This window comes from Trachypithecus francoisi, unplaced genomic scaffold (assembly GCF_009764315.1).
Source record: "Trachypithecus francoisi isolate TF-2019V2 unplaced genomic scaffold, Tfra_2.0 Lachesis_group12, whole genome shotgun sequence".
Taxonomy (NCBI): Eukaryota; Metazoa; Chordata; class Mammalia; order Primates; family Cercopithecidae; genus Trachypithecus; species Trachypithecus francoisi.
The window spans coordinates 40,751,146-41,039,503 of record NW_022681457.1 but is presented as its reverse complement, the minus strand read 5'-3'; the positions used below and the strand labels follow the sequence as shown (position 1 = coordinate 41,039,503).

The 288,358-nt window shown below is 35.1% G+C and overlaps 1 protein-coding gene and 1 pseudogene across 2 annotated transcripts; both read left to right on the top strand.

Annotated features, from left to right (window-relative positions):
- The first annotated feature begins 113,644 nt into the window (after positions 1 to 113,644).
- On the top strand, positions 113,645 to 115,903 carry LOC117092147 (annotated as a pseudogene). Its single transcript, XR_004440643.1, has one exon. The product of XR_004440643.1 is annotated as a phosphoserine aminotransferase-like (transcript).
- A 44,448-nt stretch (positions 115,904 to 160,351) lies between these two features.
- ADGRL4 (adhesion G protein-coupled receptor L4) lies at positions 160,352 to 277,758 on the top strand. The gene is made up of 15 exons (XM_033225393.1): positions 160,352 to 160,534; positions 161,929 to 162,078; positions 220,419 to 220,571; positions 227,564 to 227,634; positions 228,544 to 228,723; positions 228,835 to 229,018; positions 230,424 to 230,540; positions 239,409 to 239,614; positions 244,729 to 244,902; positions 246,127 to 246,330; positions 248,066 to 248,286; positions 248,415 to 248,481; positions 275,072 to 275,163; positions 276,552 to 276,720; positions 277,027 to 277,758. Exons 1-15 carry the CDS (start codon positions 160,513 to 160,515, stop codon positions 277,087 to 277,089), a joined length of 2,073 nt encoding a protein of 690 aa, XP_033081284.1. The 5' UTR covers positions 160,352 to 160,512; the 3' UTR covers positions 277,090 to 277,758.
- Positions 277,759 to 288,358: the final 10,600 nt, after the last annotated feature.

Below are 288,358 nucleotides of genomic sequence, written 5' to 3'. Positions count from 1 at the left end.
GAGAAAGAAAACCACTTGAAATTGTCTGCGGTATAATAGGATGTGATAAAGTGGGAACACAGATAGAGACCATTCTTCAAAATTTCACCTAAGAAAGAAAGGAGTCTAGGGAAAAAATCTACATGAGGCACAAATTTTAATTAATGTAAAGCTTGTAATGTAAATGTAAAGAATATGTTCAGGTTATATGTCATTAATCAACAGAAAAAGACATTCAAGTAGGCAGAAAAAATAGTTTGTGAAAAAAATCATGAAAGAGAGTATGGGAATCAAAAACATTGGTAAAGGAGGTTAATCTTCAGAAGGAGAAATGATGTCTCATAGTGAGACTGAGTAGAAGGAAAGAGGGTAGAGATATACTTGTGTTGGTGATAAGATTTGGTTGATGGAGTCCAGAACAGATTACTACAACTTCATTGTTTGTTTCACGAAAATAAAATTTAAAAAAATCAGAATTGTTTGTTTAGAAGACTTGATTTAGATATGCTTCAAGAGGAATGGGAGAAGGGCTTTAAGAACAAAAAGAAAAGAAAAGAAAAGAAAAAAGAAAAGAATGTAGAGCTTTGAGTATTCAGGTGTAGACCACATTTAGTACTTTGTAATTCTGAACTGAAAAAGCAAACACGGTGAGTTATTAGATAAAAAAAAATAGATCAAACAGCTTTAAGGACCCACTTGAGGGTATGAATTTAGAATTTCTCCTGTCAACATAATTGTGTGCTTTTCTTCGTTTACATTTAGCTGTGTTGCTGCAGAAGTGAAATACGTGGAGATTTGGCACTCACCTGGGGCATTGTGTCCAATTATCATCCTTAGCATTTAAAGATTCAAGTTGCCACTAACAGAACTGCTATTGTCCACATGCTTCCATTTTTAATGACTGAATAAAATATCATCAAATTGTCTACTACCTCTTTTCTGGAATCTGTGCTGTGTTGTGGAATACTATAGATGGAATTTACCTAAATCTTTTCAATTCCAAAGCTGTCCCACTAGTTCTAGGAACCACTCTGTCTTCTGTGGTCTAATGTGATAGTCTCCTAATAACCCTTTTCATATTCAATAGTCTTTCTCTTACTTTAATTATGAAATATTTTAATATTCACAAAACCATTGAGTGCAATAGTTAACATTTATTTGTCATATATATGCAGAGGTTATAAGAAAAATAAGATTAACACATAACTAAAATCTTTTCTACTTCTTTCTTATCTCATCCCTACCTTCCCCTTCCAAGAAGTGAGTACCCTCTCAAATTTGCTGTATATCATTTCCATGCATGTTTAAAAAATAAGTTTACTATATAATCATTAAAAATTAAATATGTCAACATTATTTTTTATATTTTGAAATAATTTAAATGGTATCATACTTCATGTGCCATCCTAGATTTTATCAAAAATATGATTTAATTTATAATAAAATACAGACATATTGATTACTGAGGCACAAATTTAACAAAATATCTAAAATATAAGTAAACATTGGAAAAGAGTGAATACTATACCATACTCATGAATTATAAATCTCAATATTGTTAAATGTCAATTCTTTCTAAACTGAGACATAGATTCAACACAATTTCTTTCAAAATTGGAGCATAATGTTTCAGTACAAATTGACAAGCTAAATCTAAACTATATATCAAAATAAAATTAAAGTAGCCAAAGCAATTTTTAAAAAGCAGAAACATTATAAAAAGTTACATTTCAATATTTACTATCCAATTAGATCCATTACTAAAGACTCTAGTATTATTTTTAAAAAGTTAGATAAAATAATTAATTGAACAAATTAGAGTCCAGTAATAAATCCATACTTGTGTGGTAGATTTTTAACACAAAGTAGGTTATAATTCTAAAAGTTAAAAACTAAAAATATAAATTTTCTAGAAGAAATATCTGTATTCTTAAGATAGACCAATTTTTTCTGGACACAAGCACAAATAACAAAAGAAAAATGATAAAATGAGGTTTATCAAAATTAAAATTTTTTTCTTTAAAAGATTTTGTTAAGAAATAAAAGGCAATCCACATGTTGGGGGAAATATTTGTAATACACATATCTAAAATGGACTTATATTGAGAACATAGAAATATATGAATATATATAGAATAACACAACTTATAAATAATATATAAATAACTTATTCAATAATTTGAAGACAACAAAAAGAAAGTCACTACTAAATCACCTGAGTATGCATAAATTTAAAATTATTTTGCTGAATCAAATAACAAAATAATACATACTATATCTTTCAAATAATACAAATCCCAAGACAATTAAAACTGATATATAGTAATAGTAAGTAGGTTAGCAATTGTTTGGGGAAGGGGTTGGAGGGAACTATAGTTTACAAAGATGCACCAGGAAGCTTTTGGGATTAATGAAAATCTGTATCTTGATTTTACACTTTAAACGGTATTGTAAGTTAACCAAAATAATATTAGCAAACAAATAAGGGAAAAAGGACTAGAAGTACAAGTGTACTATTTTACCGAGTTAACCAACAAAATAACTTTTTAGCAGTAAAAAAGCTTTCAGAAATGGATTCAGTAAAAGAAGAAGTGGGAAGTAGCATGAATGAACAAATCTTTATTTTGTATTGCATACTTGAAAATTAAGAGGTTAATACATAAAGTATATATTTTAAAATTATGAATGGAACTACCCAAGGATTTAAAGACAGAAATGGTTACAAAAACATTGTTTCTGAGGATCAAGATTGGAATGTTTAATAGAGCAATAATCAAACATACATTATTACCTGTTAGTTTTTAACAGACTCTCCATTACCATTTAACTTTTAACTTTTTTTATCCATGCAAACTTGTTATATGATTTTGTAATAAGAATTTCTCCCCATTAATGATTAGTGCTTCCAGACCTATGGTATTCCCTTTCGTGCATTTTTTTTAAAGTAAGTTTTGAAGAGTCACTCACACCTGTTGTGTTTTGTTTCTGTTAAGAAATGTTAATCCTTTCTGTGCAAAGAACTGAAAATCCCCAAATAACCATCATCATTTTTCCCATGAGGGTTTGTAGGGTGTTTTTATGTAAATAGGATTCCGTGTAGCCTTCTCTCTGTAACCTCGTGTTTGCTAATAAGAGTTATATCCCTTTCCTCTCCCAAGTTACAAAATTAGAGCCCTATTCAGTATAGCAGACCATGAAAATTCCCAGGTGCCAAAGGAACAAAAGCAGGGGAGGTGTTGTAAGTCTGAGGCAAAAGCGATGGTTTAGTTTATACATAAAAGACTATGATTCATATAGGAATTTGATTTAATCAGTCTTACTATCACAGAATGTCAAAATAGCAAATACACCTATCGTGTCCTATCTCATGAAACTGGGTTTCCATAGTCCTAAGCATATTTGCTTGTTTTCAATTTTTAAAACATCAGTAGGTATTAGAAGTTTTCTTTTTTTGTTGTTGTTGAGACGGAGCCTCGCTCTGTCGCCCAGGCTGGAGTGCAGTGGCCAGATCTCAGCTCACTGCAAGCTCCGCCTCCCAGGTTTACGCCATTCCCCTTGCTCAGCCTCCCGAGTAGCTGGGACTACAGGCGTCCGCCACCTCGCCCGGCTAGTTTTTTGTATTTTTTTAGTAGAGGCGGGGTTTCACTGTGTTAGCCAGGATGGTCTCGATCTCCTGACCTCGTTATCCACCCGTCTCGGCCTCCCAAAGTGCTAGGATTACAGGCTTGAGCCACCGCGCCCGGCCTAGAAATTTTCTTTTAACCCCCAGTTTGTATCCTTGTCTGAATTTCACAGTAACACCCAAGCTTCAAATACTTAGAGAGGAATGACTTTAATTATTTTACTGAGATTCATAAATAATTATTTTTCCTTACAATTTTGACATGTAGGAACCATTGAGATTCTTCCAAAATCCCTAATAATATTGTCAAGCATGCCAAAATGCTAATAGTCATTCTGTCTGGATTTACAAGTTGGGGAAAAAATCTAAAGATGTTAAGATATAATGAATTTTTAAAAACTCAAAAAATGGTGAGTTTAATACAAAAATGTTAAATCATCTAGTCATTGAAAATAAATTATTTCTGTGCTTATTACTTTAATAGAATCAAAGCATATAAATGGATCAGATTGTAAATTCCTATTAGAAGGAATACCTCTTATGCGTAGGTGTTAATATGTATGCATAAATTCTAACTGAATGGCCAAGTATATGTAAGAATGAAAAGGTAAAGGCACATTTAATTTTCAAACTTGATTATCGGTTTTTAAAAATGATTTTAATTAAAGATTCAAAAGAAGATCCCTATGATTTTGTTCTGAGTCCATGGTGGAACCTGAGAAGAGTTTCATCAACTAGTATTGAGATTTACTACTGAGAAAGATAAAAAGTTTTGGTGATATCAGTATCTCTTTACTTAAAAATTATATTTAATTAGTCTTTTAAAAAATTCTGGATCCTTAAGACCTAGGCAAGTGCCTGACACAAAGGTCTAACGACACAATAAATGCCCAATGAATTACTGAATGAATAAATGTAATCAAGTACCTTTAATTTTTTTAATTGGAAATTCTTTATTCCTAAATTATTCTCTAGAATAATTTACACACCTATCAGTAGTCATTCTAGCTTTTATTGAATGTAGAACAACATGAAATAAAAACTTCAAAAAATTCTTAGTTGTTTTAAGTCAGTGGAGCAAAAGTTTCCAAGTTCAAAATTCAAGGATGCTGAATCAACCTATTAATCTAGACAAATTCCCTCTTATTCCTTCCTGTGAAATGAATACAGTCATAATATTCAAACAAAAATGCTATTCAATAGCTATATTTTCTACATTTATAAGTATCCAGATAATATGAATGCAAGTAGATGACAATTTTACTTTGCATTTACATTGATATTTAAAAAAATAAATAGCCACTGAAAGAGATTTAATATAGAGAAGATTAGAAAAGGAAAAATTAATAAATCTTCAGTTTATGAATTGCTAACTTCTTCTATGGAAGAATCAGTCCAATACTTAGTAGAAATTTTAAAAGAATTACATCATAAGAGGCAAGGTTGATGTTACCTTCTTTTCAATATTTAAGAATGAAGAAATGATTTATAAATTTTATGGCAGAAACTTTGACTGCATTAAAAAAAATCTTTCTGAAAGGTGAATTGGTAAATGATAAAAATATCAGCTTTTCCATATGAAACATATTTTAAATTAAGGCTTAGATTTACCTACTGCTTGGTCTTTATATATAAATGCAAATTTATAGATTTCTTAAATCTGTTGAATTAATATGTCTGTGGGAATATTTTTCTCTCTGGATATATTTAAACATATCAATTTCATATAAATGTCCATTTTGTTTTAATGTTAACAGTAAAATAAAAATAGAGCACTTAATGAATCAACAAATCTCTAGTATAATCACTATTAGGAAGATATCTGCCATAATACTAACATAGTAAAATGTCTACATATTAGGTAAAATGACATTGGCTGTGGTTAAATGTCACCTTTGTTTTTTAGGCAAAAGCCTAAAAGTAGAAATAGACATGTTCATAAATCCACCAAATTATACAAGTATCATTGAGTAAAACATTATTTAGGTGCATTTTGAAAGCCTTCAGAGTTTTATCATACGTGGATAAAACTCATAATGCAAATTATCCATGTATGATAAAACTCAGAAGGCTCTCAGAATGTGAGATTGTGAATTAATTTGAAAACATATAATGAGAAGCTAGTATGAAAAGGTCCTTGATTCAGATCTAAAGACATAACCAAAGACACTCCTCCTCTGCAAGTTTACCTGGTAGTATTTTTACGCAAATGCTCTACATTAAAACATTCTGTTCCTGGATATCTTGTTTAAAGACTTGTCCTGCTTTTCAGTCCTTCTTTCAATTCTGTAAACCATGCAATTTCTTTCCAATGAGTTCCTCCTGTTGGTAAAGTTATTTTAAATGTTAAGATAATGAGAGTCTGTTTCTGATTGCTGCCAAATATCCATAATGGATATCTAAATAAGTAACAACAGTAGGTTATATAGGCAATACAACCTTGGAAATGTGGGTATCTGAAGTTGGTTATTGGGTTGAGGTGAACCAAAAGACTGAAATATTGGTTCATATCCTATTGCTTCTTTTATTGACCTGAAGTCGTATGCCTAATAAATGTTAAGTTCTCAGTGTCAATTTTATATTAGAATTCTTCATTTGCAACTATTAGAAATAAATTATCTTAGGTCACGTTGGAATTAACTGAAATCAATTATATAGTGTAGTTAATAGAATTGAGGGAGAAAAAGCTGATCAATAGGCAGAGAAGGGACAGGAACTAGAATGCAGTCTTTAGCAAGTAATCATTTCTTGATTCATTATTGGGAATATCTGGAAACTAAATGTTTCATAATAGGACACCAGAAACTGCTCATCATAAAACTAGGTGCCACTAGGTGAATTCAACAGTATGATAAAAAATGGATTAGATCCAAATTGTCCTAAAGGCAGAAATAATTTGAATGAGAAAGTTGTCTATTCTAAATATGTGTTACCATTTTCAAAGTGCCACCAATCGCATAGCCCACAACTATAATTTCATGGTAAAGTTCTTATAACTGTGTGATTGAGAATTTAAAAACTTTAGTGTTATTTATAGAAGCCTGTATAGGTGGCACCAAATCTAATCAGAAGTAGTTTGTTTAGACATTACAACTTTACCAAGAATGGGCCTTTAGGGATTATGGAAAGTGATATTCTTCCAGCGGGCAGAAGAATGTGTGTTCATTTGTTTCTACTTTACCTGAAAGGTGAAATGGTCACACTCAATTAGATGTTGAGTCTTGGAATGAGCAAGATTAGATGAGTGACAGGGAGATTTGGGAAATAGAAACCAGACTTCTCAAAATAGATCTGGAGCTATTCAGAGAGAAAGCATGGCACATGTCAATAACTTGATTTTGGATTCTACCCCCTAGAATTGTAAAAAAACTATCTTCCATTCTTTCAAGCTACCCATTTCATGTTACTTGTTGTGGAAACCCACAGAAATTAATGCAGATTTATTTCATGTCAATTCTCTATCATTCCCATCTGTATTAGTCCATTCTCATGCTGCTACTAAGGACATGCTCAAGACTGGGAATTTATAAAGGAAAGAAGTTTAATTAACTCAGTTCAGCATGACTGGGGAGGCCTCAGGAAACTTACAATCATGGTGGAAGGGGAAGCAAACACGTACTTCTTCACAGGGCAACAGGACAGAGAAGTGAAGAGTGAAGAGGAAGAATAGTCCCCTATAAAACCATCAGACAGAGTGAGACTCCATCTCAAAAGACAAAAAACAAACAAGAAAAAACCATCAGATCTTGTTGAAACTTACTTACTACCACTAGAACAGCATGGAGGTAACTGCCCCATGACTCATTTACCTCCCACCAGGTCCCTCCCATAACACATGGGGATATGGGAACTATAGCTCTAGATAAGATTTGGGTGGGGACACAAAGCCAAACCATCTTATTCCACCCTTGGTCCCTCCCAAATCTCATGTCCTCACATTTTAAAACATAATCGTGCCTTCCCAAAGACCTCCAAAGTCTTAACTCATTCCAGCATTAATTCAAAAGTCCAAGTTCAAAGTCTTATCTGAGACAAGGCAAGTACCTTCCACTTATGAGCCTATAAAATCAAAAGCAAGTTAATTACTTCCTAGATATAATTAGGATACAGGTATTGTGTAAATACACCCATTCCAAATGGTAGAAACTGGCCAAAACAAAGGGGTCACAGTCCTCATGAAAGTCTGAAATTCAATAGGGCAGTCATTAAACCTTAAAGTTCCAAAATTATCTCCTTTGACTCCATGTCTCACACTCAGGTCTCACTGATGCAAGAGGTGGGCTCCCATGTTCTTGGGCAGCTCCACCCCTGTGGCTTTGCAGGGTACAGCACCCCTCCTGGCTGCCTTCAGGGGCTGGTGTTGAGTGCCTACAGCTTTTCCAGGCACAGAGTGCAAGCTGTCAGTGGATGTACCATTCTGGGATTTGGAGGATGGTGGCTCTCTTCTCACAGCTCCACTAGGCAGTGCCCTAGTGGGCATTCTGTGTGGGGGCTCTGACCCCACATTCCTTTCAGCACTGCCCTGGCATTCTCCATGATGGCTTCATCCCAGTGGCAAACTTCTGCCTGGACATTGAGACCTTTCCGTACATCCTCAGATATCTAGGCAGAGGTTCCTAAACTTCAATTCTTGACTTCTGTGCACCCACAGGCCCAACAGCACATGGAAGCTGCCAAGGCTTGGTGCTTGCACCTTCTGAAACAATGGTTTGATCTCTATGTTGGCACCTTTTAGCCACAGCTGGAGCAGCTGGGATGCAGGGCACCAAGCCCTTAGTCTGTGCACAGCAGGGGGTTCCTGGACCTTCCTTAAGAAACCAATCTTTTCTCCTAGGCCTCCAGGTCTGTGATGTGAGGGACTCTAGCGAAGGTCTCTGACATGCCCTGGAGACATTTTCCCCATTGTCTTGGTGATTAACATTTGGCTCTTCATTACTTGTGCAAGTTTCTGCAACCAGCTTGAATTTCTCCCCAGAAAATAAGGTTTTGTTTTTTATGACATCATCAGGCTGCAAATTTTCCAAAGATTTATGCTCTGCTTCCTCTTGCATGCTTTGCCACTTAGAAATTTCTTCCACCAGATACCCTAAACTTTCTCTCTTAAGTTCAAAGTTCCACAGATCTCTAGGACAGGGGCAAAACGCCACCAGTCTCTGCATAGCAAGAATGACTTTTACTCCAGTTCCCAACAAGTTCATCATCTTCATCTGACACCACCTCAGTCTTGACTTCGTTGTCCATATCACTATCAGCATTTTGGTCAAAGCCATTCAACAAGTCTCTAGAAAGTACCAAACTTTCTCACATCTTCTGGTCTTCTGAGCCATCTTAGTCTCTAGGAAGTTCCAAACTTTCCCACATTTTCCTCTCCTCTGAGTCCTCAAATTGTGCCAACCTCTGCCTGTTACCTAGTTCCACAGTTGCTTCCACATTTTTGTGTATCTTTACAGCAACGCCTCACTCCTGGTACCAATCAATGATATTAGTTCATTATCACACTGCTAATAAAGACATACCCAAGACTGGGTAATTTATAAAGGAAAGAGGTTTAGTTGATTCACAGTTTAGCATGGGTGGGGAGGCCTCAGGGAAACTTACAATAATGGTATAGGGGAAGCAAACACATCCTTCTTCACGGGGCAGAAAGATGGAGAAGTGCAGAGCTAAGTAGGGGCAAAGCCCCTTGTAAAACCATCAGACATCATGAGAACACATTATCACAAGAACAGCATGGAGGTAACAGCTCCCAAGATTCAGTTACCTCTCACAGGGTCCCTCCCACTACATGTGGAGATTATGAGAACTACAGTTCAAAATGAGATTTGGGCAGGGACACAAAGCCTACCCATATCACCATTTATGGATCAACTGAATCATAGCAACATTTTCTTTTAGCAAAGCATTTCTTTCATAGTGAAGGAAGTTCAAAAGTGGATTGGTTCATGGAGGATTTATTGTAGTTGTTAGGTTATCTCTTATTGGAGAAGAATTGAATTCATTTTCTGTTGTTGATGAGTTAGTGTGATAGATTAAAGATGGGTACATTGAAGCATGTTCTCTTTGGTGAAAATTATATAAATAAGTATAAAATGAAGGGTCTTTAACATATATTATTCTGTGTATAAAATGAGACAAGAACTGGTTTATTTGCTTTCCAGAGATAATGTGATGAGTCAGGATTTTAAATTATAGTCTTTCTGACAAGAGCTAGATCTGCAAATATTCAACTGTATTCTACTGGAACTGCAGTTTTGACATAGAGTGAGGATTAAGCAGGATGAATAAGTGATAAAAGAAACGACAAACATATAAAACTACAAGAGAGTAAGATTTAAAATAATAAAATCCAACCTCAAGAAAGTTGCTGAAACAAACAGTATTAAAGGCAGAATAGAGGCTGTATTTTACACAACACAATATAGGCATTTAATAAATGTGAATTTTTTTATTACTGTTTTCTTGTTATCATTAGTGTTATTAATTTATGAATCACGGCAAACTTAGAAAATAAATGGTAATTGTAATGCTTAATTAAACTAGGAAAAGTGCTATTAGAGTAAATGAATAAATAAAACTTCTGAGTTCGTTTTATAGAAACCTCAGCAGTTTTATGTTATTAAAATCCATAGTAGTAGTTTCTTTCTTTAATAGATAAATTTTCTGATGTTTCTCTGTATCAAATATGGTATTAGTCTCATAATTCATGTAACTATAGCCTAGGTAACCAAAAATATGTATTTTAGCACCTTGTCATATATTTTTCCTAAGTTATACAGAAATGGAAGCAGACCAAAGATGATTTGATTAAAATATTTCCGAAGAACAACAGATTAGGATTTAAACAATGCTTAAGGTTTTCTGCTTTTTATTAAACTGTGTTTTTTAGAAATCACATCTCAAATAAAACTAGATTACAGGTTTATAATTCAAGATTTTATGCTTCCAAATACAAAATTGCACTACAGCAAATTACTTATAATAAAATATTTCATATCTAATGAGTATTTTCTATGTTCAGAGCACCATGTTAAGTCCCATTCATATATGTGTGAGCTCATTTATGCTCACAGTTGAATGAAATAATTACTGACATTACCCTCTTTAACCAGAGGAAACGATGGCATAGGGAGGTCGAAAGAACTTGTACATGGTTATAGGAAATTGAAATGAGGTTATTTAATATTAACTGTTTAAAACTACGTAAAAAATAAGATTTCCCACAAAACTCATAATCTAACATGGCATTTTTCCACGTATGTTCTACTTTCACCTTAGAAGATAATAGATAAGAAAAAGAATTCCATGAACACAGAACATCCAGAGATGTTGGTTTAAACAAAGGTAGGGATGTGTGTGTGTGTGTGTGCATGTGTATTTTGTATATATGTATATAAATATGCCTATACGTACATATGTATGTATATATGTATATACATATGCCTATACATATATACACATCTACCTTTATATAGCCATACACTGCATGTGCATGTGTGTGAAGACTTTTAAAACTTTGATAGGCTAATGTGCATTGCAATCTATCAAGAGGAAGATACAGACAGTAATTTAGTAAAAATATTTATTGAATTTCTATTGCATTCTAGGTATTGGGCTAGAAATTAATAATGTAAAAATTACATAGGCATACATAGTATTGACTGCTACAGAAGTCATGTATGAGAAGGGCCATTAAAAGTAAAATATATAATTTGAGCATATAAAAGGCAATTTTAGGGTAAGTTTGGAACAAGTGACATTTAAGGTGATAGGAAAGAGATGAATAGAAGAATGTGTTATTGGTTAATAACCATTCTCTTCAGCTAACCAATTGGTTAAGAATGTGGTTGGTTAGCTGAAGAGAAGGGTAAATGATCTGGGCAGAGGCACATCATGTACAAAGGTGCTGAGGCAATAAAGAGAATGACAGATTTAGATACTTGTGAAAAGTCTAATGCAGCTAGATTAGGAAGATTGAAAAGATACAGCCAGAGGTAGAATGTGACAGGCTCAGAGGCCTGGTGAGATCTGATAAGGATTTTGGATTTTATCCTAAGTGTAATCAGCCAATAAAGGGATTCTAGCAAATATATGCTAATATCAATTATTCATTATATAAAGATAAAGAGAAGTTGCCACTTACTTCCTGATCTGCTTTAATAATAAATTATATTTATCCTGTTCCAGAATAGATCTTGAATCTCTTTGGTTCTTGGCATGTCTTTTGCTACCACCTTAGCCTGTATCACCATCCATTGCTGCTCACCTTTATTATAATCATGACCTGCCAGGTGTTCTGCTCCCAAGTTGGGTGAAGACTCCTAGCTTCTAGTCTTAACTCAGGACCCTAAATCCTTTCATCACTTAAGTCAGAGTATATCCCTACCCTGCTTAAATGCCTCCAATGACTTCCTCATGCTAAGAAAGCACCACTGCCTCATGTAGCCTTCGAGAGACTTTTAGGCTTTCTTGTCTACCCCTCGATCTCACCTACTCACACTCTGGAGCCCTTCTACCTACTATTCCCTCTGTCTGTTTCTCCTTAGATACTCTGTAGCACAGACATAAAAGGGCATCAATGCTAAGGGAGATTCAGATAATAATACATTTTCCATCAAATAAGATGTGTAATATTGTTGCTTTGTCTATTTACATCATCTCTTAGATTTCTAAAAGTTTGCCAAAAAGTATCTGGATGTCTCAAAATCCTGAATATTTTAGGCAATTTGAAAATAAAACACAAAGTCTAACATCCAATTTTTCTCTGAGGATAAAGCAAAGTGGGTTTAGAGTATAATTATATTTTCCTTTGTATATATAGATATATGTGTAGAAAGAAATCTGGCTATTATTTAAGTGAGAATTAGGAACCTTAATCCCCTAGTGAATGTGATATCAATACTGAGGCATACTTTCCACTGCCCTTGTTAATTATGAGACTTCACTCATAGGACTTTAAAAAAAATGCTCTGTTAAACAATAGATGGACTGCTAATGTCCTTGAGTGTCTCTCTCTACAGTGGATGCTGTGACCTGGGTGTATTTCCTGAGTTGATTACTCAGTTTAAGTAAGTAGCTTATTCTGTAAACAGCAAGTTAACACTGTCTGCAAAGGTAGTGTTTTTTGACTGTTCATTGGCTGTAGGAAATCAACTCTGCTCTAATTTCCTACATGAGTCAATAGGGTGGAAGCCAAAGGATGCAGGCTAATGTGACCTTTAAATACACTCCTATGATATAAAGTTACATGTGAAAAAATTTTGGAAGAGGCACACTACCTTTTAGTATCAGGAATATGCATGTTTGCTGGCATTAGTAAATAAAATTTAACAATTCTAAGGTTAGTCTTAGCCATTGGAATCACCTCAAATTCATAGAATATATGCATGGAAACCTTGTAAAGCTAGAACTGGAAAGATTATCACTTTAAAAGTAATTACAATCTAGTCATATAGATTGGTACCCAATTTTAATATAATATGCACATAGTGTGACTCTTTGCAATATTATTTCTAATTATTCTTAGTCTTTACTTGGTTGCCAAGTTCTTGACTTCTCAAGAGATTTCTTACATGTTAGATATTATTAGATTTGACCATTACATTCTCAATATGTAAATTTGATATATACACACATTAGTTATAAGGGATATAACTATTTTTTTAAAATAAGGAACGAATTTTCTAAGTAAATATTCGTATTATTCATGGATCAATGCCACTGGCAACAAGTTGTCCTTTATGGAAACACAAATGCAGGCACAAACCAAAAAGTGTCCAAACCACTGAAACTTCAAGGTAGAAAAACACCAGAATGTCATTTACATTTCCAGGTAGATATATCTAAATAAAAGAATGCAAAAGAGGCTACATGTCTGAGGGAAAAAACCTGGGTTTATTTCCTTTAGGTAAAAAGAGATAATAATACATGTATCCCAATCCTAAAATGACAACAACCACATATTTTCACTCTTGAAAAATATTATTTCTTAATTCAGCCCCAGCAAATTATTTAATCTAGAAAAAAATTTTGAACAATTTTCAGCAAAATGTCAGCATTGCACTGGCAAACTAAATGTCTTTTCTGGTAATAGCAAATACATTAATAAACCTGAGAAATTCTTATTCTGGGGTATAAATATTAGTGAATGGAACAAAGAGATGGTTTTTCTTTTATTTGTTCAAGACATTTGGAAAAGTAAATGCCAAGCTTGGGCCAGCTGGGGGTTCCAAGATAAAAGATTATAAAAGATTGTCAAATTCTGAAATTGAGGCAGTAATGAATAGCCTATTAGCATTCCCCCCACCCCCTACCCCCCCAGAAAAAGAGCATAAACAGTTGGAATCACAGCTGAATTCCACCAGATGTACAAAGAAGAGCTGGTAACATTTCTACTGAAACTATTCCAAAAAAATTTTAAAGGAGGCACTCCTCCCTATCTCATCCTATAAGGCCATCATCATTCTGATACCAAAACCTGGCAGAGACACAACAAAAAAAGAAAACTTCAGGCCAATATCCACTTTTTTTTGAGGTGGAATTTCACTCTTGTCACCCAGGCTGGAGTGCAATGGCATGATCTCAGTCCACTGCAACCTCTCCCTCCTAGGTTCAAGGATTCTATTGCCTCAGCCTCCCAAGTAGCTGGGATTACAAGCATGGACCACTATACCCAGCCAATTTGTTTGTATTTTTAGTAAATATGGGGTTTCACCATGTGGGTCAAGCTGGTCTCAAACTCCTGGCCTCAAGTGATCCACCTGCCTCCCAAAGTGCTGGGATTGCAGGCATGAGCCACCACACCAGGCTAATAATCCTTGATGAATATCGATGCAAAAATCCTCAGCAAAATGCTGGAAAACTGAATCCGGTGGCACATCAAAAAAACTAATCCACCACAATCAAGCAGATCAAGCAGGCTTCATCACTGGAATGCAAGGCTGGTTCAACATGTGGAAATTAATGGATAGGATTTATCACATAAACAGAACTAAGGACAAAAACCACATGATTATCTCAATAGATGAAGAAAGTGCTTTGGATAAAATTCAACATACTTTCATATTAACAACTCTCAACAAACGAGCTATTGAAGGAGCATACCTCAAAATGACAAGAGGCATACATAACAAACTACAGCCAACACCATGATTAATTGGCAAAAGCTGGACGCATTCCCCCTGGAAACTGGTACAAAACAGGGATGCCCTCTCTCACCACTTCTATTCAACATAGTATTGGAAGTTCCAGCCAGGACAATCAGGCAAAAGAAAGAAAGAAAGGGCATCCAAATAGGAAGAAAAGAAGTCAAACTATCCCTGTTTACAGATGTCATGATCCTATGTTTAGAAAACCCCATCATCTCAGCCCAAAAGCTTCCTAACTGATAAGTAACTTCAGCAAAATCTCAGGATACAAAATGAATGTGCAAAAGTCATTAGCATTCCTATAAACCAGCAAGCTAAAATCCAAATCGTGAGATCCAAATCACGAGCTAACTCCCATTCATAATTACCACAAAAAGAATAAGGAACCCAGGAATACAGCTAGCTATGGAGGTGAAATATCTCTATAAGGAGAACTACAAACCACTGCTAAAATTAATCAGAAATGACACAAACAAATGGAAAAACATGCCAGGTTCACAGATAGGAAGAATCAATATAGTCAAAATGGCCATACTCCCCGAAACAATTCATATATTTAATGCTATCCTCATTAAAATACCATTGACATTCTTCACAGAACTAGGAAAAACTATTTTAAAATTCATATGGAACTAAAAAAGAGCAAGGCAATCCTAAGCAAAAATAACATAACTGGAGGCAACATGCTACCTGACTTCAAACTATACTACAGGGCTATAGTAACCAAAACAGCATGGTAGTAATACAAAAACAGGCACATAGACCAATGGAACAGAATAGATAATCCAGAAATAAGACCACACACTTATAACCATCTGATCTTCAACAAGCCTGACAAAAACAAACAATGAGGAAATAATTCTTTAATTGATCCTGGAATAACTGGCTAGCCATATGCAGAAGATTGAAACTGGACCCATTCTTTATACCATACACAAAAATCAACTCAAGATGGGTTAAAAACTTATATGTAAAACACAAAGCTATAAAAACCCTGGAAGAAAACCTAGATAATACCATTCAGGACATAGACACAAGCAAAGATTTCATGATGAAGACATCAAAAGCAATTGCAACAAAAGCAAAAATTGACAAGTGGGATTTAATTAACCTAAGGGGCTTCAGCACAGCAAAAGAAACTATCAACAGAGTAAACAGACAACCTACAGAATGAGAGAAAATGTTTGCAAACTATGCATCTGACAATGGTCTAATATCCAGCATCTATAAGAAACTTAAATTTAACAAGGAAAAAAAACATAAAAAGTAGACAAAGGATATGAAGAGACACCTGCCAAAAGAAAACACACATGCAGCCAGTAATCTTATGAAAAAGCCCTCAAAATCACTTATTGTTAGAAAAATACAAATCAAAACCACAGTGAGATACCATGTCACACCAGCCAGGATGGTTATTATTAAAAAGTCAAAAAATAACATATGCTGGTGAGGTTGTGAAGAAAAATGAATGCTTATACACTGTTGGTGGAAGAGCAAATTAGTCTATCCATTGTGAAGGACAGTATGGTGATTCCTCAAAGACCTAAAGACAGAAATACCATTCCACCCACCAGTCCTATTACTGGGTTTATATCCAAAGGAATATAAATCATTCTATTATAAAGACACATGCATGAGATGTTCATTGCAGCACTATTCATAATAGCAAAGACATGAAACCAACATAAATGTTCATCAATGATAGACCAAATAATGCAAATGTGGTATGTATACACCGTGGAATACTATGCAGTCACAAAAAAGAACGAGAATATGTTCTTTGCAAGGACATGGATGGAGATGGAGGCCATTATTCTTAGCAAACTAATGCAGGAACATAAAACCACATATAACATATTCTCACTTATAAGTATAAGATAAATCATAAGAACACATGGACCCATAGAGGGAAACAACACACACTGGTGTCTATTGGAGAATGGAGGGTGGGAAGAGAGAAAGGATCAGCAAAAATAACTAATGGCTTAATACATAGGTGATGAAATAATCTGTACAACACATTCCCATGATCTACGGTTACCTACACTACAAATCTGCCCATGTACCCCTGAACTTAAAACAAAAGTAAAAAAAAAAAAAAAAAAAAAAAAAAAGATTATCTATACACTGTAATGAAAAGATTGTGCCCAACTTTCATCCATAATGGTGATCACTGAGCAGCTATATTTATATTTTGACTCTGTTCCCTGACTTTGACTGATTGTAGCAGTGGAGAGGTCTCAATCCAAGGTAGGATAATCAAATTATCTTCCCCGCAAATCTGGGAAGGGAGTTCAGGGTGGCATTCTTTATGTAACTGGAATTATATTATATAAGCTCCTGCACTCTAGGGTGGCTATATTGTATTTAGTTATTTGGACAGAATCCGGAAAATCTGGTCTATGAAGAAGGAGAATGCTGAAGTACACCAAGACAAAAAACAAAGACAGTGGAGTGAGAAACGTCCCTTGGCCTCTGTTAAATTTTCAAATCCTTTTTTCCATTTTTCCTGATCTTTTGATGTCTTCCTGCCCTGGGTTTCATTAAATATTTCTAAATATTTATAGTAGAATCTTCTCCCTTTTCCTAAATCAGATTACATTATATTCCGTTAATTACAACCAAAGGACGCTTAACTAATATGAGGAAATTTTAATCTAGTGTAAAGCCAGAAAACAAAGTTCATAATGGCAATACAGGTGCTAACTGGTAAAGAAGGCACATAGAGGAGAATTATTGTCAATTAAGCACTAGGTTATAAGGAATAAAGGATGGTAGGTGCAGGGCAGAAGGTGGAATTAAAGACGAATAAATATTTCTGGGGTGAAGAATGTCATGGCTTTGACACTTGGCTCACATGCTAAGATATACAGCAAAAGAAAGAGAAAGAAAAAAATACGGATACAAGAAAATATATGCAGGGCCTGAGAGTGCAAATGGTTGGTATATATTAAATCTAGAGTTCTCTCTGTATCTTCATAGGGTATTTTGGGGGAAAGCCTTCCAGTTAGCTATTACCCTGCTTTAGAGGAACCAGTTTAGGCTAGGGTAAAATAAGGGGGAGCATAGCAAAAACCACATGCACACACAACACACACACTTTCCTGTTTACCAAGGCACCAAGTCAATTACCAGAATAGTGGCTGTAAATTCAGTTGTCTCTTTCTTTGAGATTCTGCAGATACACAAAATGATTAGAGCAGCAGAGGTGTTATCAATGGAAAATAAATGCCTACCAACATCATTAAGATAACTTTTGTCTTTGATACCAGAGAAGTAAAATCTCTTGTTTTAAATGCTATTTCCCAACCTCTGCAAGGAATGTGATATCTGTAACAGTTCTATAATTAGGAACTCAGCTATTTCAGTTGCTGTGGATTTCTTGTACCTTTAAGGTTTCTAATTAGTTGGTCATTGTGACCAAACTTTTACTGCAATTTTCCCCCAGAACCTATAAGAAAAACTTGAGTTAGATCCTATCAGGTCTGCTATTAATCAAGAGTATCTGTTTTAAATGTCTGGATGTCTCATCATGAAAACCTCCTAGTGTCTCCCATTTGTAAAAATGTAATGCACAGGAATATTAAAGACAAAGTGATTTGGCTTTTATAATTGTATCAAATTTTATCATGTTTTTGTCCCTTCTGATATGAAAATACTAAATTTGGAAGCCAGAAGTTTCATTCTCAAAAGCAATGTGGACAGTAGAACAAACAAACAAAGGAAAAACACCAAAAAATGGGGCAGAAACAAGGAAACAAATAGTCTACCAAAATAAATTGAGAGGGTCCACATCATCCCCCTGGTCATTGGAACTAGCAAGTTCTTTAAGCCTAAAAGTCCAAAACTATTGAAGCTGCCCTCAACTTTTATGTTGTCTCATCTTGCATGTAATAAAAAGCCTAATGTGGAGAAATATGCGTGATTTATTATTTGCTGTTGTAATAATTCATATATCCTAAAATTTTATATCTGAAAAACTCCTAGAAGTTATTTTTTAGTCTCCCGATTTTACCAAATACATAATGGAGGCCTAGAGAGGTTAAAAGATTCTTATAATAATCTGTATGTTTTCTGGTCAGCCGTAAGTCACAACGTATGCTTTACCTACATTATCTCTGGATTTCTAAAATCACCTCCTTAAAGTTTGCATTGTCAAGGTTCTTTCACTCAACTAAGAAGCACGGCTATGGAGCAATTAGCACAAATTAAAATGAATGTTTTACTATTTGGTAGAACTTTAAAAAACATATCTGCCCTACTATATGCTACACAGAAATACTTGTAATTTATCTTAATTGCTTTGATATTGCTTCTTTAGAAGACTACAGCAGCCCCAACCACCTCTAAAATCAAACTAAACTACCTTTTTAAAGGCTGGAATTAGATCGTTCTCTCATTAATAACTCATTTTCATTCTGTCTTCAGTAACTGTGGTCATACTGACCACCTCTCCACCATGTATTACATCTCCCAACATAGCAATATTCTTTTGAACCAGTGTACTGGATATTTCCTTAAATCCCATAATCTGAGGTCCTTTTAAAAGATGCTTTTTCTATTCTTTCCAGTTTATATTTTCTTTATTTATTATGTGAAGAAAACTCATATAAATCCTTTCTGGGCACCATTGTTCCATTAGACCCTTTCTCCATTCAGTGTATTACAGTTTTGAGTGGTGATGTTCATATATATTGAGTCACAGACTGCCCTTGACTTAGAATAATTTTCCTCAGTAATGTTGGTAGATCATACCACTCTAGTAATATGTGAAAGAGACCAATGGCAAACTGCAAAGCTTGTGCAACACAGTTTTTTTCCATGCCCAAGCAGCATGACTAGAATGAAAGCAGACATCAAGACTTTAATGCCATTGGTATCATTATCCAAACTCTAGTCAACTAAGGTAAAAAAATATGTTGACCCATTGTGGCTGGCTTGTGTTTATGGCTGTTGTTTTGGTTGTTGTTTGATTATTTTTGATCACCGAGGGGCTGTGTGTGTGTGTGTGTGTGTGTGTGTATTTGCATGTATTAGTTATAAGTATATGGCACACCTAAACAAGATGCAGTTATGCATGTGTATATCACCTAAATTCTAAATTGTCAGACAGCCATGAGAGGCATTACTTCCTTAACTGCCTCCAGCTCCTTTGGAAATTTCAGAAACAGCCGTTGTCCTGGGCAGGAAATGAGTTCAAAAGCAATGAAGAACACCAGTCCCACTGTCATCCCCACCATCCCACACAAATGTGTGCTTGTGTGTGCATGCACGTGTGTGCTTATAGTATTCCAATCAGTCTGCAACTCCATCTACAAATTCTACCTATAGAATTAAATGCTCCAACAAAAACAGATTTCTTAGTTTTGCCTTCAAGGAACACATGATCTGGATATACTTCTAGAGATCCATAATACCGCAGTTTCACTTTTAAAAAAATATCTCCCTCCCTTAATAATGCAGGTCTTTCAAAGTCATTTCTTCCTGTTTCCAAAAGAACTGTAATTGCAAAATATCCTTTTCCCTCCCCCTGCACGGATCATCTTTAAACTTTTGTATTAATAAAAATCTTCTGTACTTTCCTCTTTAAAAAATTTTGAGATTTGATACATTTCACTCTTACTGAATTATAAAAGTTCTATTTTCATTCAGCATTTAGATTTTATTAGTTTTTCAGAAAACGTTGAATTAACATGCTGAATAGTAAGAGTCAATAAGATGTTTTCACAAGCTTTGCTTACCAATTTAAAAAAAAGGTTGTTGAAGGGCTGACAGATTGAAGACAGTAATAGTTAATGGACGTATAGTGCAGGATAAATTGCATTCTTTATGGAAATTTATAGCAAATAATTTCTGAAGACCATTTTCATTCATCAGAGCAAACCATGAGAAAAGATTACAAAAACAAAATAAACTTCTACGTTACTCTTAAATAAAGGATTCAAACAGGATTTTTAAAAGTAAAACTACAGTCAAAGTGAAATGCATAAAAACAAACTTTTGAAATCTGTCGTTTGGAAGAACCACATGTACTTCACTCGCCCTTGAATTCCAGCACCTCATTTTTAACCGCACTTAGTTTACATTTTACTTTCAGAGATTAATCTTTTCTTTTGCTAAGTGCATTGGAAATCATGAGCACTAACTATGTAAATGATGCTAGGAAATGTATCCCCCAAGTATGAAATAAAGCTCTAACTAGATAATGCTAATAAATATTAATATATGGAGATAGCAAAGGAATATTAAATGATTAAGCTGCCCAAAATAAGAATAATAACATACCTAAAGTCCTCCAGGCACTCATTCAGTATTTTAGGGCTCTACAAATATTAGCAAAAGCAGAGCCTGCAGAAAATTGTATGTCCTAAAGCTTTATGACTTGAATCACCGTAAGAAAAGGAATAGACAGTGGCTACAACTTAACAGGTGAAAGACAGACTTAGTTGGTTAGACCTGGTAATTAATTCTGACAGATATAGCCTACCTTTTTAACTTGCAATAATCAGGTTTTCTTCTCCAAAAATTACCACACTTTAGTCATTTTGTGAGCAAAAAAAAAAAAAAAAAATAGTATTTTGTAGGCTTTAGGAGTCTCTGGAGAATTTGCTTTTGCCCTAAACACATTACCTATTTTTTCCAGACAACTGGATTATAAATACTGGAGTAAAGGGAATGAGCTGTTAAGCAGAATGTAGAAACCTCTGTCACCCAAAGCAGAAGTAGAGTGCACTAAAAATCATTCCATGGGTACCTCATATCTTTGTAGATTCACAGAGTAAGAGATGAAATGAGTGGCAGATTCCCTAACTCCCTAGCACAAGTCAGCAGCATAGACCAAACATATGTTTATTTTTTTTTGGTTCCAGTATTTGAAGAATATCATGCCCAAGCCCTAACAAATAGCATCAATTCAAGGGGGCATTTCTCTCTACTGCTCTGCGTTGAGATTGTTTCCAACGTGCTCTAATATTGCTATCAGGTGACCTGACTGATGATTGGGTCAGTGGGTCTTCTGAGAAAGAATTTGTACTAGGCCATAAATGTTTTGTTTCCCTATTAAAGAAGGTGACAGGAATAGATGATGATGATCTTGCTTGGATGCCAGATCAATGCTCAGGTTCATCATAAAACCCCTTACCACCACCTCCACCTCAATCCCATCAAGGAAAAGATACAAAATTATACTTTTGTATATGGTGGTAGTATAACAACAAACTCTGTGTATTATCATAAGATAATTTTGCGTCTCTGTAAGATTTGAGGGATATGAGTATCCACAGCCATATTAACAATTATCCCGTAGACTGTGCTGTAAATAAGAAAACTAAGTTGGAGATACTAAAAGTCAGTATTTTTTTTTATCATAAAACTACTGTTGCAGTTTAAATTGCACTTCTTGCTTACGGGGATTATGTAAAACCAAGAATAAGAAAATGACCTGAAAACAATTGAGTAGCCGTAGCACGATTGTTACCCTGCTTGCAAAAGTCAGAACACAAAATAAAAGGGAAAAGGGACTTATTAGAAGAAGCAGTCCAAAGCAAATAGCACAAAGCAGAGAGTCTGTAGATGTGATTTCAAGTTATTCAGTGAATTTCGATACAGTGCATAGCTTTCAGCCTCAATAAAAAGCCAATTATTAATCCTGCAATTACCCAGCCTTATCGCTACTGCACACACATGCTGACTATGGCTAGAGTTCTAGATGATATTCTTTTTATTAGTATGGCCAAAGGGAAATTTAATTAGAGATACATCTCTTGAATGGACAAGGGAAAATATAAGGATTAACAAATTAATCCTAATATTTAATTACATTAAAATGTTTACCATTCTGTATAGAAAATATTGACACTCTAGCTAACCCCTTTTTAAAATCTGTTCCCTCTTACATCACAGTGAAAACATTATTTCTGAAGGAGAAAAAAGGTAGGATTTCCTTCCTGCTAGCTTGTGTACTGACTGAACAGGAAGAAATAATCAACCTAGTTTATTCTGGACTCTATCAGTTCCTGACCATATTCCATAAACGCAGGCATTTGGAAGAAAACAAACTGATCCGCAGGTTACAGAAACCAAAATATGTGCTGATGGAGAGATAGGAAACTGTGACTAAATGAATCCAGGTAAGTCTAAAATAGAGTAATGGAAAGAAACCCCAGCAGAATATTTAAAGAGATAGTCATGCTTACATCACAAACCTTTATTAACCAAGCTAACAGCTAAATTCTTATGCCATAAATAGTGTAATTTCTGCCTGTTCGATATGGTTTCTTTTTTCTTTCCTTCTCCCTCAACTGCATGTGTGCACAGGCAAGATAATGTGTGTGCTGTTGTGGTGGATTTCTCAGTGTTCACAAATAAGGCCCAGTTATATGGCTTTAGAACACCTACTCAAACCTGTACATGTGCATGCTGTAACTTTACTATTATTGTTTTGACATTTAAGAAACAGATGGATGTTTTTCACTTTGGAAGCTAAACATCTGTTCTTCAGAATTCTCTTCAGAAGCTGGAGTCTTCTAGCAGGAGCATGTTTAATTAAAGAAGCTCTTTACCACCTCACCCCTATTTGTGCCTCTCAATCCAAAATATTTTAAGAAACGGAAAAGAGAAACTTATGAATAAGTTTACAAGCATGAAGACTCTGCTGACATTGATTAAATAAGTCCATACAATGTTCACTGCAAAGCAATCTATGCTAATGCAATTTACTAGTATGAAGGAAGAAGGAAGTTAAGCTTTGAGCTGTGATATATGAAGAGTTGCCTGAGGAATCAGGTAGCCCAGCACTTCAGAAAAATTGCATAATTCCCATGAAAAATAAATTCTGTCTGTTTTCATTAAGAAAAATCTAACCTAAAATGCATATAATCATTTGTGCCTGGTTCTGGCATATTGAATGCATGGTTAGAGGGGAGAAAATTTCACAAAATGTGCATAGAAGAAATTCTTTTTTGTATTGTTTTGTTTGGGTTTTATTTTGGGAGGGGGCTCTGTTTTGATTTTACTCTGAAAAATAGAGATTGGCAGCTTCATCAAAGAATAGTTTGCAAAATACAAAATTGTAAAGCCCTCAGAATGTATCTAGTTCATCTGGAATTTGTAAATATATTAACTCCCTATTCTCCAGGGGAAAAAATGGTATGTTTTAGACTAATTTTGGATGTAAATTCTAAACAGGTGGACAAAGCAGCAGGAAGCTGATATCAGCCTGCTTGCAGGGGTCTCGCACCATATAGTTGTAGAAAATGAATCACAGGAATTGGTAGTAAAGGATATCAGATTTGCCAAACCAATATTTATATATGAAAAGAGCAGGAAAGCTCAGTAAATTCAAATCCATGGGATTCAAAGCCATGCATCTACAACGTATAATCTTACGGACTCACTGCAGGCCACTGACTGTCCAGTGAATAGAAAAATGCACATATTCTTAATTTAATTTTTTAAATGGTATGCTATAGTCTAAGTGTTCACATGATAAAAACATTTCTTCTTACATACATGCTACACATGTGCCTTGGAATAAAGTTGCTTTTTGATTACTAACAACATTTGTGAGCTTCCTGCTGGTGACACTGTTTGTGACATTGGCAGGAAAAGAGTTCAAATGAAGAGGTGAGGAACTTCACATCCCTCCTAGCATCATATAGAAGAGAACAAGAGAGTCCCTGTGTCATTTTTGAGCATACTACAAATGGTCCTGAGAATAAGTAACTAATGTTGTTTTTGGTGGCATACTCCCAGTGGGGACATAGATAATTTTTGTGGAATTTCCATTTACTGCTGACCTTCCTAGAGATGCCAGGGTTTTTTAGTGTTATTGTTTTTTCCTAGTTCACAATTTGCAGAAAACATGAGAATTTTAATTTTAAAATGCATTTTTAATTTCTTCAAAAACCTTGGAAATTTGATTTTTTAAATGACTTTCGCTTACATGGCGACTTTCAGAATGATGAGTTCATCTGTATCTCCAAAATGTAGATGGGGAAAGGTCCTCAGAAACATTTGCCCAGCCTTCTCACAGCCACACTGATTGTCCCAGGTGTTTTGCTCTGTATGACAAGGAATATAATGATAATAATGTAATTAAGATTTACTGAGCATTTACTACTTACAAGGTTCTGGATTAAATGTTTTACATTCATTATCTCACTTAATCCTCACTCTAACTCTGGGAGTTAGATAGCATTAATAACCCCTTTACAAAATAGATGATGAAGCTGTAGTTTGAAGAAGTTAATTAATTTGTCTAAAATTACTCATTCTAGTCATTGGTAGAGCTAGACTTGAATTTAGACCTCTCTGACAATAAAGCTATAGATGAAACACCTCTTGATGCAAAGTTTACTGACTGTTCTCCAAATTGATCCTTTTAATTTTCTTAATTGCAGTGCAGAGTGTTAACCTGCAAAAGCACTCTAAAAAAATTAGTAAGCCCACATTGTTTGACTTCACATGGACATGCTTTCATAAATTCTGAGAAACTTTCCTCCAGCAGCTTCCTTGACTCCCACAGGTGATCAGGGTGGTCACTTGGTACTAACTTCTCAGTCACTAGGTGTTTAACTTTCTGTTTCTTCTTACTGGAGGCTCTTCTCTGGGCAGCTCAGTCAGACAAGACCTAAGATGGCCATGTACACATTCTACTCCTGGTAGTCCTCATCTTAGTAAACAGCTACCCATTCATCCTTGCTTCACCAAAGTCTAGGCTGGCAAGTCATTCTCACAGAGCAGTACTGGATCAGATCAGTTAAAAGTGCTGTTAGTCAGCCTCCCTTTATTATAGATGTGTGTTGGTGGAGTTAGAACAGTTTGCATTCCTTCTCATTGTAGAGGGTCACATATAAAATTTCCTTAGAACTCTATAGAAGACTTCCAACATGGGTTTGATGAAGTAGGGCAAGAAATTATATCACCACTGGGATGCAGAAGAGGATAAGACTCAAAACACAAGTTTTGCAATATTTTATCCTTATAAGAATTCTCCCTCATCCACTATCTTGAAGTCTCAAAGTCGCTAAGAAACCCCTTAATTCTTAGACCGGGTTCAAAAGAATTTGTATTGTAAACATGCATATGATGATTCTGCAAACACTCCAGCATGTTTCATATCAGTGACTGGTAGATATTTCAATTATTTAATATCCTTCTATGTCTGCATCTGTATTATTACATGTACTTATATTTTTTAACTTAAATTTGTACCAGTTTCCTCAGTTTATACATCTATTATTTTTTGACCTTTTAATAGTAGTTATTCTGACTAGTGTGAGATGGTATCTCTTTGTGGTTTTGATTTGTAATTTTCTAATAATAAGTTATTTTGAGGCCTTTTTCATAAGATTATTGGCTACATGTATGTTTTCTTTTGGCAGGTGTCTTTTCAGGTCCTTTGTCCACGTTTTATGTTTTTTTTTTTTTTTCTTTTTTTTGTTAAATTTGTTTAAGTTTCTTATAAGATTTACAAGATTTAAATTTAACACATAAACAACTTCAAAACAAGAAAGATGATAGACTGGATAAAGAAAATGTGATACATATAATGCCATGGAATACTATGCAGTCATAAAAATGAACACAATCATGTCTGATATGATTTGGCTGTGTCCCGCCCAAATCTCATCTTGAATTCCCACATGTTGTGGGAGGTACCCAGTGGGAGGTAATTGAATCATGGGGGAAGGTCTTTCCCATACTGTTCTTGTGATAGTGAATAAGTCTCATGAGGTTTGGTGGTTTTAAAAAGAGGAGTTCCTCTGCACAAGCTCATTCTCTCTCTTTGCCTGCTGCCATTCTTGTAAGATGTGACTTGCTCCTCCTTGCCTTCTGCCATGATTTTAAGGCCTTCCCAGTCACAAAGAACTGTGACTCCAATTGAAGCTCTTTCTTTTGTAAATTGTCTGGTCTCAGATGTGTCTTTATCAACAGCATGAAAGCAGACTATTCCAATGTCCTTTTCAGGGGCATGGATGAAGCTGGAAGCCATTATTCTCAGCAAACTAACGCAGGCACAAAAACTAAGCATGGCATGTTCTCACTTATAAGTGGAAGCTGAACTACGAAAACACATGGACATAGGAGGGAAACAACACACACTGGGGCCTATTGGGGGAGGGAGGTGAGGAAGAGTATTGGGAAAAAGAGCTAATGTTTGCCATGTTAATATCTAGATAATGGGTTGATAGGCACAGCAAACCACCATGGCACACATTTACCTATGTAACAAATCTGCACATCCTACACATGTACACCGGAACTTAAAAAAACAAAATAAAATAAAAAAGAAGAAATATGTTAAATGGCATAAAAATATTCCTTACTTGTTTGATCAGCATTAAAATGTTAGAATAATATTGAATAAAGAAAATTGAATAATTTCAACTAATTACTTAATTGAATTCAATAAATTTAATATTGAATGAGTAAGGAAAAATAAAATGACAGTAAATACTCATTGTTAAAATAATCATAGTTATATTTTACTGAAAAAATATGAAAAATAAAAGTCTTTATGTAAAACCAAATATCTTCTACTTTTATTAAGAAAGTTCCTTCTCTTTAGATTGTCATTGTCCATTTTATTTCTTTTCTGGAGTTTTTCTTGAAGTATATAGAACTCATTCTACTAGAGTTACTAATGTGTCAACATTTTCATCCTTTTTGAGAGGTTTATAAATCAGCCATAAAATATGTGATGATGGTGTAAACTTGGCATATATTCTTAGTGAGAAACATTCTTTTTTTCACATTTTTAAAATGAAGTAGTTTGCCTGCTATGAACCTACACAGAGGCAAAATATAAATGTTTTCCAACTCTATTTGTGTTACACCCTCTTCCTAAAAAGATTTGTTCAACCAAAAGGAAAGAGGAAAATCAGAGACAGCTCAAAATGACAGCTTTAGGGAAGTCATTACAAGCTTGTTCTGTCAAAGATTTTTGTGTTAATAGCTTCACGTATACATCAATGCATACATAATAACAACTTTAGAACGTATTCAACTCCCACCTAAGGAACAATCTAAAGAGAGCATGGAAAACACATTCAATAGACAACAGGCAGCGTACAAGCTGAGATATTTATGTAAACATTATTACCATGGAAATTTCTTCTCCTTATCGCCTACATTTTTGTTATCAAAGCTCACTGAATATAGTTAATAAACAAGAAGATAACATAACAGAAGTGGCAACATGTTACCGAAAAGGAACAATCTGGATAGATCACTCACAGATCTGCCCAACATCTACAGAGAAGTCTCTCCACAATGCCCCTACTCCTTGAATGGGACAAAAGAATAAAAAGGTGTGATTGCCACTGTTGTTTTACATATATTAAACCTAAGGAAAGGTTCAAGTTATATTTCATTTTATCATCCTGAAATATAAAGATGTTCTGTAAATAATAAATACTAAGAATACCTTTCTTGTATCCAGCTTTCTCATATTTTCATATAAAAAAGCTTTCATTAAAGTATTGTATACCTAAGTATTAAAAAGCAATTCCAAAGAATTAAGACATATATTTGCCGTTTCCTTTTTTCCACTTGTAGAGTAAAAAGAGTCCAAATAGTAATAAACAGAAGAAATGTTATAGTGTTATCACATAGCTGATGATAAAAAACTAGGAATAATAGAGTAAATCTGCAGAATTTGCAGAAATTCACGTTTGTATCCTCTCTGTCTTACATCTCAAAGGGGACACAGGAGTGAGACTCTACAAAGAACATAACAAACTTACAAGAAAAAAACAAACAACTACATCAAAAAAGTGGGTGAAGGATATGAACAGACACTTCTCAAAAGAAGACATTTATGCAGCCAACAGACACATGAAAAAATGTTCATCATCACTCGCCATCAGAGAAATGCAAATCAAAACCACCATGAGATACCATCTCACACCAGTTAGCATGGCAATCATTAAAAAGTCATGAAACAACAGGTGCCAGAGAGGATTTGGAGTAATAGGAACACTTTTACACTGTTGGTGGGACTGTAAACTAGTTCAATCATTGTGGAAGACAGTGTGGCAATTCCTCAAGGATCTAAAACTAGAAATACCATTTGACCCGGTCATCCCATTACTGGATATATACCCAAAGTATTATAAATCATGCTGCTATAAAGACACATACACATGTATGTTCATTGCGGCACTATTCATAATAGCAAAGACTTGGAACGAACCCAAATGTCCATCAGTGATAGACTGGATTAAGAAAATGTGGTACACATGCACCACAGAATACTATGCAGCCATTAAAAGGATGAGTTCATGTCCTTTGTAGGGACATGGATGAAGCTGGAATCCATCATTCTCAGCAAACTATCGCAAGGACAAAAAACCAAACGCCACATGTTCTCACTCACAGTTGGGAATTGAACAATGAGAGCACTAGGACACAGGAAGGGGAACATCACACACTGGGGCCTGTCATGAGGTTGGGGGAGGGGGGAGGGATAGCATTAGGAGATATACCTAATGTAAGTGACGAGTTAATGGGTGCAGCACACCAATATGGCACATATATACATATGTAACAAACCTGCATGTCGTGCACATGTACCCTAGAGCTTAAAGTATAATCATAAAGAAAGAATATTAACTTAAAAAAAAATAATTTTCTAAGCAATTTCTTCATTATTTTTCTGTTTTAATTTATTATTTTAAGTTTAGAGGTATATGTGCAAGTTTGTTACATAGGTAAACTTGTGTCATGGAGGCTTATTGTACAGATTATTTTATCACCCAGGTATTAGGCATAGAACCCATTAGTTATGTTTTCTCATGCTCGCCCTCGTCCTACCCTCCACCCTCCGACAGACCCCAGTGTCTGTTGTCCTCTATGTGTCCATGTGTTCTTATCATTTAGCTCCCACTTATAAGTGAGAACATGTGAATTTGGTTTTCTGTTCCTGCATTAGTTTGCTAAGGATAATGGCCTCCAGCTCCATCCATGTCTCTGCAGAGGATATGAGCTCGTTCTTTTTTTATGGCTGCATAGTATTCCATGGTGTATGTTTCACATTTTCATTATTTGATCTATCGTTGATGGACACTTAGATTGATCCTGTGTCTTTGCTGTTGTGAATAGTGCTGCAGTGAACATCCAAGTGCATGTGTCTTTATAACAGAATGACTTATATTCCTTTGGATATATACTCAGTTCTGGGATTGGTGGGTGAAATGGTATTTCTGTCATTAGGTCTTTGAAGAATCACCACACTGTCTTCCACAATAATTGAACTAATTTATACTCCCACCAACAGTGTATAAGCATTACTTTTTCTCCATAACCTTGCCAGCATCTGTTTCTTTTTGTCTTTGTAATAATAGCTGTTCTGACTGGTGTGAGATGGTGGTTTGGATTTGCATTTCTCCAATGTGGTTTTGATGTGCATTTCTCTAATGATCAGTAATGTCGATATTTTTTTCATAGGATTATTGGCCACATGTATGTCTTCTTTTGGGAAGTGTCTATTCATACACTTTGCCCACTTTTTCAGTGGGGTTGTTTGGTTTTTTTCTTGGAAATTTGTTTAGGGATCTCACATATTCAATAAAATATTTAGTGTCTGACAAGAAAATCACCAAAAAGTTTTCTGAAACATTTCACGAACTTCACAGAGATTATATTTTACTTCCAAGGAATACCAGTTTAGTTTACCAATAATATGCTTCATGAATATTGACTTTTATATTTCTGCTCTAGAAAATGTCCTCCCTACTAAAAGCATAGGAAAGTAAGGAAATCCTTGATGGAGGGTAACATTACCTAAAGGCAGAAGGAAAGAAGTTTCCTAGTATAAGACCAGTTCCTTGTATCTCAGAGGACAGATAAGATATTTCACATGATTTTCCAGATAATTTTTGACTTGTTCTCATTTCATGATGAATCAACCATTTCAGAATCACAGGATTCTAGTCCCTGACCACATATCATTCATTAGTGAAATTCCATAGTCAGCTCCATAATATCTGGTGTACTACACATAAATAATTTTTGAGGGTTATATAAAAATAATTCTGATTTAATATTTAACTTGTTATGATCTATAAAATTTCTGACAAACAAAAGAAATTTAATAATGTATTCATCCTATCAGATTTGTTTTACTCTCTCTTTTTTTTCATAAGACAAACACTTAGGTTTATAGTACAAAAAATAGTCAACTTGTTTTTTATTTTGTTTTTCTATGGAAGATCTGATATCAAGACTCTTTTTGGGTTACAGAGACTACTTCAACTTTGCGGGCCTCAAAATTATATTAAATGACTTCCAAAGTAACTTACATCAACTATACTTGCTTTCTGTCATTGAACTCCTCTTATAAGTTTATGAAAGACAAGAGAAGTCATATGTATGCCTATAATGTACAAAGCCTTGTACATATAATAGTTAATGTAAAGGAGAGAGAAAATAGTATGGCAGGAATGGGGACCCTGAGCAATTGAGCCACTTCATCTAACTTATCTGTGCCTTCAGTGCCAAATCACATATATAGGACTTTCATTTGATGATGGAGTGCTACTATGCACGACCCATATATAGTACTTTCATTTGATGAAGGAGTGCTACTATGCACGACCAACTTTATGATTTGTTTTGTCAGATTAAACCCAATTAATGATGGACAACTCTGGTTACTTGTTAACATGGTGGACCCATGGTTAAGTGTTCACTCTCTAATAAAGTCCAGTAGCAGGGTAAATCTGTTGCTCAAAAGGACAGCAGTTATCTCTAGAGGAGGGCAGAACCTTGCTTCAATATCCCAAGGGCCTGCACTGCAATTAACCCATAAAGGCCTGCCAAAGCCTCGAAAAAGCATCCCTAGCTATCACTGACATGTCAAGCACCATTGGCCCTGTGGGGTTATATGGTCAAAAAGGCAGAGCAGTTTACACAGCAACCTGGACCTGTTGCACAGCCCTCTCTTAACCTGAGCTCCACTTGAAACAAGCAGCTTTTTGGGTCACGTAGTAAATGGGCTAGAGTAACACACCCAAATATGGAATATGTTGCTACCCAAATTGAAAAAGGACCACTAAGTATATCCACCCCCCCTCTTTTTTTGGTACCTACAATCATACCTCTAGAAAATAGATTCATCTCATTTTCTTTTCTTTCTATTTTTGTTTTGTTTTGTTTTGTTTCTTGAGACAGAGTCTTACTCTGTTGCCCAGGATGGAGTGCAGCTTCATGATCTTGGCTCACTTCAACCTCTGCCTCTTGGGTCCAAGCAAATCTCCTGCCTCAGCCTCCCAAGTAGCTGGGACCACAGGTGTGCGCCACAACTCTGGCTAATTTTTGTATATTAGTGGAGATGGGATTTTGCCATGTTGTCCAGGCTGGTCTCGAACTCCTAGCCTCAAGTGATCTGTCTGCCTCGGCCTCCCAAAGTGCTGGGATTACAGGCATGTGCCACCACGCCCATCCAGATTATCTCTTTCTTTAAGTGGAAACTGAATTTTAGAGGGTGTAAGTACCTTACTCTGGTTCACATAGATAGGAAAGAGCAGAACTTAGTCTGAACACAAGATACATTTTGTTCTTTTGAAAGGTTGTATCTTTCCAATTACTCTTTTCCCTTGCACCCTTTACCCTCTCCGACTTTTAGAGAAACTAGAGAATTATGATAATACTTCAGGAAATAATAAATATCAGCTTAACACATCGTGTGTGTGTGTGTGTGTGTGTGTGTGTGTGTGTGTGTAAACTGCCATGCTAGGTACTGTAGTTGTAGCAAATACAAATAAAATAAGTATACGCCTTTAGTATTTTCATGTATTTTATTGATAATTTACCATGTGTCAGGCCTACACTTGGTACAGGGAATAGTAATATTATTAAAAGACCATAGTTTCTATCTTCAAGAAGCTAAGTCTAGTGTATGGGCAAATATGCAAACTAAAATCACATCTTAGTTAATTGGTATTAAATTGTCATTAAAAATTTTTATTTGAGCAAAAGGTCATCTGTATTAAAAGACAAAGAAAAGTGATTAAAAGTTGCTAATGTTATAAGGATAATAAGTGGCTCAGTATTATTGGGGGTAGGTACATGCAGGAAAGACCAAAATGAGCTAGACAGACAGGCAGGGACCAGATCATAAAGGGCTATGCATGCAGTACTGATTAGAAGGCTTGAAATATTTTGAGCACAGGGGTGGGAAAATGATTATAGAATTTTGAAACTGAAAATAATATTGTTTTACAGAAATGAGGAGGTTGGCTTTGAAGACATGATCTCCTATAGGTAGACTGTGCCCCATACAGCAGTTAAAAAGACATCACTGGAAAATTCTTTGATACTGTTCTATTGGCAGAGTGAGGTCTATGTATTCTCCTCTGAATCTGAGAAGTGAAAAGGAAATAAAAGTTGGTAGGCTAATGTAATCACCCAGTCAAGATTATTGTGTGAGCCATACCTAGTACAGTAGCCTTAGAAATAGAAAGAAGGTCTGGGTGCGGTGGCTCACACCTGTAATCCCAGCACTTTGGGAGGCCCAGGCAGTCAGATCACAAGGTCAGGATATCAAGACCATCCTGGCCAACATGGTGAAACCCCATCTCTACTAAAAATACAAGAAATTACCCAGGTGTGGCAGTGCATGCCTGTAGTCCCAGCTACTCGGGAGGCTGAGGCAGGAAAATTGCTCGAACCCAGGAGGCAGAGGCTGTAGTGAGCTGAGATTGTGCCACTGCATCCAGCCTGGGCAACAGAGTGAGATTCCAATTCAAAAAAAAAAAAGAAAGAAAGAAAGAAAGAAATAGAAATAGAAAGAAGGTATTAGGTATGAGAAATGTTTAAGATACAAAACTTAAAACATTCAAGAAACATATAGTTTGGTGGCAATAGACTTGTAGATAACAATTTATATTGAAAAAAGTCAGAATGTAGTGAAACTATGGTATAGTCATAAACACTGTGCCTTGGAGCATAGAGCAGACATCATTGGTGCACGGTCCATATCCCTTCTGTCCTTCATTTTCCAGTCTTGCAAATGGTATCCACTGTCAATTCCCAGCCTTAGGACTTTCTCAAATCTCTTCTGCAGAACAAGCTGGAAATACCCCCAAATTAATGCCACCAACATTAGCATTAATAGCACATAAGAGTTTGGCAAATAACACATAGGAGTTTCAGGATAAATTCTACAGCATCCTCGTGCCTTAAATATGATTATACCGGAATTTTTTTTACTCTCTCTTCCAAAATTTCCTAGAGAGACTGAGCCCTAATAGACTGCAGTGATAACCAACTCACTAACACTCTTTTTTTCTCCTTCTATAGCCCCTACAAGTGATTTCTGGGATTACCTGTCGACAAACTACTTTCTCTCTAACCTCAGGATCATCCTGTAAAATTTGAATGGACCTGTAACAGATAAAGAGATTAAATTAGTAATTTTTAAACTTTCCACAAATAAGAGTTCAAGTATGGACAACTTCATTGGTACAGTCTATTAAACATTTAAAGAAGAACCAATATCAACTTTTATCAAGTCCTCCAAGAAATATAAGAGGGCAGAATCCTTCTCAACTCATTCTATGAGTATTACCCTGATACAAAAATCAGACCGACATCACAAGGAAAGAAAACTGCAATATCTCCTATGGATGTGAATATCTCATGAGGAAATATAAATATATATATCATGATAATATTTCATAGGGAAATATACTTAAATCTCTTTATGAATAACGTAAAAACCCTCAACAAAATATTGAAAACCAAATCTCGTGACATATAAAAGGAAATACGGACCATAAACAAGTAGGCTTTGTACCAGGAATGCAAGATTGGCTTATCATCTGAAAATCAATTAATGTAATACATCAGGTTAGTAGAATGAAAGACAAACTGCATAATCATCTCAATAGACATAGAAAAGCATTTGACATATCTAACATCTTTCATGACAAATATCCTTAGCAAACTTACGATCAAAAGGAACTACTTCAATCTGTTAAAGGACACCTACAAAACAACCCACACTAACATAACACATAATGATGAAAGACTGGATGCTTTCCCTCTGATTTCAGAAACAAGATAATGATATCTAGTTTCTTCTGTTTATGTTTTACTGGAGGTCCTAGCTGGGCAGTGAATTCTAATCTCAACAAAGCTGTTATTAGAAAGAAATACATCCAGTAAAATCTAACATCCTATTTTTTAATTTTAAAAAGCTCTCACTGAAGTACACAGTATGCCTCTATGATAAAGGCAGTCTTGCAAAGTTCAGCTGACACCATAATTGAAATATTCTAAGAATAGATACCAAGCAAGAATGCCCACTGTCACACTATTATTCAACAATGCACTGGAAACAAACTCAGTTTATTAACAGATAACCTGACACTATTTTACATGTAAAGTTGTGAGAAACTACAATGAAGTGGCTACAAATGAAAAGCAAATCTAGCAGGGCACAATTCCAACAACAATTATATTTCCATATACTTGTGGCATAAATTTAAAAACTGAAATTTAAGAAATACTATTTTTAGTATCATCAAAATCATAAAATATGTAGGAATAATTTTAACAAAATACAGGGAAGATATCTGAAATTAAAATTACAAAATGCCATTTAGAGAAATCAGAAACCTAAATTAATAGATATTCCATAGTCATGAACTGGAAGATGTAATATAATTAAGATTTTACTTTTTTTTCTAATTTAATCCATGTTTTAAGCAATCCCAATCAATATCCATATCTTTGTAGAAATTAACAAGCTGATTTTATAATTTATTTTAAAAATGCAATTGACCTAGAATAGCAAAAATATTTTTGAAAAGGCAAATATAGTTGAAAGACTAACACTTTCTGATTTCAAGACTTGCTATAATGTTACAGTGATAAGCCAGTGTGTTATGGGTTTAAGGATAGGTAAGTGGATCAAAAAAACATGCACATTCTAAAAAGCAGAATAATGCATTTGAGTTTTGGCAAATGTGCCAAAGCAAGTCATCAAAGAAAAAGAAACCTTTTCAACAAATGTTGCTGGAGCAACTGGATAAACGTACAGAAAAAATACATCAAGACGCCCCCTCACATCATAAACAAAAATCAATTTGAGAGGATTTGTAAATTTAAACATTAAAGCTAAAACTTTGAAGCTTTTAGAAAAAAAAATATTTTGCAACTGGTGGTCAGCAAAATTTCTTAAACAGGATGACCAAAGCAATAATCATGAAAGAAAACAGGATAAAAATATTTTCTCCATTTAAAAAAAATTAGCAAAAAACACCATTGAAAAATGAGTAAGCAAGCTACTGGGAGACAATACTTATCATACATATGTATCTTCAAAATATTTATATACAAAATATATATAAGCTCTTACAAATCGATAACAAAGTATAAATCAATGCTAAAGACAAACAACTTAATAGATTTCAGAAGATACTTCACAAAAAAAGAAATAATTAGTAACCACATGAAAAATTATGGCAAACTGAAATCACCTAATACCACTTTAAACATTCTAAAATAGCTATAATTTAGGCCGGCGTGGTGGCTCACACCTGTAATCCCAGCACTTTGAGAGGCTGAGGCTTGAGGTCAGGAGTTCAAGACTAGCCTGGCCAACATATAGTGAAACCCGGTCTCTAATAAAAAATACAAAAATTAGCTGGACCTGATGGTGTGCATCTGTAGTCCCAGCTACTTGGGAAACTGAGGCAGGGAATCACTTGAACTCGGGAGGCAGAGGTTGTAGTAAGCTGAGATTGAGCCACTGCACTCCAGCCTAGGCAACAGAGTGAGACTCCGTCTCTCAAAAAAAAGAAAAAAGCTAAAATTTAAACTCTCAAAACCAATTTGATGAGAATATAGTGCAACTGGGGCATTCCCATATTGTTGATGAAAACATAAAATGATGCAAGTACTTTGGAAAATTGGCAATTTCTCATGAAATTAATGTACAACTACCCTACGGTCCAGCTTTTCAATTCCTAAAGCAATGGAAATATAAGTCTGTAAGCCTGGATGTGGTAGCTCACACCATGGCCCAGTTTTTTGATTCCCAATGTAATGAAAATATAAATCTGTAAGTCTGGACACGGTGGCTTACATCTGTAGCCCTAGAACTTTGGGAGGACAAAGTGGGAGGATTGCTTGAGGCCAGGAGTTCCAGACTAGCCTGGGCAACATAATGAGACCCCATCTCTACAACAAATAATTAATAAAAAATAAATACATAATAACACATAAACTAGAATGTTTAGAGTAGCTATATTCATAATAGCTAAATATTGCAAATAGCTCCAAGTTCCAAGAGAACAGAAAGAATGTTGACATATTCTTGCAATTGCAATCACTAGTCTCAATAGAATAGAATGAACTATCAAATCATCTTATGTCACAGTTTAAGTCTGCCAGGAAGCAAATACTAAAGAAGTAGGGCTACAAAAATGTATTGCTATGATCTGAATGTGTCCCCTCAAATTAGTGTGTTGAAAACTTAATCCTCAATGCAACAGCATTGGGAGGTGTGACTAGCAGGAGATATTTAGGTGGTGAAAGGATCTGCCTTCATGATGGAATAATGTCACTCTAAAATGGGCTAGCGTAAGTGGTTTTCTCTCTCTTACCCTTGCACCTTCTGCCATGTAAAGATGCAGTAAGAAGGCCAGCACTGATACCAGTAGCTTCATCGTAGGCTTCCCAGCCTAGAAATTCGAATTACCCATTCTTCTACAGAATCTCAAAATACATTAAGACAGAGAGTAATACCTGAAGAAAGAGAAGAGAGAAAATATGACTGATCAGGACACCTCTTGCTGTCATGCAGTCCTGAAGGTCTCTGCCAGTCCACTGGGGAGATTCAGTCAAAGATTACCCATAAGAAGGGCCTTGCCGTGGGTGTAAATGTTGAGACTCTTATACTAAGACTTAGCTTAGTCATTGCCTAGAAGCACCCTGAAGTGCAACACAGCTAACCACAATTCTTGCAGCTTGGCAGTGAGTTATTTCTCTAAGGGGGATCAGTGCACGAAATTTGTGTTTTGCACCCAACAATGTGGATGAACCTGAACGTCATTATTCTAGTAAAATAAATTAGATGTAAAAGAGGCTATATGGTATGATTCCTTTCATATGACATGCAAAATCAGGCATATCTACATATATAGAAATCAGAATAGTGTTTTTCTTTGGAAGATTGAGAATTGACTGGAAGAGGGCATGAGAGAACTTTCTGGAGTAATGAACATTTTCTGTATCATGATCAGAGTACCGGATACATGAGTATGTTCATCAAAATCATCTAAACTGCACACTAAAGTGCTACAAATTTACTTCAATTTGAAAAATAGCTATTTAACCACTGCTCCTCCCTACTCTACATACAAAAGATACAAGCACTAGAAATCTAAAATAACCATCAAAGTCACCTATAAGTCTCTACTCATTTACACTTACTAACTGATACTTTGTTGTTGTTGTTGTTGTTGTTTTGTTGTTGTTTTGTTGTTGTTTTTTGAGGCACACTTTTACTGTGTCACACAGGCTGGAGTGCAGTGGCACGATCTCAGCTCACTGCAACCTCTGTCTCCCAGGTTCAAGCGATTCTCCTGCCTCAGCCTTCTGAGGAACTGGGATTACAGGCATGCACCACCACACCAGGCTAATTTTTGTATTTTTAGTAGAGAAGGGGTTTCACCATGTTGGTCAGGCTGGTCTCCAACTCCTGACCTCATGACCCACCTAGGCCTCCCAAAGTGTTGGGATTACAGGCGTGAGCCACTGCACCCGGCCCTGATAGTTAATTTTTAGGGTAACTGGGATTGAGCAAAGGTTGTTGAATTTTGTCTGGCATTTCACTGAGCATGACGTGTGTGTTTGTGCGTGTGCGTGTGTTTGTGTACGTTTTCTAGGCGTATGTTTTTATACAATTCTATGTATTAGAGTGGTGCAAACTTAATTGAAGTTTTGGCACTAAAAGTAATGGCAAAAAACACAATTACTCGTGCACCAGTCTAATATATAGACACGGCTAAGTGTACATCACTAATGAATTACAAACTTTAAATAAGTTCAAGTATATCTACAAAGAAGATATGGAAAACTGATTTTGAGGTCTTCATGAACACACAGCAAGGAGCTCATACATGGGTTCCTGTACTAAAATATTCCATACCCAAGTTATTTTTATTAAAGTAACACATGCTTAGGGTTCCTGTATAGGAACAGCTCTGGCCACATTCCACCCAGCCTTCTGCTCTGCTTCTCAAAGGAAAGTACTCCTACACTATTATGGTAGATATAAATTTAGTTCTTTTTTTTTTTTTTCTTGAGATGCAGATGGAGTCTTGCTCTGTCTCCCAGGCTGGAGTGCAGTGGTGCGATCTTGGCTCACTGCAGCCTCTGCTTCCTGAGTTCAAGAGATTCTCCTGACTCAGCTCCCTCCTGAGTAGCTAGGACTACAGGTCCATGCCTGGCTACATTTTATGTTTTTAGTAGAGTTGGGGTTTCACCATGTTGGCCAGGCTGCTCTCAAACTCCTGACCTCAAGCAATCCACCTGCCTCCACCTCCCAAAGTGCTGAGATTACAGGTGTGAGCCAACGTGCCCAGCCAATTTAATTCTCTTATACCAGTACTCCTGTCCTGGATTTTTTTCCACCTATAATCCTAATGTAATTTTTAGATTAAATAGTTATTGTTTATACTATTTTAAATATATAAAAATATTACAATGCTTAAGCCAAGTGACTTAATAGCATTTTTTTCTTTCCTGTATCATTAGTAGTCTTTCCTATGTTAAAAATTGCCCTATTTGTATGTGTTTGCCTATTTATTTCTATAATAATCAGTTCTTCCTAATGAGCTAGGAGGTGGAACTCAACTCAGGAGATGAGACTTGACTCCAAAGGTGGGGCTCAGACACTGAATCAAACTGAGGACTAGCTAAAGCAGAGACAGGACAAAAGCAGCTTTCCATAGGACATACCCATCAGTGTGTGATCTCAGTTTACCATTGCCATGGCGACACCCAGAAGTTATGGCTCCTTTCCATGGCAATGACCCAACTCCCTGGAAGTTTCCACCCTTTTCCTAGAAATTTCTTCATGACCTGCCCCTTAAATTGCACATAATTAAAAGTGGGCATTAATATGACTTCAGCACTGGCTCCGAGCTGCTGCCCTGGGCACAATGCCTGTGGCGTAGCCCTGCTCTGCAAGAGGCAGTAGCTCTGCTCCTGCTATCACTTCAATAAAAGTTGCTGGGCCGAGCGCAGTGGCTCATGCCTGTAATCCTAGCACTTTGGGAGGCTGAGGTGGGCAGATCACCTGAGGTCAGGAGTTCGAGATCAGCTTGACCAACATGGAGAAACCCCAGATCTACCAAAAATACAAAATTAGCCGAGCATCGTGGTGCATGCCTATAATCCCAACTCCTCAGGAGGCTGAGGCAGGAGAATTACTTAAACCCAGGAGGCAGAAGTTTTGGTGAGCCAGTATCGCACCATTGCACTCCAGTTTGGGCAACAAGAGTAAATCTCTGTCTTAAAAAAAAAAAAAAAAAAAAGTTGCTAACATCACCAGCTTACCCTTGAATTCTTTCCTGGAAGACTCCAAGAACCTTCCAGGCTAAGCCCAAAATTTGGAGCTTGCCTGCTTTGCATCACTGTTACTTCCAGTAGACTACATATAATTTTTAATATATTCAGATGTCCTATATAATTTACCACTTAAATTGATTTGCATCAAAACTCTCATTCCTAAAACCTCATATTTTCCTGATACAATAAAAATTGGTTACTCTTTTGCCCTACCACATAGTTCTTGTCCTGGAATTTTCCTGCTCAGTCAACTTTATCTTTCAAATTTTTGTGTTGGATTCCCAGTTTCTCTGGTTTTGTGTCTTACCCTTTCTTGTTTAACTTTCACACCGTGGTAGATTCCTGTTAAACTGTGCAAAGACAGTAATTCTTTTTGGAGAACTTACGTATCTGATAATGCCTTTATCACATATTCACATTGAATTGATACGTTTTATCAATAAGGAATTAAATGATACATCTACATTTCCCTCAGAATTTTGAAATTATTACTCTGTCTTCTAGCTGCCAATATTTGTGTTGAGAGTCTGCTGACTTTGTATGAAAACTTTATGAGAAACATATTATTTTTCTTCTCTCTGTAGAAGTAATCTGATATGAATATCTATGTGTTTTGATTAGCAATTCTACTAACTTACCTGCATCTATTCTTATATACCTGCCTTCTCTCCTGTTTCAATTAATTGTCTGTGCTCCCATCTAAGGCAAACACTACTACTTCATTTATTGATTCATTTTTTCACTCATTTATTTGCTTATTTTTTGCCTGGCAGGTATTTATTGTGTGTCTATTATATGCCTATAACCTAATTCTAGTCTCGATAAGATAACAACGACAAAAAAATCTCTTCCCTCATAGGTCCTTATTTGAAGGCCTGAGGAAATAATAAACACAAAATAATTACATCAGATAGTAAATGAAAGCATTATAAACACCGCCCTTTTTACCTTTTAAGAAGTTTGCTTCCGAAACCAATTCCTTTGTCTCTTTCATCATCAGCCTCAGTATCTATTGAATAATTTCTATGATCAAGTAAACACTCTATATTCCAGATTAAAAATAAATTCTTATACTTCATTCCCCTTTACTTATTGCCACATTTCTCTGTTCCCTTTCAGAGCAAAACTCCTATAATTTGTGGTCTTTATTCACTGTCATCACTTTCTCCCTTTCTCATTTCTTTTCATTCCATCACCTCATAAAACTGCTATCATCAAGGCCCCCTGTTGCCAAAACTAATGGATGATTCTTAATACTGTTGTCACCTCCATTTAGCATTGGAAATAGTTGATCATTTCTTCTTTTTGAAATACTTTCTTGACTGGACTTTTGGAATAACACTCTTGTTTTCTCCAATCTCACCAACAGTTCCTTCTTAGTCTGACTTGCTAAGTATCCCTAAATGCTGGTATGACCCATGGCTGAGTCCTCAGCTCACATCTCTTCCCCACATGAACTCACTTAGTTCCATGTTTAAATGTCATCTGAGTGATAATGAATTCCAACCCCATTTAACCAACTGTCTATCTGTGACACCTTCTCTACAATTATCAACCATAGTAACTAATAGCAACTGAATATTTCTTATGAGTCAGAAACTGTTCTAGGAACATTAAGAACAGAATTAATACATTTAGTTTCCCAAGAACTCTTTTTACACACTATGAAATTGAAGCACTGTGTACTTAATTCAGTTTTTAATATTATATAGCTAATAAGTCATCCACCCAAATTTAAACCCGAACCATCTGGCTCTACCTGCCTGTGTTCTTACTCATTACACTATGTTCCTTTTGGCTGGTTAAAGCTGGCATTTCAGACTAAATACAGGAAGGCATTTAATCTAAATCAGACTTATTTTTAGCAGGAAGCTTGCTGTATGTAGGTATGTTTAGGTATAAATATACATCGAGCATTTGAAGATTATACAGATACATACTCAGGGCAGCAATCAGGTAGCAGTTGATGTCTCAGACAGACAACAAATGTACACTCTTCTAAAATATTATTTTCTCTATTTTTCTGTTTTCATTCAGTTGAAAATGTGATCACAATGAATATTAATGTTGAGGAATTGGGAGAGAAGAAGGAAAAACTTAGAGCCAGCAGTGGAGGTAGAAGACATGTTTATAAATATAAAGGCTAAAAACCTGTTACATATGTAAATGAAATGACTATCAAACATAAATTAACTATTTCCATCAGCTTGTTGATGAATGCAATAGAAGATCAGAATAGTAAGATAAAAGTATTTCTACAGAGTAAATGAACATGTTTCTTGCTTCACTTGATATTTGCTATTGTGTTTGTATAATGTGGAATGATATCACAACTGAAATAGTAATAAACTGTATCAATAACCAAAAGCAGCACAAATTGAGTACAAATAACATGAAAAGAGAGAGTCACCAGTTCCCTTAGTCAATAAAGATCACAGCTTTTCAGATCATGCTTGAATTGCAGTTATTAATCACACTGCCCACTTACAGCAGACAATATTGTGCTGCTGATGATTGATAATCATCTTGGGCATAATGTCAGCTTTTCTATGAACCAGGAAGACTTGGGCCATATTTTTGAGACATCACATATTGTTGGAATCCGCACTTCAATACATGCTCAAATCAGTTACTTTTTTATTATTATTGAATATATTGCGAGAAAACAACTGAAGAACAATTCTTTAGGTTTCTTAGGTCATTTTTGTAATTCAGGTGAATTTATGACACATTGATCATGAACATAAAAGTTATTAGAAGCAATTGTTCTATAATAAAAATTGAGTGCACATAATGTGGTTATAGCAGAACCATCTGCCACTCATGCAGACATCATTCTGTAAACTCATCTAACTAACTCTATTTTCCTTTCTGATTGTATCAGGGTAGCTTGCGGCATGACAGTGATTTGAGTGACAGGCATCCACCCTGGCACAGGGTGATGCATACTTCAGTTTTGTTTATGGGAATTATCCCTCCTTGAAAAATGTAAATTTTTAAATTGGTTTTTATTGAAAAGAGGTATATAAGGAAGCAGTGTTGTTGCCTTCAACCCTTAAAATGTCAAACTTATTATAATAGTCTCCAGCTTTCATAAAAATTTTACTAACTTTTTAAATTGACTTTTTGGTTTTGTAATGAAAAAGAACATGAATTATTTAAAAGTTTCAGACAGTTTTTATTTAAAAAGATTAGAATACAGTAAAATGCAAAAGACAATGTTCAAGAAAAAGCATAATATTCACTACATTTAAAGAGGTTAACATCCTCACATCTACTTCCTTAGAAAGAGCCAAAGTCATTTTTAAATTCTAGAGTTACAATGACAAGTATATATATATATATATATATATATGGAACTATAGTAAAATATATGTTACAGATTACTCATAAAAAGTGTTAGCATGTTAGATTTGGAAGGGACCTTTGAGGACATCCTATGTTGATGCTGGAAGCAACATGGAAATCCCTCAGTGATATTCCTGTCTGAAGGTCCTCCAGCATTTGTTCATCCACTTCACAGGAAATTTCTAACTTCATAAGGCAATATTCTGCATTAGAACATTTCTTGTTTTAGAAAGAACTCGTATTAAGCCAACATTTATCTTGTCTCCACTTGCAAAGAGACACCGTCCTAGGCTACACGGCATGAGAAACTACTTTACAACACAGTCTTAAAATTTGCATAATTATGTGAAATAATACTTTGATGTTGCAGTATAACCAGCTAATTCAATTGTTTACATGAATATCATTATGAAATATGTTAACAAATATGACTCAAAAGCATTTTTGGTAAAATAATTGCGATGTCTTTATATACTCAAATGACTTTTACCAGAATAAATCAATTCCCAATTTGGTCAGAACTGTGTGAAAGAAACAAAATGCAAGTGGGAAAAAGATGCATGAGAATTTGATTTCTGCAGTTTCTTTTCAGTCCTATTTGACTGCATCTTCATTCCCTTGCCATGTAGCAGATGTAATGGGTCATATATCTAATACTATGAACAGCTTTCCACCACCAGAGCCGCCATGTATGTGAAATGTGTTCCCTTGCCAATAAACTCATGCTTTCTCTTCAGTTATACCAATCTGTAAGTTGACTTTATACATTATGTGTTTATTTGTCAAGCTGTGTATTGATTTGTGATGAGAAGAAAGAATTTAAAAAAATGAAAAAACAGCACATGTAGACTCCAATAATCTTGGGCCACTGTGTTGAGCTAAAGAAGAAACAGAGATTTCTTTAGAATTTTTTTTAAAATCCAATATCCTCAAAGACAACTTGGCCATCATAATTACATTTTTGTCTTTGAGTATCTGGCATTCTTGGGTCAAGTTATTTATCAAGAAAATGTTTCAATGGATCACTTAAATTTTTATCTCAGGGAGGATAGGAATCTAAAATTTTGTCTAACGATGTCATTTTAAGTTTTATGAGGTGGCATGGGTAGATCTCAGTTCTTCTGACCCAGAATTCTGTTGTTTAAGTAATACATGCAAAACTACCTGGAGGTTCACTATTCTACTGAGTCATTATTTTATAGCTTTCATAGATAAACTCTTGTTTAACTTTTTTTTTTTTTTTTAAAGCAAGTGAAATGTTTTCTCCACTTTGAGTTAGGAGAAAGGGGATTGTAAACAATGAATGGTTAAGACCTACCTTTTCTGCCAATGTTAGGTAATGAGAACAACAGGCATATTACATATTTTAAGAAAATTTACGTTGTTTTGACTTGCATTGGGCAAAATTAAAAAGCAAACTACCTCAAACATTGCTTTTCCACTCACTGTCTTAAAATAGGTATAATTGTTTAAGCAAATCTTGAGTAGGTAGTGTAAGAAAAGAAAAAATAGCATAGTAGGTGTTAGGCACAGTGACTCATGCCTGTAATCCTAGCAATTTGGCAGGACGAGGTTGCTTGAGTGAGCTCAGGAGTTCAAGACTAGCCTGGGCAACTTAGGGAGACCCTGTATCTACAAAGTGTACTAAAAAAAATTATCTAGGTGTGGTGGCCTGTGCTGTGGTCCTCCTCGAGAGGCTGAGGTAGAAGGACTGCTTGGACCCAGGAGGTTGAGGCTGCAGTGAGTTGTGATCATACCACTGCACTCCAGCCTGTGTGACAGAGGGAAACACTGTCCAAAACAAGATTAAAAAAAGAAGTTTTGTTTTTTTGTTTTTTTGTTTTTTTTAGGCAGGCATTTCTTACGGGAGAATGATGCAGTATAAAACATGGAAACTATTTTGATAGATTCAGAGAAGAAATAAATAGAACAAAGACAAAGTAAAAGATAATATGTACAGGGTGTCAAAGATATGCACACAGAAGCTGGTGGTTGAGAATCCTGAACAGAGAATGAGCAAATTTGCCATTCATGTAGTAGGCAAGAGGGATGAGAGGTTGTTATTGCTTTTAAATTTCTCACCATGTTTATCATATAGAAACTCCAAGGATATAAGCTAGATAATATTTAGTTTTATTTTATTTTTGTTTTGTTATACTTCTCACATACTATAAAATATTTAGATAAATAAATCACAAATCCTAGGACAGAAATAGAAGTGTATTGCACCTGTCTTGATATATCAGAATGAAAATGTGAGAAAAAATACCATTAATTTTATTGCACATGAAAAGAGTTTATTTACTAAGAGCTACATCCTCATAAATGGGGACAGATTAGCTTATTGCCTAATTGTCACTTTGAAGTCATTGCAAGTAAAAGCATGTTCTACCTATCTGCAATGAATCTATGTACTTTCCAATGATTCAGAAAAGTCTAAGTGTAGGATGTGTGTCCTGATTTTCCAGGGACCAAGTAGTTTTTTGGGACACAGAATTTGCAGGTTTAAAACTAGAAATAACAGCTTACAACCCTAATGAATCACAATTAGAACCCTAATTATAGCCCCTATATATGAATGGCACAAAATAATAAAATATACTAATCTACTTCCTGAAAACCCAGCTATTGATGATCCTCCTCTGTCTCATAGATAAAATAGAATGGAGATTATTAACTAGTAAAAAATGGAAGATACCATAGAGAAAATATACAAATATATCTATATATGTTATATCAATATAAATTTTTAGTGAGTGGTGTTCTGAGTAGTATTTCAATTAAAAGATAATTATTATTCTTCACCATCATGGGGCTTTTTGAAGGAAAATAAGTACTGAATTTCTCCATGCAGAGAGTTAATTGAGGGAATTACACAGCCAAATTTCTCATTATGGTGCAGTTTGTTAGTTCAGAAACAAAAGCTTCTTGCAATAAAGCATAAAAATAGTGGGGGAAAAGAGTACAAAATTTGAATGCAGTGAGAAAGGAAGGTACCAGAAACATTGTGTATTGTGCAGAGCACTAAGGACATTTGCCAATTGAGAGAATAGTCTTTGAACAGAAATAGAGAGGGAGAGAAGGTGAAGAATATGTTAGAAATGGGGTGAAGGAATATAATAGCTCCTATAAAACCGGAGAGTTCAGGTAAGCAAGACTATGGGAAGAAAGGCTGTTTGTAATAATTTCAGGAGAGGTAGCAGAGTTAATAAAAATATAAATAATTTGATACTTAGTCACTATAAATAGAGGTATGTAGTTCAGATGTCCCTGAAATATATGAAACAAAATATGTATTTAAAAATGTCAGTGGACCAAAGAAACAGATACAGTTTTAGGGGAGATGTATTTTAGGGAGTAGCCCTCATCATAGGTGATGGTATCTAGTCTTAAGGCCTGAAATATCATTTAGAGGCTGATAACCCCCAAATGTATATGCATAGCACAGACTTCTTTCCTGAGCTCCATACCTGGATCAAAACTGAATATTGACCTTAACAACATTGCTCAGTGTCCATTCTCTTCAACCTGGCCTCCTCCCACCATTTCCTATCTCCTTTAAATCTTCGCCATGGAGGGCAAGAACAGAAAGGAGAAAGTCAAAGAATACCAAATGTAACATGCTCAAAATAAAATCTGAGTTCCATCAGACTCATCACCAGTGTATTAGTCCATTCTTATCTTGCTAATAAAGACATACTCGAGACTGTGTAATTTATAAAGGAAAGAGGCTTTATTGACTCACAGTTCAGCATGGCTGGAGAGGTCTCAGGAAATTTACAATCATGGTGGAAGGAGTAGCAAACATGTCCTTCTTCACATGGCAACAGCAAGAAGAAGTGCCAAGCAAAAGGGAAAAAAGTTCCTTATAAAGCCACCAAATCTTGTGAGAACTCACTCATTATCACGAGAACAGTATGTGGGTAACCAACACACGATTAAATCACCTCCTAATGGCTTCCTCCCCTCACATGTGGGGATTATGGGAACTACAATTCAAGATAAGATTTGGGTGGGGAAGCAGCCAAATCATATCAACCAGTATCTACCTGCTTCCTCTCCACTATTTCCTACCTTTTTTGATGGTACTATGATGGTACACAATTGACACCTGCAAATTTGAGTGTTTTTTTTTTTTTCTTTTTCCTTCAGATTCATTATTCAGTTAGTCATTGAGTCTTTTTGGTTGTATACAAAATATATCCAGGTATAATAGCTTGCCGCCATCTCCAATTCCATCTCCCTCTCTTGCTTTACTCACGTGGTCTACTTCAACAGCTTCTGCATCAATCAGAACCTAAGGGGGAAAGAAACGGCATCCTCACTCTGGGTAATTGAAGAGACTATTTGCAAAGTATGGGAAGGGCTTAGGAAAAGCAGCAAGGAATGGTGCTGCCCTCTAGGCATAGTGACACTAAGAGGGTTTTACCACACCAGGTCTAAAAGGTAAGAGGACAAAGAAAGTTGCCTGATGACCACCAGCTGTCCATAGTAGGACAAAAACCAGCCTGGGGAGACACATCAGAGAAAAACAAATCCCTTACCTCACTCTGCTGCTTCGCTCTGATTTCCTACCAGTATCCCCATCGGCTAGACTCAACAGGAAGTCACAGGGCAAGGGGTCCTCCTGATACACACACTCTGTGCCAGTCACTGTTCCAAAGCACACGTGCAGTGGAGAAGGGTGCACACAGGATGAAAGACAGCACATCTTCTGGCTGATTTCCTATTCCATTTTGCCTCGCTGCAGTTGATTCATCATTTTCAAGTCACTCCCACAGAGAAATATTCCTTATGTGCCTTTTACAGTTGCCAACCCTTGAGCTACTTATTTTTACTCTTTGTCTCATTATTCAGTGTCATTCTTCTGTCATCGTCACGTGTAACTATCCAAAATAATTGTATAGATGGAAGGATTGATGGAAGAATCAGTAATGGACATTTTAATGTCCTTTTTCTCTCCACAAAAATGACTCTAAACTCCATTGGACAGGGATTTAGCATGGTTTGTTCACTCCTGTATCCGGAGTATCTGAAACAGTGGTTCACCCAGTAAATACTTGTTAAATAAATTAATGAAGACATATTTGTATTATTTGAAATAATGCAGTTGATATTAGCGGACAACATATTTGATAAAGTAAGTTAAAAAAGAATACTTGTGATTCGTCTTAAAAGAAATGCATCTTGTACTCACAGAAGACTGTCTCCAATTGTTTCGGATACTACAGCAACCGTCATATAATAACAATCTCTATTTGTAATCTAGCCTTCCTTTTATTTGTTCGCAATCAAGTACCACTTGTTTTTCCACTATGACAGCTCATCTTTTTTAATATATCTTAACTGTTTAATAACCTCAGTTGATTGATTTGGTGATACAGAACTATTTTTTCTGATTACTTACTATATCAATCTAAGGAAATAAATTATTTAACATTATATGTTACTTGTCTAACACTTTTCATGCATTATTTAATTTTCACATTAATAACTATAATTATCCTTATTTTGCAAAGTATTAACCTTGACACTCAGAGAATAAAGGTAACTGTCCCAAAGCTATAAAGCCTATGTAAAATAAAACTAATAATCATCTCAGTAAATGTTTAAAATACTTTATCATTAAAAATACCTTACATCCTGAAAAAGAGAAAAACATGTAATTTACAGTAAAAATTAAATACCAAGCAAACACCAACATCAAGAAAACACCTGTGTATGTAGACTCACCACTCAGGTTGACAATTCTCTCATTTACGTTTTATTAGTAATTATGTATTCATGAAGAAAACATTTCATTTTGTATGTTTTGGGATTTTATATAAATGTAATAATGTTATATATACCCCTCTGTGACTTGCTTCTTTACCTCAATTATCCTATTTCAAGGATTTATTAATGTTAATGCCAGTACTTGTTAAATCATTAATGTTCACGGATGTATAATATTCCACTTTATAATATCTCACAATATTTTTTATCCATTCTACTGTTGACAGGTATTTGGGTTGTTTCTACTTGGGAGCTATTTAAAACAATGTCACTATAAACATTCTGCACATCTTTTTCAGAAAATATAAAAGTTCCTCAGGGTATACACCTGAAATTAAAACAGGTGGGTCTTAGATATGCATATGTTTACCCCTCTAGGCAATGCCGAATTGTTTTTTCATATTTGTTCTAATTAACATTTCCCCTAGTGGTAGATGACTGTGAAGGAAGAACAATGGCCTCCAAGGATTTCCACATCCCAATACCTGGAATCTGTGAATATGTTACCTTACATGGTAAAAATGATTTGCCAATGTAAATTAAGAACCTTCAGATGGGGAATCCTGGATTATTCATGTGGGTACAATAAACAAAGACCTTTAAAAGGCAGAATTGTCCATTAGAGTGATTTTATGTGAGAAGAATTCAACCTGCTTTTGCTGGTTTTGAAGATGGCAGAAGTAGCCATGAACAAAGGAATATGGGCAGCCTCTAAAATCCGGAAAAGGCAAGGAAATACATTGTCCCTTACAGCATCTGGAGACCAGTGAGACCCATATTGGACTTCTAACTCACAAAACTGTAAGATAATAAATGTGTGTCATTTTAAGTTTGTGATAAACTTATCCTTATCACTACAATATAACATATTTTATATTTTAGTTATTTTATTGTTTTTATTCTTTCTTTACCTACTAGAATGTAAGCTCCCTAAGAGTAAGAATTTTCAATTATTCTTAATGGAAAATTAAATCAGTTTACTGCTGACTGCCTAATACACAGTGAATCCTCAAAATCTATGTACTGAATAAATGAATGAATACATTGGGCCTGGTTCTTACTCACTTCTTAAGTTCTGACTGCAAATTGCACAGTTTCCATGAGACAGAAGGTAAATAGATGTTCCCTTAGACACCATTTATGTTTTTTCCTACCAGGTTGCTGGAAGCACTATCAGTTTGGCATCACTTTAGCATAATTGCTGAGTCTCTTCATTTACATTCTTGGTATTTCAGCTACTCTAAATATACACTACAAATCTATGAGGTCCTTCTTCTTGCTTTAACTCTTCAGGTACTTCTGTCACTCAACATCAAGATTCAAGGATTTCATCACTTGGATGAGACTGGGGAAGAGGATGGGTATTTTTTGTTCACCAGAATACTGAGAGTGACAGTATATCTTTTTAGGATAATACTTTTTACAGTGAGATTTTCCTAGTAGTCACCCTACTGTGATCAGGGCCAGAATTTTCTCTTCTGTCCCCTCTGTCCCTAAAACTCATGGGAAACAAAATTGGAGTTCATTAAGTTCAGCAAATGCTCTTAAGGTCAAAGCCAGCTTCAGTGTTCAACAAACCACGGTAAGCTCCAACCTTCCCTTAATTAATCCCAAGTCTAGTATTTCTCACTCTCTTATCAGTTTGTCAGATACTTTTGAGGGAATTTTTTCTCATTTTGGGGGAGGATGTACTGACAGAAATGAAGTCTTCAGTCCCCAACCAATCACATTAGAGCCTCTACCCATCTGAGAGAGGCAGGGCAATCATATGAGACTAGGCCCTGAATAGAGGTCATCACACAGCTACCAAATAAAATGGATTGTGAAATACTTCAGATTGACTAATCTTATTAATTTTTCCAGTAATATACAATTATTCTATATTCCTGTAGAATCTACTAGACCCATGTTTAGCACTGATCTCTTATTTTCTTAATTCTTCATGCCATTGGAATGTGAATTTCATAACAACAGGGAATTTTTCATGTTATGCCCATTGATAGATCCCCAGTACCTACATAGGTACTCTAAAAATTTTTTTTAATGAATTGTGTGAATGAATAAATGAATCTAAAATTTAAGTTGTGTATTAGAAGATAATTTTCCCCCCAATTTTACTGTAGTACAGCTCAGGTTGTAAGATATCAAACCATATATTGACACTAACTTCAGAGAAGCTCATTTTTTTAAATAAGGATGATGTAGCCACAGAACCAATGTGCTTCTAAAAACAGAAAGAATATACTACCTGACTTTTTGCTAGTAGCTATCTTCAAAATTCATGATTCTTAAAACTTTCCATAACAATGCCTTAGCCACATAGAGGTTACAAAGAGTTTTTCATAAGCAGTACCACACTGTAGCCTCCTATAGCTTTGTGAGTTATAAAAGGGAAGAAAGCTTTGGTTAGAATTGTAGGCAAGAAAAATCTAATGCCTTATGGCTGATTCGTGGCATTGCCAGGATCATAAATTAATTCGTGTGTATTCTATCTCGGATCTTTCCTTTCTTGCTTCAATATTACTTCACTACAAACACTAAATTCAGTAACCTAGATCCCTAGTGATACATACATAACCCTAAATGAATTGTTAGTTATGAAAGTTCTACCTTAGAATTCACTGATACTAATTAATCAGTTAACAATGGCAATGTGTTACATTCAAAAAAACTTTACACATGTGGCTGTGCTTTTTCTAAAAAGAATCTGGTATCTCTGAAACCTAACATTTATTTTTGTAAACAATCACAACTTACATGTTGAAATCAATTCAGTATGTATTTTACACAAAAAAAATTTAAAGAATTACAAAAGGCTGTAAAACTGAGATAATTAGCCATTTGCCAGAATTTCTGACTGCTGCTACATGGATTCACATGTTAAATATCAAATATTTTACTTCAACCTAAGTTCTAATAATAGTGGGATTGGCAGTATTTTTGAAGAAATCTTACTCAAAATCCTTTCTATAGTGAAAGTAGCTTGGCCATGTAAAATAAGGTAATACCTATATCTGTCCAAGAATTTATGTTCTAAAGGAAATAAAATGATTTTCCTCTTGTTTCTAGGTCATCCTGAAAAGGGATTAAAGTTTCTGGAATGAAATGCACAACTTTATTTGTGTATTTTTCTACATGAAGAATACTCAAATGTTAAGGATTCTAATAAATATTTTCCTCAGAAAAATACAGTATCCTTTTCTACTAAGTGAAGATTTTGAAAGGTCTCCTCAGACTGTTTAAATATCAAAACATAACAGTTTTAGAAATTCAGTGTAAATGAATTAGGAGTAGGCATATTAAATTTTCTTTTAAATACACCAAAAGTTTATAGCTAAGATTAAATATTGAAGACAAAGACAAGGTTTTCCAAAATACATGCTAAATCTCCCACCTGATACAAAAAAAAAAAGTAAGGAAACTTTTCATAGAATTACCTTTTTGAACATTATGTCATACAATCAATGTATTTAGTCTGCAGAGGCAAGATTAATCTCTCTCCTAACTTTTAGCCCTGGATATTATTAATGAATGCTGCATTAACTTCCAGTTTTGATAACAAATATGCTTTAGTTGTCTTTTTCTTGCACAAAAGGAACGAACCCACACTTTTCTCATTGGATGGTTTTCAACTGAGAGAAAGAGAAAGGACACAAAGATGACATTAGCCATATCACACACTTTAGGGGATTTCAGTATTACTAGGAATATCATATTCCTCTTGAATAAAAGCTTCCAAAGAGCAGGACACATTATTTCTTCAAAGAAGCTTTCCCTTTTGCCATCAATTGACATGGCTGATAAATTACTCGTATAATTCTTCATAAGTGAATATGTATCCTAATCTGAACATTCATATAAGGTTATATTTCCCAAAGTGCTTTTCTATCTATAACTTGTTTGGGATATTGTATTTTTCAGTGCAAAGCTGCTTGATGAGTATGACTCAGTTGTCAGGTTAAATGTCCAAATAATCAATAATACATTTATAAGTTTTCCAATGATTATTTGCATTTGTATAACTAAAGAGAAAAAAATACTGGTAGGAGAAAAGGGCTCTTCTTGGTTCGCAGAGAAGCTATGAGTCATGTACTCTCACATACTTATGAAATCTCACTTATTCCTGCAAATGGAAGATGTAAGTTGATGTATGATTCAAAAGCATGAATAAAAACATGCTGTTGTATTTGGCTTTGCTTTCTTGACATCTAAGCTGCAACCCAAATGGTGAGTATGACTTTAACAGGTTAAAGTGGTGGCTCATGATACAATCCGGAAAGGAAGTAATTCAATAAGCTTTGTATAACATACAACAGCAATGCTATCTGTTCCATTGATAGCTAAATAAAACACATTTTATTCCTGCTGCCATGATAAACTAGAATTATAAACTAGCTGATTTTTTTTTTTTTTTCAGCAGCATATAAATAACCCTGAATTAAGATCTGGAAAATTTCAATTTGGTTCTGACTAGCTCATAAACTCATCAGCTTTGTTTTTATGTATTATAACTCGCATTACCTTTCCAGATCTCAAGTATTTCGTGTGTACAATTATAGAATTGCAGTGAGCCATCACTGGGGCACCTTCCGGATTTTAAATTCAATAGATCTGAAATTCTAACTGAATCTGACTGTCTCAGTTAAGGAAAGTGTTTTAGAACACTGACTTGTTTCCACCTAGACACACCTCAAGCAATTAGATGTTTCTATACTTTCTTCTCCTCCCAGTCTTTCTTGGACCACCCTACCACTTCACTAAAACTGCTGATTTAAGGACATCAGTGACTTCCATGTTGATAATCCAGTGGTCAGTTCTTTTTCCTCTAGACTTTTACACAGCATTTGATACAACAAATTACTTGCTTTTTCTTGAAACATTTCTTCATCTGGTTCCTGGAACATTATTAACATTATTCTCTCTAATATCTACCTCAACATGTGACTCCTCCAACACTTTTGCTTAATCCTTTTTTTCTTGACCTTTAATGACAAACGTCTCAAGCATCGTTTCTCAGATCTCATCACTTTTTCATCTACATTAACTACCTAAGTGATCTTATCAAGCCCTGTAGCCTTCAAAACACAATAGCAACTCATAATAGCATCTCTGGCCAGGAATTATCCCTTTAACTTCAATCTTAAAATCCAACTGCATACAATATGTCTTTATTTGGGGACCAAATAGGCATTTCAGACTTAATGTGTCCAAAACCATTATCTTGATTCCCACTGTCTACCTGCTTCCAAATCTTTCCTTCTAGTCTTCCCCATCTAAGTAAAGGACCATCACATTCTTCCAGTAGTCAAGAGAAATATTTTAAGATCATCTCTAACTCATCTCTGGAACAGAATTCTTACTCTATAATTTAAAAATCTTATTTAAAAAATATTATAGATATACAGAATTTTCTTAGTTCTACCTCTTTGTTCATTATATACTCATTTATTCACACTGAACCCTTTTTTATTTATTTAATCTTCAATTCATTTTTTAAAATAACATCACAAGCACTCATGAACATATCATTCAATATAAACACTGGTACTCAATGGATAATCTACATATGCATCCCCTAGCCTTCTACAACATCCCTCTGCCACTCCTAACCCAAGTAATAAACATCAAGATACTTCATTCACTATTTCCTTGCTATAGGTTTATATATTTTTAATGCATCTTTATGTATTTCTCTACATTTTATTAACTTCTTAAAAATACTTTCATGGTGTATGTATATTTATTTTGTACTCAATATTATATTGCTGAAGTTCATCCATGTTGTTGCATGTGGATGAGGTTAATTCACTGTGACTGTTTTACTAATATGATTTATTAATATTAATATGTTAATACTAATTCTATTATGTGAATATCCAACAGGAGATATTCACTCTTGTGTCAGTGAACTAAAATGATTGTAGGTTTTGGTCACTGTGAGCAGTGCATCTGTAAACAATCTTGCACATGTAAAAAGTTTCTCCCAGCTGGTAGCAGATGCTTTTAGTGTCTTGCCCAGATTCTCAGGGACTTCTTTACTGGTTTCTGTTGGTGCTGCTGCTAAACGCTTCCACCTGCAGCTTTCCCTGAGGGAGAGCACTTGCAAAATTGATCCAACCTTATCCTGGGTTGCTGGGATTGTGCTCCTCTCACCCATTCTCCTCACTGGAGGGAGCTGGGAGTCAATGTAGGTATACAAAAGCCCTACTACCTAGTTTGACTTTGCTGCTTTCACTATCCTGCTTCCTAACTCCCTGTTAAGTATCTCCTAAGTGCATTGCCTTAACAAATTATTGTCCAAGAATCCCTGTCTCGGGGTCTGCTTCTAGGAAATTTGACCCAAGACACATGTATCTGCCTAGGGTTGTAGAGTGTAGGAAAGTACAATTTTACAAGACAGTGTCTGTTTGTTAAGTGATTGTATTACTTTACATTTCCACCAGTAACCCATAAATGAATCTGTGGATCCATATCTTCTCTATCACTTGATATTTTGAGATTTTTAATTTTTTTTCCAATAGAAGAGGTGTAAAATAGGATCTCATTGTGATCTTGATTTTTTTTTTATACTCACTAATAAAGCTAAGTACTTATTTGTATGTATTGGCCATATATATTTTTATAACATGCTGGTTCATGTCTTTGTTTTTCTCTCATTTTTAATTAGTTCTCTGAGTTCTTCTGAACAAATCATGAGTGTTTTAATACATTATTAATATCATTCCACTGTTATTTGTAGGCATTGCAAATACTTCCTAAATTTAATTTGTTAGTTATACGTTCATTAGTGTTTTTAGACCAAAAAAATGAAAAGAAAATATTTAAGAGCAAAATTTAATATCTTTACACAGCTAAATATTTTGTTGATTTAAGAGAGTTTTGCCTACCTCAAGGTCTAAATGTTGTTATGTCATGTATTCTTTATTATTCAGTTCTGGGTAGTTTTTAATCCCATTAGAATTTCTTTTTCAATGATTAAATGATTTATCAGAGTTGTGATTATTTGATTTCTAATTATTCAGAAAAAATTTACATATCTTTTCTTAATTATTATATTATCAGTGGATATGATCTGTGTATACCTAGTCTTTGAAATTTTGAGGCTTTTTTTACCTTTTAACATTATCAATATTTATAAATATTCCATGTAGACCTAAACAATAGAATTTTCTAATTGTTGGATGTAGAAATGGTTTTTTATATCTCTCAGATCAAGCTTATTAATTTTGCTCTACTGATCGTATTATCTGCTTTTCTTTGTTTGAATTATTTTTGTGTTGGAATTTCATATTATGATGATAATTTTCTAATTTTTTCTTGCAGTTCTAATTTTTGTTTCATATAATCCAAGGCCATTTCATTAATTGAATACATGTTTAGAATTTCTATATCTTCTTACAGAATTGGACATTCTGTTCTTGTGTTTTGAGCCTTCTTGATGCTTGTTTATGATGGTCTATCCCTAATAATATCTCCTACCGTCTATTCATCACATATCATGGTTAGGGTGATCTTTTAAAACCTAAGTTAGAGAATGTTACTCATCTGCTGAAATATTGTAACGTTTTTCCCTTTGACTCAAAATAAAATTCAATATCACAACAGGCGCCCAGTGCTTATTCTGACAAATGACTGCCTCCTCTAACTCATCGCTTACGTGCAGCTGCAGTGTGGCTTCTTTGCTTTTCTCTGACCAGGCCAAAAATGTGCTTAGCCCAGGGCCTTTCGTTTCCTATTTTCTATACCCGGATGGCTACACCCCCACACAACTGTATCTTATTTGTTTCCTTCACTCAAATCCCCATCTTGGAACACGCTCTATAAAAATGTCACTCCCAAACAAACACATCATCTCTTTCCTGTCTTTACCCTGGATATTTTAAAATAATTTTTCAACATCATTTGTTTTTCTATTCTTTCCGTAAAAGTCACACTTGTTATTTCACTCACTGATGTGTGCGGCAGACTAAACCAATCATTTACTTCCCTAGAGAACATCCACCCCTCCCCTTCTATTCCTTATTTTGGTGAGAGATCTAACTCCTCAACCACGTGTTACATCTTACAACCGGTATATCCCAAGAGTCACAGAATTAAGAGTGTGTGATTGAGTGTTGAGTTAGCCCTGCGGGAGGAAAGGATATAAACAGAGAGTATAATAGATACCAAAGCACAGATACATGTCGTTTTCAAGACATCAGAAAACAAAATGGACATATATTCAGAATATTGAACAGATTTAAGAACCCTACATTGACTAAGTAGATACTTTGAAGGGCACAGACTTTTGACAGTCATGGAAGTGTGTCCCTTAAACCTCCTTTCAAGAGAAAACCCATTATGAGGAGTGTACTCAGCTAACAGCACCCACTTGCCACTTTGGAATCTTCCACCCTATTCAGGTCAAGGCACATTCCCCAGCATTCCAGGGCAGCTCCTATACAATGACTGACCATGGTGGGGGTACTAGCTGAGTCACGCCTGCCCAGTGCAGCTAAACTTTCATGAGAAATCTTTGTTTTGGGGCTCCCCACCAGGCTTGTCAAGGTTTCCTCAGAGTTCTGTGTAGCTCTAGGCTCCTCCTACCAAATTCTTCTTTCTTCCCTCACTTTCTTCATAGGTGTCAGGCCCATATTGTGTATGGAGTTGGTTCCTGCCAGTGGGTTCATGGTCTCGCTGACTTCAAGAATGGAGCCCTGGACTTTACGGTGAGCGTGACAGCTCTTAAAGAAAGCATGGACCCAAGAGAGCAGTAGCAAGGTTTATTGTGAAGGGCGAAAAGACAAAGCTTCCACAGTATGGAAGGTAACCCTAGTAGGTTGTCCCTGCTAGCTGGGGTGGCCAGCTTTTATTCCCTTATTGTCCCCGCCCATGTTTCACTTCTGTCCTATCAGAGTACCCCTTTTTCAAACCTCCCTGCGATTGGCTACTTTTAGAATCCTACTGATTGGTGCATTTTACAGAGCCCTGATTGGTGCATTTTAGAGAGTGCTGATTGGTGTGTTTTACAATCCTCTTGTAAGACAAGAAAGTTCCGCAAGTCCCCACTTGACTCAGTAAGTCCAGCTGGCCTCACCGTTCAATATCAACAGTCTGAAGTCTCTCTCAACCTTCTCCTGCTTTATCTCTCTTGTGTCTTTTACAAACATTCTCCAACTCCATTCCACCAAAAAGTCTCTTCCACTTCTTTTTTTTTTCTTTTTTTAAAATTATTATTATACTTTATGTTCTAGAGTACATGTGCACAATGTGCAGGTCAACTTAGTGTCTACTTCCTAGATAACTGGAACTGACAACAAACAGAGGCTCTTATTTGAAGGGGGCCATTAAAATATAAAGTAACAAGAATTTAATTGGGATATATTTGAAATGTGTTGACTATTTATTTATTCAGTAAACATTTGGGAACCCATTATGCATCAATGTGGTTGTCTTCACAAATCTGATGTTACATTTTTAAGAGGAAACCAAAACATTTTTCTTTCTTCTTCCCATTATAGTCTTAGGAATTCAGAGAGAATATTTCTCTGTTCTTCCATTGTCTGGGCCATGATTGCAGTGTTTCAGAATGTACCTTATGTCTTGTGAAATGAAATAACTTTCATTTTAAATAACTAGGCTTCTTCGACTCGCCACATTTGCCAGATGATAATAGGCCATAAAAAATAAAGAGAATCAAGTACCTAACTGCCCAATTAAAGATTAAAACAGTGACAAATCAAAGTAGATGATATTATATTTCTGGAATGCTTGAATTCTCCTAATAATTGGAATGGAAATAAAAACAAAAAAAATCACACTATTATCAAGAGTTTAGAATAGATTCATTAATAAAATGAAGTTTACCTTCCTTTTATGCAATAGATATGTCCTGGAAAGATGTAGGCAAATTGAATTTGTCTAATCAAATCATGTACCAATGCTTTTTATTAAGGAAAATTATGAATCTCTTACCAAAGAATTGTCCAGAGTTTTATACTGGTTTTGCTTAAATCAAGGTGAATTCTCAAGATGGCACATTTCAATATACTAAATATAATAAATAATTGAAGTGGAAATATTTAATAATTAAATTCAAAAGCTATATCTTGGAATCTGGATTCCTACAAATTGAAATGGGAAATGCCTCTGGTTCAATTTGATTTCTCTAAATTTGTAAAATAATGTTACTTTAAAATCAATATTTTACTCTTTAAGTTATCTTTGCCCCTTTTAAATTTATCTTTGCTTTCATGTACTCAGAAAGAAGAAATAAGGACAAAATTTCTTTCTACAATATATTAATAGTCTCCTCTTTCCTGAAAATATTTTCATTGCAAATACGTAGTGATATATATGTAAGAATAAGGATATTTTAAATACTATTTTAAATGTTATTAATATAATGTTTTAGCTGGTACAAATTCTCAGAGTTCATCTATAATTGATTCCTAAAGACTGAAAGATGGTAAAGGGAAGATGATAAAATTAGCTAGTTTCTATAGAAGAAACATGATCTGCTGAGTAATAACTATGAATTCCGAATGTCAAAATCGATTCTTCCATAAAATAATTTCTTTTTTTTTTTTTTTTTTTTTTTGAGACGGAGTCTTGCTCTGTCGCCCGGGCTGGAGTGCAGTGGCCGGATCTCAGCTCACTGCAAGCTCCGCCTCCCGGGTTCACGCCATTCTCCTGCCTCAGCCTCCCGAGTAGCTGGGACTACAGGCGCCCGCCACCTCGCCCGTCTAGTTTTTTTGTATTTTTAGTAGAGACGGGGTTTCACCGTGTTAGCCAGGATGGTCTCGATCTCCTGACCTCGTGATCCACCAGTCTCGGCCTCCAAAAGTGCTGGGATTACAGGCTTGAGCCACCGCGCCCGGCCCCATAAAATAATTTCAAAAGCTTCCATCACCAGGATAAATTTCCGTGTTAAACTATCAAATTCCATCCAATAATTTCTTTTCCATGGAATTTTTGTAACAGAAACAGAACATATTAACATGACAATTTGATGTATTCAATCAATGAAAATATTTATGTGCTGATTTCATGAAAGCAAGTTTTATATCTGGATAAAGATGAAGATTAGGAGAAAATAGCTGCTGCTTAGAATTTTGGAGCACCAAGGGCCAGACAATGATGTCCAGATAGCAGTTTTTGAAATTTCAGTGTTTTAGAGGGTTTCTCAAATGGCTCTTTTTGATTCTGCAAGCAGATTGCCTCAAAGGGACAGCTGTTTCCCTGGAGTTCACTTAAGTATCTGCAAGCATGATCTTGATGGGTCATATATTAGATATCTACTGATTATTCAGTTCGCTTCCTCAGGACACTATAGTTAAGAGGTTACACTGGCTTTTCATTCAAAGGCAGAGCTAAAGCAGAACACAGAGCAGAACTACCTTTGAATTTACAGTCACTGTTAGCTTTTTTTCACATAAAATATCATGTGCTGTAGATTTTGAAAATACAATAGCTGAATCCACATGCCTACAGTTTTTAAACAACATAAAAATATAAAATTGTAGAATATCACATTGCTCTCTGTGAGCTGAGGTCGCGCCACTGCACTCCAGTGTAGGTGACAGAGCGAAACGCTGCCTAAAAAAAAAAAAAAAAACTTCTAAGATTTTTTCATATTGAGAAGATAAAAATATGTCACCAGATTACCTTATATAAATGATCTCCCCCCTTTTCTTTCAAGCACTGACACATATACTCTTGAAACATGGACTTTAGGAAGGGCACAAAAGCCAGTTATTGTGATGCTGTGTAATAAACTCAATAATGGTAAAGATTTCAAATGTTGATATCTCTAGGGGAGAACTGAAGAGAAAGCAAGTAACTTCTCCTGGGGAAATTTACAAGTAATATTAACCCGGCAGCAGCAGGTAATATTCCTGTGTCCTTTTCTGTATGGGATTTTGTAACCTGAAAATATAGAAGCTAGAGAGTGAGAAATCCAAAAAGCCCCAAATCATTTGAAGGGTGATACTAATTTCAGAAATGTTTGAAGAGTTTAGGTCTAAAGAACTTTGAGTATTCTTGCTTTTGATTATACTGGACATGAAGATTTAATATAATGTAATGTAAATTCAAGTTATGAATATACTCATTTTTTAAATTCAGAGGTCCTGAAGAGAATCTGCACCTAATGAATTAAGTTCAATTGATTTATGTTAAAGAAAACTTGTAGAATTGAGAGCCTCAGGCCAAAATACAATATAATGTTAACTTTGTGTGTGTGTGATTTTTTTTAAGTGGGGGAAATTTTTTGTCTCTAGGATATAACTCTGTGTTCCACTATTCGTTCTATAGCATGAGATGTCCACAAGAATTTGTTGAAGAATTTTATAATTTCCTTGAGACTTAGTTTTCTTTTATTATTTCATTTTTAAGTATGTATCTTCATTTGAACTAACCCACTCTGTTTTATAATTTACACTTGGCAGCAGTTACCTATTACTTGCCTTAAAATTATGGCCAAGTAACTCTAAGTATCCCCAAATTCTTCTAAGTAACTCTAACCAACTTAATTACGTTTTTGATGAGTCAGCAATTTAGACAGGGTTCAACTGTGTGATTCTTCTGTTCTATGTAGTGTAAAATGAAGTTATTTGATGATATCCAGCTAGTAGATGGACTAGTCTTAGGGTTCAAGATGGCTTCTTTCACATGTCTGGAGCCTTTGCAAGGATGGCTAAAAGGCCGGGCTTAACAGGATCTGGCCACCAAAACACTTACACATGGCCTCAGCTTCATACTCTCTGGGTAGCCCAACTTACAGGACTCTAGACAATCAAAGAAGTGTCCTAGGACAGATAGATAGAGGCTAAAGTGCTCCTATATTGTGGTCTTGGAAGTCCAAGATTGTCACTCCTCCTACATTCTGTTGGGGAGTGAAACTTCTCCTCTCATTAGGAGCAATAGCAAAGAATTTGCAGCCATCTTTACCACAGTCTAACCTCTGGTCGCCATTATTTATGTTTCCCCCATTTGCAAAATACACTTGATGCCCTCTCAAAGCTCCGTAAAATGTCATCCTATTACAACACAGGATTTTGACATGTAAATCAGTTCTAGGTTAAAAATATATATACCTATATTCTGCTCCAACTATATATTTCTGCATAAAATATATCCAAAAACATAATAGTTTAGAATATATTTATTATTTCTCATGATTCTGTGCATTTACTGGGCTTGATTGTGTGTTCTAATTCCATATCTCTCATGCTGTTACATTTGGGCAGCACCTGGGACTGAGGTTATCTAATGACTTCTTTACTCTTCATCTGGTGTCTGGGCTGGAAGACTGAAAACCTGGGATATGGTCACCTATATCTCTTCATGCAACCTCTCCAAATGGCTAACTTGTGTTTCCTCACAGCAGGATAGTTAGACTTCTTACATAATGGCTGACATCTCCCACAGCCAGGGACTAAAGATGCCAGCTGTTTAAGACTCAGAAGCAAAAACGGCACAATGTCACTTCTACCATATTTTATTGGTCAAAAACTGCCAAAATTCAATGGAAGGAGATAAACATCCCACATCTACAGAATTCCCAAACAATTTGTGGCCACCTCTAATCTGCCACAGTCCCAGCTCTGGCATCTCCTCCAAAAACCAAAATACATTCACACCTTCCAAAGACTTCCCAAAGTCTTATCCAATTATATTATCAACTCAGAGCCAAGGCTTAGCATCTTATCACCTAAATCAGCTCTAGGTGTGGGGATCTCTGGGTACAGTTCCTCCAATACATCTCTTCAAGTAGTGTTCTAGTCTATCTGAGGCCTTGTGAACTAATGAGACAAGTTTTATGACGTCCCCCCCACACATCCAACAAACATTGATGAGCTAGGAATAGGCTGACCACAACAGACCTTCACTTTCATGGAGGGTAGAGGAGAAGAGAAACCACAAAACAGTCACTGTAGTTCATGGAAATTCTGAAATACAGCTGGGCACTTGTTAACAATCATTGGTTAGAGACCCTCCATCCTCCTTGGAAGTAATTCCTTGGTTTATTGTTAAGACCTTATATTCACTGCTCCGTTTGTATAAAAAATGGCCAATATTGGGCACTATGTAACCTTTTTGTACTACTTCCTAATTGTAGATATTTGGAGTCCTAAAGCTTCTTTTGTTGTTGTCCTGTTCCTAAATCATTTAGTCTTAAGCTGGTGGTGTAATTCTCTCAAAAACCTTGTGAATTTTCTACAAGCCTTTTTGGAATTCACTCAATCAAACAAAAACAAAAAACCACACCCACCAATTGTGTCAAGACAAGCTCCTTTGGTCACCTGGGAGACTACTGTGCAATAACATCATCAAGTTTATTCTATCATCCATACTCTTGGTTTATTTACCCAAAGACTACATTTTCCTGCCTTGGAATTAGTCTTTTACTTGAGACCATACCATACTTTGAGAATATTTTACTAGAAGAAATGGGGAATGAGAGACAGTTTTAATTTCAATTTTAACATGTCCTAACTTTATGCTTCCTCTAAATTCTGCTGGAAGACTGGAATGTTTTATGTTTAGGTTATCTCTCTTTTTGTATTTTATCTTTCATATTTTATCTATAGGCCTGGAATTCTCCCCAGTGAGATTGTGAGTTCATTACTTGTCCTTTCTATTCTCCATACTTCTACAGCTAACAGAGGTGGTGAACTTTTTTTCACTATATAAAAAGACTCTTCTTTGCTCTAAACTCTAAATGTTTCTTTAGTGTCCTTAAACTCCTAATAGTTTTTTCAAGGCCCTTCTAGCATTCAAAAAAATTCTCTCACATGTGTTCCAGATCCTACGTGCCACCTATGTTCAAAGCCAATGTCGCGTGTTTTAAGTTTGGGTGACGGCAGGTTCCCACTTCTTGCCACCAAATTCTGCTCTGATTATCTATTACTGTAAGAAAAATAATACCAAAATTAGCAAATAAAAACAATAATCATCGTATTCTATATCATGATCTTGTGAGTCAGAAATTTGATCAGTACTGAGGCAATTCTTTGATTACGTTGGTGAGTTTCCCTGGTGGTGCTCATCTGGCAGAGGCTGGTTTAGATGGTCAAATATGGCTACTCCCATAGCTGAAGTCTTCACAGGAATATCTAGAAGCCTGGCTTCTTCTGAGACTATCCACCAAAGTACTTACATGTGTCCTATCTAGCTTAGCAGTCTTAACATATAGAACTTCTTGTGTCAGTGTCTCAGGGCTCCAAAGAATGTGTTAGATCAGATCTGGGTGAAAACTGAAGGCTTCTAATAACCTAGCCTTTGAAATTTCAGAATGTCACTTCCACTGCTTTTAATTGGTCCAGTAAGTCACTCCAACCTAGATTCAAGGTGAAGAAAAGTATAGTCTCCCTCTCACTGGGAGAAGTAGCAATTTGCAGCCATTTTTAATGTACCACACATTTCTACTACACAGAATCATTTTCATAAAAACGCGTAATGTGATATGGGCTTTTGGGCATCTTCGATGTGAAGGTTGTTTTGAAACTAGCAGTTAATTCTACAATGAATAATTTTGTTGTGTTTAAGATTCGTATCAGTAGTTTTCATGAGGAAATTCCTTGAGTCTTAAAATAACAAGTCTGCAAATACGTGTTTAAAAATAGTTTTCTAAATATTTTGTGTGTGTAGTTATGATTCTGTTCTGAAGTGCAGATACATCTTTGGGAAGATAAAGTGTTTTTAAGAAGTAGGTAAAATGGTTTTGTTTACAATTAAATTTGGGAAAATTTTTCACATTATGAAAGTATTTTACATAAGGACCTCATCAGGGGCTACAAGGTAAATCTATGAATTACTTTGGGTGATAAGATTGTCATCTGTAGTAGAAGGCAAAAATGGCCCAAATTTTTACCCTTCCAAAATCCATGCCCTTGCCATGCAACTTTACATTTACTTCATACTTTTTTTTTTTTTTTTAATTTCCTCTACTCTGGCTCTGGTCTTAGCAAACACAAATAGAAACGATAGTTTGTCAGTTTTGAATCTGGGTCTCATGAGTCGTTGTGTATGTGCACATATCCACAAGAATATGCTCAGACTAGCTTGCTGGAGAAAAAGTGAAATGTGGAGCATAGCTGAGTTGCCCAAGTCACTCCGACTATAGTCAGCCTGGCTTAGCCAACAGTCAGCATACCCTCAGATATGTGGGTGAGTCTGACCCCTAAAGAACTCCAAGCAAAGCCAAGCCTAAAGCACCAGCACACAGACTCATCAGCTAAATGAGTACTATTATTTGAAACACTTACTTTTGAGATGATTACTCAGTAAGCATTATTGTAGGAAGATGTAACTGATTCAGAAGTCGGTATGAAAGAGATTTTAAGAGGAAAGTGGACAAATGGCAAGGGAGCCACCATAGAGAGCTAAGATATGATAACCATGTTATGCAGTTGCAAAACATTTGGTAAAACTCTTAACTGCTTTAACTAAAATAAGGTAACTAATGAATGTTTATCTTGGCACAGAAATTTCCAGGAAGAATTGGAAATAGCAGTGGTTTCTTATTAACTATATGCAAAAATGTACCACAGTAAAATGATGAGCTCAGAACAGTGCTGAGAGTGTGCAAATACAATTTAGAGGAAAGATAGTGGGATGCGAACCTGCCAAATTGGAAGGTAAACTATTTCTCATTTCTAGCCTCTCCTGCTAGACATGGCCTCAGGTATAAGGTCAAATAAAGGATGTGGATGTGGACCACTTTACGATGATCTCTTAGAGGATTAAGTAATTAACAGTATATTCCCTCACCTGGACAAAATGTAACCTCTAGGAACTGAATGGAATGGTTCCCTAGCAGTATGTATAACCCAAGCACCAGAATCAAGTTGGACAGACATCACATAAGTAACTAAATAAATAAATAAATAGTGTGTCTTTGGAGCTTAATGTGGACTAGATCAAATGTTTAAAATATACTCAGTAGGTCAGGCATGGTGGCTTATGCCTGCAATCCTGGCACTTTGGAAGGCTGAGGCAGGCGGATGGCTTGAGTTCAGGAATTGGAGATTAGCCTGGACAACATGGCAAAACTCTGTCTTTACAAAAAATATGCCAGCCAGTCATGATGGCACATACATGTAGTCCCAGCTACTCGGGGGCTAAGGTGGGAGGACCACTAGAGCCTGGGGAGGTTGAGGTTGCAGTGAGTCATTACTGAGCCACGGCACTCCAGCCTGGGTGAGACAGGGAGACCCTTTCTCAATAAAAGTAAATAAATAAAATAAATACATTCAACACTCTGTGTGTGTGTGTGTGTGTGTGTGTGTGTGTGTATGTGTGTGTATGTGTGTGAAGATTTTTGCTCTGTAGCCCAAGCAGGAGTGCAGTGACATGAACACGGTTCACTGCAGCTTCAACCTCCTGGGCTCAAGCAATCCTCCAGCCTCAGCCTCCTGAGTAGCTAGGACCACAGACTCATGCCCCATGCCTGATCACACTTAACATTTTTGAGAGTTGCACTGGCAAAAGAATCAACAGGCTAGTCTACAATAGACTGAGATTTTTCAAAATATAGAGAGTCTTCTAGGACCCCATACTTACCGGATGAGGAGCAAACTTTGACCCTTATTGAGCATATTTGCTAATGCTGCCTTAAAAAGTGGCAAAAGAGTTCATGGAAAAGAAAAGATAGTCCAGAGGGTAGAACTAAGAGCTATAGAGAATAACAGAAGGGGAAACTCTTCATAGGTATGAGAATTGGACCTAAGAGCATTCTCCATCTCCAGAATAAAGGACCAGATTATAATTTCCCAGCGTAATTTTAGAACATTTACATGAGTGACTGCCATAGAGCTTCTCATTCTTTCCTTTTTCCAATGATAGTACATTATTGCTTTTAACCTACCACTATTCCACTACTGTAAGTTGGATGTGGGTGAAATAGAAAATTTGTCTTCTTTTGGTTTGTAGGTTGCCAGGTCAGGAATAGCTATATTCAAATTGATATAAATCACAATATCCTGGAGTTGGAGCTTATGTGTGATTGGATGAGGAGGTGAGTATATTTTATATAAGGGAGATAAATGAATAATTCTGTCCATCAGAACAGACTAGGGTCTTGCAAAGTGGCTCAGATTCTTCATTTCTCTGGATTCACATTCTTTGACACACAAATTGTTGATGACCTTTCTCTCCGACACTTAGCTGGATTGTGAGTCTAGAATTCAAGAAGCCTTTGAGTTTATATTTTCTCTCTCTTAATCCTTTGCTATCACCTTGACAACATACCCAGTAAGATGGGATATACCTGGGGGGTAGTCAGTGTGCCAAGCCAAGTTCAGCCTATATCAGCAAAAATCCAGCTCATCCCCATACACCTGAATGAATCTAGCCAAGACCTAAAAATTGGCTACACAAACCCAGTGAAAATGATCTCCTGCACTAGTCTACTAGGTAGACACTTATTTTTTAAGATATTGATATTTAGCTTATTTATTACTTAGCACTTTTGTGGCAATATATATTTGATAGATTGCCTTAAAAATTTTATATGACATATTTCAGTTAAACATAAAAGTGTAGGTAATCATAGAAGTAAAAACTGTATATCCCACCAAGTTAAGAAATAAACATTCCAAGTACTTTGGAAGTTTCTGGTCTGTATCATTCAATTTCTCTTCTTTTCTATACTCCAGAGATAATCACACTTGTACATTTTTATTATTCTCAAGCATTTTAATATTCTACTATGTAGCTATTTTTCTATAAACAAAGCATTGTTTTTTATTTAAAAAATGTATATAAAGGTAACATTCATTATAACCTGCAACGGCTTTTTATATTCAACATTAGATATTTTAACTTTTATAATTTTAAAAAACATTACTCTGGTTCCCTCATTTTCACTATTGCATTGCATTGCTTTGTATAGGTATGCCACAATTTATTAAAGCATTTTCTTTATGTGAATATTATGTTGTCATTTTAGGTCATTGGACATCTTTTTGTATACTGGTTGGATGTAGAAATTTTGTTTTAAATTTTACATCCCACAGGTCTGAGGAACTGAAACAATGAAAAGTCCTTACTTCAGCATGTATTTTATTCATGGTTTAAGATTTGTATCATATATTCATCTAGAAAACACTAAATGTAATACTGTTCATGTTGGCATATTTCATACTTCATGCAAAACTGGTAAAGCTCACATAAACGTGGATTGGATTCAACCACCAGGAACATTCAGAAAAATTTTTGAATAATATATATTTAAATATTTTCTATACACTTAGTCAATGCACTATCACTCCTGGAAAATACAATAATTTGCATTAATTTTTCACAACTTAAAAGAGACAAAATATTCTTCTTAGCAAGTCACTTTTTAGTCCTTGCTGGTGTATTAGTCCATTTTCATACTGCTATGAAGAAATACCCAAGACTGGGTAATTTGTAAAGAAAAAGGTTTAATGGACTCACAGTTCCTCATGGCTGGAGAGGCTTTACAATGACGGTGGAAGGCAAAAGAGGAGCAAAGTCACGTCTTACATGGAAGCAGGCAAGAGAGCGTGTACAGGGGAACTGCCCTTTGTAAAACCATCAAATCTTGTGAGGCTTATTCACTATCATGAGAACAGCCCAGGAAAACCCATCCCCATGATTCAATTGCCTCCCACCATGTCCCTCTCACAACATGTGGGGATTATGGGAGCTACAATTCACGATAAGATTGGGTGGCGACACAGCCAAACCATATTAGCTGGGATCATTGTTCTAGGTCTGAATTAGAATACAGAATATTTTATGGGAGATTGGGTAACATTCTGTACTAAGAAGTTAGTATTATGATATAAAGTGTGTAACGAAGATCTCTTAACTGGATAGTTGTGAAAAATTATAATAAAATCACACACTAAATTTATTATTCAGAATATCTCTTAGTGATTGAATATGAGGATTGATTTTCTTAAATAGATACAAACATGTTACTTTCATGTGTACTAAGTGAGATGTCATCATTTCAATAAACTCAGAAACATTAAAGGCACTGTATCCAAACAAAATTTTTGACCTCTGCTCTCCATGATGGCTGTGCCGCAAAATGTCAGCCTTATCCTTAATACCAAAATACTTATTTTGAAAATATTTTCACTTCACATCATTCACTATTAAGGGGAGTTTAATTTTCAAGTGTGTGCAAATCTAAACATCTAAACAGACTCATATTAAATAGTCATGTAGATTATATTTTGTGTCTCAAAATAATACTATTAGAGAGGATTGAGACTTGTAATTATTTTTTACAGACCAAAGACTGACCTAATTTAACTGTCCTTATTTTTAATTGTAACACAGTTCCTATTTCCATTGTTATAATATCATTTACAAGACTTAAGGGTTTATAAGAACTAAAGAAATAGTTCACATTAAGTAACTATCAATAATTTCCTTAGAAAATATTTTTATAATAAGAATGATTTATTCACTTTTTGATGAAAATGATGTATAAACATTGAGATTTTACTCTGTTCGAATGTTGTTTAATGGTTACAACTTGCTGTACTCTGTCTTGATTCAATTTTAGAGCTGTTCGTGTTTTTATATTTAGATTTTGCCTTTACTTCATCTACAGATTTCAATATAATAATGTGTCTGAATAATTATTGCAAATAATTGAGCACTAACTTAGTCTGGAAGTCCTCAGTTTTCAGATTTTACATATTTTTAAGTAATATTTTCTGTTTAAAAGCTAAACTTATAGCAACCATGTATGTTTGTTTTGCTTTCATAATTAATGATATTAATTAGCAAAGCAGATTTTCAAGGTTTAATATAGTGAACTAGTCTCTTCATATCTTCATTTAAACTTGTTTTTTCTTAAGTTACAGATGATCCTGCTGTATTTGAGGTTCTTACAATTATTGCTTTGCAACAAACAACTCCAAAAGTTAGTGGCTTACTACAACCTAAATTTATTATTTCTCACAATTGTGTTGGTTGCCTGAGTCATTTTCCTACTGGTTTCGACTCGGCTTACTCATGCAGCTGCATTCAACTGCAGAGTCAATAAGTGCTAAGCTCAGCTGGAATGATTGAGAGAGTTGAATCTGTCTCCAGTTTTTCACACTAAAAGAGGCTCTGTTGTTTTAATATCATGCATGACGTCCTCAGGATTTCAAAATGTCCGGGTCAGCTATGGAATTTGTGGGAGTTCACTAAAAATAAAAATGTGGGTCCTCTTTTTTAAAAAGTAAGAGTGTAAAGATGACGATAGCAGAGCATTAAACCAAGTGCAAGTCCTTCTAAGTACAGATCCCTGTCAGACTTCATGGTCACATGCCCCAAAGCTAGCCCTGGAAAAGGGCAACAGTTAAAGTTGTAAAATATCTTGGAGTCTTGGCTCTTAGATCACACTACTTCATATCTGACACATTTTATGGCAAGACCAGCACAGATTTAAATGGATAGACCAGGATGGCAAGAATCTGTGATCATATTTTGCATTCTACCACAAAAGATGTTTTAATTCTGCCCCTTCTTATATCATCTACTCACCCTCAGCATTTTCTCCATTCCAAAAGAAATAATAATCAATGTTTAAATTTTAATTAAACTATTTAATAAAATCAAATGCATTCTACCATTTTAAAACCTGCTTACTTGATTTCCAAATCTTGATTAACAGTGAGGGAAGACTGAAAACTAGAAAATAAATAAAATTCTAAACACATATATAGATTGACAATAAAAATATATTTGGAAGGAAAAGGAAGTCTTAAGCAACCATCAGGTTGTATTATGAGACTACATAGAGAAGGCTACCAGATAATTTACTATGAATAAATGCATCTGGATGAGTGTGTATGAAGCTATTCCATTTCAATACAACAAAACAATGTAATCTCCAGATCAAGTATAAGCCCCTGAAAAGCACAGACATACGGTATAGCTCAAATGAGAATTATACTCCAAGGGTGCAAAATAGACCAGGTTGTCAACGTGCACTTCTGACTTGGTGTTAAAAGGAACCAGTTTGCTTTAAAGGGAACAGAGAAGAAAGGCTTTGTAAATCAAAAGTCTTTAAGAAACTGACAAATCTGGGGTGCTGCTATTTTTCACTGAGATCAACCTATATATATATACATAGGTTGTATATACATACATATATATACACACACACACATATATATATAGAGAGAGAGAGAGAGAGAGAGAGAGACAGGATCTTGCTCTGTCACCCACACTAGACTGTATTGGCATAATCATGGATCACTGTAGCCTCGAACTCCTGGGCTCAAGCAATCCTCCCATCTCAGCTTCCTGATTAGCTAGGAATACAGGCACACACCACAACACTTGGCAGTATTTTTAATTTTTTTTTGTAGAGACGTGGTCTTGCTATGTTGCCCAGCGTGGTCTCAAACTCCTGGCTTCAAGCAATCCTCCATCCTCAGCCTCCCAAAGTGCTAGGATTAGAGATGTGAGCCCCTGCCTGGTCTCCCTCATGTTTTTAGAGCAGCTGTGTTGAGGTCCCATTGCTACAATTAGCAATGAAAGGCTGTTTTATAATTTTGAAAGATTCCATCCATTTTACCACCAACATTTAGATGTTTTCAGTTTAATTTTAATATTGTCTTTCTGATTTATTAACTTATTTTTCAATGCCTTCTTCTAAAAGAAACAGGCCCTAATTTTCTCCAACAATTCTAATCTTCCAGTAACATTCTATCACAACTTCTCTATGCTCTCATTCTAAATACCCATCGTCTTCCTTTTCTAATGTCTAAAAACATGTAGGAAGGTAATTGTTTTCAACTCTTATAATTGTTGCCTACATCTAATTTGTACAAGATCGAATCATTTGTTTAATAGAAAGGACATGAACATAATATATTTTGTCGTAAACTATAAGAATTGTGTATTAATCTGTTTTCATGCTGCTAACAAAGACATATCTGAGACTGGGTAACAAAGGCAAGAGGGTAATTGACTCACAGTTCAGAATGGCTGGGGAGGCCTCAGGAAACTTACAGTCATGGCAGATGAGGAAGCAAACATGTCCTTCTTCACATGGTGACAGCAAGAAGTGCTTAGTAAAAGAGGGGAAAGCACCTTATAAAACCATCAGATCTCATGAGAACTCACTCAGTATCACGAAAGCAACTTGGGAAAGACCCTCCCCCGTGAATCAATTACCTCCCACCCGGTTCCTCCCACAACACGTAGGAATTGTGGGAGTTACAATTCAAGACGAGATTTAGATGGGGACACAGTCAAATCATATCACATTGGTTGGACCTGTTACTAGAGGGAGTAAAAAGTTTAGTAACAGAACTGCAAAAGGTTTCCTGGTGTCTTCCATTAGGAGCCACCGGTTTTTGTTGTTATTGCAGTTTTTCCACTTGAGAAAGAAACAGTGAAAAAGCAAAGATAAGCAGAGATGTCGGTTTACAACTTCAGGGTAATTGAAGGATTCACCCATTCTGCTGAGAGTGCAACAAAGAGAAGAAAACCCATTATTGGATGGGGGCAAAGAATCCAGGGAGAGGTCAGATTGGCAGAAGTATGGATCTCACAGCACTGAAGGCAGACATGAGACAGGGCTCCCCACAGCTTAGGACAGAAGGACTTCTTCCTTGCCTTGCACTGATCCTAAGTGAGGCTGAGGACATTTAACAACCTGGGCTTTGTAGGAATTTTCAGCTTTCCAGCTGCCGTTTGATACTGCCAGACTGCACTATGTTAATTAAACTCTTCCTACAATGTGGTGATTATGGAAGAGGTCTGCCAATGTCCAGCAAAGTGTGCATTCCCAGGAAGAGAGGACAGGGGCTCTGCCAAATGATGAGGGGAAATCTAAACACCAGGACCCAGGTTTTCTAGAAAAGTGTTCTCAAAACAAGATTAATGGCATCCTGTGCTTTCAAATAAAACAGTGAATTCAGTCTCTAAAAAGCACTATCTGTTGCAGATACCTTGGAGTATCTACAAATTTATTAATTTATTAATTAGAATTGTTTCAAATAACCCTGAGTCTCCTGCCAAGGACATCCGTAAAGAAGAGTAACAGAATGTGTTCCTCTGCAGGAATACACTGCCTCTACACTGCCCTGCCTTGGATGGTGGTGGTTGGCATGGGAAGTTGCATTCTAGCAATGGAAGAATACAATTCAGAAGAATTTGTGTAAGAAGATCCCATTTTTTTGTGAAGTAATAGCAAAAATGACTTCTGTACATGTCTACCACATGTCTGCAGATAGATGATGACAGTGATAGATTAGAGAGACATGATTGATATATAGATAGGTAGATAGATAGATAGATGATAGATAGATAGATAGATAGATAGATAGATGATAGATAGATAGATAGATAGATAGATAGATAGGTTTGTTTTGTAATTAAATAAGACTGTAAGAAAATAAACTAGTGAATATGACCTACGGCAATGGGTTGGAGGTAGTATAGAAAAAGGGAGGTGGCCAGGAACAGTGACTCATGCCTGTAATCCCAGCTCACTGTGTGGCTGAGACAGGAGGATCACTTGAGCCAGAAATTCAAGTCCAGCCTGAGCAACATAGCGATATCCTCTCTACAAAAAAAATTTTAAAATTAACCAGGGGTGGTAGTATGTGCCTGTAGTCCACCACTCTTGGGAGGCTGAGGTGGGAGAATTGCTTGAGCCCAGGATTTCAAGGCTGCAGTGAGCCAGGATTATGCCACTGCACTCCAACCTGGGCAACAGAGAGATAACAAGAAAGAAGAGGAGGGGGAGAGGGAGAGGGAGGGGGAGGGGAGAAGAGGAGGGGAAGGAGAAGTGAAGAAAGAAAAGAAATAAGAAAGAAAGAAAGAGAGAGAGAGAGAAGGAAGGAAGGAAGGAAGGAAGGAAGGAAGGAAGGAAGGAAGAAGAAAGAAAGAAAGAGAGAGAGAGAGAGAGAAAGAAAGAAAGAAAGAAAGGAAGGAAGGAAGGAGGGAAGGAAGGGAGGGAGTAAGGGAGGGAGGGAAAAAATGGAAAAAATAAATTTCTTTTTAAAAGTTGTTAGCATATATACTATTCAATTTAAATTTTGTATTTATATAAGATTATGTTTGCATATATATTTGAATAGAAAATTTAAAGTTCCTCATATAGTTTGAAACGTTTATTGTTAAAGGAAGAAAAAGTTACTTCTGCACTCCTTTCATGTTAATTCCTGAGCAAGGAAATATCTGGGCAGTAATTAATATTTAAGATACATGTGGTCAAACGCAGGGATTCATGCCTGTAATCCTAGCACTTTGGGAGGCTAAGGCGGGGTATCACTTGTGGTCAGGAGTTCGAGACCAGCCTGGCCAACATGGTGAAACCCCACCTCTAGTGAAAATACAAAAATTAGCTGGGCATGGTGGTGCATGCCTGTAATTCCAGCCACTCAGGAGACTGAGGCAGGAGAATCACTTGAACCCAGGAGGCGGAGGTTGCAGTGAGCCGAGATCGCACGACTGCACTCCAGCCTGGGCAACAGAACAAGACTCCATCTCAAAAAAAAAAAAAAAAAAAAAGATACATGTATTTGGGCCAACTAAATGTCAGGCATTATTCAAAGTGTGGGCCTAATAGTCTCCTTCCCCGTTACTCCTCTAAATGCATCATAAGAGCAATGAAGTAGTGGGATGCATCGCGGGCTATGAACAAAAGGCTTCTCGTGGTGAAACCAACTCTAGCAAATAGTAAACAGCAGCAGTAGGGATGGAGAACACTTTCCTGGTAGGGCAAGAAAGACAAAGGAGATATTTATATATCCATGGTGTAAATGAGAAAGATGAAAATGTGTCTAATAATGTTCTGTACACAAACACAGTAGACAAATTTATCTCATGACATGGTTTTAAATATAACATTTTAAAGATATTACTTGGTTTCAACAATTTTTCATTTTCTTAATACATTTACTTCTGAATAAGGTAAATCAGGATCAATTCTTTGCACAAGTAATTACAGAGAAAGTCATTCTTCTCAAATGTGTATCCAGCTTATTTCATTCTCTTCCTATTCTCTACTTTGCAGTGGAAGATGCCATGTGACCTGTGGCCACCCTGTAAGAAATTAATTTGATGTCAGGAGCCCAATACTATTGTCCTTTCAAAGGCAAAGCTCCCAATGAGATCAATCAGAGCTTTCCTCCTGATCTAGGGGACTGCAGTTTTGTCCCAGTGCAGGAGAAAATGTGGGCAAACATAGTAACTGTTCAGTCATCATCCACCACTCAACACAGTTAGGAGCATTTGAGGCTGTTTAACTCCCACTGGGATGGTGGCCTTAAATTCCCAGAAAAAATGCTGGGTCCTTTTTACTTCAGTATTTCCACAGATACGTTCTGAATTTTCATGAATTCTGCCAATCCTAGTTTGAGGATTAAATCAGATACTTGGCTGGATGTGGGAGAGTGGGAATGGGGACAACTGGGGTTGATGGAAGGCACAGAATGAAGGGAGACAATGAGCATTTGACCAAATGAAAAATTACAAGGGGACATGGCAAATAATTTCCCTGTGAATATTTTTCTATATGATGTATGATTACTATAATGAATACAATGCAGAAACAACAACCTAACCTAGTAAATTATATTTTTATTCCCTAAAGCATGTTTAATATACTCTAAGCGTAACTTGGATAATATGTTATTCAAAAACAGATATATTTACTAGAAAACAAACTGTTTCAAATGTAATATCTGAATTATTGCTTGAATCATTTCACTTTAGTCATATAACAAAAACAGCAATCATATTACAAAGTATTCCAGGACTCAGGTTTTGCTTTCTAATTATTATTCTGTTAAACTAATTACTAATAGCTGCTTGTTTTGTTGTTGATGATACTTTATTCACTATGCATAAAAGAAATACTTATTGACAGGATTTTCGGCTTATATTTTCCTCTGAGATTTTATCTTTGGCTTAAAAACCATGGCTGCATTTACATTCTTTAGTTTCTATTGAAGGTTAGAGTAGCTCATGGAATCTTTTTGTGTGTGTGGTAAAATCATTTAACATGAGCTCTACCCTCTTAACAGGTTTTGAGTGTATAATAGAGTATCCTTAATTATAAACACAATGTTGTACTGCAGATCTCCATAGCTTTTTAAACATGAATTAAACTTAAATAATTTATTCAACAAAAATCATAGGCAAAGAATGAATATGATGTGATATAAACTTATAGGAAGTTCAAGTACAGACAAAACGAATTTGTGATGATAGAAATCGGAACAGTAGTTTCTGGAGGGGAGGGCTGGGAGGTTGGCAAAGAGGTGAGGAATGACCAGGAAAGGAGATGAAGTTTGGTGATGGATATGTTTAATATCTTGATCTAGGGATGTTCCCATGGATGTATATGTTAAAAATCATCATGCAGTACTTAAGATCTGTCCATCTTACTTTACACTTATTGTATCTCAATAAAATACCATGAACAAAACACAGAGATGGGAGGGAGAAAATGAAAATAAAGAAAGAATGGGAATAAATTGAAGCAAGGCTCACATCCCCAAGAAGGGAAGAGAGGACAGGACAGCGTAAATGCACTTCCAGATCTTTACATCGCTCAGCTTGTGAAAAATGTAGAACTGCAAACCAGGCCTAAGAGATCCAAGAGGTAAAATACCCTATTGCAATAGGATTCATTTCTTGACAATGATGAGTCAAGTCCTTCCCCATCATTTCCGTGATTCCCTCAAAATCCCAAATGTCTTTGCAGGAAATCCTAGGAGTTAATTAAATAAACAAACAGAATCTCTCTCTTTTTCAAAACCACTATCTGAATCTATAAGAGCATAATATACAAAAAAATCAGAATTTCAAATTCTATTTTAAATCTTTAAAATATGCTGTCCATATTTTCTATAGAATATGCTGATTGGTGTTCTATATTATTTTGTAGTTCCAAGTTCAAAAGCCCTCAATCTCCCACCCCCCAACACACACGCACATACACACACACACACACACACACACACACAGTGCTGCTGGAAAATATCTTACTGGAGAAAAGACACACCAATTGCAAGTACTTGGGAAGATACAGTTCTGAAATTGAATATAATTATTCATTAGTAATCAAAGAAAATGAATCTTAGGCATCTAGTTCATCTCCATGCCATTTCAAGATTTTTCTGTCCATTAAGATACCCACGTAGAAATATAAACAAACAATATTGTATTTTATTAGTTCACATTTTAATATGACATTTATATTCCATTTTCTATTTCACTAGTTGTCATGTATATTTCTATTGTTTTCATATTCCTTCTTTTGCCAATAGTGTTTTTCTTAATAAGGTTTTTCTTATAAAGTATTTCTTACAAATACAGAGCTTCTAGTATCTGCAATTGCTTACTAAATAACAGCAGGGTTTCTCCATTTCTCATGACAACCAAATGCCCCAACACATTTCCCAAAGGACTTCTAGGGGATTGTACATCTAGTTGAAAACCATTGCTCTAAATCAATTACACTACATCTATTCGCTACTATGGCTAAATCATTGATCTAATCAATTACAACAACTAAGTTAAATTAATGTGAAAGAGAATTCCTAGAATTTCTGCACCTTCCTGTTTTCCTCTTGCTTTTAGCCTAAGAGCCTTGACTGTAATGGGAGAAGAAGCTTCTACACTCACATTTGACTTTCTTTGACCTCACCAAGGTTAATGCTTACTATTACTAAGCACACATGTCTTGCCTAGGAAAATCATCGTTTGCATTTGCCGTTTCATTTTTTTTCAGAGGTAAACGAGTCATGTACAGGATTTATGAGTTTATGTGTAATCATAAAATATGAGCCTGGAGATACTCTTACTCCCTTAACTGTGATTTTAATAACAAGAGCTAAAACTTAAAAGGACTGCAGACTATTGTACCAAGCCCTGCTCTAAACAATGTTATAGATATTAATACATTTAATTCTCATAACCTTCTGGGGAAGTTGTTAATACCATTCCCACTTTATAGATTAGGAGACTGAGGCACAGCCTAATGTCACACAGCTGGAAAGCAGTAGAGTGAAACTGAAAACATGGCAGTCTGGTGCCAGAGTCCACGTGCTTAACTAATTATGTTACACTCTTCCTATGTACATGGGGAAAATGGAGTGGAAGGGATAGTTATGAACTAGTTGTTTGTCTAGAAGCTTCAGAATTTTGTTTTGTTGTTTTCATTTTTAAACATCAGGTGATGTAATTACTCCTTTCTTCTCTATTGGATTTCTCCTCAAATTATTGCTGTTGTTTTAAAATAAGGTCCAGAGCTCCTAACACAGAGAATCCATGGAAATTACCCTCAGCTTGCTGGTACTGGGTATGGCTCTGACTTAGAATTATGTATACAGCTTGACAGAATATGCATTGGCACATTGTGTTTCTACTCATAAATCTTGGCCTTCCACTTTTCTGGCTTGAATTAAATTATCCAATGAATATTTTTATTCTCCTGATGGTCTCTACAAGTGGATTTATAGGTACTTAGGAAATACAGAATTATTATGAATCAGAAATTGTAGTACTCTAGGTTATAAGTTCTGTGAGGGCAGATAATGTGTTTGTCTCAGCACTTTGTCTCCTACTGCAATGCCTGAGATCTAATAGATGTTCAATAATATTATTATTATTAAATAAATGAATTAATAAATGATAGGTAAGATTTGATAAAACCTACTTGATTTGAATTTGCTTATCCTGACACTATTGCTCTGAATACTCTCTGTTCTAAGTCAAATTCATTTCACCTTCCATCACTGTTAAGTTTCTAAGCTGATCAGCATTCTGTGGTTCTCTGCCAGACATGATCCAACTTATCATGCCTCACAGCTTCTGGAATTAAACATAGAATCAAATTTCTATTGTATTCACCTTTTTATAATTGCAAAGTATTTTTTCATTATATTGAATCACTGTTTACTATCTGCTTATAATAGAAATAAAACTATTTAATAATCATGCTGCATTTTAAACATAGTTTTCCCTCACAACAAAGTTCTACCTTTGGAGAATAAGTTATATATATATATATATATACACACACACACACACACACACACACTTACATACATACACACACACATATAATTATATATAACAAAATTTTAAGCTAAGTGCTCAAGACTGTTTTCTTCATTTATATAATTTTCATATGACAAACAATATAAAGTACTTAAAAGTCTATAAAACGTTCATTGTACCATTAAATTGGCATACATTTGTAAAAGTTTACCTTTCATTGCAATGATATGTCAATGTAAGACGATGTGATACGCAGCTGCTACAGAGATTGTACTCCATGGCATGAATTTGTTGGAGATCATAAAGATTTAAAATGACAAGCTAATTCTAATAAAATATGTGCATAAGACAGTAAAATGAAGTGAACTAAATATATATTTGTTATAAAGAACAATTCTTTGAACAATATAAAACAAGCTTAGAAGAGCAGTATTTTAAACACGAGTGTATTTATAACCAAGAAACTTTATGAGAACATGGTATGAAGTGATACGATGATTGAAAATATGGAGCTCGGCCGGGCGCGGTGGCTCAAGCCTGTAATCCCAGCACTTTGGGAGGCCGAGACGGGCGGATCACGAGGTCAGGAGATCGAGACCATCCTGGCTAACACGGTGAAACCCCGTCTCTACTAAAAATACAAAAACTAGCCGGGCGAGGTGGCGGGCGCCTGTAGTCCCAGCTCCTCGGGAGGCTGAGGCAGGAGAATGGCGTAAACCCGGGAGGCGGAGCTTGCAGTGAGCTGAGATCTGGCCACTGCACTCCAGTCCGGGCGACAGAGCGAGACTCCGCCTCAAAAAAAAAAAAAGAAAATATGGAGCAGGAGTGACACCAGATCCATGGAGTAGATCTAGAAGTTGGATACACTTTTCACAGGACCCAAGAACAGCTTTCCAGTTGTTATGATCCTTTGTCTTTCTAAAGGGAAATCCAAATTTTACATGAAAATGAATACCTCAAGGCCAGACACAGTGGCTCATGCCTGTAAACCCAGCAATTTGGGAGACTAAGGTGGGCGGATCACTTAAGTTCACAAGTTCGAGACCAGACTGGGCAACATGGCAAAAGCCTGTCTCTGCAAAAATAAAAGTAAAAAATTAGCCAGACATAATGGTGCATGCCTGTAGTTTCAGCTACTTGGGAGGCTGAGGTGGGAGGATGATGTGAGCCCAGGAGGTGGAGGTTCCAGTGAGCTGAGATCATGCCACTGCACTCCAGCCTGAGCAATAGAGCCAGATCTTATCATATGTATATGTGTATGTATATGTATATGTATATACCTCAAACCAACTATAAAGAAAATTCCCATCTGAGGAATAAAGTAAAACCAAACATTGATTCTAGTATAGGAAGTCTTAGACTGGCATACAGAACAAGAAACCAGAGTGCCTAAAATCTCGAGAAGATACTAGTAAGTATTTGTAATGGAGAAATTTTAAATAATGTGTATGATTTTTAGATAATTGCAAGAAAATTTTTAAAGGTAACAAAAGAATGAAAATAGTAGAAACATGTCATTTTAGTATTGTGGACCATTGCTAGTTACAACTCTCACCTTTGTCAAACTTAAAATTATAACATAAGACATTTATTGGCCAGGCGCGGTGGCTCAAGCCTGTAATCCCAGCACTTTGGGAGGCCGAGACGGGCGGATCACAAGGTCAGGAGATCGAGACCATCCTGGCGAACACAGTGAACCCCCGTCTCTACTAAAAATACAAAAAACTAGCCGGCGAGGTGGCGGGCGCCTGTAGTCCCAGCTACTTGGGAGGCTGAGGCAGGAGAACGGCGGGAACCCGGGGGACGGAGCTTGCAGTGAGCTGAGATCTGGCCACTGCACTCCAGCCTGGGCGACAGAGCAAGACTCCGCCTCCAAAAAAAAAAAAAGACATTTATTGAGATCCATGTCCTGGCAGACAGACTTAGCAAGAAGGTTAACCATTGACATTTTATTGACACTAAAATTCCCCCAAATCTGCCTTGTCCTATTGTGAACCATTTTCCCTTTATTATGTCCTCTGAAAGTACTTGCATCTGCTCTCCTTCCAATTTGTTTTCTCTTCTTACTTACAAAAACGCACCCTAAGGCAAAAAAATGTGTTCATGATCCCCTCTGTTATTATAATAGAATGGGTAGGTGCTGTTATGTCCACAGAAATACTTCAGTTTCTCATTACATCCCTGAAGGATTGCAGACATATTTTCCATTAGTTGACAGCATACTTTTTATAAAACTTCTTGGTTATCTAATCCCGGACCGTTTAATAAATTCTTTCATGAATAAATGAAAAATGAACTGAATCGCTATGTGCTGAATAAAAGGTAGTATGTCAACAGATACTTCACTGCCTTAAAATTCAATACAATTCTTTCTGTAACTATTTTAAGTGGAGGGGGTATTAAAACTTTGATCACAGATCTGCAAACTATATTTAATCAGGAAGTTATCATTATTCACTTTTTCAAATTATCTCAAAATTACACCTATCTGATCTGCAAAAAAAAACCCAATATTGATTCAGAAGGAACTTCCTGGATACAACATACTGTCCTAATAAGTTAAAAAGAGATGTAGTCTTGGTTTTTTTTTTTTTTTTGGTTTTCAACTTTATAACCAAGAAACTTTATGAGAAGATAGCATGAAGTGATACAATGATTGAAAATATGGAGCAGGAGCGACACCAGATCCATGACCCTGGAAGAGCTACTGAACTTCTCTGGTGACTCTTTATTTTAAAATGACAAAACTGATAGTACCCATTTGATAAGCTCAAAGAAAGAACTCAATGAATTTATATGTGTAACGTGCTTTTTACATTCCATTTCTGGCGTATACTAATTGCTGTATAAACCTTTACTGTCCTAAAGATTCCAATAATAGTTCTCCAACCCAAAAATAAATACTGCAATTGCAGAAATTATTTTACTATGACAAATGTAAATATATATGCACTGCATGCACATATATTATACATGCATATATGTATATAAATAGAAGCCATTTGTAAAGATTTCCTATGAAGACTACAGGATATGAGTCACATATATGTACTTTTTTTCAATGTAACAAATATCTCTTACTGTTTTCTCCATTTACTCCCTATGCTGGATAATCTAAGGACATATCTCTTCAACTTTATCAAATAGGGGTTACCAATGGGAGAGCCTTGATAGATTATATCTGTAAAGATGGCCCCATCTAGCTGAGGGCAGAGTTTCAATGTCTGAACTGATTTCCCCAGGGAGGACTCACTGGCTATGAAGTTTCACTGAAATTCACACCCAATAGCAAAGTGCAGGGAGGCTCACAATTAACCACAATATGTTCAGTTCTTCAGATGAGCTTTTTATAGAGACAACTGTACTTAACCTGCATGTTCCTTCTGTATGCACCAGTGATTTATGTTAGTTAAAAATAGAATCTAGGGAACACAAATATAGCCTAATAACTGAAGGAATTTCATATTTCTTTGTGTTGTTTGAGTATATTGACACAGTTGGAAAAATATTGCTCACAGGTGTCAAGCCAAAAGACATAATTCCTGGTCACAAGGATACATGTAAAGGTGTGCTTATTCCAGTGGGGAAAAAAATAGAGTGAATACCATGTCACTGCTCAGAAGTCCAATCTTGAACAGAGTTAGAAATGATTAAGAAAGTCTATTTTCCCTCATTTAATTATTCACTGGAATGTTTAAGGCTATTGTTTTTCCAAAATAATAATTTTATTGATATCAATTTAAAAAGTATTATATTTACAAAAATATCATTTATAGTTTATATATTTTTTCCTTTATTGGAAGGTGGGGATTACATTTTTTGATCAAGTGCATCTTGTGCTATGATAAGTATATTACATACATATTCTTCATTCATGTTTATAACAAATAAGTACTATTGTATTTTCCAACTTTACAGATGAGGAAACTGAAGGTCTTTAAGCAGTTTCAGGACTGAGGCAGGAATTTTAACCAATTCTGTTCCATTCTAAAATCTATGCCCTTAGGCTACACTACACAGTTGTTCTACCTGACATGAATGTTTTGAGTGAATTATGTTTTTGTTTTTTTCAACAGGCTGTTTTGACAAAATACTAAATAAGGAGTAGTGCTTTTCCAGCTTCCCTTCGAGTGACTCAGGCCACTATATATATTTTTTTAGTATTCTATTTCCATTAATGTTTCAGTTTTCCTTTAAGTGGCTCCACCACTCTATTTTTTATTTTTCTGCTTCCATCATTTCTCTATTTCATCTTTTGAATTCAGGGATGTTATTACTTAAGCAAAGATACCAATGGAATCATAAGTACAAAAGATGTGTATGGCCAGATGTGTGGCTACTAAGTGCCAATTATAGCATCAAGATACCCTACCATGGTGCTTTTAGGAAACCTATTTCAAAACATTTTTTCCTTTCTTATTCAAGAAAGCTATGTTTTTATAGTGTATGAGAAATTTTGCCGAAATAACCGGGAGACTATGAGGAGCCACTTCAAGAATAACAAGTTCCTCTACCCAAACAGCTGTCTCTTGTCAAAGAAGGAGCACCTCCAAGAAGATGAGACAAAATATGCTACTTTTAAAACTCCACAATGTAAGCACCAAGACCTCATTCGCACAGATAAATCCTGAGACACTTAATATTCAAATAAGAAAAATACAGTAGTCAGTTCTCATTATTAAACTGAGTTTTTAAAAGATTTAAAAATACTAAAACCAATGTTATGGGTTTTCAAAGCCATGGGGTTTAAACACTATCAATGGAAAATAATATAACATAAGATATTCTTTAGAATCAAAGACTCTGTGGGCAATATTTGTGAAATCTGGAATTAAGGATCAAAACAACACCTATAGAACTATGAAGCTCACTCGATAAGCACTCGTCATCAGTTTTCAAGTTTCTATATGAATTGAAAGTATAATTACTTTGGAAATAGGAGGGAGACTATTTCAGAGTATTAAAATTAATCCTGTCTTTCATTAATTAATTAAAATTAATCCTGTCTCTGAGTCTATGAAAGCAGGAACCTTGTCTCATTAATCATTCCACCCCTAGTACCTTTTGTTATGTATGACTGATGTGGGTGCTTAAAATATATTGGGAAAAGGAATCAGTGAAATAATAAATGAGTAACTTGATAGTAGCCACAGGCAGAAAACACCACATGATTCCAACATAGGATAAAAGACTAAGAAGAAAGCTGAGTAGAATACAAAATAAATAGCTATTTTTCCAATTTCTCTTCTACTGTTTCTGATGATCTACAAACCTAAATGAAAGCTTGGGTGTTGGTGAAAGTTGTTAGTACTTATGTCCTATGTTCAAACCCCAGAAAAGTTTTCTCTCTGTCAAATTGTGGTTTTTCTCTTCTGTATTTTCCTCGTTGGTCATTTTCCCATTCTTCTTAATGTCATATCGAATGTAAAGTATATGTTGCAATATTCCTAAATTCTCTGACCTAACAATCTTGTACTATTAAAAAAATGGAACGTTATAAAGATCACACCAAGGCAAAGAACATCAGCCATCATAGGATCTCTCCCTTAAATATGCACTTAAATTTCTTAATTAATAAATATAAGTCACCAGTTGTCATCAAGTAGTCTTATTCTGAAGGGAAAAATGCTGTAAATTGATCAGTTAAGTAATTCATCAACTCCTCTACATGAAGGCCCTAGAACCCTACCTCAACAATTCATTGTGTCAATTTACTACACATTCTCAGATAAGTTGTATTCCTGCAAAATCGCGTAGTAAAACCCCAAACGGTTTTTCTTTACATAAATTTTATAGAAAAACTAAAGGAATTAAGACACTAAACCTACACATTGTTAACGAAACTTAGTGATGTGATTAGACCACAGTGTTCTTTTCATTAGTAACCTACAGGGAAACAGAAAAGTTGAAACTAGAAGAACTGCTTCAATAAAACCTAGAAATGTGATTAGTGCTTTATACAACACTAACAATTTTTGTAGGGTAACATTTAGAATTTAGAATTCAATTCAAAGTAGTTTTACAATTCAGTCCTTGCAATGAATAGCCTTTTTTTTGAGGATTCAAAAATGCGTAAGAAACACTTTCTTGATCCTAAGAGCTGACCAGTTAATTTTGGAAGAAGAATAACATGCACATAGTATGACTATGAAGCAGAAAGTACATTTCAGAAAAGAAATATTAAATATTGTAGGAATAAAAGAAGAAAAGCTTCTATCTAGTTGGGAAGATTATTAGATATTTTAAGACAATTTTTCTATGTTGAACAGACAGAGATGCAGAGTATTGGAGAGTCTAATTTCATCACTGTGCAAATATTTAGTTTGTACTTATAAAATGACAGATAAACATATTTGGTGCAATACATACTACTTTCTACAGTGATTACTATGTAACAGGCACTCCCTGAAGAACTGTACACAGATAGTTTAATCCATTCAATAGCAATATGAAGTTAAGTTTTGAGATACTCTGTTATTCCAATGACAAAAATGGGTTAGACCTGCGTAGCCTCACTCCATAAAACTTGTTCTTAAATACTTCGTCACCCCAGTGGTGATGCAATATGCCCATGTAAAAAACCTGCACACATATCCCCTAAATCTAAAATTACAAAAAATACTGCATCACATTCCTCTCACTTTTTATAACTGTCTAATAGGGAGAATAGTGTGAAAAGAATGTCCATTAACAGAAACAAAGATGTCAAAATGAACTATTCTGGGCAGAGAAAATGGGGAGTTCATATTTCTGTATTTCAGATTACAAGATTTGATATGATGTTGGTTTAAAGACTTGGAGAAAAATGTAATCTTGATTTGGAAAATAACTTCATAGAGCTGAGTTTGGAATAAATAAGGTCAAAGCAGGAACAAAGTTAGAGGAGGAGAGGGTAAAGAACAAATTTCTCTCTTCACTTGGAAAAGAAAGATGAAGCAAAGTTACTACTGTGTCATAATAGCTTTCAACTTCTCACCTGTCCATCACACACTGCCAGGCTTTATATCTGGCCTGCAGAAAACTTGAAAATATTTGCAAATTAGGTTGGAAATAAAAGTAACATTTTCTGTATGTATTTAATTCATGCCATGGATTTTACCAACTCTACTTTCTTGAATACACATCGTTTTATTTTCTCCTTTTTAGAAATGAAGAACCTCACACATCCCCACATCCCAGAGATGGGGAAACTAGGAGTCAACTTCAGATTTGTCTAGTTCGGAATTGGTTTAAATTTTTCAAACGGTATGTTAGAGACATTTGCCTTTTGTTTATCAACTTGCTTTTAAAGTAGTTTAGTTTTTATTATTGTGATTGAAATGACTTTGTTTGAAGGAGTGAGAAGACTTTTTAACATGAAGTAATGGTCTGACATTCTTACAGTCATACTCATCTGATCTTGAAACACAGTTTATGTAGGGAAAAGCAAAACCCAACATGAAAACTGGAGTTCTTGTTTAAACTAATGATAACCCCATTTAAACAAAATGAACCAAGTAGTTGGCAATCTATGTAGTTATTGAGATATTTTTGAAATACCAGCATGAGTATTTGTCCTAGGTAAGCATCATCTATCCATCAAAAAATAAAAAGCAGCTGAGACTAACACACACACACACACACACATACATACATTCACACAATTTCTGCCTTAGTAATTGGACAAAAGTTTGTTCTGTTTCTTAAGATTTTTGTTTTTGTTTTTTCTCTTTATTGTGTATGAAGAAGTTCCTTTTTGTCATGTGGGACTTTGGGACTTATTCTAGACAAAACACACCTCATTAGAACCCTGAGGAAATAGATTTAAATCTTCTCTTAAGGGTAATCAGTGAGGTCAAGAAGCCTGTTAATTTAGGTACATAGAATATCATGGCCTGATAGATGAGCTATCTGTTCCACCTTCCAACTTTCTAAATTCCAGGACATCAGAAGCAGGTCATGCATTTTCAGAGGAAGGGGTGGGGAAGTGGTATTTCCTCTTTTGAAAGAGAAAAAGGAAATCTATTCATTTAGGGTGTATGGGTTTGATCTTGATCCTTCTGATGTAGAGTTGTCATTTGTTTGTTAGATAGGCAAGAAAGTTGTGCACTGACCCAAAGGAAAGCATAACGTCTGAATTATGACCCTGCTCTTCCTACCAGCAGCCACATAAAAGAACCTTCTGCATTAGTAGCTATTCAAGTTGACAAGGAAAGTTTGAAGTGGAATGTGATAGAATGCCATAATATAAAAGATGGAAGAAAGAGAAAAAACAGATAGCACTTTATTCTCTATTAAGAGTTCTCACATATAGGAGAGGTTGAAGAAAGAATAACAATGTAAAAGTTGATATCAAAGGTGTACTCAATTCTGACTTTTATTCTAGCCATTCACCCGTTTGTACTGCATTTCATCTCTTAAGTTTTTTTTCTGTAGTTTTCATAATAAATCTGATGCATTTTAGAAATCCAGTTTAAAAAGGAGAGACTAGAATTGAAGCTTTCTCTTTCCTAACAGTTTTTTGGTTGTTAATGCCTCACTAAAAATACTACTATTTCCTGTTCCAGTTCAAATTGATTTTTATGTTTCATTCTGATGTCTTCAACATTATTGATTCATTATAATGTACAGATAATGTTGATATGGTATGATTGTAAAACACCAATAGGCAAAGGGCATTAAATGATCTATTTTTAAAATAAAAATGTCATTTTCTATAGTATGAACTCTATCTATATGAAATAACCTATCTAGTCATGACACATAGTGAAAATCAATAGAATATGAAAGTACTAGTTATGATATGTAATATGTTTACAACACATGTAACACCCCATGTGCTTGAGTGAATTGAGCTTTGGTGCTTCATCAAGCTTGGCTGACATGAGATTAAATATTGCAAGATAAGATACTTTTAAAAAAGATCCAGCACTCCAGCTGCATTATTTAAATATTTTTGGCAATTCTGCATTTCAATTTTAAAACACCTTTTGCCTTTGTTAGGATTTTAGATCTTTAAAACTATAATGTGACATGACTATTGCTGCGGGAATAGGAAGAAACATTAATCTGCATGTTATTATTGCTTGCAGATGTTCATTTCTGTGCTCCTTAAAGGAATGCAAATTTTGTCATTTTTTTTCTGAAAAGGCACTTCATTTTATATGTTACATCATAGATGATATGATAATTTACATTTCATATTATATATAATAGAAAAATATTCTATCAGATTCTATTAAAATATAGCTGAGTGATAAGTCAGAAGCTCAAATTAGATGTTCAAAAATGTGTTCGAGTAAATAAAGGTCTTTTTTCTATTAGTTAGGAATTTTACATTTGCAAGTTATAAAAATATAATAATACTGATTCAAAGCCCCCAGAAAGGCAGTGGGATTTATTGACTTTATAAATCTCTGAAGTACCAAAGTTTACCTTCACACATGGTTGTATCAAAAATGTCATTAAGACTCTGTTTTTTGTTGATTTGTTTTTGGTTTTGTGTCTACCACCACCACCCAACCCCATCTCCATCCCTTGCCCTTGTTTTTCTCCAGGTTAGCCTTATTTTCAGGTAGGTCCTTTCCTTCTAATGACCCTAACAGTGCCCAACTTTCTTCTTGCTACCTAATTCATCAAAGCAGAGGAAAATCTCCCTTGTACAATAGTTACCAAAAATGTCACCAGTTAAATTTCATTACCAAGGCAGGAATCCTGAGGTTACTTCTAGGTCTCAAAAGTGAAGTTATCCTACGTAAAGATGTGGATTAAGAGTGAGGAAGAGGTGGTTTCCTAAAGCAAAATACAAGCCTTATTTATACAACATGTATACACTACATAAGCTCACCTGAGATAAATATATTTTCTTTGGTATATTTCATTAGTGGAACTTCACCAGCATTAGAATTCTGCAAGTGGTGTCTAAACTATTTCTAATGGTCACTTATAATTTTGAAGGCTAATATTTTGGCATTTTAATACTCTTATTTAATTTAGAGGAGTATCATTAACAACATTATCTGAAGAATATTTATTTCATTGCAAACCAGAAATCCATATCAAAAATCCATTGAATTTTCTAACAATCAAATTCATCTAATAAATGAAGTTGGTGCCAATAAATGATGACAATATGCTTGAGTTGTTTTTCTAGGGGAAGGAATTTTTTTTGAGGTTAGTACATACATAGAAACTTGTCTGTTCTCTCACGAGTAGTTCATATGTGCAAGACACTTGGCTAGTCAGGGTGAGATACAATCTGTGATCACTATGCCAAAAAAAGCCAACTGGCCCACACAGAGATCAAACCTCTGACCTCAGCCTAATTTTGTGTAGATTCAAATCAACTGTGCTTACTAGCTACAGACATACATGAGTGTCAGTAAATATCCCAGATTTCCTGACATAGGATCCTTCCCTACCAAGCCACAGAAGAGTTTAGTGAACCCAAACTGATGACTCATCCAGAAGCAGCCATGCAAATCTTGACTTCCTGAGGAAGGAACCAGAACAGCAGGCCAAACAATCCTTAGAAGCTGATAAGGCTTAAATCAGCACCTTCTCCATTTTCCAGCACTCTCCTCTGACTTCTCTGCCTTGGCATACTGACGTATTACACAACAGTTACATAATTTCTCAGGAAATAGAGCCCAGAGCCAGATGCTCTCTGAAGAATTTGCATTACTATAATTTTTGTTGTTATAAACTTGAATTGTTCTTAAAAAAAAAAAAAAACTCTTAGAGAATAATGTATTCAACCAAATACATATATGGTTTCAGTCATAACAGGATTTAAATCTTGTCTTTCAGATTCCAAGTTGACATAACTTAAACAAATGTTTATGTTTTTACCATTTCACACTCTACAAATCAGGTTCCAAAAGTATGTCAAGTATTTTCCTTCTACATCTAATGAACATGTTCTACTCTTCGCATTATCTCCATCATCTCAGCTTTTGGTTTCTCCCTTAATGGAGAGTCTTTCTAGTCCTTGATCTATGTGATTAAAAATATATATTTACACTATATTTTATATTTCATATGTATTTTATATTTCATAAAATTTCATAATGAAGTAGTTGACAAAGTGTGCCTAGAGTATTTACCTACATGTAGTTAAAATACTTGAAAAAGTTTTTGTGCTAGAGCTTTTCCAGTGCACAATGCCTATCATTGTATTCACTTCAGATCATGACTTATTAAATATCTTTGATAATGAAAATCCTGATCAGAATTTACTGACTGAGCCTATCTTTTTAAAACATACATTTTATTTTACAGGCCTTGACACTAATACTTTATTATTCTATCTATTATTACATGGTGATAGTAAAGTTCAAATTTTTTGAAGACTGAATCAGAGATTCTGCTACTAAGTAGCTTGATTTAATAACTCTATGTACGTAGATAAATAAACAAAATCTAAAGAATAAAGCGTCAATTTTATTAACTGTTATTTTAAGCTGAGAAGGAAAGAAAAGGAATGGAGGCTGGATAAAAGAAAAGAAGAAAGGGAATAATAAAAGAAAAGAGGAAAGAAGGGAGGAAGAAATGCAACAAGGTATTGCTTATAAATTTTCCATATACTTTTGTATTAGTCTGTTCTCACACTGCTATAAATAAATACCTGAGACTGGGTAATTTATAAAGAAAAGAGCTTTAATTGGCTCATGGTTCCACAGGCTGTACAAGAAGCATGACTGGGGAGGCCTCAAGAAACTCACAGTCATGGTGGAAGGCAAAGGGGAAGCAGGCATGTCTAACATGGCTAGAGAAAGAGGAATAAAAAGAAGGGAGAGGTGCTACACACTTTTAAACAACCAGATCTCATGAGAACTCACTCATTGTCATGAGACTAGCAAGAGGGAAATCTGCTAGTCTTATGATAGCTGATTCAATCACCTCCTACCAGGCCCCTCCTCCAACACTGAGGATTACAGTTAAACATGAGATTTGGACGGGGACACAAATCCAAACCATTCAACTTTTAATAGTATATTTTCTGTTTAAAACTCTGTAAAAATATGAAATTCAAAAGCATATAGACTATTGATCTATGATATCAAAAAACTTTTAAAGTTAGAGTCAATAAGGTATGCATATAAGTAGTCGATACTGAACGAATATTTGTTGAGAAACCCAGATAAAATGGCCAAGACATCTTTAAAATCTATTTCTGTGACTTTTAAAAAAATGTATTTCAAGCCAAAATACACTACAAAGAAAGCACAAGTTCATAATGGACAGAAATGAAGTGATTGTCTTATTTGAAAAGATTTATCAAGTTCCTTTTTTCACAGTGTTTGAGATGACTCTGTGAGCACTGAAACCTGTGAAAATATTGTATATTGTACAACTGAAAACATTACAGATACCCTGAAAAATAACAAAAGTGAAATATAACGCTATTTCAGTTACAAAAAGTTAAACATAAAAATTTACAAGAATGTAACTTATATGGATGGTTATAAACATATAATTCTAGACACATATAGAAACTAGTATAAAATAGTGTAATTAAAACATCCATTAAAGCACATATGGACTTTAGAGTCTCATTGAAATTGCACTATTAACTTTTAAAGGGTCTTAAAGCTGCCAGTTCAGCTGTTTAAATAATAGGAAGACTTGTAACAGGAACATACTAGGTCGATGTACTAGAAAAGCCTACATTTTATATCTCTTTAATGTTAGTCTTTCTGAGATATTTTTTACATATTTTATTCATAGCAGAACCTTTGTGTAGGTGTTATTTCAGCTACAGAAAGACATTCTAGAATGCATATAAATGTACTTCGTTTGGTAGATGGTATCAAGGGAAATATTAAATATCCTTAAGTCTGATTAGCGTGAAGTGTGCTTATGAAGGCCATTTTATCTCTCAACCAGAATTCCACAAGTGGTCATCATCCCACAATGTCAGTGTTAAGAAACTCTATTGAAAGTGGCAAGGTTGGGTTGTAGTGAATTTATAGAAAAAGTGAATCCTCAAGTACTCATGACCCACTCAGGACCATTGAAAAATAGAAAACTAGAAGATTTAATTAGGTCATTCTACAATTAGTTCCTCTTGGACAATCCCTTCTCAAAACTATCTCAGAAGGTATAAAGTATTTCAACATTATCTATGGAGTTGTGAGGAGAAAAAAAAGATATTGTATATGATAGAGTACAAAGTAAATGTGAATCCAAACATTTATTTAACATTTCTTTTATACTGACTCCATTTGACCTCCTGAGTGTCCATATTGATTCCAGTATTCATGTCTCCACTCTTATTACTCTTCTCTGCTGAAATATCAGTGTTTTCTCTGTTGTCCATTTTCTATCAATTTCTATCCATTGTTCAAAGATTCAGCCGAAAGATCACTGCCCCCTCAACTCCTCTGTTCAAAAGATTTCCCTAACCACTTCTTGCTCCCTATGTTCTTTCTCCTTTCCTTTCTCCCCACTTTCTTCTTCTGTTGCACTGCTAGATTTAGGAGAGGTATTGTATATTTGTTTAGTTCTTAGGGATTATGCTCTTACTCTATAGACTTTCCCTTTGGCAACCCTTTAAAAATGTAAAATGTTGAGCCCAACCTTTAATCTATTGTTTTGCAGCAGTTTTCTCATACGTCCATGTGAACACTCAGCACAGCATTAACCCTACTCTTTAAATAAGGAGCCACTCCGAAATTGGAATCAAAATCTCATCCTTTCAACCCTTTCTAAAATAAAGATGATGTCAAGCACTTTTACTAACTATCTCATTTAAAAATGGCAACAATCTACTCCCCTCCATCCCCACTGGGCCCACATTATGTGGAGGAATGATCATTTAGCCAGAAGCCAGACCATTCTCCTGTTCCTTTTCTCTACCACCTTTAAATCTTAATATTAATATGAACTGAAGAAAATAATGATCAATGTTCACACATAGAAAAATATGTGAAAATTGTCTCTACAATTCAAAGTGATATTTAAGTATCAGGCATTAGAATCTCTCATAAATACGCACAAAACACTACCTTCAATTTTCCACATCATTAACTTTTTAAAACATAAACTAGAGCTACTTGAAACTTGTCCCTTAAACAAGGTCATTATCACCTTTTTAATATATTCTTACATGGGAGAAAAAAAGGGTTGAGATAGAGATGGAAAGGTTGGAATTATGCAAAGCCCCCATCATCACGTACACACTCTTTGACCATATTCTTTGAGTATTCCCTTCACCTAAAGGAGGTCAATATCCTCAAGTTTCCGCGCCCCCCCCCCCCCCCACCGCCATAGTTTTTAAAGCTACTGAGAATCAGGCTCTCATTCTGTGTCAGAGATTTGGTTAAATGCTTTACATATATTTCAAAGAGCAAAAGACAAATTTTTCTTGGGAATCAAACTTTAAAACATTGTGGAAATGGTTTCAATATTCTGGGGGAAAGAAAGGAAAATAAAATCCAAGGCTGAATCCCTCAGTGTCGGAAGGATTTGAGAAACTGGCATTAGGAGAGGTACTAGAAGGTGAGACTGAGAAAGAAGAGGTAGGAGCCCAGTTCTATTTGGGATCAATGTAAATGGCAACCTAGTGACAAGTTTCTAGTTGAGGAATGGCTGAGGAACTTTTGAAAGTGGTATAACTCTAATATATTTATTGAAACAACTGCAAATCTTTGAAATTTAGTAAAATTTGTCCCCCTCCAATACACACAGACGCACACACACCCACTCTTATGATAGTGGTACCATGAAAAAACATGTGGAAATCAAAATAGCACTAAGTTTATTATAACGTATTATGGAAAAGGAGCCTAGAGAGGGTGGGAACCAGCGGAAATCAGAAACGAAAGGGGCTTGGAACATGTGTGCATCACTAGGAGGCTTTAGAAACTGGATTGCAGCCTGTTGTCTTGTGATTACAAGTGGTGAGATATTGGGGAAGTCTTTTATCCTTTCTAAGACTCATGCATCAGGAGTAGTTAAGAAAGATGATAATTTTTACCTTGAGAGATTCTTGTATAAATTAATATGAAATAGATATATGGCCACTGATGGGTTATATTGATAAACATAATGTATTTCTCTCCTTAAGCCTTTCTGTTCCCTGTGATTTAAAGTAGAACTCCACCCATACCTTTTATACTATCTACCAGTAACAATAAGGAGTATTTCCAGTAATAAATGTTAAGGGCACTGCTGTACAGAGCCAAGTGTCAATGTGAAGTCAATAACCTTGTCTCCATGCTACACTCTTACCATAAGTAAGCTCTCCTTGGCTTATCTTTGGCTGTGGATTTCACTTAAACCGTGAGCTGCGGATGACTACACATGCCAAGCCTTGTGACAGCACAAGAGAGAAATGATTAATATCTCCCCATATTCTTAGCAATACCTACAATTCTGCATCTTAGCTTCTTTCAAGTTAAGACATGGTATAAGAAAATAGTTTACACTAAGGTGATATAAAATTGTAATAATCTAATGTGTAAATATCTATGAGGGTGATGAGTGTATTAATAATAGTAAAAATAGGTAACATTTACTGAGCACTTCCTGTGTGCCAGTCACTAATATAAACACCCTTTATCTATTATAGCATGTAACTTCATAGCAACCACGTATTAACAGTAAAGTAACTGTTAATATTCCCACTTTGAAAATAAAAATAACAACCAAACTTAAATAGGTAAAAGAATTTAGATAATTAACTTGTCATAGTTAACTAATAGGATGATAATTAAAATGATTTGTAATATTTAATAAATATTACATCATTACTATTAATATCTGCTATTATTATTAATATTCTCCTTCAAATATTTTATTATATCATAGCATTACATAACAGGACAAATTAGATCATCATATTACTTTCTGACATAAAAAAGAGACCCTTGCCTGTCTTAATCTTTTGGAAATATTTTCTAAAGATTGAATTTTACCAATATGCCCATGACTTAATGTTTCTGAGCTCTAGTTTTCCATAGCATGTAACTCTCCATTTAAAAATCCCTCAAACCTTAGATCTTATAGCTCACAGAATGTAGTACACTTTTCTGTAAGGTCAGACTGATTAGTTTCTCCAGCTTTATTTTGTAAATATGTTAAAGGTTCTACTTCAGTGCTTCCCCTGCTGCATATAATCACCTTGCCAACCTCCACTCAACTCCAGGGCCAAATGAAGTATACCTTTCATAGCGAAGGGACCCTGTGGGCCAAACTAGGTTAAATCTACCTGTTAGAAGCTATCATTACGTATTCTTCCAGCCTCTTCCATGCAATAATAGCACTAATTAAAATCAATTCCTACAACTGTTTACTGTTTTCCCATAGATGGAAAATTCCATCAGGGTAAGTGTATGTCTATTCCATTTTGCTTTTCTTATTTTCATCACTTTATCCCATTTCCTATTATACCATGCCTTGTACTGTGATGGTCAATTTTAGGTTCAACTTGACTGGATTAAGGAATACTTAGATAGCTAGTGAGGCATTATTTTAAGGTGTGTCTGTGAGGTCATTTCCAGAAGAGATTGGTGTGTGAATCAAGGACTGAGTGGGGAAGATTCACCCTCAATGTGGGAGAGCACTATCTAACCAGCTGGAGTCCAGGATAGAACAAAAAGGCAGAAGAAAGGTGAATTTGCTCCCTTTCTCTCCTGGAGCTGGGACACCCTCTTTTTCATGACCTTGGGCATCACAACTTTAGTCTCTCAGGCCTTTGGACTTCAAGAATCACAGCAGCCATCCCCCAGGTTTCTCAGGCATGCTGCCTTAGACTGACTTACAGCATCTGCTTCCCTAGTTCTGAGACTTTTGGATTTGGAATGAACCATGCTATCAGCATCCCCAACTCAGTTATGGGACTTCTCAGCCTCTGTAATCACATAAGTCAATTCTTCTAATACATACCCTCTCATTTATCTGTCTCTCTCTATATTTTTTTGGTTCTTTTTCTCTGGAGTACTCTGACTAATACAAGTACCAACCAGACATGTTCTTAGGCACACACAAACATCATACTCTAAATGTCCACAAATTGGTCCCTTAACCTCTCCCCAAATCTTCATCAGAATTTGCCTTCATCTACACCATGATGGTCTGTCTCCTTATTTCTTCAGTCACCTAGGAAATCCTTCTACACTGCCTCTTTCTCTGCCCCTGTTTACCCAGGGTCATCAAGTCACATGCATTCTGCTTCTTAAACACTTCCTCCTCCCCATCGGCATGATTTTAGTTACAACACTCACTCTTTCTCGAAATATTTTCAGAACTTGTCTGGTCTCTTTGCCTCCAATGCGCCCCTCAAAAATATCTTTTTTTTTTTTTCTAAAAACACAGCTGGTCAAGTTAATTTTCTGCTGAAAGTCTTTCAATGAACCATTAATATTTAAATGTCTTCAAAATATTGTCTCATACTTTTTCTGTTGTCCTCCCCCGGCACTCCACTCACTCCAATCTCTAATTCTGCTGCACATCTCTAATATTTTACCAGTGTCTTGAATTTCATTGACCTTTTTTTCTTTGTGTGTTTGGGTTACAGTTCATTCCTTTGGGAATGTAGGTAATGCCTATTAATCGTTAAGAATCGCCTGTCTATTCTTTTAAGAAACTTTATTTTACTCACTCTTACCTCTTTCTCCGTTCTTCAGGGTTGGCCCTCCCACAGTGCCCCATTGTCGGATATGTAATTTTAATATTGTATTTGTATTGTCAACTAATATGGAGGTGGAGACATCAGATTTGGTTAGAGAAATTTCAGAATACAAGTTGGTTTAGAAAAAATTCAATTTTCTATTGTTTGCCGTTTTGTATGGCATTCAATATTTCACTCTCATTTCAATTTCCTTTTTTTTTTTTTTTTTGAGACGGAGTCTCGCTCGGTCACCCAGGCTGGAGTGCAGTGGCCCGATCTCAGCTCACTGCAAGCTCCGCCTCCCGGGTTTACGCCATTCTCCTGCCTCAGCCTCCCGAGTAGCTGGGACTACAGGCGCCCGCCATCTCGCCCCGCTAGTTTTTTGTATTTTTTTTAGTAGAGACGGGGTTTCACCATGTTAGCCAGGATGGTCTCGATCTCCTGACCTCGTGATCCGCCCGTCTCGGCCTCCCAAAGTGCTGGGATTACAGGCTTGAGCCACCGCACCCGGCCTCATTTCAATTTCAATTTGAGAGAAAATCCAGACACCACAAGAACCAACTGAGAGTTGTGATTTTGTTTTGGTTCCATAATGAAGCATTTGTAATAGTATGATGAAGCATACGGAAACTGTAAAAACACACAGCTCCCAAAGGTTTTTTTCCTTTCTTTTTTTTTTTTTTTTTTCTGTATCTCTAAATTGTGGAGTTTTTAGATAAAAGTTTTAAAACCTTCCAAAATGATTTGAGTTACTTCCTGCTATTTAGAACTACAAAGACAATATTCCAACCTGAGTAACATTTTTCCTGCATTAAGGGAACCTCAAAGTAATCTCCACCGAAATAAATTGTGGTCTGTAAGAGACAACAAACCTGACCTCTCACTCTTTCACAGAAATCATGTGATGATTTCAAGTAACTGGTCTCCTCTTCTGTCTCATACCTCGTGTTAGATAGAGATGGCGTCAGAGAGAGATGCTTTCACCAACCTACGTGGTTTTCTATTTATCCTCTATAATTTTATGATTTATAAAGTTAAATGTTTGAAATATGAAAGGAAGACATCTGACTTTCTTAGCTTAACCTCTGTCTTTCCAATGTCTTTATGAGCACTGTAATTTACTAGTAAACCTATTATCTTATTTCCTATATTAGAAGTGATTAGATAGGTTTGAATATATATTAAATGTTTTTAAATGAAGAAAGTTCATAGATATCATTACAAAGATTATACAGATACCATTTAAATTGGATATTAGACATATATATATGCTGTGGACTATCTATGTATATGCAGAATTCACAGAAAACTATTGACAAGACAGAAATCTATTGATAGAATAAATTCTGACTTTAAAAACCTCCCTGAAAATTTAAAAAAAAAAAAAAAAAACCTCCCTCTATCCTTATTAACTTGACTGAATTTCTTAATCTGTCTCTTTCCAGATTTCATAGTAAATAACAATATCTAACTCGGATTTCTATGTTGGTCAAATGAAATAAAATATATAAAGTTCCCAGCATAAACGTAGCATACGAAAGCAGTAAATACTAAGTATTCTCTCTCAAAAACGTTTGAAATCATAATAGTTCTAAATATTTAACAATTGTTTTACACATTCAGCCATTGTAATATAATATTTTAAATTGTCAGAAAAGAAAATGTAGCTCTTAAACTGAAGCCATATGCTTATTTTGATACAATATTTCAAAGGTTCAGAGCATATTTTTAAATGTAATCTACTCAGTACTTAGCATGACAAATGATAACAGTGGAAAATTGATGTCTCTTAAAAAATATAATAGATATATTGTCTTGAGCACAGAGTGTGAAAGTCCTGGTATAAAGGAGAGAAAGAGGAGGAGTTCCAGTTTCCTAAAGGGGATTATCTCTTGTGGACTTTGAACTATTAATATGTAATTTTACCCTGCACAACACAATAATCCAATTTCCTAATCTGTACAGTGAAGATAATAGCATGTCATCTGTTTGCCTTTCCTAACCCAAAATAAGGGGTTTACAGGGATATTTTGTTTTAAGTTGTCTTATTGAGGTAAGTTTGAAACAAATATTAAACTGAACATTCTTAAAGTTATAATCTAACACATTATTACATAAATGTATCCCTGAGAAGCTATCACCACAATCAAGATAGTGAACATTTCCATCAATATGATCACCACCAGGGATTCTTAGTGGCTGTGGAAAATTCCTCCTTTTTATCTTCTGCCTCCCCCTAGTCTCCTGAGTAACCACAAATCTGCTTTTTGTCAGTATAGATTATGTTGCATTTTCTGAAGTTTTATATAAATGGAATCACACAGTATGTACTCTTTATTATCTGTATTCATTCACTCAGTTTAATCATTTTGAGACCAATTTATGTAATTGCATTCATCTATAGTTCATTATCGTTTAGTGCTGAGCAGTATCCTATTGCATGAATATGCAAAATTTGTTTATCATTTCACCTATTGAAAAAATATCGAGATTGTACTGGGTTTCTGGGTATTACAAACAAAGCTTCTATGAACATTCTTGAACAAACATTCAGACGGGTATGTGCTTTGACATCTTGACAAACATCTAGGTATGGAATGGTTACATCATGTGCCAGGTGAATGGGTAAATATTTTTAGGAAATGAACATACTGCTTCCAAAATGATTGCATAATTTTACATTCTCATAAGCAGTATGAGAATTCCAGTTACTTCAAATCATTGCCAGCAGTTGGTTTGATCAGTCTTTTTCATTTTAAACAATCTAATAGGGATGTAGTAGTATCGCACTGTAGTTGTGTATTTTTAATTTAACTTTTTACTTTGAAATAACTACAAATTCACATGCAGCTATAATAAAGAAAGATCCCATGTGCCCTTTGCCCATTTTTCCTCACTGGTAACATCTTAAAAAATGATAGAATAATATCACAACCAGAATAATGACTTTGATGCAGTCAAGATGAAATACAATTCTATCAACTCAAGGATCTCTTCTGTTGCCTTTTTAAAGTCACATTTACTGGCAGTCTATTGTTTTCTACGTGCTTCTTTTGTTTCTTGTTCTTCTGTTTCTTTTTTCTTAGACTCTTGTGGGCAGTTTGAACACTTTCTAGGATTAGATACAAGATAGTTTTATTTGTAGTGACTCAGAGTATGCAATTTTGTAGGTAGTTTTCTTAGTGGTTACTTTAGGTATTACAATATACAAACATAATTTGTACTCTATTATTTATCAATGTTTTAGCATTTTGAGTGAGTGAAGTATAGAAATCTTAGTCCCATTTGTGTTTCTTCACCCTCTCCACTTTTGAAAAAAAAAAGTTGTCGTAAGTATTTCTTCTACATACATAGGGCATCGCATCAAATGATATTGTAATTTTTGCTTCAACCATCAATTATGATTCAAGAAACTCATGAAAAGGAAGATTATCTATTATTTGATTTATTTTTATGAATTCTGATATTCTTTTCCCCTTTTAGAAGTTTCAAGCTTTCTTCTGTTTCTGTTTGTTTTCTGCTTAGAGAACTTCCTTTAGCCACTTGTTAAGGATACGTTTTCTAGCAACGAAGTCTGTTAATTTTTCTTTGTCTGAGAATGTATTTATTTCCCATTAGTTCTTAGTGATATTTTTGCTGGATATCAAATCTGTAGTTGTTCACTTCTCTCAGTGTTTAATAAAATGTGTTATTTCCTTTTGGTCTTCATGATTTAGAATGAGAAATCTACTGTAATACAAATCAATGTTAGTACATAATTACTGTGTTGTTTCCCTATGGCTGCTTTCAATATGTTTCTTTGCTCTTAGTTTTCAGGAATTTAATGATGATGTATATTTACATGAATGTGTTTGTTTATCCTATTTGGAATTGGCTCAACTTTGTGAAACTGCAGGTTTATGTCTCTCTGCAAACTAGGGAAGTTTTCAGCCATTATTGCTTAAAACACTTTTCAAATATTTCAATATTCTTTCCTTTTGTGACTGCAGTGATATCAATTTAGCCACTTGGAATTGTCCAACAGACCTTTTCAAGTACTTTTTTGTGGTTTATTTTTCACATTGGGTAAATTATCTTCATCTATTCTCAAGTTCATTGGTTTAATCTCCTTTCAACTCCATTTTAATATTTAGCCCATTCTGTAATTTTTTAGTTATTAGATCGTTTAGTTCTATAATTTCCATCTACTTCTAACTCCTATTTATTTGCAGATTCTTAATTTTTTTCACTTGTTCAAAAAGAATTTGTCATTGCTTATGGAAGCTATTTCAAAATCTTGTCAGATAATATCGACATACAATTCATCTCATTGTTGGCATCTGTTAATTACATTTTCTCACACTGTGATTTTTCTGGTTCCTAGAATTAGAAGTGATTTTTAAATTGCACTCTCAACCTATATGATATTATAACATGATACTCTCAATTCTATTTAACCATTTTTTAGAAAGCAGTCCTCTGTTTAGCTGTAAATCTAAGAACATTTAGGTGTGTATATTCACGTTCCTACTATACCCTATAGACACTTTCCTGCAATCATGAGGTACTGACTCATGCTGCTTCATTGCAGACAGCAGGGATGACAGTTAACTTCCCTCTTGACCTGCTGACACCTTCCCTTTAAAAGTATCACAACACCTCACTTCTGAGTGGATGTGTAAGATCAGCTTGCCAAGGGCTCTGTTGCTTCGTAGAGGATGGAAGTGAAGAGCTCAAACCCATATTGTTTTTTTTTTTTTTTGCTGCAGGTCCAGGGTAGGCAGAGGATCTGTTGCCTATTTGATCCCACTGACACCAAAAAAAAGGACCTGGTAGAAACAGAGTGTTAACTAGACTTGTCTCCACCACTACTTTCTACCTCCTGGATGGATGTTCAGCAATCCATTAAACCTGCAAGCCATGCTGGGGGGGTAGGTAGCTATGTTCAGAAACAGGAGTTGGCTAACCCTACTTCAAAACACTTTATTTATTCTCACTTCTGCCCAGTGGATATGGAAAATCTGTTACCAACTGGACATCAGTGAAGTTAGAGATGGAAGAAAGTAGAGTGTATACTAGCACTTATTTTTAACTCTTTTTTAGTTTTATTGATACCAGTTGGGGTGAGGGTTCATCCCCCAACTGACAAGGAGAGGGAGGAATGAATTTTAGTGGTGACCAGCCATACTTGCACTGCCTTATTTTTTAAGTCTCATTGCTGTTGGGGGAAGAGTGGAGGCTCAGCTGACTAGTGAACCCAACTTACCCGATGTGATGAGGAAGTAGTTATACTACCTGGATCTTCCAGGAAGATAATGGAATCTTCCAGGAAGATGATCGAGTCTTTCAAGAAGATAATGTCTGTTGCATCTGGCAATACTGGAATTGGTTTTTGTGAGTGGAAAATTATGGTGGAAGATCAACTCAACTTCCTCCATTGCTTGATGTCTAGTGTCTTGAAAAGTATTGGGTTTTTGCTCAGTTTTTGGTTCTTTCTGGCAGGAGAATAAACCTGGTCTCTGCTATTCTATCTTGGCTTCACTGATGTCTCATGTCTACCATCTAGTAAGCATTGGTGTTTCATAATGCAAGCAAAAATAAAATGGGAGATGGAAAGCTACTTATTCAAGTAAGTGAAATTGAATATCTCATCTACATTTCTGTGTGAAATTTATAGTTCACTATAAATTTAATAGTATCACAACAATGTAGACTCCTTAGTTTTGATAATTGCACTATAGTCATGTAAGATGTTAATTAGTGCAACCTAGATAAAGGGAATATGGAAACTCTATACTATTTTTAGAGCTCTTTTTTAAGTCTGAATTCATCTCAAAGTAAAAGTTAACCTTAAAAATTGTACATTCTTATTATCAGTGTCAGTGACTTAAAATTCTGAGTCATTTTCATTTTTAATTTCACTCTTGCCCAATCAGCCACCAAAGCTTGTCCTTTTTAACTCTTCACTATTTTTTGTCTTCTGCAGTACAGTCTTTGCTCAAGTTCTGATTAATTCTATAGTATTTTGAATAATTTCAATGGCCTCTATATTAGGCTTCCTATTTCTATGCCTGAGAAAGTACAACTAACTCCCGTGGGTCCATCTGTGATTTGGCCAGAACTAACTAACCTCATCACTTAATAGCCATTTAAATCTTCTGGACCTCTATATTCTCAACCATAAAATGGGAATAATGGAAGCTGAACCATTTACTTCTCAGAATGGAAGTGAGACACAAATTTCAGTGTGCATATATATATATGCATGTACACATACACACACACATATCTTGGAGTCTGCAAAGCACTTACATTTTAAAATGACAGTGCATCATTAGTTTTTAGACATAGTCAATCATAAACAATTGCTTCCAGGAAGATTATCTTACTCATGTGTTTTGGATTTACAGACTTCCTGTGATCTGTTTACATAAAAATAGCCTCCAGTGGTGACAATGACACCCAAAGCACAATGACACTTCTCAAGCTAAGTCCATCGTAGGGTTTACAGTGGACTTTTATTTCTACTTTGTACAATTTCTGCCATGTAGTATAGCCATACAGGGCAAAAGCTGTTAATTTTCATTTTCTTGCCTTCACTAACTTCTTAAAGCCCCAGAGCTCTAGAGCTGCCTACAAATTAACCCCAAGTAAAATAAGTCACCCTTAAATGATTGAATTGCCTTCCTGGATACAAGTAATAACAGCCATTGATTAAAGCACCTGTGAGTACATGAGTAAAGCTAAAGTAATAAATGTTTCAAAAAGAATTTTTTTTTTTTTTTTTTTTTTTTGAGACGGAGCCTCTCTCTGTCTCCCAAGCTGGAGTGCAGCGGCCGGATCTCAGCTCACTGCAAGCTCCGCCTCCCGGGTTCACGCCATTCTCCTGCCTCAGCCTCCGAGTAGCTGGGACTACAGGCACCCACCACCTCGCCCGGCTAGTTTTTTGTACTTTTTAGTAGAGACGGGGTTTCACCGTGTTAGCCAGGATGGTCTCGATCTCCTGACCTTGTGATCCGCCCGCCTCGGCCTCCCAAAGTGCTGGGATTACAGGCTTGAGCCACCGCGCCCGGCCTCAAAAAGAAATTTTTTTTTTGCAGTTCAATTGTAGAAAACAATAGAATATGATCTCAAAATTATTCCTTACATTTAAAAACTATCATCACTTATATAATTTTGTCACATTTTGATACTGTTTATGAGATTGAACACAAGCATTAGCATTGTTTACAAGCCTTTTAAAATTAACAGTATTTTTGCAGATAACTTTTGCTTTACAAGTCACTGACTCAACTCAAACTGCCCAGATCTCCAACTCCTCCCTTTTTATGGCTTCATATGGAATAAATCATCCAAAATTTCTAAATGGTAAATAAAAATGAAATATCCTTAAATTTTATATTATGAACTGGGCATTTTTTTTTAATTTAGCATACATATTGGGAAATGTTTTTTTTTTTTTTTTAAGCAAGACTTGGCCAGGCGCAGTAGCTCACACCTGTAACCCCAGCACTTTGGGAGGCCGAGGCGGGCGCATCACGAAGTCAAGAGAGTGAGAGTGTTCACCTGGCCAACATGCTGAAACTCTTTCTCTACTAAAAGTACAAACTTAACTCAGTGTGGTGGCACGCACTTGTAGTCCCAGCTACTCCGGAGGCTGAATGAGGCAGGAGAATCCCCTGAACCTGGGAGGTGGAGGTTGCAGTTAGCCAAGATCATGCCACTGCACTGCACTCTAGCCAGGCGACAGAGCGAGACTGTAAAAAAAAAAAAAAAGCCAAGGCTCGTATTTTAGAATAATTTTCCAGTTTGCAATGAAAGTAGCACTCAGACAACACAACATATGAGCTGGGTAAAAGGGTGAAGGTTAATGAATAATTCAGAATTACCATCAGATCCTCAACATCATAATGGCTTTTGTACTGCTTGGTTATGTCTTGCTGGACTCATTTAACTGGCATGGTCCACATTTCCACACAGCTTTATTCAGTGAAGAAAATCTATGCTGAGACCCTAAGCCTTAACAAATTGCTAAGGGATGAGTCTCAAGATTAGTGGGGATCTCTGCATATGTAAATTCAGAACCGAACCTGATAAATAAGGAAGGTAAGGCAGATATGTAAGTGTAATGAAGGGTTCCTGTTTGCATCTCAGGTAGTTTGCCCGCTCACTGTGATGTTAAATAAAAACCTTAGCTTTAAATATTGACACATGAAGAGTTATTATCCAGTAAGGGCTGTGTGTTATACAAGCAATTTTGTTTTAGTTCTGGGGGCATTTGGCATAAGGACCCTTCACTATTATCTGCAGCTGAAGGATGCACAGCTGGAATGGCAATTGATTTCTTTTTGTAAAACACCCATGAATTTCACCACAAGCCTTCTACCAACATGGAAGCATCTGTGAATCAAACTGTTCCCCAGCTGTTCATCCACTCCTTGCAGGTTATTGCAATATAAAGCCCCTATTAGTACTTCCGGTTACACTACACTCTTGATGGGTCCATACAAAATCATTCCTCTTATACTACAGTTTAGTGCATGAAACCCCACAAAGATAAATCCCTTAGGATTCTAAAAAACAAACAACACTCATGTCTTTTTGGAGGGTTTGGGGGGGCAACTCTCCACATTTTTATTTGACCCCTTTTTAGTTTCCTAGGTTTTTGCAAAAGGTCCTCCCTTCTAGGCAGATACACCCTTGGTGCTTTCCCACACAAAGAATAGAGAAAATTTCTGTGAACACAGGACTTAAATGCTAAGTAGAGTAAAAACAAATGCCAGAACGAAGTTGTTTCAGGCCTTATCTTCAAAAGCACAATGGCTTCAGGACCCCTTAACAAATAGTTTTTCTTATTAAGGCTCTGGAAATTTTAATTTCTTTAACAGCAACACACATATTTTAGGTTTTAATTAAAAGCTTTGAGTTATAAGAATTTCTATCATTGTACCACTGTACTTTTATTTAAAAACAAATTGCATTTATAAATCACTTGGTAAAGGCTATAAATCACTTGGTTAAGCTTTACTTCAGGAAAAGGAAAAAGAGTAGCTTTTCATATTAAAAGTAAAACAATAACCTGTAATGTTTAAATTTGCAAGAAATATTTATTTTAACTTAAACACCAATTAATGATTATGGTAAATGAATAATTATAAGGCTTGGTATTCAACAAAGTTGGAAGTTTTGCAAGTGTTAATGGAAAACATACAAGGATTTGTTGTTTTAAAATTTAGGTATCATTGATGATTATATTTTGTTTTATTGCTCCAAAATTTCATTAAGATCATGCTAACCGTCGTAATTCATGAGCTCTCTTAGCAGTAGCATGCTATTTCTTCCACATCATCAAATCTAGAATTTCTTAACATCAAATTGTGTGTTGTTTCCAGTACCTAATGTCTGTCTGTGTTTCTCTGGATTTATGTTTCTTTAAATCTAAAGAATATACGCTCGGTTCAATAAGAGTATGGTCACGTGAGTATAATTTGTAATAGCTTAAATATAATATTACATCAATCATTAACAAAACATTATCAATAGAGTTTCACTTATGTGTGGATTTTTCATTTTCATTTAGATTTTCATGTTTTTTGAAATTTCAGATATCTCATCTTCAGATTTTAGATATTAGATTTGTTTGTATTTATAAATGAACATAAATATAATATCCTTTTGAAAATAAAATTTCTAGTATATAGGCCACTTTCAAATAGAAAATAATATATTTGACTCTGTATTTGAAGAAAGAGAATATGTCAAATATCCCCTGCCTACTCGCATTAAAAGAAATACATTACCAATTCATTAGTAGTAGAGTAATTGGCAATGTGTATTACATATGCAGGTGGTAAGGGCTAGCAAACTAAGTTGTTCTGCAGGCTGAGCTCATCTGGTCTGTGGCTGGGTTACCCACACTAAGCAATATTTCTCCAAAGAAGTAACCTTTCTTTTTCCTCATTTACTATGCCTCTCCATATTATTGCTTTACCCACCTCCTTCAAAAAACCAGTCACCACTGAGACACTTACTGGACACTGTCTTCAATCCACCTACTTATGATCACAGGTAACTTCTCCATAATTCGTGACAATTTTGCCACATTGGTAAAGCTCATGACTGACACATGGTCTCATATTAGGTCTCTGTCTATCTAGAATGTTTTTTCCTATATAGTGGTTTTTTTTTTTTTTTTTTTTTTTTTTTTTTGGTGGTCATGATCACTTCTTGTCATGTTAAAGTACCAGTAAAGCCTTTCCTAACTATCCAGTATATTAGTCATCCACTATCATTTGCTGCAGAAAGTAGGATTCCCATTTGTCTGAAATGTTCATCAAAGAGTAGCATAAATGAGTTATAACTGCATCTTTCTCACACCTAAGAGATATGTAGGCAGTTGGTAAAGCTAACTCAAGGCCCTTGTCCTGTCTTTTTCACATAATCACAGTGTGGCCACCCAGCAGCAGACATCACTTCCACATTCTAGTCAGGAGGAAGTAAACAGCAAAGAAGGGGATATACCTGTGAAAGGAATGAAACTCTCCCAGAAATTTCAAGTCTTCTCACATTTTATTATTCAGAACTGAATCACATTGCCACAAGGAACACTTACAAATAGAATTTTTTGCCACATTGAACAACAACGATATTCTATTAGCAATAAAAGATGGATAATGACTAAGCATCCAGCAGCATTTGTCAAATTTTCATAAACATCTTTTTGTTGTATTTGCTGATCTTACTTTGTTATTTTATTTCTTTATATGTTTATGTCGTTAATGTCCTCTTACTAAAAGGTGAGCTCTAGAAGATAAGAAACCCTATCTCTCTTGTTTGTTTCTGCACCTCTAGAATCTAGAAAACTCTCTGGCACATAGTGTATGCTTAGTAAATATTTTCATAGTAAAGGAATATTGGATTAATTAAAGTTTAAATGGCAACTTTGCCTTATGCATTCCAAACTTATTAAAAAAATATTTTCTGTCTTAAATTGTCACAGAAAATGTCTTCACTATTTTCAGGTAATTGTCTAATGATTATTTATTATTCTAAAGAATTGTTGCATAGAATCTGGGACTGCAAATATTTAATCAGTCGTTACCTTTTTGATTTTCAAGAATTCTAATACTTAAAGTTGAACATATTATTTTCCATAAAGCTAATTTCTCTACACACTTCTATTCCCTCTTTCAACCTCCTCCACAAACAACAGAAATGTAGGAAGCAACATATTTTCAAACAAATACCATATGCTAAAAACTCAGCAAGATATCACATATATAAATATTTTGAAGACTAAGAAAGTCACTAGTTTAATCAAGCTCTATAATGTTATAAATGAATGAAGGATTACTATTGTTGGCTTTATAAAGTCTCATAATTTAATTTCTAAATTATTTTATAAATGGAAGTCTACTTTATTTAAATTAAAAGGACTAAGCTACTTATTTTGATTGGGAGAGTACATGTGCAGGTTTTTTACATTAATACCTTGAGTAATGCTGAGGTTTGGGCTTCCCAAGGATTCATTAACCAAATGGTAAACATATACCCAAAAAGTAGTTTTTCAACCCTTACCCCCTACCACTGTACCCCCTTTTGGAATTCCCAGTGTCTATTATTTCCATCTCTATGTCTGTGTGTACCCATTGTTTAGTTTTCACTTGTAAAGTGACAACCTGCAGTATTTCATTTTTTGTTTCTGACTTATTTCACTTAGGATGATGGTCTCAAGCTCCATACATGTTGCTGCAAAAGACAGAATTTCATTCATTTTTATGGCTGCATAGTATTCCATGGCATAAGTATACCACATTTGTTTTTCCAGTCAACCACTAATAGACCCTTAGGTTGATTCCATGATTTTGCTATTGTGAATTGTGTTGTGATAAACATACAAGTGCAGGTGTCTCTTTGATGAAACAATTTCTTTTCCTTTGGATAGATATTGAGTAGTGGGATTGCTGGGTTGAATGGTAGTTCTATATTTATTTATCTGTGAAATCTCCAAACTGTTTTCCATAAAGGTTGGACTAATTTACATTCTCACCAACAGTGTATAAAGTCTTCCCTTTTCTCCACATCCTTGCCAATATCTGTTATTTTTTGACTTTTTAATAGTAGTCAGTCTGACTGGTCTGAAATAGAATCTCATTGTGATTTTAATCTGCATTTCTCTGATGATTAGTTATGTTGAGCACTTTTTAATATGTTTGTTGTCCTCTTGTATGTCTTATTTTGAGAAGTGTCTGTTCATGTCCTTTGCCCACTTCTTAATTGGGTTATTTGTTTGGTTTTTGTTGATTTGTTTAAGTCCCTTATAGATTCTGGATATTAGTCTTTGTCAGATGCACAGTTTGCATTTTTTTTCTCCCATTCTGTAGGTTGTCAGTTTACTCTGTTGACTATTTTTTTTTTATGTGCCGAAGTTTAGTTTAATTAGGTCTCATTTGTCCATTTTTATTGTTGCATTTGCCTTTAACTTTAGTTATAAATTCTTTGCCTTGGCCAATATCTAGAAGAGTTCTTCTTAGATTTTCTTCTAGGAATTGCATAGTCTCAGGTCTTATATTTAAGTCTTCAGTCTATCTTGAGTTAATATTTGTATATGGTGAGAGGTAGGGGTCCACTTTTACTGCATATGGCTAGCCAGCTTTCTCAATGTCATTTATTGAACAGGGTATTGATTTTGCAGTTCATTTTTGTAAACTTTGTCAACAATCGGTTGGTTGTAGGTGTGTGGCTTTATGTCTGAGTTCTCTATTCTGTTCCATTGATCTATGTGTCTTCTTTTGTACCAATACCATGCTGTTTTAGTTACTACAGCCTTGGCATATAGTTTGAAGTCAGGTAATGTGATGCCTCTGGCTTACTAAAGTTATTTGTCAGGTCAAGGAGTCTTTTGATGAAAGCTTTAGGGTCTTTTACATATAAGATCATGTCATCAGCAAACAGACACTTTTACTCCCTCTTTTTCAATTTGGTTGTCTTTTCTTTCTTTTCATTGTCAGATTTTTCTGGCTAAGACTTCCAGTACCATGGTTAAATAGGAGTGGTGAGAGTAGACATCCTTGGCTGGGTGAAGTTCTGAGGAATGCTTTCAATGTTTCACTGTTCAGTATCATGTTGGCTGCAGGTTTGTCTTACAGTATGTTCCTTCAATGCCTAGTTACTTGAGAGGTTTTATTATGAAGGGCTACTAGATTTTATGGAATGCTTTTCCTGCATCCATTGAGATGATATGATTTTCTCTTTTAATTTTGTTTATGTGGTGAATCACATTTATTGACTTGCAGATGTTGAACCATTCCTATATTCTTGGGATGAAACCTACCTGATCATGATGAATTATCTTTTTTCTGTGCTCTTGGATTCAGTTTGCTAGTATTTTCTTGAGGATGTTTGTGTCTATATTCCTCAAGGATGTTAACCTGTAGTTTTCTTTTTTTGTTGTATCTTTGCCAAATTTTGGTAACAGGATGATACTAGTTTTGTAGAGTGAGTTAGAAAGGAATCCCTACTCACTGACTTCTTAGAATACTTTCAGTAAGACTGTTAACAGTTCTTCTTTATATGTCTGATAGAATTCCGCTGAGAATCTGTCTGATCCTCAACAATTTTTGGTTGGTAGGTTTTTCATTATTGATTTGACTTTATAAATCATTATTGGTTGCACAAGATTTCAATTTCTTCCTGATTCAATCTTGGGAGTTACATTTTCGGTTATTTATCAATTTCCTCTAGGTTTTCTAGTTTGTATACATAGAGGTGTTCATAGTAGTCTCTGAGAATCTTTTATATTTTTGCAGTATCAACTGCCATGAGACATTTGTCATTTCTGATTGTACTTGATTCTTTCTCTTTTTTTCTTGGTTTATCTAACTAGCATTCTATTTATTTTGTTTAACCTTTCAAAGAACCAACTGTTTTGTTTCATTGAGCCTTCATTTATTGTTTTATAAATTTTAAAATCAATTTAATTTAGTTCCACTCTGATCTTTTTTATTTATTTTCTTCTGCTAGCTTAGTATTTTGTTTGCTCTTGTTTTTCTAGTTCCTTGAGGTAAGGCATTCGTTTGTTAATTTAAGATATTTGTATCTTTTTGATCAGGCATTTGGCACTATGAACTGTCATCTTACCACTGCTTTTGCTGTATGCCAGAGGATTTTATATGTTGTATCTCTATGTTCATTTGAGATAATTTTTTTGATTTCTACCTTAATTTCTTTGATTCCCTCAAAGTCATTCAGGAGCAAGTTGTTTAGTTTCTGTGTACTTGTGTGATTTCAATTTAATGTTGTTGAAGTGAACCCTATGTCATTATATAACATGCTTCTGTGTGTGTGTGTGTGTGTGTGTGTGTTGTTCTGTTTATTGTTGTGAGTTTAAAGTCTGTTTTATCTATTACAAGAAATGCCAACCTCTGCTCTTTTTTGTTTTCTTTTGTGTGATGTATCTTTCTCCACCCCTTTACTTTGAACCTCTGGTGTCAGTACATGTTAGGTGCATCTCCTGAAGGCAGCAGATCTTTCGGTCTCATTTTTTAAATTTAATTTGCCAATCTGTAACTTTTAAGTGGAGAATTTACATCAGTTATGCTCGATATTAATATTTATATGTTATATGTAAGGCTTTGCATCACCATATTTTTAGCTAGTTACTTTGTAGTGCTTATTTAATTGCTTTGAAGGATTGGTAAATTTGTACTTACATGTTCCTTTATGGTAGCAAGTATTATCCTTTTGTTTTCATGTTTAGAACTCCTTTGAGCATTTCTTGTAGGTTCAGTCTAGTAGTGACAAACTTTTCTAGCATCTATCCTCTAGCTTGTCTGGGAAAGGCTGTTTCTCCTTCATTTATAAAGTTCAGTTTAGCAGCATATGGACTGGTTTATAAGGTTTGTGCTGAGAAGAACCTGTATGCTGTTAGTCTGCTGGAATTTCCTTTATAGATTTGACCTTCCATAGCTGTCTTTAAGATCTTTTCTTTAGCATTGACCTTGGATAGCTTGATGACTATGAATATGCTTTAGTGATATTCATCTTGTGTAGTATCTAGCAGATGTTCTCTAAATTTCCTATATCCAGATTTTTACCTTTGTAACCACGTTAAAAAAATCCTAAATTATTCTCTCAAATATGTTTTCCAAGTTGTTTTTTTTTTTTCCTCTCTCTCAGGAATGCCAATAAGTCATAGATTTGGTTGCTTTACGTATCCCATATTTCTCAAAGGCTTTGTTCTTTCAAAAAACTTTTTTTTTGGTCTGACTGTGTTAATTTGAAAGACTAGTTTTCAAGCTCTGAATTATTTTCTTCCAATTGGTCTAGTCTATTTTTGAAACTTTCTATTGGATTTTGCAATTCTTTTAGTGAATTTTTAAATTCCACAGTTCTGTTATATATACATATATATATATATCCATACATATTTATGGCCATTTATATATATATGAAGCTATATACATATATCTCTATATATCTCTATATCTCTATGTATCTATATATATCTCCAAATTGCTGTAATAATATGTAGCCATCTCATCTCTCATATCTTGAATAAATTTTCTGGTTTTGTTGTATTGGTTTTCAACTTTCTCTTGTATCTCATTGAGTTTCCTTGCAACCCATATTTTGAATTCTTTATATGTTATTTCAGAATTTTCATTCCTGTTAGGATCTATTGCTAGAGAGCTATTGTGATCCTTTGAAGGTGTCAAAACACTCTTTTTGTACTGCTGGAGATCTTGTACTGATGCCTTCTTACGTGAAAGAGTTGTTGCTTCTTGTTTTTGAATTTGCTATCATTTGTAAGAGACTTTTAAATGTTTCATTCTTTTTTTCCTGGAGGGTATGACTGTGGTGTATGTTGCATATGATCATTTGGCTTCATTTCTGGTTGCTTTCAGAGGGCTAAGGCTCTGTATGAGTTCCTTCATTGTGGATAGAATTTCTGTGGTGGTTTACTCAAATGTTGCTTATTGTTCAAGTGTTTTTAGAAAGATGCCATGTTAAATAAGTATAACTGGGGATGTTAGTAACATTTTTATAACATAATCACCTATATGTAGAATGAGAAAGTTTCTGAATTTCTAGCACCTAACATCAAATTTCATCCTTTCTAAAAGTAGGCCATCTAGGAAACGGTTACTTGTGAATTCCCTGGCCTTTCATATTTTTGAATGCAAAGGAAATCTGTTAGTTGTTTGACTGTTTTTCAGTTTGCTCAAGACTTAAATTGAGCACTCAATACCATTTACTGATTCTCACTACTTGGAAAGAAAATTTCCAGAGAATAAAGACAGAGTAATTTCCATGAATTCTCTGGTAGTTTCTTTACAGAAAAGTCATAGAAAATGGATGTAATTATTACTATATTCCCATTACTAAGTAATAATTGTTGACACATATTACTTTAAATTATCCAGCAATTTCTTTTCCGGTGAGAGAATTGAGGAACTGAAAACTATTGCTTTGCCACATTACTCAGAATCACAAAATTGGCTTTAAAATGGTGTTAAAACTACACTCCAAGTTTCCTGACTCCTAAGCTTGTGTTTAGACCATTTCTTTACTAGGGTGCCTAATAGATGAACAATTGAAAAGGGTCATTATTATTATTATTTTTTTTTTTCAGGACAATAGGGTGTCATTTAAATACCCAGAAAGAAACAACTTGCCCACTGTTATACTGATTCCCTGAAAGACTTCAAAGGATGAAGAGTTTACAACCACAGTATTCAATAGGCCTTGGGTCAGTGTAGAATCAGAGTTATCTTTACGTTTTAAAATAAATTTGACTTTAATTAAATTTATGTATTTGTTTCTTTGTTGTCTGCTTAGAAGACTGGGCAAATCATTGTAAGTTTGTGTTCTACACTCACTTAACCATTTATCTGTAAGAATTACCTAGCTGGGAATGCTAGCCCTTCACGCGATTGGTCTTCCTTGGTTGAGTCGCTGCCCTCGCTGCCACACCGTGGACGCCCCAAGGCAGGTGGTCAACTTCGGGTCTGGTCCCACCAAGCTGCCTCACTCAGTGTTGATAGAGATAAAAAGGAATTATTGGACTACAAAGGAGCTGGCATTAGTGTTCTTGAAATGAATCACAGGTCATCAGATTTTGCCAAGATTATTAACAATACAGAGAATCTTGTGAGGGAATTGCTAGCTGTTCCAGACGACTGTAAGGTGATTTTTGTGCAAGGAGGTGGGTCCGGCCAGTTCGGTGCTGTCCCCTTAAAACTGATTGGCTTGAAAGCAGAAAGGTGTGCGGACTGTGTGGTGACAGGAGTTTGGTCAGCTAAGGGTTGCAGAAGAAGCCAAGAAGTTTGAGACTATAAATATCGTTCACCCTAAACTTGGGAGTTACACAAAAATTCCAGATCCAAGCACCTGGAACCTCAATCCGGATGCCTCTTACGTGTATTACTGAGCAAATGAGATGGTGCATGGTGCGGAGTTTAACTTTATACCCCGTGTCAAAGGAGCAGTACTGGTTTGTGTCATGTCCTCAAACTTCCTGTCCAAGCCAGTGGATGTTTCCAAGTTTAGTGTGATTTTTGCAGGTGCTCAGAAGAATGTTGGCTCAGCTGGGGTCACCGTGGTGATTGTCTGTGATGACCTGCTGGGGTTTGTCCTCTGAGAGTGTCCCTCAGTCTTGGAATACGAGGTGCAGGCTGGAAACAGCTCCTTGTACAACACGCCTCCACGTTTCAGCATCTACATCATGGTCTTGGTCCTGGAGACGATTAAAAACAATAGAGGTGCCGCAGCCATGGAGAAGCTTACCTCCATCAAATCTCAAATGATTTATGAGATTATTGATAATTCTCAAGGATTCTACGTATGTCCAGTGGAGCCCCAAAGTAGAAGCAAGATGAATATTCCATCCCTCATGGCAATACCAAAGGAGATGATGCTTTAGAAAAAACATTTCTTGATAAAGCTCTTGAACTCAATATGTTGTCCTTGAAAGGGCATAGGTCTGTAGGACGCATCCGGGCCTCTCTGTATAATGCTGTCACGATTGAAGATGTTCAGAAGCTGGCTGCCTTCATGAAAAATTTTTTGGAGATGCATCAGCTATGAACACATCCTAACCAGGATATACTCTGTTCTCGAACATACAAAGTTTAAAGCAACCTGGGGATGGCTACAAAAAGTTAACAAACAGAGTATTTTTCTCAAATGAACACGTTTCTTGTAGATTCTTCTTTTTTGAAAGAACAACAGCAAAACATCTACAGCTCTGTAAAGCTGGTGGGACCTAATGTTCACCTTAATTCTGACTTGAACTGGAAGCATTTTTAAAAATCTTCTCGTTGCTTTTCTAACAAATTCCCGCTTATTTTGCCTTTGTTGCTACTTTTTCTAGTTAGATTTCAAACTTGCTTGTAGACTTAATAATGTAAGTTGCAATTAATTATTTCTGGAGTCATGGGAACACACAGCATAGAGGGTAGGTGGGGCCCTCTAGGTGCTGAATCTAAACATCTGTGGGGTCTCCTGGGTTCAGCGGCTGTTGATTCAAGGTCACCATTGACCATTGGAGGAGTAGTTTAAGAGTACCGGGCAAAGGGCAAACTGTAGATCAATCATTGTACTGTTATTACAAGAGAAGTGACATACTTTATGTATGTTTATATTAGCATGGTCTGTTTTTAATACCATATACTTTATATTTCTATACATTTATATTTCTAATAATACAGTTATCTCTGATACATGTAGAACTTTTAGAATTTATTAAATCCTTGACCTTCTGCATTATAGCATTCCTTTAGCAACAGTTGCACCCTGTCCCCAGTCTTCTTCTTCCTCTTTTTAAGCTCCTTTATGACAAAGATGTAGAAGTTCTTGATTCATTTTTATCATTCTTTCCATAGGTAGAAGAGAAAGTTGATTGGTTGGTTGTTTTTCAATTATGCCATTAAACTAAACATTTCTGTTAAATTACCTTATCATTTGTTCTCTTGACTGTTTTCTTTGTAATGTTTGACGACGAGAGTGATACTTTGCTGAAAAGTCTTTTCCCTATTGTTTATTGTCAGTATTTTATGGTGAATATGTGAAGAACATAAAAGTCCTAAAACATCTAAAAAAATTACCTAGGATGGAATAAGATGGAAATGATAGCAATGAAAAAAAAAGTTGCAGTTACAGTTTTGAGTTTTTCTACTTTAAATTGCATTATGTACCTACTAATGAAGACTAAGAAGTTTATTTCAATATTAAAACCATCCCCATAAATAATGAAATAGGAACGCCTGATAGTACAGCTAATAGTACGTAAGGATATTTTTATATATTTACTTTTAAAAATCAAAATGTATATCTTAACTCAGTTTTGGTATCAAATGGCTCATTGCAGTCATTTAGATTCTTCAAGGTACATTTTACTTGGTGCTGATAGAAATTTTATTCATGATTTGCTGATAGTACAAAAAAAAAGCTGATTTTTTTTTCTTGCATGTGACAAAAGCAAAAAAATTACAATAAAATGTCTTTGCATTTGTTAAAAGGCTGAGAAGAATTTGGAATGATAGTATTACTAAGAATACAGAGTCTATAATTATCACTTGCTAGCTCCAAAATACAAATTTTTCAAGAGTTTTATTTGCAAATTATATTTCTCTGGATTCAAGAAATATGCAAGAGAATAGAAAAGAAGAAAGAGGGAGAGAAAAAAGAGGGAGGGAGAGAGAGTGAGAGAAAAAGAAAGAGTGAGTGAGGAGGAGGGGGAGGAGAAACAATAGGGTGGAGGTAGAGGAGATGGTAACCAGGGAAAACACAACGTCTCCTAATGCTACGTTCTTCTCTGGCTAAAAGATAAGAAAGAATAAAGAAAGAATTATTATGTAGTCTTAAAGAATTACTTCCAATGTGTTTTGCATGTAACACATAACATGTAACTACTGTTAATTGAAGGTTCCTATCCCTTCCTCTTCCCCTCCCTCTCTCATATCACTTTCTCTTTCTCTTGGTTTCTCTTTCTGTTCTTTGACTATTTCCATTTCCTTTCTTTCTGATCGAGTGCAGTCTGTTCACCTGAATTACAATGTCATGCTGACTTAAGTCTTTTTGCTTCTTTATCTTTCTTTATCTTTTTCTATCTTTTCACTTTATCTACAGTGAAAAAAAAAATCACTGTAGCATAGAAAATCCAAATTAAAGTAAGAAATTCATGAGGCATAAGTGATTCTGATTCTTTTCACCAATATATAGTGGGCTCTTTTTAAGCTATGGAGGATCTTTTGAAGGACAGTGGAATATTTATCTTGCAGACAGATTGATAGTAGAACTGAAATAGTAATGAGAACAGTTTATATCAGAACATGTACAATTAAATTTGGTTAAAAAATTTGTAGGTTACATGGGAAATATTTCCTTCTTGTTAAAAGGTATATAGTATTTTAAGAACATGAAGTTTCTTATTACAGCATTTCAGGTTTGAGAGAAGATTAAAGAATATTGATATATCTAACTTTGAGAATCTAACTTTCATTTTCTTTTGAAATTCTTTCAGTATTATAACACTCTTATGTTTATTATTTCCTTATGAAACATTTCTGAAGCATCTGCTGAGTTTTAAATATTAAGAGATATTAATATTACAAGAAATATATCGTATATTCTTGAGGTAACATTAAGAGCTGCTTCTTATTACTAAATGTTTATAACTTATTATTTGTAGATATTCATTCAAATATACAAAAAATATGTCCCTATGAATAAAATGAATACTTTCTATGTATTTGAAAATTACATTTTAAATTATTCTTATGTAGCACATTTACCAATGTATTTCACTTATTATATGCAGAGGATAATTGAAAGTCATTGGTGGTGTTTTTTTTTTTTTTTTTTTTTTTTTTTTGAGGCGGAGTCTCGCTCTGTCGCCCGGACTGGAGTGCAGTGGCCGGATCTCAGCTCACTGCAAGCTCCGCCTCCCGGGTTTACGCCATTCTCCTGCCTCAGCCTCCGAGTAGCTGGGACTACAGGCGCCCGCCACCTCACCCGGCTAGTTTTGTATTTTTTAGTAGAGACGGGGTTTCACCGTGTTAGCCAGGATGGTCTCGATCTCCTGACCTCGTGATCCGCCCGTCTCGGCCTCCCAAAGTGCTGGGATTACAGGCTTGAGCCACCGCGCCCGGCCCATTTGGTGGTGTTTTTATTCAAACATGATAAGTACAGAAAATAAATGCCATTCCAACTGTTTGATTCTTCCATTTTAACTTTGAGAAGAAATTGAAGTTGCTTAAAAATATTTTCTTGACATATTACAGCTAAAGTTCTTCAACTTATGCCTTTAGTTTGCAAACATTGCGGGAAATTGCCCAGAAATATTCAGCTAGCTGAATAAATTAAGACCTAATGTGCTTGAAGAAAGATGTTTTGAGAGTATCCTTTTGGGGTGATGTTCTCACCAATTTACATGCAAGAGTGAATTTGTATCATTTAAACTAATTTTCAGAATGTTTGACAAAGACCAGCATTATCTTCTTCTCAGAAACCTCCTCTAGAAGTAGTCACATTGTTCATGGAAATCAAACTGCTGAGTTTTCTTTTGCTCCTTTTAAGGGCTTTTGATCCTTATATGGATATAAGAACCTGTTTTGCATATACCGTTAGACAAAAATCATGAATATTAAGCCATTATTTTTACATTAGCAAGTTTTCCCAAGGTGGGTTTTTAACATTTTAAAGACATTTTGTTTTGTGTGTTACTCTCTTTTTGCCTAATCACCTCTAAAATTATGAACACTACAAGAATAATACATACTGAATAACAAAACAGCTTGAAATATTTATAACTAAGAAAGCAACTGTTAAATGTTCATAAACAAAGTTGTTTGGAGACTCCTTTATTAATTTTTAATTTATCTTCAGTCAATTTCTCATTGCTTCCAAATTCCTGTAGGGGATTCTGTTAATTAGTCATATGTAAAATATTCATTAAAACCAGCTTTCTATTTTCTTCTTTTATTGCAAATTTACATTTCTAATCTTATAACCAAAATAAATGCCATTGGGTAGAAGAACCACATTAATTTTGATCAGCCACCTAAAATAGAAGCCCATACAGCAAAAAATATGGTAATATAAAATAGACTAATATTGAGGTAGTATATTGGTTGATCACCCTTTTGCAATAGCAGATGGATATCTAGTTCATGTTTGAAAAAATATCAACACTACATAAAATCGAGTATATTTGAAATCTAGTAAAGTAATCTAAGATGAAGTAATGATGATTTTGTATCTGTATACTTTTGCACATTAAAAATATTTCAGAAACAACATATAGTTTAGTTAGGGATTCAAATTTAATCAACAGCGACAATGTTGACATTAAATTTAAATCATTGGATAACAAAAGTTTTACTGAGTTTCTTCAGTTGTTATTTGTTTTAAAATATTTTACTTGTCTTTCCTTACTATGCCTTATGTAGTTTCGATTCTGTGCTGCAAATAGCAAAGTAGTATAGGAAACAGAACATCAATGTGAGCTTAGTTTTACTAATATAACTATTGACTTTTCTCCTAACATAGCATATCTGAGTAAAACATTCATACAAGCATCTCTAAAAGAAATATATGTCAGCGATGTGAGAAAAGTTTGCAATGCCAGGCATAGTATTTTCAGAGTGAATTCTTGGTTTCTTTGAAAACTCTTAGACTTCTAAGGGTTTGGATACATCTTAGAAATATAAGAGTTTGAGTACACCTTAGAAATCTAAGAGTTTGGATAGACCTTAGAATTATCCTAACATAACTCATCTCTTCTTAAAGTCTATGTCCAAATCTTAAGTCTTCAGTCAGTAATCAAAATATGTAAAATATAACTACTGGATTAGAAAGTTTACTAAAATGAAATAATATTATTTACTGGAAAAAGTGGGAAAAAATATATTTTATAGGAAGGAAAATGTAATTACACTCAAACAAATAGAGCATATTTTGTTTACTCTTATGCAGAGTGGAAAATTTACTGCCAAATCAAAGTCCTCGTGAGTGACCACACATTTACAGCATAGGAACATTTAGTAACATTAAACACAGGTCTCAAGGTTCTAGCTCTGTCTTCTGAGATTAAGTCAAAAAGTAGGCAAAGATTTAGGTAGCACATACTGCTTCAATAACAAAACCAACTGAACAGATTGTTTAGAGTTATACATATCAACATTAAAAATATATTTGTTTAATAAACAGAAAATCTAACAGAAGACTGAATTTGAGGAAGACAAAACCGGCAATATTGAACCAGATCTCTAAGTAATAGATGGAAATATCTTCCAAGAAATAGTTATAGTACCCAATGGCCAATCATTACAGTCCACGTGCCAGGTTAATTTTACCTATCAGTCAACACTCTTTTAAAATAGTTATTCTCCTAAAATCCCACCTAACCTGATTATTATCTAGCCTGCATTGATTTCTACACTTGAACACAAAAATATTGTCATTCCACAGTAATATACACATCTAAACTAATCTAACTAATCTACCAGTCTAACATTGTAATAATTTTTTAAAGGTTGACTTAACATGCCTTGCTGGCAAAGAATTTATACTTGCCCTCGAGACACATTAGCAGTCATGACTGCACAGTTGCATGATTTTTTAGTCTTGAAGCAGCCCAATTATCAAGTATTCCCTAACTTATATAAAGCCCTTTACCATATCTTAGAGTCTCTTCTTTATTTGACTCTATAATTTCCCTTGATCATATACTATGTTTCTAGCTTGAAAATCATCCTCATGTCTTAGATGGTGGAGTGAATAGTAATAAAAGAAGAAGATGGAATTCAATCATCTCTTTTACCGGTGAGGGCTTTGAGGTCAAGCACAGGTATACTCAGTGAACAGAGGGTCAGCTGGACCTGGAGCCACTTCACATGCCCATTCTCCATTTAAAAAAAAAAAAAAAATTGAAAGTAAAAAAAGAGGTTGGATAGTGTGTGTGAGTGAGTGTTCTATGAGAAGAAAAATAAAAACACCTGGATGTTTAAGTTCTACCTCAACCCCTACCCTGAGGCAAATGTTTAAAGTTTCCTCATCTGAACAAGGCAAAATAATTTCCTGCTTTGTTTCCACAGTGCTGTGAGGCCCCAGTAATATATACATAAGCATACTCTAGTATATAAGGATAAGTCATAATAATATAGTAAATTACACCATCTGCCCTTTGTTTTATGAGTTTTTCAAAATACTCTCAACATAGCCCATCATGTTGCTGAGCTCAGTTACTGAAACTCCTCAGATAGTTATCTTTCTAAAGTTTATTTCAGACAAAATATAATGAGTTTTTCTATAACCACTAATGTTTTGTCCCTAATATGTCTTTGTTTTATGCTCAGTATTTAAAGAGTTTTTAAAAAGACATGTGTGTGTGCGCAGACACATGCACATGTGTGTTTTACAGGAATACTTTGACCAGTTTAGTTTCCTGTAGAAGTGGGATGGTAGCTTTCCCAAAGAATCAATAACAACACTGTCTCAGAAATGTAAGAATTATTTTTTTTTCTGAAAGTATCCTCAGCTGTATCTGAAAGACGCTTTCAAATTCAATCTGTGGTTCCTTTTTGGGTACATCTCCCCACAACCAGAGAGTTTCCCATTTAAAATATTGCCACATGCAGCAGGCTCTTGCTCCTAAAAAGACTGTGTTTCATCTTTACCAAAATATATTCTTCATTTATTTTGAAACAAAGAAACTGTGAGCAAAAGCAGTGTCTTTTAATAAAGAATACTTACATTTTACACTATTCTAAAAATGTTTTCTGTCCCGTCGTTCAATAGCTGATAGGAAGCTGAGTATTTTGAAAACAAAATAAAACAAAACAAAATGGCATAATGCAACTTGGGGAAATCATAAAATATATTTTGTTTTACTGTTTGCATTATGAAAATCAAAGCAAACTACAGTTATTATTACAAATATATCTGGTTTTTCCAATAGATTTACATGAAATAGTTACTCATAAAGTTATATCTCAACAGTTTCAAAAGTATCTGCTATCTCAAATATTTTTAAGGAAATGATTAGTGATCAAATGCATGTAAAATTATTAAAAGGGCAGTTTTTATTAAGAATATAATTAATTTGTTTTGTTTTTATATTTGTAAAGAATCAACTAAGCAATTTTATACACTACACTAAAACATATTCACAGTAGAGCAACACAATTAAATATTGTATCATATCATTTGGTTACATGGCTAGGGTTTTATCATAGCAAATGATCTTTTCTTCACTATGCAACAAAAAAGAAAATGCTATTATCCACCACCACTTTAAACACTAGTAACAACTTATGCACAAAACTTCACAGGTGTAAAAAGTAGTGTAAAACATTTAGAGATTTTTTTATTTACATTCAAAAATCTTCGTAAGTTAGGATTCAGGTTGAAAAGGGTGGGATTTACAATGGAATTAAAGATTAAGAATTCATCATTGCAAAATGATATTTCTTTTGACAGCATAATTCAATTGCTACTCAAAAATAAATCATTTATGTTTCAAATGCTGTGAATATTTATTTAGTGTCATACCTGTCATTTGTTTGATTTATTTCCCCAAGAATAGAGAAGAACAACTGTGTATCTCTTATCACGGAGCCAAAATTATTTCTGGTAGCAAAAAAATCACAATGGCATGTACCTTAAAATGAGCAGCAGAATTCTTTTGTGTGATAATAAATCACAAAAACAGCCAATAGAATTCTCCTGACACCACTCAATTTGCTCTGAAGCCATTACTTGATAAAATATCATTCAAATGCAACATTGAAAAAATCTATCCAGGCTATTTTACAGGATGATATTTTTATCACATTTAATAAAAACAAAAGGAGTCAAATCCCCCCACCATTTCCAAAATTTAACTCACAGTGGGGTCTCAAATAATATTTTTGTGCCTATATTGTCATGCCTGTACCAATATTTTCCCTAGGATCCACTCATAAGGATGCCTTAAGGGTCTAACATGAATGCCGGAACTGATCATAGGTAGAAATTGAGAAAAAATTCTAGGAAGTTAAGACAGACACTGAATTAATTGAGTTAGACATCTAAATTAAGGCACTACCAATTTGGGGTAGAAATTAGTCTTATTTTAATTAGATTACAATGTATCTGTAAATTAATACACCAATATTTTAAAATGACATTTGAAATTAACTTACCTCTGAACTAACACAGCTTCAATTTTATCATGTTGTTGGGGATCAGTAGATTTAATATATACATATCATTCAGCAGACAAAATGTTTATATACACACACATACATATATGTATACATATATGTATATAAAATGTACATATAAACATTTATATATACACATATATGTATACATGTATAAATATATGTTTGTGTGTGTGTGTGTGTGTGTATATATATATAAACATTTTGCCTGCTGAATGACTTTGGGCAAAGCATTAACACTCTGTAAAAGGCAATGATAATTTCTTATCTTGTACTATTGTTGCCAAGATTGATCAAAGATTTATGTGAAAGTCGCACTGTCACACAAAGCTTTATACTAATATAATGGATTACTGTGCTAATGGTAGTGATTAATATTTTGGGCCAATTTAACCAGATTACATTTTCATCCAACTTTAATGCAGTCTTTGGTAGTTAATCCACCCTGCATAAACCAAGTAAAATATATAGATTTATCAGATAATTTAATCTTTTTTATACGTAATAGATGTACTTATTTTTGGAGTACATGTGATAATTAGATATATTCATGTAATATGTAATGACCAAATCAGGGTAATTGGGATATTCATCACCTTAAATATTTAATTTTCTCTTTATGCTAAGAACATTCAAATTGATAGATCTGAATCTTAATGAAAATCTGTTGGCAAAAATAAAGTAATGAATTGGCACACAAATCAATGCATCATGGTAAGTGGAGTGTATGCTGAAGTAGGTAATGCATTTGAGGTTCTAATCACTTTATACATCCTCCATTTGGTTTCTGTTGGTCTGTGAAATATATGGATCGGATTATAGATCTACCAATTTTCTATTTAGCAATAAATTTTCTTATTTATTTACAAAATAAAAAAATCAATGTTGTTTTATAGATCACAAATAACGTAACAATACTGACAGTAAATTGTACTTTTATGAGTCAAACATTATTTCATAGCCATTAGCTCAAATGGTCTTCAACATATCCACCTCCCCCTAAAAAGCTGTGATGTGAGAATGGTAGAACACACATTACTATCCCATTTTACAGAAAAGGTCACTAATGCCAATTAAGGTTATAAGTGTCAAGAATAAAACCATAAGGTGTTCAATTGGCACTCGAGTCCAGATTATTTTTTAATTTCAAGAGAAAAAAAGAATTTCAGAATTCCTTATGATAGAGGAGTGCTGGAAATGGAAGAGCATGGTCCCTTTAAATGATACAGAAGGAGGGAAGGGAAGTGCTGGGTGTAGGAGGGCATGGTCCCTGGCTAGGGCTCCACTCCCATGGACCTAGGTGAGGACAGGCACTGCTGTCATTTCCCCCAAATGTTGCGTTTCCCAAGACCACCCTGACCCACCACACCCCCATCCTGGGCCTCTAAAATCCCAAGACCCCAGCAAGCAAAGACAGAGGCAATTGGCAGAGACAGAGGAGCCGTTTGGCAGAAGACACAGGTGACTGGACTCCAGAGGATGTCAGTGGGAGCACGCTGGCAGAAGAGCACACTAACAGACGAGGGCACACTGGCAGGCCATCGAAGGGCGGGATGAGGCAGAGTTTGACCTGGGCAGTCGGAGGAAAGCTGGGGCTGCCAAATGGCCCAACTCTGAGGGAAAACCATCTCCCTTTTGGCTCCTCTATCATCGGAGAGCTACTCCCACTCAATAAAACTTTGCACTCATTCTCCAAGCCCACATGTGATCTGATTCTTCCGGTACACCAAGGCAAGAACCCAGGATACAGAAAGCCCTCTGTCCTTGTGACAAGATAGAGGGTCTAATTGAACTGGTTAACACAAGCCGTCTATAGATGGCAAACTAAGAGAGCACCCTGTAACACACGCTCACTGGGAGTTCAAGGAGCTGTAAACATTCACTCCTAGACACTGCCATGGGGTTGCAGCCCCACAGCCTGACCATTTGTATACTCCTGTAGAGAGGTCTGAGCAGCAGAGCACTGAAGAAGTGAGCCACACCCCCTGCCTCAAACCCTGCAGGGGCACAAGCAAACTTTTCCCGTTTCACTTAAAACATCTTTCTGATAAATGAAAAAAGTCACTGATCATAGAGCATGTTTATTTCTATTAAAAATAAAATTCTCCATGAGTTAAAAGATAGATTAAAATATAGATTAAAGTGCTTTATTTCACTTATTAATATATAAAAGCAAGAAAATTAAAGATATTTAGTTTTCATTAAATATTTTTAACAAATGGTGTTAAAATAATTATTCACTGAAGTTTTTAGATATTTGGCACTTCTCCTTAGCAAGTTCTACATCAGAACTAAATATATATATATATATGTAATTATTACATGACATTTAAAAGTGTTTTCTTCCTCTGGATTTAAACATGAATAAATAAATCATATTATATCTGCGAAACCTCTAGAGTTGGCAAGAATCAAGTTTAGTCACATTCATATTTTATTTTAAAGACATGAATTCACTTAATAAAAATGTACTCATACAATTAACAGCAATTGCTTTTAGATATAATGTTTCTCTCATTCAAAATAAACATTCATGAGCTATGTTAAGTATATAAATAAATATTTTAGGAAAATGATCTGTAGCTATGTTTCTGAATGTTCATGTCATATGTTACCAGTTTTAATATAGTTCATGAAATTTGAAATACAGCGATACAGAATGCATCATTTATATGTCAAAAACATTTTAATGCTACCTCTTGAAACTGTTCTACTACTGATTTTCTGGTGAAAAATAATACATTTAAATAAACTGCAGGTAGCTGAAAGACTACCACAAATTAAGACACAATAAAAGTTATGTACCTCTTTTAACAAATTTAATATAGGAAGTTCATAACGTGTTGTAAATTTTCCTTTTGTCATTGGGTGACATCAAATAATGTATAACTGTCACAAGACTATTAGCATACAGACTGAGGAAACAGTTGATAACAAATGCTAACAAATAAATAAACTTTCTAGTGCAACTTTAAACTTATTCTGGACTCTATTCCTTATTTTAGGAAACTAAATTCAGAACAGAGTGAACACATGTACTGCATTTTAACACCTATGTTTGACAAGATTTGTGAAAATAAAATATCAGAATAATAGTTTTTGAGGGCACTGGAACTTTTAAAACCAAGAAGTGAACTGAAAAGAAGAAAGAGAGGGAGAGAAGGAGGAAGAAAGAAAAACAAAGGGAAATGGGGATGGGAGGGGTGCAGAGCAGAGAGCAAGGAAAAAATTCCTGATGCCTTAATCAACAAACTTGCCTCCCTTTGCCTTGCGTTTAATCACATGGAGCAGTTTGTCAGTTGGCAGAATGAAGAAGTAATTCACATATTCTGCACATTCCAGTCATAATCACAGAAATGAATTCTGGACTTCCTAAGATTTCACTGAGAAGATGTAACGTGGCATAACCCATGTGGAAATTCATTTCATCTGTTTTCATTTTATTCTATCTATCATGTATTTTTGATGACTAAATGGGAAAGAAAAAATGAAATTCTACCATATGAATTTCTGTTAAATATCATTTTAGCTATCAGTTGTCACACCTGCTATTTGATGCATTTCAGTCAATTGACACAATTATATATTTTTGCAACCTATATCATTTGCTGAAGCCTTATTTATTTTACAGTAAATCAAATTTATTTTATTCAAATGTCTTAACAGATACCAAATATTTGTTTCTCATATATTTAAATATTTTTCAGTATACATCTGTAAGGTATTGAATAATACGCCTATTTTTAAGCTAAAAGGGGTCACTATTTTTCAGCTGTCATGACAGCTCTGAAGGCTCTAAATCTTTAGAAACATCCAGGTCAGCACATACACTTAGATTTACACACGATTTCAGAAAGGTTTTCTAATTTTTATTTTTATTATACGCATATTACAGTTGTATATAATTATAAAAGTGATGTTCCGCTTTTTTAATACAACATGGAAAGAGTAAATTAAGCTAATTAGCATATTCATCACTTCAAATATTTAACATTTGTTGACGAACACATTAGAAATTTACTCTCAGCGTCATTGAAACATACAGGACTCAGTTATCAACTATATTCACCAGGCTGTGCAATTCATCTCAAAAAAAAAAAAGTATCCCTCCTACCTCAGGCTTTGTACCCTTTGACTATAATCCTTCCATTCCTCCACCTCCCAGTTGCTGGTAACCACCATCCTACTTTTTGTTTCTGTGAATTCTATTGTTTTACGTTCCACATGTAAGTGAAAATATGTGGTATTTGTCTTTCTGTATTTGGCTTATTTCACTTAGCATAATGTTTGCCCATTCCCTCTATATGAATTTCAGGACGTTTTGAGGCTTCTTTTTATCTCCTCACAAGCTCCTCTCAAGTTCTGAAGCTCTATCCATTTTCTATAGTTAGTTCTGTATCAGTTACCTACAGAATTCTATTTTTAGACTTATATATCCATTTCATTTTTAATACCAAATATACATATATTTATATATAATCCCATACAGGATTAATCTCTCTTAAATACAACATAAAGATACACAAAAGCAGATTTTAAAAGATGAAATAAAGATACAATGAACAATATTTTATTGATTCCTTATTGAGATGACTTTAGAGCATCATTATCTTTATTCTTGAGTGAGATTAATAAATAATGATAGTGTATTATGTAAAAATCTTGTTTCAAAAAGGGATCTTGAAAGTTTAGGTTTTTGGCTAAATTTTTGTTAAATCTGATGAGTCACTGTCTTTACCTCTAAATGACTCATGCTGGAAATAGCAGAAGTGTTAGCATCCCACTTTCAAAACGTGTTGTCTACACACACACACTCATACATATATATATGTGTGTATACTTATATATGTATGTATGTGTGTGTATGTATGTGTGTGTATATATATGCACACACACACAATACTAGGTTATTAATGTGTACTTTTATGAAGATGGTTTTTCAATCAAACTTCTGACAATTTCTACCTAAACAGGAATTTCTCATTTAGATGCTGAAAACAAAAATACCTCTATGTGTAAATTTCCATTCGCATATATTTTAATTTCTTTATGATTGGCCTTAAGTAATTAAAAAAATATTTTTCTCTTAATTTAGTTAAATATTTCCTAGGTTAAGTAGTTTAAATGTACAGTTTATTGGAAACAATTAAGATGGCCAGGCATGGTGACTCATGTCCCTAATCCAAGTGCTATGGGAGGCCAAAGTGAGAGGGTTGCTTGGAGTTTAAGACTACCCTAGGCAACAAAGCAAGACCCCATCTCCACAAAAAATAAAATCACAAAATTATCTGGGCATGGTGGCACGTACTTGTAGTTCTAGCTACTTGGGCATCTGAGATGGGATGATCCCTTGAGCCCAGGAGTTTGAGGCTGCAGTGAGCTATGACCACACCACTGCACTCCAGCCTTGGTGACAGAGCAAGACTGTACAAATAAATCCATATAATTAAGATGACTTCCTGGACTTCTGTTTCTATACTTGCATTATATCTTATTCAGATCTCTCTCTTTGGCTGCATCATTTGATAAAAGAAAAGAAAGAATAAAAGATAATGCAATCTCCTAACAGAGATACTCTCTTTTGGATTTTTCCTGCCAAATATATTTTAATATTATGGTAAAGTTGTATTTAGTAAAAAGTATTTTATGTCATTCATTACTCACATTCACTTATTAAAATATATTTGAATACATAATATTCATGAGCACTATTCTGGATAATGTAGATGTCTTTTTTAAGAGTTGATATCTGCTTCCTTCCTTTATATAATAACTCTCAGTCTTAAATTAACTGAATTGACAGGGTTACACCCAGATTTCCTCTGGCAGCTTTTTCTTTTAAATCTACTGCAAATACAATTTCTCCAAGTCAATAGAAAATAGATAATCCTTATCAGCCACAAATACTTACTTAACTGTGTATGAATGGGCACATAAGGGTCAGTCCCCACCCTCAAAGCCCGAGTTTAGAATAAATCCTGGAAATAGTGGTCAGTTTATAAGGGAATATGAAAGTTGACATTTCTATAGTTAACATGCTTTGTCTCTGGTACTGATAGAAAAAAATAGAAAAAAAGAAAAGACTGATCTAATCATTCCACTGTTCCAAATTACATCATAGATAGTGACTGAAAATGAAAACATACTTCATAGACCTACTCTGTAAGGTTTCTATTTTGTGCTATGACAAAGTATTTAGGGAGTGCAAATGACAGATGTGAAGTACATTAGCGAAATGAATAGTTACTTCTTCCCACCAGAGGAAGCACTTTTTTTTTTTTAATCACAACAATTTATCATGAAAGACGTGGTGATTTAAGAGGAAACATTGAAACTAAAATCGTATTGCAAAGGAAGTTAGCAAATTGAAATTATGACTAAAACGCTAGTAAACAGAAGCTTCTGTAAATGCTTTGGAAGAGCATTTTTGCGAATGATTTTAATATGCTGAAATTAAACTGTATTACTTAAAAGGCGAAGAAGTGAAAAAATGTACAAGTCTCAGAGTACCTCAGGTCAAAGGGAAGAAAGAAACTTAACCCCTGATTTAGAAATTACTTGATTTTTCACTTACTGACTTTAGAGTACCATTACCTGTATTCTTGAATGAGATTTGTAATGAATGTAAGTATACTATGTAAAACCTTGCTTCAAAAAAAGAGCTTGAAAATTCTTTTTTTGGTTAAATTTTTGTTAGATCTGATTAAACTGTCACTATTTTTACCTTACAAGGTTATCAGTACTTGAAACAGTGGAACTGTCAGCATTCCACTTTCAAAACCAGCAGTCTCTCTCTCTCTCTCTCTCTGTCTTTCTCTCTCTCTCTACACACACACACACACACACACACACATACACATACACACACAGTGAGTTATGTATTTCATGAAGATGGCTTATCAACCAAACTTCTGACTGGGTAGAATCTTGCCTAAACAGGAGTTTCTTAGTTGGTTGCTGAAAATAAAGTACCCATACATGTATATTTTTAGGTGCATATATTTTAATTTATTTAGGTATAGTTAGCCCTAAATGTTTTAACTGTTGCTCTCTTAATTTAAGTAAATTAAGAATTATTTAACTTTTTTTGGATCATTTGACCGATATTTTGGCAAATACTGACTTTCCACCACCTAAGTATCTGGTAAATATTTCTTTTCTTTCCATTCAAACATTTTAGAAATAAATACAAGTCTAAGTTCAGAATTTAAATGTTTAAAAAGCAGATAAATTTGATTAGTTCTATTTTATTTTATCTTATTTGCTTTTCAATAGCTATTAGTGTTTAGAAAGTGTTATTTCAAGCCCATGTGTGTTCAAGAAGACCTCGAGAGACAAATGTGTATAATAAATTATCATACATGCCAAAATTACAAAAGGGAAACCTGATTTTGAGTCAGGAGAATTGGGTGTAGAGGCAGGGAACCAAAGGCTGTTCCACACCAACTTCATAGAACTGAATTGAAAGGAAAACCTTCACTTTTCACACCTAAGTAACAAAAGGAGCAGAGACTACTCCGTTTGCAAACCCCATTTTTTACTGTGTGGCGGATGAGAAATTGGTTGTCCCCAGCAAATCAGACTGATTGTGGGTAGAATCTTCCTTTGCAGCTTTGTAACTTCACTCCACCCTCTGAATGGTTGCTGTCCACAACCAATCAGATTGATTGTGATGAGCCTTCATTTGCATACAAAGTATAACTTTGTAACTTCACCCTAGCATCTGATTGGTTGCTTCTTGCAACCAATGAGATGTTTGCACAGGAGTGTGACATTGGTAACTTCATTTCAGCCTTTGGTTGGCTGCTTTCTGCAACCAATCAGACTGATTGTGGATTACCACTTCATTTACATAAGGTGAGCATGAAGTGGCCAATGGGAAACTTCTAGAGGGTATTTGCACCCAACAAGATTCTCTATCCGGGCCCTTGAGCCCTTGCTCAGGTCTGCTCCCACACTGTGGAGTGTACTTTGATTTTCAATAAATCCCTGCTTTCATTCTTTTGCTGCTTCATTCTTTCTTTGCTTTGCAGGGCATTGTGTCCAATTCTTTGTTCAAAACACCAAGGAACTGGACAACTTGCAGTCACGACCCTCTACTGCTGACACTTTGGACAGAGGAAAGTCAATTTTTTAATCTTTCACAAACTTTACTGCATGTACAGAACCTCCTCTACAAGGCTCTTAAGACACAGAAATGGAAAGATATAGCTCAGAAACTTGGGCGATCACTTTAAAAAAATGAGATAGTTAATGTACATTTTCAATACGGCATAGATATGCTGTATTAAAAGTATTTTTAATATGCTGTGAAAGAAGAATAAAGTGTCTCAGTCTGTGAGAAATTTGTAGGGAAATCAGCCCAGAGAAGGATATCTATAGGTGAGACATTGCCAGAACATAGAAGTTTCCCAAGGCAGAAACCAACCCTATCCAGCCCAAGTTGGAAGGGTGAATACAGTTAGTCAGGATACTTCTGTTTTTCTGATCAGTCATTGCATTAGGAATGGCTGCATGAGATGATACAGGACAACATGAGAAGAAACATGTAGGCAGAAAGGTCCTGGGAAAAGTTCAGGAGAAACCTAAAAATGTGCACACATTTTTAGAAAATGTGCAAAACTTGGGGAGGTTGCTTTAACTGAACACAGTCCAAAGTTTACTCAGAGTTATATTTTGCATTTGCAAGCTAAATGACTTAACTTTACCAATTGATCAAAATAATTGTGTGTGTGTGTGTGTGTGTGTGTGTGTGTGAGTCTGTTCGCACATTGCTATAAAGACCTACCTACCTGAGACTGAGTAACTTGTAAAAAAGGAAAAAGAGGTTTCATTGACTTGCAGTTCCATAGGCTGTACAGGAAGCATGGCTTGAAGACCTCAGGAAACTTATAATCATGACAGAAGGCAAAAGGGAAACAGTCAAGTCTTACATGACTGCAGAAGGAGAAAGAGACAGAAGGAGGAGGTGCCACCCACCTTTAAACAACCAGATCTCCTGAGAATCCATTCACTATCACAAGAATAGTAAGGGGGAAGTCTGCCTCCATGATCCAATCATTTCCCACCAGGCTCTTCCTCTAACATCAGGAATTATAATTTGGCATGAGATTTGTGCAGGGACACAAATCCAAACTGTATGATTCTACCCTTGGCAATTCTCCAATTTCACGTCTTTCTCACATTGCAAAATACAATTATAACTCTTCAATAGTCCCCAATTCTTACCTCATTTCAGCATTAACTTAAAGTCTCATCTGAGACAAGGTAAGTCCCTTCTACCTATGAGACTGTTAATCCAAAGAGTTAGTGACTTCCAAGGTACAATGAGGGTATAGGCATTGGGTACATATTCCCTCTCCAAAAGGAGAAATCAGCCAAAACAAAGTGTTACAGGCCCCATGAAAGTTCACAACCCAGCAAGGCAGTCATTAAATATTAATTCTCCATACTAACCTACTTTGACTCCATGTCTCATATCCAGGCCACACTGATGCAAGAAATGGGATTCCAAGGTCTTGAGCAGTTTTGCCCCTGTGGCTCTGCAGGGCTCAGATCCCAAGCTTGCTCTCAAGGCCTATCATTGAGTGTTTGTAGTTCTTCCAGGCACAATGGTGCAAACTCTCTGTGGATCTACCATTCTGGGGTCTAGACGATGGTGACCCTCTTCCCACAGCTCCATTAGGCAGGTGCCCCAGTTGGGACTCTGTGTGTGGACTCCAATCCCATAGTTCCCCTCTTCACTGCCCTAGTAGAGGTTATCTATGAGGGGTCCACCTCTGCAGCAGACTTCTGCCTGGACATGCAGGCATTTTCATACATCCTTCAGGCTCTAGGCAGAGGCTCCCAAGTCTCAAATCTTGCCCTTCTCACACTTGCAGGTTTAACACCGCATGGATGCCACCAACGCTTATGGCTTGAACCCTCTGCAGCAGTGGCCTGCAATGTATCTAAGAGGGGCCCCTCTTAGCTACTATAAGAGCTGGAACAGCTGGGATGCAGGGAGCAGTGTCCCAAAGTCGTGCAGTGTAGCAGGGCCTTTGGCCCGGCCCATGAAACCATTTTTCCCTCCTAGGCCTCTGGACCTGTGACTGAAGAGGCTGATGCAAAAGTCTCTGATGTGCCTTTAAGGTTTTTACCCCATTGTCTTGGCTATTAGCATTTGGCTCCTCCACCCTTTGGCAAATTCCTGAAGCCTGCTTGAATTCTTCCCCTTGAAAATGGGATTTTCTTTTCTACTACATGGCCAGGTTGCAAATTTTCCAAACTTTTATGATCTGCTTTACTTTTAAATATATTTCAGTTTCAGATCATCTCTTTGCTCATGCATATAAGCTTATGCTGTTAGAAGCAGCCAGGCTACATATTGAAAACTTTACTGAATACAAATTTTTTCTGCTAGATACCCTAAATCATCTCTCTCAAGTTCAAAGTTTCACATATTTCTAGGGCAGAAGAGCAATGCCTCCAACCTCTTTGTTAATGCATAATAAAAGTAACATTTGCTCCAGTTTTCAATAAGTTCCTCATCTCTTCCGAGACCTTTTCAGCCTGGGCTTCATTGTCCATATTGCTAGCAGCATTTTGGTCACAATAATTTAACAAGTCTAGGAAGTTCCAAACTTTCCCTCATCTTCCTGTCTTCTTCCTAGCCCTCCACATTCTTCCAACCTCTGCCTGTTACTCAGTTTCAAAGTTGCTTCCACATTTACAGACATCTTTAGAGTAATACCCTACTCCTAGTACCAATGTTCTCTATTAGTACATTCTGGCTTTGCTATAAAGAACAGCCTAAGACTGGGTAATTTGTAAAGAAAAGAGATTTAATTGACTCACATTTCCACAGCGTGTACAGAAAGCATGGCCAGAGAGGCCTCAGGGAACTGAAAATCATGGCAGAAGACAAAGGGAAAGCAGGGATGTCTTACATGGTTGGAAAAGAAGAGAGAATAGGAAGTTGCTACATAATTTTAAACAACCAGATCTCATGAAAATGCACTTAGTATCATGAGAACAGCAATGGGGAGTCCACCCCCATGATCCAATTACCTCTCGCCAGATCTCTCCTCCAACATTGGGTATTTAATTCAACACGCAATTTGGGCAGGGACACAAATCCAAACCATATCAATATGTACATATAACTATCCTAGTCACCTCACTATCAACACTTAAAGCAACTCAAAAACACAAGAGAAAGATTGAACAGGCAACTCAAAGTGATGACATGTCATCTAATGATCTGTTCAGTCATAAAATTTCAACCTAAGTTATTCACTCTCTTGTGTGTTGATATCAAAGTTCAGATATGTGGTGGCTGACACCTCTAATCCCAGCACTTTGGGAGGCCAGCAAGGACAGATCACCTAGATTAGGAGTTTGAAAGCAGCCTGGCCAACATGGTGAAGCCTCATCTCTACTAAAAATACAAAAACTAGCAGGGTGTGGTGGCACATGCCTGTAATTCTAGCTACTAAGGAGGCTGAGACAACAAGAATTGCCTGAACCTAGGAGGCAGAGGTTGCAGTGAGCTGAGACTGCGCCACTGCACTCCAGCCTGGGGGACAGAGTAAGATTCCATCTCAAACAAACAAACAAACAAACAAACAAACAAAAAATGTGTAGACATCTTTGCAAGGGTTCAGTCTTTATTAGCTAATGTAATAATGCATAATGTGAGTGGCTAGATGTAAAGAAGGGTAATTGGTGTTTGAGAAAGTGCTGGAAGCAGGAGACCTAGCAAAGGGTTCAAATCAAAGGAATGACAAAAGTAGAAGTGAAATTAGGATAGAGACTGAATTACTATTTCATAATTTTGTCTCAAACACAATCTGTCAGCTGAAGTCTATTTCTTTTCAGAAAGGTAAATTTTTTAATCTCAATTTTTGTCTTTATTAATCAATTCTATCATAAACATGGGTCTAGGTGGACATACTCCACATTTGCATCTGCAGGTTTATTATGAAACAATGACTGAGAATTGCTACCATTATTGAAAATTACTACATGCTGGAATTGTGCTTGATATGCATCACCTCATTTAATGCTTATAGCAAAACTATGAGGCAGATATAATCTTTATATTCCCTGATAAAAGCAAAGCTCAGTTGCCCAGCATCACAGAACTTGTAAGTATCAAAAGTAAGATTCAAAACTAGACTTTCTGAATGCAAAGCCTGTGCTGTACATGTGGATTATGGCTCTTAGGAAGAAACACGTCAGTAATTAGCCAGCGTGTGGCATCTCTATGCTCTAGAGATAATAATTTTAGTGTTTAATTTTTGAGTGTTGCAATAATATATTGAGGTGTTTATAATTTTTATACAACAATATCAAATTTCCTTGTCAAGAAATGTTGACACTGCTTTTTAATAGACTGAGTGCAGACAAAGTATTTGGAAGGATTAATAATTCATTTACCAAATACTTGAAACCACTCCTATAACAACTTATGCCTAATTTACTTCCAATTACACACCTTTATAAAAATTAAGATTTTTAGATTTATATTAGGATAGTAATATTAACAGCCTCTCTTGAAATTTTATGGGACCCAATGAGTCAATATTCATGAAGTACCTTGTAATTTCTAGTTTAAAGGTGTTTAATTTAAAAAATATATAGTTTCTAATAAAAAGGTCAGGTGTGAAATTTATTGTATTGAAAGTAAGTTGTTCTTTATGTGTAATTAATCATGGGACTTACACTGACATGAACTAAAAAACTCTGACTTATTGCAATTCCACCTCACTAGAATAGCTAAATGAGAGAACAAATTGTCCAAGTAACATCAACCTAAAGAACACAATAGAAATTAACATAAGTATAAATGTCATAATTGCTATCATTTAATATTCACTGGCTACCTGCTGAGTGGATATAACTATGAGAAATGCTGTAAGAGTTTTAAAGAGAGGGAGTATACCCTAGGTCAACAGTACAGGAAAAATAAGTTATATAGTAAGATTTTAATAGTTCTAGAACACAGAGCCTCTTTAACTTATAGCAAGCATTATTTACTCACAACTACCTTGTTTATAAAATTTTGTAAATTATTTGTATTATAAGATATTTGATACAGATGAAAGACCATGTATAAACACTTACACATTTTAAAGCATAATAGTAAACCAGATACCACTGTATGTACTAACTAATCCTCCTGTATCTCTTACTTTTAATTTTTCACCCAGAAGTACCAGTACCCTAAATTTTCTTGTGTGTGCTTTTTCTATTAATGATTTTAGCACGCATGTATCTATCCCTGAACAACAAATCAGTTTATTTGTTTTTGAAATTTATAAAAATGGTATTATACTTCATGTTATCTTCTTTTTTCTCTTTCTCTTTTTCTCTTTCTTCATTGTTTCTAAGATTTATACCTTTATTTCTTTACATTACTGAAAAATATTACATTATTTGAATATACTTCAGTTTAATTTTTAGTTCTCCATATATTCATGGAGGTGGTTTCAATTTTTTGCTTTTATTTTTTGTTTGTTTACAGTGCTACAAACAAAGCTGCTATAATCCACTTTTTATTTGTCTCCCAGGGCAGGTGTGCAAGTTTCTTGGCTTATATGTCTAGAAATATAATTGCTGAGTGTTAGACTTTTTTTTTTTTGGCTAAGTCAATAAAGCAAAATATACACTTTCCCTTGATTTACATCCACACCACCACTTGGTAATGTCAGGCATCTCACTGGTTACCAACCTCAGGACATTTCTGCTGTTTTTTCAAACTCTATCGAGATTTTGTTTGGAACTTTATTGAGTCTGTGGATCTGTTTGTGGAGAAATAGCAGGCTTAAACTCAGTATATCTCACTGTTCTTTTAAGTTTTATTTAATGACTTCCATTATATTTCATAATATTTTCTATGCAGGCCTTCCAATTTTTATTATATATACTGTTACCTACATTTTTTGTTAACGGTATAAGGGTTTCTTTTTTTTCCTTTTTCTTTTTTTTTTTTTTTTGAGATGGAGTCTTGCTCTGTCGCCAGGCTGAAGTTCTGTCGCTAGGCTGAAGTGCAGTGCAGTGGCACGATCTCGGCTCACTGCAACCTCCGCCTCCTGGGATCAAGCAATTCTCCTGCCTCAGCCTCCCTAGTAGCTGGAACTACAGGCGCACACCACCACGCCCAGCTTATTTTTGTATTTTTCAGTAAGATGGGGATTCACCATGTTGGCAAGTATGATCTCGATCTCTTGACCTCGTAATCTGCCAATCTCAGCCTCCCAAAGTGCGGGGATTAGAGGTGTGAGCCACCACACCTGGCCCAAGTGGGCCAAATGCACAAAATGCATTTGACTTTTAAGTGTTGAGTCTGTAATCAATCTATTTTGTCAATCTTTCTTATTATTTGGAATAATTTATACATTACATACATATATAATAATATTTACATAATAGGAGCTTTGTGTATTCTTTTTGATCCTAACATGTTGTACCTCTTTTTCTTCCATTTCCTTTTTTTTTGTTTGTTTTTTGTTTTTGAGACGGAGTCTTGTCCTGTCATCCAGGCTGGAGTGCAGTGGGGTGATCTCGGTTCACTGCCATATCAGCCTTCCAGGTTCAGCAATTCTCCTGCCTCAGCCTCCCCAGTAGCTGGGATTACAGGGGTGTGCCATCATGACTGGCTAATTTTTTGCTTTTTACTTATTTTGATTATTATTATTATTTTTTGAGACGGAGTCTCACTCTTTTCGCCCAGGCTGTAGTGCAATGGCGTGATCTCCGCTCACTGCAACCTCCGCCTCCTGGGTTCCAGCGCTACTCCTATCTCAGCCTCCCAAGTAGCTGAGATTACATGCCTATGCCACCAAGTCCAGTTAATCTTTATATTTTTAGTAGAGACGGAGTTTTGCCATTTTGGCCAGGCTAGTCTCGAACTCCTGACTTCAGGTGATCCACCCACCTCAGCCTCCCAAACTGTTGGGATTACAGGCGTGAGCCACTGTGCCCGGCCTAATTTTTGTATTTTTATTATAGATTGGGTTTCATCATGTTGGTCAGGCTGGTCTTGAACTCCCGATCTCAAGTGATCTGCCCGCTTTGGCCTCCCAAAGTGCTGGGATTACAGGCATGAGCCACCATACCCGGCCATACTTCTTTTTCTTACTCTGCTAGGCTTTCAGTACAATGTTTCAAAGAAGTGAAAATAAAAGTCATTTTTGTCTTTTTCCTGATTTTATTTATTTATTTATTGAGATGGAGTCTCACTCTTTCACCCAGGCTGGAGTGCAGTGGTGTGATCTCAACTCAAAACCTCTGCCTCCTGGGTTCAAATGATTCTCCTGTCTCAGCCTACCAAGTAGTTGGGATTATAGGCATGCACCACCACACCTGGCTAATTTTTGTATTTTTAGTAGAGACGGGATTTCACTATGTTGACCAGGCTGGTCTCTAACTCCTGACTTCAGCGGATCCACCCACCTCAGCCTTCCAAAGTGCTGGGATTACAGGCATGAGCCACCGCACCGGGTCTCGTCTTTTTCCTGATTTTAAAGCAATATGACTAACGTTTTCTATTAAGACTGATAGTTTCTACAGATGCTTACATTTAACACTTTATCATTCTAAAGATGTTTTAAAATATCGTCCTTTTTTTTAGAAATTAGAAATGAACATTGAGTTTCATGAAACAATTCTTTTCTGTATCTATTGAGGTGATTGCATTTTTTCCCTTTTAGCCACGTAGGGTGATAAATTCACTTGAAAGTTTTCTAAGTTCATAGTTGTCTCAACTTGAATTCTTGGGATAAATTAAAACTGGATTTTTCCTATACATCAATGGATTTTTATTTTCTTATACACTAGAGGATTTGACATTTATCTTTTTTTTACACTATTTTTGCTTAATTTTGTTTTCCATGTTGTGCAAATCTTATAGGCTAGGTTGCTTTTCTTCCCCCATTCTCAATATTCATATAAAATGGATTTAAATGATATATTCTTTAAAAATTTGATTAAGCTCACATGTAAAATTATCTGGGCTTGATGTTTTCTATGTGGGAAGACTTCTAAATACTTGAAAGTTGTTTTAGGACTATTCTAACATAATTTTTTAATCAGTCAAGACAAATTTTTTTGTCTTAAAACATATCCTTTGGGTAAATATTACAAATTAATTTGAATGAAATTATTTTTAATTCTGTCTTTATTACCTTCTACTGAAAAACCACCTTTCTTGGAACAACAGAAAGATTTAACACAAAGTGCTTATTAAAAATTCTAATTGCCCAACATATCCCTCATAATTTTGTGACTATCTTAGAGGCGATAAATTTTCATTATTCATTTTAAAGATGAAGAAACTAAGTCACGGAAAAGATTGCTCAGCTTATAAGTGTTACAGTTGGCCGAGTATGGCGGCTCATGCCTGTAATCCCAACAGTTTGGGAGGCCAAGCCGGGTGGATTGGAGGCCAGGAGTTCAAGACCAGCCTGGCCAACATGACAAAACCTGATCTCTACTAAAAATACAAAAAATTAGCCGGGCATCGTGGTGCAAGTCTGTAATCCCAGCTACTAGGGAGGCTTGAATCCTGGAGGCTTGACGTTGCTAGCATCCGAGGGAATCGTCTAAACCCGGGAGGTGGAGGTTATAGTTAGCTGAGATCACACCACTGCACTCCAGCCTGGGCAACAGTGAGACTCTGTCAAAAAAAAAAAAGAAAGAAAGAAAGGAAGGAAGGAAGGAAGGAAGGAAGGAAGGAAGGAAGGAAGGAAGAAAAGAAAGAAAGGGAGAAAGAGAGAGAGGGAGGGAGGGAGGGAGGGCTGGAGGGAGAAAGGAAGGAAAGGAGGGAGGGAGGGAGGAAGGGAGGAAGAAAGAATAAAGTGGCAAAGTCAAAATTTACATCTAGGATGTTTTGTTTGAGAGTCTGTGTTCACTAGGATTGTCTGTCCACTAGAAGTCCTGTGGTTTCATGTCTTGTCTTTCATCAGAAAAGTTCTCCGTTTTCCTTCTTTCCATTAAAAAAAAAAATCAACTACACTCAGGATGGCAGGGTCAACAGAAATACTTCTCCTATTCTCACCATCTGGTTGAAGTGAAATTAGAAGTTCCCAAAATGAAGAGTATTGTATTCATAGAAGATGAACAAGATTTTGAGCAGACACAGGCATTGGAATGGAAAAAAACAATAATGAAACTAACAAGAAAAATGTTATGCTTCAAAGGAATCATCTCCTTTTACTAATAAAACTTCGCAGTAAAAAAATTTAAACTGGTAGGGCGTCGTTGCTCATGCCTGTAATCCCAGCACTTTGGGAGCCCAAGGTGGGTAGATCTTGAGGTCAGGAGTTCAAGAACAACCTGGCCAAGATGGTGAAACCGCATCTCTACTAAAAATACAAAAAAATTAGCAAGTGCCTGTAATCTCAGCTGCTCAGGAGGCTGAAGCAGAGAATTGCTTGAACCCAGGAGGTAGAGGTTGCAGTAAGCCAAAATCATGCCACTGCACTCCGGCCTAGGCAACAGAGAAAGACTCTGTCTCAAAAAATATATATATACACACACACACACACACACATATACATATATACATATATATACATATATCCATATATTCATATACATGCATATATGTGTGTGTGTGTATATACATATATATATTTTACCCAAAGAGATGTATGGCCTCTGCCATGGGCTCCTTAGAGGTAATCCTTAAGCTCTTAGAATGTCCTGCCTGATAAAAGTGGTTTTTTTTGTTTTTAACCTGGAGGCCTTGGGCCACTTCAAATAGTCAATGCTAACAATGTGATTTATGTTAGGGATTTTGAGTTACACATTATTAGCTTGACTTCTGGAGGGTCTGGAGAGTGAAGTCGGCACCATTAAAGACCGACCAGGTCTATGAGACTGAACTCCAATAAAACCTCTGGACATCAATGTTCGAAAGAACTTCCCCAGTTGGTAATACTCCATGCATATTTTCACACTGTAGATAGGAGAGTTAACACTGTTTCTCTACTGAATATGGGCAACTAGAAGCTTCATATTTGAACTCTCCTGAACTGGCTCTCATGTGTTCTTTCCCTTAACTGATTTTAATCTGTATTCTTTCATAGTAATAAACTATGACCATGAGTTTCATAGCTTTCAGTGAGATCTGTGAGTCCTTTCAGCAAATTATCACAACTGAGAGGAGTCAGGAGAACCTCCAAATGCTACAGGTGATGTCAGAATGAGGGTTTTCTTGTGGACTCTTCTCCAAATTTGTACTTAGTAATGACACACACTTGTTTGCCTGATTCTGTGCTCTCTTAGAATAGGTCTTCTTGGGAAACGTTTTCATTTCTAATGCAAAAAAAATTGTGCAGGCAGCTACATTAAGGCAATTCACATGTTCAATTTTCTACAATGGATCTAATTCATGCTACTCTATATGTATATCTGCATATCATGACATATATGTGTTTGTGTGTATACATGTGTGTATATATACACACATAAATGTGCGTGTATGTATATGTGCATACATGTAGATGTGTGTATATATATACACATACACACACATATATATAATTAACTATCTTTCTTTTTAGACTGTAAGCTTCAGAAGGCAATTATCTTGTCTGTTTTATTAGTTAACAGGGTTTTTATTTATTTACCATTCAAAATTGATAGACTTACTGATTGATTCATTGATTTAATCATTCAGTGAATGTTATATGGCAGGCACTAGTCTATATGCTGTGTGTCCCACAGTAAAGAGTTCAAATTAGACAAAAGTTTCCACCCTTATGACTCTTACAATCTATCAGGATACATATATATCTTTATACATATATATATACACACACACATATACATATATATATATATATATATATGCTTATATACACACACATTGTTGCCAGGAGGCATTAACTCTTTTTATCTACTGAAAATGGACAACTAGAATCTTCACATTTGAACTCTCCTGAACTGACCTTCATGTGTCTCTCCCCTAAACTAATTTTAATCTGTATCCTTTTATAGTAATAAACTATAACAATGAGTTTCAGTTTATAAACACTTATATACATAAAACTATGTATTTTCTCAGATGGTGGTAAATTCAGTGGAGAAAATGAAGAACTTGGAAAAGGAATGACAAATTTAAGACTGTGCTTTTTTTTTTTAATAGTGTTGTCAGAAAGGGTCCGTTTATAAGGTAACATTTAAGCAGATACCTGAAGTGCAAAAGCCATGTGCCAATGCTAAGCTGGTGACTGAGAACAGACAACGTCATGTGAAAATTAGGGTGGAACCTGAAGTCCTCCAGGAGACCAGCACTTGCACTAGTAGAACTGAACTGAATTTGGAGGTGGGGCAAGAGGAATTATAGAAGGTGAAGTTAAACAGACACAGGTGAGTTCAGGTTACGTAGGGATCTGTGGGTCAGTGGCAGAGCTTTGGCTTCAATTCTGAATGAACATGAATTGTCATTAGACAATTTTGACTACAGCAGTGCCGTGATACAATTTATATCTTAAAACGATTACTCTGACTGCTGTGTTGAGCATGGACTATATGGGGCCAAAACTGGGAGTAGAAAGTCTAGGTAAGAGACAGATGGGGAAATCCAGGAAAGCAATAATGGTGGCTTGAACCAGGACCAAGGTGGTGGTAGTAGTAAACAATGAAGCGATTTTGAATAGATTGTGAAGATAGAGTTCATGGGCCAGGCAGAGTGGCTCATGCCTGTAATCCTAGCACTTTGGGAAGCTGAGGTGGGGGGAGTCCTTGAGTGCAGGAATTGGAGGTCAGCCTGGGCAATACAGTGAGACCCTGTCTCTACAAAAAATACACAAATTACCTGGGTGTGGTAATGTGTGCCTGTAGTCCCACCTACTTGGGAAGCTGAGATGGGAGAAACCCTTGAGCCTAGGAGGTGGAGGCTGCAATGAACTGTCATGGTGCTACCGCACTCCAGCCTGGGCAACAGAGTGATACCATGTCTCAGTTATAACAACAAAAAGGTAGAGCTCACAGAATTTGCTAATGAGTGTGAGAGAGAAGTCAAGGGTAATTGAAAGGATTGTGTTTCAAGTAACAGGACAGAATTGCTTATAACTTAAAGGTGGAAGTATACGCAATTCAGTTTCAGATTTCAGTTCATTCTCACAGTGATATAAATAAAATACCTGAGATTGGGTAATTCATAAAGAAAAGAGGTTTAACTGGCTCACGGTTTTGCAGGCTGTACAGGAAGTATAGTGGCTTCTGCTACTGGGGAGGTCTTAGGAAACTTATAATCATGGTGGAAGGCAAAGGAGAAGCAGGCACATCTGACATGGTCAGGGCAGGAGCAAGAGAGGGGAGAGGTGCCACACACTTTGAAACAACTACATCTCATGAGAACGCACTATTGCAATAATAGCTCCAAGTGGGATGGTGTTAAACCATGAGAAACCACCTCCACGATTCAATTACCTTCCACCAGGCCCCACCTTCAACACTGGGGATTAAAATTGAACATGAGATTTGTGAGGGGGACACAGATTCAAACCATATCGGGGTTTTGTTTTGTTTGGGGATTTTTGTTTCTTTTTTGTTCTGTTTGGAGGAGGAAATAGGGGAAGAGAAGTGGAGAAGTTTAGTTTTGGTAAATGTTTTAGACCTTTAAAGGGCAAAACCAAGTAACCAGTTCTAGGTGCTAGGATTATAGTTAAAACATAACAAATACAAACAGCAAAATCATAAGCTTTGCAAGGCTCCCAACTGTCCTCTTCACCATGACATTCCTAAGACCTTGCACAGCGCCTTGCTCTTAGGTGTTCAATAAATATTCAAGACACGAAGGAAAAAAAGAATTGATTATTAAAATTTAAAATCCTGCCAGAATTTTGCATCCATAGGAGCTATGCAGCAGGTGTACTTGAGGATAGTGCCTGGCAAATTCCTCATAATTCAACTTCAGATCTATGCATTTCTGATCTCTACCCATTGAGTAACATGCTTCCTGTAACATATTTGATTTTGAACAGTGAGATCCACGTGAGTGGTTAGTCAGAAAACAGACCTCCAGATAAGTAAGTAAGTTAAATCGAACAACATTCTTTAGTTTTATCTATTTAAATATCGGATGATTTGGTGTAAAACAATAACTCTGATTTTCCCTTAATTGATAGATGTTTTTCTGACAATAATTGGCCAAGATATTGGTCTGTGTCTCGAGGCCACTCCTGAAAAGAGGAAGTTTGTTTTCCTGTTGTTCTGACAGGAAGAGGTGGATCTACTTCATCAACATGCAGTGCCAAATTGTTAGGATACAAGCTAAAAAGGAGGAGTGTGTTAGGATATGGCACTCTTTAGTGTCATATCAATACAGCGTCATGTGTGTTCCTATACGTGTGTGCCCACGTACTGAGTTTGAAATACTAAACAAATCTCTTGCTATGGGTTGCAGGCAAACCAATTTTAAAATGCTGATATGACAGTAGAAACCAGGGCTTTGAGATGGGATCCAGGCACCACCTCACTGCCACTCACTAGCAAATGACATCAGACTCACTCTACTCCTGTTAAGCCTTTCTTTTCTTTTTACTCCAGCTTTATTAAGATACAATGACGAAAGTGTATTTTAAGGTGCACAACATGATGTTTTGATATAAATACACATTGTGACATAATTAACACAAATTAATTGACACATTCATCACTTCACATGGTTACCTTTGGGTCTTTGTGTGAGAACACTGAATATCTACTCTCTTAGCTAATTTCAAGTACACAATAATGCAGTAATATTACGTATAGTCACCATGAGGTACCTTTGATCTCCATAATTTGTTCATCCTGCATAACTGAAACATTGTACTGTGACCAGCATCTCCCTATTTCCCAATTTCTCCGTGTCCCAGCCCCTGGCAACCACCATTCTACTCTCTGTTTCTATGAGCTTGGTTATTTTAGATTCTATGTATAAGTGAGGTGATACAATATTTGTCTCTCTGTTCCTGGCTTATTTCACTTAGCATAGTGTCTTCTAGGTTCATCCATGTCATCACAAATAGCAGGGTTTTCTTCTAATTTATGGACAAATAATATATTTCATCATACATGTATATACCACATTTTCTTTATCCATTCATATGTCCACAGGTGCTTAAGTTGTTTCTATATTCAGATCTTCATTTGAAAAAATGGTGAGGCATACTTATTTCATGGAGTTATCTCAAAATGAACATACATTTTCATCCACCAAATGCTTTAAACTGGCTGGTTCTGTAGGGCAAAAAACTCACACTTTTTTCCCCCCTCTACTCTCATACCACAACAATCAAAACAGAAGACTTCTGTGTGTGTGTGTGTGTGTGTGCGTGTGTGTTGTCACAGAGCAAGAAAGTAGTCAGTTCTATTGTAGACACTAGCTGGGTGTTCTCCAATTCAATTTGGATGCTGTCTACCTGGAGATAGCAGAGCCTGCTACCTTCCAGGAAACTCCACATGTTCAGGTATCCGGAAGCTCCCCTATCCCTGTTCTCTTGGGCCTCTATGGAGACTTCATAATTGAAGCATGGATAATTGTCCTGATACGTGATTGAACAAAACGGCTACGATCTAATACTAACAGTCTGAATGGAGAAACACAGAAAAGCCTGTCTGATTAGATTCTTGGCCTCTCCATGCAGCATCCTTCCTTCAGAGTGTGGGGCAGGAATCTTTCTAAAGTAGGGATCTTATGACCTACAAGGTAGGTCAGAGAATTTCTTTACAGCCAACTCTAAGACAGAAGGGCAAGAGAAGATTTCTGCCTTGGAGAGAAAAAGGAGCAGGTGAAAGGAGGGCAGGAGGTCAGAGAGAGAGAAAGACTCTATTTACTGAGAACTGTTCCTAAGGCCTGAAGCTCCCCAGCATTATAAAAAGGGCCATGGGAGTTAATGAGCCAGGAACCATGAACAAAAACATATATATATAATATCACCACACTTGTGCTTCTGCATAACAAATATTTACTATACAGTATTTATTATTATAAATAGCATTGTATATGTAATTTACATCTTTCTGTTCTTTACTTAAAATTATACACTAATAATCTTCCATGTCATTGAATAGTGCTTATAAGAACCACTTAAAATAGTGTTTATAATACTTATTGTGGTCAGTTTTTCCAGTATTCAGGGCTATTTTTAGGAATCAATACTCTAATATTGTTTTATTAACATTAAGTCATCATGTTGGCATTTTAAAAATCTGAAATCTGCATCATTATTTTATTCAGATAAAATCATTGACTCTATTATATAATTAACGTGAAAAGACAAATCAATTACTCATTTAGCCAGTTCTATGTTAATGAGTCTAAATAGGCGGATGTATTGTGATATTGCAAACCTTCTTTTTCAAGAACAATTTTTATTCTATTTCAAAAACATTTCAAAGTAGTAGACTATGAAAATATCAGAATGGAAACTGATAAAGGTAAGTCTGCACCAAACTTTTATTTATTCATGATAAAATTAAAGGACAGACCAGGAAAATACACTTTGTAATGAAACAAAATATATAGTTTGTTATCAATGAGAGTTTGCAAAATTAGGAAAACAAAATCCAAAAATCTTATTAAAAATATCTCCACAAGGTTATCAACTGAGATTTTTATATTCGTTGAAGGTAATTATTTAGAGCAAAGGATTTGGAGTTATTTCATAGTCTGTCTCTGCACCATTCTGTTGACTAATACAGAATCACAAAGGGCTTCTTCATCAGCAGGTAATGATCTGCACAAAAATACACTCATGAGTTAACGTTGACAATATAGACACTTTTTTGAAGATAGTGCTTTTTCTTGAGAAAAGTTCAAATATTTTCTTTTAAATGTTGCTTAATTAAATATATTTTTCACTTTATTATTTTTGTTCCCTGAAAATAGTTCATTATGTTTGTATTTCAATGCAAAATATAAATTTATAAATGTATAATTCTACTGCATGTCTTATTATAAATTTATAATTTGTTGTGTTTAAAATGTATCATGCATTTATTTTGTTTTATTGTATGAATTCAAAACTGTTTTTTCAAAGAAAAGAACAGCATGATACAGCATTTTGAAATTGGCCAAAAAACCTCAATATTCCCATTTTGCCCTAATATTACTATCACCAATTTTTTTATGAACATATGACATTGACTCTCCATGGTATAATTTTCTTAACTATTTCCTTTTCGTTTGCTTTCGTTTTAAAAATTGTTTCCAGGCTCTCTGCTGTGGCTCACTCTTGTAATCCTAGCACTTTCAGAGGCCGAGGTGGGAGGATTGCTTGAGCTCAGGAATTCTAGATCAGCCTGGGCAACACAGTGAGACCTCATGTCTTAAAAAAACACAAAAATTAGCCATGCATGGTGGCACACACCTGTTGTCCCAGCTACTCAGGAGGCTAATGTGGGAGGATCACTCCAGGAGGCTGAGGCTGCAGTGAGCCAAGGTTGCACCACTGCACTCCAGCTAAGGAGACACAGGCAGACACTCTATATACTCTATATTAAAAAATTGTTTGCAATATTTGAATACTATAATTGAAGTGGCTATAAATACCTTGATGCATACAACTTATCAAAACCTGGATTCGGGGTGTGTGTGTGTGTGTGTGTGTGCATGTTTTAGAATATATTTTAAAAATGGAAACTATTGGGTCAAAAGTAAGAATCCTTTTAAGGCTATGGACAAACATTGGGAAATTCCTTTCTAAATCAGTTTGTTTGTTTGTTTTCATTTGCTTACCTTACTAATTAGTTAACAACTGCAGAGAATTTTCACTAGAAGGCCTTCTCCAGAGCCAAGGCATTCTTAGGTGTTGTAGCTGTAACAATAGCCACGGGATAGATTTTCATTGTGGGCAGCAATGAGAAAGCAAAGAATATGGCTAAATATTGCATATCTAGCATAGCTCCAGCCAAATGAGACAGAATTTGTCCACTGAGGGAATCTACTCTCTTTGCAGAGCATTCTAACTATATATAGTAGTAACACTAAGGCAGACCACAGTGAAGGCCAAAACAAGGAAATCAAGTCAGGGGGACAGGGAGAATGAAGATTTAATTCCATGAACAATCACAAATCACAGGACAAAAGGTGTTGCTCATTACTAAAGTGTGCTCGTAATGTAAAAAAGACTTTTAGATTTTTTTTTTTTTTTTTTCATTTTTGACACAGAGTCTCACTCTGCTGCCCAGGCTGGAGTGCAGTGACGTGATCTCCACTTACTGCAAGCTCCACCTCCCAGGTTCACGCCATTCTCCTACCTCAGCTTCCCGAGTAGCTGGGACTACAGGCGCCTGCCACCACACCCGGCTAATTTTTTTTTTTTTTTTTTTTTTTTTGTATTTTTAGAAGAGACAGTGTTTCACCATGTTAGCCAGGATGGTCTCGATCTCCTGACCTCATGATCCACCCTCCTCAGCCTCCCAAAGTGCTGAGATTACAGGTGTGAGCCACCACACCCGGTCAGATTATTCTTTTATTTCATTCCTTCGTAAGCCATAATATTAAATCTCTATTTTATTACAATTCAAAAATGTACTTCAAATTTTTCTTAATATTTTTCCCCAAATTTGATTTTCAGTGACTCTTATCAATATCAATACTTTTCTAAGATAATATAAATTGTAAAAAAAATTTCTTGTTATGCAAAATAAATTTTGATCTGCAGCAAAAGATTTAGTGTGCTTCATTAATAAAGTCTATCAGAAGTTGACTTCAAATATCAAAATGTTTTTCTTTTCCACTTGTATGAAATTCCACCAATATCTGTAAGCTAATATTATCTAATAATTGCAATTGAAGGGAAAACCAGAACTGACAATTTTACTAGTAAAGCTATTTGGTGTAAGTATTTCATTCAAGATGTCAACTACTCAGAAACCAAAAGACTTTATCAATAAGCCACATTTGCTTCACTCAAAGCTCACGATTGTGTTAGAAAAACACTGTGTGATAGTTAGAAATTAATAAGACTCCCATTATTACTTACAGCATGCTGGGACGCTTTTTCATATTACTCTGATAAATATGATCTTATTTTTTAATGACCTTCATAATCTATAAAAGCCACCATGTTGCTCTGTAGAAAGGTTTCAGTAACCTTTTGAGCAAAATGTTTATGGATTTCTTTGAGGTCTTGAAGGTTTGTCATTTTTAGTAGACAAAGCAAAGCACTCAGAGGATAGAGTCATGAACAGTTAAATCACTGTATTGAGCTTGCCACTCTGAGGTACTTTCATATAGCATTTATATTTTAATAAGGAACAACTTCTTTAATGTACTTCACAACTTAAAGGACTTATAAGCTTCATATGGACAAAGAGTTTGGATAAAGAGGGATATAGCATTTACTTATGTAAATGTATATAAATTTACTTATATCTGTCTAGAATTCTATGCATACACATATACAATACAGCTTCCCATACTGTTGTACTATATATTCACACACACATATATAATATGCACCCATACATACATATACGTGTGTGTGTGTGTGTGTGTGTGTATGTGTGTGTGTTTATGTGTTTCTGTCTATTCAGTTCCCTAAACTGTTGTTCTAGGTCATGTGGTTGCCCTGTTTTTTCCTAATATTCTTACTTCCTGCCTGGACCTCTGATTTCCCTTGCTGGAAGTCGCTTATTTACAAGAAGCCAAGAACAAATTAGGTCGAGGACAGGCAGCATTATGTTGGTACAAAGGTAACTGGCTTCTCAGAGAATGAAGACACTTGTAAACTGTTCTGGTAGCCATGCCTTGGTTCTGGTATATAACTGTGTCCTCATCTCTAGCTCTCTGAATTCCAAAACATTGATGGTTCTGAAAACATTATCAGTCGGGATTAGGTTTTGTTATTATAAATCCCCAAATAACAGTTCCAAAATGACAATGACTTAAACAAGATACTAGGTAAATTTTTCTTGCATTTAACAAGACTGGGGATGGCCAATTCTACCAATTCTGGGAGGCTGCCTTGGCTCTATAGTCCTTAGGGACAGCTAGTTTATCACCCCCAACACCATGAGGTTGTGGCTTTCTCTCTTAGTTCAAGAAAACAGAATTCCAATTTTTACCACTGTGATAAAGTAACAGAAAGAAGGAAATAGAATATATATATATATATATAGCCTATTTTAAGGAGGCTTCTAAAAGTGAAATCCAGAACTTGTGCTTATACCTCAATGGCCAGAACTTAGTCTCAGCAATCCCAGTTGCAAAATGCAGTTTTGTTTTAGTAGTAGACCACATTCACAGCTTCAAGTACAAGGTATGCCTACCAAGAAAGATGAAAATAATATTTGCTAGGGAAGCAATGAACAGTTTCTGCCATGCCCTTATAACAGACTATGTTCTTTCTGCCACAATTAACAATGATTTCTTTGCATTGTAATTTTTGGGTTATTCTTGCTTAACTTTAATAATATTGAAGCTAGGGACATGTCATGTCAACCTTAATGGTATTAGAATAGAACTGTCTAAAAGTCACTGACGACTCATTCTAAATACTCTACCAAGATAGCTTGGATTAAGGATTCTTCTTCTCCTATCAGAAAGCAGCTTCTTCTTCCACCCCACAGAAAGAGTTACAACCTCCCAAGGGCCGTATTGTCACTGCTCCTAGGCAGCTAGAACCTACGACTTCTAGTCTCCTATGTGCCTGCTATTCCCTGAAAAAGTCATTTTCATAGGCTTGCCCTACAACAAAAGTGCAAGAACAGAAGGCACAGTCCCTTTCACAGAAATCCAATCTTACACAGCTAGCATGTACAACACGTACCTGTCTGGGTAAATTTACAAGCCAAGAGTCAACAATAGAAGAAAAGGCACAGGCCCTCCAGTCTTCCCATTATCTGCTGGGAAGGGCTGCTACTTGCCCACGCCTCTCCACTGTTCGTGAAGTACAGATGTGCTTCCTAGAAGGGAGGGTCCTGCTTCCCCTTTTGGCGAGTTGAGTAAGAACTCAATTCCATCATTTATGAGGAAGGAATTTATCAATTTGGGTGCCAGAAAGTCTGAATTTTGATGCCAGCTGTTGACAATAGTTGTCTGGGAATGTACCTGGGCACCATGGGACCCATGGAACACCAGGCTGGGCACAACCCCTCCGGATGAACAAAGCAGAGGATCTCCAAGTTCCAGCTAGCTGACTATCCAGACAACCCAGTTCATTTCTAGCACCATTTGGGGATGACTCCGTTTGTCACTCTATAGCTTTGAAACTCCAGAGTGTCACACAGAATATGCCGACAGCAGAAAGAACCTCAGTAATGTTGGCTGGAGTCTTAATGGATAAATATAAAATATTTGGTGCTATATCTGAAACAACATTGGGGAATTCATTAATACTTGAATTATTTGTCCCCTAAGTGAAATTTTAAAAGTCACCTTTCTATAGATTTGCTAACTTGTCAGTGTGTGTTTTCTTATGAAAGAGCATCCCTTTCTAAGATTCTACCAAGGAAAATAGAGTGAGATTTTCGAGAGTAATGCTGAGAGCCTTTGCCTTAGAATCACTCATCAGAATGGCAGCTTGTTCCATGCCATTCTTTTTAAATTACTATAGTTCTTTCAGTGTGATTCCAGTCACCTAATTAGAACAGTTTTCCTGAATCATAAAAGAAAAAAGAAATTCCATTGTGAAAAAAAATTCTCACTGAGGACCAGAGAGATAAACAGGCCTTTGTAACTGGTGTGGAGGCACATGGAATAGCAGCAAGGCCAGAAATGGGCACTGCTGAGTTTCTTCTACTGATGTACATGGTGCACCAGGTAGATGAAGCAACACCTTTGGCTTCAGAACGCAAAGAAGTTTGACATTGCCTTGGGCATATAAAGCCACGGGGAGTCAGTGAGCTAATGTGATTGTAGCATGATAAATATGAACTGGGATACAGTTTTTGAGATAAAGCAGAGAAAATCAGAAAGATTTTAAGTTCTATTATTCTTAAAGCCTTAATTATTAGGCATTTTATACAGACTATTACTTTTATTCTATAATCATACTTGCATACTCTAATAACAGATTATCAGGTTAAGAGTTGATTAATATACACTAAAAGTTACATCTGGGAAAGTTATTTTACCATACACATATTTCCTCCGTGGTATGCAACATTCAATACAAACCATGAAGTTACTTACAACTTAAAGATTCTGATAAGAATAGACTCATTTTTTACCACATTATCTCTCAATAAAATTTTGCACAGTAAATTTTACAGTAAATTCAACCGTAACTCTTTATTAGGATCAAACATTTTATGATGAGAGAGGTACAAAATTAATCCATCCTGTTGAGAGTCTTGTAAGTCCTTCAGAAAACAAACAAAACAAGGACAGGCTGAGAATTAGGCATTCTATTGACAAGGACAGTGGGGAAATGGAACAAAATTAGTATATTTACAGGACAACCTTTAAGACCATAATCATATGGTTCCTCACAAATGCAACGGTAATGGACCACAGAAAATTGTAAACAAGACACATCACTACTTAAATATTGTACATGGCAACCTTATCAATCTTAGCACCAAAAGTAAAAACAATGCATAAAATTAATTTCAGCCTTCAACGAAAGAAAGTCAGCAGAAGAATCATGATTTTAGTGATATGCATTATTATAAAGTTTTCAAAAGTGCTTTTTTCAGGTATGAGTAAAACACTTTACACTCTCAAAAATATGTGTGTGGTGAGGACAATATTTGAAAGATATGTTGCTAATGATACAATATTGAAATTCTTTAAAATAAAACAATGAATAATCATTAAATATCTGACCAATAGTAAAAAATAATGTAAGAGAAATCAAATAAAAATGACTTCAGAAACTGTTTGATGTATCGTTCTTTTTTTTTTTTTAAGGAGAAGTGCGTAGGTTGATGAAAATGTTAACTGCCTCCATTAGAATCTTATTTTTATCTTCTAATTTATGTAGTCAAAATGAAAAACACATTGTAAAATAGAATCTCAACCTCAGAAATAAAGGTCAACTACCTTGATGATAACACAACTGCAACCTCTGTCTTTTACAGCTAAACAATTTCTCAGATAATTCCAATTGTAATTCAGAATTCTTTCCATTTTACATGTATTTTTAAGAAAATTACTTATAAATACCAGAATATCTAGTAATAAAAAACTCTTTGTTCTTGCACTGTCCTGAACTCAGTGATCACATTTGGCACAAAAATGAAACAATGTTACTTTTGTTTTTCATATCGATATTCTTTGTATCTTAAAGAATTTTATTCACATGTCACAAACAAGATTCATTTTTAAAAGATATAATTTTAAATGTTTGCTCAATCTTTAGAAGTTCATTATAGAAACATTCTTGAAATCACCAAATCTGATCAGCATTCTAGCTTTCCATAACTCTGCTATAAGTCAATAAATAAAGCAAATGTGTTTATATTATTTCACAGGACAAATAAGTCAAAGCTTATTAGTAGAATTATAAATGATCTTGTATTATGTACTATGCTACCAGTATAGGATGTGTGATTATTTGGTATAATTAAAATTTGGAAAATCAATAACTATTCAATAATTTTGAAAGAGAAACTAGTGCAATTGGCTTGTGAATTATTTTTAAGACATACATAAGCACAATAAATAAGGTAAATTATATGTGATAGGCCCTTATTTAAAATGTTAATTCACAAGTTATGTGTCAATAATGCCTTTACATCATCACGGCTTTTGAAAATTTACCTTTAAATTAGTGTAATTATTTCAGTGTAAGCAAAATTACGTTTGCAATTGGTTAGAGATAGTACTATTTATGTTAATTTATGTCTATAGACAGAGATATGAAGGGAAACTCGGAGCCTTATGCTTATCTTTAAAAGAACATTTTTAAAAATGTGATAAATTGTAAATGATTATCAGTTAATGTGCTTTTAGATTTCCAAACAGCTATTTTTTGAGCCAATTCTTTCTCATAGAAGGCTATTAATAAAACAGTTTACAATGAAAAAATTAAATCTTGTCTGAGATTAAAGATTTCTGACAAAGTGGAAAATAAAGCATAAGAATAAAAAGATAATTCTCAAAGTGATAGGAAGTTAATAATGATGTTCCCTGGAGTTTCGAACCAGACACTTGTATCTTCAATATGAATGTTAATAACAATAGATGATAGCGAGTAACAAGCAAATGAAATATGCTCTCAGTACATAATTACAATATTTAATTTTTCTAATAAAAATTGAGCAGTCATGGATAACTGTAAAAAGATACAGTAAATGAGTGATTGAAGAACACAAAGGTAGATGAAATGTAATGTAAAGTACAATGTATCACAAACCTAAAGAAATAATATTAATTACTTGTACATCCTGAGGGATTCTGTAACCTCTCAGGATGTTATTTTGGACAACTCAATGAAGGAGAGCAATCAACAATGAATAAATCAGTGTTACAAAGTGTTGAAAGTATAGCTAAGAAGAACAATATTAAGAGGTGATTTTCACCTGGTTTCTGTTTTAAGAGTGCTGCCTTTTAGAAAATGAGTCAGCTTGATATTTTTATAACATAGAAATGTCCAAAGAAAGAAAAATAAATTAATCAAATAATTTACAAGTCAGTTAAAATGGAAACAATTAGCATAAATGCAGGTGTTTTTTATTTTTCCTCTTCACATCAATACCTGCCTCAGAAGAAAATTTATTCTTAGGTGTGGGTACTAGTTTATAACTCTTTATGAAGAGAAACTCTAGGAGAGAAAAAAACATAAAAAGCAGGGACATTTGTAAATGTGTTAAGTAGAATAATGGAAAGATTTAGTGATTTTTCTGAAGGTCACAAAACAATTGAATGACTATGCTGGGAAGGAACTTGGAGCTCCTCCCTTCCAGTCAACACTGAAAATTACCAGATGCTTCTTGCACCCCGTTCCACTGAAAAAACTGTAGCAGAAAACCTAGTCAAGTGTTCCTGTTTATAGTCTTAGAAATCCAACTTTTAAAATGCTCTTGGATACTAACTTGAATTTCATAATTAGATGATGAACTGATTAAATGCATAAGTGAAAATGTGTATTAAAACATTATAATTTGTTTTTCATACCAACTTTTGACAGATATTAGACATATTTAACATAGATTAGAAAGACACAAGTTTCCAGCTAGCCATGTTTCCACACTAGCATCTCTCTACAATTGATTAAAACCTAAGTCTAACACTAGACCAAAAAAAAAGAAAGAAACAACTCATTTCTCCTACTATCTTAGAACTACAAATAATTTTAAAAATAACTATGTTGTGCTGGCTTTTTAAAAAACTAAATGCAAAAGATTGACCTTTGCTATATCCCATTGATAGAAAATACATCTGAAAATCTAAAAGACCTCTGAGACAGAGAATTTCCAGATAGTCTCCAAAAATACAAATGTGCTTTTTTTTGTTGTTGAGATGGAGTCTCACTCTGTTGCCAGGCTGGAGTGCAGTGGAACAATCTCAGTTCACTGCAACCTCCACCTCCCGGGTTCAAGGGACTCTCCTGCCTCAGCCTCCGGAGTAGCTGGGACTACAGGCATGTGCACCAGACTCAGCTAATTTTTGTATTTTAGTAGAGATGGGGTTTCACCATGTTGTCCAGGATGGTCTTAAGCTCTTCACCTCATGATCTGGCCCTCCTTGGTCCCCCAAAGTGGTGGGATTACAGGCTTGAGTCACCGCGCCTGGCCACAAATGTGCATTTTTGACAAATTTCATTATGCACTCTTCTAGAAACTCTTAGTTTATCCAATCAATCAGCGCATTTTAAAATTCCATACAGGCACTGAATGAAGTGTCATGGAGCAAAACAAAACAAAACAAAAAGCCAAAAAACAAAAACTCTGTTCCTGACCTTCGAGTTCTAGAAGATTAAGAACCATTAACAGGGAAGTCCACTTTGGAAACTTCAGTCCTTCTCCATTCATGGGCATTCCTCTACACTGGGGCTACTGTTCCACTTTACTAAAGCTTTTCTTAATTTCAACATTGAGTATGTTTTAATCAAATTAATCTTTCCTACTTCATATGTAACTCAATTTTTCTCTTTTTTTTACCTTTCTATAGCACTTTTGCCAACCTGTTAATGTTGATTTTGACTAAAAGTGAGTCACAAGAAGCTCAATATTTTTAGGTGAGAAACTGTAGTAAATTGTCATCCTATTGAGAGTACTATGGGAATACAGAAAATATGTAGTAATGCGGAATTACCTAAATTAACAAATTGGTGGCAAAAGTTCAATAAGTTGGAACAGTCAAATGATCCATAAGTATAGACTAATATTAAGAGATATACTTACAGCGTGGCAAACACTTGGAATCTAATCACATTATTGACGTCTAGGTGAGGAACTAGACACTGTTACAAAGGCCTCAGAAAGGGGATCCAGAAGTGGCATTAGGCTCCTACTGTCAGTCACCATAAGCAGAATACATGCACTTTTGGAGAAGGGCTTTATGTCAACTATACATTAATTTCCTATATTTAAGTGTGTTTAGTGTCCAAAGGTATGGATGTCTGATTATTCTTACATGTATAGTAATGACCTTAGCAGCTCACTATCATCTAGCAGGGCAAATACTGTTATTTTCATTTAACGGAACGGATCCCCAGCAGGGTTAAAGACTCTACTCAAGATAAAAGCAAGAATTAAACACAAGTCTTCAGAGTGAATAGTTTCCATTGCAAACTCCAACCTGTCCAAGAACTTTTCAAGGAAATCCTGTTTAATTTGGCACTTACAGACAGACCTAAGATAGAACTAATCATGGATCTGATAAGATCTAACATTGCAAGAGGAGTGTTCACACTGGTGTATTTCATCAAAACCACAATCAGGTAGGTAGCTTAAAGTGGCTTAACTTCCATGCGTTATGTTTAGACCAAAATCAAGCTCTAAGTGATTGTTGTATATCTTTCAAAGTTAAACATGCCACAGTGGTACCCAAGGGAAAATTATTAATAAAAGTTTAGACTGATAGTTCAATATTCCTTTGAGAATACTTTTTAAAAATATGCTTTTCTTTCTGGTAATTAAAACACTTTTTTGGATTGACACTTTTTTTTTTTTTTTTTTTTTTTTTGAGACAGCATCTCTCTCTGTATCCCAGGCTGGAGTGCAGTGGCATGATCTCGGCTCACTGCAAGCTCCGCCTCCCGGGTTCACGCCATTCTTCTGCCTCAGCCTCCTGAGTAGCTGGGAATAGACGAGCCAGCCACCTCGCCGGCTAATTTTTTTGTGTTTGTTTTTTCTTTTAGCAGAGATGGGGTTTCACCGTGTTAGCCAGGATGGCCTCAATCTCCTGACCTTGTACAAGATCCGCCCGCCTCGGCCTTCCAAAGTGCTGGGATTACAGGCGTGAGCCACCGGCCCTGGCCAAAACTTCTAAATGTTTTTTTGTAAGTAATGCAAGACAATTATCTGTATTTTCCTTTAAAAATACAGACTTCTTCAAGCAATACATTTTTAAGTGATTTTATTTTTACAAAGAGCAATATTAAAACTGTAAGCATGGGTGGGTCGCGGTGGCTCACGCCTGTAATCCCAGCACTTTGGGAGGCAGAGGTGGGTGGATCACGAGGTCAGAAGATCGAGACTATCCTAGCTAACACGGTGAAACCCCATCTCTACTAAAAATACAAAAATATTAGCCGGACGTGTGGGCGGGCGCCTGTAGTCCCAGCTACTCGAGAGGCTGAGGCAGGAGAATGGCCTGAACCCGGGGGTCGGAGGTTGCAGTGAGCCGAGATCACCCACTGCACTCCAGCCTGGGCGACAGAGCGAGACTCTGTCTCAAAACAAACAAACAAACACCTTATGCTCCCCTATACACTATCATTTTTTTGACGAGAACTATGAATACATTTTTGCCTTTTAATAAGAACACACATGCAAAAGAAAAAAATGGGGAACTTTTTTTAGATTCAAGTGTTAATTCACTTTTGCTAATTTTAAAGCAATGTCTAGGAAAAAGTGATATTTTTAAAGATTGGGCTGTATTTTATTATCTTTAGGATAAAATTAAAGATGAAGTAAGTGTGGCAGATATATGGAGTAAATTATTTTAAAAATAAGTGTTGTGTTTCAGTTTATAGCTAATCTCAGAAAATAATGTATTTCTATATTTATGCCTTTTGAAGTTTGTTTCTACGTATGTACATTGAAGCTCTACTTCTTATAACTGGAGAAACTAGCTTCACATAAATAAATTCAGATCATTGGCTTACTTCCAATTTTATATTACCAAACTGGGCTTATTCATTTTTTCTCCTAAAATTACTCCTCATCCTATATTTTGTATCTTTGTGAATGGTTCCCACCTTCTCCCATTCATACAACTAGAAAACCTCCACATTCTCTTTGTTTCAGCCTTATCTCCCAAATTTACCAAGTCAAGCAGACATCAAATTTGTTTTTATCTAATGCTTTCTGCAATCCGTTCCTATCTCTCCATCACAAATATGCCTACCCTTGTTCAGGCATTTATAATCTATTTATGAAACTCTTCATGGTTTATTTTTGCTTCCTTGCCTTTGGTATGCCCTTAAAATCCATCATTTGGGTTCTTGCCTGTGATTCACTGAATTGCTTTTCAGTTTTAAAAAAACAAAAATATTTAGAAAAAAAAAGTTATCATCAAAGTCCAAAACTTCTTTTTTATGGCATTTAAGACTTTTAAATCACTTTTTCAAAATCCCCAAATAACAATATCTGATGACTCATCATTCTTGCAACAGCCTCTTGAGTGCGATGTCATTCTAGAAGCAATATAGAGAACATGGACTGTGAGCTTGTAGTCTGGGTTCGAATCAAGGCCAGTCACTTAAACCAGCTGTCTAAGAGCCGCTGTGGACTCTGAGCAAGTCACACAACACTTTTGTTCCTCATTTGCTTCACCTATTATGGTGCTACTCTCAGGAACTTTTGCCCACATTCACCTAGAAGGAGTCTGGGAAAATGCTATGGAGAGCCAGATAAATGTGTCAACACATAAGCACTTGTGACTGCTGTTAATACATAAGTCACTTTGTAGTGTGTGATTGTGACTAGTTTTAGTTGTTTTTCCAGGGGTTCATAATCCCGCTGGAGTCCAGGGGCTGTGGCTGTTCATCTTTCTGAGACTGCCCTTTATACAAAGTAAATTTGCGCTAGTCACTTTTTAAACAGAATAGGAATGGAATGTGACAAAGGTGATCTGACTTTTGAAAGGTAAAATGACTTGTGTTAATGGCAAAAATATTAGTCATTTCCTTTCTTTAAATCAACTTTATTTAAACTTACATATAATACAATTCATCTAACTTATATACGATAAAATGCACCAATTTTAAGAATACAGTTGGATAAGTTATGACAAATACATGCACTCATATAACTGTCGCCTCAATCAAGATATAGAATATTATCATCACCTCAGTTTCTCCTTGTGCCCTCCTGCAGTCAATCCCTCTTCTGCATCCCAACCCTGGGCAACAATTGATCTGTTTTCTGTCATGATACATTAGTTTTCTCTGCCAGTTATTTTTAATTTTTTAAGCTAGAATTGTTTCCATGTTCCAATGTGAACGATATCTTTCTACATAATCGACTTGTATACTAACATGCAAAGGATATGATGCACCAATTTTTCTGCAGGTGTAAGGAGGGGCTACAGGTGAATTTTACCTCAAATTGAGTTGATAATGGAAAACACAATCTAACCTAGACACAATAGACTATATCCTTATTTTACACGATGCAACCCTGAGTCCCAGCAAGGTGGAAACTGAGCACTAGCATGCCCCTTTGCATGGATTCAGGTTCCCTGACTACTTCTTGGCCCATTGTTCTTTAGGAAAATTTATTGGTGAGTATATTAAAAAAAAAGGCTACGTCTTGAAATTTAGGTGTCAGAGAGAACCCTTAAAACCTATTGAGTTTTGGATGCTAGCTCCGGAGGGGCTCTGCATGGATCTCAGAGACCTTTGCTTTTTAAGTACTCACTTTTAGGGTGTCACTCTGGGAGCTGCGCCTGGGGACAAACTGATAATTCATTGGGGCTGTAACATTGCTCAGGGTCAGTGGTCACCAGGCAGGGAATAGAGCCCAGGTGGCGTGGGGAAAGGGGATGGGGGCCGGACGTGGTCAGCGGACTCAGGACTTGACTCACACACTCACACAAAAGAGGCCGGAAAGTGTCCGGAAGAAGCCGGCGCGTCACGGACGACGGATCCGGGACCCTGCCGCGCCCGCCCAGCGGCGCCCGGTCTCGGGTCCACAGCCGCACTCACCCCGCCGCGCTCTCCGCCACCGCCACCACCGCGGCCACCGCCAATGAAACTCCTCCCGCTCCTAGGTGAGTGCTCAGCGCCCCTGGTCGCCGAGGTCGTCCGAGAGGCCAATGCCTTGTAGGGGACGGGATTTTTTAAGAGGTGGAGCTCACATGGCAAGTGGATTTGGCAAAATCTACGAGGAGAATTGACTTAGTACTTCTCAGGATGTTTTTCTCCTTGACCTTTCAACTCTAAAGCTGAATATTCCAATGTCCAGGGAATGTTACCTTTTTATTCCTCTTGAGGAAGTGTCCAGCGTCCCCTTTCACCTTTCTTCTGTTCTGACCTGAAGAAATTTGGGAAATCCAAACCATTAACACCCATGGGAGGCTTCCTGGCATTTTAAGGGGATTGTCGAGCCAGGTTTGAGCTTCATTTTGACCATACTGTGCAGAAAGATAGTAAATGACATCTCTGAGGGTGAAATAATTCCGGCTTAGTCAGTATACATAGTTATTTGCCACTAGGATTTAGAACAGAATACTTAAGAATCTCTTGGTACCTGATAAGGACAACTTATGCTAGATGACTGTTTTCAGAAGAATGACCTCATGCTTTATAGCTGTTGGTCCTCAAGACTCTTGAGAAGGTCTGGTAAAACAATAAAAAAGGAACCTTCTGTACTTTTCCTATCAGTCCACAACATATAATTTCCAAATGTATTTCAATAACTCTGATGTATAGTCTTGTTCTTTGCTTTGTTTCTTTTTTTTTTTTTTTTTTTTTTTTGGTCACATTTGTGTGCTGTTCCATTTCTGGAAGATCATTCTTTGACCATAATGTTGAGTTTGTTTTTTTGTTTTTGTTTTGTTTTTAAATTTCCCCTAATGGAAAAAAATAGTGAAATAAATTTTATTATGAATAATTGAATTGAAAACAATTGAAATTGAAAACAATCATTAGAACACAGAAAAAAACAGCAATTGCATCTGTTCTCCTAGATAAGATGTCATCTTAAAATAACACAGATTTGAATTTACAAAAACCCAAATACTCAATTTACCTTCATTTCTACACAGAATTACTCCCAGAGGAGGGAAATTGCTTTACAATCAGACAGTTCCCTTTCAAAGTATCTCACCTCAGAATGAAGGGTAACACTGAATCAACATGCTATACTGAAGTGGGAACACAGTTTTTATTATAAAGTTGAGCTGTTTATTACATTTTAGCTTCGTTGAGATTTACTTGATAAAGGTTGAAATTGAAAAAAAAAAAAAAGCCTTCATCTTAAAAGCAAGTTTTACTTACTTGCTGTTGTGCTGTTACTTAGCTAAGTACTCTCTTGGGAAAAATTTATAATCCATTTATCTAAATAGAAAGAGAGGAGAATTTATGTTTATTATACTCTAATTCAACAATGGGGAGAGGTGTTTCTTTTACTTTTTGAAAAGGTGTATTTCTGTATTTTATTTAGTGGTTTTTTCCACTTTGTTGAATTGTTCCTATACTCAAAATTGCACCAAGACACCTTGTCTCCCAAATGCAAAATGTGAAATACGCAATGGAATTGAAGCCTGCTATTGCAACATGGGATTTTCAGGAAATGGTGTCACAATTTGTGAAGGTAAACAAGCTTTATTACTTCTTTTGGATTATACTGTAAGATTAAATTCTGATGTGAATGTTTTTCTGTCCTCCAGAAACTAACTTGTTTTGTTACACAGTTTAATTTCATATATTTGAATAACGCTTAAGTAGCTAAACAGTAAGTTTGACTTCACTTGTCAAAATTTATGCTTGTTATTGATTTTAAATAACTTCATGCATATCTTATTTTTTGATGCAAACATTAAAGATTTCCCTTTAACTCATGCTGGAGATCCAGGTATAGAGGGCATAGTCAACAGCTTTGGGAACAAAAGAGTTCATGAAATTTAGACTATACTGGTATGGATTGCCTTCATATATCTTCTTTACTACTTGATATATGATACCAAGTATATAAGTATTTGTATACCTATATGGTATATGATACCACTTATACAGGTACTTGACTGCCTATATTTGGAGATAATATTAAGAGATTCATGGTTTTCTCATGCATATGCTGGGCATAGGAAATGACAAAAGAAAGAGAGAATTCTGAAAAGACATCATCTTTTGAAAAAGTAGATTATAATCATAGAACTTTATGCTACTGCCCAGAGACAGAATGCCAGAAAGCATCCTTGTAGGATGCAGTGTAGCCCATTGATTTGATCAGCAGAACACCATCTGATAATCAAATTTAAATAATTTCATGTCTGTAGTTGTCACCTTACCCTTAATCCTCCACTCCCCTTAACACACTCAATCTTTTTAAATTCATTTTCAGTAAAATCTAGTTTTAACTGGATCCATAGACCAACATTCTGTGTAGAAGAGAGAGAGAAAAAAAAGTACTAGGTCATACAAATTAGTTTTAAAATATAATTAAATAGCAAGTTCAAATTAAAGCTGTGTGGTGTTATGCATCTAAATGTATTTAAGATAACATGAACTTTTTCTAATTAGGCCAGGATATTGTATATTGTTAATATTGTATATGTTTGCTTACAACATAAACAAGTTGTATCTTGTGATTGAATTATATAGACTCTTTAAAAAGATTAAATATGCAGTGTTTAGTAAGACCAAACCTCATCATAATTAGGTTGAATGTTTAAAAAGTGTACAGCAAAGCTACAGTTCACTTAATGGTGCATTAAATCAGGCGTTTCTGCTTGTGTACACAGCCAGAATCTGTAATATACTATTTTACAAGAATTACAAAATCCTTTTCATAAATAATCTTAGAAATGTATTGTGTATTTAATTGAATGGCATTATAGCAAGTGGAAAGTTGAGTGACCTTAAAAATACTGCATCTCACAAATTAGTGCGCTTTTCCACTAATCATTACAAATTGTACCATAGTACTTCATAACCAGAGTTGCCTTTTTGTTTAGATACTTTTCAATTGTCATGCTTACCATAAGTAACATCAAAATTTTTCACAATTTGGACCTTTAGCAACCAACCAGCTTATAATCATGTCTTTAATGATTTCTTTTAAAAACGCATCTTCCATTATCCAATGCAGTTGTTTTTCCCCCGCTGCCTAAGTCAATAACTAGCTAATGAACAGAAAACATTTTCCCTTGGAAAGAAAATTCTTTAAGACCTTTTGGCCTGCAATTTCTTTTCACACAGAACATAATTTGTAATGGGAATTTATTTCCTTCTTAGGTTCATGTTAAACTTAAAGTCCCTTTCTGTTTAAAAAAAAAAAACTCCATATACACTTGTTTTGATATTTATTATCTGAGATTTCTGGTGTCTTCTTAAAACTGTTCAAACAGTGGTTTTCATCTTTTCACCTTTTATTAATTCACTGACAGGTTTTTAACCTTTTTTTAGTCAGGACAGTTAATATGCCTTTTAGGATTAAAACACTGCATTCCCAACTGCTGAATAGTCTAGGTTATATTTTGAGTTTTAAGATTCTTGTTGGCATTTTTGTCTCTAAAGAGATTCCTCACCTTTCCTATCTTTCTCTAAGATTGGTATTAGGTCAAGATGAAATGACTGGACAGGAGATTAGCTACAGAGGATGCCTACTTCTTGATGAATAGAATTTGTTTTCTTTTATCTGTCTTCAATATCGCCGTTATCATAAAATTTGTCTCTCTCAGAGGTACCAAAGACATGTTATAGTAACAACCCAACCTCACCAAACATGTTAAAAGAGCAAATTTTGAAGAAGTAATTTATAATTTGTTTTGCATGGTCCTAAAGAAATAAGCTTTAATTGTAGTGAATTTATTTAATTTAATCATTTTTTAATTCAACAGATGTTTATTAAGCACTTTGATCATTATCATAATCACATCACTATTAGAATAACTAATATCTACTCTGTGCTGAGTCCAAAAAATTAATTAACAGAGGCCTTACAGTCAGACGTACTGATTAGGAGTACAGGCTGTGGAATCAAACAGACTTGGATTCAAATATTGGCTCTACCACCTGTTTGGTTGGTTGACCCTTCCTACTTCATTTTTATTCTACCTAACAGAGTCATTTCCTAATACACATAATTTATCATGCAACTCAGCTACTTAATACCTGCCAGGGACTCTTCCTTGTCAACAGGATAAAGTGTAGGCCCTTAACATTCTTTCTTAATTCCCATTGCCTTCTCAACAAATATGCCCTCTGATATATGTCTGTCATGAAATTCTTGGAACTCCTTTAAAAATATCATACATGTTCAACTTCTAGGTTTTGGCTGATGAGTAAAGGGAATAATTAATGGCCAAAATGATTTTTCAAAACATTGTATGCTTATAAAGTAATATATGGGGAACATTTTTTCATGAGTAGCATGGAGTAAAGACAATTTGAACACTTTTGAGATGTTTTGAGCAATAGCAAGCTGACTCTAATAAATGCATTGACTTTCAAGTTGTTACTTCTCATTTGGATGTATATGTTCCATTATTTGTTTAAATATAAATGAATTATTTTCATGCGTTCATCTTATAAACATTATAAGTGGAATTGTCATTAAGTGGAATTCTTCAGAATTTCACTTCCAAAGGAAATTGCCTATGTCTCTAACCCTAAAATAACAAAAATAAACCTAATATGTTACTGAAACAAATCCAAGAGGTAAACCAGGCGTTTCTGGTTTTATGGTTTTCTGGTTTTCTAAAATATGTTTAGAAAACATATTTATAATGCAATTATTAATGCAAACATTTTTAAATAACCATTACAAAGCAGAAAAACAATAATCAAAAGATATCAGTGCATTTTGAAGAAGAGATCAAGCATTTTCCTCTATGATAAAATATCGTAATTACCTTGAAAAAATGAGAAAAAGGCAAAACCATTTACTTATTTTAGCAATCACAATATTCATTGTATCCCCTTCATACTAGACATTTTCACAAAATGGTACATTTTCACAAAATGGTACCTCTAAGCAATTAGCATAACAACAGTATAATTTGCTTACCTAAAAAGATTGTCTATCAGCTTATTTTTATCATATCCTAGTGAATTAAATAGTCTGCTCACCAAAGTTAATCTATTCACTGAGATAGTGTGTTACACAAATAAGCAAAGTTGAAGTTCACAAATTGCTTTAAAATTGTATAAATATGGATCTTATGTGAAAGTACATACCCAGAATATAGAGTTTATCAAAACTATCTGCTTCAGGTCCCTCTGGAGAAGCTATTTTTTGCAGTAGCTTCTAAATATTTTCTTTCTTTCTTTCTTTCTTTTTTTTGTCTTAGGCATTTTAAAAACATTTGCTTTCAGTTTTGATCAGACATTATCAGCTCTCTGGTAGTTCATCTGAAAGTTTTCTTGTCCTTTCATTTTTAAGTATTGAAATTTAGGAGTAGTCAATTCAGTTGAGTAGTACCTGGACCAGCATTCATAATACCTCCCTCTGTCTCCCTTCCTCCCTCCCTACTTTGCTTCTTTCCTTCCTTTCTACTTTCCTTCCTTCCTTCCATCTTCCTTCCTCCTTCCCTTCCTTGCTTCTTTTCCTTCTTTCTCTCTTTCTTGTTTTTTAAATTACAATCCTCAAAAGGAGGTGGTTCCTGATTTTCAGGTAATATTTAAGGACTATTTCAAAATTTGCAAGTATATATCTCAATAATATTATATGTATGTTTTGCTTCATGTACAAGATACGTTACTAAAAATCTTAGGGAATTTTTATGTATCTCAGAGGAACTTCTTAAATGAATACTACAGCAAACTTGAAAAAGTTTAAACTCAGATGCGCTACTGGAGAGTCATGTATCAAATTTGTTTAAAGAGAGGTTTATATTTCCTTGGGGTTTCTGTATTAAATGGGAAATGTAACCTCTTTAAGAAATTATAGTCTAAATTAACCCAAGGTTTACCTTCCAGGATCATGATTTCTGTAAACTTCATCCAAGTAAATAAAATATCTTGCCAATTTCAGAAATTCTTTTCTTTGTATTGCAAATATGATCTCTTTTCTCTCTTCACAAGAAAGGTTCTACAGTAGAGACACCTACCACTATAATTAGTTGGAACTTCCACAGAAATATCCACTCAAAAATATTACACATTCCATCAATATATAGAAAGAGGAAAATAAACCAATAATACCATTATAAAAACTTCCTTTAGGTTAATATTTGCTTTGAAAAGAGAAGGAAAGGGGCTTGTGTGATCTGAGTTTTGCTGATCAGTTCCACAGTTTTAAAACCAAAGACTTCGCTGATCCGGTTTATTAAGGTCAGTTTAACAGACTAAGTTTTAGGAATCATTTCTCTAAATCATCTTGCTTCATGTTTATCTCACAGGATAATTACCAAGAATGAATCAGATACAGCTAAGAAATTTCTTGAAATCTTAAAGTAGGATTTAATATGAACATATGATTTTGGATTTTCCCAAGTAACCGATAATGAAACCTAATTAAAATTTTTCTTCAAGTAGAAGCCTCATTTATTTTTAATAAGTATTATCTAGATGGATTCATTGAATATTTAGAACCAGAAAAGTAATATCAAGTAACTAATAGGATGAAGAATGAAACTGAAATAATAAAAATGAACACACAGCTTCTGGGTTCTAATTTTAAGAATAAAAGTTATGCAATGTTTTTTACTAAATCGATCTTAAATAAGACTTTGCACAATATATTTTCTACTTATGCACAGAAAATACCTTCTGGGTTGACATTATTTGAATGTTGATTTTTTTTTTTTCCAAATTAAGAATCCCATTTTCTGTTTACACTTACAGTTCTGCCATCAGTTTATAAAGTTGATGCTAGGTAGAAAGATAGATACAACTACAGATGTGCATCATATAATATGTATTAGTGATAAGGAATCAATGACAATAAAAATTGAATGTGCTTTTCCTAGAGCTTGTGTTCATTTTGCAGGCAAAGTGAACACAGTGGCTGTACCATCTTATGTTTCCTGTTCTGCCATATATTTTGAAGCTGCTATGAATGTAAAACTAAATAAAAATTGTATTCTAAATGTGGATTATCATACATTTTAACTCCTGTTGCTTTTCCATGAAAATTCTGGTAGAAGGGTGACCAAAGAAATAGTAGAGATAGCACTTCCAATGCTCCCCCTAAAATCATTGAGTCCAAATTTTCCACTGTGTTTGTTATAGTTCTAGTCTTTTGTCAATATTTTAAGGTTGCAAACCTTATTTTCCAAAATTGATTACATTTCTGTTATTCTGGAAATGTCAGCTGTCTATAGTCCCAATTTTTAGGGCACCAGCACACTTCTTAGTAAACTCCTGGTTATTTTAAAAGTAGATTATCCAGTCTTGCACTCACCTGTGTTCCTCTTATTTCTCTTCTTCCTTATTTACTCTCTTTAATTATTAAGTAAGTTTCAGGTTTGCAGCTTAATAAAAAAAATTTATATTAATGTTGATTTTAGTGACTTCTGTGAGCTAGACACTATTCTAAGCACTTCACATGAATTTTTAAATTTAATTCTCACAATACTTCTCTGAAGTAAGGGCTGGTATTATCCCCAATTTATAGATTAAAGTAATTTGCCAGAGAAAGTATATACAAACAATTGCCTCATATAATCCTCAAACTACTCTGTGATGTAGGTCTGCAAATAAAGAAAGTGAATCTCATTGAGATAAAATGAATTATTTTGGTTCTACCCCACCCCCATCAGCCTTTTCCCTGCTGCATTATCAAAACAATCATATATATATGAAGATATTTTAAGAAGCTGGCTGGGTGCAGTGGCTCACGCCTGTAATCCCAGCACTTAGTGAGGCCGAGGCAAGTGAATCACCAGGTCAAGCGACAGCGACCATCCTGGCAACATGGTGAAACCCTGTCTCTATTAAAAATACAAAAATTAGCTGGACATGGTGACACATGCCTGTAGTCCCAGCTACTCAGGAGGCTGAGGCAGGAGAATTGCTTGAACCTGGGAGGAGGAGGTTGCAGTGAGCCGAGATTGTGCCACTGCACTCCAGCCTGGCGAGAGAGCAAGACTCTATCTCAGAAAACGAAAAAAAAAAAAAAAAAAAAAAAAAACAGAATCAGTGCAAGTTTTAATATCTTGATAAAATGCATAGGTCAGGCACAAGAGTTTAACTCCTGTTCATCAACTTCCATCAAGACAAGTGAATTTTTTTTAAAAGCAATGAAATCAGAGGGAGGCCATAAGAAGTCCACAAATTACAGTGAAATTCTCAAAGCAGTGTCTAATGCCACAAAAGGGGGCACTTCAGTGCATATAAAGAACCCTGCAGCAAAGAGGCCAGCTTTTCCCTGTGGTGGGTATCCTGTCCTCTTCCCAGAAGTGGAGAGAAATCTAGGTGATTGCTTGAGACATTGTTTTCCAAAGATTACAGAGATCAGGCATTCTATTCCTCATTGTTTGTCTCCAGATAAAGTCAAGAAAATACTCTAAAAGAAAACTTGGTTATCTGCCTGGAAGCAATTCTTGAGAGTGAAAATTGATGCCTCCTTTCTGCCTCCTCCTTACTGATGTTACCTAGAATAACGCCTCAAAATGACTCTACCCATCTGCGTATACAGAGAACTCTGCAATCTCTTTTACTCCAGAGATAGTAATGGTTAGCTGGCAAAATCTGGAGCAAGTTACCTGTGATAATCAACATTGTTTTCTAATTATAAATATGAGGATCATTTAAAGATAGTCCAGTCTTTGAAGAAAAGTGAACAATATAAACACGTAGATGAATAAATAGAAAAATTTGCCTGAAAAGCCATACTTTTAGGTTGAAGAAAACGCTCTGATTTATATGCTCAAAGACATTCTGGAAAATTTTGCATTCAAACAATAACAAAAATTTAGAAGAGGCTTCTATGTACAAAAGAAGTATCACACCACAAAAAAAAAAAAAAAAGTATTGCTTTGGTATAACTTCAAACGTTTGCATTGCTCAACCTCTTCCAAACGCTTTCTCTAATTCTACTTCTTTCATAGGAAGAGGTATCAAGATACAAAGCTGCTAAAATTGTCAGTAATGCATGCTAGTGTCCAAAGACCACCAAAAGATTGCGATTAAAGTTTCTCATTCTTGGGTTTTCTGTCTTGCAAGGGTAGTTGCCAGATAGAACAGGGAAGCTGCAAATACTCTATTTATTTATGTCTCTATGGACGATACACCAGGACAGCATTAGTCAAGATATACTTGAGCATATCATCTCAGTACCATTCCCCTTTTTATATCTCAATTTCACTCCTTTTAATCTTTTTTGTTAATCTAGGTCCAGACCTTTTTCATATTCTTCCTGTGCTTTATCTCAAAGGTTAAACAAGGCGATCATCGTGTGTTTTCTGACTCTAACTGCATGGTTTGCCTGTGATTTTTATATTGAAATGTCATTAATGCAGTAATGGAGTCCATACCGAGGAATCATTGTTGCAGAACCTCTGCTTCATTTGATTGAACTCAAACTCTTTCTGTGACTCACTTGTAACTTTTGTTGTTGCAATAGTGTAATCATGTCTTCCCTGTGTTGTGTGTTTACCCCAAATGATTTCCTGAATTCATTGACTAACTTGATTGCTCCTGCCAAACAAACCTAAAGTATTTTTCACCTCCTATAAAATATATTTATCTTCTGATAACTGATGAGATAATGCACAACAATAGGGCTGAAAAAAATCATCCCAAAATTGTAGAACTAAAAAGCAAAGATGGAATATAAGAGAACAAAATGGAAAATAAGAGAACAAAACCGAGAAACAAAGGACCAACCATGGAAGGTCTAATATTCATCTAATAGTAGTCTTATTGAAGAAGGGTTCAGGCAAAATTTAGCAGAGGATAAAAGACATAAATTAATTTCCCAAAACTTTTTTTTTTTTTTTTTTTTTTTTTTTTTGAGGCGGAGTCTCGCTCTGTCGCCCGGACTGGAGTGCAGTGGCCAGATCTCAGCTCACTGCAAGCTCCGCCTCCTGGGTTTCCGCCATTCTCCTGCCTCAGCCTCCCAAGTAGCTGGGACTACAGGCGCCCACCACCTCGCCCGGCTAGTTTTTGTATTTTTAGTAGAGACGGGGTTTCACCGTATTAGCCAGGATGGTCTCGATCTCCTGACCTCGTGATCCGCCCGTCTCGGCCTCCCAAAGTGCTGGGATTACAGGCTTGAGCCACCGCGCCCGGCCAATTTCCCAAAACTTAATAAAGTCATGAGCCTTCAATTAAAAGAAACCACAGATGACCACTTATCTTCTAGGGAATGTGCCTGTGCCTTCACTTCTCAGTTTATTTTTAAGGAATATCTATTGATATCCTGTTATAAAAGAAGAGTATAGTTTACTTTACAACCTGTCACTTTTATTTATACATGCACGTTGTTTATAATCTTTATGTCCTTAAGTAGTAACAGAATATATTGGCTGACTTAACATTAGGCAACTCCATTTCTAGAGCCTAGCTTAAAAACCTGCACAAATCGTGAGAAGAGAGAAAGTACTTTTCAAAACGACATTTGGGTGACTGTTGTCAGGAGGATGAACAGATGCCATGCAGCCAGAAAGGCAAGTGACCACTGCAAGAAAGTTTCTGTCAGTCCTTTCAGTTCCCATTTCTACATCCATCTGCTTTCATTTAACCACTACTTTATCTTTTTCCTGAGACAAATTCTAGTCTAAAAAGGGGCATTTATTAGAAATCTTGTGTTAGATCATGTTAATAATAAAATAATTTCTAGATTAATTTCTTATCCTCCAAGTTCTAATTATTGGACTCCTCTTTTATATCTTGCGCTCCAACAACTAAAACCCATCCTTATAAGTTGAAACCCTCTTGGTATCCTATGCTCCTGTAACTAGATTCTCTAATAATAAATTTTAATGTTTCTGTGCTAAAGTCTCCAAATTTGTTAGGTATATTTTATCTCTGTTCTACTAAGATTCTCATCGTAAGTCACAAAGAGCATCCAAGCCTCAGTTTCCCTAAAATGCACAGATTGGACTAATATATTTATTAACGTCCCTGCAAGGTTTAAAGTTATTTGATTCTACTATTGTAATACATTTATTTGAACTGTAGCCAATTTTCAGTTCAACCAGTACTTGAGTACATAGCCTTGATCTTGGACTCAATTTGAAATATGAAAATGAAACAGATACGGATTTTGATCTCTCGCCTGTAAGCTCAGTGCCCTTTCCACTTTATTGCACAGTTCTGTTAAACTCTGATCTCTGGAGCTGGCATGACCAATGCAGGAGATGCTCTATCTACTCTTTGTACTCCTCTTGTCTCCACTCATGACCTGGCACAACATGATACTCTTTCCTGGTGAGCCAGGATGCGACCTGAAAGTTCTTCTCCAGTATTACCAGGCTGGTGCTACAAATCAGTAGAATTTGGCGTATAAATGAAGCATTTTTTCCATATTTTCTTTGTTGGTTTCCTCCCTCAGAAGGAATTCCTGGATCAAATTTCTGAGACCCCCTCCTGCATTACAGTGCTGAAAAGTAAGACATTAAATATCATATGATCAGTGAGAGAAGTACTATATTGGAGTCACTTGAACCATTAAAAGCAAGTGGAAGGCTGTTACATCCATGATTTTTATATTTACTCTCCTATTGGAAAGGTTTAGTCACTGTGATGTGTGACTGAGAGTACTCCTTTGAGTAAGATGGTGCACAAATCCATTTAAGGGACAGGAGGGTTGTATTTCATGTGATTTTATCATTGCCATGTAACTAACAAATGAAACAAAATAGTACATAGTGGGACTGATTTTTGTGTTGCAGTTCCAAAAGATCTTTGCTTAACGAGTGTTTATGTGCAGGAATGGTAAAAGTAGACTGGATCAGAGAGGCAGTCGTCTTAGCTAGGAAGTAAATCCAAAAGCCACATTTATTCATTCTGAGGGTAATATATATTGCCAGGCATCAAAATAATTTTGCACCAGGCTCAACTAATGAGACAGGATGATCAAGTGTATGTGTGCTCAGAGGACAAATTAGATCCTTTCATTACTGGGACTTATAAACCTGGTTTCTGTCCAAGACCAGATTCACATGCCACTTTCTTTGCAAGGCTTTAAAAAAATTTTATCTGTCAGTAATAATTGTTTGTTTTTAATCATGCTCTCTAAAGTAATTAATCCTAGTAATGAATAAATAATTTCATTTTATTTTTAAATTGATGATGGAGTCTGTCTGCTTTTCATTAGTGACTGGGAAATCCCATCAATGACTACACTTTGAGGAGAATGGCTGGTTCTTATTTTTTATTGTAACCTTGGAAGCTACAAAAATCCAGTCTATAAAATGCTACAATTCTGGTTTGTTGATGCCCAGCTTTTATTGTTCTTTACCTATGCTGAATTTATTGAAAGACGGTGAATGGTATTTCTGTTTGCAAGAATCAAGCACTTAGATGTGATTGAACATCACATATTGTATAAGGTTGAAATGGGATTACTTTAGATGTAATCCCATCTCAAATATTTTGCTGTAAACACAGAGTATCCATCATAGCCAAATGAAGAATTTGCATAAATGATCAAACTCAGTATCATAAACTTTACATTGGTTTGCTCTGTAATATCTTTGTTTTCCTACTTCATTTTAAGGGATGAACTATGAAAGTCTGAATTTTCATTGACTTATTTATTGCTTTTGTGAACATTTTCGTGAATAAGAAAGTAACATTTCCTAAGACAGAGTTAACTGAAATATTGGCGTTAATAACTTGTAATGGTCTGTTTTTGAGGCAGCCTTCAGAGTCCCAAGAATTACTTTGTTACTTTCTTTTGGATCTTATGTATCAAGTATGATTTTTTCACAAAAATTCTGGGAAGTGTACAATCACTGGCACTTAAAAAAATGAAATTTTTGGCCAGGTGCAGTGTCTCATGCCTGTAATCCCAGCACTTTGGGAGGTCCAGGCGGACGTATCACGAGGTCAGGAGATCGAGACCATTCTGGCTAACAGGGTGAAACCCCGTTTCTACTAAAAAACATACAAAAAAAACTAGCCGGGTGAGATGGCGGGCGCCTGTAGTCCCAGCTACTCAGGAGGCTGAGGCAGGAGAATGGTGTGAACCCGGGAGGCGGAGCTTGCAGTGAGCTGAGATCCGGCCACTTTACTCCAGCCTGGGCGATACAGCGAGACTCCGTCTCAAAAAAAAAGAAAAGAAAAAGGAATTTTTGCTTAGAATCATATTAGTACTTATTTTTAATTACAAAAATAGTTTTACTCCTTTTACTCCATGTGTTATTCATAATACTTGTCTCACATTTATCACTCACTTCCAATGAACCAAACTTCATAAATACAACTTTATATAGAGCTAAATGTATTCTTCAGTAAACTATTTAAGATGAGGTTTTATAGGTTTAATCATTTTTTACATTATTATGTGCAAGGTGAAATACTTTACGCTGTTACAATTTCATATTTTAAAAAACTATTTTGTTTATTATCATGCCCTAAATTTGATTAAAATGGAATGCACGATCACATAAACAAACTGGGAAGAAATAAAGTATTCTTGCTCTCTACAACTTTAAGTCATTTTATGAGAATTTGCGTACTCCCAATATATGAAGATTATAAATAAAATATTGTGTACATCCTCGAAAAATGCTTGGTTTAAATAAAAAAAAAGTATTTTAAACCTCGTTACTTTCTTCCTCTAGAAAATATTACTTTTCTACTGTTTATCAGTGTTGCAATCAACTAAAAATTACATGTTTAGGAGGGTGTAGAAAAAATAATTTAAGAAACTCTAAATGTATTATCCAGGATAATTTTCTACTTCCTTTCTGCCCATGATATAATTTAATATCCTCTGTTTTATCAACCATCAAACATCAATTGGTCTGAAGTGACATAGATTTGTATAGTTTGTTAGTCAGCTGTATGACAGAACACCACTGTACAGTATGTATTATACAGCTTTTGTATAAATGTATCAATCATTTGAATTGATAAAAAATGGAACAAATCAAACTCGTCAGGCATAAAAACGGTGATTTTTCTGAATATTAAAACATTGAGGCAAGATTATTGAAATATTCTTGTATCCTTAGCTATTGGGTCCATTGCCATTGAGCATAGATGAAAAGCACCAACCTTAAATTATTGTCCTTTTATGTGTAGTTGTGAGTAGGATAACAATGAGAGTATTAGGAGGAAAAAAAGTTTTCAGGCAGTTGGAATATAGGGAACAAACTCTAACATCTGAGTCTAATAGACAATATTTTATATTCAAGTCAAAGACTTTTCATTAAAAATGTGATTATGTTGAATGTCATTGGTCAGACAAGCTCAATTCCTGAAAAGTCCCTTGGCATGGGATTTACTGCAAGGTAATGCTATTTTCCATATCAACATGATTTTTCTGCAATCTTATGTTCAGATACATAATTTATATTACCAAGAAATCCAGATTAGTGTACAGTTTCATAGATTCTCCTTATAATTGTTTAAAAGCTTCCTAATAAATTGCTGAAAGAATGTTAAAACTGTTCAAACTTTGTACTTCTTTTAAGGAGGAAATTAACACTTTGGTCCTTTATTTGCCATGAAAAGAGATAATAACTTTCTCTAGGAAGATTAGAATCTAACCAAACATTGTAGTCTAAATATAGCATACAAAGTCTTGTGCCATTTGTGAAAATGCTATCAGGGAGAAAACCTAGTAACTGACTTTCTGCACTGTATTTTTTAGGTACATAGATTTAATTTAGAGATTATGGTTTGAGAATAAAATTTACTGTATGACTGTTTTTGGCTGATAAGAAATTGATTTTGTGACCTTGGTACACATTAATTGAAATATCTGGCAATGTGTCTTGACTAGGTTAAAGGAACCATACATACTTGGAACCATATTATTCCTTCACACTGTACTAGCGAGTTAATCCCTTTTTGCCATTAGAAGGATGTAAACTGCTTTTGCTACTATGGGAGCAGAAATAATCTCCTCCTATTGAATAATAAGTAGGTTTTGTGTAATTAACATTATACTAAGTTGGTTGACTATATTGAAGGTGAAGTCTTTTAATTTATTTAGGAGTTATATTACTCACATATTAAATGTAGTATATTTTCACATATTTCAAAGGTTATATTTATTAAATCATAAATATGAAAATATGTGCTGATGAGCATATTGAGACTTAAAGGTTATTACTTCAATTATTCATCAAATTTTAGAATGTAATTTTAAATAAGTTAAAATACCGTGAAAGTACTAAATTGTCAGCATTCTCTGTACCTTAAGTGCTAGCTTATTTAACCGATATTGACTCTAATTGTATTTACACAGGAGAAATGAATTGCAGAAGAGAATTAAAACAAATTGTGAAATTTGTAAATTCTGCACAAAGAACCCCAAAATATGTACTTCCCATTAGGTTTTTGGGACTTGATTAACCAGACTAGTTATCTATACAGTAATTATCCAGACACATGCATTGTACACCTTCACTTATTTCTCTTTTGTGTATATTACTTCAGAACCGAAATGTAGGTCATGCTTATCTAGCACTTTGTGCTTTTGGCCCTCTGAAGGACAAGAACACATCATAAGTCTTAAAGAATTTAGTATTAAAAATATAATTGAAATTGTATTTAACATTTACAACTAGCATGGGGAAGGAATGTGCTGCTGTCTTTTATGCATTTTTGGTAATTAAAGTTGACACGTACAGGCAACTAAATCAGTTTTCATGAGACTGAACAGAAGCTGAGGTGTTTTTAACACTTGCTTAATAGTTTTGCCTTTGTGGCAAATTATTGATATTTTGAAATAAGAGAGTTGTATATCCTTTGTGTCAAAAAGGTTCTCATGCCAGATTTCCTGGTGCCATATGGAGGATAAGTTCTGAAGATTTTTTCTGGACCTTTATAAACACAGAAACCTATTGAGAATATTTTTTAAAAGTACAACAAATCTCAGTTGTATATGCAATGCAGAAAGGCAAGCAGATGCTTGATTATAGTGTTATGCTTCTTCAACTAATGTTATGTTCGCTGCAGCAGTTTCAAGTGGAATACCATGTGGAGAAGAATGGTCTTTTCAATGTGTTTTCGTCTTTGAATTTCAACTTATTTGTAGACAAATATATTTTAAAAATTTCAGTAGAAGCATTGTTGTTTTATAGTCAACAATTCCTTTATACTTCTCCTTTGAAAAAAATCAAATGGTTGCTTTGAGAATAAATAAGTGTAGTGTTAATCTGAATTTAAGCAAGTCTTTAGATTGTAATCCATAGTAAAAATTGCATTATTGTATTAAGAAAGTAAAACCCAAGTCTTATAAATTATTGGTGATACCTTTTTAATAGAAGATTCCAGTGGTTCCTAAATTGTGAACCAAGGACTTGTTACTAGTAACACCTTAATAATTCCATATCAATTTCTTAACTAATGAAAAAAATTTCTTCTAACAGTGTCTAAAATTAAATAGAAATATGACACACTTAGAGAATACAATTGAAAATAAAATTCGGAAGTATGACGAGTGCTCACAATTAGATATCAAGGACAGATAATAAACATAGAAGGAAAAAATGGCTTGTTCATTTCAAAAGAGTTTTGAGGATGTAGCACTATGATGGAGATACACTGAGATAAAAAGGATCTTCAGCTTTTTTGATTCAGAAATGAAATATTGATGTTCTCAATCAAGATTAATCAAAACCTGATGAAAATATCCTGATCATCCATGGAAAGTAGAATGACAGCTTACTGTGGGAGTCAGGACCTTGGAGGAAGCAGACCTTCTAAAGAAGGCATTCCTGGAATTGAATCCTGGTCCTGGCATATACCAGTTTCTACATCTGTGGATTGTAAATAGTTTTATCAACAACAAAATCATTTTTGAAGACTAAAGACGAAAATACAATTAAAGCACTTAGTTATAACTCAGCCATATAGAAAGGCTTCAATAAGTCATAACTGTTACAATGTAAATCTGTCAATCACTCTGTGACAAAATTGTGTTTGATGGGTTCAATCTCTTTCTACTTGCCCAAACCATTCAAGACACCTGATTAAGATCATCTAGGCTGCAAGATTCTGATGCTAGTGTTGCACAGATAACAAGATGCTCTTCTGCTTTTCCCAAACTCCACAAACTGCAACACAAAACGGGCACTTCAGTACATACCTAGAAGAACATATTACTCCCCATTTTTTACCAGTTTACTAGTCTTTAACTTGTATTTTTAGCTCACTGTGTCCAAAGGGAAAAAGAACAAAACAAAACTTTATTTAATGCTTACAGTAAGACAGTATAAGCTTTCTTTAAAGAGTAAGTTTCTTTAATTTCCTTTGTACCAATCACCTGGTCAGTATGGTGGATGACTGTATTTAAAGTAGAAGCATGTTTACAAAGATGATCTGGGAACTAACTTTTCCTAAATCGTATGTATTTCAATACATTCAATTATCTAAAAAAGATGGTTAGCATTGAAAGCATGCTATGATATAAAGTACAATAAGAAATATATTTTAAAAGTGTAAATTCTTTAAATAGTTTACTGTGAATATTTATCAAAATGTGATACTTTTCATTGCTTGAAAATAATGAAATTTACACAGAAATTGAACAAGTGTCTATATTATAAATTTCTAAATACTTTGTTTGGCTTAACAGATCTTTTACTGAAATTAGTTGTTTAAAATATATGAAATAAATTATAGATGACAAAGTTTTACTATATATGAAGTTTCTTTTAATTATTATTATGAAATTTGTAACAACTTGTAAAAAGACTTGCAGAATACTTTGACACAAAGCTTATTAGAGTAGAGAAGTACATATGTATTTTTAATTCTGGGAAAATGGAAGAAAAAATCATTTTACAGGGTGGAAGGATTGAATAATTAGCACAACTTTGTTTGTTTTAAAGATGAATTTGGTGTCTCACCTCTCAAGTGGTTCATGTAATCTCCAGGTAGATTCTTAAACTTTGAGAAAAATCATAGATCTGCAGACTCACCTTGTGAGACATCATTTAGGATTTTCAATGCCTAGGAGAAGTGATGTGTGTTCATTGACAGGAACTGGTTGAGAGGGATGATTAGAATTACTCTGTTGGGGTTCTGCTTTTCCATGGCTGTTGAGGCATTCATCAGTGTAATATTTTATCTTGAACAAAGATAGATTTGAATGAAAATGTGTCAAGACATCTTCATTGAGTTCAGCAACATTTCTGAGTTACAGTTTAATTTATGTTATCTCTAGATGATCTAATATTTGCTCATTGCACTTGAACCCTCTGTAGTTTTTGGAAACCTTTCCAATAAATGAAAAGTAGAGAGCTAAATATGAATTCTATAAAGGAATCCTTTTGCAACTAAATCTCAACTTTATGTTTTCAGAAATCAGAATAGCTGTCTTAACTCTTGGTCTGGCTCTCCTAATTCTAAATTTATTCCTATTTTTTTCAATCTGTCATTTCAAATTAATTGTCAAAAAGCTGATCATCAATTTAAGTTTTCTAAAGTGCCCTGAAATAGTGTTTAAACTCTTGGTATAATAGCATTGTTTTTCATTACTTTCATTTTGTAATTTGCCAAAGAAACAGTAGGTTATACCTTAAATCACTTTTCTTTTAAATATGTAATTTTAAATTCTAGTACATTTTGCAACTTTCCTACTAGTTGGTCAATATTCCTAAATTACGAAACAAAAAAAAAAATGCAGTGGCTATTTTAAATAATTGAAATAATAATGTGATAAATATTATCTTACTATAAATCTAAAAATCATGGTATGATTAGTATGTGTTAAAAAAAAAAAAAGACAATAGAGCAGTAAGATTGAATCAGATTGAATGTTCCTTTGGAAAATTTCCCTTTCACTAATTTACATCTCATATTATTTCTAAGGCTTCAGCGGTAAGGACAAAAGAGCAAATAAATGTGGCCTGTCTTGGAAAATGATGAGTCATGCAATATTGAAAAGGAAAATACAGCAGCTAAGAAACTCTCCACATAAATTGATCAAGAATATTTGCCAGTGCCTAGAGTAGAATGCTGTATAGTAAGGTTCCAACCTAACTATTAGTGTTCCAATAACACACTTTGTTCTTCTACCAGCTAGATAACCATCATGGTATCCCTTATCAGCACTGACTAGACATTGCCTTAAAATTTTTCTCAGTACAGTAGATTGAGTAATAACTTCCAAATTTTTAGAGTTGTGTTGGGAATCAATCTTATTTTAATTAATGGTGGTAATTTTTTTATCCTGATTCATGAAAATTATTTACACTGTAATCCAATGTATATGCATTTATTTATTTTATATTTACCCCACTCTACATTATGAAACACCCCAAACCAGAAATGTATAAGATATAAATAAATGAAGAAGCATTACCATTTTTACCTATATGTCAAAGGATGGCTTTGCACACACTTTGGGGTGCATTTCCCCATTGTAATTGGACAAAACTGTTATTGTTGAGTCATTCATTAACAAGTATATCACGATGACTTGTCATTTATATACTATGTAGCTGTCTTAAATCATATGTGGAAATTATAATTATTATGCTTGCAATTAGATAGTGATTTAGATATTGAGATTTGCAGGTACTTTTAACTAATATTCTTGGTAAAAAATTTATCTGAGACTGAAGATTTACTACTTAAAATATCATTGGTATCTCCTTCCAAACTATCCTGTTTAAATGATACCATCATGTCATGATTTATCTACTTTGTTTTATGACACGCCTTGTTAGTTTCATGGCATACATGCTTTCAAAGCATCTTATTGCTACAGAACACCTCCCGTGTGGTCAAATTAGTTTTTAGACTCTATCCAATCTTTTATCCAAGATACGTTTTTACAATTTTTGATCGTTTTGAGGTTTTAACTTAGATTATTTATAGTTATTTCAAATAGGACCCCAGGTACTCTTTGTTATAATGAGTGAATAATTGGGAAAATATTTTAATTTTAGTGAAAGTATAGTTTGCATTCCAATTTGAATGTTATTTTATTACTTGAAAAATTTTACTTTTATCCCAACTATTCAAAAAATAGTGTATATTGTTTTTTTAATTTTTTAAATATTTATTTATTTAGATAGAGTCTCATTCTGTTGTCCAGGCTGAAGTGCAGCAGCTCAACCATAGCTTACTACAGCCTTGAACTCCTGAGTTCAAGTGATTCTTTCTTCTCAGCCTCCAGAGTAGCTGTATCTATGTACCAACACACACCCAGTTATATATATATATATATTTCATAGAGACAGGGTCTGACTCTGTTGCCTAAGCTGATTTTGAGCTCTTGGCATCAAACAGTCCTCCTGCCTTGACCTCCCAAATGCTAGGATGACAAAAACATCAACAACTTGGTTGCAGATTTCACTGCCAAAAGTCAAAGTCAATTAGTCATAGTTCTGCTGTATAAGAACTTAAATAGGGATCACATTTTTTTCAAAAGGCAAAAAATGTTATTTTATTTTGTTTTATATGTGATTGTTATTATTATTGTTTTTAACTTTTATTTTAGGTCCAAGGATTCATGTGCAGATTTGTTATATACATAAATTGTGTGTCACAGGGGTCTGATGTACAGATTATTTTGCCAACAGTAAATAAGCATAGTACCTGATAAGCAGTTTTTCGATCCTAACCCTCCTCCCTTCTTCCATCCCTGAGTAGGCCCCAGTGTGTATTGTTCCCTTCTTTATATCCATATATACTCAGTGTTTAGCTCCCACTTATAAGTGAGAACATGGCATTATTTGGTTTTCTGTTCCTGTGTTAGTTCACTTAGCATAATGGCCTTTAGCTCCATCTGTGTTGGTGCAAAGAACATTATCTCATCCCTTTTTATGGCTGCATAGTATTCTATAGTGTGTATATACACCACATTTTCTTTATCCAGTCTACCACTGATGGGCATTTAGGTTGATTCCATGTCTTCCTTATTGTTGTGAATAGTGCTATGATGAACATACAATGCATGTGTGTCTTTCACATTTCTTATACATTGCTTAAGCTTTACTATGCCTATCTTTTGACATTTAAGAGGAGGTTGTTATATGTAATTTTTGTCCCTGATTTTCTGTCTTCATTTAGAAGAGAAATGAGAGATTATGCAATAGTTATTAACTAATCTCAAATTACCATTGGAGGAAACATTATACCAATTGTGTAACAACAATTAAAGGTCAAAATTAAGACACTATTCTTAAATTGATCAAATAAGCTGTAAACTCTATGCTTTTGTTTCTAAATACCATTTCAGCATATTTTGTTTTGATAAAAGTAATATATACTTGTTGCAAAAAATTTTAAGCCACTGAAAAAGTCAAGGGAAAAAGCAAATCATCACTCAAATCCCTACCTTGTAAGCCTGCTTTTATGTATTTAATTAATATAATTCAGAGTATCTTTCTATGCATGGACACCTATAAAATAGATTATAGATAAATTAGAGAATAGATGAGAGAAAGATTAGATAGATAGAATGGTAGACTATTATAAATGTTGGATTGTTGTTTACATGCTATTTCAATGAAAGTCCACTCCCATTTTATTATAATTTAACAGAAGAAAAATGAGACTAAAATGAACTGGAAAGAATTGTTGATTGCAAATTTATATTTTTAACCACAAGGCAAATAAATTTTAAAATAACTATATAAATATATATATAGACATATATATATGTTTATACCTATAGGTGCTGAGATAATTTTTAACCACTCATTTAGATTTCAGACAGTACTAATTGACCATTTGCCATACTAACACTTCTTCCTTCCTCTCTTTCCTTTTTTATCTTCATATTATTGCTTTGTAAAGGGTTACAGTGTTAACATTCTGTTCTACCACGAGTTCCACAGTAGTTTAATCTCCATTTATGTTGAAAAGGTTTTAGCCCTATCCTGAGGTTATTTTCACTATAGATTCTCCATTTCTAGGAGAAATTTCTAGGAATTTTTTTTTTTTTTTTTTTTTTTGAGATGGAATCTTGCTCTGCCGCCCAGGCTGGAGTGCAGTGGCCAGATCTCAGCTCACTGCAAGCTCCGCCTCCCGGGTTTACGCCATTCTCCTGCCTCAGCCTCCCAAGTAGCTGGGACTGCAGGCACCTGCCACCTCGCCTGGCTAATTTTCTGTATTTTTTAGTAGAGACAGGGTTTCACCGTGTTAGCCAGGATGGTCTTGATCTCCTGACCTGGTGATCCGCCCGTCTTGGCCTCCCAAAGTGCTGGGATTCCAGGCTTGAGCCAGAAATTTTTTTAAATGCAATTCTAAGAATTCTAAAAAAAGCTAAACTTCTTTATTGAATATGTGGGTTTTTTTAAGAAAGGTTTCTGACTACTGTGTTCTCTGCTTTCTTCTGTATTTGAAAATGTCTTACTGTTCCTCTTACACTTGGAAAACTTGTTTCGACACACTATTTTTAAGTCCAATTGTCATCATTAGAACTTGAATACACTACATTTTGTGCCTTTTGTCGCTGACTGCTGTTATGCCAAGATTGAGGCTAGTCTCACTTTTACCTCTCATACATGTCATGCCTTTTCTGCCTAGATGAATACATTCAAAATTAATCCAGACTGTTTCCTGGTGGACATTTACCTTTTCCATCTCTTTCCTTTTAGTTTTAATTTTAGTTTGTATAATTAACTAAATAAATCCAAAACGATCCGTATTTGTACATACCTAAACATATAAGAACTTTAATATTTTAGTACCAATCTCCTACCTCAATATTACTTAGGTTTATAGTTCAGTATTTCAATTTCGTGTTTTTTGCCCCTCAAATTAATCATTAATATTTTTAAATAGTAATAATAGTAACAGTAGCAATAAGAACCATCATAAAGTTCTTATTTTGTACCAGGAATTGTTCTAGTGTCTTTGCTTGTATGAAAACCTGTTTGAATCAGTATACTGTATTGTCTCTTAATGTACTGCTTATGTAGCAGTGTTGTTTTCGACTTCTCTGGATACTTGTTTGTTTCTTCTCGCCATTCCTTCATGGTTTCCATTCTTTCCTTCTGAGTTCAGTATTCTTTGTCCTGAAGTTCACCTGATAAATTTTGTGTTTTTTTATCTGAAGATGGCTATCTGAGTAACAGATACTTTTTCCTAAGAACTTTGAAGGTATATGGTATATTATTTTCTAGTAGTTACTGTTTAAAGTGTCTTCATATATCTTTTTCTTCATAGGCAATCTACCTTTTCTCCATAGCTGTTTATAAAATCATCTCTGCAATTTCACTGTGATGTTTCTGTGTTTAGTTATTTTCATTAACCTTGCCTAAAGTTGTATTCCCCGAATTTGAACATTCTTATCTTCAATGCTGTAAGTTTTAATCTGTTAGCTCTTAAAATAATAACTTTCTCATTTACTGTCCTTGGAATTTCAATTGAATGCTCCTCTTTCTGTGATATGTTTCTTAAACATCAACATCTTCTATCTCTTTTTGCTTATGTGTCTTACATGTTAGTATTTAAGATCTTTCACTTCATTTTTTTCTATAGCTATATTTAATCTGTTGTTCAACCAGTTCACTGCATTAATTGTCTTCTTTTATTAATTCTAGAAGTTCTTCTACTTGATTCTCTTAAACTCTCAAGTCTTTTCAAATAGAACCTTGTTGCTTTCACATACATTAAACTCCATTGCTTATCTGTTTAATGTTTTCAACCTAGCTACCTTGTATTCTATATCTAATAAGTCTGTTTGTAAAGTGTCCTAAATCTGCTTTTTGTCCTTTCTGCAGATCCTCACTGATGTTTTGTGTGTGTGTGTGTGTGTGTGTGTGTGTGAGTGTAGTTTAATTGCAAAATCTCTTTTGGCACTCCTTCTGTGTGAGAATCCTGTGGTGCTAGAGCACAGGATCTTTCTATACAGGAAGAATATTCATTTGTTCTCTCAGCCACCCTGCCTTCTTCCCCATTACCTCAGTGTCACTTTCTGCTGTTAGTCAGTTTGGAGTTTCTGTGATCATAGGCATATCGTCAGACATTCTTAAATGACTCCCTCTCTCACTCTGCCCCCTTAGCCTAGGCCGATACCAATAATTTTATTTTATTTTTCCTGATGAGGACCCTTTTAAGGTCCATCCTATCACTGAATGTGTAGCACTTTGAAGTCCTGACTTTAGACAGTTTTTTCAGTCTTAGATGGACCTTGCACAGGTGCAGTCCTAACCTCTTTTCTCAGAGAAACCCTTGAAAACCATAGCCCCCAGAATGTATTTTTGAGGTTTTGTTTTATACCCCTAATTTTTATATTTCTATTTATGTTATCCTCAAGGATTTCTCTTATTTTCCAGTATGCTGCTTATCTTCTAAGAGTACATTAATTATCTTTGTCATATTTTATCTAGCATTTCTAGATGTTTTGTTGGAGAAGGATATTGAGATTATCTAGTCTTTATATTGTAAGAATAGATATTCAAAATTTATAAATAATCTTATGAGCATAACGGAAGCTAGCCCAAGGGAAAAGTTTCAATTCTTTGGATGACAGAGCAGAAAGAGGAAATAACCTTGATGACATGGTTGTGCTACTAAATTAATCAACCCTGAAGCCAATCTACCGCTGTACTTTTTCTCTTTTGTGAGATAATTCATTGCCTTATGTCTTAAGCCACTTTGAAATGGGTTTCTTGTACTTACAGTAAAAAGCATCTTACCTGATTTATTATCAGCTCGTTTTCTTTGGTTTCCGACTCTCCCCATCTGTGCCTTGAATATAAAACCATATTGGTGTAAGTGTTGTCCCGCCTTTCATAGGAAAATGTTAAAGCACGAAATTGTGAACAAAATGGCTTATATTTTAGAACAGAGTGTTTGCAAATACAAGAAATATAGGTGAGATTTTCAAGTTAGAAAGTGTTTTAGTGAGTAAGATTAAACTTAAATTTGGAATTCTATAACAAATCAGCAAAATTCAAAAATAATATTAATATTTAAAGCATATGAATGCAAAATTTGTGTAAGGTTCAAAGAAGCGAATACTACCAACATATATCTTAGAAGATCTTAAAGATTGAGCTCTAGTTGAAATTGAAAAGATGAGGCAGATTACAAAGAAGTCTAAAAGTAGAGGTAAAAAGTGAAGTTGAAAATGAATTATTATATATTGAACATAAAGTGAAAATAGTAAATTGTGCTGTAATTATAGCAAGGACATTAAGAAACACAAAATATCTTAAATAATTAAATTTGTATTTAATCTTTGTTTTATTAATTATTATTTAAACTTAATTCATAACACAAGACAGATATATTTTAATTATTCATAGCAGACACTTTTATACAACAGGGGTAAACCAAGACATAAAAATAGACCTTTATTTCTGTGAAACCATATTTGTAGTCATTTCAGGGCTTTTTTTTTTTGAAATTAAAATCATACAGCATGGTTAATATGTTTAAATAAGGTAAAACGATCATCACTGCTCCTATAAATACTATGAATTATACCGGTTAATATTAACTGAGTATCTACTGACTGCAATGGCTTTTTAAATTCCTATAATCTTCATCAACCCTATGAGGTAGATACTCTTATTGTAAGCATTTTATGAGTGAAATAAACAGTTGCATATAACTTTGTTTCTGAATCAGTTGTGGAGTAAAATGGCACAAAGTAATTTGAAATCTTATGAAACAAGCATGATAAAGTCATGCTTTCCTAACAACCAATATTTTTCTATGTTGTTCTTCCTCTGCCTGAGTGAAACACTTCACATTCATTCATCTATTTTACTTTAAAATATCAAATTTTTATCATTTTGTGATCTATTGATTTCATTTCATTGATCGGTTGGTATTTTTCTTCTGTCTCCTTTGGAGTTTGCATAATAATATGACTGCTTTGTGGGGAAGGGATTGTTGAGGGGCCAGAGTGATAAGTAGAAGGCTGTTCTACGGAGAGGCTGATGTCCTTCGCAAGCATTCTGAGAGGTGTCACAAAGATTAATACTATTTTGGAAAATGCCTGTTTAACCTTTGACAAAAGAAGTACTCAGGGGTCCAGTATTAGGCTACACTGCACAAATGTATGGTAGTTTCTAACGTAAGGGAGACTAACCTGTTAGTTTCAGGCTTCATCAGTGATCCTGCGATAGCAGACAGGTTTACACTGTAGCATTAGAAATTTCGGTTACATTTAGGGAAAGATTTTCAGGTTGAAAGGTGTGAAGTGTTGGAATCAGTTACAAAGAGAAGTTGTCATATCTACTTTCTGCAGGTTTTTATAAATAGTGTGGTTTCTCATTTCTGTGGGATGATTTAAACATGAGAGATGAACTACGTGACCTTTCTGGTTCATTTCCAGCCTTGTGATTCTGTGAGGAAATAAAGTATTTCTTCAGAACTGCTCATAAATTCCATTAGACTACAGTTAATAGTCTCAGTGGTAAACTAGTGGCTAAAGATTTCTTCTAAATTTTCTGGCTCTACTATATAAATAAAGCTTTAACTCCTCAGTGGCTATAAAATTGTGTTTTAACAATATTAAGTAAAAGTCTTTTAACTGTAGAAGTCAGCACTGTTTTACAATGAAACACTCAAGTGGATTCTATTTATAGGCCTCTGTTGGAGACAATGATATATTGTAAGAAGCAGTATTTTTTGTTTTGTGTTTACTAAATATTTATTATATGCTTATTCTTATTCTTAGCTGACAATGTATTAAGCACCAGAAAAAAACAAAGTCACCACTCTTCAGAATAAAGGCCTGGTGAAAATGTTGAAATGTAAATAAAAAGAATTACAACTGAGTAAGAATAAGGGCACTGAGAAGAGGTAGCACATGGAATAGGGAACACCACCCAAACTGGTGTGAGTGTGTGTGTGTACACGCACACGCATGAGTCTTATCTGCATGTGAGTGCCGCACGCAGATAAGAAATTAGAAATGCTGCTGGAAAAAAAAAATGAAACCTAAGCTACATACTAATACATTAGTATTCTTTTTTGTTTAAATTTTATTTCAATAGTTTTGGGGGGCACTGGTGTTTTTTGATTCCATGGATACGTTTTTTAGTGGTGATTTCTGAGGTTTTGGTGCACCTGTGGTTTGAGCAGTGTGCCCTGTACTCAATATGTAGTATTTTATCCTGTCTCCCTCCTAGCCTTCCCCTCAAGTTCCCAAAGTCCATTATATCATTCTTACGCCTTTGCATCCTCATAGCTTATCTCTCACTTATAAGTGAGAGCATGATATTTGCTTTTCTATTCCTAAGTTACTTCACTTAGAATAATGACCTCCTGCTCCATCCAAAAGAGACATTATTTCCATCACTGCAAAAGACATTATTTCATTCCTTTTTATGGCTAAGTAGTATTCCATGGTGTATATATTCCACATTTTCTTTGTCCACTCATTGGCTGATGGGCACTTAGTTTGGTTCTATATGCTTGCAATTTCAAATTGTGCTGTGATAAACATGTTTGTACATGTCTCTTTTTCATATAATGACATCTTTTCCTTTGGGCAGATACTCAGTCATGGGATTGCTGGATGAAATGGTAGTTCTGTTTTTAGCTTAAATATTAGTATTCTTTATTAAAGCAAGGTTAAGGGAGAATATGTCAGAAGCAATACATTTAATGGTTCAGCAAAGTAGAGCCATTAGATGTCTGAAAATCTTCAAGTACTTCATAGGTTTGAAATGTTGACTACAGGGTGTCAAGAGAAGAAAGATGTAGTCATGAGCTGAATCAGGAAGGGATTTCAATACCAAGCTAAGGGGAATGAACTTACAAATCAAGCCATGGGATTTGAAATTAGTTTTGTAAACAAAGGTTTTTCAAGTAGTGAAAGGACACAATGACATTTTCATTTTAGGAATATAGATCACATGACTGTGTGAACAATGTTTATTTTTGAAGGTTAGGTTCAACATTTCCAAATTATGATAAAATCTGAGATTCACTTTCTTAGGAAGGCCAGCCACATTAGGGAGAGAATCATGCAGGATCTAGAAAAGGCTGTGATATTTTCCTGGTTTAATTTAGACACATTTAGAAATGTGTTCTCAAATTTAACTAACAATTCATTCAAAAAATTGCCGCTGCTAGTGTTAAATACTAAATATTCACAGTCCAAAAATATTAAAATGTGAAATACCAACATTAGATTATCAGTGTATTTATAGGATAATATTAGGACAAAGAAGCAAAAAAAGATAAGATCTTTGGCATTAGATTAACTTGTGTTTTAGTTCTGCCTCCAAACTTTCCACCTCTGTAAACTTTGAAAAGTCAAACTCCTTGACTCCAGTCTTCTAACTGGTGAAAAAGAACTAATAAAATCTAACCCACAGGAATTTTTGTAAGGATGAATTGAAGCAGCACATGTAAAACACAGATTTCAACAACGGGACAGTACTCAATAAGTGTTAGTCTGCTCTTGTGCATATTTGTAAAATATAGTAAGGTTTCTTGGGAAATCTTGTGCAAAGAAAAACACATATCATTTTGTTGAAGAATATGGATATGAGAGAAACTGATGATATAAAAAGAAAAACCTGGCAAAAATAGACTGAGGAATAGAAGGACGAGAAGAACTGAAACATTGACTATTGCAAACTATTTTTTACCTGGAAATTGTGACTTTTTGTCTTTCATGTTCTTGTGGGCAAAGATAATGCCTTTCACTTCTACAATGTCAGATATATGGTAGACAACACGTTTATAAAACAAAAATAGTTGTGTGAGTGAAAGTTCAGGAATGACAATAAATGATCTATGTTGAATCTTCACAAAGGGCAAGAAAATTTCCCGAGAATCTCTCAAGCTGCAGAAATCTGGGACTTAAAAATAGGCACATAGATTACCCAGACAGGAATACAGGCTACTTTTAATTGAAAGATAACTGAAATGCTGATGCTTTGATACGTGACTCAGGGTGAAAGAGCCAAATGGAAGTCCTATTACATTAGATGCCAGAGAATCTGACCCCCCAAATCTTTTCCACATAACCAAGATAAATGAGGTGATACAGCAGAGTGGGGAATGCCTATGGCTATTTATATAATTGCAAAATTTGTTTGAGGGATACTATTAATTTGAATATTAATTTAGAAACACATATTTTTTGTTAATTTCTTGTTTACTTACTAGATGTCTTTTCTGGTCTACTGGCCTATACTTCTTTGCTAGCATTTCTACTACACATACATGATGTGGGTGACTATCAGCTGTTTTGATTATGTTAGCCCTTTCCAATTAATTATAGGTAATGCTTATACCTGTATTTTGAAACGTATTTGCTATAAGAAGTAGTTTATAGCCAGGTTCTAGTAGTGCCAGATGAAAAAAAGGCACTTATTCTCCAAACTACTCACCCAAACACACACATACTACTACTATAACTACTACTGCTACTACACATACACAATTTGCCCATGGATCTCTGCTCTATTTCATTGGTCTCTTTGTCTCTCCTTGCAACAGCTTCACATGCTCTTGCCTAATGTAACTTTATATTAAGTCTCTACTGATAAAGTCATTCTACTTTGTTTTTCTTTCTTCAAGAGTATCTTGGATTTATTTAGTCCTCTGCATTAAAAAAAAACAACTTCATTGTGGAATAATTTGCATTCAATAATACTGACCCATTTTAGATAGTATACTCTGAGTTTTATAAATTTGTAAATCAATTTAACCAATACCACAGTCAATATACAGAACATTTCCATTATCCCTAGTTCCCGTACAATTCACCAGATTCAGTTTTCACTATTACCTATGATTTTAGATAATTTTTTTATAGATGTCCTTTGCTAAAGTTACCTTCTATTCCCAGTTTGCTGAGAGTTATTTAATCATGAATGGATGCTGAGTTTTTGTGAAATGCTTTTTCTGCATTGATAGAGATAATATATTTTCTTTTTCATTTTGTCAAGATAGTGAATTATATTGTGTTTATCTCAAGAGTGTAAGCATAATTTGAATTTTATGCTAACACTCTTGAGATAAACCCAACTTAGCTATGATGCTTTGTATGTATAGTTGGATTAAGTGTTACAATTATATTTAGCATTCTTCCCTCTTTTCATGAGGCATATTGGTCTGTAGATTTTGTACTAGCTTCATCTGATTTTGGTACCAGCGTTAATGATGGCCTCATAGATAAAATGGAAATGATTTCCTTCTCTTCAATATTTTGGAAGAGTTTATGTAGAATTAGTATTTTTTTCTTAAATGTTTGGAAAATTCACCATTGAAGCCATTTGAGTCTGGAGGTTTTTTTTCTCTTGCAAGGCTTTAAATTATAAGTTCAATTTCTTCAAAAATGTAGTGCTATTCACATTATCTATTTCTTCTTGAGCAAGCTTCAATAGTTTGTGTTTTTTATGGAATTTATCCATTTTGTCTAAGTCAAGGGTTGGCAAACTTTTTAATAAAGATTCAGAAAGTAAATATTTTAAGTTTTTCCATACAAAATCAAAGGTCTTATGTATATATAATTATTTAACATGTAATCATTTAAAAATATAAAACCATCTGTAGCTTATGAGCATAAGAACTAAACTAATGAAAAACTAAAACAGACATATAGGTTATTTTTCACCTAAGATGTTGAAGACTTTATCTATAGAGGATTTTTTTTTCATTTTGTTTTGTTTTCTTAATATTTCATGTCTATATTTAATTTTTAACAAGTGGAAAAAAATACTGAAGCTCAATTCCATTAAACATTTTACCCAATGTCCTATTTTCCATCTGTTTTGTGAGAACAGAAGCTGTTGCTACATGAGCAAGGGATATTGCTCTCTATTATGCTTTCAGATGGTTCTTTCCTCACATGAAGCATGCAGCACTTATTTATTGTACTTTGCTGAATCTACAAGGGGACCTCTGCAGTTATCTGGATTCTTTCTCTCATGTTTTTGCTTGTTTGTTTCTGTCTTGTAAACTCTGGTCACCGTGTTCTTCTGGGACTGTTAACTCCATTTGCTTAGTGCAGGGAATCCATCAGGCTCTGTCATAGCCTCCCAAACTCTCTCAAAGCAGTAAGCTGTGGCAGTCATGTATTAATAGTTTATCTCATTTTTTAAACTTATCTCTCAGGGATTAGTGTTTTTTGATGACTGTTGTCCAGTGTCTTGAAAATCACCCTTTCACATTTTTTTTTTTTTTTTTTTTCTGGCAGTGGTGATTGTTGTTGCTGCTGATGAAGATGTTTGTTTCTGTTAGGAGGGTAAATCTAATCCCTGTACCAAAAAGAAAGTGTTTCAAAACTTTGTGTCTCTTGTTACTATAGACATAGTCCTTTCATATCTAAACAGTAGGTTGCTCTTAGTTTCATTATCTATAATATATATATATAAAATAACAATTATAATACATTGCCCAGCACAAAATAGTGACTCTATCATGTTTTTGACAAATGCGTACTACTGAGACATGAGTTGAAAAGTTTATATGTAATAATTCATGTAAATATCAAAATAACCCCTGAGTTGGATTTTAGTCTCCATTTTAGAGTTTAAGAAATTACAGTAGTGGCAAAGTCAGATGTCAACCTGGGCCTACCTACATAATTGTAAAGGGTCAACTGAAAAGTTCATGTAATACCATTTAAGAGGGTCTTTCAGTGGAAGATAGGGCATTGTGATAGACAAATAATTGTTTAAGGGACAAAGAGGTCTTAATATCAAGGCATCTCTCACCATCCATTTTGGTGACATATGGGCATCATATTTCTCATTTGCTTTTTAACTATAGGTTTTTGCCATAATTGTTCCTATATTCTAATTACAATATTATTAGTATCATGAGTTACTTATTCTAAGCAGTAATTAGCCATCATTGTTCCTATGTCCTAATTATAATATTATTAGTATCATTAGATACTTATTCTAAGCCGTAATTAGCCATCATTGTTCCTATATTCTAATTATAATATTATTAGTATCATGAGATACTTATTCTAAGCAGTAATTAATATTTTCTTCTTCAGAGTTTCAACTCATACGTCATCTTGATCCCACTCACTACGGTTATATCCAGAAACGAATGGTAGTCAAGAGTGAGGATTGCCTGATAATTACTAAAGAAACTGCCAATTCTAATTTTCTACTAGAAAAGAAAGTTAATTTATCCATATTTTTCTCTCTAATAGGAGTCAAAAGACAAAATTTTATCTGCCCACTGTAGTCTATTTGTTGGATTTGTTCATATTTATTCACCATATGAAATATGTAACTATGATAGGCAGAATAATGGTCCCCTAAAGATGCCCATGCCTTAATTCTCAAAAACTACAAATATGTTACATGGCAAGAGGGAAATAATATTCTATATGGAATTAAGGTTGCTAACTATGTGACCTCAAAATAGTCAATTATTTTGAATTATCTAAATGGTCCCATTGTAAAACAAGTGTCCTAAAATGTGGAAGAGGAGGCAGAATAGTTAGTGTCAGATTGGAGTGATATGAGAAAGATTCAATCAGCCATTTCTGGCTTTGAAGGTGGAAGGTCATAAGCCAAGGAACACTGGCAGCCTCTAGAAGCCAAAAAAGTCAATAAAATAGATTATCCTCTAGCATTTCCTGAAAAGAGTTCAACCCAGCTGACACATTTTAGCCCAGTGAAACACATTTTGATCTCCAACATCTAAATCTGAATGATTCTACATTTGTGTTTTTATAGACAACAAATCTGTGATAATTCATTACAGTAGCAATAGGAAATTAATATGGTAACTGAGGAAGTTTCCTTGAGAATAATAAAAAGTAAAAAATGTGACTTGTACACATTTCCATTCTTTTCTTTTTCAATCTCTTAGGGTTTTGGAGCCACATTTTAAAAAGATATATTATAAAATAATGCTTAAATCAAAATGAGACAATTTGCTTGTCAATAAATAGCTGAAAATGTAGAAGAAAATAGACCATAGTACTATTGTCCTAAAATTCACCAGGATCCACAGGCTGATATACATAGAAGGTTGTGACTTCTTCTCTCATCTTTGTAGGCAATTATTAAAGAATTTAAAATCAGAGTAGTCACTCCAAGCATGCAAATTAAGTAAAATATTTTACAGTGAAGATAAACTAGAAAATAACATTTATATGTGTGTTTGAGGGAGGAACAGGAAGACAGCATGACAGAGTGGATAGCTGTAGCTGTACAGGCTCGCATGGGGTGCTGGAGGGAGGGGGGTGTGTGTGTGCTCTTGCACACATGCAGTGTATTGAATCAAAGAAAGAAAGAAGCTATATTTTCATCTGAAGATTGCTATAAATACATTCTCAATAATTAAATAATGAAATCCAAGTAAAGTCCATAACTACCAAAGGATGTCATCAGTTGTTCTAGCCTTAATTTATTTATTAAAATAGTAAAATGTCTTCCTGGGATTATTGAAAAGGGGAATTACAGAATATGAGAGCATATAAGAAAAGAAACATAAAACAAAACCACTTTAGCACCAGTGGATATTTTAGCACTTTTTATAGGTTAAGAAGGATAATAAACAAGCAATTCAATTTATTATAAATGGCAAAATTTGCTGAAAAATTGTATCTTGTGTGCTCAGGCTAACATATATATCATATATACAATTATCTTATTTAAGATAATATGTATACTAATCATATTATTTAAGATAATATATATTACTAATTTACTTATTTATATTGACATTAATTATTTTCCTGTGATACATCATATATCACTTAGGAGAGATTTGCATGTGTTAAATTTTATTTAATTTGTATTTTTAATATATCATACTTGCTCATAAAGATTCCTTTTTTGAATCTTTAAGTGCAGTCGTAAGAATATCTTTTAAAACTACATATGCTTATGTGAAAAGTTTTAATATAATATTTTAAATTATAAGTAGAACATTCACAAATAATCATTCGATTATTTAGAACTGAAGGCAGTCTCCCTTTATATACAGTAGTGTACCTTATATATAATGCTTATACATATATATGAAGGGAATCACCAGACATTTGTTCTGTTATATGGAGTAAAAATAAACTCATTTAAAAAAAATGCACAAATGGGAAAGTAAGAGTAGTTCTTGGTTTAATTCTAAAATATGAACCAAATTAAGAATCTATTTTTAAAAATGCCTTGAAACTAGTTCCTAAGGAAAAGACTAAATCAGGAAGGAAAACAAAGGAGTCAAGCAGAGGAAATGATATTTGAGAGAAAATGCTAATGCTAACAGCCTAAGGGTACCACCTGTCTGGCTTCCTTTAAAACTACAGAAATATGTGCTTTGCAACTGAAATCAGTCCTATGTTCATAGCTGAGAGGCCTGCACCTGGTAAGAGCAGAGTCCATTGGCAGCCTTATTCCCCAACCAAACTTCCCACACTTTTGGTGCAGACTGGGATAGGCAGCAACAACAGATGGAACACCACTGTGATACAAAAGACATTTGGTGGGAACCATATGCAAATTTATGTTGGCCATGAAATTATGTGAAAGGTCTTACAATTTGAGAAACTAATTGGAAAACAGAACTATTGCAGAACCATCAAGCAGAAAATTGAATAGAATTTGAGAATGCTTTGGCAATAAGCAGATTCATTTATGAAACCAAATAGCCAACACTGTTCTCTACAACTTAAAAATAATAATAGTAAATTTTGTTTCCCAATATGTTCCCTTTCTGATTCAACAAATGCATATCAGTGCTCTAGTGGTAAATGTGTACAGTATTTAAATTATAAAAAGTTATAGGACTGAAACCACTGCCTCCTACATTTTATGGAAGATCCTCATTTTTGGATTTTATTATTTTAAAAATCTTTGTAATTTACATTTCTTCTAAATATACTAGAAACCTTTTAAATCTGTAATATTTATGAGATCTATTAATTAAAATGTTAGAATTACACAACTCTAAGTTTCTAATGTTGCTTTACTGAAGATTCCTTCATAAATATTAGAGCTAAGCATTCATACTGACATAAAATCCAGTCAGACTTTCTTATCATGGTGATATGCTATGCAGATAAATACAGATTTTACATGAGCAGAGATAGGATTCCATAGCATGAGTAGTAAGCTAAAGATAATTATTTCCCACATAGTTATTCAAAAGTTAGCATGCTTTATAATCCATAATATTTGTGTGGCATCTACATGTGCTACTTTAGGATATTTAAGGTTTTCTAATCATTAAAATAATCCTGTAATCCTGGCCAGGTGCAGTGTTGCATGCCTGTAATCCCAGTACTTTGGGAGGCCAAGGTGAGTGCATCACCTGAGGTCAGGAGTTGGAGATCAGCCTGACTGACATGGTAAAACCTCGTCGCTACTAAATACAAAAAATTAGCTAGGCATGGTGGCACATGCCTGTAATCCCAGCTACTTGGGAGGCTGAGGCAGGAGAATCACTTGAACCCAGCAGGTGAAGGTTGCAGTGAGCTGAGATCATGCCACTGCACTCCAGCCTGGGCAACAAGAGCAAAACTCCATCTCAACAACAACAACAACAAATCCTGCAGTGAACATCATTAATTCCATTTTGAAAATGAGGAAACTAAATTTGAACAAGTCACATAATGTTGTAGGACTTACTCCTTAGTTCAGCTAGGAGCCAGGTCTTCGCCACACGGCCATAACATTAGGCTCAAAGATACTTTGAAGGGTGAGAATAATGGAATATAAGGAAACAGGGACTTTCCATCAAACCAGAGTCCTGCTAGTGTGCTTCCCGACTTGCAGATTGAATCTCAGGTACCACACCCCGGAACAGGAGAGAGAGGCCAGGCCCTCTCCTGCTGCAAAGGGTGTGTACTTCCCATGGCTCCACCCTAGTGTGCAGGTCATCTGAGGTTATTCCAGGGAGCCCTTCCCACCTAGCTGTCTCATTCCCCTCTCTAAAGAAGTACATCTAACTGCCGTCAGAATAAGGATAAAGATGAGGACAAAGACCAATCTTAACTGCTTCCTGCTGTCAGGGGGTGCTGTTTGGGAAAAGTGACAGTCAAGAGTTTCCTCAGAGGCCTATCTAAGAGTTCCCAGCAGAAGGGGCCATTGTCCGAGGCTCCAGTCACATGATTGCATGACCATTTGGAGTTTGATGCCCTGAAGGCAAGAAGAGATAAACAGTGTTATTAGAAAACATTTATCAAAACGGAACAAGGGGAGGGGTAAGAATGGCTCAGAAATCCCGAGGTCTTTTACCAGTTTGCACAGGGAGAGGGAGACCAAAAGCCCGACTGGTAAAAAAAAAACTTTATCCTTTTGTCAACATGTTGGCCTTCTGGATTCCCTTCCCCTGAGCCCAATCCTAAGGCAACCAGTTTGCAGCTTGGGAAATTAACTTTTCCTAGTTTGGAAGATGTATCTAAGGGGAGTGTCCCATAGTACTGAGACACAATTACCTACCTGTGAAGAGAGGACAGAGGAGGAGAAAGGAAAAAACAAAGGTAGCTTTTCAAAGGAATCCCAGGGGTTCAGGGTGAATTCAAAAGCGGTACAGACTGAAGATTAATGCCTATCCATCTAGAAAGAGGGGAGCAGGCATCCCTGGTTTCCTTCTCTTCCTAGTAGATAGCTGGCGTACATGAGGGAGAGAGGGAAGAGCATCCTTTTTCCCTCTTCTGTCCTTGCATTCCTGAGTCCTGGTGACCTTGGCACATGCTGGCATGGGTGCCAAAGTCGCTTGCACCCATGACATAAGGAGGGCCTAGAGAATAGGAATTATCCACTTTCACCCATGTCTCTATCTCACCTACTATCAGTAGTCTTGGAGTTCCCTAGACCTCATTTATGCTGTAGATACTAGCATGACCTTTATCCATGAAATGGTAGACTTGGCTTAATTGGCAGGGATTAGCCATGCTTACCTGCACTCTTCCTTTTAACCTCTGTTGTCATCTTCATCTGGATCCTTTAGATCTAGTTTTCCTTCCTAGGGTTTTGACCCAAAACTTAGAATTGAGTTTTGGACAAAAATGTGTCTTGCGGGAAGAGTTGCATGGACTCCTTAACATAATCCAATTACTAAGGTGAAAATGTGGAACTAAGTCCTCCTCCAACAAGGAAAAGAAAAGGTTGTCTTGTGACACACCCAGACAACTGGTGGCTACAGTTATGCTTGCTAGGATTTGGGTGCATGGTGCTTGGCTGTGGTTAGCTCCCTTGGTTTTACTTTCCCAAAGAAGGAAACCTCCAAGTGATGAGCATTCTATTTATTCCCATCACCTGGCAGGATTTGCAGGATAATTGCTCAGAACTAGAGTATTGATCCAGATTTTTACATTGCCCATCCCTCTTGTTCTTTCTGAACTGCAGCTGGAAGTTGCTAGTTGGTTCACAGGAACAAGCAGGGTTACTTTAAAATGTAGGTGAAAACTTAAAAACAATTAATGACAAATGTGAGATAAGTTTTGAAACATAATTTATCTCTCTCCAGTCCTCATTTTTGTTAAAAAAAAATATTAAAAACCCACAAATCACCATAGGATTGAGTGGTTTGCAAAACAGACTTTAGTCTTACACTTATCCTGATTATTTGAATGAAGTGCAGCAAGAATAACTATTTCCACATGGCTTTTGGATTGGCTTTGATGGAACTCTGTTCCACAAGAAATCTCAAATAAGACCTTTTAAAGCCAAGCCCAGCCATTGGTTTGTATCCTCAAATATCTATGAGTTTGGTGATCCTCTTAAGGTCCCAAGATAAACTTGGAGTTCCTGGACCTGTTAGAAAGTTATATTCTTTACTGACCACCAGTCAGGAACCATGTACAGGGACTGTCTAAGCAAGAGTGTGGGGCCAGTTTCTCCCCAGGGGGCTTTTATCAGCTCTGTAAGTTCAGTTTGGCCCCTTAAAGGGAAACATACCCTTCCAGTCAAAGCCTTGGTAAAACAACCAGTTTCTACAGTTGTGTCCTGTTGCAAAAGAAAAATGGATTCTTATTGCATTGATGCAAATGATGATATTACCATAAGTTAAGAATACTAACAGATAGTTTCCAAATTCTGGAGAAGCCAGGGAGAGAGAGAGACAAATAGGCTCCAAGTTTTGTTCACAGGAATATACCTTACTCAATTATTAAAGGCTGTAAATAGTTCAAAATAAATCCCGTTGACTGAAAAACAAAACAAAGATCATCAATATTCCAATCAAAAGTCAAAAAGATGTCTTCAGCTTTCTGAGTTCAGTTGATTTAATTATTGATTTGCTTGGTACCCTTGAACATTTCAGCTCCTCATAAGTCCTATACATTTTTCCTTTATTCCAATATTACAATCAACAAAGTTATCAGAAACCTGTATTTGAGAGCATCTGTCAAAATTCTATAGCTTATGATAAGCCATCTTTTGAAAAAGATTAAAACCAGATAACAATTGTCTGTGAATAACAAATTTTCATGGTAGTTACAGTTGGATGCAGGGTCTGTCCTGCAGACCCTGACCCAAGGACAGATGAATAAAGTACACTGACACAGATATTTTGCCTGTCGGTCCCTCTAATGATCTGGGCCCCTCACAGACACCAAGGAAGGTGCTGTAAAGAGTAGCAACCACAGCCCTGTTCAGTCAGTGAAGCTTGCATTTATTCTGTATAGATTAAATGACAAAGGTCTTGAGTAGACACCATTGGAGGGTAATTGAAGTGGTTGCTGAACACCCCCCGCCCCCAGTAGAGAGCAATTATGCATCCCTGGTTGATCAAAGGTTGGTCTTAGGACCGCATGAGTAAATAAGCTATTTAGATAAACTACTCTACATTCCTTTGTATCTATTTTAAACTATTTACTTAAGGTAAGGATTAGGCTGCCTTCAGCCCAATCTATTACTGGAGCTTATGCAAGCCCTCTGGCCTTCCAAGAAGGTTTGTGTCTGTTTCTATAACTATTTTTAAAATATTTCCCACCAACCTGACTGAACTCCCACGGTTGGAAACACAATTGACAAAATAGTTTGGTTATCTCTGTGGCTTACAATGACTTCATAACAACCTTAATTATAATTGATAGCATGTAATCAGAAATTGGAATTTTAGAAATCCCATACAATTTTGGAATATATGTTAGCTTTATCCACAAAAATATAACCTAAAGAAGATTGAACATCATTTTGGCAATCTCATGTACCTAAACATGTCAAATAATCTTGTTTACCTTTCTCTTCTGGACACTCCAAGCATCCTCTGGAGCCTCAGAAAAGCCAGGTGTCAAGAAAGACAATTTTGAAACTGAAGTTTGATTTTCGGAAGCCTGTTGAATATGGTAGCAGTTTAAAACACTTGATGTTATGAAATAGAATTCCAGATCACCATAAGTTTTTTTTTTTGTTTTTTTTTTTTTGGCAAAATGACTCAAAACTTTTAAAGTAGCAAAAACCTTTTATAACCTTTTACAAATTTTGCCAAAGAGCAGATTAGTGCCTTAGGAAATCCTTGTTGTGCTTTTATTTCAATGTTCGATTTAGAGAAAGACTGTAATACCCTTTTGATTTTAGTCAGTATGTTCACACAGAGAACCTCTTCCACAAGATTAATTTCCACAGTCTTTCCACCACTTGTTTGAAACTTCAGCTTTACCTTATGTGATTGAAAACAATCCTTTAACCCTGAGCAAAAACTTACATTTCTATGCCTTCTTATAACCTTTTACTAAAAACACGTTTTACTGTTCTTGTGCACTTTGCATGTAAATTTATTCTCAATAGTTTCGATTACACATTATAATTGTAACTCCTAGCAATTTTAACCTTAATGTGAAATGTAGTAAGTTGTTTTAATTGTGTACTAGGTGCAGCCAAGGTTTGACTCCTTCCAGCATAATTAAGGGTGTGGTTATTTCCACTTTTACCCAGGTCTCACTAATTGTGAAACTGGCAAGTCAGATAGTTCTCAAAACCCCAAACCAGTTTATAGCCTCCAACATTTAGAAAGCCTAGTACCTAACCTGCATAATTTAGTCCATGTATTTATATTTTCATGGCTTATGCTTTTTACCAATAATTTTTAAAGCTGTTTTTATTTCTCAAAGATTAAAGTGATGTGAACTGAAAGGTACCACAGCTTTTATCTTTCCTTTAAAAAAATTTGATCCAAGTGCTTATCTTCCTTTATGCCAATTAATTAGACCTCTTATTACAGACATCATGTATACAACACATGCTACACAGAGGCAGAAGAAAACCCAATCCCCATAAGATCCTTCTTCACAATTGAAAACTTACAGAGAATATAAACAGATTATTTTTTCTTTTATTTTTTTTAATCATTTCTAGCCTAGTAAAATGTCTTCTAAATGGGGGGAAAAAAACTAACTTAAAAGTTAAGTGCTGACTGACAGAGTGGAGAAGAAAAAATAATGCCTGGGGGAAGAACCTCTTATTCTTTTTCAAATGGTGCCTCCACCAGGGAGAAAATTTTAATTACTATCCAATGGAGTTGAAGTCATTGGCCAGGGAAGGGGAAGATGTGAATGCTTGCATTCCCCAGGCCCAGCTGGAAAGGGAGGGGGAGGGAGCGAGGAGCCCCTGCTCACCTGTCCTTCCAAAAAAAAGTAAGGAAAAGACCGTGGAATGGCCCCAGACCCCTGGGAACAATGAAGGTGGGGGCACAGTTTCTCCTACCCTTGGAAGACCAAGGATGAAAAGACTTAGAAGCGACAGTGAGAGGTTTTGAGTCCCCATTTTACTCACCCCTTCTCAAGACCCATGTTGGGTGCCAAAAATGTTGTATTACTTTCTCGTTAGTTCCTCTAAGAGCTAGGTCCTTGTCACATGCTCATGAGATATTAAGTTCGCAGACACTTTGAAGGTTGAGAATAATGGAATTTATTAGGCAAAAAAAGGAAAAAGAAAACAGGGACTTTCCACAAACCCAGAGTCCTGCTAGTGTGTTTCCCCCCTCACAGATTGAATCCCAGGTACCACACCCCAGAATAGTAGAGAGAGGCCAGGCTCTTCCCCCACTGCCAAGGGCATGAACTTCTCATGGCTCCACCACAGTGTACAGGCCATCAGAGGTTCTTCCCACCTGGCTATCTCAATAAAATTCAAACTCTACTATTTATGACACTGTAGCTTATGTGTTTTTCCAATCTCATGGTGGCTTTTCCCAACCAAAATTTCGAACAGCTTTTGTTTTTTGTTTTCTTTTTTTTTTTTTTTTTTTTGGTGGGGGGCGGGGGTTCTGTCCTATCATCACTGTTAAAATGAAATAAACCTTACTTTTTCATTGAAGAATAGTTCTTTTGGCAAAACATTTGTTTGATATAATGTAAACTTTGCTTAATATTTTAGAGTGTCAGCTCAGCTATCAGATTTAAAAGTCAGCTCTGACATTCTCTAATGCTATGTTCTTCATTGAGTGACTTAAGATATCTGTACTTTTAGTATTTTCATCTATAAAATGGGGGCAATGTCATTTTAAAGGTTTCTTTTAATATTTAAATGACAGAGTTAATTTACTGGCCTAGAACGTAATAGGTGCTGAATCAATGTTGGCAATTGAATTCTTTTTATAAAAGATTGGTAGAAATGGATACAGGAGAGTTTAACACTTACAATCTCTTGTTATGTCCAGTTATTGGTCTTTGGAGTAGGTTATTCAAAAGAAGATTCTAGTTATACATTTTGTTGGTAAATTATTTTATTGCTTGCTACAAAATTTGTGGGTTGTGAAATAGGAAAATTTTTTTTCTTTTTTTTAAATTAACACTTCATTGTTTCGGTAACTCCCAGGAAATAACTGTAATGTTAGCATGTTATTCCATGTGATTTCTCTTCTATTAGTCTGCAAAGTTTGTGTACTATAAATAAGCAAGTACAAGGAGTTAATGCTCCAAATATTTCTTTTTCTATCATAGTTAATATTGAATGATCAGTCAGTTTTTTGCCTAAATTTTATTCTTGTAACAAAGTATCATACAAATTAGTTTTGTTGGGTCACATTTATGTGATTGCTTTCAAGATTTAAGAGTTAAATGACTTTAGCTTGTAAATTTAAAAAAACTCCCAAAATATATATTTGCATTTTACTAGAACTCTGGACTAGATAATTATAAGCATCAAAAGGATTTCTGTATTTTGAATTTGGTACATTTCTGTTTTTAATGATTAAAATCCAAGGGTATTTTAGCTTCACAGTTTTTTTTTTTTTTTAAGACTATTTAGAGCCACTCTTGTTTTTTGCTAAAAACAGTTCTACAGAGCATTAGAAAACTGGATAATTAATATCATCACTTTATAGGTGAGAAAACAAGAGACACAAAATTGAGTGGCTTATTCTTTCCAAAAATAAATAATTCTATTGTAAATAAATCCAGGACTAAGGTTTAGCTTCCCAATTTAAAGCCTTCATACTTTTCAGTTGTACCAATAAGCAGAGTTGCATTCTGGTTACATATCTTTTCTCTTCCAAAATCTCTAGTATGAGTCATTTAGCCAGAATGAGGAAGTCCTCATTTTCAGTAAATGTGCACAGAAAAGTCATCAGGCATAACTAACTACTATCACAGTCATTTTTAAATGGATGTTTGAAAGAAACAACTTTGATACCATAACAGAAAACATTATAGAAGCAGAAAATAGTATTTTATTTGATGAGTTTAACAGTATTTCAACCAATAAATTCACTGTCATCCTTGCCCAGTGTGAGGATAAGGTGGGTAAGGACATGTAAATGCCCTCCTTGGTATGCCAATTTGCAATTACCCCTTGACAGAGCACACAGTTGTACTGTGATTGAGGAAACATTTTAGAAAGAAAGAACTTAGGCCGGGCGCGGTGGCTCAAGCCTGTAATCCCAGCACTTTGGGAGGCCGAGACGGGCGGATCACGAGGTCAGGAGATCGAGACCATCCTAGCTAACAGGGTGAAACCCCGTCTCTACTAAAAATACAAAAAACTAGCCGGGCGAGGTGGCGGGCGCCTGTAATCCCAGCTACTCCGGAGGCTGAGGCAGGAGAATGGCGTAAAAACCCGGGAGGCGGAGCTTGCAGTGAGCTGAGATCCGGCCACTGCACTCCAGCCCGGGTGAAAGAGCAAGACTCCGTCTCAAAAAAAAAAAAAAAAAAAAAAAAAGAAAGAAAGAACTTAAATGAAAGAATTTTATTAGGTTTGGAAATGACATTGCTAACAGTAGTGCTAGGGGAAAATAAACATAAACACATTTTAAGTAGATAGTAGGAATGCAGCCTAATCTAAGCTGCCTACAATGCCCTTGCTATTTTCACTTACTTTTGCCTCATATATGGGGATGTAAACAACTTAATTCTAAGGTTATTGTGGGACCTTTTCTGCTTTGTACTTTGATCAGAAATAGCGTCTGAAATAAAAATGAGATAACTCTAAGAATTCAGCGCTTGTCATAAAAGGCTGTTATTAAGCATAAACACAGCAACTGCATACTCTGAGCTAGAAAAGCACTAGAGTGATAAATGTACATTTTACAAGAATATCAGGATCACTCTGATCTTGAACATTCATTGAGCATTCATTTTCGAGTTGGACAAAAGTTTTTTAATCAGTCTCCTTTGCTCTTAAGTATTCATATCTTAAGTTATATATCAATTTTACCATCCCATATTGGGTCAGATCACTGTTCCAGAAAATAAGGCATCATGTGTTTTTCCAGGTTCTGTACTATTAGTTAAATCATCTTAACACAGTTCAGTGTACCTAACCAGTGGTATAAAACTGCAAAACTGATGGAGGAAAGCAACTTCTATCTGACCCTTAGGCAATTATTGTAGGACTGGAAGCCTGATATTTTATTACACTCAGTGTCATTTTCAATTTAAATAACTATAAATTACTCACAGTTTTTGAATATCTATAATCTTTAAATCAATGAATTCATCTAAGAATTGAAGAAATTTCCACAGGTTTATTGCATGCCTAATAAACACTGTTTCTTAACCTGCTTTAATTATTTCTTGGGGCCTTGATTTTTACCACGTATACATTTATTTTCATCTTATTTTATGAAGAAATCATGTAAAATTGTCACAAGACTGATGATGTGAGATCTACTAGACATAAATGATAAGATAATATTTCTGTAGCATGCTTTAAGATAAAAGCGTATTTGTCTTAAAATATAAGCAAATGTCATATTTGATCTGGAGAGTATAAAACTTAAGAATTCAAGATTTATTTTCCATGGTCCCAAATTAGACTTCAAATATACAAATCCAATTAGATGTTTCCATCTTGCTAAGGAGACTTCAAGAGACAGAGAAAGACAATGTTGACAGTATGCTGGGGTGAGAATACTCCAATCTAGGCAGGATCTCTTCAGCTCCTTTCTGGGCTCAGAGAAGTTTGGGATCAGGTAGGCAAAGTAGACAGGTATCAAAGAAGCAAAGAGGTGTTGGGGCAAAGGGAATGTGGATTTTTGATTACTTATTATGCATGCATAGCCTCTATGTTGCAATGTGAACACCAGGAAGATTTATATCTATAAAAACATCTCATGCCAGCCCTTAAACAACTTGTCGATAATGGATGTTTGACATATTCATACCTGGTGAAATCATGAAAGCTTACTCTTGTGTTCACCTCATTGAACAAGAATTTATTGTTCATCTTTTATATGACAGGTAATTTCCAGCAATTTCTCAAAATACAAGTATCAGTAAATTGTGATCTTTTTTCCTTGAGACTCTCACAATTTAAAACAGAGGGCAGATTTGTGGAGAGTTTCTCAGCTTATAACAAAATATGAAAAGATTTCATACACACAATAGCTTTGCATAGTAAGTTTTCTTAAGACGAACTTCCATGAACATTTTTCTCAAGTAGATTGGCAACTTATTTTATACTAATCTGTTTGTTGCTTGCTTAGTTTTGTGTAGCCATAGAATTTAACTATATCCTCACTACTAGTGCATTTTATTTTGCATATTGTCAGATTTGAAAGAATGCTACCTGAAGATGAAAAAATATCAGTGAAGTTAAATTCTGTATTCTTTTCTCTAAGCAAATAAAAACTATTTTCATATATATACATATATATATATATATAAAACAAAAGACATGAATGCTATTTCACTGTATTTTTAAAGAAGAGATGATGACTTATGGAAAATATCAAAAGAAAAAGATGTTATCCTAACATCATCAATGTAAAGTTTCAGCTTGGATGGAGAAGACAGGGAAGAGAGGCAAGGAAAGATGTCTTCAATCTAGGTTGGCAGGAGGAAGGGTGAAATCATGATGTGGATAGAAAGAACATGAGAGCCAAAATGGCTGCCATCTTCACAGATAAAGGCATATATGAGTAGGCTAAAACTTACCGTATTTATTGTAGGAGAATATTTGGAGAGGTAAATCGAAATACCTAGTAGCTATTGAGTTAGATTGCAGAGAGAAATCATGGATGGAGGAAAAAAATGTAGGAGTGTCCTCAGTGGCAGTAGTTGAACACAGAAGGATGAATATGATTACTAAGGAGAAGGACAAAAGACTGCAAACTGAGGCATATTAGGAGCACATTAAATATTTATTTAATTATATCCTGGAAGGCCAGGCCCAGTGGCTCATGCCTGTAATCCCAATACTTTGGGAGACCGAGGTGGGTGGATCACCTGAGGTTAGGAGTTCAAGACCAGCCTGACCAGCATGGTGATACCCTGTCTCTACCAAAAAATACAAAATTAGCCAGGCATGATGGTGCATGCCTGTAATCCCAGCTACTTGGGAGGCTGAAGCAGGACAATTATTTGAACCCGGGAGGAGGGGGTTGCAGTGAGCTGAGATCTTGCCATTGCACTCCAGCCTGGGCAACAGGAGCGAAACTCCATCCAAAAAAGAAAAAAAAAAGAATTATAGCCTGGAATCCTGCCCATATTCTGATTCTCAAGCCATGTACCATGTTCTTTAACAGAGAAGGGAACAAAGGTTCTAAATGCTTACCTAGTCACATGCCTGCAAAGCTGCGTTCACCCAGAAAGGGCATCTTTTTCTAAGTCATACAATGGTGCCATATAGGAACATCAGGGTTACATGTGACCCTGATGTCCTGCTGCAAGATTGTTGTGAAGGCCATTAAAAATATTGTCTGACACCTAGCATACAGTAGGTCATTATCAAATGGTGTCTTAGAAAGTGAAACTTAGACTAAACAGAATCAAGTGACTTGAGCAGATCACTTCTTGTTCAAACTGTCTTTCATGACCCATTAGGAGGCCATACAGTCAAAGTAGCAGATCATTACCAGCACTTTAAAACATACTGAAGTACTCACATCTGTAATCCTAGCACTTTGGGAGGCCGAGGTGCGTGGACTGAGGTAAAGAGACCAAGACCATCCCGGCTAATATGGTGAAACCCCGTCTCTACTAAAAATACAAAAATTAGCTGGGTGTGGTGGTGTGTACCTGTAGTCCCAGCTACTCAGGAGGCTGAGGCAAGAGAATTGCTTTCACCTAGGAGGAGGAGATTGCAGTGAGCCAAGATCGCACAACTGCACTTCAGCCTGGTGACAGTGAGACACTGTCTAGAAAAAAAAAAAAATACTGAAGTACATAGAGTCATTAAAAAATGGAGCACACACAATAGCTGATGGAAAGATAAATATTTTGATGAAAAAAATTACTCAATTTTATTTATGAATTAATCCATATATGGGTGCATAAAATGAATTTCTTACTATAGATTTGTCTTAGTTCATTTTGACTGCTATAACAAAATACCATAAACTGGATATCTTGTAAAAAACAAAAATGCATTGCTCACAGTTGCAGAAGCTGGAAAGTCTAAGATTAAAGCACTGGCAGATTCATTGTCTGGTGAGGACCTACTTTTTGGTGCCCTCATGCTGTACCCTTGCAGGGTGGAAGGGGTAAATGAGTTCTCTGGAGTCTCTTTTATTAGCGCACTAATCCCTGGAAAAGTTCCTAATTCCTAAAACCATCACCTTGGGGGTTAGGATTTCAACATACAATTTTGGGGGTGGGAAAACACAAACATCAGTCTATTGCAAAATTACTGTAAAAAAAATTGCAAACCCTTAAGAGGCGCACAGTAAAGTGGAAGAGTTAAAACAACATATCCAATTTCCTCTTAACTCTATGTCTTATTCACAGTTTGCTTTGTCATGTATATGATCTGAGACACAGGACAATTACGTTAAGTCACTCAATAAGGGTGTCAAGAGTTATAATTATTGTTTCAAGAACAAGGAATCAGATTCATTGTCAAATTTATGGTATATTCTAAAGGCCTATGGTTATCAGAAATCTAAGTATTGATTTGTGTGATAACTTTACATACTAGATATTTACAACATATATATAATCATAAAGTGCAATGTATACAGGTATGGTTCTAAATTCGGAATCGTTTTTGCAAAATTTAATAGTTTTAGAAAAACCATGATATAAATAGATTTTTTAAAGCCACATTTTTATTTCTGTAAAATACTTAACACAAGGATATGCCTTTATGCAAGCATTTTTCTTAAAAGATGCAAGAGATACTTTAACTCATCAATAAGCAATGAGGAATAGGATTCATCTTTGTGTTTTTGGGGATGTTTCACTTCTTAAACTGCGGATATTATCTATTGTTAATGAGTATTCTTCAAAATGTTATTTTGAATGGCTGTACACTTTTAGCTTATTCAAAATATTTATATTAGGCATTTAGGCTTTGACTTATTCTATATATTATATTACTTCTGTAAATATTCTTGTATATAACTTTTGACAGGTCTCTGAACCTTCGAATTAATACCTATCAAAAAGGTTCATGGGAAAATATATGGCCACATTTGGGGATCTTGATGTAAAAGTGTCTATCCTTGAGAAAGCAGGATATGTGAATGCTCTGATTATACTGACTCTGGTTTAGTATACTTTTATGGACAATTTTAGGAAAGTAAGATGTTAAAATAAATGAGTCCAGACCAATAAAATACAAGGAAATACAAATTGAATTTCATTACTTCTATAAGGTGTTTGCTATTAAAAAAGAAAACAAGATTATGAGATCAGGCAGTCCACCAGTCCATGCAATATTCTGACATTTTGCCTAGGAGGTAAACACACGCAAAGGTCAGACTGGAGACAGGACTAGCTGAAGATGTTAAGGATGATATGAATGTGTTTTTGCTATTTTGGCCCAATGACTGAGTCCAGTTTAAAAACTATTGGCCTGGCAAATGGTGGTATTGAGTGTGGGATGGTGTCGTAACCAATTTGCCTGCTTATTAATCACAGCTTAAAAAACTGTAATTTCTAAATACACTTTGACAATTTCGTAGCTGATAATTGGACTTTCATTTTCTATTTTAATTTTAGTTTCTTTGATTATTAGTAAAGATAAATATTTATGTAGAACAATGAGCTGTTTCTGTTTTCTTCTATGAATTACATAAAGGCATACCTTGGAGATACTGTAAATTTTGTTCTGACTACTGTCATAAAGCCAGTATCACAATAAACCAAGTCACACACTGACTTCAAAAATGAAGCCACAGACCCTTGCGGTGTTACAGTCCTTAAAGATGGAGTGTCTGGATTTTGTTCCTTCTGATGCTTGAACGTGTTCAGAGTTTCTTCCTTCCGGTGGGTTTGTGGTCCCTCTGGCTTCAGGAGTGAACCTGCAGATCTTCGCAGTGAGTGTTACAGCTCTTAAGGTGGCAGGTCTGGAGTAGTTCCGTTCCTCCTGTGGGTTTGTGTTCTTGCTCTCAGGAGTGAAGCTGCAGACCTTCATGGTGAGTGTTACAACTCATAAAGGTGGCATGGACCCAAAGAATGAGCAGCAGCAAGATTTATTGCAAAGAGCAAAAGAACAAAGCTTCCACAGTGTGGAAGGGGACCGCAGCAGGTTGCCACTGCAGGCAAGGGCAGCCTGCTTTTATTCCCTTATCTGACCCCACCCACATCCTGCTGCTTGGTCCGTTTTACAGAGAACTGATTGGTCTATTTTACAGAGAGCTGATTGGTCCATTTTTGACAGCGTGCTGATTGGTGCATTTACAATCCCTGAGCTAGACACGGAATGCTACACAGAAAAGTTCTCCAAGTCCCCACTAGATTAGCTAGATACAGAGTACTGATTGGTGCATTTACAAACCTTGAGCTAGGTACTGAGTACTGATTGGTGCATATACAATCCTCCAGCTAGACACAAAAGTTCTCCAAGTCCCCACCCTACTCAGGAGCCCAGTTGGCTTTGCCTAGTTGATGCCACTGCAGGGACCCCTGTCTGTCAGTCCCGCCTTGCACGCTGGCACTACTCAGCCCTTGGGCGGTTGATAGGACCAGGCCATGGGACCAGGTGCCATGGAGCAGGGGGTGGCGCCTGTAGGGGAGGCTAGGGCCACGTGGGTGTCCATGGCTGGTGGAGCTTGGGCTTGGCGGGCTGCAGGTCCTGAGCCTTGCGCCGGGGGGAGGCGGCTGAGACCCTGCCAGAATTTGAATGCAGTGCATGAGGGCCGACAGTGCTGGGGGACCTGGCGCACCCTCCCCAGCTGCTGGCCTGGGTGCTAAGCCCCTCAATGCCGGGACCGCGGCACCAGCCAGCCGCTCAGAGTGCGGCTCGCCAAGTCCGTACCCACCCGGAACTCGCGCTGGCCTGTGAGCGCCACAAGGCAGCCCCAGTTCCCGCCCGCGCCTCTCCCTCCACAGCTTCCGGCAAGCAAAGGGAGCAGGTTGCGGCCTTGGCCTGCGCAGAGAGGGGCTCCGATAGTGCAGTGGCTGGCTGAAGGACTCATCAAGCATGGCCAGAGTGTACGCCGAGGTCGAGGAGACACCGAGCGCAAGCAAGGGCTGCTAGCATGTTGTCACCTCTCACTAATGCTATGTACTATTGGATACCAAAGGTAATTCAAAGGCATATTAGAATATAATCTGGAAAAAGACTAGAGTCAATCGTTATTATATAGTAAAGAAAGTACAATGTATTTGTGTAAATAAATGCATACACTTTTAGTAAGTATAGATTAGATAAGTTTTTTCCAAACTATTTTATTGCATTGATAATGTGTGTTGAAATTTATGGTATCTTAAAATCAAGGAAACAAGGTCTCATTAATAAGTAAACCCAGCTGGCAGTGATGAAGGTGTGGAAAAACTCATCAACATAAGAGAGACTTCAGAAACTTTTCTAAGTAAATTAGTGTATTTTGGATATGGAAAAAAAAACATTTTAAATCAGAAAAAAATGAATATGCAAAAATAATGATGAAAAAACTTACTCATTTTAGGAAAATAGATTTCAACTTCACATTTTACAGTGAAGTAAATTGCATATGATTCAGGGATTTTATTATAGAAAAAACAAAAGCAATACAAAAGTATTTCTAAACGTTTTTATAATGTTAGGAGTGTGAATGTTTTAAAATGTGATAGAAGATCATAAACAAGAAAGGAAAGGAATGCAAGACATGATTACAAAAAGATCTCTGCAGCTTGGGAAGCAAACAAGTAAACAAAACAAACTATATCACAAATAAAGTTAAAAACAATTTTAAGTTTAATGTTTATATCGTATCAGTGAGAGGCAATAGTTGATAATTGTTAAAAGGCTCTTGAAAATCTACAAGAAAATTAATAATGCCCAAGCAAAAGACATGAAGAGCCAGTTAACAAAAACAAAATATAAATATCATGTAAATATACAAGAGGGTTCTGTCCTCAGCAATATTTGAGTACATAATCTCAACATGATTATAGAAATGAAATCATATACTTTGTCTATCAAATTGAAATTGAATGCAAAGGAATTGAGAAATATGCACATCTCATACATTACTAAATATCTACAAATTTCCTGAAGAGTAGTTTGGCCATGCTGATCAAAGTTTCATGATTGAGAATAATATTTATGTTGTTTTTCTTAAGTAGCCTTTACTACATTGAAAAAGTTTTCTCCTATCTGATGAATTTTATTAATTACATTTTTGGTATCTATTGACATAAGCACAAATTTTTTAGTAAGTTGGGTGTATCCGATTCATAAAAAGGAAAATTAAAATATTCAGCTATTATTGCACCTTTGTCTACTTCCCTTTGAATGTCATGTAATTTGTTTCTCTATAGCTTTTGAGCTAAAATGCTGTATTTAAGTTCTATATTTCTAACTACAATTTTTTTAATAAACTGAACTTTTAGTGATATAATGTGCTTCTATCTCTTTTAATAACTTTAATCTTAAATTCTACTTTAATATTATGTACCATCCCTATTTTCTTTGTCTGTTGAAATTTTCAAGGTTGTTTCCGTTTAAAATTTTAGTATGTTTATTGCTAACAAAATATAATTGGATTTTTGTTTGCAACCTAATCTGACATGCTGTGTCTTATGGGGAAATGCATGTCTTCCTCATTTAGTGTAACAGTTGATATACTTGATTGCTATTCTTATTCCATCAAAATTGTTTAGTGGTAGCTAATTTGTTTTTACTTAGAGTTTTGTTTTTTCTCTTATATTAGATTTTGTAGGCTTACTTTATCTCTTTTTCCCCTGTTTTTTTTTTTAATTCAATGGTGAATTTTCAGTACATTTCTCTTTCCAGATACTTATAATAAATTCCATATTTTTGTCCTTTACTAAAATTAGATAATGAGTCTTCTTTCTTCCAGTGTGTTTTACTTGCCCGCTGTGCTCCACCCTCGCCCTAACTAAAGTAATATGAACCCTACTAGATGCAGACTATTTATTTATTTTTATTATTTTATTTTTTTTCTGAGACTGAGTTTTGCTCTTGTTGCCCAGGCTGGAGTTCAATGGCATGACCTTGGCTCACTGCAACCTCCGCCTCCCAGGTTCAAGAGATTCTCCTGCCTCAGCCTCCCAAGTAGATGGGATTACAGGCATGTGCCACCATACCCAGCTGATTTTGTATTTTTAGTAGAGATGAGGTTTCACCATGTTGGCCAGGCTGGTTTCAAACTCCTGACCTCAGGTGATCCGCCTGCCTTGACCTCCCAACGTGCTGGGATTACAGGCTGGAGCAACCTCGCCCACCTAGTGCAGACTATTTATTGGTTTCTCTTTTCAGCGTGTATCCTATGAGAGTCCTAATTAGCACTTAAGTTATGTGTTCGTGATCACACAGTCATCATCTATTTGAATTTATTGTATTGCAGGGCTTATTGTCCACCTTTTTTTTTTTTTTTTTTTTGAGACGGAGTCTGGCTCTGCTACCCAGGCTGGAGTGCAGTGGCCAGATCTCAGCTCACTGCAAGCTCCGCCTCCCGGGTTCACGCCATTCTCCTGCCTCAGCCTCCGGAGTAGCTGGGACTACAGGCGCCCACCACCTCGCCTGGCTAGCTTTTTGTATTTTTTTTAGTAGAGACGGGGTTTCACCGTGTTAGCCAGAATGGTCTCGATCTCCTGACCTCGTGATCCGCCCGCCTCGGCCTCCCAAAGTGCTGGGATTACAGGCTTGAGCCACCGCGCCCGGCCTGTCCACCATTTTTACCTCTCTATCTAATCTTCCCCTATATAAAATTCTGTCTCCTGAATTCATTGGTATTTGGTTAGAATACTGTCTTGAATATTTTCTTCACACACACTGCATGAGTGATCTACTCTCTGAATCCATGTATTTCTACGAATGTCTTTCATTGTGTTCAGAGAATGGTTTCTTTAGCAGGTTAGAGAATTATAAAGACACACTCATTTTATCTCAGTGACATACATGTTACTCTATTGTCTTTAGCAAGAATCTGATACTATTCTAATAGTTTTTCTTTTGTGAACTAGCAGCATTTATTTTGCAACTGAGAACTTGTAAGATTTTTCTACCAATGATTTAATTTTCCCCATCGAATATGCATTACTTCAATGATTAGCAACAAAATTCAATAAAACTAGGTCCCCAAAAACAACTTCATAGCCACCATGCAAGTCCCAGAGATACTATAAGAGCATTACTCATCTTTACTGTACCGTTGATTGATAAATACAGTAGAATGACAGTTTTAAAGTCTTTGGTCGTTTGAAATAAATGTGTAGAATTTTGTCCTATCCTGCAATGAACAAGATAAGTGATTTCCAATATGTACAAACATAAGATTGTTTCATTTCATTTACCTTCTCTACTAATACTTCATTTTGTTTGTTTTTCTAATATGTGTATATTAATAGTTCTAACAAAGAGAACCAAAAAATTGGTAATAATATAAAATGGGAACATTTTCTTAAGTGCTACATTTCCTTCAGAAAATAAGTAAGTGTAAACAGGAACAGAGACTATTCTATACAGGTACTGTTTGTTTGTTTTTTTCCTGGCTTATACATATTTTTCAAAGTCTGAATCATAGTCAAAGGGACATTTTTCCTTCAAAAAGTTTTTGAAATGGACCAGCAGTTTCAAGCACTTTAAAAATTCATTCCCAATGAAGATACTGAAAAATAATAATAAATACCCAGCACAAACATTTTATTCTTGTATAACTCTGCTTTATTTTATCTTTACAATTGTAATACTTTTCATTTGATGCATTTTACATTTCCTTTAATAAATTGAACTTGAGTTCATGGTCAAGGAAAATATGAGTTACATTATGTGCTTTATAATCAACAATGCAAATGTGAGAAGTGTATCTTCAGTATTGGATATCTGTTTTTATCTGTCTTGTTAATCAATAATTCTGCACATGGGAGGATATATATTCTGTCCTGCACTTAAAGATTCAGGTGCAAAAGCAATTTCCCGAGGGGAAGAAAGATGTAATTCTGTATCTTTCTTTTGGTACCTTTCCTTGTCTTATAAAGAGCATGCTTTTCACTTCATGAATTTTACATTTCCTTTAATAAATTGAACTTGAGTTCATGGTCAAGGAAATGTGAGCTTACACTATGAGCTTTATAAGTCTATTAATTGTCCTGACTGATTGAATCCATCCTGGATTCATTGTAGTTCCTTTTTTCTCTCCTTTCTGGTGATCTTTTCTTCCTCCTTATCTCTTTACCTGTATTTTTACCTTGGTATTCACAAAATAAATACAAACCATAGAAAGTTCATAATTGAGAAGGATAATGATGATTTTTTAAAGTCCCTCATAGTACTGATATGGAAAGAGAATTCCCAGTGCTGCTGAAAACAAATGAGCCCAGCAGCTGCACTGGGGAAAAAGAGGGGAAAAAAAAGTTTTCTATGTTACTGTTACTCCACCTTTGAGACAGAGGGCCTGTTTCACAAGGAATCACATAATGCTTATGGTCATTTTAGCGTTCAAATTTACGGAGCAACACTGGCAATCACGTCCAGAGGGAAAATGTGTACAGGAGTGATGCTGCTGTTAAGGTTCCATAGATTTCAAGTTATAATCAATTCGAGCCCGGCCAGTAATATCTCAAGTGATAAAAAAAGAGACAATTCTTTTTTCTTTTTCTTTTTCTCCATCTTTGGTCAATACATTAAAAAATGAAATATAAACTAAAATCTTGTTAAGATTCTGGAATACCAGTGTCTTATAAAGCAAATAAACTTCTATCCTATTATACAAAGAAGGTAACATAATCATAAGGTTTGTGGTCAAAAATGTTTCATTACTAGGGGCCTCAATATCACTCTTGAATTTGGAGAATTATATGCTCACTCTTTATGTCTTATTAACAAGTACACTTTATGATAAAGTACACTTCACTCTTCAATGCTAAAAAATAACTTGGGCTTTGGAGTCAGACAGTCTTAAGCATAAAAACTGTGTCTACCGGATTCTCTTTCTATGCTAGCATGATTTAACCCATCTGAGCTTTAGTTTCCTCTTAAGTAAAATGAAGACAATATAAATCATTGCATTGTTGCAACAATTAAGTAAAATAAAATGTGCCATTTAACAGAGTGCTTGAAATACATGTTTTCTCTGAAATAATTCTTTCATACTATCGTGTATAAATCTTGTTAATCTACTTGTGATGTAACTCCAAAATTACTAAACAAGTAGCTAACCATCAACAACAGAAACAAAGTGCCTACAAATATTTTGAAAATATATTTTAGACATATGCATCTGTTTATTATGTTAACCCCCCATGTAGTTTACTGGCAAGTTGGGCTGAACCATGTGGAACCCTAAAGGCTTTTTCTGGTCAATGCTGAAAGCAAAAATACGTGGAGAGGCTTCCTTTGTCATTTTTCTCTGCCTTCACATCCTACCCTCAATCCTCTGCGCTTTATCACTTGATTGGTAAGAAGAAGCAAACATAAGGAAGAAGACACGAAGGACAACAAAAAATGGAGGGTGGAAGGCAAAACAAGAGTGCAATAAGGCTCATACCCATGCTTGTAAGCTGAGATGGAACATGGGGAGTTAGAAGGAGAGGAAAGGGGTCCATTTAGAGATGAAGCACAAAGAAAAACAGCAGGCTTGCCCCTTTTCTCAGGAGCTGAGAAATACCATGCTCTTGAATCTGACTCATGCTCTGGAAGAGAAGAAGGGAGTCGTGAGCTTTCTCCTACGAATAGACAATTCATGACTGTATAGTTGACTGTGGAACTATTGATACACCTTCTGAAATGTCCTCAGTTAATTAAGGCACATCAACTTTTTATGCCCAAAAGTGACTCCCCATCTTACCCTGCAAGAATGTTCCTCCTCTGCTTCTCCCTGTTCTAATAAGAGGATCAAGTTATCCACCAGATCCCTCCAAGTCAGAACGTGGATTTCATTTTTGCTGCTCCTCTCTCTTCAGCCAACTCAAATATCCATTCAATCTCCAATCCCCATTGATATTTTAAGATTATTTTATTATGAAAAATTTAAAATATAGAAAAGCAAAATATGATATAAAAATTTGTATGTAGCCATCACCTGTTTAATCCTACCCTCTTTATCTTCTCCAAATCACTGACTCATAACACCTAAATATGTCTGAAATATTCCCTACTTCTTTCTCCTTGATTCTGCTTTGGTTAGTTCCTCAGGTCTTCTAGTGTTCTACCAGAGCTACTTGGGCCTTAGTTTTCTTTATACTTGAAAATGTGTTTGGAAACTCAAATCCAATCATATTTATCCACTACATAAAATCTGTTGATGGACATCGTTTACCCACTGGATATAATTCCAAATTCTTGGCAAGTGTTTTCTCGGTTTCAGCCATGCCTACCTGCACAGATTCTTGCCCTGAAGCCTCGTGCCCAGTGTCTGACAGTACTCAATTCTCCCCTAAATTATGCTGTTCCTGCAGGCCTCCAGGCATTTAGGTAAACTTTTTCCTTTGCCTGATTGGATTGTGGGGACCCCTTTTGTTTGTCTAAACTCTTGCTTATACTTCAATACCTGACTCCAAACATCACTTCCTTTTCTAATACTTCTCTGTCAATAATCTTTACACTTTGATCTTGCAAATGACCTGAGGAAGCCGTTTTCTTCCAGTTGCCACTGTACTACTAAATACTTCTTTTATTTTTGACACACACTACAGTCTAATAATTTGGGTGTTGGTACATCTTCTCCAGTAGCTATGGATACCTTTAAGCTAGGAGCTGTGTGTATGCCTGTGTCTTGCTGTGCTTAACTCAGTGTATCAGAGGTGAACAAGGAAGAATTTTTTCTCAGAGAATACCAAATATTTTTCCTTAATAAAACATTTTGATAACATTTTAAAATATATCTCCAATATAATTGTATTTTAAAGAATTTTTCAAGGGACATCTTAATCTAAGTAGTTATTTTACAATCCACCAAAATTATACAGTTAGTTACAGGGATTAGGTAGTATAACTGGTGAACTGATTTGAACATTAGAAATAAGAGTGCCCAAGAAGCAGACTGTTATTTTTCTATATTATACCCATCCAGAGAAATTTTCTCCTTGAAGATTAATTATTATGAAGTTGGACCCTGGAAAGTTTAAGGCAATTTAAATAATTCATTTTATATATTACTTCACAAAGATAATTTCTTGCCTATCTCCACTATCTTGAGGGAAGAGAGAGGTTACTTTCAGATAAGTGGTATTTTACCGAACAAGATTTGAGTTGGACCATTAGGGAATTTGTCCATATCATATATCCAGCCCAGAAGATAGGGAGATAGATAAGGAAATATTTCTCTTTCCAAATTCTTGATAAGAAAGCAAAGAGATCAAGCGCTCAAAACCATACAGCAGGAAGAGACACAAACATTAATAGCAACTTTTGTTTTTTTCTACCTGTTAATGTAGTACCCAAGACCAGTAACAACATTTTAGAGTTAAGCAACATATTGGCAAGTTAGTCTATTTTACAAACAGTCAGTTAGGTGATATAAAGTGGCTCATTTTCTTGGACTCCAACCAATACCTCAGACCTCGTGAGTTCTTTTTCTCTATATTTTTGCATATCATTTTTGCAGCTATAGCCCACAAGGGATGCAATCCTCATCGTCCTCTATATTACCAATAACTGATATGAGAACCAATTTCTTTTAAAGTTTAATATCAACTTCTCCCAGTATGCCATGAATGGAGTCAAATTTAAAGATAAAAATGAAAACTTTTATTTTAATAAAAACTCAATTATATGCTTCTGTGTTAACTTGCCTTTAGAATGTGAACTCTGACAGCAGGGCACAGATCCTGACTTTTTGATTAATTTTTACTTATTTCCCAGTATAGACATATTCACTTTTGGGAACTGGGAAACTCCATAAATATTTGAGTAACTGAATGATTGAATCAAACCTAATATGGTTCAACTATTTTGCTTATTTTCAATTTGTGAGCCACTCTCAGTTAATTTTAAGAAACTACTTTAATTTATATTTTATGCATACATAGACATACGTATCTACTTTCTGAGTATATATAGCCATATAGAGTTGCATCATATATTTATTTATACAAAATAGGTAAATTAATTAAATACATACATATTAATAAAGTATTTTCAGCATCTTATAGAAGATCATTCACAATTTTTCTTACTTTATTGTCCTATTTCAGCAATTTTTCTCTCTTCCTCCTACCTCCATATGTTGTGCTTTAGGGACATTTGACAAGTGCCTGGCAAAATGCTAAATCTAAATACAGAGTCTTAAATATGCTTTTCAATTTTTTTTTAATTTTAAATTTTTTAAGTGAGTGTGTACTTACTGGTACCACAAGCTACACAACACCACTTTCTATTGCCTGGTTCTGATGGAATCAAACTTTTACATTACCTGCCTGGCCTATAGAAACTTTTGATAACTCAACCTTCTTTGTTCTTTCATATCTCAAAATTGTTAGTCTCCAGGAGAAGCTCAAAATTCTTCCCTTGCTGCTCTGCTCTTCTGTCTTCCCAATAATAAATCAGCTCAAATGCTAGGGATTAAAATTTTCAAGGGAACTTGAGATTCCCTCTCAACCTGCCAGGATATCTATGGTAAAATAAAAAGCAATCTGATGCCACAAAGAAAAAACTCTTAGATATGATGCCTGGGCTCCGTCTGCTCTATTTTTTCTCATCAGTTAAAGATAATAATACCTACCTTCTAGAGCTTCTATAAAGCATTAAGCTAATTAATATTTATAAAACATTTAGAATAAATCTTCAACTTTTAGTAATTACTATATGTGAGCAATAGCCAGTATATAAATTAAATGTTGCACAACTCACCCTTGAAAAAGAAATTAAGTCTGGTTTGAATAAAATGAAGAATAAAGATTCCAGACATTTTTCAAACCTGACTTGTTTTTACGATTCCCCTATGATTTCTCTCTGTGCTCCCCAATTAGGCCCCTTACAATCTTCAGAATATCCCGGTCACTTTTCTGCCTGCACTTTTGTCCAAAATTTTTTATTCCTTTAGTTTCCTTTCTTTGTCTCTTTCTCTCTGATATTTACCTATCCTATATTTTCCAGTTTTAGTCTATCGGTTTTTTAGGGCTGCCATAAAAAATTATGACCAAATTAGTGGCTTAAAATATCAGAAATTTATTCTCTCACAGTTCTGGAGGCTAAAAGTCTAAAATCAAGGTGTCAGCAGAACCATGCTGCTTCAAAAACATAAAAACATCTAGGGAAGAATCCTTCCTTGCCCCCTCTAACTTTTGTGGTTGCCAACTACCCTTGCCATTCTTTGACTTGCAGTTACATCTTTTAATCTCTGCCTCTGTCTTCACAAAGCCATCTCTTCTGGGTCTCTATGTGCAAATTTCCCTCCTTTTATAAGGATGTCAATCATTGAATTAGCACACACCATAATCAAGTATGACCTTGTTTTTCTTTAATTACATATCCAAAGGGCCTATTTCAAACAATGTCACATTCATAGACACCTTGGGGTTGGGACTTGAGCTATGTTTTTTAACACACAACGGGGTTTCATGTCACTGGAAAATATTCTCCTCCAGATCATTATGATAATCTCTAAGAAGCACATATATTCCAATCAATTTTTTTAACAGATAATATAAATTTGCCTTCTGATATTTAAAAAGGGGTTATGAATCTTTGTCTTCCCTGATAAATTATATTGTAAGAGTATAAAGGTAAAGACTGTATTATTTACTTTTTAATTTATTGCATTGTATACTCTTCTGTGGACCAATATAATGCATATAGTTGTAAATAAATGCATTAATGAATACATGAAAAGATTGCATGCTGAGTAATGCAAATTTTTTCTGTGGAACAATGGATGAAAATAAATAATACATGATAAGAACATGTCAATTTATAATTTCTGATTTTTCATTTTTAATTTATGTTGTGCTTTTGATGGATTATGAAGAGTACTATAAATTCAAAATGAGCATATATTTGTTGACATGGTTATAATTAAATTACATATAAAAATTTGAAAGATATTACCACATAGATTTAATAGTTACATCTAGTGTTTTAAAGTAAGAGATCCTATTTTGCTTTGCAAATACAAAGAAGATCTCATATTATAAACAAGGATAAGACAAGTGTGGAATATGGATTCTTTAGTACTAAGGTTTGTAGATATAAACATAATATACCTTAAACTATTTAACAGTAAAAATTCCAAAATACTGATGGAAAATAGTCGGAATTTATGTCAATTGTATAAAAATAATCTTTTAAATTGATATGCCGACAGATGATAATGAATGTGGCAATTTAACTCAGTCCTGTGGTGAAAATGCTAATTGCACTAACACAGAAGGAAGTTATTATTGTATGTGTGTACCTGGCTTCAGATCCAGCAATAACCAAGACAGGTTTATCACTAATGATGGAACCATCTGTATAGGTAAGTCTGGGTATCTAAGTTAGAATTTGTACATATCTCTTATTGTTTATTACCCCTAGAGATAAAACATATTCAAACCAAATTCTGCCAGACCTTGATTGTACCCTAAGTGTTAAATACTTTCAGAAATTTACTTAATGTCTTTATTTCTCCAGTGTTTTAAAGTCTATGGGATATTTACCCAAGGATACAGGAAAAAGGTTTTTTTTAATTTTTGAGAGAATAAGTTTGCAAAAATATAAAATAAAAGAGAGAGAAATGTTCATGGAGCCTTGAGATCTAGTATAGTGGCAAACAACAGAATAAATGTTTATACTTTAGAATAATTTAATACTTCAAGAAAATTGTCATTTGCATTAAAAGATATTGATGCCTTTGGAAATGTGCACCCTGTGATGGGTTCTACATATTTTTCAGACAATCATCATTTATAAAATAATTGTTCTAGTGGTTTTATCTCTGCTTTGATAAAAGTCACACTTCAGATATGCCTTAAGTTTTTCTGAACACTATAGTCAGAAAATTATTTATAAAATCATGTAGGGTCACGAAAACATCCTTTTTAGGGAAAATAATTTCAATGTAATTTTTAAGTGATTTTTCACTTATTGTGGGTCTAAAGGGAGGACCTAGACTATTTTTAAAAATATCCTTCTGTTGTAATTTGGTCATGCATGTGATTGATCAGATCCTAGAGAATTGGATTCCAGCCTGAGAAAAAATAATTATTTATAAACTTCAACAGATGAATAATTTTCAGAAGCGAATTCTCTGGAGCCAAAGACTTTAACTTTGAAAATAAATTTTAAATCATCTTAAGCACGGTTTACAAAAAATATTCAACTCATCAATCACTATTAGAATTAATTATGATTGGTAATCTACAAAATTAATAGGTACGCGGAGGCCCTGAGAATGTAATCATGTAGCCAAGGTTAGACATGGGAATAGAATTCAGGAACCTACATGCAACATAGAGAAGGCTAATGTGCTGCTTCTAAATGATATAGCTAGATAAAAGAGATAGATATTCAAGTTAATCTCGATCACACTAAAGCTTTTGATTAGTGTCCTAGTGAGACCTTTTTTTTTTTTTTTTGAGACAGAGTCTCTCTCTGTCACCCAGGCTGGAGTGCAGTGGTGGGATCTTGGCTCACTGCAACCTCCACCTCCCAGGTTCAAGCAGTTCTCCTTCTTTGGCCTCCCGAGTAGCTGGGACTACAGGTGCATGCCGCCACACCTGGCTAATTTTTTGTATTTTAGTAGAAACAGGGTTTTACCGTATTGCCCAGGCTGGTCTCAAACTCCTGAGCTCAGGCAATCTGCCCACCTCGGTCTCTCGAAGTGCTAGGAAGGTAAGCTATGAGACAATGTTCAAAAAATGTATATGTGAAATGTCTGTATTAAAGAAATCATCCAGTCTCATGTACCCATGCTTCACAACATTTACTCTGCTATGTAAAAAAAGGAAGATTTTATTTTCCTCATTTTATTGCCAATGAAGTGAAGGGCTACTCTAGACTCATACATTTTGGATAAAGGTAAGGCTAGACTCACAGTTTTGTATCTAAAAACCCTTTGTTTTTTCCATGGAATACTTAAATGTGTAGTAGACCATTTAAATATCTCTTTGATCTGAATCATCCAGATACACTGGATCAAACTTTGCAAGGGTATAAAATATCCAAACATATGAGAAAATAATACTATTACTGTTGAATGGTAAACTTACCTTTAGTGTTTCTAGAGAAAAGTTTTATTGCAATATAGCATAATAACATACTCAGGAAATAGGAATCAATGAGATTCTGCCCAGAAAACTTACAGTACTTCACCGTTTGTTCTTCTCAAGCCTATATTATTGTTATAGTCTTAGAATGTCATATAATGTGCTTTTTACCTTTAGTAGTTCAGTTCTAATATGTAGCCCTGCAAACTTTAGTGGAAATGTTCCAGTCAGTGAAGAAGTCTAACTTGTAACAACTTAATCACTGTAATTTAATACAGTTTTAACTTTGCTCTCCATTCCCTAATGTCTCTTGTGTGTAGAATACATCCGTCTTTTTATCTGATCATGTTTACTTTTAATAATCCTCAACTCACAAAGGATTATATTTCTCTGTTCATGTTCCTTGAAGTAGAGAATTTCTGCACTAGAAAACACTGAATCATAGATACAGAGAAAACACAAACACACAAAGATGACTGAATGGCAACATTTTATGGGGATAGTATATTTGTAATTGAAGACTCTCTTGATACTCAATTTCTATTGCGGTAAGGTGGAATGGGCCTAAGTTTGTGCTAATTCCCTTTTTAGCTATTTTAAGTAGTCGGTAAATGCACTAACCTTATTAAAGCCTAACGCCCAATATTGAGCCCTTCTGTTTCTACCCGTTTTGTTTGATGGATTATTCAGTGAAAAACTCATTCTCTAGAAAAATGTTATTTCTCATCAATTTTTGTTGTCCTTAAGGATTAAGCTCTTTTGAGAAGCAGTGTGCTATTTCATTTTATTTCAGTCCTGCAGTAATTTTTGTTGCACAATATCATAATCCTCAGGGAATCTGAACAGAGAAACATAAATATATTTCCTTTTTACATTAGTATATCACCTTACAGTGTATTGCTTCTGATTTGAAATTTTAGCTCATCCTTAAATTTGGCATTTCTGGTAATTATAGTCATTAAAATCTCTATGAATAAAAAATGGAAGACTTTGATATAGGACAAGACATGATTCAAGCAAAATTCTTTACCTTTAGTCCATATTCAAATACTATTTTCCACACGTGAGGTCATTTTGCTGCAGAAGGCGCTGGGTGAGATTTAGCACTGCACATGTTTTTCCTCCCATTGGAATCACAGTAAAACGGAACTTCGGAAGTCTAGCTCCTGAGAAACCTAGTTACACACCAGAATTTCACAAATGGAAAAGCTGAGGCATCCGATAGTAAAGTTAATCTGCTGAAACCAAATTAATAGAAGCCATGAATTCCTTCAATTTCATCATGTCTTTTACAGCATTATTTACTGCTTGTCATGTCCTACTGCCTGGAGTACTCTATGATAATTGTAGATTTTTTTTTCTAACTTTGAATAATATTAAATTTTGTCTTTGAAAATTATTTACTGTAATTGAACATTTTATCTTTCTTTGGCAGTCTGTGAGTTACACATTAGAAAACTCTATTATTGATCATAAGAATCATAACCATCATATGATCATGTTTTGAAAGAAGATTATGATAAAATGTTGCTGGATTGGCTAATTATACACAGGAAAAAGCATAACATTATTATCATCATTATTATTATCTTTATTTTTGAGCTGAGGTCTCACTCTGTTACCCAGGCTGGAGTGCATTGGTGCAGTTATGGTTCACTGCAACCTGGAACTTCTGGGCTCAAGTGATCTTTCTGTATCAGCTTCCCACATAGCTGGGACTACACTACACAACACCTTGTCTGACTAAATTTTAAATTTTTTTTAGTAGAGACAGGGTCTTTCTATGTTGGCCAGCCTGGTCTCAAACTCCTGGAATCAAGTGATTCTGCTGTCTCAGCCTCCTAAAGTGCAGGGATTACAGGTGTGAGCCACTATGCACAACCAAGCATCACCTGTTAACAGAAATGTTGCAAATGAGTTAAGATTGTTAACGATATGCTTGCATTTAGTGACATCAAATTGTTAATTTAAAATCAAATTGTAAGTTGGTAGTGAGAAAAATGGGTCAATCAGTAAATCAGGTCTGTCAAATCTAGCCAGACTTAAATAATTACCTAACAGAGATTTAGCTTTCATTACAATAGGAAAGAGGTTCTTTTTATATAGATTTGGAGATTACTAAGATATGGTAACCTAAAAGAAAACACTCTTTATTTATCTGTATCTTAAAACATACTACACAAGGCTCCTGCTATTAGGAAAATATGCAATATGAGTAGAATCACCAGTCCTGATTTTCCAGTTACAGTATCAGGTGGCAATGATATCCTAGGCACTATTCCACTTTCCCATACATTTTCTTGTTTGTTCATGAGGTAGAACTCTTTTGGGTTAGAAGCTGTCTTCTTTTTGAGACAGAGTCTGGCTCTGTTGTCCAGGCTGGAGTGCAGTGGCGCGATCTGGGCTCACTGCAAGCCCTGCCTCCCGGGTTCACACCATTTTCCTGCCTCAGCCTCCCAAGTAGCTGGGACTACAGGCGCCTGCCACTATGCCTGGCTAATTTTTTGTGCTTTTAATAGAGATGAGGTTTCACCGTGTTAGCCAGGATTGTCTCGATCTCCTGACCTTGTGATCCATCCGCCTTGGCCTCCCAAAGTGCTGGGATTACACGCGTGAACCACCACACCTGGCCTAGAAGGTGTCTTTTTAAGATATTACTCAAGGTCATCACATAGCTAATTAATGTTATAGTCAGGATTTGAATTTAGATCTTCTAATTAGCAATCCCAGAGACTTTTCCTTCAGGAAAGAGGTAACTAGGTTTTAGCCATTTGGACCTGCAAGAGATTGCAATAGAAATTAGTGTGGATCTTGCTGCAAAATGACAGGCACATTCATTGTAGCCAAGCAAGTTTCACTGGATATTAAAGTCGAAAGTGCAAGAAGGAGGATGGAAATTGAGTTCGTGGAGTCAAGATTTTTATGTTTCTCAGAGATTGGGTTTGGGATGAAGTTTCTAAGAATGTCGCACATTTAAAGGATTTGAAATTGAGAGAAATCACCATCTTGTTTACTGTTACCCATAGAAGGCATCTCACCTACAAAACAAAGGTATTCAAAGAACATAGTAGTTTTCTTGCTCATTAAAAAAAATTTTTGTTTTTGTTTATGATACTTCATGGGTCTGTTCACACTTTCATTGGGGTGTTTTCCCAGTTGGAGTATAACATTTGGTGCTTCAACAGTTCAGCTCCAAAAAAGACTCATCTTTGCTTTAGTCCTATATAGTTTTTTCACTTCATTGATTTCATGACAAATGACCACCCTAGTCTGCACTTCCTTCTGAGTGCTTCTGTCTTTAGCCCAGCCTAGAATGCTTTTCTTGATGGTTCTCCATATCCCGAGGTCACTTGTCACTACTTGTTCCCTACTTCATTTTCTGTTCATTCATTTTTGTGGAGTGATAGGTCCTGAATACACCTAGAAATGAGAGGATGAGGGGTGAGGGTGGTACAAGACCATTTGTGTTTCTTTAGAAGTGGTGAGCTCAGATTTCTGGGTAGTACAGATTTTGAATACATATACTTACCGGAAGAACAAGAGCTGTTCTAACCTTTTAGGCCTGGGCTATTAGCTGACCTTGTAAATCTAGTACCATCACCTTTCTAGTGAATGAAACTTTCTTTAAGAATCTAGCAAGAGGCTCACTTTCCATTTTTGGTTTTGGTGGTGCGAATTTGGATGTGTTTTCTAGATCTTTGTTGGATTTTTGAATGAGAAATTAGGAACAGCTGCATTTAAGATAACTAGTTAGATGACATTTTAAATTAGACTTTGATTACACACCCTTTTTCTACAGCAAAGAGTATTATGACACCCTATTAGTTTTAAATCAAATTATAAATTTAAGATTAGATGTTCATTTATTAATTTAATATAAAGTATCTTGAAGATGTCAGACCTGGGGTAGAAACATAAAAATTTGCATTAATTCAAGGTAATGATCTAGACTCTTCAGTTCCTTAGAATCTTTTTCTCTAGTAGCAGATTATTTATACTCTATTTATAATGTAAAGCATATTTCACTGTAGTAAGTAAAGTTTTAAGTTAAGAATATAAACTATGTAAGCTTAAAACCTAGGGCCTTTGTTACAACCTCAATACTTGGCTTTTGAGAATGTAAGACTTAATTCTGTATAATGTATTATTTTATTTATGATGATTGTGTGTTAAGAACCGTAGTAAAATATAACCTGAACAAAAGTAATAAGTTGTGATAAAATTTTAAGGGAATTCAATCACATTTTCTGCTACATCTTAGTTTTTTAGGTTAACTTACATGCAAAAATGAAGTTTTGGAAAGAAATTGGGTCACTCTTCTATCCTCCAGATTACACTGAATTATTGAAGTCAGTTTAGTTTGATGTTTGAAAACAAATAAGTTTAAATGTATTTCTTAAATTGGGTCTTTGTTAAATTAGAACTAAGTGTTACATCATCAATGATGGAAATTACTGTAATGACTTTGTTGCTTAATCACGCAATTCAATCTGAGAGTGTGGCCCATGAATAATATTTTCAATACTCTATCAAAATTGATTGGAGGAATTAAATCTAAAAAGTATATGCAGCTAAGTTTGTTATGCCATTGTCTAAATAATGGTATTTCTCTAACTTTCTTATAAAATTTGACATGAAACCACTAATCATAAGTAACACTATTTTCAACAAGGTAGCAAGTATATGAGCACTAAAAAATTTTTTTCAAATATTAATATTTCCAGATATAGATGAGTACAGTGAGTCAGTTGTCTGTGGTGGTCATGCCATATGGGGAAATGTGAATGGTGGGTATAACTGCTCCTGCAAAGAAGGTTATCAGACATACACAGGAAAATCACAGTTCACACCTAATGATGGCACTTACTGTCAATGTAAATTACATTATTAAATTTTATGTATGATCAAAGAACTATATAAAATGTGTAATACACAGTTGTGAAGTACCACAGAGCTACATCTTCCAAGAAATGTGCCTGCATTCCTTTATGTTCTATGGAATAAAGAAATGAAAGCCTTTTTTAAAAAATTTAATCAGAATTATAGATAACATTTTATGGTACTAACATTCCTTGGTCCTTAAAACTCCTTTATTTCATTTTCTGTAAAATATTGCACATTCTAAAACTGAAGAGGAAGTTCAAGTGTTAGAGAATGTCCTTTTAACATTTAAATAAGTGAGCAAGATAATTGGGATTTATATGATCAGCTTAGGCAAAAATACTTTTTAAAACTTACTATATAATCTGTTTTTTTCCTACAGAAAATGTGAATGCAAACTGCCATTTAGATAATGTCTGTATTGCTGCAAATATTAATAAAACTTTAACAAAAGTAAGTACAACAGTTAACAATTTATTTTATTTTGACATTTTGGTTTCAATTAAAATGCTTTCAATGTCACACATTTCAAGAAGAGTAACCAGTAGCTGAACTTTAGGGAGAGTTGAAAACGTTTACATAGAGAGATCTAAGCACCATGTTTGCATCAAAGACAGGGTTAATTTGAAAATCCCCAAATTATTTAAAAGGCTTTTTACATATTTAATATGCTACATTTTCAATACTCCATATGTTGGAAAATTCATTTTATGTAAAAAAGTTGATTAAAAAATAGTAAAGAGATACTTTGACTCTAGACCCATTCCCACATTCTAAGTAGACATAATTGAATGCACCTAGATTTGATACTTAAAAGAGAACATTTCAAAGAGCAAATAAAGTAGGTGATTTATAACATAATTGTCATATGATTGAGAATGTGAATCTCAACATGAGTAATCAACTATCAGTTTAAAGCAAATTTTCATTTAATCACATTGTAAGGAGTTTTCTTTGGTTGATTAAAATCTAATTTAAAGTATTATCATTTATTGCTTAGGATATCAATATCTATAAGTACTAAAGAGTTCAAGTATTAAGGTAGATTCATTGGCTAGGATATAATTCTATACTGAAGAATAGGAAGTTATTTTGAAGACTCATTTTTAAAAAATTATTAATTCAAACATGCTCTGTTTCTTTTCTAAAGTAAAGTCTATACTTTTAAGTTATTTGCTAATCTCTTGTAAATAAATTCAGGTTTCAGTGATGCATGTTATAGTTTAGGTTTATTAATTTGATATTATTTATGTGTAGACCGAGAAAACCAACTCAGAATAAATTTAACATCTAAGTTTTTTCTTATAAAACTCCAGTAGAACTAATTTAGTTTCCTTTTTCTGGACTCATTTTTTTGCTCAGATTAGACCCATAAAAGAACCTGTGGCTTTGCTACGAGAAGTCTATAGAAATTCTGTAACAGATCTTTCACCAACAGATATAATTACGTATATAGAAATATTAGCTGAATCATCTTCATTACTAGGTTATAAGAACAACACTATCTCAGCCAAGGACACCCTTTCTAATTCAACTCTTACTGTAAGTATGTTCAGCTTTAACTCTTAATATAATTGAGCTTTGAATTTTTCCTTTCATCTGTGATTAGTGTAGGATTCTAACATTTCTAAAAGATACACTTTTTTTCAATAGGAATTGGTGAAAACCGTGAATAATTTTGTTCAAAGGGATACATTTGCAGTTTGGGACAAGTTATCTGTGAATCATAGGAGAACACATCTTACAAAACTCATGCACACTGTTGAACGAGCTGCCTTAAGGCTATCCCAGAGCTTCCAAAAGACCACTCAGTTTGATACCAATTCAACGGATATAGGTAAGAAACAAGGGTCCATTTCAAAGTAATCATGTTTTCCAAATAAGCCATTTTCAAAGTCTTGGGTGGGGGTTAGGAGGCATGGTGTTGAAACTAGTACTGATTACATTGAAAGTAGTTTTATTAGTGTAGAAATGAATGGTGATGCATACTGCAAGAGCACTGTGAATAAAGTACTTGTAAAAAGGATAAATCCACAAGTATTGTCTCCTTCCTATGGTGTCCACCTTTTCTGATTCCTGAACTGTACAGCCATTAAATGGTCAGAGTACATTACTCCTTTGTCATTTTGAGTCCATCATCTCATGGCTTGTCAGGGTCTACCTTGACCAATGATCTTTTGGATATCGTTTGTTTGTTTGTTTGTTTGTTTGAGACAAAGTCTGACTCTGTCACCCAGACTGGAGTGCAGTGGCGCAATCTCAGCTCACTGCAACTTCCACCTTCTGGTTTCAAGCAATTCTCCTGCCTCAGCCTCCCGACTTGCTGGGATTACAGGTGTGTGTTACCATGCCTGGCTAATTTTTGTTATTTTGGTAGAGATAGGGTTTCACCATGTTGGTCAGGCTGGTCTCAAACCCCTGACCTCAAGCCGTCCACTTGCCTCGGTCTCCTAAACTCCTGGGATTATAGACATGAGCCACCATGCCCAGCCGGATATAACACATTTAAACTTCTATTTAGGAATCCTTTGCATGTTGATAACATAAAGCAATCAACATAGCAAATTAGAATGTTTCTTGCTTCATGTAAATTCATACCTAAAATATTCAGAATCTTGTGTCAAATTGAGGATGCCTATAAAGTTTTTCTGAGGAAGCAAGGTAAGTTTGCTGAAATAATCACTGCATACATCTTTACTGCATTTTCTGAGTGGCATTCTGCTGTGCAACCGCAGATTTACAAAAATCTCATCAGGATTCATCATTTAAATCAGAGTTTCAAGGATTATGACTAATATATAGGTGCTCTATATTTTTATAATGTTTCTGCATGAAAATGGTGATAATACAGCAGGTCAAAGGAATTATCACTCAAACGTTTAATTAAATCACTCATTAGTGAGTTATAGACACTATTCTGTAAGACATTGTAGTTGCTTATCTTTGCTTTAGTAATTGTAATTTTACAGCTTCCTTGGTTACATACACATATTTTATTTTATTTTATTCAAAAAGAAGTTAAACCATGAGTGCCATAGTGAAATTTAAAAATTAAAACTTGAGTCAGATTTTTAACACATATATTACATTGTCCAAACGTGTTAAGAATATGTTCACTCTACCTGCTATAAATAAGTTGACACACAATAATGATGGATGAAATTATCTCTAAGCTAATATATTTATCATGTATATTGATTAAACTAATTTCAGGTTTTTTTGTTTTCATGTCTTTGTTTCAGCTCTCAAAGTTTTCTTTATTGATTCGTCTAAAATGAAACATATTCATCCTCATATGAATGTGGACGGAGATTATATAAATATATTCCCAAAGAGAAAAGCTGCATATAATTCAAATGGTAGGACTTTAAAAATCTAACAGACAATATATCAGTGAATTTGCAGTAAGTACTTATCATGCATTTGATTATGTCATATGTACATAGAACAGGTGTGGTTTCCTATAAAAACATATGATGTATGTACAGTATACAGAATATCCATATTCTTACTTGAGATTTCCATTCTGATATAAATACTGGGGAGGATTTTGGCTGACAATATCTGGGTCCTTGTCTTAACTCCAACTTTTGTTACTGTCTGAAATGTTTGAAATTCTAATGAAAATATACAAAGCTCTGATTTTAGTACTCCTTATACAGCAAAGTCACCATATTTGCAGTTCCTTTAATTTTTCTTCCTCAATAATCCACCATATTCTTCATCGTGAGACAAAATTTGTGATTGTGTGAGGAAGAAAAATAGAGATTTTTTAAAAATAGGGTTTTTTTTTTTAATGTTTGCTTTAGTTCTGGGAAACATGTGCACAACATGCAGGTGTGTTACACAGTTATACGTGTGCTGTGGTGGTTTGCTGCAACTATTGACCCATCCTCTAAGTTCCCTCCCCTCTTTCCCCAAGCCCCAGCAGGCCCTGGTGTGTGATGTTCCCCTCACAGTGTCTATGTGTTTTCATATTTCGACTCCCACTTATGAGTGAGAACATGTACTGTTTAGTTTTTTGTTCCTGTGTTAATTTGCTGAGGATGGTTGCTTCCAGCTCTCATCCAAGTACCTGCAAAGACATGATCTCATTCCTTTTTATGGCTGCATAGTTTTCTGTGGTGTATATATGCCACATTTTCGTTATCCAGTCTATCATTGATGGGCATTTGGGTTGGTTCCATAACTTTGCTACTGTAAATAGTGCTGCAATAAGCATACGTGTGCAGTGTCTTTATAGTAGAATGATTTATAATCCTTTGGGTATATACCCAGTAATGGGATTGCGGGGTCAAATAGTATCTCTGGTTCTAGATCCCTGAGGAATCATGACTGTCTTCCACAATGGTTGAACTAATTTACATTCCCACCAACAGTGTAAAAGCGTTCCTATTTCTCCACTGCCTCACCAGCATCTATTGTTTCTTGACTTTTTAATAATTGCCATTCTGACTGGCATGAGATGGTATCTCCTTGTGGTTTTGATTTGCATTTCTCTAACGATCACTGATGTCAAGCTTTTTTTCATGTTTGTTGGCTGCACAAATGCCTTCTTTTGAGAAGTGTCTGTTCATATCCTTTGCCCACTTTTTGATGGGGTTATTTGATTTTTTTTTTCTTGTAAATTTGTTTAAGTTCCTAGTAGATGCTGGGTATTAGACCTTTATCAGATGGATAGATTGCAAAAATTTTCTCCCATTCAGTAGGTTGCCTGTTCACTCTGATGATAGCTTCTTTTGCTATGCAGAAGCTCTTTAGTTTAATTAGATCTCATTTTTCGATTTTGACTTTTGTTGCAATTGCTTTTGGTGTTTTTGTCATGAAGTTTTTGTTCATGCCTATGTCCTGAATGGTATTACCTAGATTTTCTTCCAGGGTTTTTATGGTTTTGGGTTTTACATTTAAGTCTTTAATCCATCTTGAATTAATTTTTGTCTGTGGTATAAGGAAGGGGTCCTGTTTCAGTTTTTTGCATATGGCTAGCCAGTTTCCGCAGCACCATTTATTGAATAGGAGATCCTTTCCCCTTTGCTTGTTTTTGTCAAGTTTATCGAAGATAACATTGTTGTAGATGTGTGAGATTACTTCTGAGGTCTCTGTTCTTTTGGCTACCAGTATCATGCTGTTTTGGTTTCTGTAGCCTTGTAGTATAGTTTGAAGTCAAGGAGTGTTATGCCTCCAACTTTGTTCTTTTTGCTTAGGATTGTCTGGGCTTTATGGGGTCTTCTTTGACTCCATATGAAATTTAAAGTATTTTTTTTCTAATTCTGTGAAGAATGTCAATGGTAGTTTGAATAGCATGGATCTATAAATTACTTTGGGCAGTATGGCCATTTTCACAATATTGATTCTTCCTATCCATGAGCACGGACTATTTTTCCTTTTGTTTTTGTCCTCTCTTACTTCCTTGAGCAGTCATTTGTACTTCCCCTTGAAGAGGTCCTTCACATCCCTTGTTAGCTGTATTCCTAGGTATTTTGTTCTCTTTGTAGCAATTGTGAATGGAAGTTTATTCATGATTTGGCTCTCTGCTTGTCTATTGTTGGTGTAAAAGAATGCTTGTGATTTTTGCACATTGATTTTGTATTGTGAGACTTAGATTAAGTTGCTTATCAGCTTAAAGAATTTTGAGGCTGAGATGATGGGGTTTTCTGAATAAACAATCATGTCATCTGTAAACAGAGACAAGTTGACTTTCTCTCTTCCTATTTGAATACCTTCTATTTCTTTCTCGTGCCTGATGGTCCTGGCCAGAACTTCCAATACTATGTTGAATAGGAGTAGTGAGAGAGAGCATCCTTATCTTGTACCAGTTTTCAAAGGGAATGCTTCCAGCTTTTGCCTATTCAATATGACATTGGCTGTGGGTTTGTCATAAATCATAACTCTTATGATTTTAAGATATGTTTCATCAACATCGGGTTTATTGATAATTTTTAACATGAAGGGATGCTGAATTTTATCGAAGGCCTTTTCTGCATCTATGGAGATGATCATGTAGTTTTTTGTCTTGGGTTCTGTTTATGTGATGGATTACATTTATTGATTTGTGTATGTTGAAGCGACCTTGCATCCCAGGGATGAAGCCAACTTCATTGTGGTGGATAAGTTTTTTGATGTGCTGCTGGATTCAATTTGCCAGTATTTTATTAAGGATGTTCGCATCGATGTTCATCAGGGATATTGGCCTGAAGTTTTCTTTTTTGTTGTGTCTCTGCCAGGTTTTGGAATCAGTATGATGGCTGGCTTCATAAAATGAGTTAGGGAGGAGACGCTCCTCCTCAGTTGTTTGGAATAGTTTCAGAAGGAATAATACCAGCCCTTCTTTGTACCTGTGGTAGAATTCCAGAGACTATGAATCCATCTGGTTCTGGGCTTTTTTTGTTTGGGAGGCTACTAATTACTTCTTCAGTTTCAGAACTTGTTATTGGTCTATTCGGGGATTTGACTCTTTCTTGGTTTAGTCTTGGGAAGTTGTATGTACCCAGAAATTTAACCATTTTTTCAAGATATTCGAGTTTTTATGCATAAAGGTGTTTATAGTATTCTCTGATGGTAGTTTGCATTTCTGTGGGGTCAGTGGTGATATCCCCTTTATCATTTTTTATTGAGCCTATTTGATTCTTGTCTTTTTTCTGCTTTATTAGCCTAGGTTGTGGTATATTTTGTTAATTTTTTTTTTAAACCAGCTTCTGGATTCATTGATTTTTTTGGAGGGGTTTCATGTCTCTGTCTCCTTCAATTCTGCTCTGATCTTAGTTATTTCTTGTCTTCTGCTAGCTTTTGGATTAATTTGCTCTTGCTTCTCTAGCTCTTTTAATTGTGATGCTAGGGTATGGATTTGAGATTTTTCTAGCTTTCTGTTGTGGGCGTTTAGTGCTATAAAATTTCCTCTTAATACTGCTTTATCTGTGTCCCATAGATTCTGGTATGTTGTCTCTTTGTTCTCATCGGTTTCAAAGAACTTCCTGTTTTCTGCCTTAATTTCCTTATTTACCCGGATTCATTCAAGAGCAGGTCGTTCAGCTTCCATGTAAGTGTACGGTTTTGAGCGAGTTTCTTAATCCTGAGTTCTAATTTGATTGCACTGTGGTCTGAGAGACTATTACGATTTCAATTCTTTTGCATTTGCTGAGGAGTGTTTTACTTCCAATTATGCAGTCGAATAAGCACCATGTGTCACTAAGAAGAATGCATATTCTGTTGATCTTGTGATAAGAGTTCTGTAAATGTTTACTAGGTCCAATTCATCCAGAGCTGAGTTCTAGTTATGTTTATTTTCTGTCTTATTGATCTATCTAATATGGACAGTGGGGGCATTAAAGTCTCCCACTATTATTGGATGGGAGTCTAAGTCTCTTTGTAGGTCTCTAACACTTTATGAATCTGGTTCCTGTATTGGGTGCATATATATTTAGGATAGTTAGCTCTTCTGGTTGAATTGATCCCTTTGTCATTATGTAATGCCTTTCATTGTCTTTTTTGATATTTTTTGGTTTAAAGTCTGTTTTGTCAGAGAGTAGGATTGCTAACTCCTGCTTCTTTTTTTTTTCCTTTCCATTTGCTTGGCTAATTTTCCTCCATCCCTTTACTTTGAGCCTATGTGTGTCTTTGCACAAGATACAGGTCTCCTGAATATAGCACACTGATGAGTCTTGACTCTTCATCCAATTTGCCAGTCTGTGTCTTTAAATTAGGGCATTTAGCCAACTTACACTTAAGGTTATCATTGTTATGTGTGAATTTGGTCCTGTCATCATGATGGTATCTGGTTATTTTGCACATTAGCTGATGCAGTTTCTTCATAGTGTCTCTATATTTTGATGTGTTTTTGCAGTGTCTAGAACCAGTTTTTCCTTTCCATATTCAGTGCTTCTTTCAGGAGCTTTTGCAAGGCAGGCCTGGTGGTGATGAAATCCCTCAGCATTTGCTTGTCTGGAAAGGATTTTATTTTTCCTTTGCTTGTGAAGCTTAGTTTGGCTGGATATGAAATTCTGGGTTGAAAATTCTTTTCTTAAAGAATGTTCAATATTGGCCCCCAGTCTCTTCTGACTTGTAGAGTTTCTGCTGAAAGGTTCATTCTTAGTCTGATGAGCTTCCCTTTGTAGGTGACCTGTCCTCTCTGTCTAGCTGCCCTTAACATTTTTTCCTTCATTTTGGCCTTGGAGAATATGATTATGTGTCTTGGGATTGATCTTCTCGTGGAATATCTCAGTGGTGCTCTCTGTATTTGCTGAATTTGCATGTTGGCCTGTCTTGCTAGGTTGGGGATAAAGTAAGTTTTTTAGGCTTAGATTTCTCTTTCAATTTGTATTTTTCTTAGTCTTTGTATAGTAAACTCTTCAACTAAACAACTGTTTTTAAAAATTGTATCAAAATTCAATGTTGATTCAATTCTGGTACTAGCAGGCAAGTTAATGATTAAATAACTGAATATCTTTCTTATATGGATGATGTAACTAATGGGCAAAGTTAATAAATTTGTTCCATGCCCATCAGTAGACAGTACAGAACTGATCAAAGCTGATTCTTCTAAAAAGAAATCAGCTTTTCCAGGCTGGGCATGGTGGCTCACACCTGTAATCCCAACACTTTGTGAAGCCAAAGTGGGTGGATCATGAGGTCAGGAGTTCAAGACCAGCCTGGCCAGGATGATGAAAGCCCATCTCTACTAAAAATATGAAAGTTAGCCAGATGTGGTGGCAGGTGCCTGTAATCCCAGCTACTCAGGAGGCTGAGGCAGAGAATTGCTTGAACCCAGAGGTGGAGTTTGTAGTGAGCTGAGATCGCGTCATTGCACTCCAGCCTGGGTGACAGAGCAAGACTCCATCTCAAAAAAAAAAAAAAAAAAAAGAAAAGAAAAAGAAAAAAAAGAAAAAAGAAATCAGCTTTTCCTTGGTACCTAATTAGCAAGTAAGTAGCCACTATTTCAATTTAATCATTTATCTGTTATTTTAGTGTAATTCATTTAGAAAAAAACTCTGCTGATAGTAGAATTTTGTTGTTATTCTCATATAGGTAAAAATATATTACCTAGAGAAACAGGAATTATAAATTTTTTGCAAAGAAAATAATAATAATATTTCCTATTTTCTCTAAGTAATCTATTTTTACCTATATAAGAACAACAACAACAAAATAGCAAAATACAATGGAAAATATATACTGCAACATACATATTGTCTCATGGAGAGACACTGTTTCATAAAAAGAAGTGTTTTCGTGTCCTCTATTCTTTCTTGTCATGTTCTGCACAAAAGTGGGAAATAGCCATAAATGAAGTAAAAATAACTAAGTCATACTGACATTGAACCTTTGGCTTTTACTCTATTATACTGTATTCTAATTACCCAAGCATACATTTTGTATTTAGGAACAAATCCAAAGAATGTGTTAACTGTTGAAATTTCAAAGACAACTTGGTACTGTTTGGAATTTGGATAAAAAGACATTGAAAATACTGATATTGGTGATAGATGATGAAATTGTTATGGAATTAATATCCTGAAGAAATTTTGTCTGATTGTATGGTAGCTTTGTTATATTTAATGATCCCATGGACAAAGTGACATTTGAAAGGGACAGTAATATTAGCTCTCAATAAAGGAGAGTAAGAAAATGTGTTTTGCTCAAGGTTATATCTTAAAAATAAGGACAAATCTAACACATTGATCAAACCCTCTCAAAGATGTCTGCATGTATTAATTTATTGAAAAAAATTAGTTAATAAAACACATGCATTCTTTAAAACATAAACAGTACCATTGGTAGGAAAATAAAGGAGGTCTGTGCAGCACAAGTGAATTTTATTTTTCTTTTTTGAGACAGGGCCTTACCCTGTTGCTCAGGCTAAAGTACAGTGACATGATCATGGCTCGCTGCAGTCTCGGCCTCCCAGGGCTCCAGTGATCCTTCCACCTGAATCTCCCAAGTAGCTGGGACCAAAGAAACATGCCACCATGCCCGGCTAATTATTCTGTTTTTGGTAGAGACATGGTTTTGCCATTGTTCCCAGGCTGGTCTCGAACTCCTGCCTCAAGTGATTCTCCCACTTTAGCCTCTCGGGATTACAGACCTGAGCCATGGTACCTGGCCCCTGGATTTTTAAATATATATATTTTTTTATAGACTGAATTTTAGAAGCATAAGGACGAAGGGTTGAGAATGAACAGAACAAGATTCAATGCTCTGATCTATCATTTTATGATAGAAAGATAACAGACTTTTCTTAAGAGATTTCACATATTTATTTTCAAATTACGTATGAAATCAACATTTATGTGAAAAAATAGAGCAGCATATGAAGCTCTATTGAGAAGTGGTTTTAGTTATTCTCAAGTTAAAGTGGCAATAAAGCAGTTTGAGAGCAATGATTCTCTAAGGAGTTCATTGCACAGTGTATGTGGGTAAGATTGATTTGGGAATTTAACATAAGGAAAAATCATAATTCTTGTCACCTCAGTAGTTTTCTAATAGTTTGGAAAGCAACTTATGCTTGGACCACAAAATAAAAAAGTATTAATTTCATTCAAAAGAATTAGAAGCAACAAAATAAAATAAGAATAAGGAAGAAGACCTACTGAATGGGAATCTTTAAACAAACATATATCGGTATTAATTCTAAAGCAAAATCTCCAGAACTTAGCATAGTTATTTGCACTGTGTAAATGCTCAGATATGTGTTCTGTCAATTGAATTGAAGGCTATGTCTGGTTCCTGGTAAACATATGGTAATGTTAACAAATATAGGACAGATATTAGGGCAAAAAGACTACAGTAAGCATTGTGAAGAAGAAAAACTAGGAAGGATGGATGATGATTTATTAGGAAATGATCTACTCTGTTCAAATTATTCAAATTTTTTATACTCTTTGTTAGTGAATAAACCCCTAATTTTTTAATAAAAGGTACAGGTTTGATAAGAAAATTCAAAGCTAGATCAAGCCTCGAATTCGTGAGAAATCACAGGAATTGAAGAAGTGCAAAACCCTGGGAATGGAAAAATAAATACTGAGACAATATATTTGAAAGGAGGTGAGAAGATGTTTTGGAGGATTCTCTGTGGCACCCCATACCAAAAGTCAAAAAATGATGTTAAATAAATATTTTTCTTCACAAAGGAAAGCAGTAACTAGTAGATTTTTAAAATCCATCTTATACTTTTGTCGTTTGATTTTGAATCATCTTCTACTACAACTCCTGAGATGCCACTGTCCCACGACGTGGTTCATCAACTGGACCTGGTCATGTTGACCTAACAGGTATCCAAGTCCTGCCTCAGGCCCTTGTCTGTCTATAGGAAAGGCTGGGATAGTTGTCATCTTTTGGAGTCATAACTTCACTAGCCCAACGATGTCATACTTTCTTTAATATAAGTTTTGTAAGATGGCACTTGAGGAAAATCCTTTATGTAATGTATCTGGGTTTCGCAAGGCTCTTAACAATGTCTCTTGAGGTGCCTTTTAAGATTAAGAGAGAAAACATAAATAGCAATACACTTTGGCAACTTCTAGCTCACACAGTCATATCCAAATAATTCTATTTATTCATGTGATGTGGAGGTTTCCAGTTTTGTTATTACAGTCCTTTTTTTTGATGATATTAATATTTGTATTTATAATTTTGTACTATTTGGTTATATGCTGCTGTACTGCATTTGGTGAGTTTTAGGGGACATGGATAATGGCCGCCTCTCAAGGAAATAAATTTTCTACCCTGATATTGCATAATTACATGTTATCAATGTTAAATAGAAACCATTTCATTGGGCATAAGTTTGAACTCAGTGGCATGTTACAACTCCTTCAACTCTAAATTTTCTTGATTCTATCAGCCTGTGATAATTTCCTCCCAATACCTCTTAAATTCATATATTTATACGAGGACATAATAACTCAAAATTTTATTATTCAAGTGAATACACTTCACACTCTGGTTCTTGGTCAGGATTTTGGTGTAAATTTATCTAGGACTATTTTTCTTCTAAAGATAGCTTGTACAAAGATTTGAAGATTACCTTCAAAATCTTAGAGGTTAGAGAATATGTCTTACTATGGTTTAACAATGCAGGCATGGGCTTATTGTGGTCCATATTTCAGTATCTGGGTATTTGTATAACTTCCTAATGTAAAATGTTTCTCTATTCAATTTTTATGTTTATCTTAAGAGTGTAAATACACTTTGTTTTATAAGAATTTCACTAAATATACTTATTTTATTGATAGGCAATGTTGCAGTTGCATTTTTGTATTATAAGAATATTGGTCCTTTGCTTTCATCATCTGATAACTTCTTATTGAAACCTCAAAATTATGATAATTCTGAAGAGGAGGAAAGAGTCATATCTTCAGTAATTTCAGTCTCAATGAGCTCAAACCCACCCACGTTGTATGAACTTGAAAAAATAACATTTACATTAAGTCACCGAAAGGTAAGCTGTTTTTCTGGTAGTTATTGGCTATGATTGTGATATAGTCAGAGAAGTGGACTCTTTGTTGTGTCACATAAATTATCTAAGTTCTTGAGTTTAAAAATACAGATTTGAAATTAAAAGAGTGAAGTGGTTTTAACTAATTTTTCTACAAAATATTTTTGTAGTTTCAGGGCTCTTTACACATTCTAATTAATACCAAACAATTTATTAATTTGATTCTCTGGAAATAAGCAATATTTTTTGTTTTTTTTAAGTACACTGTTTATTTTGGAAATATCCATAGTTTCAAAGAATGAGTTAATAAAAAGTATCACAATCCGAGAAATAAAAAAATGTCACTTGTGTAATAAGTGAGGTGTTTTATTAATACTTGTCATTTAAAATAATATTCGAAGGGATTCTGGTGTTGATTAAAAGAAAATCTTAGCAAAATTTACAATATTTCATAAAGAAATTAGTGGAGGCCATTTTACTCTTATTTTTTATTCTATATCACTTTTCAGATTCATATAATTAAAGTTATACAATAAAAAAGCGTGATTAGAACTAACCAACTATTTAGCTATTTTAGTTAAAAATAATTGGGGGCAACTCAGAATCACAGGTTATTTGCAACAATTTCACAATTGATTTTATCTTAAACTTCCAACAGAATTTCAGTTCTAGTACATGATTCAAGTACTTTTGAAGTTCCATTTGAAGTACCTTGAAGTTGAGCAATTATATTTGCATTATTATGGGAGAAAAGGGGCTTTCTAAAAATCTATATATATATATATTTGCTTACACACAATACAAACATGCCACTGTTAAGTAAAAACATCGAAGGTAGAGAGAAACTAAATGTATAAAAAAATGCAAGTAAATAATAGCTCAAACTTAAATAACGGTAAGCAGCATGTTGAGGGAAAAAGAAGATGTGAAATTGTTTAAGACTGGAAACCAAACTTAGACTTCTTTTTAAGATGCTAAATGCAAAATACACTTTTAATACTAGAAACCAAACACTGTTCTTTTACATGGTCTGACGGCTTTTCTGTTTTTTATCAGTAGAATGTTTTGACAGCTAAAGAGTTGCCAAGAACAACCCACTTCACCAATCCCTGTTTGACAAAGACACAAAACAAAATGCTTATTTAAACAAAAACTCTTCACAGTAATTCCTGGGAAAACTTAATTGCTTTTATCTGCCTTTCTGCTCAAATGTATTTTCCATTCAAAGTAATGACCGTTATGAAATTTCACCACTCTTCTCTGACAATAGACCTACTTAGTCTCTAGTTCCCTCTCTCTGAGAATGAAATTTTGGTCCCATTTTTTCACCTGATGAAATAAAAACTATCTCATAAATAATATCTTCAGTGTCCTGGTTCCCTGATAATTTATCTGTGATTTGACTGATTGATACATACTTCTACAGTATCTCAGAAGAATAGTAACACTAATTATAGTAATATTAACAATTATCATGGCAATCAATAATTACATAGTGCTTAGATTAGAAACCAGGCAGTATTCTAAGTTTTTTACTAAAAAAAACAAAACAAAAAACAAAAAAAAGCAAACAAAAAAAAACTCATTTAATGCTTACAAAAGCCATATGAAGTACATACTATTATTACTATTTTATAGATGAGGAAACTGAGCCTGTGAGATGAAATAATTTGCTCATGGTCACTCAACAATTATCTGGTAGAAAAAGGTTTCAAGCCCCTGCAGCCTTCCTCCAGAGTCCATGCTCTTAAAAACTATGATACTCCTGGCCAGTTTGGCCCACTACATCCATACCAGTCTACTTCCCAAGAAATTATGCTCCATCCACCATCTCATCTTTCGTGGATCTCTCCACATTAGTGTCAGTGTCTCAGTTAATAAAAAGACTCAAGTCTCCGCCTCATAAAAAATAAAACCATTCCCCTTTGGTACTGGATCATCTTCAACCAAAAAACCAAAAAGTAGTAACTCCTCTTATCTTAAGCTTCTAAAAAGTAGATGTAACCTGCTGACTTGCATCTATGGAAGATTCAGATTTAGTTTTCTTACACACATCTTCTGCTGTGATATACACACTCTCTCAACCATCCATCCACTCATGCTTACCTCCAATTTTTGGTTAAATCGGTTTTCAGTATTTATAATACTATAAATTGGTGTGTTATTCACAACTGAATCATGGAGTTCAGTCATTTTCCTGGTGTTAATAAATTCGTTTATTTTCGTTTGCTTATATTTCTATTTATCCATTGTTAATTTGTCTCCAAAATATTTGACAGAATTATAAATCTCTTTTCAAAACATTCAAACAAGTAAGCTTATCTATCAGCCAGTTTGTTGTCTTGGAGACATCCTTCCCAAGGCTCTGTAGCCTTGATGCTGTCTGGATGATCTACCCCTGGGTCATTTATCAGCCTGGGCATGCCTTCCCGTCCCCCTATCATTTTCACATATCATTCACCATTCACCTCACTCCTCTCCTGTGTCAGATGCCATGCTTCCTCCAGCAATGTCTTCCTCTTTCTTAGTTTATGTATGTATTTTGGTGGCATATTCTCCAGTGGCTGCTTGAGAGAGGAAGCAGAGAAGGTCAATTTTTTAAGCTCTTGCATTATTAGGTTTTATATAAATATACAAATATACACACACACACAAATATGTTTTTCTACCTTACCGTTATACTTGTTAGATAAATACCATGTACAGAGTTATGTTTTTTTTCTCAGATCTTTCTATACCTTGTTCATATATCTTCTAGCTTTCAAGGGTAACCTGGAGAAGTTGAATACATTTAATATTTTAATTAAAATATATTGTCTTTTGAATGCAATCAGTCTCTTTCTCTTTATCTCTCTCTTAAAGTTTTGGAATCTTTATTCTTGGTATTCCAAAATCTTTAAGATGTACTTTGGTGTGAATCTTCCTGCACTAATTGCATTAAACATCTTGTGAGTCTGTTCAGTCTGAAAATGTATGGTCTTCAGCTTTAGGGAATTTTCTACAATGATTTCTTTGGTAATCTCTCCCTGTGCAGTATCTCTGCTCTCTTTTTCTGTTCCTCTTAGTATGTATTAGACTTCCCAGCTGAGCTTCTAATATTTGGAGTTTTTAAACTTTTTCATTCCTATTTTTAATTTTTCTCGTAACTTTTTTATTTTTACTTTATACTTTATTTTCACTGAGAAACTTTATTTTTTCAATCCTGATTTTGTTTAATGGGTATAGTATCTCATCTCTCTGAGATATTATTTATATTTTTTTTAAAAAACTCTTTTCTGCTCCCTGCGTCATCTTGCTCTTGACTTTCTTTGTTTGGATCGTTCACCTTAGTGCCCTGTCTTTCTTGTTGGAGCTTGTCCTCAGATGTCTGGGGGTTCGTGACCACCCATTCCCATTTAATAACGAGACATGGTGTGCTCTCCTGGCCTTGTGGCAGTGGTGTGCTTCACTAGAGTTTTCATCAGGCAGGCTCCTGGCCATGGCATTGGAAGATCCTGAATGTCAGTACCCAAAAGCAGTTTATTTTTGGCCAGTTTCTCAGGAAGAAACGTTCTTCCTTTCCTATCTACTCCAGACAGAAGTCTGGTTGGAAGGATTAGGAAAATTAAGAAAATATGGTGGGACATGGTGGAAGATCAATGTGTAAACAGAACCTCACTTAAGTCTGTTTTTGAATGGTATGCATAATCACAACTTAGTCTGGCTCCTCAATTCTACAGTCCCTCTGCTTTCTCTAGAATTAGGCACTTCCCAGGCTCTTTATGAGGATCTAAAAGAATTTCAGTTTTCTTCATGTAGCTTGACCTCCTTGACAAACTTCTAGCAATCTCTCCAATTTTAACTCAATTATCTTTCCAGACTCATTCCAAAAAATCTCACACTGTTTTTGTCAGTGCTCCAACTATTGACCTAAGGGTTGTATTTAGCATCTATTCCATTAAACAATTATCTTACTGTATTTAAATCATCTGAGTTTCTATCATCCTTGAAGAGCTGATACTTTATCTTTTTGATTGATAATCCTTACTCCTTGAACAGTATATATCATACATTTGACACTCAAGATACGTTTTCTTTAATAATAGTTGTCTGAAAATTGGAATTTGATTCTATATTACTCCATTTATCAATGTTTAGTCTTAAATACACCTTAAAATAACATGTTTTGGCCTCTTAACATAATATAGCATTTATTTCAGAGAGCATTTATGAGGGTTGAACTAAACAAAGTAAGAAAGCAAGCACCTAGTTAAGTGTAAATTGTTATATAACTGGAAATAGTTTTTATTTCTACAAGTTCAACATTTTATTGATGAATTATTATTAAACCATACATTAGGTGTGGTGTTATGATTAGTTAATATAAAAGTATGATAAGAACTCCACCGTTTATTGAATAACTATCACACTGTCTGTGTGTCATCTGTCCCATATCTGTATCTGATCTCGTCTTCACTATTCTTTATCTCACTTACTGTGCTCTAACTTAACTGGCTTCCACAAGTTTCTGGAATGCCTCTGGTCAGTCTCACTTCAGAGCTTGTCCATTTGCATTTCCAACTGTTTGGAACCCTCTGTTCCCAAGTCTGTTGGACGCCCCCCTTCACTTCATTGAAGTACCTGCTTAGACATAATCTAGGAGACATCCCCTTGGACAACCCTCCGTATCACTTTCTTTCTTCTTATCCAGGGTTACTTTTCTCATTGAGTAATTTTTCATCTCTAACTAGAATGTAATGTCAACGATACAAACAATTTTTTCTCTTTTGTTCACTGTTGTATTTTTAGTACTTGGATTAGTGACAAATATCTAGTCAATACTCAACAAACATGTACTGAATGAAGATGCAAATGAAAATTATGCACTGTGGTAAATGACATATGAATAATTTAATACAAATTATCACATTTGTGAGACAAAATTGATGAAATATAGCATTGTTGCAATATAAATTTCCATTCTTCCACATAGCCGCCTTTATTTTTTATAATTTATATTGTGTTTCACTGTTAAGCCATTGTTTCAATCACAATAATGGTATTTTAAGTATGACAAAAGCAGTACTATATATGTAACTTTTTATCTTTTGTTCATCAGTAAAATATCTTTTTTTCAGATCACAGATAGGTATAAGAGTCTATGTGCATTTTGGAATTACTCACCTGATACCATGAATGGCACCTGGTCTTCAGAGGGCTGTGAGCTGACATACTCAAATGAGACCCACACCTCGTGCCGCTGTAATCACCTGACACATTTTGCAATTTTGATGTCCTCTGGGCCTTCCATTGTAAGAGAACTTTCCCTTTCATATTTATAAATATTCCTTTTTCTGTTTTTTTCCATGTTATTCAAGAGAATATTTAATTTTTTATATATTTTTCTTGGGTTTAGATAGCACATTTAGTGTAAGAGAAAAAACCCCAACAGGATCTTTCTTTCTGTCTGTTTTCCTACCTACCTTCTAGAACATATCTAGTATGCATTTAAGATTATTTCTAGTTTGAGACTTATCTAGTCTGTAATATCTGGTAGATTACATATAAAATTAGTTTGTAATGCTGCTTTCAAGAGCCATTTGCCCATTTTAATGTATCATGGAATTTAAAGCCACTTTTTTGTGATGACGATTTATTTTTATACATGACAAAGCTCCTGAAAATATTTGACCGTTGGCCAATAAGTATTAGCACACTTATAGCTAACATCATACTTTTAGCAATGTAGAACCCCACACGATTTTTAAACATGAAGAATCTCTCTAAGGTGAATGGTTTCATGATATGTATTTTGCTTTTGAAATATCTTACTTACATTGTATATTTATCACATAATTTCTTATTTTATAGCTCTGTGCTATCATCTCCATTACATTATATTTATTTATAATCTATCATTAAATATATAAAGTAACCAAATAAATATACGTAAACATAATGTCAGTCCTAACGATGATTTTTTCCTGAAGTTAAGCAAATAAACATCTATTCTTTATATAAATATAAGTATTCATCTAGTTAGGATAAAACCAACATTTTATATTTTAAAGTTTCTGAACAATATTACTTGATAATCCTTGTATTCAGCATTGCTAACACCTTTGTTTCACGTGTTTTAGATGAATCACTGCATAGACATAAGACTTAGTCTTACCACTGATAAATCTGTTTTAATTAACCATTTTCACATTACAATAATGGATTGCCTTTCTAATGTAATGAAATTAATGACGATAACATTGTTAAACCATGTACTAATACTAATACTATGCCTAGAAAAAAATCACCAATTACAGAACTGTTAAAGTGCTACATGATTTACATCAGATTTATGTGGATATTGAGGATTTTCAGAAGTACGAAATTTTTCTCATCTAAATGCACATTTATAGTTTTACATTTTATGAACATTTTGATTAATGTTTCACCAAAAAAGGAAGTTCATTATATGTTGTAGTTCCTTTGACAAGTTACTGAGTTATTCTTTTAACAGCTTTATTATTATTTTCCCTTAGGGTATTAAAGATTATAATATTCTTACAAGGATCACTCAACTAGGAATAATTATTTCACTGATTTGTCTTGCCATCTGCATTTTTACCTTCTGGTTCTTCAGTGAAATTCAAAGCACCAGGACAACAATTCACAAAAATCTTTGTTGTAGCCTATTTCTTGCTGAACTTGTTTTTCTTGTTGGGATCAATACAAATACTAATAAGGTATGTAGGCATCCTAATCTCTATTTTTGTCCTATGATATGTGTACTTTCTTAAATGTGTATGTCATAGAAACATTAATTGTAATTTAGGGTTTAATGGGGCAGACATACTCTATAATTTGTGCTTCAGCTATCCTTTCTAAGTTTGATAATGCTGACACAGCTAAGCAAACTACTTATTGAGTCCATTCAGCAAAAATGGCCCTCATTGTGATGAATTATTGGGACAAATTAAAACTTTGCAACAAACTGAATAAATACTTTTTTTGTTGTTCTGTTTTGTTTTTAAATGGACGTTAAACAAAGACCAAGGAGAGAGAGAATTAGAAATAAAGTTTATCTTAGAATGGGGACTGAACATAAATGCAGTCACAGTTTATAGGTTGGAATGTGATAAATTGGTTTTACCTAGTTTCTTTTCTAACTTCTCATTTCCCAAGATAATTTATTTTGGATCATTTGAACCTTCCCAAATGGTTTCATATTGTGTTGGTCTGGGTCCTCCTAGAAGCAGGTGTTAAGATGGGGTTAAACATGCAATAGATTTATTAAGGGAATTGCTGGTGAGAGCAAATGGGAAGAGAGAGGCTTGGAAAGACTGAAACTACCAATCAGTTAGCAAGGTTTTCTTCTGAAGTAGATGGCAAGAAGTGTTTATTTTAAATAGTATACACCAGACTGTAAACTCCTTATCTGTTTTTATGTTTTGCAGTGGTATTCGTAACACTTTCCAATTTTATGTATCACCCACTATCCTCCAATGCCTAGTTCCTCTTTCAGTTACCTTCCACCATTATCTTCACCCCAAAACTACTCCTTACAGTGTTTACTTTCAACTACTTTTCACCTATTAAATTTGTCTTATTTTTCCTCAATCCCACTTCCTTGCTAGTGATTTCCAAATTTTAATTGCCAATGATCTTTCTGTTCCTCAGCCTTATAGAGTACTCTCTAACATATTTAGTATGTCATATCATTACTCTTGAATTATATTTTGTTTTTTTTTTAATGGGATAGGTACATAAGTATGTATTATGTTATCTCTCCCATGATACATACCTTTAGCCTTACTATTATGAGAAAGTATAACTACTTCTTTTTCTGTTATTTCTTATAGGCCTAACTTTAGTTCTAGATGAGAAATAAACACTGAAAAGAATGTTTAAGTGAAAGCCATCTCAAATTTATATGATAATCTTAACAATTTAAAGTAATTCTGTAATGGATATTTTGATGAAATATATTATTAATCTATTTTGTAAATTTTATTTTTGTCACCTAAGATATTTATTTTATTTTGTTTAGCAGAGTATTGTAAGTCATTTTCATTCTTCGAGCATGAATAAAATAAAGGAAAAGAGAGGTATCTCCAAAACAGAAATCAACTTAAATCCTAACATATTCACCAAGATACCATGGTTTACATGTGAACAATCCACAATTTATCACATAACATAAATATATAAAAGTTATAAACCTGTGGACAAAAACAGTAACTTAGTTCTATCACAAGATGATTAATATTTCACGTTGATGAAGCACAGTTGTTTTCCTAAATCAGCTAGAACTAGTGCATCTTTAAGAACTGACATGATATTTTAGTATGATTCATCATTAAAATATGTGGCATACTTTATAGTATAAAGAAAGTTGTGATTTACAGCCCAAGTTGAGATTGTATGTTATGATAATTTTAAAGCAAACACTGCCAATGTTTTTTTTTCTTTGATTTCTAGCTCTTCTGTTCAATCATTGCCGGACTGCTACACTACTTCTTTTTAGCTGCTTTTGCATGGATGTGCATTGAAGGCATACATCTCTATCTCATTGTTGTGGGAGTCATCTACAACAAGGGATTTTTGCACAAGAATTTTTACATCTTTGGCTATCTAAGCCCAGCTGTGGTCGTTGGATTTTCAGCAGCACTAGGATACAGATACTATGGCACAACCAAAGTGTAAGTTAAAATGATTTCATAGGCATTTGAAACACAATTTTGAATGTGCTTTGCATGTCTTTGATAATTTTGCTATGTTAAAGTACATGCAAACATGTTTATAGATTAATCTTTTATTTACTTTTCAGATGTTGGCTTAGCACAGAAAACAACTTTATTTGGAGTTTTATAGGACCAGCATGCCTAATCATTCTTGTATGTATATATAAAATTGTTATTACAATTCAAAAAAGTGATGATTATAGGGTGCTTAAAATTTCCAGCAACAAGGTGTTATTTTTTAAGAAAAGAATTTGAATGTTTTACAGTATATCACTTATCAGCATTTTACATATATTGTAATTGAAAAAATACATGTATATCTTGTAAATTCAAAGCTATTACAATTCATTTGCCCCTCTTGATGGAGGATAGATGTCTGCATAACATAGAGGAGAAAGCATTTTTCACTTATCAGTAATACCTTGGCATACTTCAACACAGAGAGTGTGCCAACCAGCTGATAATCTGGCATTTTAGATGTTTACGTTATTTAATCTTTTATCGATGATTGGTCATCTTTGAAGATTAGACTGTTATCTTTATAGTTTTATCATCTTTATGTACCCTGTCATCATAAAGTGATTTTAAACTAAATTGCAACATCAGAGACAAGAACTCACTATTTCTTATGAAGAGACAAGTCATATATTGAGATAGTCCTATTTCAGCAAGGAAGAGGGCCTTTTAATTCTTATTGGAAGTGGTTTCAAACCTACAAATTTGGCAGGTGTTATATGTTCCATTATAAATAAAGACATTTTTATATGTCTGAAGAGCATTTCTAAGTGCTAAAAGTTTTCAACAGTCTTTCTGAATATAATAGTCTGTCAATGAATCTGGGAGGTCTGACAAGACTCTAGAGTGGAATGAATTGTCAGTAGAGAAGTTATGGCAATATTTTGGACAACTTTGTTCCGTATGTGTTGACCATAGGCTAGTCATCTTTTTGAATTTCTTTTTCTCTCTTCCTGTTTTCTTTGAGTTTTTTATGGTTATGAGGGTACTGCTAAATGGAGAAAGACTTGAAATGCAAAGCAGAGAATTTTCATCAAGCTTTATTTTGCAGTGGTGTAGGTGAAATCAAGTGCATTCATAAACTATACTTTCTATTCATCACAAAAGCTCATTTATAATTCTCACAAAAAATAAAACAATATTTCATAAAAGAAAAGCCAAGGGCCAGATTTAAGCTAAAACAATTTGAGTTAATTTATTATGGCTCCAAAATTTCCAACCCACATAAGAATGTAAAATGGTGTCCCACTCACATATTTTTATGGATTGCTCTGATGTGAGTATTTCATGTGATGACATATTCTGCATATCCTAATTTTACTGATTTTCTCGCCATAGGAAAATCCGTCTTTGCCATTGTTTTGTACAAGTGAAAGGTCCGTGGAGCAATGACTCTTACTGTTTAGATAAAAAGTAACATGACAGAAATTATACTGAAACAACAAAAACAGGAGCATACTTCTCTAAAATAAGAAAGGGGAAGTGTTCTCTGAAATAGTTTTTAACAGTTGCTTATGTAAGGCTAATTTGGATTATTTTATAGTAAGATACAGAGAATTTAGATGAAATTATTTAAAAATGAGTCCTGTAAACTTTTCTAGAGGTCTGAATGAACACCGTCACATTGTTCTAGTCTGGAGTTAATGAGCCAATTTATCTCCCATACAGTCTCTGTATGATAATCATTTCCAGGTTAACCAGAGGGTCAGGCTGCTTAAAAAATGAGCTAGGCCCCTCAGTTTTACTCTAAAATTAAATATTTCTCATCTTTTATGATATCTTTTTTAAATACTAAGAAATTCTTAGATAATTATTGAATCAAAGTGAATTATTTTTCTCCAGTTATCTTTGCTCTTCTGTGCTAATGCTTGCATATTGCTATTATTATTAAGTTGTATAATACAACGTTAGATGACATTTTTCCTGTTGCTCATGAATAGTATCTAGCTCAAAGATAAAGTCAAAGAGATATTGAACACCAAACATTTAAAAAAGAACCACTGACAGTTTAGGCCTGACTCTTTCCAAGGGCCACACAATTTTAAAAAAGGACCAGCTATAGCCCCGTTAGAGGACTGTGGAAGGGAGCTCAATGGGTGATGTCTCAGAGTTAGCATGCTTGGCCTTTAGGGGAGGACAATGTTCTCCATTAGAAGTTTTTCTTTTATCTACCAATAAGAAAAAATGATGGTGTTTCCCAACCCCCTGAAGACAAGATGTGGAGGAATACTCAAAAAAGTTTGCAGAGCATGGAATCAAAATAGTAAGAGTAAAATTATTATCCTGATCTCACATTGCTAGAATGACTGTAGAATTTTCATGTGTCCCTTGGATATAAGAATACCAGATTATGATGAGCATTTTTTATGAGAATTTGGCATATATTCCCTGATTTCGAGCCAAATGTGAACCTAGAGACTAGCACCTGCTTTCGTATGGAGTTTCCTCCAGGCAATGTGCTTACTGGATTATTCTTCAACAGCAGGGTCAGAAAAGATTATTATACGGTGTCCCTAGTAATAAAATGACGGGGCAAAACACAAAGACTTGAGCTATTCTGTATGCACAGATAAGCTGGAGAAATGGAAAGAAGTTGCAGGGCTGCCTAGGTCATGTGAAGATATGTACAATGAAGAGAATGGGTTGAGTGGAGATATGGATATTCATCTTTGAAGAATAGAAGAGACCAAGATGGAAATGAAATACTGTGATCACCAAGTAAATTATACATACCGTCAAAGTGAAGACTGTCTCTTAAGCCAAGACTAGCAATGGTAATAAGAACTAGACTAAACCAAAATGATATCATACAGCTCCCCCATAACAACAGGTGGTCAGATCCTTCTACCCTCCAAGTGCAGAGTTGTGGAGCCTTAGCAGTATCTCAGATCCAACCACGCTGCCCCTACTCAAACACATATGCTCCAAGTATCTGGAAAGGAAAAAGAAGTAAACACCAAATTTTTAAAAATCTAAAATTACTAAAAGCTATGGCATGTAAATTTATGACAATCCCTGAATTAAAAAAAACAACAACGTAACTTTTATATCACAAAAAAAATCTCTACTTCACCAAGTAGAGATTCCTTTTTAAATGGAGTTCAGGTGTTCAAAACTGATCACCACTTGCCATTTTGGGGATAACAATGACCTCCTGATTAGGAGTTTGTCATCATATGCTTTAGAATATTCTGCTAGAAGACCCAAACCGTATGATTAAGTTCACCATGTTAATTGGGTGCTCTGGACATGATAGAAAGACAAAGAAAATGTAAGAAATATCTTCTGCCCACTACAGCATGAATGAGAGGAAAAAAGAACACGCATGATAAAGAAAAGTATGTAATTACATGTAAGTGATACTGGTGAGATGTGAAGAGATCAGTATATGCATCATAGGCATTCAAAAATCTTCATTGAGATGTTGGACCTTGTTTGTGGATGTGACAAGAAGCAGGTTCTACTTTATATGATTGTGAACGGTCAGAGGATTGCAAGTGTGAACTAAAGCAAGCAGCCCTTGTAAGCATGCCAGATTCCTTTTGAGGGAGAACAAGGGCAAAACAAGAAGTAGTTAGCATTGTAAACCAGGCAACATCAGACGTCAACTGAAGAATCATCATTATTCACAGTATTCAAGAATAATCTTTTTAAAATAGATTAGTCATTTTTTAGTCCAGATTGTCATTAACTACTAAACAAATTTTTACCTCCACTAATAAACTCATCCATTTCTTCTCCTCCACGTTTATAGTCAGGCCCTTGCTATACCTCACTAGGATGCTAGTATTCAGAACAAAAATAAGAGGTTTTATTTTAATTTATAATTTATTTTATTTTATTTAACTTTCAAGTTCAAGGGTACATGTGCAGATTTGTTATATAAGTAAATTTGTGTCATAGGGGTTTGTTGTATGGATTATTTCATCATGCAGGTATTAAGCCTAGTACCCATTAGTGATTTTACCAGATCTTCTCCATCCTTCCATCTCTACCCTCAAGTAGGCTCCAATGTCTGTTGTTCCCATCTTTGTGTCCATGTGATCTCATCATTTGGCTCCCACTTATAAGTGACAGCATGTGGTATTTGGTTTTCTGTTCCTGCATTAGTTTGCAAAGGATAAAGGCCTCCAGTTCCATCCACGACCCTGCAAAGGACACGAACTCATTCTTTTTATGACTGCACAGTATTCCATGCTGTATATGTACCACATTTTCATTATTCAGTCTACCATTGATGGGCATTTAGTTTATACTGTGTCTTTGCTATTGTGAATAGTGCTGCAGTGAACATGTGTCTTTATGATGGAACAATTTATATTCCTTTGGGTATATACCCAGTAATGGGATTACTGGGTCAAATGGTAGTTCTGTTTTTAGGTCTTTGAGGAATCACCACCATGTCTTTCACAATGATTGAACTAATTTATACTCCCAACAGTGTATAACCATTCCTTTTTCTCCCCAACTTCACCAGCATCTGTAATTATTTCACCTTTAATAATAGGTGTGAGATGATATCTCATTGTGGTTTTGATTTGCATTGCTCTTATAATTAGTAACAGTGAACATTTTTTCATATGCTTGTTGGTCATGTTTATGTCTCCTTTTGAGCAGTGTCTCTTCATGTCCCTTGCCCACATTTTAATGGGGTTGTTTGGTTTTTTCTTCTAAATTTGTTTAAGTTCCTCATAGGTTCTGAAATTAGACTTTTGCCAGATGCATAATTTGCAAATATTTTCTTCCATTCCATAAGTTGTCTGTTTACTCTGTTGATAGTTTGTTTTGCTGTGCAGAAGCTTTTTAGCTTAATTAGTTCCCATTTGCCAATTTTTTTAAAGTGCAGGGGTGCCTGACTTACCCTGGCCTGGCATAGCCTTAGGTCCTGTTTATAATTTGGTATCATATTGCCACAAAGAGTCTGTTCTGGCAGTTTTATGACCTCCTGTTTTAACATTAATGCAGTCAGCTGTTGTTTCTAAACTAACAATCTCCAACTTTTTGGCACGAGGGACCAGTTTTGTGGAAGACAATTTTTCCACAGATTGTTGGGGAGGGGTAATTGGCATTAGATTCTCATAAGGAGCAGGTAGCTTAGATCTCTTGCATGCACATTTCACAATAGGGTTTGCCCTCCTATGAGAAGCTAATGCTGCTGCTGATATGACAGGATGGGGAGCTCAGGCGGTACTGGTTCATGGCCTGAGGTTTGGGGATCTCTTGTCTAAGCCATAAAAGAGAGAGGGTATAACAAGGTGTTTTTGACCTTCCAACTCATCATGTCCAGGAATTCAGTTTTCAGGTTTTTCTGGGGTCTCCTTGGCACACTGAGTCTATTCAGTTGATGAAGGGCTTCAAATTTTATTTTTAGTTTGCCTCTCAATCACAGAGCTATGCGTTTCTTGATTTATTTACTGCATCTTACTCAAGAATCATCTTGCTCAATAATCAGTGCCACTGTGCTGCACCACCTTAGGAGTCACAGTTCTATTGCAATACGGTCTTCAAGGAGCTGCATTCACGTTGGAATCTCTGTGAGTGATGGACTCTGGAATTCTAAAACTTTGTGGCCTTTTTGGTCACCCTGCAGTAAAGAAGTGCCTAATAAGTCTTCAGTAATTATGTGTATGTTTTAATTGAGCCACTAAAAATATCCATGGTAATAAATGAGGAAGCAAGATTAAGTGATCTTTCTGAAGTTATTTTTCGACCCCTAGCCTTGGGTTCCTAATATACACATGAAGTGAATGATGCCAGCCCTACATAACACGACTACGGTAAAAACAACAGCAACAATTTTAACTTATTTTTTAACAATTAAAAAAGGAAAATGCACAACATTCTGGAGAATAATCTTATGGCATTCCTATACCTACATTTTTGTGTTAAAATTAAATAAAAAGACCAATTTTAAAATCATGATTTTCACAGCAAAATATTATATGCAAGGGAATGTATGTGTAGCCAACTATAGTGTGTGTGTGTGTGTGTGTGTGTGTGTGTGTGTTTAGATCCTGATTTTTTTAATATTGGTGAATAAGTAATAGTATTTAATTATAGCAAGATATGATTATAATACATGTGTCTGTTGCTGTATAGAATTTGTTAGAAGTCTTTAGTACACTATACCAGAAAAGTTTAGCTAAAACAAAGTAAATATGAAATATTGCAGAGAAAACCAAAAGAAATGTAATAGAATAAATAATACTTATTTTCCAGAATAAAGACAGATTATAAGTGAAGCTTCGAATTAAAGTAGGTAATTAGGGGCAAATTTTTATGGCCTTATATGAGGGTTAAGATTGCTTTCATTGTTTCTCTGAACAAATCTAGAAAGACTTGTGCTCCAGAAAAGAGATCTCTATAGAGCAATCTTTAATCCCAGTCATTCCTACATGGAATCCTTACAGTTTATCCATAGAGTAAGGACTGCTAGAGTAAGAACTATAGACTAATGCCTTAAATGATATTTGCTTATTTTTATGAATGGAGCCCTGGGGCTTGCCTGGTTTGGGAATATAATGTAAAATGCCTTTGAGGTAATATGTAAATGAGTAAGAAGAGAATTAATTCAACACTAATGTATTATTATGTATGTCGTTTCAAACAAATATTTACGCTTTTAATCTGTTCTGATAAGTGTTAACTACTTACATATTTGAACAGTAACATGTTCTGCATTGATCTTACTAAAGTACTTCTTCAGGTGTTTGGCTCATTAATATTAAAAATCTCTTAGAATTCTGAAATATGAACCAGTGACCTCATTGATTCTGTCTACGAATCACTACATTTAAAATGTTAAGATTGTGACTGTACTTAAAAAGGCCTAGCCTTGCTTTTGAAAGCTTGAGCTGTACAAAAAAGAGGTTTCCAAACCTTTGTAAAGCAAGCTGCAAACTGAAGATAATTTCCATAATTTATTTCTTTATTCAATATTTTTAATCTTCAATGCTCAATTCTTTAAATTAAAACTATGTAAGTGATTAGATTCAAGTACATAACTATAAAGAAGAGTTCGTAAAAATAATTTAACTTTTAAATAGAAACTGAAGTTTCCCATAGACACATTCAGCATTGAAGAATAGCATTTGCTTGATTGAGGCAAATACTAATTAAACTATGTCCAAATAAGGCATTTTATTTAAAAACTGTGAGCTTTCATTTGAATTAAATCAAAACTCTCATAATTGTGTGTTGCTGTATCATCACTACTCTTACCAACTTCTTTTCAAATCTGACCAGAACTCCACTCATTTTTTGTTGTAACCTCTAATTGTCCTTTATATGTCTACAATCTAATTCCCTTTCACCAGGAAATACTTACTAAACCTACTCAAAGTGAATTTTTTATATGACCCTTACAAGATGGGCCACGTTTAGACATACTGTTACTATGTGAGACATTCTTATTACATTTTTTAATAGCACAAATTGCCAAAGATAGGAAAAATGCAAATATTACAAGACTGTGCAAGGTTAAAATATGAATATGCCATCCTACACTCATTCTCTCTCCATAAATACATTTTTCTTAATATTTACTCTGTATCCTTCTAGACCTCTGCTGTATGTGTATTTGATTGTAAACTCAAAAACCTGAATTGTCGATTATCTGTAATATATTGTATTTCTTTTTCCTTGTTAGAATATACAGTTCTACCCTCTTTTTATCATGTATGTTATGACTATGTGCTAATTTATTTAATAAGTTTCCTAAGGATGAATATTTAATGTATTTCCAAAGTTTACTTATTACAAATAATACTGCACAAATCATCTTTATTGCAATATAATTTCATGTATCCATTACATAAAATTATTAGGAGCTACTTCTTAGAAGAAATGCAAGTATATGCAGATTTTAAAATTTACAATTTGCCCTTCAAAACAATTACTTCAGTTGATAGGTTCACCAACAATATATGAGAGTGTTCTCTTTCTGACACTTTCGCCAACGCTAGATATTATTATCTACCGAGGCAGATAATAAAACTAAATGGTTTGATTGGAATATATAAACCAAAAAGCATTGTGATAGACTAGGATTCCACAGTAACGGCACAGTTGACACTTTGGACCAAGTCTTTGTTGTGGAGGCTGTCCTATCTGTGCCATTGTAAGTTTAGAAACATCTCTGGTCTCTACTCACTAGATGCCAGTAGCACCACCACCATTTAAAAATGACAACCAAAAATCCCTCTCCTTATGTCCTCTGGGGGATGATATTCCCAGTTCTCTTCACTGGGAACCACTAGCCTAGACATGGATGTTAAGTATCTTGAATATGATTGTATTTTGCAGTCCTCTATAAATACCATACAATGAGAAAAATCATGAAAATCATGGTTTGGGCCCCACATTTTAGATGTCCACATTAAAGTTATATTGTAATTTTAAATGCTATGGATAATGGCATTAACATTTTAATTACGTGTTTTAATTTAACGTCATCATATTTGTTGGGTGAATCTTTCAGTGACCTCTGTACTTCAAGGCACTTTAATACTCTAATCTTTATCCATATTATATATTAGTAAGTATTTCAGTGCCTGTAACATTTTTCCACTTTTTTCATATTATTCTGACCTTCTTGAAATAATAGATAGCTGGGGCCGGGCGCAGTGGCTCAAGCCTGTAATCCCAGCACTTTGGGAGGCCGAGACGGGCGGATCACGAGGTCAGGAGATCAAGACCATCCTGGCTAACACGTTGAAACCCCGTCTCTACTAAAAAAAATACGAAAAACTAGCTGGGCGAGGTGGTGGGCTCCTGTAGTCGCAGCTACTCGGGAGGCTGAGGCAGGAGAATGGTGTAAACCCGGGAGGCAGAGCTTACAGAGAGCTGAGATCTGGCCACTGCACTCCAGCCTGGGCGACAGAGCCAGACTCCATCTCAAAAAAAAGAAAAGAAAAGAAAAGAAATAATAGATAGCTGGAAATCAAAATAAGAAAAAGTGAAATTATAAAAAAAAAACATAAATAATACATTGGTAGTTTCAATATGTTCCTATATATGAGAGATATATTCTTACTGGAAATACCTTCAAAGGTAATATCCTTAAGACAGATACTAGAAAATGTCTTAAAAGTTGAAGAAACTCATAGAAATTAGAAATCCAAAAAATATTTTTAAAAACTCTTAGGTTTCTAAAGCCCAGTTGGAAATAACTGGTTAAGATGAGATTCATCACTAGTATTTCCTTCTAAATGGGGCTTTATAGTGAAGGATGTTGCATAATGACATGATGAAAGGGAAAAACTACGGACGTTGGTAAAGCAAGATAGTCATTAGAATTATTATTCACTTTACATTCCTATAGTCTTTTAATCTTTACAAAACACTTTTAATATATCTCAGATAATCCTATTGGAAGCTTCTGTAATACATGCAAATAGAAATAGTGACAGCATTTCATAAAATATGATGTTTTACTAGACTTTTACACTATAATACTGCAATCTTGACTTATCTACTTAAAAATACCTAGAGGAATTCTTCTATTTATAACTTTGTTTTTCCATACTTTATGTTCTAGGGTATGTGCACAACGTGCAGGTTTGTTACATATGAATACATGTGCCATGTTGGTGTGTTGCACCCATTTATTCGTCATTTACATTAGGTATATCTCTTAATGCTATCCCTCCCCTCTCCCCCAACCGCACAATAGGCCCTGGTGAGTGAGATCACCTGGACACAGGAAGGGGAACTTTTTGAAGCTATAGACCAATTGTTTGAAAAGGGCTGATTACACTAAGGCAAGTTATGTGCATTCTTTCGTAGTTAACAGACGTCAAGCTCCTATTCACTAAGAATCCATAAAATCCTTAAACTTGGCCAGGAGCACAGTATAGGTTCTGATCATCTTTGGACTTCTGATCATCCTCTGAAAGTAACATGATTTCGTTCCCCAAGCTGATCTACTACAAGAGGGAGACTTTCTTTGAATCAGTCTTTCTTAGCCATTGCAGAGCTCTTGTTCTACACAGCTGAAGATATTTAAACTTCTCTATAAGTGTTTGTCATATCCCTCTGTCCCCTTTAATATTCCCTGCAAAATATGAGTTACAAATTTTGAGAGAATGGACTGTCTGCGTGGCTTGGTCTTGATTTCTTTTTCTCATATGGAAACATTGTGCAGTCTAGTTGCAGGGCTTCCCAAGGAATAAACATTTAAGATTCTTTTTGATGCAAAAATCATTCCTCCTGATTGTATTTAATCAAAATGATAACCAGCCCAGGCAAACAGGGACATGTGGATACTTTACCTAGAAGTGCACATTCTAGACCCTGTCTGCTGCTCAGCTTCTTTTTTCATGAGCTCTCCATATTCAGTCACACCAGCTGCTTGAGGCGTCCTGAGAAGTTCTGTGTACCTTCCCATCTCAGCACCTCTGCACTAAAACATTCCCTATCACTTCCTTCTGTTCATACCTCCATCTAGCTACCACTCATTTGTCTTTCAGATATCAACTCAAACAACACTTTTGAAGGAAAGTCCTGCTTGACTCATTAGTTCATAATAAATCTCATTGTTAAATTCTTTCATAGAAGCCCATTTTTTTCTTTTGGAAAACTTTTATCATTCTATAATTACACGTGTGTTAGTGTGAATAACCTATTAACATCTGTCTTCTCGAAGGAGTACTGTAAGCTCTGTGAAAACAAAACCTTATGGATTTGTTCCCAGTATATTATCTTTAGGGGTCAGCATGTAGAATTCACTCAAGTAACACTGTTGAATGAATAAATGAATGATGCACCAAGAAAGGTTACTCAGAAATGATATTTCCTTCCTTAAAATGGAAATTTAAAGAAATAAATCATCATGGACATGAGATTATTTTGAAAAAAATTTTCAGAAAAGTATGTGCAGCATTCATTATAAACTATCACTTTTACTTTATTTACTTTTTCTTCAGAAATGATTACTATATCTACCTACATATATCAATCTATCTACCTATGACATGCTTTCAGTAGGAATTTTAATGCTGAGGTTTTACACTGAACTGAATGAAATGAAGTGCTGGCCAGACAATGTCAGAAGTTTTCAAAAGCAGTATGGACCGTGAAGAGAACAAACAATGGGTTCTTTCCATGCCCTGAATTTCTAATATGTAGATGGGGATAATGGTATCAACTCTAGATACCGAGATACTGTTAAAAAACAAAATCAAATTATTAGAGCATTCTTTAAAAGTCAGAAAAGGACAATTCTTAATAATTTGGGGAACATCTTACATCTCTTCTATTTTTGCCTTTTAAATGAAAATTTAAATTGGCAATAATTTTAGATATACCTTTGAATTTAATTGCGTAAGTTCTGTTTTAGCTTCTCAGCAAGCAACTTATATAAATTTACATTAAAGTTTTTATACCTTAAAGCTTACAGTTTTATAAACTTCCTTTAAAATGTTTGATTCTTACTAACTTCTGTTCTTGTTTTCTATTGCAAGTATATACAAGAAATATTTTTCATTGCTTGTATTTTAATAAGAAAGAGTTCATTGTGTAGTATTCATTGTCACATTACAGCAAACAAACAATTACATTGTTGCAAATGCTCTTCACACGCAGTTGTTCTCCTTCACCTTTATTCCTTTCCATCGTTTAAAATCATCTACACTTAAAAACCAGTGATAAAGATAAGCCCATGTAGCTCACTTACTCCCATGTGGGTCACTTTATTCTTCATGGATACAAATGTCCAGTTCTCTCTGCCTTTTGATTCTGTTTTTGAGACTTGTAAATTATTCCCTCAAACACTGGAAAAAAAAATACCACTATTAAAATATTCCTAAATGAAACATGTTAAAAATATGAAGTGCTAATATTATCTTAATGCTTAAAATGATTATGTATTAGGATGGGATTTTAGCCATAATTAAATAGAGCAATTATTTAGCTATAACATGAGGATTAATTTCCTAATAGAGAAATATCCTGCCAACTTGTTGACTAACAATTTAGTTGCGGCCTACCAGTGTGCCCAAGTCTTAGATTAATGAATTTATATCATAAAATCCATGAATCTTTAGTTTCTGTTAGATGCAAAATATTGAAGGTTGTTCAATGTGTCTATCCACATCAACAGATGTAACTTTATTATTTTTCCCTACTCAGAGTTATTCCTGGAGAATAATTATATTTGGATAATTTTGGCTATATCTCTTGGTTTCTATTTTCATATGTAGTATTCTGTTACTAATTATATACTATTATGTCACAATCTGCAAAATGTGAGACAAAATAATAATATAATTTTTCAAAATGTTTAGTCAAATTAATGGCTAAATGCTCCTTTACAAAGGTTATTAAGGATACCTGGGGTTTAAATATAGAGTCTATCCTTTACCCTTTTATTTATTCAACAAATGATTATTGAGCATCTTGTATACTACAAACACTGTTCTAGGCCTTGAGAATACATCGCCGAACAAAACAGAAAACAGTCTTTGTCCTTGTGGACCTTGGATTCTAGATCAGTAGTCATCAAAGAGCATGGTTTGTTTTTGTAAATAGTTTTATTGGGATACAGCCACACTCATTTGTTTGTTTATGTATTCTCTGCTTTAATGGTGTGGCAGAGTTGAGTAGTTGTGATCAAGGCCATATGGCTCTCAAAACCTCAAATTGTTATTTTCTTGACCTCTACAGAAAATGTTTGCTAACCCCAGCTCTATACTAGAGAAATGTAAGAAAAGGTAGCTATCTGCTCTCACAAAATTCCCAGAATTTCATAACAGATTAATTATGAATATTTTTCTTATATTCCAGGTACTCTGTGGGTTACCCTTTGCAATATAGTTATTTCTTTCTTTCTATAAACTTCTTGAAGGTAGCCAGGTTTATGACCTCTACAGTTCTACCCCAGAGAAGTTTCAACAGAAATGAGGAATTGTTTACACAAATGATAAATGCTCAACATACTCTTGAATTATATCCATTTCAGTACTTACTTTGCTGACATCACTTTAGAAGAAAGTCCTGAAAGTGAAAAATATTTCCCTCCTCTATATTAAGAACATATTACCCAAAACTAAAGACTGACAAATGTAAGTTCTGGTATTTTAAGGTGCTATTGACAGGTCCAGTGAAACCATATCACAAAATAATAATTATCCAATTATCCAGTTGTTGAATAAATATACATTATATGTATTTCTGGTCACTTCAAATTTTGAAGACAATATGGAAGAACCATAATTCTGTATAAGTGTTATAACCATTACTGATAATAATTGATGTTTATTGAGAACTTAAATATTAGGCACTCTTTGGAGTACTTTACATTAGTTATATAATTTAATACACACAAACAACCTCTAAGTACCAATACTATCCATGTTTTACACACAAAGAAAGCAAGACACAAATAATTAAATATATTAACTTTCTTGTAAGTATGAGAACTGGAATTTGAACCTATGAGTGTGGCTTTAAAGTCCATTTAGTCCATTGTTTTGAAGGTACATTTGTTGCTTTCTTAAAACTGTCATATCATATAAGAAAGTGGTTTTCAACCGTTTTTGACTAAACACCCATCAGTAAAAAGTATGTACCTCACTAAATGTATGTTTATATCTTGAAAATGTCTATCATTTATTAGTTTACTAATATTTTATATAAGTTATCTTATACAGCATATAATGTATATTGTAAAACATACTTTAAAATATACATTTAAAGAATGAAAGATGAAATAACAATATTTAAAATAGATCAATATGATTCTCACTAAAATATTAGCATTTCATTTTTTTAATGAAATATTGATTATACTTTAAATGCAGCAATTCAAAGATATAGATCTAAGTTCAATACTTGGTTTAAATGACTATCAGGGAGCTGAAACCTCAAAAATACATTAAATCTGTACTTTCACATCAGGTGTAGCAGATCTACAACTCTGGGTACTCTGTTCTAATACTTATTTCTTCAAATCTTCAGTAATGTTTTATTATTGCACTTTCTAGAAGTTTTTAATGAAGGAGTATATAAAGGAATACATTGAAATTTGGTGCCATTATTTTGTTTGTTTTCCATGTATTACTTCATGGGTTATTATATTATGTTCCATGTATTATTTTAGTTAATTTTATCATGAAGAACAGAGATTTTCTTCAATAGCACATGATTTTTTTTTTTTTTTTTTTTTTTTTTTTTTTTTTTTGACGGAGTCTCGCTCTGTCGCCAGGCTAGAGTGCAGTGGCATGATCTCGGCTCACTGCAACCTCCGCCTCCCAGGTTCAAGCAATTCTCCTGCCTCAGCCTCCTGAGTAGCTGGGACTACAGGCACATGCCTCCATGCCCAGCAAATATTTTTAGTAGAGACGGAGTTTCACCATGTTGGCCAAGATGCTCTCAATCTCTCGACCTCGTGATCCACCCTCCTCGGCCTCCCAAAGTGCTGGGATTACAGGTGTGAGCCACTGCGCCTGGCCAATAGGACATGATTTTTTTAAAACTTCCACTATTAAGTAGAAAACATTACTAGACACTTCTAAATGTTTCATGGATATGCATAACTTTAAATATGACTGAAAACTGGATCTAAATCCATGCTTCGAATTGTCATCTTAATACTTGGAGTTTTGTAATACCATTTAATCAAATCTGATTAGATCTTCACAGATTTAGCCATGATGGGCTTATATGGACTTGTTACATAGACTTGAAGCCTGGCTGGCAAATAACACACTTCAGAAGTAAGAAAAACGTCAGTTTGTCATTTTCTTGTTTGTATTTTCCTTAATAGTATTAATTTTAACACAGTGCACTTGGAGACATCTTAAGTCTTATTTGTCCATTTCATTAGGATTACTTTATTAAAACTAAATAGTGTGTGCTGACAGGCATGTATACAATATGATGCAGTAGGCTGAAAGATAAAGAGGGGGACTTCTCCACCTTGAGGAAGAAATATCGCCTTCAGAATGGCTCAGATCTGACATGGGACTCCACTCCATAGAACATGGAAAAAGTGAGGACACTGGTGTCATTCATTTTTAAGTATTAAATTTTAATTTTTCCTTGGGAAAGTATCAATTGGAATTTGAATGTGTTCTTTATGTACCCCAACTGATATTTTTTTGACAATCCACTTTGGAAATCACTCTCATGAAATGATTATACAGTTATATTTGGACTCTAAAGGATGGAAAGCTTTGTTGTTAACCAGAACAGGAAAAATTACCACCTTCTTTAATCCCTTGACCACAGAGAACAGTGAGGACACGTGTCTCCAGTAAAGGATAATTAGCACAGTACACTAAATCCTGTTGGCTATTAACAAGGCCTTCATCACTGGTATCATGACTAATTTGAATGAACACTAATGCAAAAGAGTTAACCATATTAATACTTACTAATATGTTGCTCTTCTCCTTTAACTATTTCTCAAAGGCAATAATTGTTAGCTACACATGTAAATAAATGTTTGTGTAATTAAATTCTTAAAATTGTAGATGTCAGTTTAGCTTCTCTTTATTGTTCCTTCATATGTAGTTTGGTTGCTTTGTAAAGTGCTCAGGAGCATAAATTCTATAACCTGTCTACTAGATATGAATGTTGGCTCTGTTACCCCCTAATTGTATTACCTTGGGCAAGTTATTTGACCTCTTTCTGCCTCTGTTGCCATAAATGTGAAACAAATACAATAATAAGAGCAACAACAGAAATAATAATGGTAATGGTGACAATATTAAGGCAAAGAATGCTTATCCTATAAAACTGGTGAGAGGGTTAAATAAATTCATAAATAAAACAGACTTGGAACAATGTCTGGCACATAGAAAGCACTCAATATCAGCACTCAGAAATTTAATTTTGGGAGGTGTGGAGGTGGTCATTTACTTGAGTTTCAGTATAACAGCAGTTTTTAAGTACATGCAGAATGCCACATTGTCTCAGAGCGATTATTCATCTAATTGGGTTCCTCTGCAGTCAATGCCTGGTAGGACATCACTGTTTACTAAAGCATAAATCTCAAGAGTTCACTGCATTTTTATGATACTGTTACTATCCCAGAGTGATCTGTTAAAATTTTTCTCCTTTTGTGATATAAAGAGCCTACTTGAATATATTTATTATGGTTTCAGATGTTTCAATGTGTTTCATATTACTTAATTTTTTTTTCACGTAATTATAGACTGCACTCCCATTTCTCTGAGGTCTGCTTTCTGCTGAGCTGAGTGTTGGTAACCTCAGCAGAGAAATATCTTTTAGCTCTGTAGATATTCCCAAGTGTGCTAAATCCTGACCCTAGTGAGTGCTGAACATGATGAGGCTCATGGTGTTAGCAGAGAGACGCCTCCTAACAGTGTCATGTAGCTGTATGTGGGGCTGAAAGCTATTCTATCTTTTTTACAAATCTGACAGTAGGTGACCAAACACTGGTTTTATACTTGCTGTGAATTTTCACAGATGTACTAATACCATTTTATACCTGTGCATTATACATTTTATTTCTAACCATTATTTTACTAACAAAAGGTGTTTATCAGGTGCTGGCTCAATCCACTGCTTTCATACCCAATTGTACCATGTGTACCAAGGAGTTTCCAAGGAGAAAGAGTTCTGCCAAGTCCAAATGTATCATTTTCTGGGTTCAATTCTTTTATGTGCCCTTTCATAGACTACATATTTTTAGGACATTTTATCAGTTTTAACATATACACATATATTCAGTTTCCTCAATAGTTGGAACATCTAAAAATTTAGCCCCTCTTCCTTTGAGGTCTCTTTCAAACAATTATAGATCAGCCTGTGTGAAGAGGGTGACATCATTGGGGTTTTCCACTAAGAAGCCTATGTCCTCAGATTACAAAAAGATCAGATGTGAACAAAACTTGAAAGCTATGAAGTTAGGGTTGACATGCCGGATGCCAAGTGTAGTTAAATTTTAGATAAACAATGAATCAATTTTTCAGTGTAAATATGACCCCAAATATTGCGTGGAATTAATATTAATATTTGGAACCAAGATACTGGTATCCTATATTTTTATTTACAAGATCTGGCAATCCTATGTGAAGGACATATAAAGTTAAGAATTTTACAGAAGAAATATGGTAGGTACTATAAATTAGTATTTATTTTAAACTGGATTTTAAATCTTACACAATTTAATATTAAGTTAAACCTTTTAAAATTTAAAATCAAGTTTAAAATAAGTATTAATTTAAAGATAATAAAAACTATAATTATAGGGTATTTCATTTATATACATATACACATTGTATTTAGCCCATTCTCACACCACTACAAAGAACTACCTGAGACTGGGTAATTTATGAAGAAAAGAGGTTTGATTAACTCCCAGTTCCTCAGGCCATACAGGAAGCATGGCTGGGAAGCTTTTAATCATGAAGTGAAAGAGAAGCAAGAGAAGCAAGTACGTCTTCACATGGTGATCAGAGAGAGAAAAATAGTGAAGGGAGAGGTGCTACACACTTTCAGCCAGCCAGATCTCATGAGAACTCTATCACAAGAACAGCAAAGGGGAAAGTCCGCCCCCAAGATTCAATCACCTATACCAGACCCCTCCTCCAACACTAAAGATTACAATTCAACATGAGATTTGGATGGGGGCACAGAGCCAAACCATATCATACCTACACACACATATGTACATGTGCGTGTATTTCTCCCTATATTAGTTTTCTATTGCTGCTATAATGAATTACCACAATTCAGTGGCCTAAGACAACACAAACGTATTATCTCACAGTTCTGTAGGTTAGAAGTCTGGGTGTAGCATGGTGCAGCGGTTTTTTCTGCTTAGAGTCTCAATGGGCTAAAATCAAGATATCGGTGTCCCTGGAGGGAGTGGGGAAGAATTCGTTTCCATTTTTATTCAGGTTGTTGGCCAAATTGAGTTCCATGCAGTTGTGGGACTAAGGCCCCATTTCCCTGCTGACTGTGAGACGGGCTTGTACTCAATCTGCAGAGGCCTCCTACCTTCCCCAACTCATGATCTCATTCATCTTCAAAGTCAGCAACAGCTGTTGGTATCTTTTCCTGCTTAAATTTCTCTGCCTCCACTTCACTTTTGCCTTATCTCTCCCACCAAATCTCCTCTGCCCTCTGCCTCAAAGGCTCATGTGATTATATTGGGTTCAACCAGGTAATTCAGGATCACCTCCCTATCTTAAAGTTTATAACATTAATTATATCTGTAATATCCCTTTTGCCATACTCACAGGTTCCGAGAATCAGGGTGTGGACATTTTTTTGGAGGGGGGGACATTATTCTGCTTTACATCACCCAATTTTCTGATACTCTGTGATAAGCATTGTAACTAAGGCACTTAACATGGTAATCTCAATTTCCCAATTGAGAATGATTAAGAATGGTTAAGAAAAAAAGTAAATCAGACAGAAGACAAAACCTGTACTACTTTGATTCCAACTTAACTCATGGACAATTAATAGAGCATAATTTAACTTTTTGATGTTTAAATTAATAACTACATAGGTCCAAGCATGGTGGCTCATGCCTGTATTCCCAGCACTTTGGGAGACCTAGGTGGACAGATCGCTTGAGCCCAGAAGTTTGAGACCAGCTTGGGCAATACGGCAAAACCCCATCTCTACTTAAAAATCCAAAAAATTAGCCAGGTATGGTGGTGCACACCTGTGGTCCCAGCTACTTAGGAGGCTGAGGTGGGAGGATTGCTTGAGCCCAGGAGGTTGAGGTTGCAGTGGACTATGATTGCACTGCTGCACTCCAGCCTGGGCAACAGAGCAAAGACCCTGTCTCAAAATAAGTACATACATACATAGCCATTTCTGCAGTGGTATAATGATTGAGAATGAACAGCTGTTGTATATAGCTGTTCAGTAGGCCAGTGAATAGAAACCCATCCATTGTACATGACAAAAGCAGGTCTGTCATAGGCCAGTTGACTTAAAGGTAATAAAACTATTTGAAAGAACAAAGACGTTGTAATTATGACACATCCTTAAATGAACCAGATTCTGTTGGACATATATGAAAAATTTAAGCATGGGTCTAAACGTGCTGTAAGAGAAATATTTTCATTTTTTTGGATGAGATCTAACATCAGCATATAGATGGCTTCATCAATTATTAAGAAAAAAACCAAGAAAGGAAAAATAACTGATTGGGATGCTTCAATTTGAAATCTGATTTTGAAGCCTTTGGGTTGAATGTACCTGTAGGTCTAAATCCTTCAGAATTCGTTGTCATTCTTTCACCAACTCATCTACTTAAATTTCTTGTTTTTTTTTTTTTTAAAGACACTTAAAAATTTTTAACATACTGTCAAACAACAAAATGTATGTGCTAAGCTTTGAAATACATGAAATATATGAGCTGCATGTATCTGAAGTTAAGAAACAGGCCTCTTTATAGATAAATATCACTTAAGATGAAACAAAAATGACTTTAAATTTAAAATATTGCTTTATCTCAAAGGTTAAGTGTTCATGACTTTGAGTGATTTTTTTTTTCTTCACAGCTATTTTTATTTTCTTCTGTATTCTGAAGTGCAGCATTGAATTTCAAAGTTCTTATACTTGCCATCTAAAGTCCTTGCCCTGTTTATTTTTATCAAAATATCATGGAACCCAAGTTGACAATCTAAAATCGTTAAAAAAAAAAAAAAAGAGAGAGAGAGAGACAAAAGTGATAATGAAGGAATGTTCATTTATAAATCATTAGTTACCCTTGGTGCTTTTGTGGCGCTAACATTTAGAGATTAATAAAGGGACCACAGTGAATCAAATAAGCACACACAGGTATGCACTAAGGAGTAAAAGTGCATCTCATTTGAAAAGCACTATTTTCTTAATTCAGAAGAATACCAGTGATTTTTCTTACATTTTAAAGTATTATCCAAGTCTGCTATCATGATGTTAGACACTGTTATGTAAACAGTGCTGATAGTATGTTTTTTTTGTTGTTTGTTTTTTTGTTTTGTTTTGTTTTGTTTTGAGACGGAGTCTTTCTCTGTCACCCAGGCTGGAGTGCAGTGGTACGCGGTCTCTGCTCACTGCAAGCTCTGCCTCCCGGATTCACACCATTCTCCTGCCTCAGCCTCCCGAGTAGCTGGGACTGCAGGCTCCCGCCACCGCGCCCGGCTAATTTTTTGTATTTTTTTAGTAGAGACGGGGTTTCACTGTGTTAGCCAGGACGGTCTCGATCTCCTGATCTCATGATCTGCCCGCCTCGGCCTCCCAAAGCTGATAGTATCTTTCTAGCTGCTCAACCCAAAATGCAGACTTTTATCATCTATTCTCCAAGTCATTACCTCCGGGTTAACTGAAAACTATTTTTTATTATTAGAAATGCTTTCTAATTCTTTATCATCTTTTTTTGAGGTATCCTTTTTTTTAATCTCACCTCAAACGCTTCATACTTATTTTATAAAATTCCCAAAGATATTTTTCCATATCGTGTAAGCTTTATTTCTACCTCTAAGTACATAAACTTATGTGCCTTTAGATGTCTTTAGGTGATACCGATTCTTTATTTATAGCTTTGACACTGTTAGTAAAAGGATTTAAAGTAGCTTATATATTTATGGATAAAGAGAGGGCACAGACAATATAAAGGAGTAAATATGAGTCTTGCCAGTTACCTCAAATTTGCTGAATATTTTAATATGACATTGGGGGTAACTGGGCAACAGGGCATAACTGGGAAAACCTATATTTTTCTTAATTTACCCCAACTTTGCTGAATATTGTAATATGACTTTGGATCGTATAATTCAGGAAATTTTGAATGATGAAAGAGAAACATTCTAAATAATTTTAGATAAGTATTTTTCTGGTAAAAGTTAGTATTCTGAAACAAAGTTAAAGTAAAAACTTGTTATGACTGTTGTTAAATGGCATGGGAGACTTTATTCAGGACTGTTGTGATAGGTGTCAAAACTATGTCGGGGGAGGTATATTGGCCCAACGCTGAAATCGGGATTTATAGCCAAGGTGCCAGTTAAGGGTAATGGAATAATTACTGAGAAGAGACAACATGGGTAAGGTGAATTCTTGCTAAACTGACTTAACAGGATTCCTACTGAATGGCAAGCCAGGGTGACCAAATATCAAGGATGTGAGCTAAAGAATTTGACTATGTATTGAGAATGATCAGGTATCAGAAGTGAGGAGATTCTCTCTAAACTGACTTAGCAGGAATTTTACTAAAATTGGACTCCACAAGATCAGACACTGAAGCCCAAGGTCAAGGCTTACCTAGTTGTGAAGAGGGCTCACAGGAACCTGGCTCGAGCTTGGTCAAGGAGGGTGTCAGTTTTTTAATGTCTAAGGCAAGGGAAGAACGTGTTGGCATACAAAGTTCGCATTGTGCAAAACAGTAAAGAATACTCGTCATTCTCTACATTTCCATGAAATTAAACTAAGGTCTGATTTTATCATTTGAGTTTTGGTTTTTTAATAGAAGTACATGGCACCGAGTATGTAGGCGAGATGGCATTTAAACAGAGTGGTGAGGGAATGAGCCATGGGAATATCTTAGTGCACAAATTCAGCTGCCCTATGGCATGGTGCATGGGGTACTGGAAAAACTATGGCGAACTCACTGTGAGTGGAGTGAAGTGGTCAAAAGATAGAGAAGTAATGCTTGGGGGAGGAGGTATAGCAGAGATCTAATCATTTTGTGTCCAGAATTGATGGGTTCTTGGTCTTGCTGACTTCAAGAATGAAGCCGCAGACCCTCGCAGTGAGTGTTACAGTTCTTAAAGATGGTGTGTCCGGAGTTTATTCCTTCAGACATTCAGATGTGTCTGCAGCTTCTTCCTTCTGGTGGGTTCGTGGTCTCGCTGTCAGGCATGAAGCTGCAGACCTTCGGGGTGAGTGTTACAGCTCATAAAGGCAGTATGGACCCAAAGAGTGAGCAGCAGCAAGATTTATTGCAAAGAGCAAAAGAACAAAGCTTCAACAGTGTGGAAGGGGACGGGACAGGGTTGCTGCTGACTGGCTGGGGCAGCCTGCTTTTATTCCCTTATCTGACCCCACCCACATCCTGCTGATTGGTCCATTTTACAGAGAGCTGATTGTTCTATTTTACAGAGAACTGATTGGTCCGTTTTGACAGAGTACTGATTGGTGTGCTTACAATCCTTGAGCTAGACAGAGTGCTAGATGGAAAAGTTCTCCAAGGCCCCATCCAGCTCAGGAGCCCAACTGGCTTCACCTAGTAGATCCTGCACAGGGGTTGCAGGCAGAGCTGCCAGCCACTCCCGAGCCGGGCCTGCACTCCTCAGCCCTCGGGTTGGTCAATGGGACTGGGTGCCACGGGGCAGGGGACTTCGCCCGTTGAGGAGACTCAGGCCACGCGGGAGCCCACAGTAGCGGAGGAGCTCAGACATGGCAGGCTGCAGGTCACAAGCCCTGCCCCGCGGGGAGTCAGCTAAACCAGGCGAGAATTTGAGTGCAGCACCGGTGGGCCAGCACTGCTGGGGAACCCCGTGCAACCTCTGCAGCTGCTGGCCCAGGTGCTAAGCCCCTCACTGTCCTGGGCCAGCGGCACCAGCAGTCCACTCCCTGTGCGGGGCCCGCTGAGCGCTTGCCTGCCGGAACTTGCACTGACCTGCGAGCGCCACTGGCAGCCGCCGATTCCTCCCCCGCCTCTGGCTCCACACCTCCCCACAAGCAGAGGGAGGCAGCTCCCGCCTCAGCCAGCCCAGAGAGGGGCTCCCACGGTGCCATGGCAGGCTGAAGGGCTCCTCAAGCGCCTCCAGAGTGGGCGCCAAGGCCGAGGAGGCGCCGAGATTGAGGGCTGCTAGCACATTGTCACCTCTCAATTTGAGACCTTAAAACCCACTGTGCGATCTTTTACTTTAACTCTGAATGACATAGGAAGCCATTGGAGGATTCTGAACAGGGAAAAGATGTGGCTTACATTTTAGAGAGATCAGGTTGAGTGCTGTGATGAGATACATTATAGGAAAGTAAGGACGGCAGAAGAGAGATCAATTAGGAGGTTTCTGAAGTAGTGCAGAGGAGGCATAATGGTGGCCCTTTTCAGGATAGTGTCTGTGGAAATGGTAAGTAGTTGGTGGTCATATTCTGAATATGTTTTGAAGGTAGAAATAAAGAGTTCACTGGTGACTTAGAAGAATAAGATAACTTTTTTTGAGATGGGGAAGATTGCAGAAAAAGATAGGTTATTTGTGGGAAAAACAGCAGTTTGGTTTTTGACTTTCCTTTTTTATTTATTTATTTATTTATTTTTAGACAGAGTCTCACTCTGTCACCCAGGCTGGAGTGCTGTGGTGCCATCTTGGCTCACTGCAAGCTCTGCCTCCCGGGTTCACGCCATTCTCCTGCCTCAGCCTCCCAAGTAGCTGGGACTACAGGCTCCCGCCACTGCGCCCTGCTAATTTTTTGTATTTTAGTAGAGACAGGGTTTCACCATGTTAGCTAGGATGATCTCGGTCTCCTGACCTCGTGATTCGCCCGCCTTGGCCTCCCAAAGTGCTGGGATTGCAGGCATGAGCCACTGCGCCCAGCCGACTTTTCTTTAACTCACAGTGCCTATTAGACTTCCAAATGGAAGAGTTAGATTGAGCCTAAGGACAGACAAAACGGACATGTAACATTAGAATGAAGGTTTAGGAAGTACCTGTCTTGGGACTGAGCATTTAAACCCGGATTTAATCAGTTATAATGCATTAGTAGATCAAATAATGAAGGGACAAAAAATATTCTATGGAGAAAAACAGCATAGGAAGGTTTGAGGAGTTAAAAAAGTGACATTCCTATAAACAATTGATAAAGGCGGCTGGAGTATACTAAACAAAGTGAAGAGTGGCATGAACCATTGGATCTGAACACCTAGGAAGTGGGAATACATAGATAGGTCCAATGATTGATGTTCACAGTGATCATTTATTTCTCTGTGTTTTCCTCCTTTGCTTCTACTGGTCATTCAAGACTGGCTTAAAAATCCCTATTTAGGGTGCAATCACCTGGGTTATTTCATTACACTAAGTAAACAACTACATAGTGCTTTCTGAATCTTGTTGCACTTGCCTGTTTTCTGGTCATCTTCTCCAGCATACTATAAGTTCTTTAAGAAGGCCTATAGTACACGAATAATTATTGAACAAAAGAGTAAATAAACCTTTGCATTTCAAATAAAATCTAAGTGATAATTGTCCCTGTCCTCACCCAACTCATGACATGCCACTCTTCGCTTTGTTTACTATACTTCAGCCACCTTTATCAATTGTTTATAGTAATATCACTTTCTTAGCTCCTCAAGCCTTGAGGATTTTCCTCTGCTGTTTTTCTCCATAGAATACTTTTTGTCCCTTCATTATTTGATCTGCTAATGTATTATAACTGATTAAATCTGGGTTTAAATACTAAGTCCCAAGACAGGTACTTCCTAAACCTTCATTCTAATCTTACATGTCCATTTTGTCTCTCCTAACAGTTTTAATGTGAGAATTAATAGCATTTATCACAGTTTGTAGATTTATAAGGATTGTATGATTATTTGCTTACTATCTGTTTCTCAATAGAATCTATGAGAACAAAAGACCATATCTGTTTTAATCATTAATAGGTACCTAGCCCTTGCCACTGCACAAGACACTTTATAGGCCCTTTAAAAAATTCTTAGCATAAGTGAAAATAAAAAGTTCCACATATTTATATTATTATCAATGAATGTGGATTATAAAATCAGTATGTTTCTGATTTTTGGATAACAAAACTATAACACCTTTTGATAAACATGTTTTAATCTGTTTTCTCTTAAATTTGGGAAAATATGTGCTAATAGAATAAGAATTAGTCTCCCACTTGCCCAGCAGCACCTGGGTTTTATAAGTATGTAAACATTTTCCACTTTTTACAGAAAAAATGTACTTTCAAGATTTGGATCACCTCAGGGAATGTTCCATTTCCTCTCTTCACTAGTTCAGCATGTGATGTAGAAGAGCATATCCAAAATGAATGTGAACTTCTGAGAAACCATTAGTATGAGCAGCTATTTTTCAAAGTCAGTTTTATTGAAAACAGAAGTTTAAGAAACTTAAATAAATTACTAATTTATGTGGAAATTACTATTATGTGGAAAATTTGTGGATCTAGAGAACAGTTTTTCTTATCATTTACTTTATCTTCTAACTGTTGAGATAACAAGATCAATATAAACACCTCATAAAAATTATTTAAAAATTTTCAAACCAATAATGGTTAGGCATATATTATTTAGACTAACCAAATTTTACAACTCTTATTTATAAATATATGTGCATATATTTATAAAATTAAAGAGTTATTTCCAAATTTATACAAAGAAGCTATAGCTATTGAAATCTAGAAAATACTAAGTATTCCAGCTTCGTGAGTTTGAAACACTACTTATAAAATTAAATATTATTTAATTGTCATTTCAGTTAATTATTTGAACATACAAAGAGGATGGAACTATCACCTAAATCAGTTTAAATATTATTTATCTCACCTCTGCAATTGCTAAAGTATGGAGGCATTACTATAATTAGGATTAATTACTCATATAATTAGAAGTAATGGACATTTGGAAACAGGAAGAGACTAGACCCCTTATTCCTCTGAGATTTCCTCTCAAAGACCCCTCCGTACAAAAGTGACAACATGAAATTCTCAGGCCCATTATTTTATACTGCTGTTTGTAATACTAAAATATACTAAATTTCATTTTGAGAGGATACATAAAACTCATTGGAATATAGAAAAAAGAAATGTTTGAAAACTGTAAGCTTCTGAACTGCTAGTAGAAGAATTAGCTGAAAATTATGATGTTGCACCTTGCTGTTGTCATTTCAAAGGGTCTTTGGAAAAATCTGCTTGAATTAATAAAATATATTTAATAAGGGATTAGCCTTCCAACTATTTATATAATATTTAATATTTTAAATTATTGATATGCTCATATTAGAATATATATACATTTAACATATAACCCTCATTTAGCCTTCTAACACTGCAAATATGACTTGTAGGTCTTCAAAACTATAGAAAAAGGAAAATAAGAGGAAACTTTTCATAATGCAGTCACAATAAAAATGTTGACAACTCTTCGATTCTATTTAGCTCGTATTACAAACTATAAATAATAGACTGTTTATTAACATTTGTTTGCCTAACAACAGACATTTAATTCATTGATTAACATTTTGAAAGCATCCAAGGTTAAATCCAAAAACTAAATATTAACATTTGTATTAGGAGAGAATCTAGATAAATCATGTGAGAGAAAGTACATTCAAACATTTCCTCACAGTAGAAATTGAGAGTGCTTTGTTGAGTTTTCTTATTTCTTTTCAATCTTTCAATTTTTCTTTTCCAGTCTAAATTTTTAAAGGGTTGACAGAATTATCACTAATACGTTTCTTCAAAGAAACAGTATATAATTTACTGAACAAAAATTTGTTTTCTTTAGTGTTTATACACCTTTCCAAACCAAAATTTACCTTAATGTTTATATTAATCATATTAGTGGCAGCAGATGATTCTCATCAATCTTTATGTATGATGATAACATCTGAAGAAGTTTCATAAACAAGTTGCTTTCGCTACCACTTGTACTGATAATATTCAGTGATATTGTAAAGAACTATATAAATGCCATGATTTTTAGTTCCTATCTTATTGAAATCTTTACTATTTATTTTCTTTATATGTATCTAATTTAAAGTGAAAACTATCTCTTCTTTGAAATTAATTCTTTTTCCAGGTTAATCTCTTGGCTTTTGGAGTTATCATATACAAAGTTTTTCGTCACACTGCAGGGTTGAAACCAGAAGTTAGTTGCTTTGAAAACATAAGGTAAATGTGTCTTTAAGTTCACTTTTTTTTTTTTAAGTAATTAAAAGCTTTAGTAACTCAATAATTTTGGGAATTATTTTTAAATGATTTCATACTTTACCATACTTAAAAGACATATTGGAAAATAGCATTTAGTATGTATATTAAAACTACAATTACTACAGATTAAGTGGTAAGAAGCAATTTTTTCAAACATACAACCCTTTGAAAGGGAAAAGATGATGACTGTATTTTAAGGCAAGGAAGGCCTTAGTGATTTTCTTTTGTAAAATGTTTTTCAGAAATTAATAACAGTTTCTTTCTTGTTATTCCTAGTTTGCATGTTGTCATGACTTTTCCTTTACACCCACCCCCTGCACCCCACCCCCTGCTTTAAAACTGATTTATTGAAACCTTGAAAATGATTTGTTCAGGAAGAGCTGAATTATGCTATAGGGAACACTGGAAACAACGTACTATTTGTGTTGCTTGGGAACACTCCTGTAGTTTCAATACCTTGCACAAGATTTATAGTTGGGATTTAGTAAATGTTTGATCGATTACTTTCTTTTAGTCCTCACCAGTTATGGTTTCATGTAGTGTACTGGTTTTAATAAAGTTGAAAATGATTCATTTTCTGAGGTATACTGCTAAAACATCTATTGCAACGAAGAATGATTCGACTAAAAATGAATGAGAGAATAATCATTAGTTGCTTCATTTCCAAGGCAGTGTCCTTAGTGAGCAGGATAGAATATTGTTTTGCCAAAAGTCACAGGCATTCTGCTGAAAAGATTTAAGAGTGAGTGTATGTGTATTTTTCTTTAATTTTTAAGAAAACAGTATTCTGTAATGAATTTATCTTGACATATTTTTGTATTGCAAAAGCAAAACAAAATAAAACAAAACCCTATTTTTACATCCTACACATTCTTTTCTTCTAAACCTGAAAGGAAAGCAGAGCCTCCTTTGATGTCATAGATATGTGCTGACCCCAGTCCACATGGTATACTTTTCAGAGTTTCTTAGGGAATATACTTCCTAACAGATATATGTCTTACCTTCAGGAATTCCTGCAACATTACATTTGAAATCAAAGCATGCACACTGCAGTACACCAGATAAAAATATTTTAAGATTAAGGAAATTGCTTACCCTTAAACGTTATTCCATGTTTTGATACTAGTAATTTGACTTTGGAAGCACACTCCTGCCATGGTTCAGTAGCATACCCTAAAGGCTGTCCCATTTAACTGCAGCACAACTTAGCAGTTTTGAAATTCTATTGGGTCTTTGTAAAAGGTTTCTTGGTTATAGTGAAAACTCACCTCCCACATAATTTGAGTAATTTGGGAGATGTGTTAACTCCACATGGCTTTCTTCACTGACACGTTTCTAATATGTGATAGGTCTTGTGCAAGAGGAGCCCTTGCTCTTCTGTTCCTTCTCGGCACCACCTGGATCTTTGGGGTTCTCCATGTTGTGCACGCATCAGTGGTTACAGCTTACCTCTTCACAGTCAGCAATGCTTTCCAGGGGATGTTCATTTTCTTATTCCTGTGTGTTTTATCTAGAAAGGTAAACAATTTCTTATTTTGGTCGAGTCTAGTATATTCATGTAGCATCAGTTGCCAAATGATAGAAAATTCTTACTCTCATAGATTTATAACTTCTGCCTTTATTGCCTAAATCGCTTAGCTGTTCATAGGAAAATATGCTTTTAAAAGAATCTTGATATTAGAGATATAAATATAACTTAAATGAACATATTCTGAGCTATAATACTTTAGAAAACCACATATAACAATTTATTGTGATTTGAAAAAAAATTAAATGTGATTGTTATGATTAACATTTCTTCCTTTCCTTTTTTTTAATTTTTAGATTCAAGAAGAGTATTACAGATTGTTCAAAAATGTCCCCTGTTGTTTTGGATGTTTAAGGTAAACATAGAGAGTGATGGATAGTTACAACTGCACAAAAATAAAAATTCCAAGCTGTGGATGCCCAATGTATAAAAATGACTCATCAAATTATCCAATTATTAACTACTAGATAAAAAGTATTTTAAATCAGTTTTTCTGTGTACAGTATAGGAACTGTAGATAATAAGGTAAAATTATGTATCATATAGATATAGTATGCTTTTCTACGTGAAATGGTTCTGTCAAAAATAGTATTGCAGATATTTGGAAAGTAATTGGTTTCTCAGGAGTGATATCACTGCACCCAAGGAAAGATTTTCTTTCTAACACAAGAAATATATGAATGTCCTGAAGGAAACCACTGGCTTGATATTTTTGTGACTCATGTTGCCTCTGAAACTAGTCCCCTACCACCTTGGTAATGAGCTCCGTTACAGAAAGTGGAACATAAGAGAATGAAGCAGCAGAATATCAAACAGTGAAAAGGGAATGACTGTTAAAATAACAAGATGTATTTTGAATAAACTTGTTTTTTCTGTAGACTAGCTGAGAAATTGTTGAGATAAAATAAAGAATTGAAGAAACACATTTTACCATTTTGTGAATTGTTCTGAACTTAAATGTCCACTAAAACAACTTAGACTTCTGTTTGCTAAATCTATTTCCTTTTCTAATATTCTGAAACAAAAAAGGTTTACCTCCACAAATTGAAAAAAAAAGCAAAAAAAAATCTGTTTCTAGGGTTAGACTGAGATATATAATATTTCCATATTTATTTCACAAATTGAGACTTTGGATATTTAATCAGTAAAATACAAATGTGTCAAGGTATAATATTGTTTATGCCTATCAATGTAAAAACAGTGTAATAAAGCTGAAGTATTCTATTCTATTACCTTTCAGTGAAGTGAAAGTTATACTATCTCATTAGAATATTTGAATCCTTTATTATTTTTAATTTTAGAAATATTGCAGTTCACATTGCAATATTCCCTTTTAATTTACTATTTTTAAAGCGGTATTATAAATATCAAAGTATTTATAAAGTGAATTGCTATTTTTTCTTTTCAGAAAAGTACATATTTAAAATTGTTATTGTTAACAATGTGTAAACACATTTAAAATTGTTATTGTTAACAAAGAAATCGTGGAGAACTATAGAGGTTTTCACAGTGGATCCATTTTCTGACCATTTTCTACTATCTATTAAATCATATCTGCTTAAATATATAGCTTCTATCTATCTTTAAATCTTCTCATTAAAATGTAGAAGCAGTGACTTTAATCTCAAAAATAGGTATTTTTTCTTTGCCTACCTGTAAAAGTGTGCCAATACACTAAATTTGTGATTTTAAATTAATTTCTCCAGCTGTTGAAATGAAGCCTGCCATATCTTGCTCTAACAAATAAAATGTTATCTAAATGAAGCAATTCTGCTACAGCTTTGCTGAATTCCTGTTCTCAAGAAAGATGAGCTACCTGCCAAAGGGTCTTTTACATTTTTAGAGAATCCATGATAATAACTTCTCATTATCTTCTAATTTCTTACCTGGTAAACCTGTGACCTGTTATTATCAGTGCCATTGCAGGATAATGTTCTAGAAATGTGATATTGAAAATACTCATCTGTTTAATAGATGTATTCAAAACTTCATGTGGTAGACAGAATAATGTCCCCTCCCAAAAAAATGTCCATGCCCTAATCTTCAGAACCTCTTAATATAATAGATTACATGGTGAGGAGAATTCAAGTTGCAGATGAAACTAAGGCTATTAATCAGCTGACCTTGAGATGAGGAGATGATCCTAGATTATCTGGGTGTGCCTAGTGTCATCACAGCGTCCATATAAGTGAAGGAGAGATTCAGAAGGAGGGCAGGAGTTGCAGTGATGCAGTGTGGTACAGACTTTACCAGCCATTGCTGGCACGGAAATGGAACTCCACAAACCAAGGAAAGAGGACAGCCTCTAAAAGCAGAAAAAGGCAAGGAAATGTATCCTTCCCTGGCATCTCCAGAAGGGACTCAGTCCTGCTGATACCTTTGTTTTAGCTCAGGGAAACCCATTTCAGACTTCTAAACTCCAGACCTATAAGATAATAAGTTTATGGTGTCTTAAGCTGAGTTTGTGAATAATTTTTTATAGCAGCCATTAGGAACTAATATGATGGAAATATTTATGTAATAAGATATTTGGAGATGAACTACTGTTCAAATCATTAGGGCAAGCATTCACCCAACTGTTTTCTTTTCATCCACCTTTCCGTAGATATCATTGGACAAAGCTTATATTTGCTAGTATGACAGTTAAGAGCTTCTCATATCTACTTCCCTCCCCAGTTTTCATTTTTGCCTGACAAGTTTATCCAGTTATACCAAACTGTTTATCTTTCTCCAAAGTTGCCATGGTTTACTGAATTCCCCTTTTCTGGAATTTCCTCCTTGTGACAATCATTACTCTGGCAAATATTACTTGTCCTAATGCATCTTTCTTTAGGAAGCCTTCTCTGACTCACACAAGGAATTAATCACTTCTACCTTTGTCTCACCACTCTTATCTATTACTTATCTATTTAACAGTTAATACAGTTATTACAGTTATTATACTGTATTGTAATTATTTAGCCCAGCTCAGGACATTCACTGGATGGTGTTTTGTTATTCCTAAAGACAGGTACCCTTTGTATTTTGGGTGTCGTGAATCAATGTTACTTATCTTCTGTTGCTTCCTGACCACAGGTTTGACGTCATAACAGGTCTGCACCCCCTGAACAATCTGGCCTTTGCTCTTTTGCTTTACCTATTCCGTTCTGGAAGCCCGCTTAGCCAGGCCTTTCATGCTTGTCTCACACACACATCATGCAATTAGGTGGAAAGGGATGACTTGGCAACTTCAAATTAGTAAAGTAGAGAAGTCAGAGGAATTAGGCCAGCAATATAGCCTTGAGCATGTATTATTCAATTCAGCTTTTTCAGAAAAGACATTGTTGGAGGATTTGTAAGGAGCTTTCCAAAATAGTAAAAGTCATGCTTTATTTTCCGTTTGGTTGTCTTTCCTCATGTTATTCTTTATTCCACTTTCTCATTTGATAGTGAGTTAGGTAAATATTAAGATTTGAGACTCAACCACCTTAACCTGTAAAATATATCACAAGATCATCAGTAAATACTAAATTACAAACTCTTGTTTTCTTCATAAACAAGGGGGAGTTGTAAAATCTCAGAAGATTCAATCAAATAACTCGATACTTTAAGCTTGGCCTAAAGCAATGAGATGGACAGACACCAGGGAAGTATAAGATAAATTCTCTGACTGTGTAAAAACTTGCTATTAACTAGAGGTGTAATAATCCCCTAATAAAAAAATCTGTTGATTGGCTGATTATACTGTAGTTGAGAAAAATTTATTTACATGCAATATAACACTTAGACATAACATGAGGGTCTATGAACAAATAATCCACAATCTTCATACTAGGCATAACTCACAAGACTTTCATAATTTGATGATGACATCATTTCTTCAGTCCTTTTCAATTTAATGCCAGCCCCATAAAATTAAATGCTGACTCTGCATCATTAATTTTCTATATATTCTATCTAACTTTCTATACACATCTTCACTGCCCTACAAAATAGGGTCCATTTGTAGTTATCACATTATTGTCTAATTTCTCCAACATGAAATTTTTGAGGAAAGCATGAATTATGAATTCAATATGAATCCAGAAATAGCACCCCATTGTTCAAGTTTTCCCCCTACCTGCAATGTCTTCTTGATGCAAATTTTACCCATCATTCAAGACTTCACATTATGAAGCTCTCTGGTCAATTTGGTCCTTATTAATTTCCACAATCACTACCACTATAGCACTTACAGGGTGTACATGATAACATAGCACTTAATAAGAATCATTGTAAAGTCATCATTCAGTGCTCAAGCTTCAGATTCCTAGGTTTTAGGTTATAGATGGGAGTTAAATAACTTAGTAAAGGCATTTAAAGAAAATATTTCTTCCTTGAACGTTGATACAGTTTTGAATAGTTAAACTGTGCTATCCCATTTAATTCTCACACTAACATATGCAACTCTATCCTTGTCTTTTCAATATGAAAAGTGTCTAATGTCACACAGGTAGGAAATAGCAAAGTTAGTTTTCAAACTCAAAGCTACAGCTCCCCTATAGGAGCTCTCACAAACTTGCTCAGACTCAGATAAGGATTGAAAATGGCTGGATTCATACCCAAGCTTTCTGCCTCTGTAGGGTATATTCCACGGCTATACATTTGTATAGTGTAAGGATAATATTCCAGTTTACAATTATGTTCTCTTGAGGCTAGGGGAAACATGACATACTTTTTTATTTTTTCTTTGAGACTGAGTTTTGCTCTTGTCGCCCAGGCTGGAGTGCAATGGCCCGATCTTAGCTCACTGCAGTCTCCACCTCCTGGGTTCAAGTGATTCTCTTACCACAGCCTCCTGAGTAACTAGGATTACAGGCATGCACCACCATGCCCAGCTAATTTGTTGCAATTTTAGTAGAGATGGAGTTTCTCCATGATGGCCAGATGGTCTCAATCTCTTGACCTCATGATCAGCCCGCCTCGTCCTCTCAAAGTGTTGGGATTACAGGCATGAGCCACCATGCCCAGCCGACACACTTTTTTAACATGGGATTTTAATATCTTTTCTACATGCATCTGTGATTTGAAATAAGTGTATAGCATAAGTTTTAAGTTAAAGTGTTTTTATTATTTTTCTCTCCACTTCGCTACCCTTTCCTTGTACATATATTCCCATCCTCCATTCCTACTCACACTCTCAACCAGGCAATTCATGTTAACCAACTGGCATATATTCTTGCATATTGTTCTTCCTATTCATATCATCATATTGAGAACATTAATATGACATCACATTACAAAAATGTCTATGTTGCCTGCTTTCCTCACTTATTAAATTAACAAGTATAGCCCATTAATTCATTTAATGGCTGAATAATATTTTGTACTGAGGATGTACCATAATTGCACAGCTAATATACAATCTGAACTAATGCAATAATATATTGGAAGAGCTCACTGCCTTTCAGAAATAATGTTCCCTATGCCATACGGCTTGGTTTTGTTGTTGAAAATACCAAATGCTAATGTTATTTTTTATCTTAAGATGAATGTGGACCCATGTTGATGAGCCAAACCATCATAACCCTTTCATTGATGTAAAGGTTGTTTGTTGTTTCTAGTAAGTATTCAGTGAAAATCATACTATGGATTTGAGATCCACAAAGCTCCTTGAGCATTTTCATTTAAGTGAAAAGGATTTGAATTATTTACCCTACATTGATGGCTTGAGTGAGCATTAAGATTGGTAAGCAATCTGAAAGTACAGAACATTTTACCTGGTATTTCATTCAGACGTTGCACATCACAGGTTTGTATGATAGTTACGATTAATATAAAATGAGAGGGTTAGTTTAGTTGCAACGGATCTCTTTTGGTGCCAATGTACTATGTGTCTAATTCCAACCCCCCATTTTGAGGCAATGTAAATAATAAGGTCTATAAAGTAGATTACAATTTTATGCACTCAAAAGTAAGGGGAAAAATAATAGGTTTCTTTCAAAATTGTCCTTAAGAAATGTGGTTTTTTTCCCTATCAGGCTGCAATTTGCCATATATCAACATCTAAGGGCCAGGCAGCTCAACCTGAAAATGATTATTTTCTTTCTTTTCCTTAATGTATCGGAAAGTGGATCTAAAAGAACCTTCAGTATGCAGGGGGGTTAATTATCTTGGCAGTCAGTTAAGCTTTGGAAGTTTTAGGTGATAAGAACAGAGCCCTAAAAAAGACTCCCTGCTACTGCTGCCTGCTGTGAAGAAACAGCCATGTGTTGCCACCACTGCAAATATCGCTCAAATTACCCTAAAATTCCCCTGCTTTTCTGTGCATCCTGGCTCCTGGAGAGCAGCACTGTGCCAGTGAGGTCATTTATTCTGTCACATCAACCCACATGGCAATCATGACAGCTACATCTTTCACTCAATCTAATACAGCAGGCTTTTCTGCAAGACCTTAGATGACCCAAGTGAGGAATGTAATTATTCAAAACAACAGTGCTTCTTGTTCCTCAAGTGCTGCCAACTTCTCTGCAGAGCCACCTAAATGCTCCCCAATTTTATCTTCCCACTCAGATCAGTTTCTCAGATTCTCCTAAAGGAGTGTGTAAATAAACAGTCACCTCTTACATTTTAGAACTTTACTTTCAGAGAGGCAGTAACAGTGGTGTGGATGCAAGCTCAGATTCTGCAGTCAGACCACCTTGGCTAGATTTCCCTTCCTAACAGAGTTAGTTGTATAACCTTGGGCAAGTTACAACCCTAGACCACAGTTTATCATCTAGGAAACAGAGATAACAATGACATAATGTTGTTTTCAGAATTAAATCACTGAATATATGGAAGATAATTAATACAATGATGAGCACATGGCAAATGGCATCTAAGTAGTAGCTAATGTTATTCTAACCCAGATGAACAATTACTGATCATGCACTTACCAGGCACTAGTGACTGTTCTCAGTACGTGGTGGAGCTAACTGGTAAAAATCATGAAAACTGAGAAAAAATAAACATAAATATCTTGTTCAAAGTGAGATCTCCACATGACTGATTTATCAGCAAGTTATTTCTGCAACAAGCAAGGAAACAGTAAAAACAAGTGAGTCATAATAAAGTCAAATTGTAGACGTGCTTTCTTTATTTTCTATCACCTCCCAATCTAGTTTCTCCCACCCCTCATTTCACCCCACCCAAAAACTCCAATTTCAAGTTTTATTGCCCTCTAATATGGAGCTGGAAGTATGCCAGAGAGAAGTTTAAATGTTTGACTTTGTTGATGTGTTCTCTGAAGTGTGGTTGCAGCCCAGGTCCCACATTCTCTATACACACAGAAACTCTGCCCCTGCAGGTGCTAATGTCCTTCAGTAAAAATTAAAGTGGTTTTACTGTAAAAAATTTTCATCAATATGTTTTTATTTAAATATAAATATTATTAGTATTTACATGAAACTAAAAAAATTTTCTCTTTAAACATAGTGCATATAAACAAAGACATTTTGGTATTCTCAACTTTCCACGTACTACCATAAATAAGGAAGAAATTTAAAGTGGCATTATTTGGGTACCTTTTTCAGTATATATATATTCAATGTATTATATATATATAAAGAATATATATGTAAAGAATATATATATAAAAAGAATATATATAAAGAATATATATATTCTTTGTTCAGGACACTTTCCAGTCATTTTATTTGCTCTTGCCTAATTTAAGACGACAGAAAGTATGCTCCTTTAAAACACAATCCTGATATCTTTAAAGGAAAAAGCAAATGAGCTATTTTAATACTTGAGAAAAACTGATAAGAGAATTGCCAGTAGAAAAGAAGAAATACTCTTTAATAAATACCAATTACTTGTTTGTAAAATGCATTTGGCTTTACCTATTATTTATGCTATTTAAATGTTCAGCATTGTTACCTGAACAACAGATTTCTTTGTTGTTACATAAAGATAACTTCTAGCTTCCATATTTAGTAAACTAGATATTACAAATTTTTGAGATAAAAATTAACTCGGAATTTTATTATTTGCTAATTTGAGAATTCAGATTTTCATTATATCTGCCGCCCTCATCTGCCAATCTCGTTATTTTGATGAAGAATGCCTCAGAGATTAGAAACACAGTTCTTTATTCTTCTATGTACTAAAGTGTAAGACATATTTAGTATTGTGTGATTTTTTTTCCAAGCAGAATTTGTATTCATAGATAGAATAAGCTGAATAAGTCTACATAGTCAAATTTTTTTTCTACTTGCTCCAATAACACTAACAAATAGGAAGCTCTTGCTTGCTCCCCAAAACTCCATTTCCTTGAAAGCAGAAGTGTAACATTACTTCTTAGTATCCTTCCATTTTGTTTGTGAGACTCAGAAAAGGTAAATGGATTAATATATATATTTTTGACTTGGACATGATGTGAATTTCATACATAAAGAATTGTGTACATATGATGATCTTACAAAATGAATTTAAGGTGCTTTACAAAGATGGATAAAATATAAACTGGATAATATGAATATAAAACGAGAGTACCGTCAAAGGACAAACAAGGGTACTGTCATACAATGGAGGTAAAAACTTTAATAAAATATGATTGCTTTATTCACTTAAGTTCTGTCTTGTTATCTGTTGCTGTGTAACAACAACATCGTGCCTCAAAACAGTGATTCAATATTGTTTCTCACATTTCTGTTGATTGACTGCCTCAGTAGGGTAGTTATCACCCAGAGTTTCTCATGCAGCTGTGGTCAGATATTAACTGGGGCTGCAGTGATCTGACATGGCTTTCCACTGTAATCTTGACAGGAGCTGCCCACCAAACACCCATTTATGGTCTCTCCATGTTATTTGGGTTTCACACAGTACAGATTCTGGGATCCTTGTGGGAGCATCCTGAAAGCAAGCATTACAAAAGGTTCTAGTAGAGACTGCAAACCTTCTTATTACCTAACCTCAGAAGTCATGTCACTTACGTTTGTGAAAGCAGTCAGTCACAAAGCCCACCCAGACTTAGGAGGAAGGAGAAATAGATCCATCTCTTAATGGAATACTAACAAGGTCACATTGCCTAAGAGCATGTGGGAATGAGAAATATTATTGAGGTCCTTTTTAGAAAATATAATCTGCCATAAGTTTCTTTTTTTAAATTATACTTTAAGTTCTGGGACACATATGCAGAATGTGCAGGTTTGTTACATAGGTATACATGTGCCGTAGTGGTTTGCTGCACCCATCAACTAGTCATCTACATTAGGTATTTCTCTGAATGCTATCCCTCCCCTAGCCCCCCACCCTGCCATAAGTTTTATGCTCTTGCTAATATCTGTATATCACAGTAATATCCTTACATTAGACAAAGCAATGCATTTTATAGGACTGTTGCCTGTAGTGTCCTTGAGTGTAGACCAATGAAATTGCACCAAAGAACAATTCAGTTAAAGCAATAAAAGCCATAACAATCCCAAATTATATGGGCTAGGTAACTATTTTATGCTCATAGCTTTACTAAGGAGTACATTTTTAAAATCGGTATCAGTCTTCTCCATATTGTATTCTAGTATTTTGAACACAAGTATTCTGATTGCTAGTAATAAGGCCTTATTTGAAAAAAATAAATTAATAAAGGCATTCTATAAGTAGAATTCTTTTTAGAAATCCTACATAGTTTACTCATTTTCACTCTCCAACTACACAACTGACTTGAGTCAGCCAGTCAATTATTTTAATATACAAAAGTTTTGAGAATTATTGCCATTTTAAAAAACACAAATCCAAATATTGAATTAGTTTAACGTAGTTTTGCTGCACCTTTTAAGACTCAGAGCCCTTTTTTCCCCTAGTATACCAATTAAGATATGAGAGACCTCACAGAACATAGATCAGGAAGCATTAACATGATATAATACAGAATTTTCACATTCTTCCACCATCATCCATCCATGATTATTCATTCTATGATATGGTTTAGATGTGTATCCCCTCCAAATCTCATGTTGCAATGTAATCTCCAATGTTAGAGGTGGAGCATGGTGCGAGGTAATTAGGCCATGGGGGTGGATTCCTCATGAATGGTTTAGTGACATCCTCTTCATGATAAGTGAGCTCTTGCTCAGATAGTTCATGTGAGATCTGGTTGTTTAAAGGAACATGAAACCCACCCTGCTGCCCCCAGCCCTCTGTCCATCTCTCACTAGGTGATGTGCCTGTTCCTCCTTCACCTTCCACCATGATTAGAAGCTTCCCAAAGCCCTCCCCAGCAGCAGATGCCAGCACCATGCATCTTTTATGGCCTACAGAATCATGAACCAAAATAAATCACTTTTCTTTATAAATTAGCCTGTCTCAAGTATTTCTTTATAGCAACATATAAACAAATTAACACAGAAAATTAATACTGAGGAGGGGGCATAGCTATAAAGATACCTGAAAATGAGGAAGCAGCTTTGGAACTGGGTAATGGGCAGAGGGTGGAATAATTTGGAGGTCTCAAAAGAATACAGGAAGACAGGGTCAAGTTTGGAACTTCTTAGAGACTTTTTAAGGGGTTGTAACCAAAATGCTAATAGAAATATTGACAGTGAAGGCCAGGCTGACAAGGTCTCAGATGGAAGTGAGAACTTTATTGGAAACTATAGTAGAAGTCACCTGTGTTATGCCATACCAAAGAACTTGGCTGCATTGTGTCCACATCCTAGGGATCTGTAGAAGTTTGAACTTAAGAGTGATAACTTAGGGAATCTGGTAGAAGAAATTTCTAAGCAGCAAAGTATTCAAGATGTGGCCTGGCTACTGCTAGCAGCCTACGATCAGATACTGAAGCAAAGAAATAACTTACAGTTAGAACTTAAATTTAAAAGGGTAGCAGAGTGTGAATGTTTGGAGGATTTACAGCCTGGCTATGTGGTAGAGAAAGAAAAAGTATTTTCAGGAGAGTAATACAATCAGGCTATGGAAAAAGCATTTTCAGGAGAGTAATACAATCAGGCTATGGAACAATCGATAGCTGGAAAGATTAGCATGATTAAAAGGGAGCTGGAGTGCTAATATCCAAAACAATGGAAAAGGTTTCAAAGGTATTTCAGAGATCTTGAAGCCAGCCCCTCCTATCACAGGCCCAGAGGCCTAAAAGGAAAGAGTGGTTTCAGGATCCAGGCCCAGGGCCCTATTGTCCTGCTCAGCCTCAGGACAGTTTCCTGAACCCTGGCTAGTCTAGCTCCAGCCACAACTCAAAGGGTCCCAGAGACAGTTCAGGCCACTACTCCAGAGGACACAAGCCCCAAGTCTTGGCAGCTTCCACATGGCATGAAATTTGTAGGTGCACAGAATGCAAGCATGAAGGAGGCTTGGCAGCTTCCCTGTAGATTTCAGAGAATATATGAAAAAGTCTGGGTGCCCAGGCAGAAGTCTGCCACAGGGGCACAGCCCTCACAGAGAGCCTTTACTAGAGCAGTACAGAGAAAAAATGTAGCGTTGGAGCCCCCACACAGAGTCCCCACCAGGATACTACCCAGTGGAGCTGCAGGAAGTGGGCTGCAACCCTCAGACCCAAGAAAGGTAGAGACACCAGTACCTTGCAATCTCAGCCTGGAAAAGTCACAGGCACCATACTCCAACCTATGAAAGCAGCCATGGGGACTACACTGTGCAAAGCTAAAGGAGCAGAGT

What these genes read in the sequence shown, in the direction of transcription:
- ADGRL4 (XM_033225393.1), top strand. Translation starts at nt 160,513, where the DNA reads ATGAAACTCCTCCCGCTCCTAG. An exon ending in TTAATAAAACTTTAACAAAA is followed by an intron (nt 227,635 to 228,543) that starts GTAAGTACAACA and finishes TTTTTTGCTCAG; the next exon opens with ATTAGACCCATAAAAGAACC. An exon ending in TCAATACAAATACTAATAAG is followed by an intron (nt 246,331 to 248,065) that starts GTATGTAGGCAT and finishes TTTGATTTCTAG; the next exon opens with CTCTTCTGTTCAATCATTGC.